The sequence below is a fragment of the Planococcus citri genome, chromosome 2 (genome assembly GCF_950023065.1).
Source record: "Planococcus citri chromosome 2, ihPlaCitr1.1, whole genome shotgun sequence".
Classification (NCBI taxonomy): Eukaryota; Metazoa; Arthropoda; class Insecta; order Hemiptera; family Pseudococcidae; genus Planococcus; species Planococcus citri.
Window position 1 is genome coordinate 51,637,425 of NC_088678.1, and position 233,609 is coordinate 51,871,033.

Here is a 233,609-nt window from a genome sequence, read left to right on the forward strand (position 1 = left end):
AGTTGAACTTTTACAGAAATGTTAACGTCATGTTTTCATTTATACGAGTAGGTAGGAGGAACCAGCGAAATAAAATAAGTTTGGCATAACGTGCAGGAATTCCTTGTCCATCACGTTCAACGGAGCGAATTAAATGCTGAAAATTACATTAAACAGGACTTTTCATTTCACGTTAGGAAATAATTTCTTGGAAGGATAGCGATAAATCGCGCGGTAAATTTTTAATCTTGATGAACCGTTCAATTGCCATTGTACGAGGTTCGGTCTCACACAAGGTTATTTTGATCGGCAACGGCAACGGCATCGGCGATGGCGATGGCGAACCTACCTGTGTGATATATTCGCTGTACCGGTAATATAGGAGGGGAATGATATTAAATAAAAAGAAATACTCCTCATTTAGTTCAGTTTCCTGTGTACATACTTCGTAATGCCAACTGCTGTATGATCGATCGTGCGCCAAAATTTTGTTTTTTTTTGTTGTAAATTTTTATGATGCGCGCGATTGTAATAGTGTACGCGTTCGCGGTTACATTTGCGTGTAGTGTTTTTTGCGACGATCACAAAGATGCTGCTGGGCAGAGAATATTGCCTAAAAAAAATATTAAAAACGATTTGAGCTCGGCTGCTTCCGGGTATATATTCAGAAGTGATGGAGACAGTCCTCCTATTTTCATTAAACTGGGAACTGGCAATGTTGAAAGGAACGAGGGTGCGGGTGTTTTCAAAAATCCAGGTAGGTGTAAATTATTCATTCGTGTTTTAGACTTGTTGATAATTTTGAAATATGTACTTTAAGTTTTTTGAAATTACGTTTCTCTCTCTTTATTCCAAAATCAACAGAATACTTGCCCTTAATTGATATTACCTATACCTACCTATTGCTCCAGGAACCTGCCAAATTTGTTGAATTTATTGTTAGTAGTAGGTTGTGAACTTTATTAATTTCTGCCTGGATCATTTTTTTAAGGAAAAAATTCTTTCATTTCAATATTTTGCTATTGGTGGAATAATAAGAAAACGAAATTCTTGTGAGTACTCGATTACCTTTTTATTCAAAAGATATCGAAATAAGCTGATCTTTTACGTTTGTTTTTAATGAAAAATTGGAACAATGAGATATGCCATTGACATTGTTTTAATGAAAGTAGGTATCACCTATCAAAATACAGGTAATAGATAAGTATTCATTTTTGAAATCACCTCTCAGGAAATCCACGCTGGTGAAGTAATCAAACACCTTAGAGATTATATCGGAAACATGACCCATGTATCGTTAAATCTATCACACTTACCTACGTCTACCGAGCTGAAATATTATTTTGTTTGAATTTCCAACCAAAATACGAGATATTAATCACTGATACGCTTTGTGCACTATTATGATTACATCATATTTCATAGAATAGGAAATAGGTACATAGGAACGAACAATTTGTTAAAGTTCAAGGTTTCCAGGGCAGCGTATCATCTCCTGCTATGTACGAGTATAAGGTGATTATTTAGCTAATAGTCGAAAACGGCTACATTTAGGCTTACAAGTACAGAAGATTCGAGGAACGAAGCCCCAAGGGATGCGAATATACCAAATAAATCCTTGAGTTTAATATTAAATGATTATTTGTGAATAGAATGGAAATACAATGCTTGTAGTCTGCAATTTTTTTCTACCTGTGAAAGGTATTTTGACCTAAAAAATTGTTTCTCGTCTGCGTCGAAAATTTTTTACACGAAATTGCCGAGAAAGGTTTGTTGAATGACTCGTTGAATGGTTTTGAAAGGGATTTTGGCCATTTATGTCTATGGGGGTTCGTTTTACGATCTGCTATTTAAAATGAAGTAGGTAAGCTTTTCCTTTCTTAATAAATAAAGATCTTAAATCGTATAATATTGAATATTTTATCGGATTTGGAATTTGAAAAAATTATAGGCTCTCGTCAATTTTCGAAAATAAAAAAATATGAAAATTATTCCGACGCTCGTTTGAAAATTATTTTCGCCAAAGAAAGCCATCAAATCACATTTTATGAAACAGAGTGTAAATAGACAGCCGAAGCAAGTGGAAATTTCAGCCCCCCCCCCTCCGCACAATACAAAATCACTTAATTTTTTTTTTACTTCTCGGATTTTGAAATTCAACCACATTTTAGAGTGTTGTACCTACGTACCTATGTCCTATATCAATATAAATAAACTGCAAGCTCACACGAACTTTTATAATTTTGATAAATTTGACGCGTCTAATCTTGAATTTGAAGTAGCGAGTGCTCAAAAGTCGAAAAATTAAACATTTCTTACCTCTGACCGCGGTTTTAGGGTCTCTTAAAAAGCAAATTATCTGTTTATAAAACTTCAAGAACTATCTACCTATAAGCAATTATTTGAATTTTAAAAAAAGCTCCTCCCACAAGTTCTCAAAAAAATGTTGATAGTTAATTGCCTATCAGTGAAATTGATGGAACTAGAGTAGAGCGATAAAAAAGTATTGAATTTTGTAAGATCATTTCAAACCATAATCAAATGTTTGGTTTTTGGAAATTCAAAAGTGACTTGAAAAAAAAACTCATCCCATAAATTTCCAAATTAAGTACATTTTAGAAAAATTAGGGGATGAGTGCATATTTTGGGCTTCTTCGAGTGCACTCTGGTGTAAATTTTCTTTTTTGACATTCTGACCATTGCATCGCCTTAAACATACTGCCAATAATAGATTTTTACTCAAAATACTTACCAGATTTTGAGAGGACAAAAATGTCATTGATTTAAAATTAGATCACTTTTTATTTATCATTTTTTTTGGGGGGGGGAGCTGTTTATACCTAATTACAAGATTATTACACCCACAACATGAGATTTTAGATTTAGTTTGTGAGGTTGGTATTTCTAATTAGAGTGATGAATTTTTGAATTGAAATGCCAGATTTTGAAAGCACATGATCAGAAAGATCATTTTAATCAAACGTGCGTTGAAACAATTTGATGAATTCACAGCCGGTGGGATGAACGAAGGTGAACCTCGTCAATGCAAAAGATTTGATGGGCTTCTAATAAATTCTTATGTACTGTTCCTTTTAGTTTTCAAAACAGTTCAAATTGAATTGAATTTCCCAATATTTCTAAAAGTCTTCGTAGGTATTGAAAAAAAATTATTTTTTACAAAAATTTACTGAAATTCTAATAATATGTGATCTGAAGCACTTTGGCCCATTTTGGGGCTCGATTATGCAAGCAGAAGCCCAGTTCAAGTGCAAACTTTTGCACTTCTTCTTCTCTCTGTCACAAGCCTTGGGTGAATTCTTAAGTTTGAGCAAATATGTAATAATTTTTTTGCTGAAAGAAATTCCATAACTTTAGAGAAGGAAATATGGTACTAATGGAATTTTGCTTCATTTTTGAAGGATTATTGAAGAACTTTTTGTTGGAGGGGGGGTGTATATAATTACAAGATTATTACACCCGTAAAGTGGAGGGAGGAATTAAAGGTCTAGCTATTTGTATGTTCTCGAGATTTTTTGCTTGATAAAAAAATATAGAGTAGTACGTAGTAATTAATTTTACAAAACAATACGTAGGTATTTGAAATATGGATTTCTTGATGGTAACATGCTTTTTTTCAAAATTTACGAAGAATGTGGAGTGCCAGAATGAATTGTGTCCTTCGATATATTAGCAATATTTTTCAAGTCCATTTTTAAATTCAACTCGTAAATTAAAATGCAAATCGTCAAATTTCAAAGTGTTGCTTATCCCTTAAGATGTCTTCTGTCTTCTATGTCTAAAAATGCTTTGATACACTCTTTAAGTAGGTAGGTATCGTTTGTAGCTCGTAGGATAAATTTTTCCATCAAAGTGTTTGAAAGGAAATTGAGTGTGAAATGAAAAATAAATATCAAGATACCTACCTACCAACCAACCTACCCACCTACCAACCCACCTACTTTTCCTTGTATAACTAATCTGTGAGCAGATGAAGCAAAAACCAATTTAAAAATTATAAAGTTACAAAAACGACGAGAAAATTATAGTTTTACATTTGAAGAGTGATATTCCAAAACTCGCTTTGTCCATTTTCACAACTTTTCAGGAGAGAGGAAAAACAGCTTCCCTTTAAACGGGTAAATTGGCTTTTTAGGCGAGTTTAGCACTTTATTTGGGTGGATTTATGATGTAGGAGTGTAGGTATACATTTCATCCACTAAATACTGCTGAAAAAAATTTCAATAAAAATGGACAAAGCGCGTTTTGGAAGATTATTTTTTTTTTAATTTTTAGTGAATTGGCTATTTAGGTGAGTTTAAAACCTCATTTTGGTAGGTTGATGATGTAGGAATGTGAGTTAATACTTCATCTACCAGGTACCACTGAAAACCCAACTTTGATAAAAATGGACAAAGCGAGTTTTGGAATATCACTCTTCATTTCTTTTTCGATTCCCAGTTCATCCAGTCTCGTAATCCATCTATCTACTCTACATCTAAAGGTCAAGGTTTAATTAACTTAATATGTAAATTTAAAACTTGAAAAAAAATTGAAAGTTGGAAAAAATTCTGACCCCCCCCCCCCCCCAAAAAAAAAAAGAATCCTGACATTCAACTCAAATGGCAAGATTACGATATTTTCTCAAAACTACAAATTTAATATTTCCAAGAAAAATTAATGTAGTTCAAAAAAAACTTAGACGTGTCCTCGAGGACCAGAAAGATTCAAATTATAGATACAATCTTTTGTTTTAAAAAATTGTTTTTCAAATAACCAGAAAAATTATTTATGTAAGAAAACTTTTTCATTTCTCGTGCTCTCGCTTTTTTACCTGAATATCAAAAAAGTTAGACTTGACGTTAATCTGTTTCAAATTCACTTCTACGGTCTCTGCAGCTCAAACTCACTCCCCTGCCTCTGCTTTTTCTCGTATTCGGTTTCGGTAACTTTTTCACGAAATGAGCCAACATTATTAAATCTCGAGTGACAATGCTTTTATCAAAGTTGATTTTTAAATTTCATTCGATCATTTTTGCATTATCCACCCACGTTAATTTACACTATTAACATTTCAAGTCGACTTAATTAAGAGTCTGAGAGGTACGAGTTTTCATCGTGTGATATCCTACCTCTCACTTCTTCTTATTAACTAATATTTGGATTTATTTCCTCATTTATTTGCGCTGCATCTCGAACAAAATCTGCCTTAAAATATCCTTCGAACTGTTCAAACGATTTATTTTGTAATTAGAAAAAATGTCGAAGACTTTCACCACAAAAACGACTCGAAAGTTATTTGTAAGTAAATAAAAGGAAATAGGCAGACAAGCAACGAAAAGGATACAGACTAGAATAAACTTGAAAATAATCGTTAAACTTTAACGAAATTTGGCCAAAATTTCATACTATAGGTTCGAACATATTATGAAAGAGAATTTATAAAACGCCGAAAAGAAAACTTGCGAAAAAAATATGTGAAAACAATAAGAATACCAAAGTTTTTTCCAACTTTTTCAAATGCGAACAAAACTAAAAAATATTATAAATTTTACGTAATATTGATGTTTAAAGTTGAGAATTGAGAAAGAAAAGTAGACTAAAAAGTGTGTTGAAGCGAAGTAAAAAAAAAATATTCGTTGATTTTTATTTCGAACAGCATCGCTTCATTAAAATATGTGGGTCTACCTTATTATATAGTGCTCCATTTATTGTGTAGGTATTTTTTTTTCGGTAGATATTCTTCCGCTTTGATAATTTGCGGTTTTGGTTGCTGCGGTATTTTATAGTTAATAAGTTTAACACGCTGCTGCATATTCTCGTATGGGATGCATTTTAGTTATAGTTACTTGCTCAAAATACGAGTACATTAAACGTAGGTAAATGTAATTGAAGGCAAATGAGTTCGCGCTATGTTCGGTGTTCACCCATTTCGACGAGCGAAATAATATGTGAATGTTAATTGATTTTTTCCCTCCAATAAACATAGGTACCTATACTTAGCTACCATACCATAGATCTATGTAGCTGTGTAAATATGTAGGTAAAGGTTTCGACATGTAGGTTTTTTTTGGAATGGTGTTTTAATTACTTGAAATTATTCAACTGTGTAACGAAAACGATGATTCGATTTGTGGTAATTTAGTTTTTTTTTTCTAAAGGGTGCCTTACTTTGAGTGATTAGTTGATTACAAAAAGGTTTTCTTTTTTGATTTTTGCAAAACTAGGTACCTAATGATTAAAATGTAAAACCTTTACTGAATACCTAATGCAAACAATCTAAATGCGTATGTGGGTATCAATTCAAAGTTAAACTTTGTGATAAAGCAATGTTGGCAACCTAATACTTGACATTTTATTGATAAAAATATCATTTGTCATTCGTTTGCAAATTAGATGTAGGTTGAGGTTCACACAAAATAAATTAACCTCAATTAGACTTTTGAACACGTGAGAATTTATTTTCTTCTACCAACGGGGGACAGAAGAAAGAACGCGATCTGAACCCATCAGCTAAAAAAAATTAAAAATTTATGGTGCCAGAAGGAAAAATTGCAAAAAATTGCATTTTCAAATTCGAAAAGAAATGGTTGAGAAATTAGTCGAAGTGACCTCTTACCTATGTAGTTTTGAGAGTTGAGAATAAGATTCAAAATTTCTTGTACACTCTCTCACAGCTTCTGCAAGAAGTCATCAAAACGTGGAAAATTCCTATTTGACTTTCTGGCAACTTCTCGGTGACAGAAGTGACCATATGTGATCGATTTTGTACTTGGTGACTTTTGGTGAGTCGGTCACCAATAAAATTCTCAATTGACTGTCTGGTGTCTTCTTGGTGGCAGGTTCACCAAGCAATGACCACTGACAATATGCGATCGATTTTGTACTTGATTTTTTTCGGTGAATCTTTCACCAAGGAGTCACTAAAACATATAAAATTCTTATGTATGTTGTATGTTACTGTCTGGTGACTTCTTGGTGACAGATTCATTAAATAGTGACCACATATGATCGATTTTGTGCTAGGTGAAAAAATCACCAGAAGGTCCTAACGATCCTAAAAATTATTTCCAATTCTTGGAGAATCCTGGTGACTATTCGACTTTTTTTTAAAGTGACTGTACCTATGTTTAAAAAAATCATTAGAATGTGTCCTCAGAGCCTTTGAAAATGTTTTTTAGTGTTCGGAGACTCCTTGGTGAATCCTGGTGACTTCTGGTGACAGATTCACCAGAAGTCACCAAGTGATTTTTTAACTTTTTTAAAGGTGAATTTATGGTGACATAATCACCAGAATGTCCTAAATAGAGATGTGCAGTCTGAAAAGTGAAAAGTACTTTTCTTTCAATGAAAAGTTGAAAAGAAAAGTTCCTACTTTTCATTTCACTTTTCAGTTTTTATTTTAAAAAAAGGCGAGTGACCAATCAATTTACTCATTAGAGATCACTGACCTCATTGACAAAGTCAAATATCAAGTTTCATTATCTCCACTCCTCCACCTTCGGAATTCAGCACCCATTTTTAATATTTTTCACAACATTTTTTTCAAAGAGGCTCTAGAAAGGCTCAAAACTACCACTATTTGGTTAAGTAGGTGAAAAAATATGATTTTGTTTTTTTTGTGTGTTTTAGATAGGCAAAAAATACATCAATTTGAAGCTCTTATAGAGAGCTTTAAAATAAAACTCACACAATTAACTTTTCACACTTTTCAACGAACTTTTCACTTTTCATTTCACCAAAATTACTTTTCTGAAAAGTGCACATCTCTAGTCCTAAACAACCCTAGAAATTATTTTCGATTATCTGGTGATTCCTTGGTGAGTCCTGGTGATTTCTGGTGACAGATTCGCAAGAAGCCACCAAGCGAGTTTTTGACTTTTTTAAAGATGACTTTATGTTGAAAAAATCATGAGAATGTTCTCGGAGCGTTTGAAAATGTTTTTTAGTGTCCGGAGACTTCTTGGTCAATCGTGGTAATTTATGTTGAAAGAAATCACGAGAATGTCCTAATGACCCTAGTAATTTATTTCGAATGTCTGGTGGATCCTTGGTGAATCCAGGTGACTTCTGGTGACAGATTCACCAGAAGTTATCAAGTAAGTTTTTGACTTTTTTAAAGGTGAATTTGTGGTGAAAAAATCACCAGAATGTACTAATGACCCTAGAAATTGTTTTCGAATGTCTGGTGACTACTTGGTGAATCCTGGTGAGGTGACTTTATGTTGAAAAAAATCATGAGAATGTCCTCAGAGCCTTCGAACATTTTTTTTTAGTGTCCGGATATTCCTTCATGAATCCTGGCCACTAGATTCACCAGAAGTCACTAAGTGAGTTTTTGACTTCTTTCAGGTGAATTTATGGTGAAAAAATCACCAGAATGTCCTAACGGCCCTACAAATTATTTTCGATTATCTGGCGACTACTGGTGACTTCTAGTGAATTTGGCACCAGAAGTCACCAAGTGAATTTTTGAATTTTTTAAAAAGTGAATTTATGTTGATGACTTTTGGTGAATTCTGGTGACTTTTTGTGAGTCAGTCACCAAGAAATCACCAAAACATAAAACATATCTGTCACTTTCGTTTTAAGAAATCCAATCATTTCTCATTTTGAAATATGACGGAAGTGTACTCACTTGAGGTACTGTACTGGACATTTCCGGTTTTGAAAAAGTTGTAGCCTGCAGCAGCTAGGGTAAGATAAGTGAATCGGCCTGTACCAATTTTTCCAGATTTAGGACCTATTTGCAGTGGTGAAATTTTTTTTTAGAGCTCATTTATCACAATTCCGAAATGATACGTTTCATTTTTTAAAATGTAGGATTTTGGCCAAAATCAATTTTGAAATTTTGAAAAAGACCTCTCTCCGTCGGTCATGATCTGACAGAAATTTTCTTCTTACAAACATTAATCGATGTACAACCTATGCCTCAGCTTGATGTCAATTTTCAGCACTTTTTAAAGGGCTGAACCCACCCAAATGACAAAACAGGAGTTTGATGCCGACTTTCGTCTTATAGATGACCTCTTTTTTCTCACTCAGCATAATAGTCAAATTACTCCATTTTTTACTTTTTCACGATTAATTAGAATTCATTGCAATTTTGATTTTATTCTTGTCTTAATTTATATAAAATACCTACCTAATTACAAAAAAAATTATATAGGTTTAGGTATACGAACATCAAAATGTTATTATTTTTTCCTTCTTTCTTTCTCAATTTTTTTATAGTGTTCACTGTTCAGTATGAAAAACATGATAAAAATTCTGTTACAACGTTACTGACACGAGTAGCCCGGAGGAGGACAGCGCAGCTTCATCATTGTACATGAGAATTATAAGTTTTCAACTGGAAAAGCTATGTTTTCTCTTAGGTGTAATTGGCGGAGCAGTTTTGCGCTTCTTCGAGCTGTGCTCGTGCAATAAGCTTTCGTCCAACTAAACTATTTTATGCTATGCATAATATTACCCTTATACGTACTTATTTATTTTTAAAGGAGTCGAAAAATTTACCAAGTTTGACGTTGACCAAAAATAAACATAATTTCAATAAATAGGTAATTATAAGTATATGGAAGCAGGGGTAGATGTGTTATTGTAGTGTACCTTCATTCATAAATTTAAAATATCTTCCCTAAGGGGATTTCTTCTTCGAAATTTTCAAAATATAAAGTACTTATGCATGAATATTTCTCCCCCCTCCTTCTTAAGAAGGGGAAGCAAAACCTTCGACCTTCAAGACGCTTCAAAGTGTTCCAAACCAATTACCAGTAAGAAGGTCTCATTAATTCACAATCTTTTTTTAAATCATTTAAAATATGAAATTCGACCGAATTTAAATATCTTATCGTATAGGTCTGGAATCTCTTAATCTTTTAGGTATTCGTTTAAAAATTAATTCGCACAGAAACCCACCAACGATATTGAGTTATTAGGCGTGTTAAATGTTAATGACCTATTTTATGAATTTTTTCTCTTTTTCCCCTAAACGTTGAAAACTTTCAAACCAGATATTATATTTAAATTACATCACGACGAAAATTAAGGAACCTTTCCCCAAGTCGTCGATATCGGTATGGTACGCGGTCATTGTTTTAAAATAATGTCACCACTATAATTCACCAGCTCCCATTACCTATCATTTACTCTCATTATCGTAAACTATCAACCAAAACATAAGAGTACCTATACCTACAAAATAGATGAAAAATAGTGACACATCGAACACGTTTCGTATAGTACAACCAACTTATGACGTTTTAGTTGAATTACATGATGCATGTGAAACATTAATAATTTCTCTCTTTTTAACGTCTCACAATAATAATGTTCGACTGTGTGTGTGCGTGTGAAAAGAAATATACGATACCTATGCCTGCCGCCATTCATAAAGAGGCAGAATATTGTCGGACATTTGTCAGGTTTGAATCGCACTTCGCAGGCATGACTGACATCATCTAGACGGTTAAGATTACCTGCCTAAGTTACGTTTACCAATCAACGATCAATTATTCAAATTTACTCATTTTAATGCATTATTTAAGGAGTGTACGAGTACGAGCGAATATTAAATAACGTCTAGTCAAGATCATAAACTTTCTCCAAGGTCATTCATCTCGTGCGGAAGAGTTATATTCGTTGTGATGATATCGGCTGTAACCTTATTGTTTTGCTTGAGGGTATAATCTTCTTCGAATTGTTGAATTTTTCCCGCCAAAATTGACGGACATCGAGTCGAGTATTATTTTTGCAGTTCAATATAGTTTTTTTCCACAATGTTATCGCTTGCTACGTGATTTATTGATTTTAATAGTTTGTTAGGTAGATACCTATAGGATAATGGGTCATTTTTTTGTTGCAATTTGTGTCGATAAAATTGTTCCAAATGTAGACTAATTTAATAATTACGATTCCGCGTTATATGACAATGTCCCTATCTCGCAATAGGTGATACTTCTATACCTATATGATTATGTAATAAGTTATACGAGTACGAATGATACCTTCACCTGTGCCTAAACATAATTTTTATACCATACATGAAAATCATACGACATGAAAAAAAAAAATCGACAATTTAACCGCCGTCTAGGTAGTGTAATTTTCTTGGGAAAAAATCTTACATTTTGAAGTCAAATGGCGACCATGAGCATTCATCTGCTCATGTGCACGACTGATTAATGCCTAAATCCGCGAGACGAATTACAAAACAAATAGATTTACGGTGCAAGGTTCAGTCTGGGGGGGATTTCGCATACAGATAGATGCATATGGAAAAATAAAACGAGAAAAAGAATTAGATAGGTTCAATCAAAACAGAACTACGCTTAGTGAACCAGAACCGGCGGAGTACACTTTAGTTTAATTCTCGACGGCAGCGGGCAAGACCCGGCGAGCGTCACCAACAAATCGAGTAATTATTTCGACAAGATTTTGAAACTGCCGTGCCATTACTAACCAATTAACAGCGTGAACCAGCAACTCTGTATCGAGTCAAGGTCCCAGGGCCATTAGCCAATTCTCACATTGGCTTTGGGTCATTCTAGATAAGAAAAAAATGCCGGCTTAAAGATTTTGGCTCGTTAAATACCTATCTATGTACTCTATGAAGCGTTCGATTAATGTGTAACGTTTACCTATGTAATTCTACTATGTACCTATAGTGAAGTATTATTAATTGCAAATTACTTCATTAAAGATAAAATTCTTTCGGTGTAATTAAACTTTGAAGCGTTTATAAACGTTGCCGACAGTTGGAATTTTTGTGAAGATCAATTTTGAAATGTGATTTATAAGTATCTGATGTGTGGAGTACACGAAAGATGGTATGAGTAAATATTAGGAAACGCTATGGTGGGAAAAAGAGCAGGTAGACTGATATTAAATTACAAGTATAGTTAGTTATGTCCACTTTTCAAATCAGATGACCGATTTTTAAAAAAATAGGCTTAGCATTCATTGCTACTCATTGCAAAATAAATTGGAATTAGGAAACAAAATTTTTAAATGAATGGCGTAGAAAACTGAAAGAAAAACAAAACTCGTCTATGCACCAAATTAATGTGAAAAATTATTCAAAAGGGTCACAAAACACTGGAAAAATATCAATATTTTTTCTTGACAATGTTTTTGATAATGTCGATCAAATCATATCCAATTTGATCATCTACTAGGCATACCTATGTACTATGTAGTGTGATTCATCTTGACTTCTACTTATTTCAAACTTTCCAAAGGTTTTTACTTGTATTTTTGAAAAAAGCAAAAACAGTGGGTGACTTGTGAGAACATTTTATACATTTAATAGAACAACAGCGTTAGAGTTAATAATTTTTATTTTCTGCTTCCCTGTTTTAAGGGTTCCAAGAATTTTCATTTTAGGTAGGTACCTACCTTATACTGCACCTGCCAATTTCTCTCAGAATTTTACGTTCGTCAGAAAAGAGGAAGTACATAGTAGTGAAAAAATTGCTTCTTTAAGATGACTTCGTTCAGTTAAAATTTATTTGTTTGCTATTTTGTTATGTTAATTTTTTCGTAAGAGATTTTTCAGTGATTTTTATTTAAATGAGGGAATTTTTTCTTTTGAAAAATCATCAATTTTAAGGCACTTTCAAGACATGATGGTGGGGAGGGGGGGGGGGGGGTTAAAGGCCAAGTATTGCAATAAATGATCAGTGAAATGTGAACCTATATTTTTTTGAAATTTTTAGTGACCATGAAGCAGACTTGGGGCGATTTCAAGAATCGAAAGGTACGACTCTGAGTCCAGAAATGCTGTTTTCAAAATCTTTTTCTCTCGTTTCGCACGGGCCTGTTAGCTAGTCTTTTATTTAAAATTCGAAATTTTTAATTAAGTACCCATTACATATAGGTAAGTATTCAAATTCTAAAATTGTGGAGTCCAAAAAATGCGTGTTTTTTTTCTTCAAGTTGAACTTTGAAAAAATCTATCATTCAAATTTTTAAAAATATTTAAACCAAACAAAATACTCTTTTTACCTGAAAAAAGTTGTTTTTTTACTTCTCGAAACAAGCTTTTACCCTCGCTGTGCTCAGGTCTGTTTGCTTTTCATTTTAAAAATTGAAATTTTTGAAAAATCAGCATTCAAATTCTAAAATTTTGGAGCCAAAAAAATGAATAAATTTGTAAAAACATATTGTTTTTTACCTCCCTTCAAACATAAATTTTTGAACGTTTTTGACCTCGCTGTGCTCGGACCTTTTTCCTATGCTGAAAAAAGTCCATACTTGAAAATTTCATAAATTCAAAACGGAAAATAACAATTTTATGATAAGCTTTAATGCGAGCATTGTATATCTATTGGTAAAATCGTCATTTCATCTCCTATTTCATTTTAGAAATTTGCCATTTTATTCGGCAAAGTTGTATTATTTTTCTCATTACTGGTCGGCAAATTTTTAGTCTCCTTCCTTCCTCCCGAAAAACCACTATTTTTGTACCCATCAGTTTGAGTTATTTTTTGCAAAATTGAATAAAAAAGCAAAAGCAAAAATCAAGTGCAAAACTAGCATTCAAGTAATCAAACCTGAGAAAAAGCTAGAGGAGGAAGATTCTGCTCCCAACCGACCCAGTCCACGCCTGATCACAAGTGAATCACATTGAAACTCTCACAAGTAAATCACACTTGGAATCGCAAGCGAATCAGATCGAGAATTCCAAAGGCAAAGGAATCGTGAGTGAGGAATCGTAAAAGAATCGCGACTGGCTTCGGATTCAGAGTCGAATTCTCAGACGTGAGGAGTCAAATCGTTCCAGGTTCCGATTCTTTGGATCACAGGAATCGAATAGAAATAATCCATCGCCTCAAGTCTGCTTCGTAAAATCTGTTTTTGTTACAGGACTAATTTGAATTTTCATCATTTTTACTGAATAAAAGCACATTTAAAAAACACGAATCGCCAAAAATGGTGAATTTTAGATTTTCAAAAAAATCAATTTAGATGGCTGAAATTTCGTTTACGGAGATTCCAGACTACCTATGCTCTTGGCAACAATTGCAGTCCTGTTCAAATAGGGGGAGGAGGAGGGGGATACCTTGAGCGGTTCCCTTGTTAGCTTCTTACTGAAATTTGGGTTTTAAACAAATATTATTCGCAGCTTTTACCTATTGTAAAATTACACCAACCTCTAATTTCTTGCTTATTGAAGGATTCTGTTCTTGTCCACAATCCACAATTTTATTTAGCCATATTAGTTTTGGTAGGTATCTATAAAATTTTTGTTCATTAATTTCCACGTGATAACAGCACCACAGCTAAATTGATTCATTTTCAAAAAAGTGTTCAACTTTTCATGATTTGGAAGGAAAGAAAGGAGGTAGAGAGGAGAAATTCGACAATGTTTTTGTTTTTTTTTTTGGGAGTATCAAGCTCAGCATCTTCAACTCTTTTTAATAGTCTAATATTTCCCTCTAAAAAATTACTCCGAAAAATACTTTGAAAATTTTTCATGTCATTTCAGTTTATAATTTATGTATCTCAGATTCTCAGGGTCTTCATTTTTTTGGCCCTTCAAAAAATCGAGGCCTTGGAAAAATACTCCCTCGCCTTTCTTTCTCCACAACCCTATACTGATTGAAATCAAAACATATTTCTATAAATAATTAGGTATCTGATGCCTCTCAAAATAAATTCACATATAGGTACCCATAAATAATGTCACAATTTTTTCTTTCCTCCTACAATTCAAAAGCTTTTATTTTCCGGGTAAAATACCCAATAGTAAAAAAAGAACACCTTCCTTTAAATTTATACAAAAGATATTGTACTTGCTAACAATTCCAATCAATTTCGAAAACCACCCTCTCAAAGCAAACTCCTCAGAGAGAACCGTAATAAAAGATCTTTAAATAATTCAAAAATTGCGAAAATTTAATAATCAACGCGCCATTTGTTTCAGATCTGCACTCGGCGATAGGGAAAAAACACCACTATAAAGAAACTTTTCCAATACTGACTAAGAAAACAAAACCGCCGTCAAAACCAAAAGACGACGACGTCGACGACGAAGACGATATTTTCAAAGAAGCATTTAAAAACATCCCACCACCTTCTTCGAAACATTCCGAACCCGAGGAAGATTTCCCCATTCTCACCAACATTCATAAATACAAATCCACCGAAGAAATAGAAAACTACGATATCAAAAATGTACCAGAAATACCTGAAATTTCATCCGAACACGACGTCGACGACTACAAAACACCTTCCGATATCGACTCCCCTAACCCCCTCGTTCACCACTTCGAGTCCGAAGAGCACGAGGAAACTCCATCATATTTCGAAGACGATAAATACGGCGCTTACCCGAAAAAAGCGTACGTTGCCCCGGTCTACGAATACCCACATCCGGACGAGGTTCACTTCAATCCGCGAAAACCTCCAGTCAAATACGAATTGAAACCTAAAAAACCCAAATCCAGTTTCAATTCGCAATCCGATTACAATAACCCGAGCGACATAAACACGTCGGTGGAAAATTTCGAAGGTGAAGATCTCAACGAATACAGTGCCCGATATGCTTCTGGAGACTACCACCATAAGCCTAAAAAACACGAATTTGCCAAAGGCGGAGGCGAATCTTATAAAGAAGACCATCATTCCTCTCATGGCGAAAAAGGCGACAAAGGGTATAAAAAATATCACGAATTTGACGAGGGTGAAATGGGACATCACGGTAAAGAAGGCAAAAAAGGCTACTACGACGACGAGCACGGACACAAAAAATCCCACCATGGCGAAGGTAACAAGTACGGAGAACATCATGGAGGTGGTCATGGCGAAAATGCTGCCAAATACGGCGAATCAGCTGGTCACAAGAAAGGACACAAGACCTCAGGATATCATAACATTTTCCACAAAGACGAATACAAAAAAGAACATAAATTCTACGATGACGCTCATAAGCACGGTTATCTCGATAAACACGGAGCCTACGATCAGCACCATGGCAAGAAACATGGTCATAAGGCTAGTGGCGGTTTCCACGATTCTTCTTTCGATCACGGCCATAAAGGAAATTCGGGTCATTACAAGAAGGGTAACTTTGACCAAGACCATAAAGGACACAAAGGTAAAGCTGGTCATGAATCTCATTACAGTCATCATGATGATTATGGCAAAAAGTCAGGTCACTCGGATTCCGAAAAACACGGATTTCATCACGGCCATTAGAAATTTTCTCAGTTAGGTACTTTTTAAATTATTGACTTTTTTTATTTCCTTAAATTATTACTTTTTTTGTCCTTTCTTTAAGTTGTTATTTGTACAATTTTCGTGTTACTTGTTTGTATCGATTGTTTCGTAAATAAAATTTTGGAAAAATTTAATCTCTTTTACCGATTTAACATTTTACTTTAGAATTAAAATTTGGAAACAACTTGGAGTGGGGAGTGGGCTCATTGGAGGGGACAAATAATCAATCTTGGCTAACTTTGAAAAAAAAAGAGAAACAATTTCCATTTTCCAATGAAAATCTTTTTTAAAAAAATGATTTAATCAATTGTTCAGATGATGTAGCTACTATCAAAGTGCTCACAATTCTAAAAAAAGAACTATTAAAGAATGAATGTAATTTAAAAAATTGAAAATCATCTAAAAATTGGTAGATACAATTTTTCAAATAAAAAATCATTGAAAAAGAGAGATGGAGAAATTGGCCACTAAAAATTGAGCAGGATAAAAACTCACTATGAAAAGCAAAAAAATAAAAACAAATACCAAAACTGATATCGCAACCAAAAGTAAAACCAAATCAAAGAAATTCATTAATTTTATAAAAAAAAATCAAAAAACCAAGCTTGAATCATATTTTTGGTTTTTGGTTACTTTTTCTTTGCATTGATACGTGATTTCCTTCACATGTATGTCTCATGCTGTTCAAGTTAGTCAGAACGTAACGAAACCGCTTTAAAGGTCATGATTTTGTTATCAGGTAACGTCGTTTTTCTGGAAACTATCTCAAAGAAACATGAATATCCCTTTCAATAAAATTGTCTCATAAAAGTCCTACAATTTTCTTCTTGCCTAGTTACTTATTCGTACACCTCCGGTATTGAAAATTATTAAACTTCAATAACATTTTTGTAAGCGTAAACCTGCATAAAATTTTGCTTAAATTGCAGAAAACGGCAGTAATAAAATAAAACTTATTAAAAATGACATCAAAAGTGGCGCAAAATATCTTGCAAAATCTTGCAAAAATTATGTACCTAGGTTTACTGAACATCGCAAAAAATGGATCGAAAAAAATTAAAACAGAATGAAATTTTTAAAAAATAATGAAGAGTAATTTTTATAAAAACTGAAATTAGCATTAAAAAATTTCACTGAAAAGTATCAAAAATTGAGTTAAAATTACCGAGAATTACGTAAAACATCATTAAAAATTGTAAAAAAAACACATATTTCAAAAGAATTTACTCGTCGAGATTCTCTAAAAAAAACATGGGTGAATTTAGCATAAAATGTTTGAAATGAAAAAAGTTAGGTATTAAAAATTTGAAATATTGCTCAAATATCATCAAAATGGAGTAAAGTACCTCATTTGCAAAAAATTTCATGAGATGAGATACAGTAAAATGTAATGCAGAAAGTTCTAAAAATTATCAAACCTCAACAAAAACATTAAAATATTTTGTAAAAAAAAAAAAAAAAACAACCAGTAGGTAAATGTTAAAAGCGCTGAAATTTATTTTATATTTAAAAAATAAAAAAAAAACAGCGTAAAATTGATCAAGACATATAGAAAGGTGCTTAAAAACATCCTTAGCTAAGAAGTCATTATAATAATTAACTTCTGCAATTCAATGAGAAGTCTCGATATTTGGACAGAATCTCTGAAAAATCGCTTGTAGATCATTAAAAATTAACAAAATGTGATCAGCTCCCATAGAAAACTTCACGAAACTTCTTTGAGATTGCATAAAAATAATACTCCGAAAATTATTCAACTTTTTATAAGTAGATAAATCAATGAAAAATTGTTAAAATTTAGCAAAACTTTGAGAAAATCGTTTGAAAATTTGTAAAAATGCTATGAAAAATTGAAATACTTTGGAATTACTAAAAATTGTAAAACTGATGTAAAATCGTAAAAATTGAACAATTTTTACCTCCAAAAAATGCCCGATGTTGAAAAAAATAGGTATAAAAATGTTAAGTTTCATAAAAATGATCAAATAGGTATCTAATATCAAAATAATAGTGAAATTTTGCAACCATCACCCAAAATATGGTAGGTAGATAAAAAAAAAAATAAAAACAGTGGAATCGGTGTAAACACCAATGTTGAATTAGCAAAAGTTGTATAAAATATCGTGAAATTTGATTAATATCTCTTAAAAACAATTAAGCTTAAAAACGTTTCATAACTCAACAAAAAAAACCGCTCATGACGTTATTTTCTTTGAAAATTTGATTTCCTCTCATTTTCTAGAATTTACAAAATACATAAGTTGGTCTTGTTCAAAAATTCACTTTTATACTGGCACTACTGGAACTTCTCGATAACCGTTTCAGACGCCAAGGAGATTGCTCAATAAACGCCGACTAATTAGTTATACAGGTTTAAAAAGTTCATTTTTGACTTCTCCAAAGCGTTTTGAAATTTCAGGAAAAATTTGGATATCACCGGAGGCTCGACCAGAATAGCCCAAAACTAGTATGTAGTTGAAATCACCTTTAAAACAGCTGTTTGAACTTTTTGAATTTTCAAAAATTCAAAAATTAACTGAGCACTTGAAATAATTACTTACGATTAACGAGAATTTTAGGACATGCTCTGAGAGTGTCAGTTCAAAAAGTTCTATTGTCGGGCAAGTGGTAAGTAGATACCTATCATAATTCCTTTCATTATGTTCTCCTAATTTTTATTCATGAGCACCAAACCAAAACAATATTTTAAAAAATAAATAATAAATAAAGTCATATGCGATCACTTCAAGGAAACATTTTTTAGCATGTAAATGTGTAATGTTTTATTAGAAACAAATTTTAAATAATGTTACAGTAATATCTACGTTGTGTAAAATATCGAGTAATCTTTCATAATGGAAGAACTATATAAATTCTTGGTAATAAGTATCTACCAAGTAATTTTGTTTTCAAAATGGCATGTTATCAAAATTTAAAAATATATCAAACATAATTCTATCTCGAAGCGCATTGCAATCACACATTTTTGTTTAGTAGTAGGTATTTCGATATGTACAAAATTTGAAATATTTATATGTAATGTAGGGATACGGCTAAATATGTAAATAAAAACATGTTATCTACATGAAACAAACAAAGAAAAAAAAATTCTAATTGGAGATTTCAGCAATTTTCCAACTAGTTGGTAGGTAGGTACGCGTAATAGATCAATCCATCGCAGATAAATCGTTCGCTTATAATAATGGAAATTTTAATTTCCGCTCAGGTAATCACGAGCAGCAAAAAAATCTGCTCTAAAAGCATCTCTTATCTTCTAAAATGCAACTTTCGAACTTATATTTTATGGCAATGACTAGATCCATTTCTTGTAATTTGTTTTCACTTCTTTCATTATAATCAGCAGGCTCTCAAGTCTCAACATACGCGACAGGAGGATTTCCTCGATTTCGATCTGAGAGAGCGTTTTGTGCAGCATTGTACCTGATTTAAACTATTATCGCTATTGCTGACTTCCTTCTGCTGACGAAGCAGTTTTTGAGGAGTAGGTAACGAGTTGCTTGAGCCAGTTTCGGCGATTACTTTTTTCGCTGCAGTCACAACGGCAGGTTTGTCCTTTTCTGGTGTTTTCTTGGGCGTTTCTTTTTCAGGACTGCTTTGATAAGTCATGACTTGGTTCAAAAATATATTTGTTTGGTTTTGCGTCGACGAGAGATGCGAATCTATCGGAGACGTTGGTGCTGTTTTATTTAGGCCGAATGTTCTCCCTCCTGCGAGCATAGTTTGGCTCAGAGCGACTGCTCCAAGCGAGCTGGATCGGTTTTCTAAACAGAAAAAAATTTAATAAAAATAAAAATAGAATAAGGTATAACTTAATTGGTCTATGGAGTGTGTGAAGTGATTCGACTACTTATAAGGTAATTCATAAATTTTTTGTACACCTTGAAACCCAATAATGCCAAAGCGAACGTCAGGTTCATTACACGAATTACCTTTTGTTTTATTTAAATTATTATTAACGGGCACTTCGGATATTGAAAAACGTGCTCTCACGTCATGAAATGTAATCGGAGAATAAATTCGTTTATCTTTTTCATCGCCGTGAACTTTATCGCTGCTGCACGACGTACTCGGTAGTGGATGATCAGGTTCGATGTTATTCTCGAGGAATTCATCATCCGCCAACATTCTCGGTACAGGTGGTCGATGCTCGTGTTTTATTAGCCAATATGTCTTCATTTTGCCTGTAAATAAAAACATATGCCATCTTTTAATAAGATACCTTACTACGACGAGTTCGAGTGCCATGTCTCGTCGTCGCAAATTTTTAATGATCAACAATTCGAGAATATAATGAGGTAAGTAACCTCATTATACGAATTATCGCCAGTATAAGTAAGTACTCGTATATTGTTTTGTTGTTATTTTTATCTCATGTAGAGATGAGATAGGTAGACTTTATGGTCGTCGAATTAGCAGATACATTAGGTATATTATGTATAGGTAAGTATTGTTGGCAAATATTACGCATGTTTAACCTTTTCCTTTCACTTGTACTTCGCCTCGTTCTTCTACGTGATATTCGGAAGAAATGAGATCTTTGGTAGATTGAGAAATATGAATTTTCATAGTTTCGCTAGTCGATTCCATTCGCGAAGCTGTATTCACAGAATCACCGAATAAACAATAGCGAGGCATTTTTAGACCAACTATTCCGGCCACAACCGCGCCCGAATGAATGCCCACTCTGATTTTTAAATGTAATCCTAAGGGAAAAGAATACAGAAATTAGTTATTTTTCATTTTAATGATTGTGTTGAGAAATATCAATTGAATAATAAAAAAAAACCAATACGAACCAGTGGAAGGATCTTTGAGATCAGTAATTGCATCTACCATGTCCAATGCCATATCGCAAACCTTCTCTGCGTGATTTTTTTCTCTCTCAGGAGCGCCGGACACAACCATATAAGCATCACCTATCGTTTCTACCTGTGAAATGCGAAGAAAGAAATTGTTTATAAAGATAACCACAAGTGCACCTTTATTAGTTAGGAGAAAAGGAGGATTCAAATTAAATTAAAAAAAAAACTAGACATTAAATATGACTTTTAAAAAAATATAAAATTACAGAATTAAAGGAAGATCAAGAAAATAAATGTAAATTATACTTATTACGTATTAGCTTTCAGTTTTTGAATCAAAGAAGGTTTTGATATAGGAGGCTTAGATGGCGACTTTTTGTTGACGAATCAGGAGAAAATTTGCATTTTAAGAAAATGCTATGAAACTGTAACCTATCCGACTACTGTACTTACCTACATAATTATGTGGTTGACATAGAAATGTTTAAAAATGAAATAAATTATTAAAATTATTTCAAAATGTTATGCACAATTTACAAAAATAATTCTAAAAAATTGTCTGACATTAAAAAAAAATCACACATAAATTACAGAACATCATTAAATTAGGAAGACCTTTATAAACAAAGTACCCACGTAAATAGAGCATAAATTGGACCTTTTACAAAATGCCAGTTTAAAATGCACGAAAGTTGGTGAAAATTACGTGAAAATTGATTAGAAATCTTCCATTTTGAGCGAAAGTTTTCAAAAAATACTGAAAATATCAAAAATAAATGCTCAAAATTTGCGAATGACTTGTAAAAATTGGCATAAAAATCAAATTTTCAAACTAAAAAATCATTTATTTATTTATACCTATAAAATATTTTCGTAATCTTCTTGAAAAATTTCATTTTTGTTTTCTAGAATCACTTCTTAAATTTCCAATCACCCAGTTGTATAATTCAAATAATTGGAAGATGCTATCAAGTGTTTTCATGGTCTGAAAATTTATGTGTAAATTGGCAATTGGGAAGCAAATATTTTGATTTTTCTAAATTTAAATTTTCAATTCGGTGGAAAATACATAATTTTTCAGTTCAAATTCTCCAGTTAGCTTGGATATAATCTGAGTGCTCAAACTGAGTAAAAATGGACTCTAAATTGATATTAAACTTACTTTATAAACTTTATTTCGTTCAGTCAACTGATCAAAAATAGAGTACATTGCATTCAACATAGATACTACTTCCATGGGAGTAATCCTGCTACAAATTTCAGTAAATGTGACCACATCCGAAAATAATATCGATACTGTATCGAACATCTGAAAAAAAAAATACAAAAATAAAGCAAACGATTCTATAATTACAAATAACGTAAGTACCTAATCTAAATTTTTGAACACCTTGCTCGAGTTTTTTTTCCTTTTTTCATTGTACAAATAATACCTATACCAACTTAATATTCCAAAGATTTAAGAAGAAAAAAAAAACGTTGACTTGATTAATTCAAAAAAAAGTATCTCTTCGAACGCATTTTCGAAGGTATAGGGTAGGCATTTCGTTATATAAATAAACCAATGAAATATTAACCTGACAAGTATCAATTGGATTTTCACCAGCTCGCAATCGATCGGCCACTTGTTTCGGTATCATTTGATAAAGTAGTTCGTCTGTTCGTTTCATTTCCTCGTCTAATTTTCTCATCGATTCTTCTAGCTTTTTGGATTTGTGTTGTTCTTGATCAAGAGCCAATTTCAATTCGACTGATTGCTGCGTTCCTGCTAACATTAAGTCCCTGTTTGAAATAATAAGGAAACACTATATAAATATTCAAATCGACAATTATAGTAGGTACCTATGTTTTCCGAATATTGGGGATTTTAGATTTTTATTTGATAGTATTCTCATTGAAACTTTATTTTCCTTCTTCAATAAAATGGCTAATCGGAGTCTCTGTAGGGAAGAGGGGGTGGGAGAGGAGATGATTTGTACAGACAAGTATTCTTCTTAAATTTGAAAAACTTTATTTGAAATTTAAGGAAAATTCTGAGCAATTTTTTTATGAATCATACATATAGACTATGTAAGCCTAAATACTATTGTTTGATTAATAATAATGAAAGTATGCCTGCCTATTTCTTTTCCTCATGTTTCAAAATTTAAATTTGAGTGAAGTGTTCACTGTTTACACTTACAACTCGTTCATACCTATCAACGTGTATTCGTGTAACTGATCCCTATCCATTTGTATTCAATTAACCAACCCCTCTTTTTTCTCTTTCTTGGTCTTTATCTTTGTCTCGACCAGCGAAGCCTATACCTACACGGTTTCATTTACGCGCACACAAATAACACTCGTACGAGTATTTACAACTAAAGAGACGGTCATTCACCGGCACACCTTCTAATTTAAAACGAATGTTGAAAGTACAAGTATACCTGCTGAAATCATGCATCGATAAATCGTTAATGTAAAGACCGGTAATTATTAATGAATTCAAATCTGGCATCACTGGTGTTCCTAGATACATCATCATCCTCCAATTGTCCATATAGATCATTTGACCTAGATATATGTAAATTATATTCATTAGTGAGATAATAGTTCCTTGAGTTTCTTAATTTTACGTAGATATGACATGCGTGTTGTTAGGTATAATGGTACTGCGATTAAATTGTACCTTTGAGTCTTAATTTCCTATCGTCTGGGCCGCCGTCTGATTCATCACTCATTATAATCGAATCTAATGAACGATCGGAAGGCCTTTTTGTTAGTACTGGTTCGACGGTTACGAGCTCGAAAATATTATTTGTGCGGTTTAAAATCTGCGAAACATGTTCGTAATATTATTTAAAATATTTTAATTTATTTGCAAATAAATATACCTAGGTACCCATTTATGTATATTGTGTACATGCGAAAAAAATATAGGTATATGAACAGGTATATAAGTATCTAATCGCACGCATAGATAGTGAATCAACTTACATTTTGAAATTTAAAAGCAATTAGAGGACGAACTAAATCGAACCAGTTGTTTATCTTCTTTCCTACTAGGTCGGGCAGGATGACCATTAAAGAATTACCGATACTTCGAATCACCATATCTGAGCTAATCAAATCAAAAAACAAACAATTACCAACAATGAATTGTAGAAGTGTCAGGTAGGTACATACCTACTTAAAATCTACTGTTTCTGCTACGATTTACTAGGTACCTTTATAAGGCGGTCCATGCCTGATGCTGCAGCCCAAATTCAAATTATACATATCGAGGTGGCGATTAACTGACCAATAATCGTTAAGTCAGCTTTTAGAACGTGGAAGGATAAAAACCGAAAGAGAGGGCGCAAAAATAAAAACTGATTCTATTTTTGTTTACAGCGTGCAATTTTAACCCACTTTGATGGGTCACAAAGCAAGGCTAGTTTTGAAAAACAAATCACGAAGTTGAAATTTAGGGACTGGAATGAAAACTTGGTAAGTTTCCAACCCTATCCCAACTAAATTACATTACAACATTTGGAGAAATTTAGAAATTGTGGAAAATATTCTTGAAGGTCTCAATTTAACAAAAAAAGTTGAATTATTTTTTCAGTAGACAATTATTCTGTACCAGATAGGGAGTTGACTCAATTTTAAATGCATAAATAATTTCAGCGAAAATTCACCAACCAACAGGTAACAAGTAATGCATAATTTCGAAAACATCCCATTTCCACTGAGAAATAGGGATTTTAATTGTAGGCTGATTTATAAAAACAAGTCCAGTATCACCCACAGAATTATCTTATTTGATGTAAAAAATTGAGGGGGAAATTAATGATTCTTCACTTAAGTAATCTCCCTTAATTTTATTCGCCTCCAAATCAAACAATATCAAATCACAGTTTCAAAAAAGTACTCATCTCTTCCAACGCAGGAATTGAGGTAGAATGAGTATTCTTCTCAAACCCATGAATTTTGAGCTCAGAATTTATAAATTTAGGGAGTGGTTCATGGTAGATTTTAATAAAAGATTCTTCGATGACGTTGGATTCTCTAAATTTTGAGCAAAATACACCTTCAAAAACAAAACCTAGATTCTAGAAAATAATTGATCTCATTCGAACAGATAAATATTTTTTCGTTTTATACGTATTATAGTTTTGTATCTCTTCAGTTTTTTTTTTTTTTTTTTTTTTTAAGAGCTTTCTTTTTCTTAAAAATTGGATTTCACGTGGCTTTTTAAATAAAATTTCAAATTTTCTATTACAAACAACTGATTAAAGTTTAATACTGCAATTTTAGTTCCAAATATTTTAAAAACAAAGCTTCCTGGAGAAAAATAAATCGAACCTCCCTGATTGAAAATTTCATACTCTGCAATTTTGTTACCCTCCATACATGTCATATTTTTTTTCATAAGGACTTTTAATTTTCTCTGAAAAAATAATTTTTAGTGATGAAAAACATCTGAAGCTGTTTTAAGGGTGAGGAGTGGTGGGTTTGGGGAATATAGTCTACTCTATGGAAAATTCATTAGATAGGTAAATATCTAGGTTGAAAAATGAGGGAAAATTGTTCCAACAACTGGAGATGAATAAGTAAATCAAAAAATTCTAGTTAGAAAGACACAAGATTTCAAAAGTTTTTGAACAAAACTGCAATTTTATTACAGTAGGTAAGAAATTGATGGATTTTTTCATTTTTTTGTTCAAATTAGCAATCTCAAAATGGAAATATTTGTAAGGGCGGACTATTTTATATGCTTTTTCAGTTAAAAAAAATAATTTTATTTGAATAAAAATCACCCTCTAGCCCTCAAAAACATAAAAAAAAAACCGAGAAGCTGTAGAAATTAAAACTGTAGGTACCTATATTTGGAAAGTTTGAAACGTATTTTAAGAACCATCGAATCCATTTTCCCCCGAGTTTATCAGTTTTCTTTACTTTCTGAGACCTAGAGGAGTGGACAGTTTTTATTAATTTTTCACCCAAATGTAATCTTAAAACCGTTCCAAAACATTTACGAAGAAGGTCAGAATCAAAATTCACAAAATTTTGAGATTAATCGGGTCAGGTTTTAGGAATTAATAAATTATGAATTGGTAGATGTGTAAATTTATATATGTATTTTGAACAACGTTTTTAGATGCCATTCCTGAACTTTTTTCTATTCTTCCCTTCAGCTTGTTTACCAATATCACCTACCATTGAACAGTGAAAAAGAGTTCATCTTATGAAAATATCGGTTTCATAATATCAGAAAGGTAAGTTTTTCATGTTCATGTCGGTAGAGTACATCGATAAGTAACAAATTGACATTTTGATGTTGGATTTTTCGATTCCTTCAAATTTCAGAATATGCAAAACTAGAGTGTTATTTGAGTTGCAGTATCATCAAATGGCAGGTTGAAAACATATGATGAGAACATAAACGTCCACAATAATTTACATGGTAATCAAACAATAGCCTAAAAACATCATTGCTTATTTCAAATGTATTTTTGGAAGCAGTATTTTATGCTCATTCTTTTTCCAATTCGAATAGAAATTAATATCAATACCAAAAAGACATCTCTACGCAAAAAGAATTGCCTACCAACGAATTCTTCACGATAATTGGCACATAAAAAATTGAAAAAAGTTATGACACCTCTCACAGCCACCTCTCGGGCAAAAGTGAAAAAAAATCTACGAAAAAGGTAGGTAGCACTAACCTGAATACAATACAAAACGGAAATATTTCAAATAATACATTGGCGCTTATTGGTAAATGTTTTTCTTCTCTCGTCATTGACATACACGCTAATGTGAAAGCTCTGTTGTCGAATCTTAATTGAAAAGTGACATGAACAGTGTCAAATAGGATTTCCTCTCTCACCAATTCGATTTCCATTTCCTGCGATAAAACATATAATACACCAAGATTAAGCATAGTCAGTTTTTTTACTCGGGTAAAAAATGAATAAAAAATTCAAATAAGTACATGGAACCTTATTATAAAAATGTCTGGCCACTTCTCTGATTTGTCCCATTGCGTAATACACAAATCCTCTTCGTTTACTTCGATAATGTAACGTTAACCCTTCTCTGGTTTCGTTTTCACATATAAAAGAGGGAGCTCTCATTCTAGGATAGGAAAATTTTAAATATTCGTGTAAATTATCTAAACCTAGAAAGAGAAAAAAAAACACAAAGAGTACTAAACGATTTCAAAAAAAAATCACGAACAGGTATCGATCAATGAATGATGGACTTACCATTTAAAAAATCTCGCATATGCCTTCCTAACACAGAAAGTACTCGATCGTATCCATATTGACTTACAAAACCGACAAAATGGACCCCTAATCGATCGAAAAATTCTCTCTCGCTAATATTTAATACCTAAAATAAAAAGCACGACTTTGATAATCCGCAGTTTAAAGGATATTTGAAAAACTGACTAGGTAAATTTCTAAAGTAATAAACGGAAGCTTTAAATTAAACTTCAAATACCCGAGTACAGAATCATAATGTTTTACCTCCATCGCACTCCTGGCTAATTTAGGAATTAAGGATTCCGAATAAACCTGATGCACGCTGAAGCTCGGCTGTTCAACGCAGGCTTTTCTTCTAATTTCTTCCCATTTTTCTTCGCCATATACGCTTTTAACGTATTCCGCAAAGTTTTCCAGTAACAACCCGTACATTTTCTAGAAAACGAAAAAATTATTCGAGAATTAATTCGCTAGGTAAGTTGAAACATTTGGACAGTTGAAATTTCGCTTAGGTAGGTATAGAAAAGTCTTCGTAGATAGGTATACCTACGTAGCTTTACGAAGTAAGTACAAACGAAGAATGATACAATGTGACATTTTTCTTTCACAATTTAACCCCTTTTAAAAGAAAACCCTCAATGAAATATTTTCTCTCATTTTCATTGAAATTCGTACCTAGAAGTTTTATTCACCGAGCAGAATATTATTTCGAATGTTTTCGCTGACGAATAATAAAAACTTGCCAAATGCTTTTCGCTTCTATTTTAAAGCAGTTGCATTGAAAATTTTACGCTTTCGGAAATGGAAAAATCGAGTTTGAATGTCGCTAGCGTGTTGATGATAGGGCCCACAAACTTGTATGAGATATGAATATTAAACCCGGCTGAGGTAATGGAGACACTCTTTTCCTCGTCTTTTTAAAAATTAGTTGGAGATTTTTTTTATGCAAAGCCGATTTCTTTAATCCTGTCCTGTTCGTTGAGCATTGTATAGTGCTACATCAATAATAAGTGAGTATCACTATAAGTTTGCTGAAGTTTCAATTTGGAAAAAAAACTGTTATTTTGCCTATGGAAAATTTTCGACACCAGCGCAAATTATTTCTCAAGTTAATTTCAGCCTCCAACTCAAAAACAACCGCTTTTGAACCCTTGCGAGAACCTTCCAGCGAGTTTTCAATTTTCTCCAGAAATTTTCAATTGTTTTGGAAATACCAAAAATGAACTCGAACATCCACAACTTTGGTTGGAGCTTATTGGGATTACTCTCCATCGCTTTGAATCGTTATTCATTAGCGTAAAATTCCAAAGGTTCAATTCAAAAAATCGAGTTTTTGAAACAAACTGATTTGCTATTAGTGGCGAGATCTTTATTCGTGTGGGACCAGATTGATGAAATTTTAGGCTCCCTTTTAAGTTACCTATAGGTATGCAATGAAAGTCAATTTTTATGTTTTTATTAGAGAACAGAGTGTAGCTACAAAAAATTGAGCCAAATGTAAAAATTGCTGGAAAATTTGTTGAAATGTCATGAAAATAGTTAAAAATGGCTAGAGGTTGGTAAGCAAAATGAGGTAAAATTCCCAAATGCCCAAATTTGACCACCTCGAGGAGTTTTTTTTCCTGTAGATGAATGTAACTTGGCAAGTCATGGGCCACACTTCACTTGCTTCAAAATCATATCAATCGTAAGCAGAGAGAACTCCTCATTTTTGGGCATTATTTTTTTTTAAAAAGATTCCTATAAACTTTCTATGTACCAAGTAGATACATATTCTCGAAAAGAAAACCCTTGAATTTCTAATTTTTCAGAATGACCAATTTCCCGAATACTCTTTTTTCAAGCTTGTTTTTTGAATCAAAATTGCGTATAAAGTCTTGCTTTCTAATGCAGCAAAAAAATCAATTCTTGTTTTCGGCCACCCCAACCCCCAACAGTTTTTCATCAAAATTACTTTTTCTTTACCAAAATTGCAAAAACTTCTTTTTTGAAAAAACGGTAAAAAAAGTTTTTTTTCTACCAAAATCTCAAAAAAAATGGTTTTTTTTGTCATTTGCTTGAAACGTTTTGTTTGCCGAAATTGCAAAAATCCAACTTCTTTGTCAAAATTGTATGGAAAGATTCGTTTTTCGTCAAAATTACCTTCAAGTTTTATTTTGTTATTGAAATTGAAAAAAATTCTCATGCTTGGAAGTCAAGTTTTTTGGGGAAAACTCGTCGTTTGCGGAATAAGTATTAATTTGAGAAATAGGATTGTGAAATTCTGTGGTCAGAAAAAAACCGACCGGGAAAAATTTATTGAAGGAAATTATCATTTGGAGTGATGTCAGTTCGGAATAATAGATTCGGAAAATTATACCAGAATCCTTCTTAAAAATTTCAATTTTTGTCCAAAGTTTTCCGTTTTCCCAATATTTGCCATTTTGCTCAAAATTTGCTATTTTAAAATTTCGAAAATCCAAAGAAAACCCCTTAAAAAATGGAGAACAAAATTTCACCTAATTCACCTAGAAAGCTGAAACTTGCTATATACACCCACCAGTTTCAACCCAATAAATCGATTGAAAACAGTTTCGAACCATTTTGAGCAGTTTTGGAGCCTCCAACAGATTTTTCAAAGTTGCAATTTCCATAAAATTTTACCAAATCAAGTTGAAAAACTAAAATTACGTCTATAGCCTGATTTCAACATGCTGAGTTGACTGGAAAGTCCGAAAAATTATTAGGATAATATAAATTCAAAATTTTCAACTTCATTCGGTATAATTTTGCGGAAATTGCGAAAAAAATTGTTGCTAGCTCCAGAGTTGCTCAGAACTGCTCAAAACAGTCGAAACCGTTTCCAATCATTTCAGTGGGTCTAAAATAGGGTGTAGCCTGTACGAAATTTAAACTTTTTAATCAGATTTGCTAAAATTGGTGGGTGCATTTTTCCAAATTGAAAAATATCTAATCAAATCTGATGAAAATGAGTAGGAAAAAACAATGATTTCTCATTATGGGTGATATTAGTAATCTAGACATGAATTTTAGCCCTGTAGGTAACCAGAAAAGGATATCAAGGGTTCCCAAAATGGTGAAATTCAATTTTTTTAAAATAAAAATTATAAAATATATGAGAAAATTGACGAATTTGGTTAAAATTCTGGTGGATCGTGTGGTTTGTATAGTTCAAAATTTTTTATGATGTAGGTATCGTGAGAAAAAAAGTAGCCAAAATTGACGAGTTTTGGCGGGAAACCCCGTAAAAATCGTTTTTTTGATTTTTGAAGGCCAACATCTGTATAAAAAAACATCAAAAAAAATTCCCTGGCCATGAATGACCCTTGGTAGTTTCTAGCATCCCTGCAAATTTAAAAAAATTCAAATTCTTAAAAGAAATGTCCATTTACCCCTTTGGAGGGATTCAGATGTGATCTAGCGATTTGAAAATTTCATCACGGAAGTTTCGGATTACAAGGAGCTACTTCCGCCAATTAATTTCCGGCTAATTCGCCCTACTTAACCAGCTACTGGGTCTCCATTTGAATGCGTGGGCCCTCTCAGTGATTTTTTTTCAAAACAGTACGTTAGTAGTCCATTCTCTGAGGGGGCTCACAATATTCAAATGGAGACCCGGTACATATGCTTTTTATTATATTTAATAAAATAATTGTATCCAGCCCAATTTGGTTAAAAGAATTATTTATGACGTTTTGGATGCTGTGTGGCATGAGAATGAATTTCCACCTCGCATTTTTTACCCTTTTGAATATCAAATTAGAACAACATAAAGTACATAGGTAAGTACTACGTACAAATAAGACGCATCAACATGGATATGGCATACCTTATCTACACATGTTAGGTATTATAAGTATATGTACCTACATATCGTATACAATATGTTGGATGATTTATGCTTTCAAGACATTTGCAATGGCAAAAGAACAATAGAGAACTAAAACAGAAATTGCAAAAGATACTAATACCACTCGTAGGATATTTATAGGTACATTTATACTGATTCTTAAACATGTATACTTTTTGTATTTAATCACCATTACAACTATTTATATTTACCGAGAAGAAAGGCACAGGCACATAACGGATTAAAAAGTTTTTATCGTATTTTCGCGATGAAATATGAAATGTCCATTCCCTTCGGGTTACATTGTCTATGATTAAATTTCAGCAATTAATCATAAAAATTCTGAGTAAAACAATCGCCATACAAAGGACACTATCGTCAGTACCCAGACATCAGTGTATTGTGTTGAAAACCCCGAAGGAAGAATCGTTTTGTTGGTGAAATTGAGTGGAACTGTAGATTCAATAATGTTTACACTTCACAAGAGGATACCATATTGAAATAAATGATATTTTATTTTCACTCGTGTCATCAATCGTTAAATTTTTCTCATATCTGGGATTCTCCCGTTTAAAAGATAGGTAGGTAGGTATAGCTGAGAAATAGAAAAAGAATTGGACTAAAGATGTGTTATGAGTATAGGATTTTCAAGATATAGTTACGAGTATCGAGTAGGCACGTAGAAATTCAAATTATATTTTCAATCGATTTGCTTATATCAGCAATATAAATTCAAGTATTTTGGATGTTATCGATAGGTAATGTATGGTAGAGGTACCTCACCGCTGTCGGCACCTGTGTATTTAATTGAACTCCTTCGTCGTTCAATTATTCGTTCATTCATGAGTCATTTACACATAGCTACTGTTACGCTTGAAGCTGTGCATTTTGAAATTATCAATGAAAACATGTGTTTTATGTAACATGAAATTTGGAAAAATTGTTTTCATATTTTCGAAATGAAAGAAATGGAGAGGAGAGGGTCAGATCAAAAAATAAATTAAAAATGTATAATCTGAAAAATAGATTTTTTATTGGAATAAAATAAAAAATTAAACTAAGTAACCATAAAGTATAGGTACTCTTTGAAAAAAAAAATGATAAATCATGGAAAAAATTGCTCGACAAAATTTATTTATAATTGAAAACTTTTAATTTTCAATGGAACCCCGATTCATGTTTAGAAGTTATTATTAGCAAGCACAACATAGGTATTTAACTATCTATAGCTATATGTTTTTTATGGTAGGTTCTTAATTCAAAATTAAATCTGCCCATTATTCAAAACCAATTCATTTCAAATAAAAACTGGTACCTTCTTTGAATTCATTTTCAAATAGACCCGGTAGATAAATAAATATTAATCAACTAAATAATTTTTGTCAATCGTTTAAATACTCATTTATTCAGATAATTCTCAGCCGACTTCACCACCTCATTGAATCTTTTTCAATTACATAATGACCCCTAAAAATACCAACTTCTTTTCTGAAAAAATTCGCATTACTGTTTGTATTTTTTTACCTCCTTATAATACCTACAGATGTTAAAATTTCTCTTTTATCTTTTCATCTCTTTACAGGGCGAAAAAACTTTCAACGCCATTACCAAATATACATACCTACTCTGATGCTTCTTATCTTTCATTTCGTTCTCTCAAAGAGAAAAGCACCTACTAAAAAAATTATAATTACTGACCTTATCAAAACGTCAAAAAAAATCGCAAGTTTTTTTCAAACGTAGTAGATAATTCTACGTGAAAATAGTATATTGATCGGTATTTTGTCATAGTGAGAGAATGAAATTGATATTAATACTCTTTTTTTTTGGTAAAATTTAGGTTAAAACATTAAACCCCTTATGATGTTGACAAGAGAGACTTATAACTATATATCTAGTTCGGAAATATTTTCAACTGGATTATTATAAGCTTCGGAGAGTAAAAATTTCGCCACATTTCACGTTTGTAATTTATTTTCTCGCGAAGAAAAAAATCAATTCGATATCGTCCAATATTTTAATTTAATGAATGGTTATCATTTTTTTCCACTTTTCGTCGAATACACGATTCAGTTTCGGTATCTCACAAACCTATATTAGATGTTTTTTGACATCTGTACGTTGTGTAGGTACCTATATTTTTATATTTACTATAAGAAATTTTTTAATAACTTTGGCTATAGGTATTTGAAGATGATTCGATGAGATACATCAAGGTAGGTACTTATAATTTCTGGAATTTTAAGGTAAAGCAGCGCGAATCTTACGTAATGCAATATAAATAACTAAAAATTAGTGAAAAAAATCGCGTTTACTTTGGCATAGGAAGGCGTCTCGTGGTGTCCAGTTTTTATTATTATAGCCGATTATTTTATTTTACCTATTTGACTAAAAGTAAATATAAATGAAGAGTTTTTGTACATCTGGTGTTATAGTCGAGGTGTGTAACGTCGTTTAAGCTTTTTGCCTTCTAGCGAGTAGTACGTGACTTTATTTTTAGTGTGTCTTAGAAATAAATTATATTATAAACCAACGTTGACACAAACAGCAAATTGTCATTCTTGAAACGAACTTCGACCGTTAGCGATGGATTGGGGGTGGTATGAAGGTAGCCAGATAAAACGATTGTTGGGCTGTGATTGAAAACCATTTTTTTAAATTTTACTCTACTCGCACGCACATTAATTACGACACTGCTCGTCGTGTAAACGCCCTTATATGGCAAACCGTATTACGAGAACTTTTATTTTTTATTTCTGCATAGAAATGACCAAAAGCTACACGATCCTTATACAGTGTCTCATATTCGTATACTCTAGAGATAGTATACCTACAGGTAGGATAGGAAAAACTCACACCTATAGCAGTTGGTTTGTATCATTTTTCACGCTCTGTATAGTGTGATATGAACACGTACCTACATGAAGTATAGCGAAAAATATACAAAACAAGCTTGGCTAAATAAAAAATACTTATTATAAATTATCTCTCTGGAGGAAAGTTGAAAATTTACATCTTATTGGTAATGTACCTAACACGGGCCACCTTACAAAACCCATACAAAAGTTCTCAAAACTTTTACATAAACTTTAAATTAGTTTTTGTCTCATAAACGTAATATAACAAACGTACCTATTACACTATAAAATGATCATTTCAATTTTTAAACGTATGCTTAAGATGCCAACATTTTTTATCCTTTAAAAAACGAGCGTAAATATTTTATACGTCTCACGTTCAACATTTCGAACACTTTCAAACTAGAGATTTCTATTCGCTATGGGTTTGGAAATTTCAATTACAATGACAGGTCAGCAAATGAAAAGTTTTTTTGTTTTTTTTTTGAAATGAAAAACTGATTGTTGAGTTGTGCTTTCGTTTGGAAATCCCTCCCACTCTCATAGGATATGGTGTGGAATTTGACATGTGTAGTGTGAACTAAGGGTGATAAAAAAGGTGTTTGATCATATGCTAACTTTTCATTATAACATAGGTTATAGGTACCCGTACCTTCCTATAGAAGAGATATTTCTTTGATACAACAAGCGTTTCACCTAAATTCAACCCTACGAGGCAGACCCCATCAATAACACGATAGATTATGTGTCGATATAAAAATATATTTTTTTTCAATATTGTGCCAATATATAGAAGTTTTGAAAATCAACATCGAATAAGCCTCGTATGCAGAGTTTTATAAGCGTGGCAGAAGAAAAGCCTCTCCTCAAGAAAAATTGAAATTGTTATAGGTATTTTATTCACGTAGCAATTTATAATAATTTATGCTTTTTTATCCTAATTTTTGAAATGATGAAACTGGCAATAATTTAACTACCTATCTATACATATTAACTTGACGAAGTAGCTGGAAATTTCAAATGAACTTCTGACTCAAGCTATACCAGTTAATAAAATACCCTCTCTTTATTTCAAGTGGAAAATGTGCATTACAAAAGTACGTACTGTAATTCAATATGCAAACACAAAGCACGAAACAAGGGTGAAAAATGATGAAAAATAAGAAGTTTTGATCGAAAATACGAGAATTTAAAAACGTTATTTTTTGCACTTAAGTATTTTTCTTCTTTTTTTCATGGTACCTAAATTTCGATTCGAAATAAAAAACAAAAATTTTATCATCATTATCATCAAAAGTTTATTTAACGACTTTTTAAAATTATTAAGAAGCACAACAAGGTGTAATACAGATATCCAATCATAAAGTTTAAGGCTACGAATGAGGAGAAGGGAATGAAGAGAAAGAAAGATTACTTATATTTTCGATGATGGTAAACCACCTTTCATGCTAGAAAATTTAGTTGAAATTCAACTTTCTATTGAAGAAAAAATTACGAAAATAACATTTTTTAGACTGCAAAATCAAATTATAGAACCACAGAAATTGATTCCTTATATGAAGTTGATTCGACAGCTCCGACTTCGCCCATCTTTTTTTCTGTTCTGACTTTAATAGGCCTAATCAGTTTTGTTGAAGAGTCTACGTCTTTAATTTTAAAAAATTGTACCTACCCATTAGTTTCATAATTGTATATCGAAAGAGGGATTTCAAATTATTTGCTTATCAAGGTAGGATTGTACATATCATTGCATAACTGGAGTGAAACTATTAGTTTTCATTTTCTTGAACAAAATTCGAATTTCACCATCAGAAAAACCAACCTAAGTAACCCTTTGAATTTTTAAGAGCTCCAGTCCCATTTCATCAAAACTACTGAGAAGCGGAAAGAGTCAGAGGCGACTATTTACCTCGTACTCCGTTCTGAAGGGCTTGAAAAATGAAGAATCTCGGATAAATATGTAAGCTGATACATCATTAACCCATCTGGTCCCTTCTCGAATGTTTTTTCCTGTGCCTTGAATACCGTTTGAATTTTCAACTACATAATTGAATATTTTAAAGAGGTGTTGGAAAAAAAATCATAAATAAATAATCAAAGGCTCATTCGAAATCGATGATATACTTTTTGAAAAGCCAAAAGTTCAAAAAGTTTTAAAATTAGAGTATATTGAGAGAAAACGACACTTTAATCCTTTTTAGGGGTTTTGAAAGGAGGGGGTTAGGAAAAACGGAAATTTTGGTCAGAACTTTCATGACGAATAATGGACTTCGTTGTCTAACAGTACCTCACATTTTATGCCCCGAGGCATTTGAAGAATCAAAATTTAAATTTTGAAAAATGAATTTCAATTTTTTCAAAAATGTCCCACTTTTTGAGGCCTTATATTTTCCCTTCAGGTGCATCTTCGGAGCTAAACAATTTTCTGAATAACTTTCAAGTCAAAAGGAAGGAACGATGATTTTTGCTTATGTCTAAAATGTCGATCCTTGCACTTTTGTTCTTGATCTTGTTACATTCCATTTGTCCGGATTAAAACATCTTGACTATCCCTGGATACTTTTTTATAATAATATAATATGGGTGATTCCATGCCAAATCAGCAGATTTTTGCACGAGGGGTCTTCAATTTTTTTAAAAATCAGATCATATGTAGAGGTCATCAAACGATGACGAATGACACGAACCGGACATTTTTTCGATTTTTTTTTTTGGTGAAGCTGTTGGGCTTCAAAGTTCTCCAAATGGCCGAAAATGGAAAATTTCAACTGCAAATTGCTCCGGTTGTACGTGTGGTATAGAATTTTGAACTTTTTTTTTTCAAATTGTAGTACTTTGAGAGGATAATCGACAAATGTTTCGGTCCTTTTTGTGTGAAATAACATCTAAAAATTGGACTGGCATTTTTTTTTTCATTTTTGAGAAAAAAAATTAAAAGTTTTATACTTATTGCAAAAATACCATCAGAAACCTAAAAAATGAAAATTTTTGCAACTTTTGAGATAATTTACCAATTTACAGATGAAGTTCTTAAATTGATTTTTTTAGGTTTTTGAAAGTGGCAACACTGATTTTGACATCATTCGTCAATTACCCTCTCAAAGTACTACAATTTGAAAAAAAAGTTCAAAATCCGGAGCAATTTGCAATTGAAACCGGTTTGCGTCATGATTCGCCATCGTTTGATGACCTCTACACATGATCCGATTTTTAAAAAAATCGAAGACCCCTCGTGCAAAAATTCGCCGATTTGGCATACTTACTTAAGTAGTACGTAAATTCATTATGGAGAAAAGGAAGACTGTTGGTGCTCTGCTCAAACTCATTCACTTCTGATATTAATTAAATGCTGACAATGTTCTATCTAATTGAACTTATTGTTTGTACACGAATTATCTAACGGATAAACTTATCCTTTTGAGACTCTGTATCTCATGTGTAATCACCAAAAATCCATGCCACAAATACGTACGAAAAGGACCATTAAAGCCAATGAATACACAGTCCAATCGTTTCAACAATATAATTATTGTACACGACTATCTGTACACGTATCAATTGATTTACTTAATGGTTGAACTAATTACTTAACGTAAATTCGCTGAACTTACAAAGCATAACTAAATGTTACGCACCGAATTAAGTATTGTAAGTAATTAATACCTACAAACAGCATATTAACTTTCCCAGCCCTTAGACCGAGAACATTGCATCCATCCGTTGATCAGATCATTCCATGGTTAAATTTAGACTTCTACTTGAGCCAAGCTGTATCTGGTCATGGAGTTTTCCGATCTTACCTTTTTAAAAACATCGCTTAAACAGCCCTCTGTGTAAATGTGCTGTGGAACATGGAAGAGACACCTCCTCACATTTTCCTTCAGTGCCCAAAATGGGTTTGTAATAGACATCTAGCACCAATGGATCTTCAAAACACTGAACATCGCAACTACATACCTACCTAAAAAGTACAACAATTTCTCTCTGGAATGCCAAACAGCTTCGACAAACTCCAATCCATCATCTACCTCAATGTTGATTATGATGTTTCTTGTAAATTTTGTGTAAATTTTATTAGAATTTCTTAGAATAATTTATAAACCTCAAGGTAGAAATTACTCTTGAGATTGTCAATTCTGTTCCCTAATAAACTATTTCAAAAAATAATAAATATGTAGGTATTACTATCTTTTCCTGTTATCCAGAGTAAATTGTTGGGGAAAAAATGGGTGAAGCTAGTACAAAGAGATCATGAATAAATGACCTCAAAAAGACGTAGAAATAAGATTTCAAAATTTCTGGGTCAATATTCAACTTCCACAATAGAACATGAAATTAATTTTTTTTAAAAAACTGTGAAATGTTTCCAATTTTTTCAGTTTTTTTTTGTTCAAGAATTTTTATATTCTTTCAAAATGATATAGTTTTGTGATTACAACCGGTCATCAAAAAATCATCTGAAAAAAAAAATAGGTAATATTTGTTTGAATCCTCACTGGGGAGTTGGGCATTGCGTTAAAAATTTAAATTTTTTCCCACGTTTTTGTTTCAAGGTACTCGTAATTTGGCCATAATTTTGGAGTAGGTTGCATCAGATTTCAAAAAAATTGAAAAACGACTCACCCATCCTTATGGTCAACAAAAACCTGTTTCGACTTTTGATTTTTATTCAAACGATGTTTTCTCCTGGGATTTTGATGATAGGCAACACATTTATCTCAAGTTTTTTTATTCGGGTGATACCTGATTAAGTATAATTATCCACACCTTAAATTTGCCACATCCACTTCTTGAACGCTCCGTGTGGGTGTTTTTCAACGTTGGATACTTAGACTTACTCATTCTCACCCTATACGAATGAGATTCCAGTGAAAAATCTCCACATCCCAGCGAGTTTGGTTATTCACTTCTAACATTAGTTTATCCTTTGAACAACAGCAGAAAATTCGGTATATATTTCAACCTCTCTCTTCACCTCTCCACCTGTCCACTCCTCTTGGTCATTAATTCATTGTTTAAATTACGCGCTGGAACAATCGATAAACCACAAGCTCGCTCGTGGAATTTCTTCAGCATCGTCACTTTAATATGCATGTACCATATACATCTCGTACATAGTTGTAGGTATGTAATTGTAACTTGAACATACTCGTATGCACCCTTGATAAAACTTTCCTTCTATACAATTAGAAATATTCCACACACACGCACGTTTTTTGATCATTATAGTATGGACATCATCATCATGGTTCCTGTCCATAAATTCTTCTTCAATTCGCGACCTTGACGTTTAAAGTCGCGGTGACGTATAGTGAATTTTTTGATGTCTAAATATGTCCGATGAGGATTCATACGTTCTTACAATTTTTATGAGTTACGCGGTAATTTTATCTCATCATTGTCCAGTGTCGTGAATCAGAAGAAGGATAAACCCAAGCAACTGTACTCAAAAATTATTAGAAACATAGCGTTGGAAAAACGCTAGACCGGAACTCGAGTATGTGCAATGTGCATAATATTCGATCCTTATAAAAAAAAATTACACGTGACACAATTTCTGGCCATTTATACAAAGCAACAGTCACTCAATCGAGTTCACAGTTTGATGAATCCTCAAATAGTGTAAAATAGTACCTAACTTTTTATTTTTTTAAAAACCGCGCGAATGCGAAAAATTAAAGCTTAAAATTCATGCCATGACCTCATGAAAAGCTAATTAAATAACTTATCGATTTAATAGACTCTAATATTTGTTTCACGTTGGCATTGATGAATTATTGTTTAATTTCTCATAGTGCTAATTTAATAATATTCTTCATCGGTCTTCTCCTATCATCGTTCAATTTTTTTTTTACCTGCTATGCTTTAAAAATCTTCTCCACAATGTAAAGAAAAAAAAATGCGAACGTGACAATCGACATGAAGCATTCCAAAGGGCTTTTAATCGCCCACAGCTATAAAGAAGCTTTTCCATTCAAATACAATAACTTTATATGGTTTAATCTCCTCAACTTCGTCATGTCTGCTGCCAAAAATTCTAACTGTTTGAATTTCAGCAGACTTTTTATCACAGTTTGAACAGATTTAGAATTTTGTTTGCCGCCAAAATGACACCAACCAACGTTTATATAATATCGCGTAAAAGTGATACTCGTAAAAGATGCCATATTTGGCGATATTAAAAATAAGGGATGTTCTCGTCGTTAGTAAAATTAGTAAATTTTACCACCTACTTCTAATTGCAATATTGTAACGTGAATTTTTTACACTTGTAAATGGAAAATACGATATGCCAACAATTAACTATGTAATCTACCTCGCAAAGTTAATATGCAAAAGCACGCTTTCAAAGTTTAAATTTATCATAATTTAAAAGCCAAACATCCACCAACGTATATGTAGGTATGAAATTCACATATGATATGTAGAAGCGAATCCTCGCCGGTACCATTAACTTTTCAACTTTCAAAACTTTACCGAATCATTAAAAAAATGTAAAAAATAATTAATAAAACAAGGTACCGATTTGCTTTCGATGAAACGATAAAACATCCAATCTTATTAAGTACCTAGTTAGATATTATTTGTTGATGGAAATTGATTTTTTTAAAAATAATAATTAATAAATTAGGTATCAAGTTAAAAACCCAGGAAAACATTTAAATTATAAATGGGTACAAAAAAGGGGAAACTTTATGGTTATGCTTAGGTTGGTAATAGGTATAGGTACCTACTGAATTAACGATAATCTTCAAGTTTCACTTTCACACATCTCGTACCTATGTATTTGTGAAGGCTACACAAAAAAATAAAGCAAGGTCATATGTTGTAAACTTTTTCTAATAAAGTACACGTGATACATATATGTAATATTTTTTTAGTGTGCGTAGCACACTATTGGTTTCGTTCCGAAAGTTGAAAAATTCTTTGGCTCGAATGTTCTCTTAGAGGAATGGACCGATTTTTTTGAATCTTTCGTAGGTAGGTGAGGCATAACTTGAGGGAGGGAATGTCGTAATTATAATTGCAATTACTCAATTAGCTTCTTGAGTAATTGCAATTAATTACGAAAATTTGTACCAAAAAAAGAATAAAAAAAGGAAAAGGGCCATATCAAAAGGGAAGCCGACAAAAGCGAAGCCGACTTTAAATTTTCAAAATTGAACAATGAGAAAGGTATCAAAAGGGAAGCCGACATCGGTTTTAAAATGTAACACTGCAGGGGTCCTAAAATATTCTTATCTACAGTGTTATCTTTCCCATTGTTCAATTTTAGACTAGATGCCGAAAGCAGGTGGTTACCCTTTCGGAATGAAAACCCACCAGTCATTTGTGAAACACCTGCAGGTGTTTCATTTACACACGTAGATGCTGAAAGCAGGTGGTTACCCTTTCAGAATCAAAACCTCCAGTCATTTGTGATTTTGCTGTGCTCCCAAGAGGTTCTCTCAATCTCTCAGTACTGCAGTGCTTATGCTTTCCTGATATATCACGTTGTGCTCCGGAGCTTTCAGAATAGCATAGCATAGTGTATTCGGAATCGCGTTGTGCTTTTTTTTTCAAAATCGCGTTATGCTTTTTTTTCAAAATCGAGTTTTTTTTTAAAAATCACATTGTGCTTTTTTTTCAAAGTTCACGTTGCGCTTCTTTTTTAAAATCGCGTTGTGCTTTTTTTTAAAAATTGTGTTGTGCTTTTTTTTCGAAATCTAGTGCTTTTCAATTCCTAAAATTTGCATTGTGTTTTTTTTCAAAGTTCGCGTTGTGCATCTTTTTCTGAAATTGCGTGGTGCTTTTTTTCGAAAACGCGTTGTGCTTTTTTTCTAAAATTCGCGTTATTTTTTTATTTTGAAGTTCGCGTTGTGCTTTTTTTTGAAAATCGCGTTGTGCTTTTTTTTCGAAATTGTGTGGTGCTTTTTTTCGAAATTGCGTTGTGATTCTTTTTGAAGTTCACGTTGTGCTTTTTTTTCAAAATCGCGTTGCGCTTTTTTTTTAAAATCACGTGCTTTTTTTCCAAAATTTGCGTTGTGTTTTTTTTTTTTTTAAAAATCGCGTTGTGCTTTTTTTCTAAAATTCGCGTTGTGCTTTTTTTTTTAAATCTCGTTGTGCTTTTTTTTTCAAAATCGTGTTATGCTTTTTTTTCAAAATCGCGTTATGCTTTTTTTCCAAAATGGTGTGGTGCTTTTTTTCAAAATTTTGTTGTGCCTTGATTTTTGAAGTTCCCGTTGTGCTTTTTTTTCAAAGTTCGCGTTGCGCTTTTTTTTAAAAATCACGTTGTGCTTTTTTTTCAAAATTCACGTTGTGCTTTTTTTTTGAAATCGCGTTGTGCTTTTTTTTTAAATCTCGTTGTGCTTTTTTTTTCAAAATCGCGTTATGCTTTTTTTCCAAAATGGTGTGGTGCTTTTTTTTCAAAATTTTGTTGTGCCTTTTTTTTGAAGTTCGCGTTGTGCTTTTTTTTCAAAGTTTGCGTTGGGCTTTTTTTTTAAAAATCACATTGTGCTTTTTTTCCAAAATTCCCGTTGTGCTTTTTTTAAAAAAAAATCGCGTTGTGCTTTTTTTCTAAAATTTGCGTTGTGCTTTTTTTCCTAAAATTTGCGTTGTGTTCTTTTTTTTTGAAGTTCACGTTGTGCTTTTTTTTCAAAATCGCGTTGTGCTTTGTTTTTAAAAAATCTCGTGCTTTTTTTCCAAAATGGTGTGGTGCTTTCTTTTCGAAATCTAGTGCTTTTCAATTCCTAAAATTTGCATTGTGTTTTTTTTCAAAGTTCGCGTTGTGCATCTTTTTCTGAAATTGCGTGGTGCTTTTTTTCGAAAACGCGTTGTGCTTTTTTTCTAAAATTCGCGTAATTTTTTTATTTTGAAGTTCGGGTTGTGCTTTTTTTTGAAAATCGCGTTGTGCTTTTTTTCGAAATTGTGTGGTGCTTTTTTTTGAAATTGCGTTGTGATTATTTTTGAAGTTCACGTTGTGCTTTTTTTTCAAAATCGCGTTGCGCTTTTTTTTTAAAATCACGTGCTTTTTTTCCAAAATTTGCGTTGTGTTTTTTTTTTTTTAAAAATCGCGTTGTGCTTTTTTTCTAAAATTCGCGTTGTGCTTTTTTTTTTAAATCTCGTTGTGCTTTTTTTTTCAAAATCGTGTTATGCTTTTTTTTCAAAATCGCGTTATGCTTTTTTTCCAAAATGGTGTGGTGCTTTTTTTCAAAATTTTGTTGTGCCTTGATTTTTGAAGTTCCCGTTGTGCTTTTTTTTCAAAGTTCGCGTTGCGCTTTTTTTTAAAAATCACGTTGTGCTTTTTTTTCAAAATTCACGTTGTGCTTTTTTTTTAAAATCGCGTTGTGCTTTTTTTTAAATCTCGTTGTGCTTTTTTTTTCAAAATCGCGTTATGCTTTTTTTCCAAAATGGTGTGGTGCTTTTTTTTCAAAATTTTGTTGTGCCTTTTTTTTGAAGTTCGCGTTGTGCTTTTTTTTCAAAGTTTGCGTTGGGCTTTTTTTTTAAAAATCACATTGTGCTTTTTTTCCAAAATTCCCGTTGTGCTTTTTTTAAAAAAAAATCGCGTTGTGCTTTTTTTCTAAAATTTGCGTTGTGCTTTTTTTCCTAAAATTTGCGTTGTGTTCTTTTTTTTTGAAGTTCACGTTGTGCTTTTTTTTCAAAATCGCGATTGTGCTTTGTTTTTAAAAAATCTCGTGCTTTTTTTCCAAAATGGTGTGGTGCTTTTTTTCAAAATTTTGTTGTGCCTTTTTTTTCAAAGTTGCGCTTTTTTTTTAACATCACGTGCTTTTTTTCCAAAATTTGCGTTGTTTTTTTTTTAAAAAAAAATCACGTGCTTTTTTTCTAAAATTCGCGTTGTTCTTTTTTTTTGAAGTTCTCGTCGTGCTTTTTTTAAAAATCGCGTTGTGCTTCTTTTTCTGAAATTGCGTGGTGCTTTTTTTTGAAATCGCGTTGCGCTTTTTTTTAAAATCACGTGCTTTTTTTCCAAAATTTGCGTTGTGTTTTTTTTTTTTTTTAATCGCGTTGTGTTTTTTTTTTTTTTAATCGCGTTGTGCTTTTTTTCTAAAATTCGCGTTGTGCTTTTTTTTAAAATCTCGTTGTGCTTTTTTTTTCAAAATCGCGTTATGCTTTTTTTCCAAAATCGCGTTATGCTTTTTTTCCAAAATGGTGTGGTGCTTTTTTTCAAAATTTTGTTGTGCCTTTTTTTTCAAAGTTCACGTTGCGCTTTTTTTTTCAAAATCACATGCTTTTTTCCAAAATTTGCGTTGTGTTTTTTTTTTAAAAAATCGCGTTGTGCTTTTTTTCTAAAATTTGCGTTGTGCTTTTTTTCCTAAAATCCGCGTTGTGTTCTTTTTTTTTGAAGTTCTCGTCGTGCTTTTTTTTAAAAATCGCGTTGTGCTTCTTTTTCTGAAATTGCGTGGTGCTTTTTTTTGAAATCGCGTTGTGCTTTTTTTCCAAAATTTGCTTTGTGCTTTTTTTCAAAGTTCTCGTTGTGCTTTTTAAAATGAAACCGCGTTGTTTTTTTTTTGAAATCGCATTGTGTTTTTTTCCAACGTTTGAGTTGTTTTTTTTCAACGTTCACATTGTGCTTTTTTTCTGAAATTGTATTGTACTTTTTTTTCCAAAATTGCGTGGTGTTTTTTTTTCAAAATCGCGTTCAAAATCTCGTTGTGCTTTTTTTTTGAAGTTTGCGTTGTGCTTTTTTTGACGTTTGCATTGTGCTTTTTTTTCTGAAATAGCGTTGTGCTTTTTTTTGAAATCGCGGTGTTTTTTTTCCAAAATCCGCATTGTGCTTTTTTTTCAAAGTTGGCCTTGTGCTTTTTTCAGGATTCACGTTGAGCTTTTTTTCAAAGTTTGCATTGTGCTTTTTTTCACTAAAATTCGCGTTGTGCCTTTTTTTTCAAAATCGTGTTGTGCTTTTTTTTCGAAGTCCTCATTGTGCTTTTTTTTTTTGAAGTTCACGTTGTGCTTTTTTTCCAAAATCGTGTTGTGCTTTTTTTTCAAAATTGCATTGTGCTTTTTTTTGAAATCGCGTTGTGCTTTTTTTCAAAGTTCGCTTTTTTTTCAAAATCACGTTGTGCTTTTTTCCGAAATTGTGTTGTGCTTTTTTTCCAAAATTGCGTGGTGCTTTTTTTTCAAAATCGCGTTCAAAATCGCGTTGTGCTTTTTTTTTGAAGTTCGCGTTCTGTTTTTTTTTCAACATTTGCGTTGTGCTTTTTTTTTCCGAAGTCGCATTGTGCTTTTTTTCAAAGTTGGCCTTGTGCTTTTTTGAGAATTCGCGTTGATCTTTTTTCAAAGTTCGCACTGTGCTTTTTTTCAAAATTGCGTTGTGCTTTTTTTTCAAAATTGTGTTGTGCTTTTTTTTCGAAATCGCGTTGTGCTTTTTTTAAACTAAAATTCGTGTTGTGCCTTTTTTCAAAATCGCGTTGTGCTTTTTTTTAAATCATCATTGCGTTCTGCTTTCAAAATCCCAATTGCTTTTTTCCAAAGTTGCTTTGTGCTTTTTTTGAAAATCGTGATGTGCTTTTTTTTCATAATCGTATTCTGATTTTTTTTTAAATCATGATTGCGTTCTGCTTTCAAAATTCCAATCGTTTTTTTTAAAAAGTTGCGTTATGCTTTTTTTTCAAAATCGTATTTTGATTTTTTTCGGAATCTTGTTCTATTTTTGAAATTTGCGTTGTGATTTTTTTCTAAATCGCATTGTGCTTATTATTTTGAAGTCGCATTGTGCTTTTTTCGAAGTTGCGCCTTTTTTTGAAATTTTGTTATGCTTCTTTTCCAAAATTGCGTTGCGCTTTCCAAACTAAAGAAGCTACGCACACTGTTACAGCTGCGCTTGGCGCAGCTGTCTAGTTTTACTTCAAAGTCGTGTTTTATTAAGAGAGGGTTGTTCAAATGGCTGGGTAACGTTATAAAATTCTACATATTTATTGAGCAATACCGCTTTGCCAGAAACGAATTACGATTAAAGTTTCGTGATTTTCTTTACTTCTTTTTTTTTTACCTCATTTTGACGCCTAGAGTAACGTTTATTTACTGCCATTTTGTTTCTCGAAAAATAGTTACATGCAGAGAACATGTGTTAAAAATTTAATAAAAATTTTTTCCAAGTTTTAGAAATTTTACGCCGCTGTTTTAGTCTCACGTAGGTAAGTCTCTATAAGAATCCGTTTATTTATTGCGATAGACAGCTTCTCAATTTTACAAATTTTCAAAGTGGCGATGGTGTTTTTTTTATAAAATGAGAGGAAAAGAGAAGAAGAAAATCACAAAAAATTGTACTTGAAAGGTGAATGACCACTGAATTCTTTCTTCTAGATAGAGTACATTACCATCACATTTTGCAGTCAAAACTAATTAAACTTTGGGAGAATCTATGTATTTGCGAGGTGATGAGTACCTAAGAGATTAATGATCTAGGTATGATTTAAATTCAGAAAGCTTGAAACTGAACTTTCATGATAAAAGCTAAACTTTTCACGAAATACCAGAATTTGATGCCACTATCAAAAAATTTGAAAAAAATCACCAAGTATGAGAAGCTAATTCATGCCCTTTTTAAAAATCTGATGTTCAAAATGGGATTTCAGCATCCTAGAGGGGCAAGAAGACTCTCAATTTTGACTTAATTCGCTCAAACATTTCAAAAAGGAAGTTAAGGTATAGAGTTCTTGAGTGGAATATTGGACCATTTTTTATATTCGATCCCTCTGAAAATGAAAAATTTTCGATTTTTTCCTCATTTATAGTGGGGTTGATTAATGTTTCCAGATTGCTGGTAAAAAATGGGTAAATTTTGCATAAATGAAAACGAGTCTCATCGTAACAAAAATTCCCTAGAATTTTTTAATCAAATTCTCTAGAATTTTTTAATCAAATTCTCCAGAATTTTGAAATCAAATTCTCCAGAATTTTGAAATAAAATTCCTTAGAGTTTTGAAAGTAAATTCCCTAAAAAATTTGAATCAAATTTCCTACAATCTTCCAGCCAAATTTCCCAGAATTTTCGGATCAAAATCCATTTGAAAAATTGTAAACAATTTCTCAGTATATTACTAAATCAGCTAAATGATACAAATTTTCAGCAGAAATATTAATTTGCCCATTTTGAAAGGGTTCGAGTAATGTATAGCAATCCGAAAATTTGGTCACAGAAGTGGATCACAATAAGGATCAACTTCCACTAATTTATTTCAATTTTTACCAATTTCAAAAAATCGATTTTTTTTGATTTTTTGAAAGTGGCAAAAATGATTTTAAAATTGGCATCACTTTAATTTTTACCTAGTTTCAGAAATGATGAGTTTCAATTTTGTTGCCATAATTCATGCAAAATATTTGATAAGAAAAAATTTTCAAAACACGAATTTATCCAAAAATAAGCGCGATCAACGCAGAATCTCGAATACTTTTGTTTGAGCCTGGAGCATTATTCCGAAAACAGGATGTGTAGGAACAGGAGCGAAAAAAATCATGATTTTTTCGAAAATGTTCCCTCTTTGGGCGCCCAAACTCCTGTCCAGGGATACCTACGGAGCTCAAAATTTTTTGTGGGTAACTTTCAACTGAAAATGAAAGTCTTTGCTGAATTTGGTCAAAATCCATCGACCTTTTTTTGGCGATCCACCCTAAAGTAAGTACGTATTGTGAGAATAAGCTTGAAAATTTTTTTAGAAGTTTTTTTTTTTAGTTCCTATCTCCTAAAACTATTTGTTTCTCTGCAGGAAAAATCCCGAAAATTTCAAGTTTAAAGGGTGTTGGTAGAACTGCGAAGTTGAAAAGAAAATTGAAAAATGTGATTAAAAAAACTTCGATTGAAAAGTCTCAATTTTTACCTACGTCACAAAGTCTTTCAAATAACTCAGTTTTGAAGAAAAACACCCCTCATGGTTCCCCAAAGAGTATAACGCTCCTACAAAAATTGTCAATTTCATTCCTCTAAATATTCCTCCCTTCTTTCAAAAAATTTCCTGTTTTTTCAAGTTATGAAATGGCAGACATTGTTTTACAAATGTCAAATGTGTCAAATTTCTGTGTCAAAATCGTTTTACATTTTTCATTTTTCAAGTGAAAAATTCTCTTGTCGTTTTAAAAAATGTTTATTTTTGAAGTGAAAATGATTAAATAATAAGATGGTCAGGGCAAGAGGGGGGTTTTCCTCGAAACAAGGCCATTTGGAGCGATTTCGACATAGACAAAAAACATGTTCCTATAGTTCCTGCATTCTGTTACATTCTATTTCATTTCTTAGATTCTCTAAATTTTTTATGGCTCTATGCAGGGGCAGTAACATTCTTGAAAAGGCGGTTCGGAGGCCGAGGATCAACATTGCTTGGAGGGGGGGGGCAGCAGACATTTTTTCTTGGAAATGGGATTACTTGAAAGAATATAGTGCAACAGAAATTGAAAATTTTAAATACCTATATAATAAATAATTTATTAATTTTTTTTATCACACTTCTTTGATTCTTTTCAAGAGGGGGGGGGGTCCTCTCAACTCTATTTCTTTGGATCTAGGGGAAAGTTAAAAAAGGTATGAAATTATTTTCCAATAAAATCCAATAATTCCAGCACGGGGGAGCATAAAAAATCGATATAGTCTACTTCGAATTAAGGATCACTATATCACTTCAATGAGAATTTCTAGTGAATTGCAATTGAAATAGATAATCGAGCATATAAATAGCTACTATAAATGACGATAGTGTCAATTTTACAATGTAGTTTTTACATTTATTTAGGCTGTGAATATATTTTTCCCACCGAGTAAAATATACCAGTAGACTCATTTCACAACGTAATTTTGATTTTAATCCACACAAAAAACACTACAACACGATTTGAAATATAACAAATGGTAGGTACAGCTAAAAATTAAAACAAAATTTCACCACTTTCAACACGTACCTATATAGCAACAGAAAACCTCTCCTTTCTTCCACTCTCGCTTCCATCCATCAACTTATAAAACAAAGAACTCTGAAATTTTTATACCTACCGCAACAACTACAAGGGCCACAAAATTGGTAAAAATTTCAGTCACCTACCTCACTCGTTCCAAGAACACAAGCATCTCGTCATGTTTTATGGCATCTTACAAATATCTCGTAACTTTTTTCACGACATACAACACCGTTTCGGAATGAATTTTCGCCGGAACTTTGGCGCAAAGTAAATGCAATTTATGAAAGTTCTTTTTTTTTTTTGGACAAAAAAATTCTCTTAACTTTTGGACTGAATTCTCGACTTTTTACAAAGAGTTAGAAAAACACATAATGTTGGCTTTTTTTCTCTTTCGACTTTTTATACTTATTTATACAATATCCTGCCTTTAGCTCCCTCTCGTTCAGATGTATAACATCGAAATTAAACTTTAGATTTATTGGGTTTGGGTCAAAAAAACATTTTGCCAAGAGTATAAATATGGATTAGGTACTAATTACGTGTTTTTTTTTCCTTTTTTGATATTTATGTGGCTTTAAAATTTGGAGAGGTTTTTTTCTTTTTTTTTTATATCGTTCAATGGCATACCTATTTGTGACCAGAAGTGAAATCTCAAAGATGGACGAAAGCTGGAGTAAAAGATAAAGTCTGTATTATCAGAAGAACTGAACCTAAATCCAAAAGTAGGTACCTAGTATTTTTTTCGTCTGCTGTTCTTCCACTATACCTACTTTTTCAACTTTTTTCTAGTTTCATTTAGGAAGAGGGGGAGGGGGATTGAATCAAAATTGTACAAAATTTTTCACTTTCATTTACACTTTCTTCTCTATCAGCAATCAACGTTTACTCCATTAGCATGTTTCTCATTCAAAATGCAATTTATTCTTTTTTCGATGCAAAAAAAGAGTAAAGAAGGGTAAACATGGAAGAAATGTCTCTAAACATCACCATGTAATAAATCACCTGCTCTTTTTTTTCACCTCGACAATAAGTATGCGAATAAGTTTGGAGGAATACAACAACCTCAACCATAAATCATTGTAGTAGGTAAATAATTCATCTTACAACATATGAATTTATCGAAACTACATAGCAAAGGCTAAATAGGAATAAATGACGTCACATTTAATTCGAAATCAACACCGAACACATTGAGATAGACAACACAAGCAGTAGCAAACTGTAAATTTGCGATAAGTCACCACCAGCATCCCTTCAGCGCATGAAGTTCATTGTACCAAAGTATAGGTAGTAGGTACACCGAAGAATAAGCAAAACACCGAGAGAAAATGTTCAAATAAAACGAGTGTTTACAATAGTTTCCTTTTTTTTACAAATACCTTCTTCCCGAAGTAAGTAAGTACAATGAATAATTCAATTTACCATACACCCGAGTAAATTCTCATCCTATACGAGTTTGAAAGAGTAACAACATAATTTGAAATTCGACCATTCTCGAAGCTCAAAGCAAACGTAACTATCTTATTTCGAATACCTTTGGAAAAATTCCAAATTCGAGATTCGAGAATATTAGGTATTTATTGAATCGAGATTGTATATTACCTGATTTGGAAGGAAAATTTCCCTTTGATTCTACGAATTGCTCGCGTCGTCGAATGAGATTGCTATCATTTTACAAAAAGAAACTCACGGAATTCGACAACTAAGTAGGTACACATTTTTGTAAAATTCATTTGTTTCGAACAAAGTGTAAAAATAATAACCTAACTTTGGGATTTAATCATTAATGTTTATTAAAAAAATACGAGAATTTAATTCGCTCATTTCACGATAAAAAAACAGCTTCGTGTGTTTAAGAAATTAAATTCGAGAAAGTGGAATTACCCAGAATAATATAAATCTACTCGAGTAAAACAGGTAAAATATCCAATTTGGTGGCAAAATTTTCTTTATAATGTTCTCGTTGGACGATGATTAATTGAAGCGAGTAAATTTAAAACGAAAATTATGAGCAAATTTTACAGTCATCTTGGGAACGTTGAGATAGGTATATTACATCCAGCTTATCCGAAAGAACATCTGTTGATACGATTCTTTAAGTACCCGAAGATAATAAAAAAATATATATAAAAATTATGAGCAAAATAAATTTTGAAAAAAAAATCACTTACCTAATTTTATATTCCTCCGGGTGATAATTTTTTTTACATAAAAATCACGCACATTACGTTATATAAAAAAATTCTGTGTAATTTTGAGCCATTCATCGGTCTTTTGATATTGATAGAAAAACAACAAGTGGCTATGTTGGAGGAACTTCCGTTATTTCGGTGCGAATATTTAGCGCATGGCGTATACGACCAGATACCCCTCTCTACGTTTGAAAAGTTTCAATTCAACGTATTCCCTTCGATGTACAAATTACCCGTATGAATCGAAGCTAAATCCCATATTTACGTTGAAGAAATTTAATTAACTAGCCCGATATTATAATATTCTCTAAATTCTTCGGCAACTTTTTCTTTTCTTTTATACCTATATTTTTTTTAATTTACAAAAAAATTACCAATAGTATGTTTTTTTTCAAAAAAGAAAAAAAAATAGGGTCGTCTTCGCTCTGAAATCATTGTAAGTTTAATCTGGCTCTAGCTCGAGCTCGTGTCATTTTTTTCTTGTTTTTTTGAACATTCCACGAGCATTTGAGCTTTTTTACATAAGCCGGTATATATTTTTAAATGTCGTACAAAGCTATTTGTTTTCATCAACCGTATATTTATACAGTGTGGCCTTCGGCGTCGTGGTTCTTTTTGTTCTATTTACATTAGCATGGTGAATAGGCAACTTATTTTACTCGGCTACATATTAACTCGATTATAACATCCGAAGCGTTGTAAATTGGAATTTTTAATTCGCTGTTTAGTAGGAACATCAAAGTTACCCAAAGGTGGTTACATTTTTTTTTTCGCCGGGTAATGCGAAATGGGTGCCTATTAAAAATACCCATAAAATATAAAATTTATGAAAACCGTAAGCCTGATGAAAATTTTACGATTTATGAGCCTCGTGTACTTATATATATATTCAATCGGGAAAGTTGGCATATTTGTGTGAGGGTTGAATTTATTCTTTGTAAATTTATAGAGTATATTTCGGTTGTAATTACCATATCTAGAAGCTAAAAATTCACGTGGGTGGTAGGTAGAATATCATTGAACCTTGAGTAATGAAAATCGCATAGGCAGTAGAATAATTACAAAAAGTGGATTTTTGTATATTAGGCTAATAAGGCCTCTCATGTTCATCGTCAAAGAAATAGGGAAGCGAGTGGGTTTATAATAATATTAGGTATAAAATGTTCATTATATTTTAAAGTTGTTTAGTTCTCAGAAGAGATTTATTAAACCGAAAAAAATCTCCTTAATTACCTGCAGCGATAATTTGCGGTCTGACGGAGAAAGCAGTGATGAAAATAGAAACAAAAATTGAGCAAAGTTTAATTTTCGCCTAAGGATAATAAGTCTGTATTTCTCAAAATCTTATCTTATAACCAAAAAAATATTCTTTGTATAGATTAATTTGAACGTTCATTTTGAAAGTAGGTATCACAGACCATAATTTGTTCTGACAAGAGAACCTTTACAACCCGTCAACTTTGATTTATGAGCAACAATTTTAACTTACTGAAAGAGCGTGTCAGCCAAACCTCGAAATCAAATTTTGAGCTGCCGAAGTTAATTTTTCGATTTTTGGTGAATTTTTTTAAATGATGGAAATAATATGATTGGTAGGACTAGGTACTTTCATTGATTTTCTACAAAAAGAGCAATAATAATATCTACCTATGTAGTACCTATAGAGATAAAAACTTGAAACTCGGTTTATATGCTAAAGTCGACCGCTCAAATCGATTTCCACTATTTTCGTGCCGATCTGGAGCCTCCGGCAATTTCAACTTGCTCTGAAAACGTCGTACTTACTCAACTTTGGCAGCTAAAAATTTAATTCAGTCATAAGTTCGATATCCCGAATCCCGAATCGATTTATATGGCAAAGCTTGGAGTAATTTGTTGCAACAATTGTCAGATTTTCAATTTTTTTCTGAAATTTGAAATTTTTGATGTGCGAAAAAATAATACACTTTTCAACTTTAACTCGTCATATCACGTCACATTACCTTAGATTTTCAAATCACCAGCCCTAATCGATTCAGAATTTGGAATGCGTGAAAGGATTAATTTTCTATGTCCGAAGGTGACTAAAACGCCTTCTCGAGTGATTTAAGATTGCTGGGGAAGAATCCATTTTAACTGTAAATTCGAGAAAAACTCGAAAACGGGCAACAAGCGATCGATTTGGACGGTGGACATCACCATAAAAACCAAAGTTGAAATTTTCATCTCTAATTCTCTCTTTCTAGACACGGTTTTTTTTTTTGAAAAAAAATTAATACCTACCTTTATAGTATATATACGTACCCATAGGCAATAAATCTATTTCTTCCATTTTAAAAAATTCACTAAAAATCGAAAAATCAACTCAACCAAATTAAAATTTGGTTCTTATGCTTGGGAGGCATTGTCTTTTAGTGAGCCTTTCAGCTCAATCGAAGTTGACGGGTTAAAGGTTCTCTTTTGAGACACGAGTTGGCCACATATTTTGATCAAATTGTAATTTTCGTTCAATTTGACTAATCATCTCGTTAGGTACAGATCAAAATACATTTTTTTCAAAAAAAAAGTTAGGTGTTAAGAAAAAAATATTTAATATTGGCATTTTTTAAAACTGGTATCAAATTGGAAAAATTGGAGCAATTCCCACAACTGGGTAGATCGTGAAAAAAAATCGTGGAGGATCTTGACCATATTATTCAATGGAGACCATTTTCAGATGAAAGTCACTAAGAAAAATTTCTAGCTCTGGAGATGCTCTTCGAGGAGACATATATGGGTCTTCAAGCATGAGGGGTAATTTCCGAAAAATCGCGGTTTTTCGTTCTAGCTCATTCCAGACCACTTTTAGGATAGGTACTGAACTGTTAAAAAATTGTAAATCGCTTATTTTTGGGTAGATTCGTGTTTTGAAAATTTTTTAATTTAAAATATTTCACATTAATTACCTAAGCTAGGAAAAAAACATCAGAATTATGTAATTTATGATTTCTGATTCTGAAACTGCAGAAATATTTTGAAATACAGTGGTGCCAATTGATAAAAAAATTGTCACCAAAATATTTCCTCATCTTTCTGAAATGGTAGGTATCTTTCGTTGTTTTGGCTTAAATATAGGTGATGTAAAATAATATTTCAAAAGAAAAAATTTTGAAAACACGAGTTTGGTCTACATTTGAATCGGTGAGAACAGAAGTCCATTTTCGCACTTTTCAGGAATAACAAAAAACTGATTTATTTGAAAATCAAAAATTGTTGGTAAACATGCTTATGGTCATTGAAAGAGGACCCCAAGACACAATTTTTAGCACTGTTTAGAAAAAAAATATTCACGTGCGCCGGCGCTGTTGCTGCCTAAACAAATGGGACTTAGACCCTTTCTATACCCAATCGCCAAAATTTCTCTTGAAATTGCTCGGGCACGAATGGGGCTTGATTCTACATCTAAGTACATCACTTAGACTGCTATCTCGTTTAAATTGACCAAAAACCCCCTTGAGGTATAAGAATTTTTGCCGAAGTTGTTAATTTTTTTGTGTTTTTCAGTACAGAAATGAACTTGAATTTCAAAAAATGGTCTTCTCAAAAATGTTAGTTATTTTTCAAGGAATTCAAAAAATTTTACAAAAAAGTCATAAATGCGGATCCGACTTTTTTCTGCACCCAAATGCCACTTTCCCGACAGTTTTGCGAAAATCTGACATCATCAGTCGATCCGCCGTACTTTAAAACCCCCTTATCCGTGAAAAAAAATTTCCGAAAATGTGACTTGGTCCCTTTCTGTTCTCACCGATTCATTTATAGACTACATAATATGTACAATTTACAAATTTTTATCAGCTCAGTGGATAAACTCCTAAAAATGGTCTTGTAATTGGATTTTGATGGCAATAGAATCTCAAATACCTACTATTTGTATATCTTTTGGAATATGAACCATTTTTCCCAAAACAGGTTGGGTAAGAGCTGGAGCGAAAAAACTGTGATTTTTTCGAAAATGCTCTCCCTTTTTCAAGACCCAGATCTCTCCTCAAAGAGCACCTCCAGAGCTAAAAATTGTTTGACTATGCAATCTCACTGAAAATTAATGTCACCTACACCTCAAAACCTAATAAGTTGATGACACCGATTTCTGGAGCGATTCCAGTAAGCTGGAGAAAAACTAACTTCTTCTGGAGGCTTCAGATCCACTTGAAAATGATCGCAATCAATTCGGAAAGCCAATTTTGGAGTATAAGCGAAGTTTCAGACAGTTTTCTTCAGAAATACATGGTACTGGAATTCACTAAAAATATTTGTAATAATACCTACTTATTCAACTTATAAAAAAGTACACAAAATTTCAGCTTTTTATGTATTTCGTGGTTTTAGGAAGGTACCTACATTCTTATGAAAATCTTATCAGCAAAGAGTCTACTTCACCTACCTATTTTCAAAAATTCACCAAAATTCGAATAATAAACTTCGCCACCTGAAAATTGGGTTCTGAATGGTGGGTGACATGAAATTTCAGTCAGCCAAATTTCAGCCAAATCGGGGGCGACGAGTTGACAAGGTTCCCTTGTGAGAAATACTTTCAACCCAAAATCAAAGTCTTCACTGAATTTGGTCAAAATCCTGAAAAAAAATTCCCGATCCACCCTATTGTCCTATATATTTTGGAATATCTCAATCAGAAAAGGATTGATTCGGTAATGATAAACTTTGTGCAGATCCACAATATTAAGTATATACTGTGACCTCCTGATAAAAAGTAGGTGGATGTATTTTCAAAACATTGCGAATAATTAACAAAGTAACTTGAGCAAAGAATGTCCTTACCTAATTGAGATTTCACGAACATGAATCACTTCTTAATTAGAATGACTCAAGTAATTAAACAATAACACGATCCTTTGGCCATGATCAAAGAATAATCAGTGTGATGAGAATACATACTACATGGAAGCCATTAAATTCGGATCTATTTCTATAGAATACATTATTAGCCTATGGAATGATTGATGAAAGCCGCGAAATATTTTGACTATGTGATGAAGTGATGATAAAATTTGATTCTTTAATATAGCAAGTAGGGGGACACAGATAGTAAAGTATCCACCTACTAGTTACACTACTGTAAAAAATAAAGGAACCTACGTTAATTTTTTCAATTCCTTAAATAGAGTCAATTTTTTTCTACAATATCTACATACATTGTTTCTTGGTTTAAAAAAGAACTAAGTTTAGATATTAATTAATTTTATCTTTATAAATGTAATACTCGTGCCAAATTAAACACACGTATTCGATGAAGAAATAATTATTAAACGTTTGTAAAATATTTATGTATGCTGGGAGGTAAGAGGCTATATACTTATAGATAGACGATACCTACCTACTGTCTAAAAATAATCTGCCAAAGTGAGCATTCGTATGAATTATTTATATGGTACAAACATAACCGCAGCACGATGAAGTCGAAGGAAATGATACTTACGTCTTACTTATCCTGATCTTATTCAATTCGCGAATTAGGTGTGATTTTAATAACAATTAGTTTTCTATGCAGTGGTAGGTATGAATGAATGTGATTGATGGTGAGTAGGCGTAATAAGAGGATGTTAATACACCGTATCTATACTTTACATTGTTTAAGCGTAATATTCTTTCATACCTACGAGTACCTATACAGGCGCTGCTCATCTGTTAGCAGACGATAATAAAAATTTTACCCCAAAAAATGTTGCTCGTTCGTTAAATTTCAACGCAGAGTCTGTATCGTTATTACAGCATCAATTACAATGTGTCAACTGAATTCACAATCTAAATTTATTATCGGCTAATAATATAGGGGTGGATGGTTACGAGTTTAAATTGATAAAGGGTTAGTCCGTTAAATCTTACAAATGGTTATACTTTAAAACCATATAGTATCGTGACAAAAAAAAAAAAAAAACTATTTCGATGCTTTATGGATGTTCATAGGACGCTAAAAAGTAACGTATTTTTTCTCATACCTACACTCTACGCATTTTTATACAAGATCACAAATTTTCCAACCAATTTGAAGTTTATTAATACTCAAAGAATTGGAATGGTGGTCAAATGGTTGGTACTTTATGACGATTTCTTGCAAGGCCAAGGTGAATTCTTATGAGTTTACTGTAGTTCAATATTAGGGGTCTCATAATTTAGGCTTAGATAGATGAAATACACGGACCGTCTTCTTAATGATACCTATACCTACTATTTTGTTTAATAAATACAGTTTAGAATATTCATTCATGTAAGATAGCTACAGCTACACGAATTTTCAAAGTTACCTACTAAATCTTGATAAGAAATTTACCCTGTGTAAGGGTATCTCGTATCTCATACCTATGGCTCTGCGCAAACATACTCACATACAATGTAAATTCTGCGGTACGTGAAGTTCATCAAAAGGATCATTTAACCATAATGTTATGTTAGGTATTTTCGAATCTCTGCAAAGATATATTCGAAGTTTCACGTTCAATATTTTTGTTTTCCTCTCAGTGAAGCGACAACAGGTCAAAGTACAACATGGCATTAAAGCTTGCGAGTTGTAAAATGAACTCACAAATTAGCTGAGTATAATTATGTTTTTGACCTCAGAGAAAAAGGCTACCTATTTGGGAAAATTTTCGTTTTTCGCAATAATTCGAAAGTTCGACAGGAATGTTACGAATGCACTCGAATTTTATTTTAAAAATGTAAAAAAGAAATAAAATTCTTGGTATAGGTACACCTGATAATAAAAGTGAATTCTAAGTATTTGAAAAATAGTTGAATGTATAAGCATTCGACTGGAAACAAATTCAGTTCTTTATATGAATAGAAGAATTGAGTTTAGTATACCTATAGCTATGGAGGAAACAAAACTTTAGATAAAAGCTCATTCGAAATACGAATTTGTGGCTGCCTATTGATCTTTGGTTGTATAGGTAAGCTTTAAGGTATCTTACGAGTATATTTGGTACCTTGGAGTATTCTTAACTATGTTAACGCGTGTTTCAACAAATGATCCGTGACCGTGAAAACCAACTTAATTATTTCCCGAACTCGTTACACGCGTTTTACAAAAAAGGAAAAGCTTTTAGAAAGCTCGAAACGGTAAAAAAAGGCGTGAAATTTTAATAAATTGATAGCATTTTGTTTTAAAATGAATAAAGTAAATACGCTGGTAAAAGAAAGATAAACAAACCTGCCTAAGTATTATCGATACATCGAGTTAGCTGTTTCAATTTTCAAAGCGATGAAATAAGTACTTGAACACAGAAACTCACAGAAAGTTCAAATCTGTGATGCTTATTTTGCACGATATCGAGCTTAAGTGTATTTTTTTCGGATGAAAGATAATGTTTATTTGTTTTATGCTCAGGTCTACTTTTCTCAGTTATATTTGTATCGATAACTTATTTGTAGATTTTCTGAGGTTAACTTGCTGTGTACATTTTTTAGATTTGTAAATTGAATTTAGTGAAAATTGTTGAATAAGAAATGGGAGAAAATACTTGTATGTGAAATCTATTTTCAAAAATTAAATTCTTAGGTACTTGATAATTCATCTTAATCATAAAATTAATTCATCTAAAAACATTTCAAAATACCTACTTATTTTTTTATTTTTATTTTATTTTTCATAAATACGAGTATTTAATGCTTTTTCATTTTGAAATTTGAAACCAAGGATGGGGAAAAGAGAGTGATAGTCCCAAACAATTACTGATTAAGTTATAATAATTTTATTTAATTTTTGAAACTGTGCTGAAAATGAAGTGAACAAATCTGTAACCTGAAGACAGGTCTGTTTTCTTAAAATATGAGAGTTGGTTATTTAAAATAATAATAAAAAAAAAAAATGTGGCCAAGATGAACAACTTAAACGAGTCTAGAGAGCTGCTCCAAGGGAAAAGTCAAGTTTTCCAAAATTTCAAATCTTTTTCAAACTTTGAACTCAAAATCCAACTCCAAGGTAGAAAGAACTCAAGAAGGAAGTTATTCCTCCCAGTCTCGTACGTACTAAATTATTTCTGCTTTGAAAAACAATTCACGACTCCACGTCCATTTCTCCTTCCCTCACTCTCTCCCACTCCCTTAAATACGAGTATGTAGTATGAAAGTGACTGTGACGTTGAAGAAATATTTATTTTTCATTTTGAATGCTTTTTAGAGCTTCCTACCATTAGAAACATTTCAAAGTTTGTTAGAAATAAGGTTCAAAATATTGTATCGCATTTACTCATACCTACATTAAATTCAGATATGTCTAAAACTTGATAAAAAAAATTACTACTTTTCAAAAACAATCATGATCATGAACAGTAAATTTCCAAGAGAACAGATGGAATACCCGGCCACGATCACGAAAAAAAAACACTCATCCAATATTTTAGTGTAAATTCGACACCTACCAGGAAATAATTTGCATTCGATTAACGCAAAACGATACCTACTACCAAAATGGGTATAAAACTGCAGGTACATATAACACTCGTACGTACATTCGATTTTCGAGTTAGAGAATTTCGATAACAGTTTTTCTCTTCGTTCACGTTTGTAAGTATCGAGTAATAAAAAAATTCAAAACGTTTGCGAAATGAATTGAATTAATAAACGACGATGACGTAAATGTACACTGATATTTATGGTATCGAATCGAATGAACGAGCAAGTAGGTGTAATAAGTACCAACTCGGGAGTCGATAAAGAAGTAGCAAATTTACGCAAATTTCAAAATTTTCAACCAAACGAGAGAAAAAAAATTTAATTAGGATAAATTCCGAATCATTAAATGATAACATCGCAGCCAACATTCGAAAGCTTAAACTGGGTATTTATTTTGGTAAATGACGAAAACGCAGTCACAACGCCTTCTTGTACACGGAGGTATGCAAATTATCGTGCGTACTTAATTCCTCTCGCTTTCAAAACAAACGCAAAAATATTTAACCTAAATTAAAGCACTAGCTAGCAACCATGCTGGTATTAATCTTACCTAATCTCACATAATTCCAGCATTGTCTTTTTCCAACTCGTTGTACACATTTCTTTATTGACGAATGAAAACCTGAAAAAAATTTAGATTTTTTATTCTCTTAGAAAAAAAAACCTAGGTAGTGAAAAGTATAAATAACTATTTTCTCGAACTTGTTAACATTATGAATTGAAAGAAGGAGGGTCATTATGGGCATTTTCGTGCCCCTCGCTACTTCGAGACTTGAATGGTCTTTTCTTATAGGGGATGGTCCCTAGTATTAATATTAGGCGATATTTTCCCAGAAAAGCCCATAGGGGGGCTGTGGGGTGGCCCCAAAGTCGAAAATTTCAAAAATTTTTAGAACCACTGCTCGAAAATGTAAAAAATTAAAAGTAGCGAATATATGTTGCTTTAAGGGTAAGCAATGCAGCACGTAACGCTTTTTTCATTTTTGACCTTTTTGGGGGTTGTGGTGGGGGTATTTCTATTTTTGAAAATTTTGAAACCCCCTTTTTTGACCCTTCCAGTCGAGCCCCGCTAATGCCCTTTTCATGGTTTATTGCTACTAGTAGTAAGTTCAATTGATATCAGTTGCAACCCCCTCACTAACTTGGCTCATATCGAAAAATTCAATTTTTGACTTTTTTTCGAGGTCCATATTTTGGGAAACCATGAAAAGCTATCGAGGCCCGGTTTGCGGCAAATATGTTGAATTTTACTTCTTAATCGACTGGCATGCTTGAATTTTTATTTCAAGTCAATTTTTGACCTCATTGTTGCAGATCACTTTTGGGGGTGGCGAACTTTGAGAACCCCTGAAAAAAGTTCTAAAGTGAATTTTTTCAAACTTTGAGCTGAAATGGTCTTAAATACATTGTGTTTAACCAAGATAATATGCCTCCATCGACTCTTTTCTACTCGAGGCAACTCGTAGAAAACAGCTTCCAAATCAGAAAAAAAAGTTGAAAGTTGAAAATTTTCAAATGTTATAAACAGTTAGGCTTTTTAAGATAATTATTGGGAAATTCGAAATCAATACTAAAAAATTGAATAATTGAAAACTGAACTTTCAAGGTGAAAGCTAAATAATTCGGCAAATCAATTTTCAAAATCAGATCTCATCCCTCTTAAAAGAGACACAAAAGAACCTGGCCCCTATCTTGAACGAAATTCAAAATTCAAAAAAAAAAATTATAAGTACACGAGTTGGAATATTGGTCTATTTTTTGGATTTGATCTCTATGACTCTTTCTTCTCCATCATCAGTCTAATCACATTCAATTGATGTGCCCAAAAATTAAAATAACATCAGGGAACTAAAATATAATATTTTCATACTTTTTGAATATGAACTGCCCCCCTTCCCCCTCCTATAATTTTGAATCAGGAAGAATCAACATGTCACAATACCAACAATATTTTGCTTGAATTTAATTGCTAAGTTATTTGAAATTGAGGTCAGGACTTTATAATTATTTTGATTAATTTTTCTTCATCTTTTAAAGGTTTTTAAAATTTCAAGTCTTTTGTAATATTTTTTCAAAATTATTTTCAATTGAATCAGTGAGAATTTAAAAAATTACATGACTGATTTAAAATTTTTAAAATTATGATGATTTTACCAGACGATTCTACAAAAATCAACTTTAGCTAAAGTTTATTGTCCCAATAGGTGAATAAAATCACAAACATACGACATTTAGAATGGAAAATTCCAAATGAGTTTCTTGTCTGATAGGTACACATATGAGCAAAATTGAAAAGCAATTTATGAAATTATGACACTATCATTCTACGAAATTTTTCAACTTTAAACAACGCGTTAATGTCTTTGTTAAAATACTTCCTTAGTCATGCTCACCTTAGGTATATAATACTTAGTCAACTTATTAATGATTATTGTTTTAAGAAATAGGCCTAATAATTGGATTGCTGGTGTGGCTTCAGTCGAGGATAAATTGCATCAAACTAAAACAGATAGAGATTATTATTGATAAATTTTATTTGAGTGGGAGTTCCTTTAATATTTTTTTTGTTAATATAAAGTTATGATACCTACCTTTCTTTAATTTAAACAAAACACCATTACTTTTGTATTTTATTACAGAGAAAAAAAATACCTAATTCTTAGAATAAATATCGTAATATGCAGCGTGATTTTATTTTTTACGAGCATGATGATGCTAATATTCATATTCAACGTCAAGAACACTACTCTACCACTCAACAGTGTTTTACCTACTCCTCATAAAATATGAAAATGAGTACAACTGTTTTCGAGGAAAAAAATTGTTGGAATTGATTTATGGTGTAACGTTCAATTAAATAACATGATGGGCAATAATTTTTGCTCATAATCGGTAGATAATGGTTGAAAAGTAAATTTGAGTTAGGTACTTACTTTCATTTATGTTTGATTGATCTTTCGATTATGGAGTTTGAAATTTAAATTTTGAATCGAACATATAATTTTCATGATTTTTTTCAATTTAAAATACTTGAGTTGTAATAAAATCGTGAAATATAAATCACTTGGCCTTTGAATATGAGGGTTTTTCGGTAGTTATAAAATTTAAAATATTAAAATTTTAAAAAAAATAAAAATTTAAAATAACGGTATTAGTTACAGAATTGAACGCTAGAAACGCTAGCGAAATGTTCGTCATGTTCAGCGTAATTACCAACTGTAATTACTTCGTTTTAGAGATACAACACACTATTTGAATTAAGTGAATTGAGTACTTCGAATTTGAAATAATTCAAATAATTGAAGTCCATAAAACGGTCATATTTTTTTTTGTGCGAAAACATACCTATCGCAGAAAAAAAACGCTGCAAAAAATTCACACGCAAGAAAGTAAAAGTTTCGTGCTCATTTTCCTTTCTTCTAAATCAACTTCTTTCTCGCAGGTATACTTCACTCGATGCTATAAACAATAATTTACAAACCAATTATATGTAGAAGAAAATAAAACTTTCAAGTCGAGCTACAAGAATCTATAAAAGTTGCAGTTGCACTCACCGAACAATTAAAGTGTTAGAGAAAACAATCGTAAAAATTCAGAAATTTCCATTATTGTCCCACGAAGATAAATCATACCTACACTCTACAGTGTACGAGTACGAGTTGTTATTGGTAGTGCACAGTAGCAAGTGTGATGCCGCTTGGGAGTGGACAATTAAGTACCTACATATTACGTTGAATAATTATTGTTTTACCAACACCTGAAATTTTCATATGCAAATTAGAAAATATTCAATAGGTAGGTACCTATTAAAATATGGTTATTGACTTCCGAATACAGCAAATTAATATCTATTAGCGTAATAAATAAAGTGTTAGCCTAAATTCAGTCTTAAAATATACTTAGGTACCTACTTACGTATTACCGAAAAGATATTATTTGTTGAATTAATGAATAATTTTCCAAATATACCTACCTACCAATAAAAGAATGAGTGGTGTCGAATGGAAGAGTAAGCTGGTATAGCAATAAGTACTTGAGTCTTACTCAATCCATGCTGTGTCTGTCTTTCCAACTTGCTCCTCGGATTTCTTCATTGACAAATGGAAATCTGGAAAAATTTGATTGTTTTCTCTTTAAAAGCAACCTTCGTAATAATTCAAACTTGTCAAAGTTACAAGAAGACAATATTATCAAGATATTTCAATAAACTTTACAATACCTATGTCATATTTCAATGATTTTTATGACCACTTTCCAATAATCATTATTTGTTTTCGAGTAGGTAAGTTGGTATTTCTCGACTTTCAACATAGGTATATTGATTAATTTACGTTCAAAAAAAAATCAGAACATAACTTAATTTCATAATGATTGAACAACGTATTGTTTTTTTATAGTATGTAAATGCATACATTCTTCCACGTAGTTAAATGCTTGTTTGATTGCATTTTTGTAAATTTTTTACCTTAGATTAGATGTCTCGCAATTTGGAATTAAAAAATTGGCCTATTCAATTCCTTATCAAATATTGACTTGATTGATGCAAATGTATAGGTAAGTACTTTTCATTTTCAAACAGAAGTGTTATTTCAACATTTTTAATCAGTTTTTTTTTTTTTTTTTTTTTTTAATTTGAATGATTTGATAACTTGTACCTACCTACTGACGTGAGTAGTTGCAATGGGTATGAAATGTACCTAATAATAATGAAGCATTTTTTTGGTTGGAACATTTAAACTTTCAACACTGGAATAAGTTGAACTAATAAAAATAGAATGTTCGAGTAACTAAGAACGCAGCAACGGTTGGAAAAGTAAAATCGTCAGGCACCTACAGATAGATTGAAATTATATGATAAATATGAATGAAGAATCGAGAAAACAGTACCTAATCTGAATTCAGATCCGGTAAAATACATGTGTACTTACTACTAAAACATATATACGAATAATTTTCGCCGTAAATATAACAGCTACTTTTCAAGGTTAAAGTAGGTACACAGTACACATCATTTATTTTGAAATAATAGCACAGCTTTGAATTTAGATTTAGGTACCTAGCTGAGCTACCTACCCCAATACAGGAAATTATAACACTCATTCGCTTGGAAAATGAAGAAAAAATTTTAATAACATAGGCTAATCACAATCAAAGACCTTCGAATGAAAATTAGAATAAGCACAGACAGACGGCTAATTATACTAGTACAGAGTAGAATTAGGTAAGTAGCTGAAACAACTGCAGCTCATCTACTTGAATGGAGATGATAACAGCTGATAACACAATATTCCAAGTAAGATGATACATTTATTTTTTATCTCGTGTAAATTTTTTATCCTTTATTGTTTTATTTTTGTCCGTGAATATAACGACTTGTAATATGATAAATGTAGTTTAATGCATAAGTATATAATACCTATTACCTATAGATACGTACTTCTTTTGGCTACTTAGTCTTACTCATCTATGTAGGTACATACTTTGTTTTCAATAAAATTGAAACAATTTTTAACCAGTATAAAATCTGAATCATTTCAGAAATTGTGTGATGAATATTCAAACTGAAGTGAGTCTCAGATGTACTTAAAGCATCAATCATGAACTTTGTTGAAATAAGGGTTCAAAAAATCTATATTTTTGCAATCCTTTTTTTTTGAAATTAATTTCCACAAAATTTTATAAAATGTGAAACGTTTCCATAAATTAGAACACGTATTTAAGAAAACTTTAATTTTCATAATACCAAGAAAAAAATTGAAGGCGTGTCGATTTCAAACTTTTTTTCGATATTATTATATGAAGTCCAACAAATGGCTTCAAGAAGATGTGGAAGAAATCGTATATTTCTTGTCAATTGATATTTTAATAGACCCCCTTCTCTCTTGTTCCCAGATAAGACCTCAAAAATTACAATTTTTTTACAATTTTCAAGGAAAAATTTGAAGATGATCTATAAAAAATGAATATTTTTCATCCTTTATTCTCACTTCATTTTTTTTTTTTTGAGGAAGAGTGAGAGATAGGAGGCAATGTTTGTTGAAATAATGTTCTCCGTTTTTTTTCTTCAACAAATTCTTTAATCAATACTATCCATTTAAGAACGACGAACGTACTTAGGACATTTTTTCACCAAATAGACAGACAAAGTCTCGTTGGATTTCATTTAATTGTGCTCTAGGATGGGAAAATCAAGGCGAATTACATTTTGCAATTTTGATAGAATTTTCAAAAGTTCAACTTTGACGATTTTCATTTGAAAAAAAATCATTTTGATCAAATTAAGGTAGGAAGCTGACATTTGGTCTGTACTGTATTTTCAACTTCTTTGGTCGATTGGTGGAGGTTTCCATCCGTTCTAGAACCTTTGGTAGATGATTGAGTTTTCCAGCCTTGGAAAATTTGTTATAAAAAAGACTAGACTGAAATTCAATACCTACCTAAGAACTCGGATTTACTTTTCGTGTAACCATTACATAATTATTTCAATCGATTCAGATACAAATTTTCAAAAATCTTTTGTGTCCGTTCAGATTCACGCTTTATAATTACCTACTTTTCTTAAGAACTGAAAACTTCAAAAATCCACATGAAGACTTCAAAAAAGTTCAAACGGGTCACCAATAGATTTTGGAGGTTTAAAAGAACGTATAAGCCAAATACCTGATTTTGACGTAAACACGTTTCTAAATAAGGAATTTTTTAATTTTTTTTCTTCAAAAATAATCACTAGAGAAAATTTTGGATGCAAACCAGAAAAATCGAATTTTGAAAGTAGGTAACGAGCCCAAATTGATTGAATGGCCTCTTTTATGGTACGCTAATTAATTTTTTCAAACTGGAAAATCCCGAAATTTTCTGGTGGCTTCAGAATGATTGTAATTTGTAAATCAATACCTGTCGATTCAAGAGGTAGGAAATAGGATAGGAATCAAATTTCAGCTTCGCCCACCTATCTCAATTTGATCAAATTTTGATTGCGAGGGGGGGGGAAATGCTGTGTCAATTAATTTGAATTTTTAAAAAACTGATCAACAATCGAAAAATGTAATTCAGTAGGTACCTGAAATTTAGTCTGGTTGGATATTTTTGAATGCTCTTTGATTTTTAAAATCTATTTCAAACATTTTTTGTGGCTCTCTCGTTAGTTTTATTTGCCCAATACTGACCAGTCAGCTCCTTTTCCCCTGCTCCATCTTAATTTAAGATTGAGGAGTATCTATAATAGCGGAATTGTAGGTAATACGAATGTAGATATAAGATAGGGAATTAGGGACCATAGACTTGCCCATTTTAGTCTGACGAAGACATCACTTGAACGTGATCAGATAGAAAATAAATACTCGTTTGAAATATCCACATCGACTCCAAACGAACGATATAAACATTCAATTAAACGATAACATAACATAATAATCAATTAATCAATTTAATTACGACAGTAAACATATCGAGAACACATAGCACTTCGGTTTCACAGATTATTCTTGACACAATACGTAATAATTGAGATTAAACCAAAAAACCAGTATTGTAAGATTAATCTTCACCGTTTAAGTGACACAATTATTCGCTTAAAAGTAAAGTACATTTATACGTGATGCAATCAGCTGCTTTTTGTTTTCCAAGACTGATGAAAAATTATCTTCACAGCTTCATTTGTTCGCCTGTTATTCCATTAAATTGATGCGAAGTCTGTGGCAACAGTGAACAGATAGGTACCTACCAGTTACCAGTACATAAACTCGAATGAAAAATGCTTCCAAAAAAAAGTGAATCCATGCACATTGCACAGATTTGAAAGAATATTTTATGGACGCCTACGAGTGTATAGGTACAATATTTACTCAGCTGGCAGCCAGTTTTCATTTTAACCTGCGATAGGCCTATGACCTATGTAATGGCTGTGCTTCCATATCCATACTTATCTCATTAGCAAACGATAACATTAACGTAAGTACATATTTAATATGTTCGAAACAGGAACAAATTATCGTCGTTGTAAAATTACAAATGAATACTAATATGATCAAATGTAATCCAGAGATGACTTCTCTCGTCTATCTATTATTTTTTTTTTATCCGACGAATTATACCTATATACCTGCGGAACTGTAAAAATGAATCATAATCTTATACGATGCAACTGTTACGTCAATAGATAGGTAAATTGCTAATGTACGTTTTCATCCAGCTATAGATATTCATCTGGGTATTAATAAGATATACCTATAAACAATGTCTAATATTACCAAAATTCCTTAGGCACTTTAAACGTTTAGAAAATCGTTAGTAGGTAAAAAAAAATCTTATTCAATAGTGGAAAATTTATAATTAAAAAACAAGATTTGTGTAATTATAATTTATACATACGATACAACAGATTGACCAGTAAGATTTGCGGATAGCTTAGACGTTTGATAGTTCCTTCTTTTTTTTTTCATCATAACATGCTCTGAATTCTGTAGTAAAAACATTAGCAAGGTATTTAGGTACCTACCTATGAACTGTTTTTGTGAATGATGATGATTAGGCGTACCTACCTACTTCACACAAATTAATAGTAGCCTTGATAAAATTACGTTTTTGGATTTAAAAAAAATAAAAATAAAAATATATTTAAACTCAAGTACTCGAGTAAGATTTTAAAAATAATTTTCAACGCAAAATAATTTGATCAAAAATTTTCTTTGAAAAGTACCTACTCGTACGTACACAGATATCTAACGTTTTGCCTGAAAGAATTCCACAGGCAATCGTTACACATTTTATCCTCGTAGGGGCCACATTCATTAAAGTACAAATACTTAGCACTGGTTTTTAATGTTAACCCTGTCTGTATTTATAATACAGCTTACGTTAGATTAGATGTATTACGACGTATGTATTACATATTTATAAAGCATACATTGACATAATGTGAGAGTTTAAGGAACCTACGTAGTACTTACCTATATGAAACAATCCATATAGTGAAACATAATACATGTACCTTATATACAAGGCTTTGCTGTGAGAAAAAAAGCTGTCCAGATGACCTACGCATGTTTTTCTTCAAGTTCAACGTCTATGTGATACGTTTACGTTGATGCATCAAGAATTCATCACATAGCCATTGAAAACACCCAAAAGTACATGTAAGTACGTGTATTTCATACCAAATATAAAATTTTCCATTTTCGTACTGCAGGAAATGCCTTCTTTTCTTAAATGAACAAAGAAAATTCGAATAATTTTTCGTTCGTGAACTTCATAATTACTAAAAATAACCTTGAAATGGGTTATAATTTAAACGTTAGAATTTTTTTGATAATCTGAATGAAGAAAAAAATCATGTACGAGACTGTAGAAATTAAATTAAAAAACTTACACTACCCACTTTTCAATAGAGTTACTGGGTATGTGGGTACGTACTATAGGTAAGTACCTAGTTCCTATGCTGAGTTTGTCGCTATAAAATACTGTAATTAACACAATTATCATTTTCCTGCTTTTAAAAATGTATTCTTTTCCCTAATTTACGCTAGGTAACTATGTAGCTTGGTGTTGGATTGTAAAAATACTCTGGTTATTTAAAAAAAATATGATTTGTAGCTGTGTAGATTTTTTGGGTGAAAAAAAATACTTGGAAGGTAGTTACTTTGTCTATTAGCAAGCTTCCAAGGTTGATAAAAAAATTCTAGATTAATAAGATCACACCTTAAGGTACTTTAATACTGAATCAGTGAATCTAGTAATGATTATAAGAACTGGGTGTTGGTAACTTTTTAAAAATTTTATCAGAGGTAAATCGGAGGAATGGCTGAACATCTCGGAACGAAATGTGCCATATTTTAAGGTACCTATACCTACTTACTTGTTTTTAAGCGTCCAGTAAAATTATGATAATTTTTTCCAATCACTTAGATCTGGTGTTTATGTGCTTCTAATTAAAATTAAAAATGTTTTTTTTTTCAGTCGAATACATAACTCAATATTGAAATTGACATTATTTTCCAACCTTCAGCCTCTCCATGTTCAGTATTATCATCATCGACGTCGACAAGATGTTTAAGTTTGCGAAACGACTGGAAGCTGCATGCGTTTGGTTGATTCATTGAAGAAATCAAGGTTACAAATATGTACTAGAGCCTATGAATGTTTAATTTTATTCAGCATGTGATCGGAAATGCACCTTTAGAAGTGTATACAACTTATATATACATACTAGCTCTGTTGAATTATCACTCGTCAGTTGTCCTACAAATGGATTTAAAATAATTATTCATTGGATTAAATATGTAGGTACCTAATTGATCTGTGTAAAATATAATTACTTTTCGTATCAACCTTGAAATTGTGTGACTTTATTTAATAATTTAAAAAAATAAAAATTAAAAATTAAATAAAAATAGATCATTTTAAAAAAATTGTTATGGAAATTACTTAAAATTGAAAATGTTTTTCAAAGCTTTAATTTGAAATATTTTAAAATCGAAATTAGGTACTATGAAAAATTGAACTGAAAGTCATTCAATTTTGTTTCCAGAAATTTTTTAATAGGTATCATTTAAAAATCCATTCCCGGTCGGAAATAAGGTTAAAGTCCGTATAAAAGGCTAAAAGCGAATGAAAAGTATAAAAAAACTTATCCATCCATGATCCAATTCAAGAAGAGTTTCCCTATGTAAATTATGTAAGTATGGATCTGATCTGATCTGATCTGAAAATCCATTCAAAAGTCAGGACGTACTTCAAAAATGGTCTGAAAATCTATTTGAATTGATTAAGATCTTTCCAAAAACTTCAGGAACTTTTGCAAACCTATAAACTCAAACTCAGTTTAAGAACACATCACCCACACCTTGAAGCCAAACTCTGAGTAGCCAAAGTTGATTTTTCGATTTCTAATGAATTTTTGAAAGTGAGAGAAATCGTCTCTCAATTTATTGATTTTCCACAACAAATATGAATTTTGATAGGTATGTATAAAAATTTGAAAATCGATTAGTGCATTAAAGTCGACCTCTCGAATCGATTAGGACCTCCTTTGAACCGACCTGGAGCGTCAACCTACAGAAGTTAACTTTTCTCCAACTATTTCAAATCGCTGCAGAAGACATTGCAACCAACTTACCTTGTCGCAAGTCTTAACCTTCTGTTTTTTGATAATTATTTGTAATTATTGGATTAAAAATATTCATAAACGCTTCCTGTATAGTAAAGTACATTGAAACACCTCCCAGAGGGATTCTTAATTACCGAAGATTAAAAATAATAATTTAATCACCTCCTTATTCAAAACAGCTTACAAAAAAAAAAGGTTGATAACTCCAGCATTTATGGCTTGACGACCAAAATGAAAAAGTCAAAATAAATTACATTAGGTCTATTACTATTGTACAGCGAAGACGATTCACTTTCAGCTCATTTGTATGGTACACGAGTACAATCACCTTTGAAATTTTCACAACGCCTGGTACCTATAAACCTATACTCGTACCTACTTATAGAGAAAATGAACAATGCATGCTGATTCATTACGTCAATAATCATTCAATTCGTTTCTAAAGAACCTAAAGAAATGAAAGTTAAAGTATGAAATATTATCTTTAGCTATATAGGTAGGTAGAGGTACTATGGTGCTTATACATTACAGTATACAATAGCCAAAAATAGCAGTTTGCCAACAAAAGAAGAAATCAAACGAATGATCGTGGCAAATTAACCCATACGACGTAATTTTCGCAAGTTTTTTTTTTGAGAAAAAAATTACTCATGACGCATTTTTTTGGTCGTATAAGTTCGAAATACTTACTCGAACCTTGAACTAGGTGACAAAAAAAAATTGTTAACATGATTAAGTTTTCTACATTTTGTGACTGGGCTTTTTCGTATTTGCACACTTGCATTTCAAAACATGTTTTTCCATTTTCAATAACAATGTTATTTGTATAACCTTGAAAATGGCGAACGCGAAATCATTAAATCAAGAAGTGTTATTAGTGTAACGAAGGTGCTCAAAATTGTTAAGTAATTTTACCGTTTAATTGTTCATATAGAAGAGAATGAAATTTTCACTAGGTGGTTGGAAATAATGATTTTGTATTATATTTTGAATGTTATTAGCAGGTAAGGTATGGTGCTTATTACCAGTACCTATTTGTTTTAATGATCTAGTTAATGTGTACAGAGCTGATGGTACGAAGGAGTGAAATAAAATTCAATTGCTGGCCAAATATAGTAGGACGTTAACAAGGGAATTTTCTGAAAAGCTAGACTGAGATTTTGGCTAGACTAATCTACATTATGTGTGCACACGTTTATGTATGTAGATCGAAAGATATGTGTCCAACTGTCCATATACTATCCAAATACCCCTAAAGTCGAAATTTTAGCTACTGAAGATGATTTTTTGCTGTTCAATATGAATGTTGGACTTGTAAAAATAGGCTATGATGTAAACATTTGTTTTAAACTGATATCTTATCAACTGTCAATCGTACCTACCAAAAATTCGATAGGACAAAAAATTTTGCAACTTTTTTTCTTCAAGTGCTTTTTCAAAAAATAAAGTCGCGATAAAATTTGAAAATTGGTGTAAAAATGTGAAAATATTATTTCAATTGATATCTCGTCAACAGTTGGTTGTATTGAAAATTTAATCAGGCAAAAGATACCCATCAATTTATGTTTTATTTTTACAAATTTTCTTTTCACAAATTTCTTTATGCTTATTTTTCCGGTAAACAAAAAGGTTCCACCACCTAAATCGCTTTGCAGCCCAATCCCAAATTTAAGCCTTCGCTTGCATATGAGATTCTTTTGTTTCTACTCAAAACTTGTGCTGTGAAAATGCAGCTTTACGTTTTTTCTGAATTAAAAATCAATTTGTCTGGAATATAAGATAGAATATGCTTGGTACCCTCTTTTATTTTTTCAAAAAATGCCTATGCATCTTTCAGGACCTCCTGGCTCCTTTTCAAATTTTGGTCCCACGATGTGGGGGTTGAATATAAGTTTTTTTTTCTTCAAAACTTTGGTGAAGATGGTCCAGAAATTTGGTGTTTGGGACATTTCTTGGGCCATACAAATCGTTTCAAATTTTGAATTTGAAATTAAAAATAGAATTTGAAAAAAAATGTTTTCAAAACTCTTCTATTTGTGTTGATTTTAGGATCTCCTTCTCAGATTTGTGACCCTTAAAATAAAAATTAGCCCCTCGCTATATTTTTCCTGTAAGTAAGATACTCGTTAATAGCTTTTTGAAAGCTTTCAATTCAATTCAATTCAATCAAAAAAAAATAGATTTCTAGCAGAAAGAAGTGCTTAATAAAAATTCGTAGAATTTTGGAGGGCGGATCTCAAAAGTCGATTTTTGAAACATATCTCGACTTCTATGAGGCCAAATTGGTTCAAATTTTGAATTTGATGTGGAAACAAAAGTTTTTTAAGAAATGTTGATTTTAGGACCACTTACCCAAATTTGGGGCTCCTAAAATAATAATTGGTAGGTACATCGTTCACTGCAGTGGCATAGCCAAGGATGGGGGCGAAGGGGGCCATGCCCCCCCCCCACCCTTGAGAGCGAAAACTTGAAAGAAAACATGCAAGAATGGACGTTTTTTCGTTGTTTGGACCCATTTTTCCAAAAATTTTCGCTCTCGCTTCGCTCGAGCAATAATTTTGCCTTCATTTTCATGAAATCACCACACATTACAATAGATTTCCAAAAAATTACCCCTCATTTCGATTTTTCATGCCTAAAAATCTGGTTTTGCCCCCTCCTTGAGAAAATCCTGGCTACGCCACTGGTTCACTGTATTTTTGACATAGAGTATCTACTCATTGAGAGCTTTTGATCAGAAAAAATCTGCTTCCAGTATTAATTAATATAGATGGGGGCACGCCAAGCAAAAATTTGAGAGTGGGATTTTTCACCTTCATTCATACGTAAGCATTTTTGGATTATCATGTTCTTACCTTCTCTCTAATGCCGGCCAAACTGTTCATATTTTCATCAGACAGTAAACACACCATTCACTAAATCATATTGTGGTTGTAATTCTGTTTTTTCAAAATTTTTAAAGAAAGGGTCCAGAAATTCAAAAAATTTGGGTTTTGATACATATCTTGAGCCTTTCAAATCTGTTCAAATTTTGTATTTGAAATAAAAATGGAATTCTAAAAAAAAAAAAATGTTTTCAAAATTCTTTTATGTCGATTTTATGACCTCTTTCCCCGAATGATGTGGTCTTTAAAATCAAAATTGCCCTCTCGCTATATTTTTCCTCCAAAGTACCTATATCTACTCGTCTAGAACTTCAATTTAACAAAAAAAAAATCAACTTTATAGCTTTAATAGGGGCTGAAAAATTCGCTGAACTTTTTCGCCTTCGTCTTTATATTATAAAGATGTTTTCAGCTGGTAATCTCGTCAAGTAGGTATTGATCGTATCAAAAATTTGATCAAAATGAAAGAGACTGAAAATTTTATTTTTTACGAGTTTGCTCCTTGCAATTTTTTTCCTAAAAATGCTTATTTTTATGTAAAATGGCAATAGAGCGGGTATGAGAATTGTACATAAAAAATGAAATTACGTTTTCAGCTTATATTTCATTATCTTATCAACTCTGGACCATACTCGTATTAAAAATTTAATGAGACATTGAAGATTGGAAATTTTATTTTTTACAACTTCGGTTCTCATATACTTATTTTTTTCCTCATTGCAAAAACGTGTAAAAAAAAGTAATTTTTCCCACGATGAACGCGTGACCAGTAAGACCAATAATAGGCTACAAGCCGAGATTTTAAAATTAATCAATGAAAGTTGACGATTCTTAAAATTAGTTAGAAAATCTTGAATAAATTTTCAGATTGTCACCTAACCCTAATACTCTCCAAAGGGAGTAAAATCTTTGGCAGCCTTCACAAAATTTTAACTTACCATACCTACTCATTTTTGGAAATTTTTGAGAGTTTTTCAGATGTATTTTCCTTCATAAATGTGTGGGTATCTTTTTAGAAACTGGAAATTTTAATTTGATGAAATGAGTACCGAACTAAATTTTATTCCAAACTAGTTTTCACACTTTTCATAATTTCTATATTTTTTGGTATATAATAATTTCCCAATTTTTCTGCTTGAAATCTCAAAGGAGAAAACTTTTTTCATCGAAACAGAGAGAGGAAAAGGGTGAGGTGAGGTAATCACGTCAGCACTCAGCAGCAGCAAGTATTTTTCCTCGTTTCGAATTTTTGAACAGTAGATCTGCTGTTTAAAAATTCGAACTGCAAGTCATAATTCATAAAATCTAAATATAGCTACCGTACAATATTTACTTATTGATAAAAAAAAATACAACTTGCAGTAACAATATAACGATAGATACTCGGACAGGTACAAGTAGGTACCTAAATCCATCATGTTCTCTGGTATAGGTAAATTATATCATCACGTCATTAAAGCAGCTTTTATTACTCGATTATAAAAACGATGTTTTCGAAAACAATGCCGCGTACATACTCAAACAGCGTAAGATTACAATCAAAAATTTCATTTGAGCGCGCAATTCACACAGATAACCCTGCTTTTATAATTTATTTTACGAGTTGTAAGTAAAGCCGCATCGCAATTCGCAATTACAGTAATTTTTCATTTACCGATGATTTTTGAAAATTACAGCCCATCTATACACCAAGATACCCTTGGATACGTCGATAAATTACTCGTACCTCCGAAATAAAAGTTGTTTTTCACGTCTTACTCGAAATCACTTCACAATCGAGCTGTGCTTGCATAAGCTTAAGGACCGTGGCGACTGGCGAGTGAAAATTTACGAAAAATCAGGCATTAAATAAATACGTATGTAGGTAGTTAGGTACCTTCAAAAGTCATTTTCCCGAAGGTTGAAGGAGAAGAAAGAGGGGGGAGGGAATTAAATTTTGCAAGATTTTGTATACAAACATATTTTACTCGTACGTAACGTTGCAGTGTTATCCCAACAATACGACTTTATTGATAATAAACGTCTGCCAATTGCCATCAAGATGAACGCAGAATGATATAATTTCTCAACAGACCTACTTTCTTAAACGTATCGCGTTACGAAAACTCCATTTAACGCAGCTCTCAACGATAAATTTGTCACCTGTTCATACAGCAAATAAAACACTCGAAAAACCATATGTTCGAAAAATATGACGTCATCCTCGTGACAAGAAATCCTCTTTTCAGGTCGGTAGGTCTTTAGAAGAAGAAGAAGAAAAAAATGTAAACAAATCGTAAAAATTTCAATTTCCGTATAAAACGCGAAAAAAATTCAATTTATTCGCGGGCTAATTTTAAATTAAAATAGTTTACATATAATTACCTAGCGTAGGTCGATTACCTCGCCGCAAGCGATAAAATACACGATCGTAAAATGATGGCGAGTGTCTTTATACGATACTGTGTAGAGATAGAGAGATGCAGACGATTGGTATGTGCGATTTCAACGTCTTTTTTACTATAGTTAGTTGAAAAATGAAGGTTCTCGCATTGACCTACTGACTGTGGCCTTTTCCCGTTTCTATTTTCTTCTTATCATGTCGAATGGATAAAATTTAGTCTCGTTATCAGCGAATTTTACAGAATCTCGCCGGTATTGATTTATTTTATTCCTCTGTACCGATTTGTAATCACCTTGAAGTGAACTGATAGGTATTTTTTTTAGGTATTTATTAAATGTATGTATGTACGAATATTTTTTGCGTTATTTCCAATATCATCGATAGGTAAGGTATGCTGGATAAAAAAAAGGTATAGATCAACCTACACACGTAAATTGAAAAGATGGTAGGTATTAACTCGCGATGAAAGCTCAAAGGATACGGTATCACTGTCATAAAAATAAATTGTCAAACTGACAAGATTCCTCTCTAAAGGAATTTTTCCCTTGTTGAAAGTTGAAATCCGTTTAGCAAGTTTTAGGTAGTATGTAACGGTCTTGGTACGTTTTAAATTTGCATAGACAAGGTCTCCGAAAAAGGATTTCAAGCTGAGTGATAGAAGAACAAGACAGTCATGGTCAAGGATAAGCAAATATTAGACATTTCAATTTAACTGTATCTGCCTACCGTGTTTTTTTTTATTACCTCATAGAATGATCGTGAGTTCATTATCACGAATGATGTTCATTCAGTTTATTTTTTCCATCTTGTGCTGTCTTTCTGATACGATAAATTCAATCAACTGTTTGACTGTAGTTTGAGATTCGAGTACCTGTGGGTAGAAACATACAAAATGTTTCATGGATGTGTTTAGGAGGAAGGGAAAGGAAAGGGGATGCTTTTTTACTGGTTTCAAAATGAGATATGAATTCTTGAGTTGAATGAGTTGAATATTTTGAAAATTCAAATTTCAAAACTGTTATTTTCAAGCTATTTTCAGTCCAACATATTTTTTTTTTTTTTTTATGTTCGACCACGCTTGACACTTTCTTTGTATAGCAGAATTTTTGGATTCTATTATCTTTTTTTGGATTAGAAAAGGTGTTGAATTTGAACCAGCTGAAACGAATTTTTGAAAAATTGTAGCAAAATCAATAGGAGGGGGGGGGGGTCACGAGAGCCGTTGATTCGAGTTTGGAGATGCTGAAATTTCTCTTAGGTAATTTTTATGAGATTTTTTGAAAGTGGAAATTTAAAAAAAAATTGCTAGAGGCTCCACAACAGCAATCGAATAGAAAGATCGAAAGTAACAAATGAACCAAAAAATATTTCACCTTTCTATCTCAATTTGGATCAATTTTTCCAGTTTTTTTTTCAAGGGAAATGGATCACATTTAGAATTTTTAGAAATACCTACCAAAAATTGAAAAATGAAGTTCAATTCTGATAGTAATATGTACATTCTCTGATTCTCGGTTGCTTAATCGATTTTTTTGACGGTTCCAAAAGTTTTCTGGTAAGCAGGCCATTCGAAATATCATTTTATTAAGTGATACCTACTCGTACTTATCATTTCCCTCATTTTTTCCTTCATTTTGCTCCGTTTTAATTTTTTAAAATATTACTCGCCGTAGAAAAAAATCGAATACTTTGTTTTTAATTTTGAGAATTGAGAGCCTTTTTTCAATACCACTTTAGAATTGTTTAATAGCAGGACGAATCTTAAAATTTAAGAGTTCACTCGTATTTTTCAACTCTCGTATTCCAATTTCAGTAGGTACTTTTAATTTATTAAGTAATTGCCGGTTACCTAGTCTACCTACACAATTATTAACATAAACCTTTACCTTTTGATTTCGTATTCCTCGACAATTTTTTCTCATCAATTATTCAATAATGTCGATTTTTTAGTTTTTAATTTTATAGCCAGCTAACTAATATATTACCCACTTCATTTTTATTCAATAATCAAGTTTTAACTCCTCAAAAAAAAATTTCCATACAAATATAAATAATATCTACTTACTTGTAAAAAGAGTAAAGCACAGGCCTACCTAATTTTCTCAACGATATATTCTATTATAGGAAACCAGTGAAACAGCTTCAGCAAGGAATACGAGTATTTAAATTATAGAAGAGGTCATTCAACTCCACGCAAAAATTACTCGGCGGTATACAGTGTACATCTAACATTTCAATATTCAATTTTTTTCCACACATGGAAATTAATTTAATTAAAATTCACTAACCAATTAACAACTATAAACGCATATTTGAAACATATGTATCCTTTCATTGCAATGAATTCGAAGCATTAATCGAAATTTCTTGTAATAAAATTTTAAAGCCTTGATTTCCGCAAATAGACGCATATATTGACAACTCTGCTATATAGGTACAATACATCCTTGTGCTCATTTAGTTGCATAATATTGAATGCATTTACAATGATAGCAAATATTCCTAGATATTAGTATTACCTGTATCTCTGTATAGTCTATAGGTACATATCCTTGTACTTAAACCTCAACCGATCAACAATATCAATTGCTCTCATATAAAAAACTAGGAAATCATCATTAAGATAATAAAGTTTGCGTTTATCAGTTTATGTTTTGCAAATAAAAAAATCAAAAGTGTGTCTAAGTACGTAATATTTTGAAAAAATATGGGTGCAAACTGTGTAATGTACCCGCTCATCATATTTTTCTACGTGCACCGATAATTTCATTTATCTAGATCTCTTATCAGCTCATTCAGTGGGTCATCTCCATCCGAACCACTGTTACATATTATCTAACCTTGATTTGATCAAAAAATTCGCCGAAACAACTGCGGATTTGATAGCGAGGGAAAAAAATACAAATACAAATAAACTTTTTCATGAACACTGAATTGACTCACGACTTCTCCAAATTACAATAATCATCAAATTATTGCAAGTAACCACAAAAAAATTTGAGTACCTACCTAGATAAGCACTCATAATTTTTTGTCGAAATTCTCAAGTACGAGTATTTATCAATCTGATGAACCAAATCTAAAATCTCTCATCGCCGGTGTAATAATCTTGCAATTATACATATAAACACCCTAAAAAAAAATGATCAGATTTGGCTTAGATTTTATTTAATTTATTTTAGTGCAGAAATCTACCAAAAAAACTATGTACTTGTACCTATCATCTAATTTGATAGATATCTTATTCTTCATTTTTGATCAATCTCAAGGAAAAACCATGTTGGTACTTTGAGGTTTTACAACCTCCTATGTTTTTTTAATTTTCAATTTTTTTGTAAAATCGAGACCCGAATTACCCAGTTACTCTTCACTCCTTGAATAACATTTTTTCTAGAGTAGGTAGGTATAGGTAACTTATGTACAAATATGTATTAATTTTTGAGAGCCAAACGGAGCTCTCGGTCCTATTTTTTTTTTTTTTTTTGGTAGAAAAATTAAGAAATTTAGGAGCTTTATTTCCCGTACACTTGGAGGAGGAGCAACGAGACCATGTTTTTTTTTTGAACACCACATTTTCATTTAAAAGTAGGTACCTATGCACAATTTTCACGAATGTTTGAATTTTTGAGAAAATTGTGTAAGGGGGAGGGGAGAACAGGTGAAGTTCTAAGGGACCTGTCGAGTAGAAAAATGAGTTTTGATTTGACAAGCCCCTTTTCTCCGAGAATCTCGTGTGTTGTACAGAAATTTTCTCTAAATAAAAAAACTATTCAAGGCGATGTCAATAAAATATTAACTTACTTGAGAGAAGAAATTATACTTGTCATTTAATGCAAAAAAAATTATACATAAAAATTGAGAAAAAATAATAAAAGTTTTTGATAGATACAAGAAAAAAAGTTGAGTTTTAACTTACTCAATAAAATCACTTTTCTGCTATTTGCTGTTTTCTTCAAATCCAATTTTCAAAGTATTAAGAAATTTTTTCTCTAAAAGACCATTTTAGCAATTTTTTTTAAAAGAAATTTCAGGTTGTTTTTTCTCAAAAAAATTTACCAGTAAAAACTTGGAAAATTATATTTTCATGCATGCTCAATACACTTTCTTTGAAGGGGGAAAAGGTTTGAAGCAAAATAAGTAGGCTTTAGTTTTAGACAATAAAGCTGAAAAGATGAGCAAATGGATCTCGTACCTCCAAATTTTCCCCCTACCAAGAAAACAGACATCGAACTTTTATCCAGAATTTTTTTTCAATTACGAACTTTCAAAATTTAAAAAAAATGTAATTTATTGTTAGTAAAAATTATCTTAATTTCTTTACAAATCTTTTACAATTTCCGAGATTGTTTCAAATTTTACTTTTGTGGATAAAATGATCGAAAATAGGTTCCAACAAGAGAAGACAACTTTTCATTCAGCTTCTATTTTAAAAAAAATTTAATTTCTCAAAAATAATTGTTGATTGAAAAATAATTTAGTTCGAGTTTGAAAATTAGTTGATGAAAATTATCTCAATTTTGTTTAAGTACGAATCTTTCACAATTTCTGAGCCTGTTTCAAATTTTATTTTTGGAGATGAAATTTTCTAAAATAGATTCCAACAAGCCAAGACAAGACAACTTTTCATCCAGTTTTATAGAAAGAAAAAAAAATGAAAATCTTATCCCCCCCTAATTAATTTTTAAAAAATGATTGTTGATTAAAATTTTGAAACAAAATCACCTGGACTCATTGGGGGAAGAGGGGAGGTGTGGAGCATGCGATGAAATATCATTCAAAATATATTCAAGAATATGTTTGTGAAAATTCCTTCAAATGTTTTCTGATTTTTTTCGAAACGTTCAACATTTTTTCGAGCTCTGAGATCGAATTCTTCATGCAGAGACAATTTTTTGGATTTTAAAATAAGCTCCAAAAAGACAATTTTTTTCCAATTTTGGTAAAACATGAAATGATGAGATGAAATATCATTTAAAATGTACCAAACGAGAGTACTTAAATGGAAATTCTTTCAAATTTTTAGAATTTTCAAATACAACTTTCCGCCATGTTTAACAACAACAGAAACTTTGAAAATTTCTATGAAAAAAAAATTTCTACACTCACATTTTTTTCAAAAAAATGAATAAAATTTCAAATTACTCTCTGCTTACACCAAGCACTCATTCCAACATCACGAAAATAAAGTATAACAAATTCGATTTTCACACCATTTTATTCACATGGTAAATAAGAACAAATAACGATATAACAATAAAAACTTATACGATCAAATATTGGTATGAATAGAATTTTTATATACTAAAATAAATAATAGAAAAAATATTTTTCTTCGCGGTTAGTGCTCAGCGCCAGGCGCGTGGCGGCACTGTGGTTTTTCCAAATCCGAAACCATCAATGTTGGTATCAAATATACTACGAGAGGTATATTATAGTGACTAGAATACAAAATGTATCTATAGGTAATACAAACTACTTTTCCACATATAGGTAAATATATGTAGTATTAATAAGGAAAATATCCACATGGAATGTGTTACGACAATTTTATCAATTTTGTTCAATAGCTGAAGCCATTTTTACCTAGGTATAGATATAATATTATTTTTTCCTTTCTTATTGTTGAAAAAATACCCGATACGATCGACTGCATCATCGCTGACCGACGATTTAGCGACGAAGGTAAAACCACGATGAAATCATTTTCCATGCATTGAGAATCGTAATCTCTCTCAAGCTACGAGTATAACGGTGCTAATTGGAAACCTATTTGAAGTGGGCAAATTATCTAGCAAATTTTTATCACTATGGTCAATTTATACCACAAATTACACCCGTGTATCGGACAGGATTTCTTATCGGTTTACTTCAAATTGTTTCGTGGTTTATTTTTAAAAAAAAAATCCAGTACAGGAAACCCCCACTCATGATGCTGGAAATCAATGATTCAGATCGATTTTATACTCGTAGACGACGAAAAAAAAAACACTTCGAAAGGAAATAGCTTTTGGAAACCACAACGCTGAAAATGATTCTATCGAGTTTTACCCAGTCAGACAATAATTACCCGGTTATTTGCTAAGAAAATACCACAATCGAAATAAATAAATAAAAAAAAAAACGAAGAAAATGTAAAAAAAAGAATTGAGACAGTCTGTAAGTTACTGTTTTGGTGTTCATTTGCGATATTAAAAAATACCAAGCTAAAAAATCAAACAAATTGTATTGATATGAAGATAAAATCGAATCGAGATAAATAAACTTGGATAAAAGCTTTGATGAAATGCCATTTAAATTGCTTAAAATTTTTTCAAAACGCGTCGCACGTACTTTTGGTCCCATTATTTCGTGCTATTATAACGTCTCAAGCTGGGAGAAGGGGGTGGAAGGCAGTAGCGTGAGTAAAAAAAATGCCATGTGATTAAACGAATAATTCTTTGATTTGGAAAATTTTTGGTTTAGAGGAAATGAGCCAGAATGCCCATTTTGTAAGAGATTTTTACACATAAATGAAAGTTTGTCTGTTCCGTTTATTTACTTAGTCATCGATAAATGATTTCGCGGGAACAGCGATATAGACTCTATTAAAAGAGATTACAACACATTGTCGAAAAATGGAAATAGAAGCCAAAAAAATAATACGTAAATATTTATCAATCGTTCGACAAAGAAAAAAAAAATAACAAGCGAATTAAAGACTAGACTAAATTTACTACGTGCTTTTTAAAAAAAATTTCAACCAATTACGCGCTACATAGTAAAACCGAAATAGAACGAAAACAGCGAAAAAAACATTTTGAAACGTACATAAAAGTACGTATAAAAAACTAGGTACCTATGTAAATAAATACAGAAATACATTAGAAAAAAAAAACTAAGAAAGTATTAATTTTTTTTACGTAAAAACATATTAAAAACGAATTACAATTTTCAAATTCAGTAACGAAAACCAACCAACAAAAGTATTTCTCAAAAAAGATCAGGTAAGGTATTTAAAAACTTTCAAAATTGCTTTCTCGCTTCAAATCAGTCAACTCCTGATCTCCACAATATTTCCCATGTTTAAAAAAAATTAATCCTAATCAAAATCCCATTAAATCACAGCTGTGTTGTATCACTATCATTCGATAAACCCGCCAAATTAAATTATCATTTCCCTAAGACCGAATAGGAATATCAATCAATATGCATCGTTTAATATAATTCGTTTGCCTACAATGTATAAAGGTAACCTAATAAAATACACGCAGTTTTTTTTCCTCGTATTTACGAGTATTCAGCGTGTAACTATTACACTGCAGGTTGTACAGTAGGTAGATAAATCATTATTACATGGTAATGTAGACGTACAACGACCTCGTACGCTGGACTACACTTTACATTGTTTCAATAGGTATAAAGTTGTTATTTACAATAGAATAGAAAAAAAAACACAAACAAAAACAATAATAAAATAAAAGGAAAACACACAAAAAAAAACCAGTAACGAGTAATGAAATCAACTGAATTGTAAGCTATATCACATTATAGAAGAATAAAACATGTAAATATACTTGCGGACAATTTAACTCTGTTCATCGTACATTAAATGTGTAGTTAGCAAAACATCAAATCATTTAGCCATTATCTTCGAAAAAACCCAAACCATTCCTGTAATGAAAAATAAAGCAAAAAAAAAACACAAACGAATAAATAAAAAATAATAAAAATAATTTCGATGTTAAATGTTGATTTGTATAGGTATAGGTACATATGTAGTAGGTAGGTGGTACTTGTTAAATTAGTATAGTAAGTATAAATGGATGTGATAATGGTAGACGATGATGGCTTTCATCGAATTCGAAACAAAGCAAAATCAAGGACTCGATCACGTTGAAGGTACCTATAATGATGACCTTTCTATTCAAATTCTCATGTTGGATTGAAAAGAACTAGCAAGCACGTGTGTTTATGAGCATGAATGGATATATCTAAAAATTGGAATTTAGAGTAGCAACATTTTTAATAATCCTTCCCCCAACCCCATTTTAAAAGAACTGAAATTTTTTCAAAATTGCAGAGAAGTCCAAAAAATAAAAAGGTAGGTAAGAGTTTGAACTCGGTGCCCTCAAAAACCATACAAATGAAACGTCATGTCAAATTTCAAATTTTTTCGGTATTTCGACCATGTTTAAGGGTATAGTACTGATCGTGAGAGGGAAGGGGGAACTTCTGGAACTTGATCAAAATTAGAGCTCTTAAGCTCACCTACATTAGAGGAGAGGGAGATTGAGATTCATTTCGAAAATTACATCGGTAGTTTATCAAAACGTAGCTGAAAAATAATCCTCGCAGTCATTTTTTAAAATTTTCATCGTAATTTTTAACTTATAAAATATTCTTGCTCATCATGAAAAAATTGAACTTTCATGTTGAAAATTGAGCTTTTCAAATTTTGACAACTGATTGTAAACGTTCCATACTGTATTTTCTTCAAACCTCTGACAACAAATTTGGTTCATGTTCAACCAGTCAAGAGTCGAAACAAGTTTGACAGTTTGGCAAAAAATCAGAATAAGTATAGTGATTTTTTTTTAGTTTTTTCATTTATTTCTTTGAAAAATTGTTATTAGCTGAGTTCAAATTATACGAAATTGTTACTTATATATGCAGGGGTCGGCATCAGTATTCCGATTTGCACAAACAAAAATTTTTTCAAATAAAAATGAATTTTTTTTTCTGTAGTGACATAGCGGGAAGCGAAACTATTATTACCAAAGTGTTGGTGGGACTTCCACGAACACAAGGCACTACTTACATTACAAGACCTTCTATCTACTTATTACACACAACATGGTGTTAAAAAAAACTCATCAGTTTTCGAATATGAATACTGACTTATGCCGACCCCTGTATGTAGTAATATTCATTTTTTTTAACTGAAGAAGTTTTTTACAACTGAAGAAATACCGAGCTCTCAGTCAAATAAGACATTGACGTTTCAAAACATGGTAGTCGATGATTTTTTGTGACTTGTGCTTAATTGCCCACTAAATGACACTCCCTGGGAGTCGAGGAATGCATTCTAGCAGGAAATTACTGATGTTTAAAAACGTTCCTAGCTAAATTTCCTGCCAAAAGAGAGTTCATAACTTTAAAACGAGACACATTAATTCCTGATTTTAAAAAAAGAAGGGAATGGCTCGTTTTGAAGTACAGAATTTCAAATTTCATTAGCTTCTATCTGAGTTTTTGCTCATATTCATTGTATATAAAAATTAGTTCTTTGATTTTTGGAAAATTTTGGAACCCCCATTTTGATCCTACCCCTTTGAACCCCGCTAAAAAGCTTTTTACAGTTTATAAGTATCTGAGAGACCTCCATCTTACCAAATTTTGAGCACAATAAAAATTTTCGCTGGTATTCAAAAATCCAATTTTCCTATTTTTTGTAATTTCGATATTTTGAGAACCCCTGGAAAACTAGAAACCTGCGATTTGCGCCAAACGTAACGTTTTGAGGTATATAATCGATTATTATCTAGATGAAAAAGTTGAATTAAGCTCCCTATATATTCGTAATTTTGAACCCTTTTTTTAGAGCCCCCCATTTTAGGCACCCCTAAAAAAGGCGTCTACGCATATTTTTTAAAATAAATTGAAGAATTTACATTTGAAATACACTAGCAAGTGCTCAATAATTTTTCATATGATTTTTTCTGTAACTTTCAAAATTGAGCTATTTTGGGTCAAATTCTGAGATTTTTACTTTGATGAAATCGTGAAAACGTGATTTTAACATCTTTTCGAAGAGTTAAATCTCAGAATTTCACCCAAAATAGCTCACCTCTATCTTTCTCCAACAATTGATTCTTAGAAAAGAATGAAAAAAAATGAAATAAAAAATTTGTCTTGATCTAAAAGGGCTAAAATGAACTTTTTAAAAATTGTTACTATTCAGTTGAAGCAGAAGTGGTCACGAATGCAGTATAATGATTGCCAATGGGGAATTTATAAATAAAAATATTCAATTTTTTATTGGGTATTTTTTTCACAAATGAAAACTGCAATACTATAGCTCCTAAGTATACATTATATGAAATCTGCCTTTTCAAGCAGCTGCCTATGCTGGATGTACGTGAATCTGTCCCTGGCTACTGAAATTTTCCTAATTCAATGCCAATTTCCCTAAGGTAATCATATCCAATCCATGTTCTATGAATTGACACGTAAGTAGATTTTATTTAATCATTTTAATCTAAAAATAACATTCATATTTTCTCATTCTTTCTTATTCATCAGTATCCTAACATTATTCATTCGATAATAAAACATTAATGATGACAACTCTATAATATGTACTATGATGATTATTATATAATCGAAATGTCGGTTCGGAGATTCTCAGACATTCTTTTGTCGATAAGGCATTTCAATTCACGCACATACCTGATCTATCCTGATGATTATATCAACATCAAACTTGCAGATTCGCACTAAGACAAGTAAGCCTTTGAATAAATCAGGAAAATTGCCAACTCTTTTATTTTTGGATTGGAAATCAATAAAGCTTACAAAATGATAGTTATCCAATAAATATATTTTGTTCCAGACTGCCAGATTGTCCCAGCGTAAAGTTCAAAAAACTTGAATTTTTTTGTAAATTCAACGTCAATACTTATGTACTTATAGTTCAACAATTATTGTTCAAGGCAGACTTTTATAAGAAAAAAAAAGCTATCCAAATCCGACTTCTTTTTTCCCTCAGGCTATAGAAAGGGTCAAGGGTATAAAATCACTCACGGAAGTAATTAGAATAAGTCGAAGAAAATTGGTAGATATAAGCATCAACGATCACCCGAGTCAAAGATATCGTCCCTATCTTCTTATAGCCTATCCTATCCCTTAATTTATACATTCGTGTGCTCACATTCGTTATAATTTTCTGGTACATTACCAACGCGTTATAATAATAAAACAAATTACTTTATACGTTCCATCATTGTCGGCGACAGCGAAGGCAGTTAACTAACTAGGTATACCCGGCTACGAAAAAAATTCGTGAAAATTATTCCCCGTTAATTTCACGTTGTTGTTGTTTTTTTTTTCAACGCAGGTAGGTAGATAGGTAGGTAGGTAGGTAGGTAATTCAAAACTATGTAGCACGCGCGCGTTACGCTATTACGAGTATACAAACATCGATACCATCATTAAGATCTCATCGTGCACGCCATGTTCGTTTTTAAACTTGACATTAAACTTTGAAAATTCCCACTTAAAATTTAAACGCTTCATCGATCGCGTGTACTAATAATATTGGACACAATAGTTTTCGAGCACCAAGTACGAATAAGTATCTGACCTTTCGAGCGCGAAAAGTCATCGAGAGAGTGAAGAGAGGTGATTTTTCTTCACTTTTGAAGTGACAGCAAAAATAATAATGGCGAGAAAAGAATTAAAATTACCACATTTTTTTGATAATATTCGAAGCTGAACTGATATCGTGCTATTCTTTTTCCTCAAACAATAATTTTTCGTATAACGTTGTAACTTGGAAATATGAATAATTTACAGGGTTTGATTTTGCATGTGTTGTCTACCATAATATTATGGAACATTTCAAGGCTGCAGTTTACTCCAAAATTTAATGAATTTTTTATGAAAAAATCAGGAATATCCACCAATAGATACACTGAAATTACGATATATCTAAGTAAAATGCTCTAGACCAATTTGAAGATGAATCACCCAATCACATTACTTATTGAAATTTCTATATTCTGTCTTCGTTTTGTTATCAGCATTACATCTGACAATTTTATTATCATTGATTGTAATAGGTATAATTTAGATGAATCACATGCTTAGAAAATGTCATAGGTACGTTTTTTTCCATTGGTTAGAAAAAATAATTCAATTGTAGGTCGCAAAGAAAAATTGATTTTTTCAATTTTGGAAAAAAAACTGATGAAATCTACTTATTTCAACCAAAAGTCATCAATTTTGTAGTTGTTCCCATTTTTTTGGTTGCACTTTTCTCATTTTCTCCGCTTCTTTCAACGTTAGAAGGTCAAACTAACGCTCATTTTGTAGAGAAAGAATAGGGCTAAACTTGTTCCATTTACTACTTCGAAACACTAAAACCAACTGTTTCTCTTGTACACACGCTCGCGTCGAAAACCCCATAAGAGTGTTAACAACTTAACATCATTCTCAGACACCCTGTATTTCATTGCTCTCAAAATGAATCATTTTTTATAAGCCTACATACATATAAAAATTCACGCTAATCACTAACAAAATGAAGTAATTTTTTTACTGAAAATTATTCATACTATTTCATCATTTACATGACAAAAATAGATTTTCTGGAACAAGCACGCATCCCAAGAAAAAAATAAATAAGAGTAAAAATTACTCACTAAAAAGTAGATAATGACATATTTTTTGGAAAAATTTCATTTTTGAAATATTTTAATTCAAGTTTGAAAGTTTAACTTTTTTTATCCTCTTGTCGTCAAGCTTTTTAGAAATTGCTTATCAGACTGTACTAATAGAAAATTTCACAGACTACCATTTTTTAATAAAATTTTTTAAAAATAAAAGGCCGTTCGTTTGTCTTCAAAAATCCACTTTTTTCCAAGAATTTTTGTTAAAAAAAAACCATGCAGCAATTTTCTATTTTTCAGAATTTTTTAACTTATGCAAGATTTATTGGACACCGTGTACCTAATTGGCACTCAATCCAGATCAATACCTACCTACCTATGTACATAAGTACATAAGTTGATATTCAGTGATTTTCAACTTTTTTTAAAGGAAACGCTAGAACAATAAATTATAAAGCATGGTAGGTAGAGGTAGGTACATAATTTTAGGACATTTTGTTTGAAGAGAACCAAGAAAATTATCCACTATTCCAATTTTTTTTCACAATGAAAAATTGAAGCAAATTTTATGGAAATGGAAATGTTTTGGCCATTGAGTTAAAGACAAAAAAAAAAAAAAAAAAAAAAAAAAAAAAAAACAGAAAAGAAAAATATTGCAGCTTAATTTATAAATTCAAAGTAATATTCTAGTTCTTAAAATTGAACGTTTTTAAGAAAAAATAATTTAAAAATGGCAAATTTATCGAAACTTCTTGGTCAATCAAGTTCCAGTGACACTTTTTTTTCCAAAACTTCAATTTTTAAATATCTACGAACAGTAAAAACCAAGTAAATGAAAATGTATTTATGGTTTTCGTATTTCAAGCTAGAATTTTTTAACATCGTTTCATCGAGTAAGAAATTTCAGTAAAGTCATAACTCATAAAATACATAGGGTCATTCCATGCCAAATCGGCGGATTTTTGCACGAGGGTTCTTCGATTTTTTTCAAAATCAGATCTTGTGTAGAGGTCATCAAACGATGACGAATGACGCAAACTGGACATTTTTTCGATTTTTTTTGACGGAGCTGTGGCGCTTCAAAGTTTTCCAAAATGGTCGAAAATGGAAAATTTCAGTTGCGAATTGCTCCAGTTGTACGTGGTATAGAATTTTCAACTTTTTTTCAAATTGTAGTACTGTGAGAGGGTAATCGACGAATTATGTCAAAATCAGTGTTGCCACTTTCTGAAACCTAAAAAACTCGATTTGAAAACTTATAATTTAAATATGACCACGATGTCCACCAGTAAAAATTCTGAAAAAATTCTCAGTTTTAGTCCTTTTTATGTAGAATAACATATCAAAAAATTGGAGGGGCATTTGTTTTCATTTTCGAGAAAAAAAATTACAAGTTTTATTTTCATTGCAAAAGTACCATCAGAAACCTAAAAAATGAAAATTTTTGCATTTTTGAAATATGTATTTTATCAATGTGTAGACGAATATGTGAAAAAAATCCCCCTCACCCCAATTTGCCAACGAATTGACATTTTTCGTGCTATAATTTTATTTTAAGAGTGAAATGTATTGAAAAAATGTCGTCGCCGTTAAAAAATTGGGGTGACGGGGATTTTTTTCACACATTCGACCACACATTGATAAAATATTTCAAAAATGCAAAAATGTTAATTTTTTAGGTTTTTGATAGTACTTTTGCAATGAAAATAAAACTTGTAATTTTTTTTTCTCGAAAATGAAAACAAATGCCCCTCCAATTTTTTGATATGTTATTCTACATAAGAAGGACTAAAACTGAGAATTTTTTCAGAACTTTTACTGGTGGACATCGTGGTCATATTTAAATTATAAGTTTTCAAATCGAGTTTTTTAGGTTTCAGAAAGTGGCAACACTGATTTTGACATAATTCGTCGATTACCCTCTCAAAGTACTACAATTTGAAAAAAAGTTCAAAATTCTATACCACGTACAACTGGAGCAATTCGCAACTGAAATTTTCCATTTTCGGCCATTTTGGAAAACTTTGAAGCGCCACAGCTCCGTCAAAAAAAATCGAAAAAATGTCCGGTTTGCGTCATTCGTCATCGTTTGATGACCTCTACACAAGATTTGATTTTGAAAAAAATCGAAGAACCCTCGTGCAAAAATCCGCCGATTTGGCATGGAATGACCCATACAAACAATGTTTTGATTTTAAAAATCAAAACGTCGAGAAGCTAATTTCATTTTGTTTTCATTCCAACTTTAACACATTTTCTTAGAAATTTTGTAATTACATATGTAGGTATTTCTTATCAGAAAGTGATAATTAAGTAAAACTATTCATTACTCAGAACGCAATAGGTACTAGTAGAAGAGCTATAGCCACTGCGATTGCCCTGAAATAACTGAAAGCTGGGACTGGTCTCAAAAGTTGGTATACATACCCCTATTTTAAAAGCACTTGGTCTGCCAATCTGCAGCTGCTGCTTTAAAGCTCAGCGAAAGCTCAAAAGTTCACAATTTTTCTGAACTTTTGCTCGAGAAAACTGATGGCTCAAATTGGTGCCAAATTATAGCATTTTTCGCGCTGAATCCGAATATGTTGGTCTGCCGACCCTAAAGTGCTGCCAAAGCCCCGCCAGACTGCTTTAAAAGAGGGTCAAATTTCGCAAATTTCACCTTTTTGGGCTAAATTCGCATAAAAAGCTATAAAATCGGTTTAAAAATGATTTTCAAGCAGTTTAACGAAATGCTCTAGGGCTAAGATGATTTTTAGGCGCCAAAATTTTTCAAAATTTTCATTTTTTGGGGGTTGGGGCATAAGGGGGGTGTCGAAAAATTCACCAAATATGGCCTTGTGATACATCAAAATATTTGTTTTTTGGGTCGCAGAATTCGATTATGGCAATATTTTTCACATCACTCAGTCCCCCGACCCGCAGCTGCTGCTTTAAAGTTCAGTGAAAGCTCAAAAGTTCACATTTTCTGAACTTTTGTCCGAGAAAACTATTTTGAAAAATTACAGTGCCTTAAAATCATATTAGCCCTACAGCATTCCGTTAAACTGCTTGAGAATAATTTTCAACCCAATTTTATAACTTTTTATAAGGATTTACCCCAAAAACACAAAAACATGAAATTCGCCAAATTTACTCCCCCTTTGAACCAGTCTGGCGGGGCTTTGGCAGCACTGTAGGGCCGGCAGACCTATATATTCGGATTCAGCGCGAAAAATGCTATAATTTGGCACCAATTTGAGCCATCAGTTTTCTCGAGCAAAAGTTCAGAAAAATTGTGAACTTTTGAGCTTTCGCTGAGCTTTAAAGCAGCAGCTGCGGATTGGCAGACCAAGTGCTTTTAAAATAGGGGTATGTATACCAACTTTTGAGACCAGTCCCAGCTTTCAGTTATTTTAGGGCAATCGCAGTGGGTATAGCTCTTGGACTATACTTGAAAAGAATGGTTAAATCATGGAATGATAATTGATAACGATACAATAATGTACTCCTCAAAGCACGTAGTTTTTTTTATGGGGAATCTAAAATACAAAGAAATTCCATCATAAAAGTAAAAATATGCTTCCATCATTCCCTTAATATTACAAAAAAATTTACGACTTTGGCCATGAGTTATGAAAAATAACTTTTGATTCAATAAATTTTGTCTCTGAAAGATACGATATCAAGTGTGACCAGATAAGTAATTTCGTTCGATTTTTTACTTCACCATGAGATCTACTGATGGAAAAAAAGTCAATATTTTATTACAAGAACAATTGTGCCAGAAATACATATAACTATCTATCTAATATTAATCATAATTAGATAAGTTAATTTTATTGTTTTTTTTTGAAACCCCATCAACTTGGATGTTTATAATTGAACCAAAAGTATTTTTTCACACACTAAATGATATTGAAAAATAACTACCTGAATGTTTCAAATCAACAAAAACTTCAAAATCTCGTACATCTACAACTTTCGTCTTAGATTTCGAACACAATAAGTAACGAATTATTTCCATAAATCAACGCTTTTTTTGACGCATTCTCTAATAAAATTAATTCGTTTCGAACACTTTTTACTTCCTTCCGATGATAATTACACACATATTAATATTCTTCTTGCTTTCTGAACATCTTTACTTTATTAATTTCGAAGCGTGATTTAAAAAAAAAAAATGATAATAATTACTCCTTGCGCAAAACGCTACATATAGAAACTTTCATAGGTAGGTATAGCCTAATACTCTCTTTCGCAGCACGTGGTCACGTTACAAAGAGAGAAAAAAATTAATTAATATGGTCGCGCAGATATAAACGCGTAGATACACTATTCTAATGCGAGAAAACTAATGTTACCATAAATGATTTCGTTATTTGAATACGAAATACGAAATATGAAGTACAAAATTTTGAGTTTTTTTTCCCCCGAAAGGAAATATTAATTTGAATTATATCCATTTATCTACGTCCTATACGAGTACGTCGTCGGCTTGTAATTGCACATTTGCGTATTTGTCATATCGCAATTTGCATTATTTTATACATACAAACGATACCAGTATACCCATTCATCTTAATATGTGGTATTTTTCTAGCCAAAGGGCTATATTTGGTCGAAACTGAGTTACTGCCAAGGGGTGGTAATGTACATAGACTATGGGAAATTGAATAGAAGGGATCCGAGCTCGAAAGCTGCAGAAATCGCTGACAAAAATCATTTTAAATTTCAAAAATGCAAAAAGTTCATTTTCAAAAAACTTTGAGAAAAATGAATTCCAAGTTTTTGAAACCAAAAAATTCCAAGTTTCAGTATCTTTTCAGTATGAATCTTTCCCTGTACTAGCGGAACGTCACATATTAAACCATACTATTATTTTGCTAGAATTGTTACGTGAGGCTTCTCAGTGCATTTAATAGAGGATTGATTCGAGCGAATGAATTTTTTACGAATCATTTTACCTTTACCTTTACTTTGAAATTCTCATTTTGTATGACGGATTGAGCAACAGGTGTTTACCCATACCTACTTACACGATAGGCATATAAAAGTCAAGTCAATTCGTATATTGACATTGAAAACACCCTATCATCGTTGGACAGGCCTTTATATAACTACTCGAGTTTGTTATTTTATTAAAAAATCAAATCGTTTGATGAGAAAATTTCTTTTTAAAACTTGCAATGTACATATCTGTGGCTGATATGTTCAGAAAGACGCATATTAAATCAATGTTACAAATTAAAAATCACTTATCTCTGGTCTTGGCACGAGTATTTACATTTTAAATAAGTCACTCACATGAGCATCAGATCAAACTGAAGAGTCTTATTTGGGAGAAGTGGGAGGGGAATCGTGCTTAAAATTATCCCAATTAATATAACCTTTAAGCGAATTTCTCAGCAAATTTTTGAACCAAGAGCACAACTTTCCAAGTTTTTAAAATCATGAACTTAATCATCTTACGTCAGAATCCGATTTTTCTTCATTTTTTTTTCTATTTTCCTTAAATTTAATAATTTTCAATTCCATGCCTTCTTTTTAGTTCCATTTTAAATATTTTCATTCATAAGGCTAATGGGAGAACAAGTTTTCAAAAAAGTTTAAACAGAGAACGATCCAAAACAAACATTTTCTTTAGTGTCTTCAATCAACCCCCCCTTCTCACCACCACCTCAAAGTTGGCACAATAAAGAACTCCTTTTCAATGGAAACAGTCGTAAGTTTTTTTGGAATACTTCTTTCGTTGTTTTTCAGCCAACGGTGGATTTGAAAATTATCGCGAAAATTGTACAAACCATTCATTTGATCTCGAGAAATGTTGAAATTGAATTAAGATGCAAGAAAATTGTTGAAAATTTCGGAAAATTTATCGAAAATAAAAGTTACCTACTTGAATAAGCTGCACAAAATATTCAGAAATATTTGTACTGCAGCAAAAGTTGCTAACTTCATGCAGCCCAAATTGCTGTAGTACTTTTTAAAGATTTTTTGAGATGAAGGGATGGGAGGGCAGGGAGGCTTCAAACTAATTTCATGCAAAGATGTTTTGATGAATCAACTTTTTCAACACTTCGAATAATCTTCATAAAATTTTCAACCTCATTCAAATTTTGATTTCAACTTATTTTTCAACACTTGAAATTATTTTCGAAATTTTCGAACAATTTTCAAGATTGACTTTTTTCACGAGTTCACTAAATCTTTTATGTTCAGCGGGTCTTTCGAATCATTTTTTCACGGTTCACGGTTAATCCTACTAAAAAAAAAGTTTTTTTAATGCAGACAACACGACTGAAAAGTGAAAATCATCGAAATTATTTGGAAAATATTAAACTGAGTGAAGAAATTTGATATATTTGTCCATTTGCAACTGACAGAGAAAAATTTCGGGATTTTTCTCACAGGGATCAATTTAAAAAAAATTTTATGGCCTTTATTTTATTAAAGTATGCAAAGAAAACCTTATATGTGAGGTAATCACACCTTTTATTTAACAACTCTTCATTGAGCGAAGCAGGTATGCAGATTGCAGACCTCCGAGTAGTATACTCCAGAAGGCATACCTCATACCTTTATCACAATAGAGATAATAAATCTGAAATATTTCAATGTTATTTTATGCCGTTGTTCAAATCAAAGAATGCAACCGCACTCAGGTGTAAAAAAAACACCAGACTACGATCCGTGACTCATACAGTGAAAGATCGCACACCGCTCGCAGTGAAAGTTATCTTTATGACAAACAATTCATTCAGTATTATCGACAATGCTACCGTGCTACAAACGATATAGACGAGACGTAGAGCCAAGTATACGGATTCATATAGTACGCCTACCAATAGTGCTAAAGTAAATGTTCCATTCGAATGTTTTATCAACTTGGTGATTCACACTTCACAGTTTCACATCACGTTAACAAGCACCCGAATAAAACGCGAATACGACCAAATGATCGTGAAAATAGTACCTAGAACAAAGTCGAGAAATTACTTATACGACATTGAAAACTGGAGCTTAACTAATAAGCGTCGGGCTTGACTTTCGCAATTAATAATTTTTCTCGTATTTTGCTGTTAATGAAATATACGTAGTATGTACTAAGTAGGTATAGTTTACGGTTTTAATAAGGTTATGATATTATTATTATTTTCGTCATGTGGGATGCGCGTTAGTCGTTAATTTGTTTCAATTTGTTGTCATGCTTAAAATTCTCGGTATAAGTAAATATGCTGTTTATTGCGAAAATGAATAATGATGTAATTCGAGTTGATTATAATGTTGAATTGTTTGATTAAGTGGTAATTTTTCAGGCAGTAAGGAGCAGAGGGAGAAGGAGGCTAAGATGAAAATATCGTGAAGGAAGTGTAATTATAGTCATTAATAATTGAGAAGTAGGGGGTGAGGAACTGAGGAATTTCGAATAGAGATTGTTAGTATATGCGGTGGATCGAAGCGGAAATTATCGATTATGATATCGAGCTAATCTCAATTTGCAGATAATGCAAAAAAATCATAAAATCGTGCGGTATGCGAAAAAAAAAGTTGAATTATGAAATAACCGCAACTAAAATAAAATGGACCCACAGAAGATATTCAAGTGAAAATTCAGAAAATGAGTGCAAGAAATTCAAGTAAGTACGTATTTGAATGTATTGTATTTTTCAAAATTGGCCTAAAATTGAAGGAATGCAAAATTTCAAACAATTTTTCAAAACGGAATTGTCAAAATTCGATTATTTTTTCCGAATTATATAAAAATCAACCAAAAAAAAAAGAATTGAAGTCAGCAACTTCAAATTTCCTAATTGAAATTGACACGACGTACGTTGCAGTACGTTTTCATAATTTTTCGATTTTCTTCTCAAAATTGGCGGTTGAAGAGGCACTGAAAGAGCCAAGCATACAAAAAATCACGCGAATATTCGAACTAAGCACCCTTAAAAACCCAGAACAGTCCCAAAAATGAGACGACTTATTATACCATTATTCATTTTTCTGAAGGGGGGGGGGTGGCCAAAGAAATTGGATCGAAAAAATGAGTCAATATTTACACTAAAATAAAACAACTCTCGAGGAGAAATTAAAAATTAGCTTTTCTACAAATTTCAAATCCCTCAAAAAAAATGTAAAAAATAAATAAACTCTAATGAAAAATTTGAACCCAGCACCCTTGAAAACCCAGATCCCTACCAAAAAACGAGACGACTTACACCATTATTCATTTTTCTGAGAGGAGGAGGAGGGGGGGGGGGGTCAGAGAAATTGGATCGAAAAAATGAGCCAATATTTACACCAAAATAAAACAACTTCAATGTGATGAAATTGAAAATCAGCTTTTCTTTCAAATAAAAATAAGCTAGAAAAAAATTTAATTAATAAAAATTGAATAAAAAATAATAATATTTATCTATTCAAATCACAAAACGATTTCCAAATAATTTGTTTGATATTACATACAATTTTGCATTTATTTCAGCTTGAAATGCACATTTTTTGCATGTTTTGGGGTCAACGACACATCAAGTGGGAAGGTAAATATCATATTTCGGCCTTTTTCGCAATTTTCTAGCATATTTTGAAAAATTGGGCGAATTCTTAATTTTTCTGGACAAATTCTTCATTTTTGACAATACCACTACTGCACTTTCAATTTTTTCATTTTGAATTGAGTAATGACAGCCTATAAATCAATTTAAAATCAAATTCAGTTTTCCAAAAAAAAAAAAAAAAAAAAAAAAATGAAAACTAAGTACTTATTCAAAAAAATTGAAAAATTTATAATTTTTTTAAATAAAGTTGATTATGTCAATTCTTTACCTTGTATGAAAGAATCAGATTTTTAAAAATTTGGAATTTTCCCCAGACTTTACAATCATTATCATAATTTTATAGTAAATAAAATGGAGAAATATTCCCACCACATGAAAATTGAACTCATATGAGGGAACTTGTGGGTCACTTGGTAACTGATTTTGCTCATTTTTCTATCAGAGCAGGGAAGAGATCCGAATTGTAGGTTTCTACAAGATAAAAAAAAAAAAATCACTAGCCAAGTATGAAATTAGGGGTTCTATGGGGTTTTGAATTTTCCAAAATAGTTCAAAAATTCCACGATTTGATGAATAATTTTGCTTTGGCGGATAAAAAAAATATCAAAACTACCAAAGTACAAGCTTTCAAACTTTAACTAGCTACCTACCAATTCATTTTTCAAAAATTGTGTCACGTTTGATATTGAATTTGAACGGGCATAGTTTATGAGTGAATTAGTAGAAAGCAAATTCGATACGATTATTTGGTACAGCAGATAATTTAGAAGAAACAGAAATACAAAGCAACATGACCTCACTTTAAAAAGTCATAAGCCATTACCATTTTCTAAAAAAAAGTGACAGAGGAGGGTATATTTTTGTACAGTACCGTTATTGCCAAACACCAAAAAAAAAAAAAAAAATGAAAATTTGGATTATTTTTACTATAATTGACCTCGTTATGATTTGAGAAAAAGAACATTAATCACTAAATACTGAACTTTCAGATGATCTAACGATCTCAAAATTTCGACTCGACTCATTCCTAACTATAAGTAAAAGTAAAATGAAAATTTTCTCAGGCCGTGCAATGAATAATTAATTCACAAAGATCCATCCATCCACCTAATTACTCTTTATAACATTTTATAATCACACTAAACGTCAATATCATCTTCTTCCTTTACTAGAAAACTCGTACTGATCAATCTTCGTCTGTCATTAACCTACCCGTATTCGTACAGTAGGTGCATGTAAGTAAAGGTATAGCACACTGACAACATACAATACATTATTGTGTATAGACATTCCTTCATCATCATTTCCAAACTTCAAATCAAATCGGTACCGTTATACGTTGGCAACCTCGAGACACGAAAATAAATTTATACCATTAATCGAGCTCAGCGTTCAGCGGAAATGTCCATCATTTAGAGTAAAATCTAATACACCGAATTAAATCGATTTTTGCAATTTTTACAGTCACAGTCAAGGACAAACCAACAACCCAGATTCAGTAGTAAGTAAGAAAGGACCATAATTTACTTTGAAAAAGTAAGCATTCCATCAATGACAATAATTACCTATTATATCGTGGTTATATATACAACGATGACGTGAAAAAAATCTCTCTCATTTAGAACCAGAGTAAGTATAGATGTTATAAGTTTACCATACACGAACGTCATAATTGGTGAATTTCAAAGTTCAATTTCAATTTATGTGAACCTACGTCGTCATTGAAATAAACTTAGGTGAAGTGGTATTTTTGTCGTCAAATTGATAACTAGGTATCGTGTCATGTGATTCCTGATTCGATAAAAGACCTACCGTTCAAGTAGGTACGTAACTACGTATCTGAATTCAGAGAAATTTTCAAAGCTGGTTGTAGTAGCTTACTTATTAATTTCCTTCTGTCATCGGTCATTTCGATACAATTTATTGTTCGTATCGTATCAAAACGTCATATTATGCGAGTTAATAAATTATTACAACGTTGTTTAAGTACCTACACTTTTACTACGCACAAGACGTGTTGGTTTTTTCCGATACATATACATATATTTTAGCAGCAGCGAGAGTAAACCAGTTCGTAAGTGAAATTAATTGTATGACAAAATGAGCGTAATTAGAAGTTTGCGATTATTTAAGAGAGCCGATCAAAATGAAAGCAATTTGTTTAACAAATGATGGACTATTTTTGAACTATAGCCAGACAGTCGTATGCATACTTCCATTTTTGTCACTGGTAATTTATTCGCACAATAGAAAATAAACGTTCTCTACAGACTACTAATTCGAATCAATGTAACGGCAGCGTAGAAACATTACTGTTAAATTGAACATCCTGTCCAGTTTGCAGTTCCGTTTCCTCACTGTCTGGGAGTTGTTAGAAATACAAGTTGTTCTAGTCGATCTTTTTTTCGCTACCTACTCGATTCGGCGAATGAAAAAAAAACCGGCATGGCATCAATAAAAAAACCTAACGATATAATAATATAAGGTAGACTAAATATAGGTAAATTTAAAAAATATACGAAAAGAACTCACCATCAGCAAATTAGTCGGTAATAGGTGATTCGATTACTATGTGACATTATATCTGTTTTTCTGATTATTAATTTCCGTCAACTCGGAGTGCACGAGGAAATGTAAGCGCGTGTCTAAGGAATACCCGGAATAATTTTTCTTAGCGTCTTCTAAAATTTCCGCAGCTTTTTCGAAATTTCCTTTGGATTTATAAATTAAGGCTAACTCGAAGAGTGAGAAAGGAACTATGTAGGTATCATATTTAATATTCTTTTCCATCGATATGATATCTTTGAAGCATTGTTCGGCTTGCAAAGGTTTACCCATATGCCTCAAGCAGGAGCCTTTCAGCAGCAATATAAGCGCATTGTTATCGCTCGCATACTGTTTGCCAAACTGATCGGGGTTTTGTTGGAAATTTTTATAGCATTTGTCTATAATACGATATACATTATCGCATAATTCCCATTTTTTCGAGATGATTTTGAAATAATTCCAAATGTAGAGTAACTCGAGAGCCGGTAAAACTAGGTGATTATTTTGCGAAGCGAATCTCTCGGCTTTCTTGATGGCGAATTTCTCCATAGGTAAAGATTTGCCAGCGATACGCTGCTTCCATTTGGGAACGTTACACATCAGACTAGTAATAGTGCTTAGGTCATCGTCGGTAAGGTCTTCTTCGTTATTCATCAACATGATCGAAGCTTTTTGGTAACTATAAATCGTTCTCGACCATTTGCTTTCTTTTAATAAATACGAGGCGTACACGTCGGCTTCTTTCCAATCACCCAGCATACAATTGGCCCAGGTTAATTCCCAAAAGCAAATGTGATGGAATTGGGGCCAAACGTCTTGGGATTTCCACGATTTGATGTACCAGATGATGGAATCTTTGATGTTACCTTGAATGAGTTCTAAGCGTCCCTTGAAGTACAAGAACCAGGCGCCTTCCGGGTACAATGTCAATTGATTATTCAGCACTTTGTCGCAAAATTCTAAATCGCCTTCTTCTTGACTGACGAAATACTTGATTATTAAATTATACGCCAATAAGGCTAGAACGGAAAGTACGTGCATGAGTCCGGATTTCAAGTTGTAGCACAGAAACAGCTCACTGAGACCTTTTTCCTTACTACCGGAGAATCCGATAAATTCTAATAATTTAATCACGCGACCGGGGAGTAACGATATCATCAAATTAAATAATCCAATACCGATTCTTACTCCGCTTTCGAAATGCACTTTGTGGGGTTCGTCGTCACCCCACGTTCGACTATTCAATATCGTATTGCATTCTTTATAGGAATTATAGCAAGATCGGATTTTCAATCCTGCTCTGATGAAGCTGACCAGTGTTTCGTCTTCGATGAAAGTGAGTAGAGCTTTCAACAGGAGTGATTCGGCGAAACATAATTCGGCGTGGATTTCTTCCGGGGTGTATAAATCGTAGTTTGGTTTTTTCACCATTTTACCCAGTGATTCGGAGAAAGTGTTCTTCTTACGGTAGTAATTACAAAGTTGTATGCTCAGCTTTAAACTAGACGAAGCTCTTTCGATACTTTTCCGTTCAAAGGTCAAGACAGCTTCTAAGAAATTGAACGTCGCGTTCCCGACCGTATGGTACATGCTGCGGCCAACCCATGGTTTGAGTATTTCTTGAGCTTCGTAGAATTTATTATTGAAGAAGTAATGAATGGCTACCTTGCCCTCGGAGATGGCGGTCATCAAATCCATCGTATTCGGCAGCGTTTGCACTTCCAATGCATCTTCGAATTCATCTTCTAAATCGCTGTTATCGTCACTCATGTTTAAATCAAATTGATAACTTACGAGCGAAATCAATTATACTAATGGAACATAATACAACGAAAGGAACACTGCTGAATCGCGTCACAATTAATTAACAGCAACTAACGAATTTAATAGTGAAAACGAAGAATTTAACTAATACGAAAATCACCAATACGTGTTGGTAACGAATAAATTATTCAGTACTTTTTCACAAGTACTCCCTAGAAAGCGTACGAACGAATTGAAGAACCTGACTTTTATCGAATATCGATTGACATAGTATAAACAAAAATTATAAACACCTCCCACTCTCCTTCAAGAATTTCATTGACGAAAATATCAAAGACCGCCGGACGCCAACGTAAACCACGACTATGAGGAAGACGAAAATCTAGCACTTTCAGAAACGTCAGTAACGACGTCGCCGCCTTATAGAGAGCGCTCGCGGCGAAATGAGGGCTACTCTCTCGCAACATTATAGGGAGTTTTATATGAAACACACATTGTACACGATCAATTTTTTCATTTTTTTATGCTAAAAAATTTTTTAGGACAATTTTTTTTTGAAATAAATGATTTTTAATGTTTTTTAAATTCCTTTTACATAAATATGAGCCATGAAATCGGAAAATTGAAACATCAGAGGTAATTATTTTTACAATATAGTAATATAGAAATATATGCTCGTAAGAATAAATAATAATAAGTGTAAAATGATCGATCAAATTATTATTTTATATTTTTTTGATTTTTTTCATCGTAATAGAGAAATAAATAAATTCAGTTTCTCATTTCTTACCTTTTTTTCCTAGTGATATTTCAGTACATGATTAAATATGTACCTACCTACCTATACCTAATACTTGAAATAAAAATAACAATTTCTCATAGTTTTTGCATTTTTTAATTTTTGTTTTCATTTAAATTTTTAATTCATTTACTTTACAACAGAAGTGAAAATTTGAAAAATAATAATTTGATCAAACAAATTACCTATATTTTTATTTTATTTATTGTTATATTTCTATAATATTGTAAAAAAAACATCGGAGCTAGCATTCGGACGTAAGTTTTTTTATATAATGAAAATATGTACTTACCTCCGAATGCTAGCTCCGATGTTTCAATTTTCCGATTTCAATTTCATCATTCATGGCATCATGGCTCATAATATTTATGTAAAATAAATAAAATTTCAAGAAAAAATTCTCCTAAAAAACTTTTAAAATAAAAAAATCAAAAAGTTCATCAACTCAATAAAAAAATGTTGAAAAAAAATCTCGAATTGAAATTGTTCTAGAATCATCAATCATTTTTTCCATCGGAAAAAATTACAATTCGATAGTAAATGACAAGATGTAAATTTTTTTGGAGCTTTGCTGACTTTTCTTTTTTTTTTTGAGTAAAAAAAATTTTTCGTAGGTATGAATATGAAATATGAATACAGCCATAGAATTGTATGATAAATGCACTTTCCCATTTTTCCCTCATTTGTTTGGACATGAACTAAAAAAAATTAAATTTCCTATTGATTGCCTGATTGGTAATATTGATTATTGACATACATATTTTTTCTCAATAGTCAATTTTGTACAAAAATTGTGATTTTTAATTTTAACATTATATTATTTTTTATGAACATGAACAAATTATACAAATATACAATTGTCAACTCTGAATTAGAATTAGAATTACCTATGCGAAATTTTCACTTTAATTTTCGTTTTTCAGAAAACACATAGGTATTTTAATAAGCCAAACTCAAAACGTGCAGAATTTTATCCTCTTCAAAATTTGTTTATTATCCAAAGCGCTATAAAAAAAATAGCAGTTTAATTGAAGTTGAATTTTTACCGCGCGCAACAATTTTTTACGACTTTGAGCTTCAATAAGTTTCGAACTGTTAGTGCTAGCGTTTTGAATGAAAACTCATTTTGAAGAGGATAAAATTCTGCAAATTTTGGTTTATTAAAATACGATGTAGTTGATGAAAATTTCGCGTAATTTTAATTCAAAATTGACATGCATAAAAATTTGTTCATAAAAATGAATATTAAAAATCACCATTTTCGTGTGAAATTGAAAAAAATTTATACCAATCGATAGGAAATTTCATCTTCTTTAGTTCAAGTCCAAAAAAAATTTTCCAAACCACTTCATTTTCATGAAAAGTGGGAGAAAACGCATTTATCCTATGCGTCTACGGCTGTTTTACTCGCATGTTTACGTTTTCTTAGCACCCATTTCGATCTGACGCGCTCTGTCGGATTAGTTCAAGCGAGCTACACATTGGAGGACGGTATTTGAATTTTCTCCTGTTGAAGATTTTCGTCTTCCCCTAGACTGTCTATAACCACGACGATATAAGGAACTAAATACCAGGTATGGAAATACGCCATCTTTGGATATGGAAAAAAATTTTCAAGGACTAAATTTATAAATAATACCACCAATTTACGTTATTTTTTTACTTCATATTCATTTTAATACACAAAATAAACATTTTCCCACCATTTTTTTGATTCAATTTCATTATAAGACTGAAATGAAAAAATCACATCACCGTCAAAACTACGAAATCTATAACCAAAAATGGCGTATTTCCATACCTGGTATTTAGTTCCTTACGACGATACGACGAATGAATGAATGAAGTTAGTTTCACAAACAGTATGTAGGTTCGATGTGAAAGTTTTGTGTTACGGTAGCGGTAGCCGGTAGGTCTCGGTACCGTAGAAGTTCGTATATTGTCGATTGTCGAACAATATTTTAGATTGCGAGCTTTATTTTGCTTCAATTGCATATACTATTCATCAAAATCCTCCCGGTTCCTACAACAATTAAAATGGAAGTCTTCTTCGTACAAGTAACTCAAACTTATCGCGAACAAGATGAGAAAATTCTTCAGCTTTCAGCTTACTCGATTCTCAAAAGTAAATCTGCGGCACGAGAACTTCGATACTTGCTTTACTCGTCTAATCTAAGATCTAAAGTTCTACTCAAGAGAAGTCGAGAATATTTTTCAATACACTCCTCATTCAACGCTATTCATCGAAACGAATTAAAATATACAAAAGATGAAACGATTATAAAACTTTATTCACATTTCAAAATAACCATTTTACACCTTTTCAATCAGTTTACCCCAGAAATTAAACACAAATCTCAACATTTATTGATATAGTTACGCAGATTTCTAATAACTTTATACATTTTATTTTAATATGAAATGATACAAAAACATTCAACTCGAATCATTCAAATAAATTAGACTGGAATATGCAGCGTGCGATAATAAAACATCAGCTGCCTGTTTAGTTTCTAATAAAATACGGGTTTCATTAATCCATTCATCGGCTATGGCACGAGCAGCACCTTTCAATAAATTCATATACCTCAAAGCCTGCAGAAAATCTCCTCTATCCAACCAATACCTGGAACAAATGAGAAAGATTAGTTAGCAAAAATACGGAATTGTCTCTGGTAGACGAACACTCATTCGAAATCGTCGATCTGATTAATAATCATAATATACCTTGCTCTGAATAATACATCATAATTGGATAAACTCGAAATATCGAACGGTTCATTGGCTAGTTCTTCAGGTGGAATTGTTTTAGATAAATTAACCAGTAAGAAGCTTTGTAAATAAGATAGAACCATTCGTGGTATCGATACATATCCTTCGGGTAAATTTGCTAATCTGAAGGCGACTTTTTCTACATTCAGAAATCTATCTCTAAGGGCTAATTCTGAGTAAACTCCGCGTGATTTAGCTTCTTCCGGAATAGCAGCTAGAACGGCACCTACCAGTGGATCTTCGTCAGCTGAAATATAATTTACACGATAGAATCTTTTCAGTCTCTAACAATTCAAAGTTTTCACGGCACTTACCAGCAGCTTTAGAAATAGTTTTCACTTCATTTTCGAGGGGTTTCAATTGTTCTTCCCAAGATTTTTCATTATCGGCGGATTGTATGGATGAAATCAACGACTGGCAAGCGCTCCATAAAAGTTGAGAACGCTTTGCTTGTTTCTCAGCGACAGCTTTTTCTATAATAAAAATACGGAATGAAGTCTCAATTTGAATAATGTGTTCAATCGAATTTAGAAGTTGATGAAACGTAGACGAGACGTACCTTTCAACGCCATATCAAGTCCTTTCATACGACCAATGATCTTTGCCAATTGTTTATTATAATTTATTTTCATGTCTTCTACTTTTTCGTTGATATTCTGATGTAACTTTCTTTCGTTTTCTTTATCTTTCAAGTAAACAATTTCTTCTAGATGATCGTTGTAAACTTCGGCTTGTCGTTTCAGTTGATTTTTCAATTCGTTTTCAAATTCAAGTTTGATTTTCAATTCCTATAAAAGTAATACAAGTAGGTATATGAAAATCTAATTCGATAAATATGTACCGAATAAAATTAAAAATAATTACAGATTTCAATAGTTCTTGTGCAAAGCTGCGTTTCAGCGTTTCTTTCTCGAGACTAATAACATCAGCGACTTCCACATTACCAGCTTTCGCTTGTTCAATTATTTGATTGAGTTTTGATCGTCCAATGGTCTGCAAAAAATTAAGTAATTCAGATATGTATTATATTGATCCGCAGAAATTATCAGTGATTTTCATAAAATGTAGTTACCTCTAATTTTTGCAACTCTTTCTGATAGAAATTAAGTAACTGGCAAGTGTACATAACGAACAGGTCCAGTTCTTCATCAGATGCAAGAACATCCGTATCTACTAACAAGGATGGGAATAACGTGCCAAGCTCTTTCTAAAATAATAAAACACGTTTTAGAAAATAATCCCAACAAAAATAAAAAGTTGTTTTACACTTTTACGAACCGATAATGATTGCCTCGATTCTTCGACCTTTTTAGCGTATTTTTCAGATACTGACGAATCACTTAGTTCTTTTGCAAATACTGCTTTTGTGTAAACTAAATCGTTGACAACATTTTTGATGTTGTTTTCGATTTGTGTTCTTGTAATATGATCTATATCAGTCTTTTCGTCGCTGAGTAGGATTTTAAGATGTTCTAATTTTTGCCTAAAATATAATCACGTAATAACGATTAATGATACCAAATGATCGATTCCAAAACACGAGCTTGAAAAAAAAAATCGTGTCAATAAAAATACCAAACTTACATAGCTTCTTTACTCATTTTTTCAGCATGTTCGATGCATTTTCCTTTCTGTTCGGTTTTTTCTCTGATTACGAACCAAATATTATAATCACCGCTTTGTATTGATTTTTCAATAAGATTCGCCACTTCTTCCCTATAAGCTAAAGTAATAACCTCGTTAAGACAATTGTGTTATCGATTTTTTACATTCACCTGTGACAAATTTACCTTTCAAGTCATCTACAGCTTTATTAATTTCAGTAATAGCTTTAGCAGCAACATTCTTCGCTGTTTTTTCCATTTCAGGAAGATTGTATTTTTTCAAATCGTCATGTTTATCTCGTTTCTCTTTCACCGGTGTAGATTCTTTTTCTAAAATTTAAAAATGAAATGACGAAATTAGCTAAAGCAAAACAAAACGTTTTTAAAGTATAAAATACCAACTCGGTGGTGCTGGTTCTGTTTTCGTAGCTTCTTTAGGAGTACTTTTTGGAGTTGGTTCGGGTTCTTTTTTAGGAGCTGCAGCTGGTTCTTTTTTAGGAGCCGGTTCAGCTTGAGATTTTGTTGTTTTTGTGACGACTGCAATTTTTAAAATCATTATAACAATATTGAAATTACATTACAGTCAAAATAGATTTATTTTCATACCTAATGGTGGAGGAGGTTGTATTTTGGATTGATCAGCGTCTTTACCCAAACCTACCATAGAATAAACCTTATTCACGGCGCTGAAAGTTGAAAGTTTCATTAGATTCTATATAGTTTAGGTACTCAGTAATTACGGATAAATTTTACATACTTGCTAGAAGCATTTGAAATACTACTCTTGACACTCTCTCCGTAAGATTTTTCTTCTTGTGAAATAAACCTGATAAATGAATCGCTTCCAGGAACGTATTCATTAAGTGTTTTACGAAATTTAGGATCGTATTTAGCATAGGTAATTGCACCACCAGCTCCAACGGTAGCAGCTCCAACCAAGTAGAGTATAGGTTTACCGATACCCCTAACCCAAAAACAGAACACAATAAATAGCAAGTTGAGATAACCTATACAAGTTTTCAAAACACAAACATACCCTTTTTTCGGTGCATTCGTATCGTAATATCGCCGAGAGCTTCTCAATACTTTATCGGACTGATGTTTATTTAAAATAGTAGAGCCCTAAAATAATACAATCATGATTAGTAAGGATTATTTCAAATTAGCGGTGTAGCTTCACTTTTGATGAGATGGAGCTTTAGCCAAGGTTAAACTTCATCTAATGTTTATTTGATTAATTTCACAATTTCAATTACCTGGCATCGTGTGAGGGGCGGTAGTTTTTCGGCAATTCTATACATTCTTACACAGGATTTTCAACTGTACCTGAAAATTGAGAACATTATATTATTGTAATGAATTTTCACCTTGTAACGTGACGAAGTGATGCTACATTAAGGCGGGTTACCTAATCACTTTTTAATCAGGTAGTTACTGATGCATAAAATTAGCATAGCACTATGGTTGAAAGTATTTATAAAATTAATTTATTGAGTTAAATAAAATACTAAATTAATTAATAGTAAAATATCTTACAAAATACATTAGCTCGGTGCAACGAAAAGAGCAGACCGAAATCAAAATTTAACTGATAGCGTTGATCATATTGGACGCAGTGCAGAAGTCAAAATTACCTTAAAAGAATAAAATTTGGAATTAAAATTTGGCTAGGCAGATGCTTAGAATTTCAAAATTTTAAATCCAAAAAATGTAATTGTGTCATTGAACTTTGTTTAGACTTCTTTTCATCAGAAAAATTTCCGATCTAATCAAATAACAATTTTTGAAAAAAATAGATGAAGTCTTTAGCATTTTTTGAATTTGATTTTTGACTACAACTGTATAGCATTTTTGAAAGAAAATTTGAAAAGCCAAAAAAGTTGTAATGTTTTTGTTATCATTTTTTTTTTGTCAAAAAATTCAAAAGAAAGTGAAAATTTATGATGAAAAATTTGTCGAGTTTTCATTATTATTGCATCTTAAATGCAATTTTCAGTTTAGTTATGTGAATATTTGGTTTTCAGGACCATCTCACTAACGAGTATTCCGTCAAGTCGTCCGTTTCACCTTTTAGAATGGCATCTGTTTTGAATTCGAAGGCGAAATTTTATCAGTTCGATTCCCAAGGAAATGAAAGATTTCAAGAACAAATTCAATCCGAAGCTGATATTTTTATTAAGAAATTATCTCAGAAACAACGTGATACCGATGTCAATCTTGAAAAGTAAACTACAACTTGGCTGCATTATTTGATAACTCATCAGAGTATTTTCATTTGACCAAAATTTCATATTGAATTTCAGATGTTTAAATACTGAAAAACAGTTCGAATTATCTCACACTTTTAAACCACTCACTGAGACATCTACTGGAACTCTGAACTTCGAAGATTTTAAACAGTTATCCGCTGATTTAGAACAAAAGAAAGACTGCCCTGCAGATAGCTCTGCTCCTGAACAAACGAAGTAAATTTCCAATCGTTAATCGTGTTCTTGAAATTATAACTATGCCTGTTGAAAAAATATTCATAATTCTTTTCACATTTCAGTAAGCGGATTAGCAGACATGTTCGAGAATTAGCCCTCGCCGTCAAACCTAATAGCTTGGAAACTAAACTGCTCGAATTTGCTATATCCTGCAATGCAATTGGAGAAATCTCAGAAGATTCACGACCACCAGAACATCCTATCAATCAGCTGGATAAAATTGAAAATGAATTATTCAGTCATTTATCTTTACCCAATAATCCGGAAAAAACTGCCAAAACCATTTTACGAAAAAGAAAACAGCTGTTAGAAGCTGTTTCTGAACCATTTGGGGTAAAACAATTTATATTTTGATTCCGAAATAAGTACATACTTACTCGAGTGTTTCATTACTTTTGATTGTTTAGCCTGAGAAAATCGAAGATCCTCCTCGAGAAAAAACATTGTGGGATGTTACCGAGGTGCCAACTTCGTGTAAGAAGACGTGTACCACAAAAGTTTACTCTTGCAAACCAGGTCCAAAAAAATTATTCACGATAAAAGGTGGAAAAATCGTCGAAATTAAAAATGAGAACGACTCGAGTGAAAAAGTCAATAAAGTGGATAAGAAATCGTTGCCATTCATATCTATTGATTTAGAGAAAAATGATGGTCTGGAAACACGTTCAAAATTATCTGAAGAAGAAATAAGAAAAATTCCGAAATTTCACAATTACGAAAAAGGAACACCATCGAAGGTACTGCAATGCAATGTAGTTTTTTGGAATTTGTGAGGTGATTTTTCAGAATTTAACGAATTGATTTACTCTTTCAGGTGCTTTATTTGAAAAATCTGTCCTCTTCTGTCTCAGAGAAAGATTTGGTTAAATTATTTTCGAAATATCAAGAACCAGGCGAATCTAGAATTATTTATAAATTGATGCAGAAGGGTAAAATGCGAGGTCAAGCATTTATTCATTTTTCTAGTGAGTAAATTTTATTTAATTCAGATCTTCCTTCCAACTTCCCTTGATAGGCTAAAGATGAAAAACAATAGTGATTCTAATTGAAGAGCTCTATTCCAAAGTGGGTTAAGTCATTTTTTCCTCCCAAAAATGCTTTTAAAGTTTTTGATGCTGAAATTTGTTCTGTTTCCAAAGGTCGATGTACCTTTCCTTTCTTTGGACATAGAACAATTACTTGTAGAAAAATTTACTTTGAAAAATCGATGACTTAATCCAATTTTGAAGTAAAAATCTCCGTAAAACGTGCATTTTTTAAAAATGACTTGACCCACTTTGGAATGGAGCTCTTCAATTTATAATTTATTTACTTCTCGTATCCATTACTTTATCGACTGAATTTTTCATGTTCTGTGTGTAGATATTGCAACTTCTACTAGAGCTGTGGAAGAACTCAATGGTACCATGTTGAACGATAAACCAATTATCATCCATTTTGGCCGGACAAACACGTAAATTTGTGATTTAATGTTATTCATTAAGTACATATTTTAATCATTTGGCTGTGATTAATTTACAAAATTTTAATAAAATACCTACCTACAGAATTGCGAGTTTTTTTTCAAGAATTATTTTTAAATGCATTTAGAAGTTCAAAATTATTAATTAATAACCTGATTTTCTCATAGGTATACCTACCACGTAGTACCTACTACACCATAATTTCCAATATCTGCCTATCTGTTCGCATAATTTTTTTTTTGACATTTCTGTTTCGTCGAATTTTGGCATTTTAATCTACCTGCTTAACTGTGCTTATCACTGTTAGAAGTATTTACTTTGTCAATATCTATACGTTATTGCCAACTTATTCACTGCTATTTCATTCGAAATCACCTGACTGAACCACATACGTATCCACATAAATAGAAAAAAACACCTTATCATGGTTATGCTCCGCAGTAAGTCACGATAGCGAAAACATAAAAAATGAAACCGAATACATGCTCCAAAACATTTCATTGTTAATTAGAATGCTATGGTATTCCTGTTCAATTTTTCAATAATGAACGTAGAACAATTTTGTACAAATTCAATTTTGGGAATAGTGAAGGTTTAAAAACACTTCTCTTTTTTGTAACCAAGGAACAACATTCCTTTTTTTTGAAGCAACACGTGAGTGGTTTGCGATGACGCTTCTATACTTAATTAAAATATTTTGGATTAAAATATTCTTTTTCAGGAAAATGAGAGAGGAATTATGTGTTACCATACCCCAAGGTAAATTAGTAGGCAAAGAATGGATTTCCACATTTACAGGTGATACTTATTACGGATTTTCTGGTATTCCATACGCGAAGACGCCCACAGGAGAATTAAGATTTAAAGTAAATAAATTCTACTTTTAACGAAGAGCTCCACTTTGAATAAAATTTAAAAATTGATATACTTACATTTTTTATAATTTTAAAATTATTCCAGGCTCCCGAACCTGCTGATAATTGGGAAGGTGTTCGTGATGCCACAATTGAAGGAAGTGATTGTATGCAGTTCAACCTCTTGGAGTACGTTGTCCAGGGCTCAGAAGATTGCTTATATGCAAATGTTTACTCACCAGAAGTAAATTTTCATGTTCATGGTATTCAATAAGTCGATTTATGAGTACAGAAAAATATTTTTTACTGAGCGAATCGAAACATTATCGTTGCAGCCTCCTTGTAAGATAACTAAACTAAAACCAGTGATGGTAATGATTCATTGGGGAGGCAGTGCTTGGGGATCTGGATCTGCTAAACTTTTTGGAAACGTTGATTACATGATGAATTCCGATATAGTTATTGTGACTTTCAATTATCGACTTCATATTTTTGGTAAAATTTTGAACATTCATCTTGCATAGTATTATGTCCTTGTTTGTGAATTTCTTATACCTACTTATGTACTTTTTATCTCACACGATTGAAATTTTTTCATGTTTAGATGGGCGATCGTGATGTTTTTTCAACATCTAAAATAAATTATGCTTAATTTTTTAAATATAATTTTCCAATGAAATTAACATAAAATATGCGTATTAAGCAGACTTTATAATCATCGCAGGATTTTTAAATCTCGGAATACCTGAATGTCCGGGTAATATGGGACTAAAAGATCAAGTCATGTTGCTCAAATGGGTGCAAAACAATATAAAATATTTCGGAGGTGATCCCAATGACGTTACTTTATTTGGAAGCAGTTCTGGAGCCAGTAATGCAAACTTACACATGATGTCTCCAATGTCTGAAGGTGAAAAAAATTCCTAATACCTAAGAGTAAGCCTGATATTACATTAGTTGGATTTAGAAAATCATTTCATTGCTTTGAATTTTCAGGATTATTTCATAAAGTCATTTTGCAAAGTGGACATGGTCTGATTCCACTATGGGGATATCAAAAATCACCTTTTGATAGAGCTCTCGAACTTGCTGTGGTGATGGGGTTTTCCGGTCAAAGGACTCCTATACGTTTACTAGAATTCTTTAAACGAAAAAGTGGTCGAGATTTGATCGCAGGTTTTGCTACATTGCGTCATCTGAGTAAAGAGGTGATATTTTTATTGGATAGTTTTTCAAGTTTACCACTTTCCAGCTACACACACCTAATTAATTCTATGAATATAGTTTCTGAACCAGTTCTTTTGTTTTTAGCAAAATGATGTTAAATGTGAAACGTGTCTTTTTCTTCCATCAGTTGAAAAAATCAAAGAAGGAGCATTCATGTACAAAACACCTCGAGAAATGATGGCAGATATCAGACCAGTGCCTACTTTGTTGAGTATGAATGAAAAAGAAGGAATACTCGCCTTTTGCGGTATTAAGAAATATTTGCATTTTTAAATACCTACCTACTTGGATTTCAGCGAGGAAATTCCATAGGTAATCTAAGGCGATCTAAGTAGGTAATCATTTATATCCATTTTATTATTCAGCGGACATGTTCAAAATAATTCCAAAAAAACTCGGAAAAAGTATAAGAGAACATTTGTGGCAATACAATGTATCAGCAGATACCATTCGCACGATGACTAAAACAATCAGATCCTTTTATTTCAAGAAAAAGGATGAACCTACCGTCGATGAAATAATAAATGTAAATTAAATGTACCTACTTATAGATTTGCCTATCTACCTATACTTATTTTTTTCTTCAGTTATGTTACCTACACTGAGAGAACTGTTTAGTAGAAGTTACTGTAAAATTTAGTAAAGAGGCCCTCTGGTAACCCTTTTTGTAGAATTTACTACATTTTGTAGTACATAATACTAAGAAATGTAGGTAGTAGAAAAAGTACATTTTACTACGTTTCTTAGTAGTTTGTACTAAGAAATGTAGTAAATACTACAAAAAAGTGACCAGAGGTCCTCTTTACTAAACTTTTCAGTAATTTTTACTAAAGTGATTTTTCTCAGTGTATGTAATATTACGACAGAAAAAATTTATGTTTACAATGTTCATATGAACTTTTCCAGCTATATACAGATTTATGGTTTTGCGAATGGAACAATACGATTGATTTATTGGCCACTCATCCAGATAGTCCTCCTGTTTACATTTATCATTTTACGTTCGATGGCGAATACAATTTCTCAAAAAAATTCTTTGCCAAGATTATGCCCGAAAAATTTACCGGTTTGATTTGAATTTTTTATTACCAACATACGAATGTATAAGGTTCCTCTTCACATCTTGTTTAAAATTATAATTTCATTGTGTGGTACCTACCTATTCAGTGACAGGCGCAATCCATGCTGACGATGCTTCTTACCTCATCGCGTACAAAATGTTTTTGGAAGAGACCAATGGTAAAATTGAATACAAACCGAAAGAAAGTGAAATAATCAGAAAAATGGTCTCAATTGTTACCACTTTTGTAAAAACTGGGTTCGTATGGACGACTATAAAAATTTCATTCGAGATAGAAAATAACTTAATTTGTCCCTTTGTTGATATATCTATCCAGAAATCCAAATAACGAATCAATCCGTGAAGTAAATTGGAAACCATTCCATCCTGAAAATCCCTCCCATCTCTTATTCGATGAAAAATTATCAATCGTAGATGGCCGAATCAACCCGGACCGAGTAGCTTTATGGAATGAATTTATCGATTGTATAAAAAACAAGGAATCTACTTGCAAACCTGAGAAAACCTCTGCAAAAATATTAAGCGATGTACAGGTGGGTCCATTGACGATGTCACCTAATCAAGTTTTGCAACACATGAAAACCTCGTATCAAAGTTTCCTAGATGGCAAATAAACCAGTAATTCGCCAAAATACCAGTATTTTATCAAAAAGTTACCAGTAATTTACCAAAAAAAAAATGACCAGTAATTTACCAAAAATGACCATTAGCTTACCAAAAATTACTGAAAATTTATTGAAAATCAGTAAATTACTGGCAGGTAATTTTTCAAACATTACCAGCAATTCATCAAAAATTACCTACCAAAATTTTCCAATAATTTAAGTAGGTACCACTGCCAAATTTAAAACTTTGACGACATTTTATCGATTCGTATACTTAATGATTTTCTTTCAAGTGCTTAAAAATTATACTGAATAGTGCCTTAAGGTCTAATTAAGTAGCCTCTTTTCTGAATAAATATTAAAAATTTATCATAATTTTTTTCAAAGTTTTTAAAGGTCAGACAACATTTTTTTTTTCAACTTTTTAAAAGTTTGACATGGTGTTGGGAGCTCATCAGTAGAATTTTCTCCAAGTATGACACCACAATTGAAACATCCAGTAGGATATGATTCAAGAAAAGAAAGATTTGATCTTCAGATGGAAAAATAGAACAAAATGGGATCAGGTACGCTGAAAAAACTCATCATGCTTATTCAAAGTTAGGCAAAAGCCTACTCAAAAGATGATTTTTCAATTTTTTCAAAATGAACACTATGTCTATAAAATTCCATGGCATAAATCATTTTAATAAATCGATAAAAGCACATAGGTAATATCATCATGACATTCATGACTAAATAAAGCACAAGAGAAGTAGGCAATAAAATCATTAGGCAGTACTTTTGAAATCTCAACATGATTCATCAAGTAATTGTGTTTGTAATCGGTTATGTTTTTCCAATTTAGTTTCCCCTGTTTTAATATGCCTCATTAAATTAGACCAAAATTGATAGCGTTCTTCAAACACTCTGCCTTGCACGATTTTTATGTTTCCATCCATCAATAAATATGAAGGATCATCAGCATTAAAAGGAATCCATTTGATATTATCTAATTCTTCTCCATTAGGATCACTTTAAACACGAAACAGATGGAAATCATTATTTCAAGTTAGGTACCCCATTAGTACCTACGTAGGTAATGGTAAATTTCATGAAATTTTCTGATTTACCTACCTATTTTTTGCGAAATTAGTTATCATGTGAGTCATGTAGTTGATAACTTTTCTATCAGGGTCAGATATCTTTGGATTAGTGCATTTGTTTTTCCCCACCAAGAATAATGAGAAATATGAACTATCATCTCCATGAGTAGCTCCTACAAGTAGGTATAGGTACAGAGGATATTAAGTATGTAAAATTGAATCTTTGTCTTTTCATTGGTCTTGATTATGAAGTTTTTCAAGAGGTATTCACTCAACTTACGTGTCTTGAGTGAGCTCTGTTGTTCACCTAAATATTTCACGAAATGTTTATGCTGCAAATTGAGATCTCCACCATAATCAAAATAATACACAAATACAGGCGCTTTTGTGGTACTGTTTGATGATATCTTATTCAACCATTCGTTCCATTCACAGTACCACATATCAGTATACATCTATTAAAATATTCATTCCAATGTAAAATAGGTAACTACGTAAACTTTTTTGACACAAATTGGTAGAGTAGATACGATTTGTATACACTTACATCTATGATTTGCCTCAGCGAGGTTTCATCTACTGGCTTATTGTCATAATAATATGATCGCAACTCTTGACAAACATATTGTATCATGTCCTCGTCCATATTATACATCCACATATTACCTCTGACCAAGCTGGGAAATTGTAAATTAATTAGTGAGACTGGATCAGCTAGAAATAACTCGTCATTATACCACTCACTTTTTTCTAAGGTAGGTAAGCTACATAAATTCCTATTTATTCATTATGATTATTTTTAAAAAGTCGCGTTTACCCAAAAAAGCCACGAGACCTTCATCTGCAGTCACACTGCACATGAGTGGTTTTGGATCCACAGATTCAATCAATTGCCTGGGTGATTTGCTCAAGAAAGCTCCTTCTTCAAATATTTCAATTGTAGGTTGATATATACAAATTTCAGTTTTACCAGCATCTTCCTAGGTAAATTAATAAAATTGAAAAATTTACTAGGGTATAGGTAAGTACCTCTTACCTAATTCATGTAGGTAGCTCAAAATGAGACATTTAGTTACTTTTTGTAATTCTTTTCTCAAATCCATCCATGCTTCTAACAGTGACCTGGGTTGTTGTCTTTTCATAAACCTCAAAAGTCCCACTGTACTCGTCCCATTGAAACCCATCAAACGTGCTAGTCTAAATGATCTCTCAATATCGTTATTTTGAAAACTCCAAACCGAATTCAATGCGTATCCGTCTTGCAAAATGGCTTTATGGAATAAATCTAGGAGCAGAAAACAAATAGGTAAGTAGGTAGGTATGTTTTTATTTCAAGTAGGTAGCTTACTGCGCAGCATTTTACTTAATTATACCTTTAGACATGGATGACATCATGTGTAAATGAACATCACTAGCACCTGAACTGTTTCCATACAGTGTAATATTGTTGGGATCGCCACCAAAGTATGAAATATTTTCTTTCACCCATCTCAATGCCAAACTTTGATCTTTTAAGCCCATATTTCCAGCGCATTGAGGTAAGTTTAAATTCAGAAATCCTGAAATAATTCGACTTAGTTACCTAATTTCGTTAATCAAATTATAAAAATCACAAAAGAAAAAAGTTAGGTAAGTACTCGGAAAACAAACCTAGTATATGCAAACGATAATTAAATGATACGTAGATGACGTTTTGATCGATGAAAAAATCTGGGTTTCCAAAACTCCAAATTGATGAACTTCCCCAATAATGTCCACCTTGATGGATTTGCACTATTACTGCTTTAGGGGTGGAAATTTTTCGAGGAATCTGTTACTTATATTTTAAAATGTTTATTGATATAGACCTGTGAATAAAATAATTCATCATTCTCATTACTCACTTCTGGAGAATAAACGTTCAAGTACAAGCAATCTTCTGATCCAATAATATTATTGGCAAACATTGAGAATTGTACGCAATCATCTCTTTCTTTTGTTGCATTGAGTATACCTGACCATCTGTTTGCTGGCTGAGGAGGCTATAAAAAATTGTTGATGAAAAATAAAGAAAACGAAAAAAAAAAATGCTAACAAGTTTTTTTCAATGTTCGACGATTTTCAAAATAAATAACTATGGTACATAACTGAAGGTAAAATAAGTAAGAACTATACCTACCTGAAAACGTAATGCATCAATGGGTGGTTGAGCGTATGGAATTCCACAGAATTTAAAATACTCTTTTCCTGAGTACGTGGAACATGATTTTATCCCTCGTAATTTACCATTAGGTATCGTAACCAATAAATCTGGATCCATATGAAACATTTTTTAAATTTTCGAATCAGCAGCAAGTTCAGTAAGACACGTCTCATTTGGGGAAAAAAATTTATAGGAACCTACGATGAAATCACAGAAGTAGATATAGTCAGTGGTATGTTAAACGTCAATGTTGCAGCTGTCGAATTTTCAAGTCATTTTTTATCATATTCAATGCTGACGTCAGGTAAATTTCTGACAATAATGTATTTTCATTAAATTTATAGTAGGGTGATATATCTGTATATTTTATGGGTCTGTCATTTCTTTACCTATCGTATTTGGCGTGGTAAATCAGTAGCTATGATGCTAGACTTATACCTACTTTGAAGTCAACAACGTGGAAAGGGGCTTTCTGAATGCACAGTTCCCATAGGTACTTGATAGTCACTCATAATTACTCGTATCTTAATTTTTCAAATTGAAATTCGTTAACAAAAATTGATGAGCTCCTTTTCAAATCACTATAAAAGGGAAAAATACACATATGTGGGGAAAAATCACAATTTAAAAAAAAATATTTCCCCGTCCCTCAGCGAAAACTTCAAAAGTAGATATTCATTATTTCTATCTAATTAAATACACTTTTGTCGCCCCTCTTTAGAGGGGAGGATGATCTTGAATAAAAATTTGTCATTAATGATGATTGATAATTTTTTTTGAAATATTTATATTTACATTTTAGGATTTAAATTATTCGCAATTCTTTTTTCACTGTTTCTCATTATTTTAATAATTTCATCCCAAAATTGATAACGTTCTTCGTTTATTCGACTATTTACTATAGTTAAGTGCTCATCGAATTTCAAATGACTTGGATTGTTCGGATGATGTGGTTTCCATTCAATTTCATCCAAAGTTCCTCCATTCGGATTGCTGCAATAAAAAAATCAAAATGCATAAAAATTTTCCAAATGATTTGACCATTTGTCAAGTTAATTTTCATTCGACGTTCTGACTCAGGATTTTTCAACTATACCTACAGACTCACGAGTTTCTCAAATTTCAAAAGTGAGAAAACTCTTATTGTTTTATAATTTTTGAGAAAAAATTGGTGGACCATGTGAGATCATTTCACATTTCAGCGAAGGAATAAAATTTTGAGGGATGTTGCTTTCAAGTACATATTAATTAATTGCCATAGATTGATTAATTGACCATATTACGAGTAGGTACCTAGACCTACCCAGTTTTAGCGAAATTGGCTAACAAAATATTCAAATTCTTTATCACTCTTATTTCTCGTTCTTTAAAAATTGTTGGGTTACGTGTTAAATCACTCATGGCCTTGTAATAAGTAAAATATGAACCATCATCGGCATGGCAGGCACCTTAAAATAAAATTGGCATTGATTAAACAATAATTTTTTCATAGGATTAATACCTAAGTTTTTTCCAATTCAAATAATTTTTTCTACCTTTCAATGACTGGGGCGCATATTTTGCAAATCCAGCTCGTTGATAATTGAATTTTCCACAAAATTTAAATTCATATACATACACAGGTTGAGCAGCTGGTAACGTGGCCATGTAATTGAGCATTTCGTACCATTCGCAATACCATAAATCAGTATACATCTATTAATGATAGCAAATAATTAATGGAATAATGACCATTAGCTTTAATTTATTAGGCAGCAGAGGGCAGGGTTGCGGAACGATAAAACAATTTTCAAAAAAAAAGTAGATAATTTTAGCAATCGCCGAAGTTCAAAAAAGTAATCAAAATGTAATTAAAAAAGTCACGAAACGTGTACAAAACCTATTAATACAGGGAAAAAAAATCACAAAAAGCCAGAATATTTTTTTAAAAAAGTCAAAAAAAGGATTTGTTGACAATTACTTACTGGCAAAAAAATGATAACTTTATCCAATTTTTTCCGCAAGAGCCAAAGCCAAATAAAAAAAAAATGAAAATATCGAAATACCAATTTCGAAATAATTTTGGTATTGATTTTCGGTAGGTATTTATAGGTATGTACCAATTTTGAAAATTTAAATGGTACATATTTTGTAAATCGATTTTTTATTTGACAACTTATCGGCATTGGTTTTTGATTTTTTAAAAAATTGAACAGTTTTGCCGGTTTTGTTCCGCAACTCTGGTAGAGGCATAATATTCGTTCAACAAATCATAGGCTTATAATACAAACATTCACTATATCATCAAGCATATCTGTGTTTATTTCTTTGTCGTTGAAATAAAACGATCGAATTCTTTGAGCCATGTACTTCACTGTGCCATCATCTATTGTATGAAGTGACAGAGCATCTTTGATTACTTTTTCCAGGTTACTTCGAATCAGTTCTTCGGGTTTGGCTGAAAGTAAACAGTGTTAATGTCATTTCATTGATTAAATAACTTTTTATGACATTGCAGCCTTTATTTTTTGAGTTTTTAAAGTGGTCCATATTAGAAACCCAAAATTGATTTTTCAAATTTTGATTCTTTTCAGGAAAAAATTCATTTGACTCTTTTAGAATTTGCACTTTTGTCTTAATTAAATATCTGTCAACCCTTACCCTTATTTATGTATCTACTTACTGCAAAATGCAAACAGGCCTTCTTTTTCTGCTATGCTACAAATCATAGGAATTGGCTCAACTGTAAACATCAGTTCTCTTGGAGAAGCTGTGAAAAATGCATTCTCTGATTCAATTTCAACACTTGGAAGAAATTGGCAAACGTCATATTTTTCTGGATTTGACTGTAAGTAAAAGTCAGCACTAGGAATTTCTCCAGAAATATAGCAGTATTCCTTACTTCAGAATTTTTAAATTATTGGTTCGTTGATAGTACAAGAAATTTAAATTACTGTTTTGATATGTCTTTTCAGCCTTCCGACTGCGTCGGTTATTTCAATAGCGCTTTTGGATTTGAAAAAAGTACACAATTTACGAGCAGATGTGCCTCCTCTGTAGCCCATCTCTTCGGCCAGTAGAATGGCTCGTTCATATGATGATTCAGGAGTAATGTAACTCCAATTCGCGTTACCCGCGTATCCACTCTGCATTATAACTTTATGGAAAAAACCTAGATAGTGGAGAACATTTCTTTTAAAAATTATCTACAACTTAATCAGGAAATCATTAAAACTTTTTGGCTTCAATTTGAAAAATGTTGAAAATTCTGTTTAAATTTTTTGAAAATTTCAGAAATTTTTGAGTACCATAAAAAAGTTCTTGGTTTTTATGAAAAAAAAATCCTTGAAAATTTTAGTCATTCAACTCGAAATTCGGCGATGGCAGAAACTCCCCCTTCCTTCCCTCCACATGGAAAATCAAAAAATATAGATAGGTATAGGTACCTATATCGAAAAAAATGATTAATCTAATTATTTTCAATTCGTGCATAAAAATTCTTCTAAATATGGAACCAAAAAGTTACATGCACATGAACTTTCTGAATAAGAGTCAGGTGGTTGAAGTATGTAATATCTTTTCAACACGAGTACCTCGGTAAATTACTAATTTGAGACTTGAGTAACCTCGCCACCTACCTTTGGATAGAGACGACATCGTGTGAAAATGCACATCACATGCACCAGAACTTGTTCCAGCTAACGTTACATTATTGGGATCACCTCCAAAACACGAAATGTTTTCTTTGACCCATTTCAAAGCCATAACTTGATCTTTCAGTCCCATGTTGCCAGAACATTGAGGAATTCCAAGGTTTAAAAACCCTATGCAAAAATAACATACTTAGATAAGTCTAAAGTTATGGTACATATTTTGAAAAAATTAGCACCAGAAAAATAATTAAAGAAGCAGTAATGCATTTTTAAAAGCATTTTTTGTTCTGATAATGGAAAATTCAATTTCGTTGAAAATTCGACAGAATATTGTACATAGTAAAATTTATTTTAGGGGTGTGAGGGTGAGGGATTGAGAACTACTTCTAAAACTGTCCATCTTTCAAATTTGTTAATCGAGCAAGTCAAACTAATTTAAGTAGGTATTTCCTATTTCCATTTACCGAAAGCATGAAGACGATAATTAAAAGTGACGAATACAATATCCTGAGGAACGATAAAATCTGGATTTCCCAAACATTCTCTCGAACCAGATCCCCAAAAATTTCCACCCGGATGAATCAAAACAATCACAGCTTTGAGTGTTTTTGTTTTACAAGGTGGCTAAAAAAATCAAACAAATATGGTTGTGTTTATAGTTATGTGAGTGCAAAACCTATTTCTTCTGATTTGAGATTAAAAATTATTAAAGTAGAATAGCCTACTTCGAGGGTATGAACATTCAAATACAGGCAATCTTCAGAACCAACAATTATTTTGTAAAATTGTGAAAACTGTAAGCAATCGTCCCTCTCTTTTGTCGCATTTAGTACTCCTCGCCATTTTCCGAATGGCTCAGGTGGCTATTGAAATAAAATAAAATAAAATGAACAGGGAAAGGCTTTAATAAATTAGAAAACTCATTTACTTACCATAAATCTAAGTGCATCAACCGGTGGTTTCGCGTATGGAATTCCACAAAAAGAATAACACGGTGTTTTGAATAACACAGTCGTGGTTTTGGTTCCAATTAATTTACCTTGAGGTGTGATCACTACTAAATCTTCTTCCATTTTATTCAGAATCAAACGTACTAGGTAATTTCTGAAAAAGCAAACATACATTGATAAAATTTCCCATTTTTTCCAAGTCAATAATATAGGTAGGTACCTATACTTTGTCAATTCGTAGTGTAATGTGTAGGTACTAGGTAGGTTATGTTTCTACTTGATTGATGGATGGTTCATGCCACCTGCAAGTTGAATGTTCCTTGGATCATTACTTATCTTGAATTTATGGAAACATATGTCACTCAATGGAGGAGGAAAAGGGGAGATGGAATACGTGCGCAAAATAGTAATTTATCTGATAGTAGGATAGTCAAATATGACGACTGCAAAAATTTCACCAATGCGATAATTTGAATAGTTTTTTTCGATGCAATAATTCTTCAGGTGAAAAAGAAAGGGGAGAAACAGGAAAGATAAAAATAATATCAACTTCATTTACCCACCTTTTCAATATTTTGAAATTTTATCAGAACAATTCAAGTAGGTAAATATAATCTGTTATTGCAAAAAAAAAGTCTGATTTTAATAGGTACCTATTTGATAGACCTAGAATTACTCGATCATGCAAGACGTTGAATGCAGCGAATGAAGACGTGTAATATTACTTAAAATAAGAACGTTTTGACACTTCATGAATCCTTGATAATAAATTTATTTTGAAAAAAAAATGTACGTGTAAATTAGGACAATTTTTTTTAAAACAATTGAAATAAGTAGAAAACATTTAACAGATTTAGGCACATTTTAGATAGATAGTTTAAATTTAAGGTGACGGAGGAGGATTCTCTTTTAATCTTCTTTCGCAAGCATATATAACTTTCATGATTTCATCCCAGAATTGGAAACGTTTTTCATTTATTCTGCTATTCACTACAGTCAAATTATCATCTACTACTACATGACTTGGATCATCGGGATAATGCGGTCTCCACACAATTTCGTCCAATGTTCCTCCATTTGGATCTCTGAAGAAAAAGGTAAGTAGGTAGGTGTTCGTAATACCTCAAAAATAATTGTCTAATTTAAAACCAAACCAATTCTTACCCAGTTTTAACAAAATTCGTTAACAAAATATTCAAGTTTTTGATAACTTTTGCTTCTCTTTCGTCAAAAACTGCTTGTTCGCGAAATAATTCAATTAGAGCTTTATAATAGGTTACGTAAGAAGTATCATCGGCGTGACATGCTCCTATAATTCAAAAAAAAAAGTCGATATTTTTATATCTACTCGTATGTAAAATTTTCCATGTTTCAAATTCATAAAACGGGTAATAAAATTTGCTCACCGACCAACCAATCGGGTGCATTTTCAGCATAAGCACGTCTCTGGTAGTTAAACTTTCCATAGAAAGCAAATTCATAAACATACACAGGTTGGGCTCCTGGTAACGTAGCCATGTAGTTGATCATATCGTACCATTCGCAAAACCATAAATCGGTAAACAGCTGTTTAAAAAAAATCCTTGATGTATTTTTCCCTTTCACGTATAAATATTCATATCAATGTGTTTTTTAGATAAAATATTTAAACGCTTACATTTACAATATCCTCCAATACGGCGTCATTTATTTCTCTATTTCCGAAGTAGAAAGCTCGAATTTTTTTAGTTATATGTTTGAGAGTTTTATCATCGATATTATACAGCGATAAACCATCTCTGACGACCTTCTCTAAATTTCCTCGAACTGTTTCTATAGGTTTAGCTGAAAAAAAATTAAAATATATTTTTAAAAAATGCATTTTGAAACTGAGCAAGAACCAGGGGGTGGGGGCTTGGAATTTTTCTCTTGAGATTAAATTTCTCCATTTTCTCGGCTCATAATAAAAAAAGACTTCTCCCTCACTGAATTTTCAAACTAAAAATACAATTTTTGAGAATTTTCGTGATTTTTTTGAAGTTTTGCCTCTTTGAGAAATGAGAATCAATTCTTAACGTCCTTTTTGAGTCAAATTCAATTCAACCCTCGAAGGTGAAATACTTAATTAGGTATATGAAAAATGTATTACTGCAAAATGCAATCAATCCTTCTTTGCGAACCATACTGCAAACTATTGGGATAGGTTCAATCGTGTACATCAAGTCTCTCGGAAGAGCTGTCAGAAAAGCACCTTCGGAAACAGTTTCAGAAGTAGGTAGAAATTGAACAGCCTCGTATTTTTCAGGATTTGTCTAAAATGATTAATATTTTTTAATAACCATGTACAAAAAATATCCGCATACCTAAAGGAAAATGTTCACTTGCCATACTTACATTCTTAATATGACTTTTCAATTTACCGACTCCTTCGGTTAATTCCATCGCAGTTTTTGTTTTTAAAAACGAGCATATTTTACGAGCACTTGTACCTCCTTTGAAGCCTAATTCTTGAGCTAATATGACTGCTCTTTCGTACGATAATTCGGGAGTAATATAACTCCAGTTGGAATTACCAGCGAATCCACTCTGCATAATGACTCTATGGAATAATCCTGCAAAGAAAATTTTATAATTAGCTTACATTTTTATAATTTATGAGAGAGTACACGTATAGATAAAATTGAACCTTTGGAAAGAGGAGACATTAAATGGAAATGAACATCGCAAGATGCGGCGCTGCAACCGGATAACGTGACGTTATTTGGATCACCTCCAAAACTAGAAATATTTTCTTGTACCCATCGTAAAACCATTACTTGATCTTTAAGGCCCATGTTACCAGGACATTGTTGAATACCAAGACTGAGAAATCCTGGATACATACGACGATGAAAATTAAACCAAGCTCGATACCTACTTAAATATTTATAGGTACCTATTAAATTTCTTAAAATACATTTTTATTACCGAAAACATGCAGACGAAAATTGAAAGTGACAAGGATTACGTCATGAGGTACGAGAAAGTCAGGATTTCCTAAACTATCTCGTGATCCAGAACCCCAAGCGTTTCCTCCTGGATGAATTAATACCATGACAGGTTTTGGTGTCGTGATTTTGCGAGGAGGCTGTGAGATTATATCATATGCAGAAGGTAATAAATTATAGGTACATAGCTGTGTAGGTGGGTACCGTTTTAAGTGATATAGGTAGACAATTACTTAATAATGTTCTTATTGGTAGCTAAAGGTAGGTAGGTAAGTATAGGAGAAAGAGATTTACCTCAGGAGTATGAACATTCAAGTATAGGCAGTCTTCTGAACCGATGTACATATTGAAAAAATGTGAATATTGTAAGCAATCGTCTTTTTCCTTCGTCGCATTCAGTAGTCCACGCCATTTTTCGAATGGTTCTGGTGGCTTTGAAATGATAAATTACCTATTAGTCTTTCAAGTATGCAACATTTAATGTATGTACATCATTTTGGGATTCGCATAGTAGGTTTCAAACAGATTGGTCCTTTTTCTATTTTTTTTTTTTTTTTTTTTTTTTTTTTGAAATTTGACAGAACCTACTTCATGAAAAATACGTCCAAATGACTTCAACAATACGTGGTAAATTTTCAAAGTAGGTCGCAATGTCTATTACCCCTCTCTTCCCTTGATGAAAGCTGCTCAAACTTTGAATATTTCGCGAGGAAATTTCAATTTTTTGGTTCAAATGATCTTTTGATGTTCACTAAATTATTTATTGAATTCAAATTGCATCACCTGAAGCAGGAAGATAGATTAAAATTGTAAATTTTGAAGGGAAAATGCTATTATTTTGACAGCTCTTGAAGTTTAAACTCTCGCTGAGTAGGTAGGTTAAACATTGAGCTAAAAATTTGAAATTTTTCCTACGTCTCGTTGAAATCATTTCGGCAACATTTTTGTTCAATCCATCAAATTTTAGGGGAAAAAATGAAAAGCGATCTACTCTTTTTTGGATCAAAATAATCTCATTGGAGATTTTTATAACAAACAATCACATTTCAAATGCTCTAATCAAAATCTAAAGCAAACCATTTCACAACGCCCCCCCCCCCCCCCCAGTTATGAGTTATTTCTGAACTTTTCTTGATAACTTTTGACGTTCACTTTTGAAAAAAACTGAATTTTCTTCAGCGTTTAAAAATATTTTTATGGACTTTCAAACTCGAAAAATTTCCAATTTTTTACGACTTCAAGTTATTATTAGGGCTAGGATTTTTATGCAAATGCTTGTCTGAATGCGCTGCAGCAGATGCCGCATAACAATGTTTCTTTTGCGATTCATGAATTTTTAAGCCAAATTGCAAAATTTTTTAGCGCATAATTTTGCTTTTTTAGACCATAAACGCTTAATACTGTTTATTTTCAGCAAAAAATGGTCAATAACCGCTTTTTTAGCGCTTTTTTAAGTACTTTAGCGCATATTTTGAAGAAAAACGACAAAAAATCGTTCCGAAAACTCAAATTTTTGTTGTTTTGTCAAAAAAATCACTTTCAAAATATTTTAGTTGAAAAAAAAATAAAAACATTTCTATCTCTGATTTCGCAAACGAACGTTTGAATTTTGATTCGGTTCGTTTTTATTTAACCAAATCTTGTAATCTGTCACTTGTAGGTACATTTTAATGTTTTTGTTCAAAAATTAAATCTAAAATAAATATGATTTTTGGATTCAGTTCAAACTTGATAGGAAATTCAATAGGATTTTCGCATTCTGCTTAAAAATGCCTGCATTTTAATATGTCACACGATGCACTTACATACCGCTTATTTTCGCTTTTTTAGATTTTTTGGCGCATAATTTTGCTTTTTTTGGCCATTTTAACTGCTTTTTATAAGCGCTTAAAACTGTTTTTTCAGCGCATAAAAATCCTAGCCCTAGTTATTATCTATTTACCTAATGCATCGATGCTTGAAGTTTCCAACATTTAAATACTCAAAACTTTGATCCCCCCCCCCCGTTTTATCGAAGACCCCAAGGATAAAAACATGAAAAATCAGTATCGATCTATCTTGAAATACTTAACACATGAAATGTTTTTTTGTTTTGAAGTAAAGGTCTGGCATAGACATCAGATCTCTCAATCAATAGATCTACCGAGATTTCATCATAAAAATTCTAAAAATCTAAAATTAAAGCTTTGCTGTAGGTTATAATGTAAATGGAAATGGAAAATTTCAAAAGTTTAAGAGGTTGATGTCAATAGTATAAGAACCTAATTTTCAGAAGAGAATGAAAATCGAATCACATGTGGTGAATTCATTCAAGAATATGTACAAGAATTAAATAATCCAATTTTTTAACGCCTGTTTAGCGTGGAATTTTTTTTAGCGTATATGTTATTGAAAATTTGCCCCCTCTCGTGCAAGCCAAATAATTATATACTATTTGGTAGCATTTTCATCAATGACAGAAATAAAAGAACAAATTGAATCAGGATCCTTTGAAAGGTCTGATAATGGTAAATTATCTTTATGCAAACATGATAAATAATTGAACGAGTAGAAAAATCACACTCACCATAAACCTCAAATTATCCAAAGGTGGTTTTGCGTATGGAATGCCACAAAACGAATAACAAGGAGTTTTATGCAACACTGTAATTGTTTTCGATCCATAAAGTTTTCCTTGTTTCGTGGTCACAATTAAATCTTCGTCCATTTCTAATCGGAGCTCGGTCAGTTATATTTTTCCGAGTTGTAGAAGCACAAATCCCAAAACGTTTTTGTCCTTGACGGTAAACCTTATGTATTTTATCGCACCTGTGTATCTTAGGTTAGTTATGGCAACTTTTATGGACTTTGACTTTTCACTGAAATTTAAAAAAATCGTAAACAAACCAATAAAGGACCGCCAGATTACTCAGAACACATTATACTTACGTTTATATCTACACCGAGTATCTAACGTACCTACTACCTACCTACCAATTTATATAACAAACCCAACAAATGCTACACTCTCTTAAATGCAGTAAAGAAATAGTTCGTCGCAAAATTATACTTATTTCAACTGCATGTGGAATTATTATTTTCTCACTATCGAGCACAAATTCTTGTACGAGTATTCCATAGAAAAATTTAACACGAAAAATTATCACGTTTGCGGGAAATGAAACCAACAGCAAGCTAACGTTTACTTGGTAAACCTAATCATCTACAACTAAAAAACGATAAATAAGTATGCCTTCTTACCTACTTCGCACCAAATGACGATGACTGATACCAAATAACCGTTAGTGTCGAAAAACCAAGCAATTTTTCATATTGTTCAAAATGCAACGAGTGAATTACGTATTTCGGAGTTTGACTTTAAACTGGAGTAGGTAAACTATTTATTTTTAGATGTGCATCATTTCGATCAAAATTTTATGAATACGTAATTTTAATAATTGCAACTTAGGAGGAAAAAATAGGTATACATAAGATTCTGCTTCCAAAGACTCGATGACCTTTATACCTATTAGTCGTCTAGGTATGTGCTACTGAAAAATAATGTCATGTTTCGTTCGCATAAATGTTACAGAAAAGCTATACCGACAGCTGATAATTTTCGAAATGAAGTTCGACAGAGGTACTATATAAGTCAGTATTATTTCCGATACAATATTTTATTAGATTACCTATTTACTTAGCGAAATAATAGGTACTTACCCTGAAGAACTGCATCGTTCGAGATGGCTATGGCTACTTGCAATATTTCTGCCAGTATTGGATCGGTTTCTAATAATTATTTCACCGAAGGTACAACCGGATAATTTATTTAGAAACCTATTTATTGTTTCACTTGAATTTTAAGATGGAGATAAACGTAGGTACCATTACTACCAAGGTCAAAAGTTTCAACATTTCAATTTATCACTAACTGAATAATCGTGTAATTTGAGGAATTTCGAGTAGGTAGACTGGTAGAGATACCTATTTCTATCTTCAAACACAGCATTGACAACTATATACTTACTTCTCGGTTTTAAAAATATCAAAATATGCCTACCTAATTGCGTTTTCTTATTACATACAGGTGTTTTTATGCACGATGAAACGTTCAAGGAAGTACCTACCCAATCAAGAGGAAATTTCCAAATTATTTCATACAAAATATTGCAATTTTCTACGAAAGGCCTGCGATGAAACTTGGATTTAAGGTTAAACCTCATATTTAGTATGGATCCGTCCTTGAGCCTTGTGATATAGAAAAACGTCATAGTTTTACGTTTTCGAATATAGGTGGACGGCTTCCGGTGGCCTTATCACAAACCTTGCAACATTGTAACTAGTACATACAATAGATATTACCGCTAGGTATCTTTTATTGCTTTTTTGCAAAGTATGCATTACATAGGTGGCAAATTTTCGCAAGGTAAAATGAGTTGGTGGTTAGGTACCTATCTTTTTCTGACTTTTCTGTCAAAAGTGAAAAAAATGAATGCAATTTTCCTGGCAAACAACAAAAGGAACCTACACTTCTACAAAATTGAAAAATCTGAAAATGCTACCTTAGGATTAATTTTTTACTTTTATGTAAAACTTTGAAATTTTTCGTTTATTTTCTCCTTCTTTTGGAATTTTAAAATTTTATTTCTTTGGTGATGTAGAATTGAAAGGAATTGATAAATTTTCTTTGTACTAATATCTATTAATTTCATATTCACTTTGGTCGAAAACGTAAAAAACAAGGCCAAAATATTTGTATTTTTTTTGTGCAAAATTTTAATTTTTTGGCAAGCATATTACTGATTACCAGTGGCGGACTGGGTCAGCAGGGGGCTCCTGGCGGATGCATTGGATGAAGCCCTCAAAATTGTATCCTCTCTTGTTTTATTCTCAGGTTCGGATACTTGAATTCAAGTTGTGCAATTAATTTTTGTTTTTGTCTTCTCAATTTTACAAAAATCAGTCAACGTGACATGAACATAATTACAGTTTGGGGGGGGGGGGGACAAAAAATTTGCTATGAGAAAAAAAATGCCAATTTTTCCGAGTGAAATAAAGATGAAGTGGCAATTTTTCCAATTGATATAATTCGCATTAGGGCTTGTAAAAAATTGTCATTTTCGTTTTTGAATTTATGAATGTTTCAAATTTTTTTTTTTTGGTTTAGAAAAGAGATAGAAATTGACCCAAGCAAAACAAGGGCAAAAGCTTTTAAAAACAAACAGGTCTGAGTGAAGTAAGAGCAAAAGCTGGATTTGAGAAGCAGAAAAAGTGTTTTTTCGGTTTGAACATTTCTCACAATTTGAATACCTAAAAGATTTTTATACAAGTTCGATACCAATTTGAAAAAAAAACACTGATGCCCAATGTGAAACGAGGGCAAAAAACTTCAAAAATTCGTATTTTAAGAGGTAAAAAATACATGTTTTTTGTGTTGAGTTTATTTTTTTGACAACACAATTTTAGAATTTTAATGTATGTACCTACCTACTCAATAAAAAATTTCGATTTTGAACTAAAAGAAAAGCAAACTGGCCTGAGCGATGCAAGGGCGAAAGCTTGCAAAAATTTATATTTAAAGAAAGTGAAAATAATTATCATATTTTTTTGGTTTAAACATGCCCCCCGGGGCCTCTTGATGTCTTAGGACTCCTGCCGATCGCCAGGTAACATCATAGGCCAGTCCGCCACTGGTGATTACTGAATTAACTGTTTATTCATTTTTAAAAGGATTTTTGGAGAAGTATGGTAATCGAAGATGGTTATAATGTTAGCGTTTTACTATTTAATTGTAGGTACATGTAGTTATGGATCTCAGAAAATGCTTCAGTTTTTGATGAAGATCCCAAGCAACATAATCACACTTTTGCATTCGCTATTGCAACAGTTTCCTCGGATTGAATCAAGCTAATCTTATCTGAGAGGCAGCTGCATGGAAATATTCTTGTTTTTGTACGCAAAATACCTACTTCAGCTTCAGTAATACGTATCATTTTTGCATTTATTTGTTTGGAATTGATTCACAAAGTTATAAATAGGTACGATCTTTACAGGTATCGATGGTACCCAAACCATGAAATCAAGAGGCTCGAACTGTGGAAAAAAATTTCGCTGATACATAAATTTAAAAAAAAAAAATGATATGATGAAATAAATGTTATTTAGCTTATTGAATTATTTTATACGTATGATTTTATTGTGTTTCAACAGACCATGCATTCTATTCTCTTTTTTATGTAGGTACCTACTAAAAGACTGAAGAAGTGATTTTAGAGGCATTCAAGCATGTAGGTAGGTACTGAAAATATGTTGAAATTGGAGTAGTACCTATTATGTAGATATTATTAGGGATTAGATAAACGAGACAATTTCTGGGTGAAGAAGAAACAGGCTGAACTTTGCGCTCTGAGATATATTCGAACTAATTTTTCTATCTCAAATATGCCCTAAAATTCTGGACTGACTTTTCGTAAATAAAAATTTCTTCATTATTCCAGTTTCAAAAGCTTAGCTTTGACACGTGTGAACCGATTCGTGACAGTTTATTATAAATGGAAAACTTTAAACCATAAATACATATATTTGCTTTTATACTCGTATCTCGAAAACGCTGACCAATTTATTAAGCATCAATGACGCTAAGTTCGACAATGAGTTTGACATAATGACAATTTACCTAAGCCATAAAGTCTAGTATTTATTTCAGAACATGCTTGCCTACCTACGTAGTTTCTGTCAGTTTTGAAATTCGAAATACGTAGTCTTGATGAAACAGAGTTAGTTAATTTAAATTTTAAGTTATTTTGAAGCAGATAGGATTATATTTTGCGTTCAAAATTCAAGACAAACAGGTAAGTAAATTATCATTTTGTAAATCTAACGACATATCTATGATCGTATCAATACCTAATTCAAAAGGTAAGTAATTAAATCAAATGCTACCTACCCTCTTGAAGAAGTCAGTTTAGAATTTTTTCAACAGTAGATTTTTTTCAAGATTTTAATTATAGATTTATGATTTTAGAATCAGGATTCTATATTTTTCAATCAGGTTTCCATTTTTACAGATCATAATAATTTTTTGCAAAAGTTAAACATCTATGGAGGAAGATTTTATCATCAAGACAAAACTAGGTAAAATTCGAGGTTATAAAAATGTATCACAATACTCAAAGCAAACGTATTACAGCTACTGTGGTGTACCGTATGCAAAACCTCCGATTGAAGAGCTGCGATTTCAGGTACCTATAAAATAATTGAAAATTTTTATTTATGAATAGGTACTCCATTTCCTGATCCCTCTTTTAAAAATTTTGGAATAAAATCCTTATTAAGCTTTAAAGACACACCTTTTCTCCTGCAAAGGCTTCAAATTTTGCTTTCCACTTGTGCTACATTAAATGATCAACTTGTTCATCTTCTACCTCAATTGAAGCTAAAGAACATTCTGCAATTAAAAAATAATTGTTTTTTTTTAGCCCCCTGTACCTTATGGTAAATGGAAAGGCATCTTAGATGCTCGTAAAGAACGTGATGATTGCATTCATTATGCCATAATCTATAGAGATATTATTGGAAGCGAAGATTGTCTGTATTTAAATATTCACCTATCTGAGGTAACCTTTGAATGACATTTTTGCATGTATCCAAGTACCTATTTATAGATCTAGGTACTTCATTATTACCTATAGGCTATTTGATTTTGAATTTAACTACTCCCTTTCCATTTTCAAATCTCTGGAATAGTATCCTCCCCCGAAAGAAAATCTGAAAAGTGTTATCGTTCATTTTCACGGAGGTGGGTATTCTTTTGGCTCAGGAAATAGGGATTATTACGGTTCGCCAGATTTTATAATCCATAAAGACTTCGTTTACGTGAATTTCAATTATCGTCTTCACGTGTTAGGTATGTAATTTTAACTTGAAAATTACTTCTCACGTGTAATAAACTAGATTAAACATTGAAATTCATTATAAGTACCTACCTATTAATTTTTTTAAAATCAAAATTCAGGTTTCTTAAACTTGGATTTACCAGAATGCTCTGGAAATGCAGGTCTAAAGGATGCAGTATTAGCTTTACAATGGGTTAAGCAAAATATTCAAGCATTTGGAGGCGATCCTAACAACATAACGCTGTTTGGTTGTAGCTCATCAGCAAGTGCTATTCATTTACTAATGATGCATCCTCATCATAGAAGTACACACTTCAAAATAAAACACTAGTATAAATTTTTAGAAGTCAAAAACATGACATATTCCGAGTCTAACATATTTTCCCCATAGATCTTTTCAATAAAGCGATTATGTCCGGATCATGTGCTACAAATCCGACGATAAATTATTGCGAAAATCACTTCCATAAAGCGACTCAGTTGGCTAAAATAATGGGATGTTATGAAACCAGGCCAAGAAAACTGTTACAATTTTTTAGAAAACAGAACGCTGAAAATATCATAGATAGCTTGAATATCTTACGTAAAATGGAGTTACCTGTAAGAAATTTTTTTAAAAACACGTTTGCAAAATTATAATCGAACGATTCGAAAAATTAATCTATATATTTAATGAGCTTATGACAGACAAACAGACTAACCGCGCAACATAATTTATTCATCCCTTCCATTGAGAAATTCCCCGATGGTGCTATTCTCGCTGAATACCCAATCAACTTATGGCATACCATTGATCCAATTCCTGTCATATACGGAGTATGTAATATCGATGGAATGCAAGCTTTTGCCCGTAAATAATTATGGAATTTTGTAAATTTAAAAGTTATCCATTTTTAACAGCCCAAGCAAGTTGCTCATTGTTAATTTTTTCAGAGGGATCGCCCATTCAATCTCTGGCTTTCGAGTTCAAAGATGCTGTCAGACGAATTTTGTGGGCTTATAAAATGGACGAATCCTTATTACAAGAAGTGGCTGCTAAAATTAAGGCATTTTATTTCCCAGATGGTGATATTAATGTGAAGAAATGTAGAGAAGTTTGCGAGGTAAGTACAGTTACTTGATGTACCTATTAAAGGTGAAACTGAGTAGGTAAGCATTAACCAACGTAAGCATTTGAATTTTATTTCAGTTTTATCAAGATACTTGGCAAGCACAAATGTATATGTCATTTCTCGATGTAATGCACAACAAAAATCCCAACAATTCGCTCTATATTTATGAATTTTGGTATGAAGGAAGTTACAATATCGCGAAAAGAGTAGCTATGCGTCATTTACCTTGTTTAATGGAAGGTTCGTACTTCGTACCTAAAAAATGATTACAAATTCGAAGCGAAGGTGTCCAAACTTGATAATATAAAGTAAAAGGATAATTACCTATTCTCTTTATCGATGTTTTCATAGGAGCTGATCATGGAGATGATTACTATTATTTTGTGGGCCTGAATCAGAATTTAAATTACACTCCAAACGACGTAGTTATAATCGATTATATGTCCGAGTTTTTCTCAAATTTTGCTAAATATGGGTAAGATCGACATCAAAGGAATAAATCGAATTAAGTTAGCTCAGATGTGAACCCACATTTAATGATTTTTCGTTTCATTAACTCAGAAACCCAAATAGTGATAAAATAAAAGGAGTTGAATGGAAACCGTATACTCCCGAAGATCCTTCATATTTGAAATTCAATCTCGAATTAGAGGTGGCTGAAGGTAGATTGAACGACAAAAGGATTAAATTTTGGGAGGAATTGCTCAATTATATTAAAAGTAAATGTACAAATTAGTTGCAATTTACAATCTTGATGTATTATTGATATTTAGTTATGTTCTCATTAAAATTTCTTAAATATTGTCACGATTTTTTTCCTTAGCGTTGTTCTGCTGGTAAATAATTACCTAAGCCCATCACTACTAATCCCCATCAAATCGTAAATATTCGTCATAAACAGCTATGAAAAAATATGTACCATTTGAAGCAACTAATTGCTCTTTCGTTTATTTAAAACCATAGAGCGATTTTGTAGGTTGCACTTGGAAAATAAGGTCAACAAGATTTTGATTTTTTAAAAATATCTTACCTCAAAATTACGGAAGGGAATCCCTTCCCATTGAGAATATCTGTTTTGAAAATACGAAATTTCGAACCAAAACGTCACACCTTCAAATTTCTGTCACACGCAACCTGCATTATTTTAAAGATGTTAATAAAATTGCCTAACCAGTTTGCCGTAAATACGCGAGTTTCACTCTCCCAGACTAATAAAATTTCTCATCGACTTGAATCTAAAATGAAATCATGGTACTCTGATTTCACTCTATTTTTCAATGATTTCTTTTCGATGATGCAGTAAAATAACAACCATGGTTTCTGCTCCCGTCATGCAAGTGAGGAGGGGAGGGGGCAAGTGACGATTTTTTACGAAGCTGTCGAACTTCAAAAGTTCACATCTTGAGATCGGTTGAACTCTTATTGATGAACGATGATTATTAATTCAAAGGTGCATGAGTTCAAATATTGCATTATTTTTTGATGCCACTCCGTTAATCCTCCCTCACCCCTCAGCTTTTAAAATTTCATCATTTTTTTTTTAATTTGAAGGGTAGATTGGTGACTAAGTAAACAATAAGTATCCACCTAAGATAAGAAAAATGTATTGCCTAAATACGTATTTTGAATATAAATGATGACATTTTTAATTTGTTGACTACTCGAACTAATTCTTCTTTTGCTCTACGAGTATTTCCTTTGAACTACTTTTCCAGTATAATGTGATAGTGAGCCATGTTTTAAAGTTCTATGATTCATAAAATTCGCAGGTATTTCATCCATCCATTTTTTCCGAAAAACTCATGAGTCATGACATTAGCGAAGAGCAAGATTTATTCATCACAATTCACATATCACATCGAAGCGAATCCCTATGTTGATTCAGCTGTAAAAAAAAAACACGTAACACTTCTGACAGTTTTTTGTTTCAATCAACTTTGCTACCTATGTATATACCTACCTAATAGTTTCGTTGCAATAGAATAACGCGTCATTTCGAAAATTTTATGAAGTTGAATTTCTGAAAGTGCGAAATTCCTCGAATTTAATACCTACCTACCTATACCTAAGTTATTCTTCGTAATGAAATTGTTGATTAGTATATTGATCATTCTGTGGAGCTTACTCGATATATGCACTAGTTTTGGCGAGAAGAGCAACCAAAATGCTGGAGCCGGGATCTATGTGACATCGCCAGATACACATGATTTTGGTTTACCCTATCCTCCCAGCAGAGAAGATGGTGAAGCACCATTACCGATACTGCAATCACATGCAACGAGCAATCCCCATCGCAGTGTACGTGCTGTTCGCAGTCAATTGCCAACGAAAATTATGAACAAGCTTCAGGTATCTCTTAATAATCCTCGGTATTGGCCCAAATAATCAGTCCATTTCATGTATTCTGCGTTAGATAATAAATTTCATAGGCAAATTGATGTTTAGCAATAAGTTGAAGTTGTATTAAAATGCGTGTATACGTAATTATAACTTACCCAAATACTAGACAAGTAACCATATAAGGTGCTGGCAACTAATATGGTCCTTTGAGCTTCAATTTAAAATTTGTGACTAGAAATTGATGGAAGAAAAAATTACATGATTCAACTAAAAAATAAAGGCAATTTCTTACCTACCTATGTAACACCTAATTTTTCATCATTTTTTAAAACTGAGTTCATTATCTGACACATTTATATCCCTGAATTATGAAAAAAATCTGATGGGCGTGATAAGGCCCACCCGCGACATTTGAAAATCTCGTTCAAAAAAAAATTGAGCATTTATTTGAATTTGTGAGCCTTTTGTATGTACAAGTGAAATAGGTTTAATTCGTCATCAGCACCCTACCCTGAGTAAGAATAATCTTAAGTATAGGTACATTTATTTCGAGTACCTACCTACAAGTGTCACCTTTGTAATAAAACCATGTACCTACTCGTATTTATATTCTCAATAAATAATAATTCAAAAATGAAATGCATTTTCAATTTTATTTACTGAACCACGTATCTCTGTTAATGGAAAATTGAATAAAGAATTATAATATGCATCACCATAAAACTAAGTAAGCTCGCCTATATTAAAATTGTAAGTAGGTGTCTATTAACGTTTCCACGAAAACTCAAAATTTTATCAAATTGAAATAGGAAGCATACATTGATTTGTGCCATAGTTTCGACCTCCTGAATCGATTTGTGGAAGTTTCAAGTCGTTTTGGAGCCTTCAGTGGATTTTTGGATTTGGAGAGAACGCCATAAAAAGGACCAAAATGAAATTCAACACCTTCAAACTTGATTCATTGACACTCGTTAAGACCTTTTTCAATTGATTTATTCGTGCTCAGATTTTCAAAATCTTTTTCCAAGAGTTTTCTTCTGTGATTCTGGTAGGCAAAGTTAATTATTTTTTGAAAAAATACATTCCAAAAATGCGCAATCGCAGAAGAAAATTCAAGATTTGAACTGAAAGAAACGGATTTTGAAGATTTATGCCTAATCAGGAGGGGTGGTAAAATCAATTTTACAGCAGCTAAATTTTACTTCTAACAATAAGGCTTTTATGACAATTTTGTCTGATATTGGAAAACCTTAAAAAATACTCCAAAACGATTCGAAACGACTCCTAATCGATTCGAGAGATGAACAATAAAAGGCAAAAACCAAATTTTGGTTTTCTATCTCAATTTGATCAAATTTTTGATTTTTTACTGAATAAATATGGCAAACTTTTTGAATTTTAAAAAATTTGCCAAAAAAATTTGACGTAGAGTGGTGTATTTTTATGTGTAGGTACTTCCTTTCAATTTTTCTTCGTCCACTCCAGAAGATTTTATGATAGTTGAGATAGGTACCTTCTTTGTCAAGCTTAGGTAATTTTCCAATAAATTTTGATTTTATAAAATGGTTGAGCCAACATGGAATTTTCAAAAATTCACCGAAAATCAAAAAATGATATTCAGCTCTTGTAATTTATTAGCTTAGTGGTGCAATTTTAGATGCTCTCTCGATTTCTTTCATCTACTATGAAGTTGGAATACTTTCTTTGTCAGGTTTAATTATCCAGATTTTTCGTAAATATTTAATGATAGGTATCAAAATGATGAAAAAAAATTCAAAATTTGATCGATTAATAAAAATGACCCATTTAAATGATTCTGACATCTTTTCTGAATATAACATGTATTTTCAGGTGCATTACAAAACAATTTTAGTTGTACGTATTATTAAGCAATTTTTATGGATCATAAGTAACTATTTACATTGCTCGAGAACATTTTTACCCAAGTCCTAAAGCAGTTACAGCGATAAGTATTACATATCTACCTACTATTTTTAAACAATTTCTAGGTATACGGTTATTGTGAACAGTCATTATGATGTTTGCTTCTTTCTGTAATTACAGTACACTCTCGATAACTCGAAACTCTTTAACTTGAAAACCTCTATTAGCCGAATCAACCTCCATTCCCCTTGAAATCTCCATAACACTCAATGTTAACTTTACTTGGATAAGTCGAAATTGACTATACAAACCAGTCGTAACTCGAAGCTAAAATTTTGCCGAAAATAGTGAGAAAGCCTCTATAACTCGTACGTTGTCGGGCGTTTACCTCTATAACTCGAATATTTTTCAATTCTTACTTCTATCTTTCATGCACTTAAATATCTCAGTTGTAACTTCAAGCTAAACTTTTGCCGAGAATAGTGAGAAAGCCTCTATAAGTCGTACGTTGTCTGGCGTTTACCTCTTTAACTCGAATATTTAAATTCATACTTCTATCTTTTATGCACTAACATATCTCTTAAACCATTCATTTCGTAAGACCTCTATAACTCGAACGCTCTCAAAATCTTACCTGCATAACTCGAAACTGATTATCTCGAAAACCTCTATAAGCCGAATGAACGACCATTCCCCTTGGATTTCGAGTTATCGAGAGTGTACTGTATTATTATTCGCAGTGCTATTCAAAGACTTATGTAAATAATAGGTACATATATGCATCACGTGTGCCTAAATACAGTAGATACTAAGGGACATAACATTTTAAGTACCTACTGTTTATAAAATTTTATTTAATACAAATAATGTGTACCTATACATATCGATTATCGAATTTGGTAGGGTAAAGTTCTCGGCTGCATTAGAACCTCCACGAACTTGAGGAATCATTTAATTGGCGTAGATGCAGTTTTTAAAAAGATTCAGTTTTATAGACTCGAGTTGAAAATTCTCGCGGTGAAGACATTAAATTATTGCCATAAATTTAATGATTACAATCAATCAATACACTTTGTGTTTTTCAGGGAAAGGAAAATATGAGAAAAGTGAAACCACTTAAATTTAAGCCTTTCCTATTCCTTTGATTTCTTAGTTCAATCATACATTTTATTCTAACTAAGTTAGATAGGGCATTGACTCCTTAGTTCAATTAGGTACACATTTTATTCTTTGTTGATAAGTTATTAAATCTCAATAAATATTCATCAAAATGTACTAGAACATCGAAATTAATTAAGAATAGGTGAGAAATTATTCTTTGATGATTTGATAATTCCGCGACGTACTTAAGTGATTATTTGTAAGAAAAACCTCGCAAAATGTTGAAATGAGTATAGGGACGAGTACTCAGTGATTCGAGGAAGAGAAAATCATATTGAATTCAAAATTCGTCCCAAGCAAAGTAAGAACGTTACAGTTACAGAACATTAGGTCGATTTAAGTTCCTTCTTATCATAGCTTCGAAAAAAAATACTTTAAAGCGTAGTAGGCTACATTTGTACGAATACTTGATACCAACACGGTTGAAATGAAAATCTCCCTCCACCCTTCAATATCCTTCTCGCGACATCTTTCAAGGACTTACGTTGCTTTTTTCCACGCGTATGTACCCAACTATACCTATAATTCATTTTAATATTTTTTCAGCTGAAAATCGCACCTGCACGTACCACATAGCACTTCTTGCCAAATTTTTTCTCGATTATATCTATTTAGAAGTGTCTCAAACCTTTCAGTTACTACCAAACAGTACTACCGTGAAGAACCGTTAACTTTGACGTGAATCTCATTTTTGAAAAGATTTTAGTAAAGTGAAACGAAAAATCTCTCGTGATGAAAACGTTTACAATAATTATTAATTTTTTTGTTATGATGTCCTTATTACTTTTATGTGAGGCTGGAAGAGAGACAGGTGGAGGAAATAATCAGAGTACCGGACCCACCGGCGGTTATTATGTGACTTCAGAAGGCTCACACCTACATGGCACGATCGAGGATCCTAACCAAGTGCAAACAGCTGAAGTCAAGTCGTCTGATGATGGACCTACTTCGAAACCTGCAGAGACTTCAGCACCAGTCGTCAGAAATATGACTACTACGCAATTTGTCGATGAAGCCATAAGCAATTAGATGTAGGCATAGGTACCTATTACCTAAGTAGGTATTAGTAAATGATACCTATAACGAGGGAACCTTTAAAACTGGTCAACTTCGATCAAGCTGAAACTTGGCTCACTGAAATAACGTGTCCCCAAGACCTCAGAACCAAATTTTTAACTGCCGGAGTTGATTTTTCGATTTTTGTCGAATTTTTGATAATGACGGAAATAGCCTGTTAATACTTCAACTAGGGAGCTATCGATTGCCACCATTTTTGAGTCGATCTGTAGTCTCCATCAAAAGTTGACTTTTCTTCAGCAATTTCAAAATTTTTAGTAACTACCTGAAAATTTAATTCTGTCATAAGTTCTATATTCTAAATCGATTTGGGCAGTTTAATCTTAAATCCGAGATGGCGAGTTGAACGGTATATTTTTTTAGAAGTTAAAAATTTCCAAGTTCAAAAAAATTCCAAAATCGTCAATTTTTAAAATTTTTCAAAACTTTCTCTACACTCCAAAGTCGACACGCTTCTCCATCACTGCATGACTCAAGGGCACGTTTTTACATTTGTTGCAAAAATTGACAATTTCGTATTTTTTTCAATTTTGAGATTTCTACAACTCGTAAAGAAATACAATTTGCAACTCTGCTACTGGGATTTGCGATTTGCTTGCCCTAATCAATCTTGAATGTCGAACTTATGAGAGATTAAATTTTCAGCTACCTACCGAAGTTGATTACAACGTCTTGAGCAGCGATTTAAAATTGCTAAAGAAAACACTTTTTGTAAAAAAAAAATCAAAAAATCAACTTTGACAGCTAAAAATTTGATTCTGGGATTTCAGTGACATGCTCTTTTAATAGGTAAGACAAATTCCAGCTCAGTAGGAGTTGATGTGTTGTAAAAGTTTCCTTGTCATTTAAGTTACACCCTGTAGGCAATATGTTTTCCTCCCTATATTTTAAGATAGATTTATAATCATTAAATCATGATAAGAAATAAGCATAATTTAGTTGTACATTAGTATTAAGCTATTATTTTAGAATTCTTAGTTTAGGTAATTAATTTTTTGTAATTGTAAGTGAAATAGTTTATCTAATTTCAATAGGTAGGTACCTATAATTATAAAAATATTCAAAAAACCTCAAATATACGCAAATTTTCAAAAACAATTTCTAACATCTTATTTTGTTAATTTTTCCGTCTGCTGAGACCAGGCATAAAATAAGAATCGATCAAGTAATCCTTTCTCAAACTCTAATGAAACAAAACGATTGGAATTTTCATGAATTTTGGAGCCTTGAAGAAACTTTTCATTCGGTGAAACGTTTCAAAGTCATTTTTTCGTTCTTTTTGATATCTTTTGGGGCAAAAATGCGTCAAATTAAACATCATATCTACAGGAGTGGGCAAAAAGTCAGCTTGCATCCTCGAAAATCGCGAATGCGTCAGTTTACCGCTCCTGGAGGCGAAATGAAGCGTCCTACAAAAAAATTACACCCGACCAAAATTGTAGAGAATTAAATTTCAAATCATTAGAATGTCATTAGTTTTTTTCTAGGATGCTCAGTTTTTGATTTTTTTAATAAAAAACTAAAACTTTTTGAAATTTGAAAATTTTATTTTTCAATTTTTGCAAAGCAAGCTGACTTTTTTGGTCGTCATTTTAATTGATCAAGTGTCTTATTTTTACTGAAGGCCCATAATTTTCTCTTAGGTATAGAAACAATATTATGTGGAAATTGGAATTGCGGATCCTTGAAAAGAATGGACCTGGAGAAGATTCCTCTTCCACTGGTCGGACCCGCCTAATCGCCATATTTTTTTATTTTTTCATAATGTCTTTGAAAACCGTTCATTACAATCATGGACCTTTAACACTATGCTTCGATTGTTTTCGACGTTCAGTTTAGATTTTACCATAAAAAATGCAATAAAATTCCCAAAGACTGATTGAAATCTGCCAAAAAACCACTTACGTATTCACTTGAAACTTACAGCAATACAGCTTGCTTTAATATTGATTCAGTTGAAAAATCTACCATAATGTAGCACTAGACTAGGCAAATTTTATAGTGTTCAACCTTCCCCCTCTACGATTGCGCCTGCCTAATCACCATGGTTTACTATATTTTCATAGTGTCTTTGATAACCGTTCATTACAATCATGGACCTTGAAAACTATGCTTCGACTGTTTTCAAAGTTCAGTTCAGATTTTACCATAAAAAATGCAATAAAATTCCCAAGGACTGATTGAGAAATCTGTCAAAAAACTACTTACATATTCACTTGAAACCTACAGCTTGCTTTAATGTTGACTCAGCTGAAAAATCTACCATAATGTGGTAGCTACTAGACTAGGCAAATTTCATAGCGTTCATATTGTGTCTGCATAGGCCCAAGTTTTCAGTCGCAATAAAATATCACGAACGTGAGGAATCGTAAACCGAGTGTGAATCAAATTTGTAAGAAGATTCAATTTTTGACATTTAAATCAGAAGCTCTTCACGATGAAAGATTTCATTATTATAATGAATTTAATTATTATGATGAATTTATTCACATTATGTGTTGCCGGCGGAGAAGGAGAGAATGGAAATGATGAAAATGGGATTTATGTAACTCCACCAATCACGCATGAGCCTTTCAACTTATCGGATCCTCCGCAACAAGGCAAAGACACTACACCCTCGGCAGAGAAAAAACCACCATCAACTTCTACAGGCACCCCGGATTTTGCCAGAACTATGAGTATTCAAGAATCTTTTGCAATGGATCGAGTCATAAGGTAGGGTCAGATTTCACCAAAAGGATGCATGCTTTTCCCCCGTAAAGTAGAATAAGTTTATAATAAAATTACGAGTAAATTAATATCCAATTTCATTGGTTTTATAGTTTAAGCATTTATATTATGGATTGTGTGTAGTTTAGATATAAGCTTATAGTAATTATGTAATTTTAAGTTGAATAATTTAATTTTAATTAATTTTAAAATGTGCATGCCTTTTCAAAATATACCTATTACCTACATAGCTAAATACAAATAAATTTCTTAATCGTTGAAATCAGTATACTGCCTACTTATAATAAGTTGAAACATTCTCTGATGAGTTGATAATTTTGGTAAAATTTGAAATAGAACATGACAATTTTGCATGGATATAAAAATCGAGTGATTTTTTTCATGTTGAAAAAATTATTCTTCGCAATTTGAGTTTTAAGATCGCCACCAAAGTCCCGCAAAATTAAACAGTACCTACCTAGACGAAAAAATGTTGTTGTTGGGTGAAAATTGAGCTTGAATATTCAGTACCTATTTATTCTCCATCTTTTACCCAAATTTTCAGTTGCCGAACATTCGAAGTTGAATTAGATCAAGTAGTAGGTACTTACCTAAGTGTTGATTTTTTGCCCAAAAAGCACGAATAAATTATTTTAAAATAAAAAGTAAAAGTCAGCTTCTCTAAAAAAAAAAAAAAAACTCACCCTTGTCCGCAAAGCCAACAACCTCTTTCCAGACAATCTGGAATTTACAACAAAATTAAGGTTACCCATACTTAAGAGCAATCGCAAATGCGAATCCGAGAAGTCGAGTTGAAAAATACATTTCTCTCCCTACAAGTTGAAGATCTCTTGTCTTGAAAAATTCTCAAAATTTACTGAAATTGAAGTGTTGAAAAACATGTTGTTTTTTTTTCTTTCAAAAATGACGCCCACTTAATCGAAAAATTGTGGTTCATATCTCCAATCGGCTGAACAGCTCGACATTTTTCTGGGTGGTCTCCCACTCAAAATACGAAAATTTTGTTTGCCAAAATTTTCGTTAAAATTCAGAATTTTTTCGAATCTTGAAAAAATATCAGAAGATTTGTACCAAATTCTATAGAGACTCATTTTGAGCTGGAAATCCCGCAAAAATAATTACAGCCTTGAAGTATCTGTATGGAGGGGAATGGCTTCGGGGTCTAAAAGAGGAGAATTTTCGAAAAAAATTGAGATTTTTTACTCTAAGCTGTGTTTAATCTGCTTCGTGAAGAAGTTATGGGGGTCTTCAAAGTACTATCGAACGTGGCTTTGCCATTTTTAAATACTATTACGTACTTATTATGAAGGGACCTAGTACTCCACATTAAAAAAAGGTGTGATCGGAGTTTCTGAACCTCTCTGATTCACTGACTACGAAATTGAATGCCATCTTTTGCCCTATATCCGTGAATTGAAGCTTGATGCATTGCAAAAATTCAATTTTTCATCAATTTTATGGCACAAAATGTTACAAGTTTTTTTGCTTCAATGTCACTCAGCTACGTATTCAAATTTCCATTCTACACGTAGGTACCTACGTGTTTTCAATTCACAGCTTTGATGATACATCAATAAGACATTGATAATGGTTTTTTTTTTATTGATTCAGCTGTCACACGTAAGTCACACGATACTGTAACTTGATACGAGTTCAACAGTTGCGACTTCCCGTGAATTTTTTCTCATTCTTCCGTAATTATTCTTTAACGTCGGTATATCTTTTTTCTACGCTACAATCTTGTTCTTAACGCCTAATCCACCAAGAATTTGCGAAAATCTACCCAACACGTCGCGCGATCTCAAAACCATGAATACTCTCAAGATTACTTGCATGTCTCTCGTATGCCTATCAACTTTATTCAACGTATCCAATGCAGTTTTAAAATAAGAGAATTCTACAAATAAAGACGAAGAATCCGTTCAACCTTCACCAAGTGCTCCTACAGCAACTACCACTCAAAATGTGGAAAGGTACTTGCTACCGGATGATGCGCATCTTTTTCATTCTCCTGGCCTAGAAGATGTCCACGAAAATCATGCACCAGAACCAGCCAAGTCTACTGTAGATCAAGATGAGATACCACCTGAAATTCCACCTCCAGCGCAGGGAGTACCACCTGAAATTGTACCTCCAGCGCAGGGGGTACCACATGCTGACCTTTCCGATGATAGATTCAGAGCAATATACGATGGTATAAGACCTTGAAATCGTGCTTTTGTGGTATACCTAAATTTCACTGCTTTACCTGCCCACATTATATTCAACATCATTGTTTAATTACGTAATAAGTTGCAATTTAGGCAATCGATAATCGTTAATCATGTTATAAGTCTCTCACTCTTATCAATAATCCATTTTCACTAAACAATACCAAAATAAATAGTTACTTTATACCGTTTTATTCATAATGAAAAATGTCCATAACCAAAAAAGTCATCAAATACCTATTCATACAATAAAATCCATCGCAAAAGTAAGCCTACGTGTATTTTTTTGTTGTTGTTCAATTCATATTATTATTCTATAGTACCTACTAATACCTTATTGTCCTTATTTGAGCTCAATATTGAGACATTCATTTTTTAAATTGCCCAGCGTTTGTGTCAAAACTTCAATTTAAAAATAAAATAAGAGGTACCTAGTTAAATTACACTAGGCAACGGCATATTTGTTTTCGGGTTGAAAATGGGCTTAATCGATAGTGTAGACCCTAAAACAAAAAACAGAGTGGGATTTTTCAATTTGAGTTGTTTTTGTGGTCAGGAGAGATGATCAAAGTTGCAAATATGGCCGTTTTTGCCATATTTCACGAGTTTGTGGCGACATCAGTATTATGTTTCAAAAAAAACCAAGGTCATATTCGGATTCTACGCACTTTTTTAAGTAAACATCTTTCCCAGATTTTTGATTTTCGAACATTCAAGCGCATACGGAAGATTTTCATATTTTGTAACACGAGATTTTTACTGCACGAGAGCCTCGCCCGCGCGAACACGGTTCCGCGCCACGATTACATCGTGGAGTAACGCCAGCGTCGCGCGCTCCGAGTTTTAAAATATGTTACAAACAAAAGTCTTCCTTGTGCGCTTGAATGTTCGAAAATCAAAAATCCTTACTTAAAAAAGTGTGTAGAATCCGAATATGACCTTGGTTTTTTTTGAAACATAACACTGTTGTCGCCACAAACTCGTGAAATAGGGCAAAAACGACCATTTTTGCTACTTTGATCATGTCTCCTGACCACAAAAACAACTCAAATTGAAAAACCCCACTCTGTTTTTTGTTTTAGGGTCTAAACTATCGATTAAGCCCATTTTCAACCTGAAAACAAAAAAAAGTTCAAAAATTGTTGCCTAGTGTTATTGGATATGTAGTGTACTTACTTAAGCTGTAGGTAAGTCCCTCTTACTTTTACTCGTCAATTTTTGAAGAATTTATTTGCGAATAACATCGTACGCCTACCTATTCAAAAAGTTAAGCGTTGAATATAAAGGATAGACGTGTCCATTGGATTGTGGAGCTGATATGAACCTATAACTAGTGCAGTATTACTTGATCATTTTTAGCATGTTTTTGGCGTAATAAGGTCTTGATTTGAATACGTTTCATTCACTTTCATCTTACCTTTTGGATATTCCGAACAAAAAAAAACTGATCTGAAACTTATGAGTGTAACGTGCATATTGTCGAAACGAATCAAGTCGATTTAAAAGAAAAATTAATTCACTGCGATTTTCGGGCATCATCTCCCCTTCCAGTTAAAAGAAGGTACATTTTATTCTTTGTTATCGATATATCATTAGCTGTCAGATTTTTGCCAACCACCAATCCGTCTATGAAGTGCATGCAATGTCGGTGATTCACTCATCAAATTTGATGTTTGAACAATTGTTTCCCTAAAGGTACATAACTGTATCGTTTTGCGATATTTTGTGCAAGTAACGAGGAAAAATATTCGACGTAGGTAGTAGATACCTACTCGTAAATTTTTGAGTTGGGCAAAGAAAAATTGAAAGAGCATTACAAAATATTTAGATAGGGTGACTGCTTTAATATGCAACGCTACCCCAGCTTGCAACCGTCTCACAGATTTCCAAAAAAATAAGAATTCATTCGATTTGTTTCATTTTTCGATTTTTAAATGAATTTTTAAAAAACATAAGAGGCCATTTTTCATTAAAAAAAATTGAAATTTGCGACAATTTCTAGAGAAAGATGTTTATTGGACTTATCAAATCGATCACTTGGTGATGATTCAGAACGTTTGTCTGTCCAGTCTTTCAAGGTGATTGATTGGCCGTTTGTCTTGGCTTTACATTGCCTAAATGTGTCTGAACTCTCAAGGTCACTGACTTACCTGTCTGGCTTCCCATGGACGTCGGAGTTTGTCTGCTTGTCTGCCCTCGTAAAGTCATTAACCCGTCTGTCTATCTTCTCAAAGTCGTCTATTTGCTTGTCGGGCCTCTGGAGGTCACTGATTTATCTGTCTAGCGTCTCGAGGTTGTCTGTGTACCAGTCTGGCTTCTAGAAGCCAGATTTTGAGACGTTCAAGAGTCTCTCGCGGATTTATGAATTTTCCATTTTTGAAAATATCAGCGTCAAAAAGGTCCCAAATGAACTTTAGTACCTATAAACTTGATCCACTGTCTTCCTGACATTTTCAATCGTTCAGCCGCTTTTAAAATTTGTGTTCAACGGTTCAAATCCAAAACTTTTTCCTGCGATTATTATTGTAAAAAAAAAGTATTTAGGAACCTCCATCAAATTTTCAAGTTTCTCGGTTCTTAAGGAAAACTACATATGAAGAGGTCTATTCCAAAGTGGGTCAAGTCATTAAAAAAAAAAACACACGTTTTACAGAGATTTTTACTTTAAAAGTGGGTTAAGTGATCGATTTTTCAAAGTAAGTAAATTTTTCTACAAGCAATTGTTCTATATGTCCAAAAAAAGAAAGGTGCACCGACCTTTGGAAACAAAACAAATTTCAGCATAAATAATTTTAAACATATTTTTTAATTTTTTGGAGGAAAAAATGACTTAACCCACTTTGGAATAGAGCTCTTAGCTATGTACTTAGGGATTTGAAGCGGTAACTTCGCACGAAATTTTAAAAAAGTGTAACTGACAATGAGTAAAACAGGAGATTTGGCTCCGTCCTCAGATTTTGAAACTACCAACGAAAGTTGTTCCATAAGATCTACCCCCTCCCCCCGTGATAACATTATTAGAAATCACTCGCAATTTTAGTTCAAAATTTCCAATTTTGACAGTTTGAAACTGAATTCTTTCAAACTTCTAGGGACGTTTTTAAACAAATTTTCAAGTATATCTTCAGGGCAAAACGCGCATTTTCAGCTTTCTAACGCGACTTTCACTAAGTTCTTTCAGTGGTGCAACTATGAAAAAAAAAGTATATTATGTGTGCAACAAATTGGGGTTTTCACAATTTTTGCAGTTCACATCGGTCAATTTTGGCCAATAGTATACATATTACAATACAAGCACCGAAAGTGAGCATTTTATGCCTCGCAAATTTACGTCCCTCGCCTCGGTGCTTGCATTGTAAGATATTTTTCATTACGTGATATCATGAAAACGCGTTTTCAGCACCGTACGCGCTTTTTTCAACACACCCAATTACACCATCAACCCGAATTCGACCCAAATTTGTCAATCTGTTAAATGTTTTATAATTTTTACTCGTTATAGAAAAAATGCATTTCCCTATTTTGAAAACTTCTCTGAACTCCTTTTCAGAAAAATTTAAAATATCCAATTTCCTGTAATGAGTGCTTTTTTTACAGGTGAAAAAAAAACTGATTTTGACGAAAACGAGAGTAGGTAAAATAGCTAGGAATTATTTTTGAAAAGAACGTATTTTCTCATGCTCGTAGGATGCCCTTCTGCTGACGTGCGGAGATATGACCTATAGCAAAACGCCTTGTGGCGGAGTGTCACCCCTTTCTCAGGGAAAGTTTTATCTGAGAAGGGCTGACCGATATTCACAAACAGTCACCGACTATCATTTTTATTTTCTTGAAAACCCAATAGTTCAAAAATTGAGCTTTGATGACTCAGCTAAAAAGTCTGAACCATTAGTTGAACGTGCTTGGTGTCGGTACGAAAAAGTTAATAAAAGAGAAGTTGAAAATTAGTTAGTTTTAAACAGTAGAAATGCGACGATGACGAAGATCAGGTCAAATGTAATTCACTGTTTCCCCCCCCCCAAACCACCGCCACCAGTTTGCTTTCTTACGCCCACCTTGAACTATACTTACCTAGCTAGGTATCATGTTTGTAAGTAGGTACCTTACCTACCATCTATAAAACTTGAAAAATTCAATGTTTGCACAATTGTTTAAATTAAAATGAACATACGCAGCTAATACTAAGTAAATCAGCGCAAGGCAAAATACTTTTTAAGGTTTAGTTTGAAATTTCATGCGTAGGTAGGTAGTCACAAAGCTATAGCTGTACTTGTATGTATATTGCGTCTAACAGTTTCATAAGTCTAGGAAATTGATCACATGATGAGCGTTTTCAAGATGATTTTTTTTGCAATATTTTTCCTAATCACGCTATCATTTGCTGCTGCTGCAGGCGGCAATGGAACCGAAAACAGAGGAGGCATTAGTGTGGTTTATGTGGATCTTGGAACGCCGATAAGCGAACCGGCAGAACAAGCACCGTATGAAGAAGCAGTTCCTCTAGAGTACTCTCCTGATGGTCGTTAATAACAGTCCTTTTAAACAGAAGTAAGAGTTCTAGTGAGGTAATTACTGGTTTGCAGATCAGTGAAATGCTTTACTAGAATTGAAAAATCTGTAAAATAAAAATGGTATAGGTATAAATAATCTAGAAATTTTAACGCATTTGGGGTTATTTGTACATATAATTTTACTGGGTATGGGTAAATTAGATATTAATTTCATAATTGAGATATCTTAACGTTTAAAGAATGATATTTTATAATTATTTTTAACGAAATGTTTGCAAATTTCTTCAATAAAATAAAAATTGAATCAGAGATTCTATCTAGTTTCATTTACCTATACAAAAAACCCGATCCTAAACCTACTCGTATTCTTCACAATCAGTAAGTATATTGCCAGCTGTGTGTTTTTCACCTGAGAATTGCGCATTTCGTCAGTGATTCATTCGCCAAAATGTATCTATATGTTTGAACAAGTGTTTGAAATGAACATTTGGTAGCAGTATCAGGTATTCGTTCTCGGCCATTAAAATTCTCAAATTACCGACTACAAGGCGAAGTATTTTCAAGATTTAGTTTAAAATGTGCATTAATGAAGCATTAAAGTATGTAGGTATCTACGAGTACTTGTATGCAACACTGAACGCTTCTATATGTCAAACCAGTTGATTTCATAACATGAGCGGTTTCAAGATAAATTTATTTGCAACAAGTATCTTGATTATGCTATCAGTATCATTTGCTGCAGCTGGTGGTGGCACTGGTACCGAAAAAAACGAAAAACAGGATGGTGGTAGTACCGGAAAGATCGAGAAACACGATAGCAACTTTTTCATGGATCACGGAATGCCAACAGCAGTGCATGATGTATCATTTGGAAATATAGGCAAATCACCAGGAGAAAGCTCTCAAGAAAGCAATCCTCCTAGCCAAGAAACAAAAGAAGATCCATCTAAAACCATCGAACCTCCATCGCCTGCCGCTTTCGAGGGTCATGCCAGTCCATTCAAATAAAAATTAGAGTTTAATGAAGTGAATAGCTGGTTTGGAGAGCAGTAAAAATGAGTATACCTACATATAATATAAACTAGGTACCTACCAATAATTTATTCTCAAGAGAAAAATTTTGCATCCCGTCAACTCTGATCAAAAATTTTGCTCACTGAAAAAACATGTCACGTTAGACCTCAGAATCGAATTTTAAACTGTCAGGACTTCTGGAGCTTCTAGCAAAAATTAATTTTATTCCAGCAATCTCAAATCGCTCTAGAAAGCGGGCGTAATAAACTTCGGTAGCTAAAAATTTAATCCTGTCATTAGTTCGATATTTCTAATTGATTAGGTGACGTCTTGAAAAATCTACCAGTTAAAGATACCAAAAAAAAAAAAATCAAAAATCGTAGATTTTCGCAACAAATCACTACTTCTACGTAGCACACTCTAAAAGTCCCTCTACAAAGAAGTTTCGAGCAATTTTTTGCAGTAGATAGATACCTAATTGTGAATTCTAGAATTTTTTTTAAAATTGAGATTTCCAACTTGTAAGAAAATGAGTAGGTACTTAGATATACCTGTCTACACTTTTCAACTCGTATAATCTCGGCTCAATCAACTTTTTCTGAAAGCTCCAATAATCTGCTCGAAAATAGTGCCAATCAATTCGGAAATCAACTTCAGTTCGTGAATCAATTTTAAGATTTTCATCTTTGTATTTCACTCATTTTTTAAAAAAAGGAAATATACACCAATAAGGTGTTTCCACCTTTTTCAAAAATCCGCCAATGCCAAAAATTGAAAAAGTAAGTCAAATTCCAACTCAATCGCAGTGTTGACGGTCTCTTGTTAGTAGGTAGTAGCTATATTTGTAAAATGAGTAAGTTTTCTCAAGTTCCTACAATCAATGTATATAAGTAACAAGAATTGAATTTTTTTAAAAACCAAACTGGTTATCTAGAAATTTTTGAGTACTTTTGGTTTGTACCTACATATAAGTATGTATATTATAGGACGTAAGTGCATGTTATAGTTTGAGATACCTAGATATTAATTTCGATAACTTGCAAGAATATTTTACGATTTATATTTTCTTCTATATAGTAAAAAATGAATCACATTCAAGTTTCATTATTATGTACCTATTACAAAAATCCAGCCGTGTTTTTCATAATCGATATAAATCGTAGGCTGTCAGATTTTCATCTGAAAACTATACCTACTACACTGACAGTGATTCATTATATCAAATGGCATCGAGAATGATTCACTCTATCAAATGTGCTGTGCTCATAAGTATGTTCAAATCAAACAAGTGTTTGAAATGAACATTTGGCAGTAGTGTTCGTATTCGACCATTAAAAGTTTCAAATCACTACAAGACGAACACGAATTTCAGAAAGTAGTTTAAAGTTGATCACAACAGTAATAAAGTAATAAAGTCATATCGTCAATAACCTCTACCAGTTTTTTTTTTCGCGATGAACTTTACGATGAATTTATTCGTTACAATTTGTCTAATTACGGTGTCGTTTACTACTGTTGAAGGTGGCTCCAATAAGGGCACAAATGAAGATGAAAAAAACGTTCAATTGAACGATGGGGTTGAGCAAGCTTCATCTGTCAACTCAAACGAAGCTGTTGACCAAACGGTACCAGTCAATCAGAGAGAAAGCGAGAGTGGGTCTTTACCAAGACACGATTTTCACTTTTTCATTGATCACGGATTTCCAACAGTCGGGCACGAAGTGTCATTTGGAAAAAGCAGCAGTCCAACGGAAGCAACCCCTCAGCAGGGAAATACGAGTGATTCCCCCAGCCAACAGTCAAATTCAACCGACGGTAAATCCCAAACAGGAACTTACCAAGTACCATCAATTTGGCATGATTTTGAAAGTGAAATCAACCATGGTGATGGAAATGGTAAAGGAACAGAACATAAAGTTGATAGTGGATCATCAATTTCTCGGCATTCCTCTGAAAATAACGAACCCCCATCGCCTGCGAAATTCCAAAGTCACGACGGTCCGTTCTAATAACAGGAGAGTTTTAATGGAGCATGTTTATTGATCTATGAGAAGTACTTACATAGGTAATGTAAATATATATCTAATATTCCTAATCACAACCGTAATTACCTAAGTATGATAAATAATACATTATATTAATTTTAATAAAGAAGAAATGGTACCGTTTAACTAAGTATAAAAAGGTAGCCGGTGCCTGCATTCATCAAGTAAGTATAATATGATTTTTCAAAACGTTTATAATTTTTTCAAATGGAAATTAAACTTATATGCACCCAAAACGACGTTAAGTTTTCTTTTATCTTATAGGTATATGTAGATGAATTTAAATTACTCCTCTATAAAAATGAATATGAAACTACGGAGGTAGGTAAACTTTTTCGGTAGGTAACTCACCTACACCTGTGAAAGTTCCTGCTGAATGAATGGAAATTGATGCCTAATTCTGTTATTTTTTTAAAATGACGTGTGCCGATGCATCAAAATATTTTTGGTAGGTATATTATTCATGGAAAGACCATACGACATATTTTTCCAGCTACAAATACGCATATATAGTGAAAAAATCTTTAGCACAAATTACGTACTCAAACGCAGCTAGAATTTGATCACTTTGTACAGAACCACACATATAAAATTGCAATAAATAAATAAATAAATAAATACAAAATATAAAGTTATTCAACTCAATTTATTAACCTGAAAAAAAAAAACTCCAACAGAATATAGGTACATAGGTAGGTAATAAAAAAGAAAAGGAAACATTTATAAATAATTGAAATAGACTTTTAATTTATCCAGTAGTTTTTCTGAGCTCACATGACCAGGATAAGCTTTTAAAGATTTCTTCACCAATATGTAACTCGTTTGTAGATCTCCAATCTGCGAACACAGAATTTACACTGAAGTTGGTAAGTAAGTACAAATAAAGAACAAAACACTAAAAAATCATTTTTTCTTACAATCTATTATACATCATCTACTTACAATGTACATCTCATACTTGCAAATTATATGTACCTACCTCATGAGATACGTAAGCTCGATTATAATGAGGTTCAAATAAGTAAGGAGCTATACTAGTAGCGGAGTCAAAAAACGAACATGCTTGTTGACTGTTTCCACGATTGAACATAATTACTCCAAGGTTGTTGAATGAGGCTGCATGAGTCGAATCGATAGATAATGCTAAACGCAAACACTGCTCAGCGATGTCCAAGTCACCGACACCCTTTGAATAAATTTAAAAATTTGAAAAAAATTATCATAAATATACCTAGATACCTATCTACATATGTGTAATCTTGAACGTAAAAAAACTGTCTCTAATGTACACTTAAAACTCAATACCTAGACCTACTTATTTTTATTTGTTGGCTTTTCAATTTGACGTAATTTTTTCAAACAAATTATTTTCATTTTTCATATCTTTTTGAGGGAATACAAGGGAAGAAAAACTTGAAATTCAAATAGGTAGGTAGGTAGGTAGGTAGGTACAGAAAACTTTGAAGATAAGCTAGTCACTCATCCTTGAGGTTTTCGATGCACCATATTAAAGCATATAGAATTCACTTTTTGGTAGTATTTTCATTAAAATTCGGACTAAGAAAATCGTTCTACTAGTTTTTTCAACTTGAAGGGTGGTTTTTTGATCCCTCCCCCTCCCCACCCTTCTCCCAGCTTCCGAAATTTTTGACAGAGATCAAATTGAAGAAAATTTAATTTAAAGTAAAAAATTCATTTCAAAACTCAGTACTATTTTTTTAACCGAAAAATGGGAACAAGGACGAGACTGAAGATTGACAGTAGCTTTGAAACAGCCCATAATTATGCCAATTTTTCGGATTATGAGATCATGAAAACGCAACGTACAATAGCAATGTGGCCGATATTATACCAAACATCAGCTGCGTTATCATTAACAGCCAAACTAAGAGCTCGTTCGAAGCATGTCACCACCATATCATATTGTTGAGCGTAAAAACAACACAATCCCAAATTATTGAAGAGTTCAGCATTATACAAGCCCATCTGCAGCAATCGTCTGAAACATAAAATTCACCAAAGTCCATCTAAATTTAAATGAAATACCTAATAAAAGAAGAGCACTCCAGCATGGCAATTTCGACTACAGATATGTACAGGAAAGTTCAAGTAGGTAGGTACCTATAAAATCGAAGACCAATATCAGGCTGATCTGTGTAAAAGTGATGAACTCCAATACAAGCTACAGCTTCCATGTTGGTTGCATCTTCGCGTAAAATTTCCTTGTACGATTTCACAGACATTGGTATATTGTTCAATCCTTCGAATATCCTAAAAAATGGATTTCAACGTTAAACAAGCAAAAAAAAATATCTATATTTATAACGCAAAGCAAACATTGAAACACATTTTCATATCGAAGTCGGTATACACAGATGGAAACTAATGCTTTTCCTATCAAAATGAAAATGAATCATCAATGTCAAAATTTGCAACACCTATTGTCAATATCACATGACCACCTAATAATGAAGCAGTAGAGCTTAGAATTTTTTCTTATAAAACTCGCAGTAGAGCAGGTTCTAAATATTATTCAGTTTGTAAGTTTGCAAAAAATTGACCCTGTTTTGTTTCTAAACTTGAAGGCACTTGAAAGTTTTCTGAAAAACTTTATGATGAATTTTTCACTGATAAAATTTCTTTTTACCATTTTTTTAGTTACTTTATTATTCAACTCAACTACATCAACTGAGGAAATAAATCATTGGTTTTTCAATGACTCGAGTCCTGGTGTTGCGTATGCCACTTCTGGAACATCGTCAAATCAAGCATCTACTGATGATGATAATCAAACTACCACTACAACTCCAGGATCAACAGGAAATTCCCCACCAGAACCACGGGAATTTCCATTTTGAGCAGATACGAAATTTTCCGATAGGATTCATAATGTAAATATATTTAATATAAGTTTGAAGAAGAAAATCATCAAATTTAATAATTTTAAAATCGATAAATTAGGTATAGGCACACCACATAGGTATCTGTTTTAATTTTCAATAAAGTATAAGCATTATTTTCATGTTTTTTTTTTTTTTTGCAAAAATTCCTCGAGGGTTTAATTTAAAGTTTCTAAATTTAATAATCGGCAATTTCAATCACTCCTCAAGGTAAAAAATAATATTTATACTGTACCAACTCACCTAGCCATTTCAGTCATGATGGTAACTTCATTTGGGAACTGTTTCAACGCCACTACGAATAAATCCAAAGCTGTAATAGGTTGATCGAGTCTCAGATAAATTCTAGCCAGTCTCAAGTACACTTCAATGGTAGGTTGTTGTTTCAGCGCCGACTTAAATTGTTTCTCAGCATCTCGATTCAATCCGATTAGAAAGTAACATTTTCCAAGTTGAATTTTCCACCATGGATCTTTGTATTCGCACGCTTTCGTCGCTTCGATGGCTAAATCCATAGCCTGCTCATAAAATAAATGATAGGTACCTATCTTCTTTTAGAAAATATACATCATGAAAAGTTATCATAAATAGATTCAGTTTTACTCACATTTCTTACGTCGTTCTCGTGATAATAAATATATTCAAATAAAGGTTTAGATACTGATTTTTGGGCAGCGTATTTGGCCAAATTCAGACGAGATATTTGAATAAACGGACCTTCCAGTTGAGACACCATTGAAGCTGTTCCCAATCTCAAACTTCGTGCTGATTTCGACGTGAGTGGTCTGGCAGTTTGAGCTGTTCTAGGAGTTCTCAGCATTTGCTGCAACGTTTCACCTCCACCAGCCTGAGTGCCTGGTCTAACTACTCCACTGACCGGTCTACCCGATACTGTTCTAGGTCTATCAATAAAACCACAATGAATACCAAAAACTAAAAATATATTTTCAGTCACATTTTAATTTAAACACCCACCTGTGGCTAAGATTTCCTAAAGCTGTGCTCGTATTCGCTGTTCTTAAAGATGTACCTGGACGAGCCGTAACCGCGATTGTATCTGTGTCCAGGAACATGTCAGCTATTCCTTCTTCTTCTGCTTCTATATCGTCTACCATCACTTGTAACGTCAAAGCTCGCATTTTCAGTACCCAAACGGCCTAATGAAAAATGATTTTTGAATTCAGATTTTCGTAATAATTTGTAATTGACAGCTTTACCTGATCTAGTGAATTTTTCATCAATAAATTCGTACAAATATCCACACATTTTGAATACTGCTTCTTCCTGAACAGTAAATTCGCCTCGTAAAAAGAATTCATTCTTATTTCACGTTGACATATTATCAACGCGAGTTTCTTAGCCGGCGGAGGTAATTCTTTTATTGATTTTTTTGTTTGTGAAATCGTTGCTATGCACAAAACGCAAACATTAACATCATCATCGCGACGAAATTTAGCTTTTGGGTAAGAAATGGTAGCATAATATTTTGATCTTTTCTGACATCTGAAATTATTACAATAATTACAAATAAAACATGAACATAAATTTCATCGAAAGTTTTTATTATTTCTCTGATATCTCCAAGTAGGATTTAAAAAAAATATATTCAGTACAAAAACAATTGCATACGATATTTTACCAATTATAACTGTTCTTAAATTAAATTTACGTCAAATTAAGCAGGTATTTATTTCGTGAACTATACCTACATATGAACCAAGAGAAAAAAAATCAGGTAACAAAAAATATAAATTTTTGTAACGTAGTTTGCTACCCAGAAGAAAAATGTGAACACCAGAACGAGGTTTCTAAACAATACGTACGTTATCTACATTCGATACAGTCATGCACAGTGATGAAACATTTTAATTAAAATATCGCAAATAATCATAGCCTCCCTCTGAACAAATGTAACCTGACACAAAATCCACGAACTATTCATCGTTTGAATAATTTTTTACTTGCACAGAAAATACATAAATTCTTGATCATCATTTTAGTTCGTAAATAAATATTATATTTTTCTTGATCTAGCGATTCTTGATAACTGTGCCACCATTCTTCTTATTCAAGGTAATCTTAAAAAATAATTCTTCTGAAAAGCCTTGATCATTACAATAAACATATTTGACTCGAACATCCTCCAATCATTCATCCAGTAACATAGGCGGTGATCTATATCAAAACCAAGAGTTAATCAAAAAGTAACAAATCAATTTTACTAAAATAACGCTGGATCATTTCAAGTCAGTTCGTTGAGATTTTCATCATCGCTTTTCAAGTTCAACTCCCAATGAATTTTTACATGGTTAATAGCATGATCAGGTACATACAAGAAATTCTTGCTTCGGACTTCAAAAATAATAGAAACCGATTGAATATATCTTCAGCGAACAACGAAACCCATGAAAATCTCAACGAATTGACCCAAAAAAGGTCTACAAATTCGTTCAAAACGTACTGTGGAAATGGTTCCAATAATGATACATCCAGATCTTCGACTCGATAATCAATCATCATCGGCTGGGGCACAAAGCAAATATTGCGCTGATTTGATTCAACGTCTTTCTTTTGATTTCACTCGGTCATTCTAATTTTCTAAAGACCTTTCTAAAAGCGTGATTCGTTTCGACGACGGATTTCTAAATTCATCAGATGGGTATTCTTCTTTGAGCTTGATCGACTGTAATAGAACAATAAAATTTTAATCCTGAACAAAAATATTTTTAAACTTCTTTCGATTTGCTATACTTACTATGGTGATGGCTTTGGAGGCTTCAACTGCAGCTTTTTTTCTTTTTTCAATGATTTTTTTCTTATGTTTAGTTTCACTTTTTCTCCATCGGGTTTTGGACGAGTCCTTTCAGTTTCAGTAGGTGAAAAATAATCATCCATTCTTAATATCGATTTTTCAGCAGTTTTACATTTTGGTGACATTTTAACGACCTGAAAAAACATATTTTACAAAATAATGTAAATCCGGATACATCATTGAGGTCACAGTATAGGTACTGTATAATTTAAACATGTTCTCAATTACAGCTGCTTACCTCAAGAAAACGCTGGAAGTTGAATGAAATTTGCATTTGCTGGAAAGTAAGATCCAAATATCAATCTAAAACACATAAATAACTTTCAAATCAGAATGAATAACAGAGTTGTTGGAAGAACGAATAAAGCCTCGAAGGTTAATGAAAAATGCATCAGAAACGGTATCATTGCAAAATTTATAAAATACGTAGGGAATTTCGTGAGGTTTTCCGGAGTTTTATTTACCTTTATTGCTGACTGCAGAGACAAGATATCTCACTTCATTTACATACACTAAAAGAGAAGTCTTTCCCTCAAATCTGCTGTAGGTACACAACAATTAAACATTATTATAATACACGAAATCATACACTATTTCAAATAATAATAATAATTCATAATTCACTCAAACTTTGAACTTTTATCAGTTATCTTATCACTCGAACTTGAACTTTCATGCACAGCCACAGCTGCTTCAAAACTATAGACAGTGTAGAGTATAACACTGTACTATTTTGTCTGTGATAAAGTGTTTTTGGTAATCTAATTAATAGAAAATCCAATTACCCCAGTAGAAGAGATCAGGTTTGTTCGTTTTTAACCAGGTTTCTTACCCGGGTAAGGTTAAATCCAGAGACCTGTTATAGGTCTTTGGTTAAATCAGGGGTAAAAAGTGGAGAGCGGAGTAAGGAGAGTAAGGAAAGTGTAGACCCGGTTAGACCGAGTAATAAAAACGAACAAACCTATTGATTAATTTTTTGGCTTTTTCACCGTTGTAGCCTGTAGGACGCGATCCAGTTTTTTTGTCATAGATAGGCATTTATCCATTCTGTACATGCGATTGCTAAAGCGAGGTTTTCTCGCCCTCGGATTGGCCCGTTAACAGCGGTCTTCTTATCACCATACGCTATCACTCTCCTCGCGAGATCGTTTAATCCGTTCGAACATTTTAATTCATTAATTCGGCATAAGTAGTAACGTTACAGAAATATCTTCCATTTCAAGAACCTCGTACAAAGACTATCCAAATCGCTTGTAAACCAAAGGATGATTTTTTTCTTTAATTAGCGAAGTTATACTTTTCAAGGGACCAGGACTTCACTTCACTTCGATTTTTTCGCCTGCATAATGATCATTTGAAATTTCGAATTACTCGCAACATAAGTACTTATGTTTATTGTTTGAATAATTTTGACCAAAGAGGCATACTATCATACTGCGTACGATATATTTTTACTTGCATAGCGATGTAGGTGTCTAAAGTCATTATTTTTAATTTTATTACTTTGCCAAATTGATGGTGATCGAAGTTACTCGTAGTCGTAAGTCGTAACGCACCAAAATGTTTCTTTTTTTGTATTTTCATAAGCGCATTGTGTTAAGAATGGACGCAAGTTATCAATTTTTCGATACCGCTTGTTGATTTTTGCATTGTTGAGTTCAAAATCTAATAAAAATGTCAGTTTTGTCGTAAGTTTATTTGCAAGAGCAAGCGGCTGATGATGGAGGCGGAGCTTATCGAAACGCGAAGGAATTGGCCAATCGGAGGGCGGCATAACTCCGCTTTAGCAATCGCATGTACAGAATGGATAAATGCCATAGATAGTGGAGTAGCCTCGCTATGATTGGTTCGTTTTGAACTTTAGTAGGTGTATGAAATGTAGGCGCAAACAAATACGGATTTATAATTTTTTTTTTTAAATTAATGTTTTTAAATTTGAAATTTTTAAGGTCGGTATTTTTTATTTTTAAAATAATTATTAATTAGATTATTTTATTGACAGTATTTTTGAAAATTATTGAAATAGAAAAATCAGAAAAATGATTTTTAAACGTACCTAAGATGATTTTCATTTTTCAAAAATATAATTATCAATTAGCAGGATGGATTTGTATTAATTATTGATTGACGGGGGTTGAGTGAAATGTGAGGGTTTTTAAAAATTATTAGTGATCAGGATTTGAGTTTGATCTGATGGGGAAATTAACTATCAAGTATGGTGATTGGTGTGGGGTGTGGACGTGGAGTGTGGAGTGAGATGAGATGAGATGAGATGAGATGATTTTTACAAATTAAGTCTTGAATTTTAATAATTAGGATTCGTGTTTGATTGGTAGGTATTTAGGTAAGTACGTGTGAAATGTCCTTTGGAAACAATCACGATAATTTTGAATTGAATCACGATTAATATTTTTTTTGATCACTTTGTGAAACGAAAACTGATGATCGCGTTATTCGCGTTCACGTTTCACGAATCAGGATTGTCATCTTGACAGATTTTTTTAAATTGCGCGATCACGATCAAATTGAATGGTTGCGATCGTTCAGTTTATAACAACAATGGGAAAGTATATTGTTGAGCGAGACGATTTTCAAAAATCAATTACCAGGATTGACTTTTGATTTGAGGGGGAAACATGGTGTTCTGTGTTGGGTGAGATGATTTTCAAAAATTAATTACCAGATTGTTTTCTGATTTGATAGGGAAGGATTTTCAAAAATTGATTGTAAGGGTTTTTGAGGGTTTTGTGGAAGGGAGAGACTTACCGTGAATTAATGTTTTCAGGATTGGTGGTTAGATTTTTTGATTTGATGGGGAAATATTATACTGAGTCAGATGAGATGATTTTCAAAACTGAATAATTACCTACATATTAGAATTTGTGTTTGAGCGTGAGATGAGATGATTTTCAAAAATTCTGATGTTTGATTTGATTTAAGGGGAAAAACTGTGTTGACTGTAAAATTAGGTGCCAGAGATCGGGAAAGTCACAAAAAAAAATGACCCCGATTCAAATGGCGCGATTTATCCATAAAATTGAATCCAATTCAAAATCAGTGATTCAATTTTCAAATGAATCCGATTCAGAATCAAATTCAATAGACTCACAATTTAAAAAATCGCGATTTGCGATTCAATGTTGCTACTTTTGCTCTGCTGAAGATTTGAAATGCAAATTTGACATAAAATCAAATCATACAGTAGGTACTTAGGTAGTTACCTATTTCGGACAAATTTTGTGGCGTTTTTTTTGTTGAAAAATTGTTTGTTTTTAAACAGCTTTTTGAGGTTCCAAATAAAACGGATTGGTAGCTTGAAGCTTCAAAACGACTTGAAAACCATGTGCAGTCGACTTTAAAGCGTATTGAAATTGGTTTGCAGAGTGAATTTTGAGTTTCGACTTTCAAACTCTATTTTGATGAACTTTTGTGGAAATTTCAAGTTTCTAAAATTTGCTGGAGGCTCTAGGAATTTTCAAGAAATCGCTGGAGGCTCCAAAATTACTTTGAACTCACCTGCGGTAGATTTGATATCCCGTTAAAATTGGGGTGCATAGTGAATTTTGAATTTCCAACTCTGTTTGGGAAAATTTTATGGAAATTTCAAGTACTGAAAAACCTGCTGGATGCACCAGTAATTTCCAAAAGGTAACTGGAGGCTCTAAAATGACTGGCAATCAATATAAAGTCCTCTTCATGCTATCATGCTGCGTACATACTTAGTTAGTTTAGCTGAAACTTTGTGTTCTCAATTTTCGAGATGAACACTTGAACAGTGCTCTCACCGCTCACTGCTCAAAAAATTGACGAGACATTTTGCATCACAAAAACACTCTGAACGTCTGAACTATTTAACCATCGAGTAAATTCAAAATTGCTGCAATTTATGAATTTAATTAATTTAACATAAGAGCCATTGAAAAAAATCATCAATGTAACAGCCCTCTCTTACTAAGTAGTTAGTTGCTTGAGTACTCTACATACCAGGGGCCACTACCCACTACCACACTACCTTAAATTTTTCAAAAATATCCACTACTATCCAGTTCCATAGGAGCCTACACGGGTCCACTAGTTACCGTGTAATAATGATTGATAAAAATGATAAGTTTTTTGTTAGGGTTTTTGCTGCTAGCAGCATAAACCCTATTGCAATTGATTATTTTCAATTTAACTTGTAGCCAATCACACGCGTCAATTTAGAGAGAATGTTCTGGTTTACCTCTGGGTAAACCACCCACAGGCGAGAATAACGTGTACCTTAGGGAATGTTACGATCAGGTTTACCTAGGGGTAAACCCCGACGAAAATTTCAAGGAATGTTACCATGCATGTTTACTCGAGAGTAAACCCAGACAAAATTTTATCATGCATTTGGTAAGATAAGATTTTGTTTTCAGTGTTGGGGGGCGCGCTCGGCTTCGCCTCGCGCATGTCCCTATCTCCTACTTTTGCTACGCGAGTACTCCTCGTGAATCGGGCGCTTCGCGCCCTCGCGGCCCCTCAAGGGCCGCACTCGGAGCAAGAGCTCGCTTCGCTCACTCTGCACTTATTCGGTCGGGCGCTTCGCGCCCTCCCTCAATATTAACATATCGGCAATTAACCTAACCTTAACCTAACCTCTCTTTAATAATTACAAAATCATGCCGAATACGACCATGCTGCTTTCTACTGCTCAACGAATAACGATACAATATTGTCCAAGAAATTCATTATTCTATAAAAAAATCAAAAAAATTGATTAAAATAAAATTGATATAGTGGCATTTTGAATGACTACGGAAGGTTGAGGAGGAAAATACTCACTCTCTAGGAGGGGAGAATTTGCCATTTGCCGGATCTGCTCAGAAGGGGTAGTTTTCCTAACTGCACTACACACATTTAATTACGAGATACATAACAAATAAACTCATTTTACTTATTATGTATATTTACACTATTTACAAGTATCATCAACATACATCGTATCACATGTCTCTCAACATAGTATGGAAATGAATGATTATATACAAGTAAATGATCAAATCATACGCAGATGACAAGATCAGCATTATTAAGTTTACACATACGTTGACTTGTTCACGATACAAGTCTCAAAGCATAATTAATAATCGACAATTACGTTAAAAGAAATAAGTAATTCTGATTAATACTTAAAACAACATTAGCAAATGTATCTCACCATTTACCTAACACTGTACGCATTTTCCTGCCTCTTTTGGGTGCCTCCCTAATACTAAAGGCGTCGACAGGACCTAACTAAAAGAAGTACACAAATATACTTTGCATAAACCGCGTATGTCCGGATTCATCGCGATTTACCAATAAATTCCGTCAGTATGACGTTAAAAACAAATTATTTTATCCACATGCGAGGTGGGTTATGCTATAAGACTCTCGGGGAGGAAGTCGTGAGACTTCCATCCACCTTTAATTACGTTCACGCGACAAGGAACCAGATTTGCGCAATTACCGAGACCAAGTGAAGATTTAGCGCCAAATTGCAATGTTTTATAGGCAAGAATCTTCTTCTTCTTAATCACGTGATGATTTTGGCGCAATTGTTCAGTACACTTGCTGCCTATGACAAGGGTTAATTCGTTGGCTTCTCCTCTATAAGCCATAAATGTACTGGCGGTACGATCATTGAACTCTTTGATCTCGCGAGCCGCGAACCCTTTGCCTAATACATCTACATGACTTAAGAAGAAGAATATTGCCACTATGACGTGTACGTATACGACGTCACGAGCGCTATTCTATTTATAGATACACACTTTACCTCATATTTTCAATATAGGGAGTAGTTACGAGAATTACTACCTACGGCAGTAGGGCCAATCCGCCCTATGACAAATGCCCCTTCGTGGGTTCACTCAGAGGGGAGTAAATCATCGAAGTGGAGCACGGATCATGAATGCTAAATAGAGCAGATTGGACCTACTGAGACGCTAACCCTTACCCCCTTGCCCTATAGCATGCCACTGTCCCTCCGTACTTCGCTGCGAGGACGCAGACTAATTTCTGAGGGAAAACAGTTTTCAAGAGATGGTGAGGAGGCGGGACTATTTTCAGTGCAATAGCGACGAGCGATATGTCATGATCTCTGACACTGATATAATGAATAGAATTCAGTTCCGAATAGCATTCTCAAAGAGAGGTAAGAATGGCGCTTCTGATTGAAGCTGACGACTGATGTGAAATTCATCTGACAATTATCTCAAGAGATAAGAACAAGTCGTATCATTCGGTGGTCGTATACTGAGATTCTGAATGAAGATTCAATGAACAGTATAACATAATAAACACGTCAATGCTACGCATAATGTCAAGACAGGGTTTTTCCTAGATCAAGAATCTGGTAATAGTGTGTGAGGGGTGTCACTATGACATGATATTTTTGTTGAATTGTAGGCAGGGTGTGTTTGGATCGTTTATCAGGTTAAACGATGTGAGATGAGAAAAAAAAAAAATCTGCTCTTCCAGGATCGAATAGAAGAGTAGTAGGGTGTGCTTCTATCTAAAATACGAAAAAATGGACCAAGCTTATGAGACTTGAAGAAATTTTTTCATGATACGGTAAGTGCATTCTATGTTGTAATTGCCTGAATATTTTTGTTTTTAATCTAATTTCGATTAAAAGGTGCAATGTGTACACATAGAAATCTGCATAGCTAGTGCATTGTCGGGAAAGTAATATCCTTAAAATTTGGCCTAAATATTTAGACTCGTATGACATTAGAAATTCCGGTATTTTATCTTATAGAGCCTTTTTTTTTTTATTTTTATTCGTCATACGAGGTGAGTTTTGGTGTTCGCATAATTTTTATAAATAGGAGTGACATGAAAAATTGCCAAAGAGGTTCGAAAAATGATTAGATATTTTATGACTACTAATTGTCACTCCGTTAGGTAAAAGTTCTTGAAATTTTACGTATAGTGAGGAAATGTTGAGATATATCTACATAGACAAATACATATTTACAAATAATAGGGCATAGTATGCAGTATATAAAAAAATCATAAATTATAAAGGAAGATACAGATAAAGAGAAAATTATACGTTCGGTTGTTGAATAGCCTTCGGCGTTCAAATGCATCGCTTGACGATCATATGTTGTTGAACATGTGATTTCTCTACGTTGTCAATTACGATGAAGTTTTTCAAAAGGAAACTGTTGAACAAAAAATAAGTGTTTAGAAATTTGATGTATAAATACAGAAATCGTCCATAATCCTATAAGAGTTTTCGTACACTTGAATGGTAGGTCAAGCTCTTATTTTTCCTAGGAGAAAAAATTATAATAGTAAGAATAATAATAGTATATATAACAGAAAATATACAAACTGCGACACATGTTACTTATTTATTCCTTGCTATGCGCCGGTGGGGTCGTTATTTCGGGATGGTAGCGGTCACGTGATACTATTCGTCGGCTACGATTTTGTATTATTAGCACCTCGCGGTTCTCTGTTTCCACATTTGGGGCTACCTCTCCAGTTCCCTGGACTGGTTGTGTACCTGCTCGAAAACTAGTCATTATTGTTGCTGCATTACGAACCTCTGGATCTGGATCCTCTACAGCTTCCTCCGCCCATGATCGTAAGGTTGGTAAGCGAACTACGGGCTGTAAGTTCGGATCAGATCGCACGTCAGGGGGTGGTATAGGTACGTCAGTGCCCATGGTCATGCGTGGAGCATTCGGTGACGGCTTTGGCGTTTCGATCTCGAATGAGTCGTCGGTTGTACGACGAATCGTGCAGCGAAGGGGCTCTCCAGAAGTGTTCGCCTTGACAGCTTCGGTGACCGTGAGAGGTTTCAAGGTATCTAAATTGACAAGTTCGAATTTATTAGTAGTATCGTCAAGGTTTGATCGGTTATCAATCTCGATGATATGATCAATTGAAGGTGTACTGATTATCTCAGTCACACTATGCTTAACGGGAGAGCTTTCGGAATGAGAGGATGTAGAAGCAGTAGGATCGGGTGAGGATAAGGTTATGTTACGAGAGGATTCCGTTGTTGTATTTTGAGACGATTCGGTTTCAGGAGGAGGAGGTATTACCGGCGGTAATACTTCTTGCTGTTTGTTTGTATTGACGTCAGGAATAAACAGTTTGCGTATGTGTCTTAATGTATCTATATACAGTGACGACGCGTGATGAGGACCGACACAATTCCAGCTGGCGTCCAAGTCGTTTAGTGATTCGAAAGCTTCATCTATTCTGGTCACTCTTGCCTTGAGGGTTCGTGACCAGTCATAGTTTAAGACGTTTGCTATTGCGTCAAACATTTCCTGATTACTCTTGGGATGTTGCACAAGAGGCAATATGATTAATTCTTCAACTTGAAGGGATTGCAATTTTGCGCACAATTTCTCCATATTTTCGAAAAATTCGGAGGATGGAGTGCGGCAAAATACGTCATATGTACCTATCGACAGCATCACACGAGCTGGAAATACTTTGAACTTCGATACATACGCTAAAAGATCTTTCAGCAGGAGGTCCTGGCGATAAAACTCGGTCGACACATGTTTCGCGTACGGTTTTCCTGAGACGAGGTACTTTGCCATGCTATGTACGTGTCCGTCTCCGATCATAAGGATGTTATAGGCGAATAGTACGGCTACATAAATACCCTCTACTATTTCACGTGCCGCTGCAGTGAAACATTTAGGGTATGAGTTCAGCGGGTAGAACGGAGCGAGTTCTCCCGAGTCTTTACCAAATCGAATGCGATATTTACGATGGTGACTGGGTTTTTCGGCTGCTGTTCCTTTTAATTGCTTAGGTGGAGGTACCTTTGCTTTTTTAGAAACGTGAGATGCGGTAGCGTCGTCCGGTTCTGCGCGCGTTTTACCTTGGGTTAGTAGCTTGTTCAGTACCGGATAATTTACCCGGAATCCGGATTCGTCTGGAGTATCCGGACTTTTTGATCTTTTTTGGCTACCATTTGATCCGTGATGGGGAGTCGACGCTCGAGATGTTGTGGCAGAGTTGGTCGTATACATCGTTGTTGATAGAGCTGTTTGAGGCTTCGGCAGGATAGATCGATATGTTGTTTTAGATGTTTCGACGGACGGTTGGGCACAGAATAGAATTGAGTGGCATGACGTCGTCGGGGTGCTCGCCGGAGTTGAGCTTAACGATGGTGGCGGTGCAAAAATCGGATGCGTCACAACTGGCGGGTATGTGGGTGCCGGAGCGTAGTTCATAGGTACTGGACTGTATACTGGTGAACGAGGCTGGTATCTTGCAGGTTGATACGTCATTGGAGTGCTTCTAGCCCGTATGTTGGCGAATAAGCTATTATTCTGTTCGTCTAACAACATGTTGTATCGATCCTGCAAGTCGGCATACTCCCTCTGCAACTAGCCCGTATGTTGGCGTATAAGCTATTATTCTGTTCGTCTAACAACATGTTGTATCGATCCTGCAAGTCGGCATACTCCCTCTGCAACTCCTCTGCCTTAGCGCGAAGGGTTGCATTCTCTTCAGCTAACTCAGCAACCGACGTCTGTAGTCTGGTGTACAGATCTCGTTGCATGAGTAACTGGTTGTTGAGCTCCCTAATTCGAGTGTCGTTTTGCATGTATTTAACGATCTGTGAATTTGGAAATATCGTCCAGTAGTCCGTTCCAAATAACTTTCGTGTACAGCCAGTACGTGTACACGCAAACCTTCGTAAATTTTGGATTTGATCCAAGCTCGAGTTGTACAAATCATCGATGCATGATTTGTGATAAAGGTGATTGCAGGCCGTTATCGAGATATTATCCCTGCCTGAGTCCACATGAGGGCTCATCAGGGTTAGGGGTCGAGCGCATCTATCGCATAACAATTCACAATGGTTCATTATGCGGTAGTCTGTACCCAAAAAACACGAAAAATTAGCAAGGCACAAAAAAAATCAAGCTTCCTAGGTACTGTGAAATATCACTTAAGTGGATGGTTCACAGTACTGAAACATATACGAGACAAAATGCGTAAGCGAGAAAAAAATATTCGTAGACGAAAATTTTACCAAGTCGCTGATTTACCACCGTAGGGAAAGTCCTTTCAATATTGGCTTCACAACTTGAAATGGTCTGAGCTGTTCATCTCGGGATGTGTTCGACGTGATTTTTGACTGTTTGGTCATCGAAAAAGTGTCCCCACTCCAAATACATAAAATTTTAGTGCGATGCTATTTTTCTTATAACACAGGAGGGGAAGGGTATTCTTCGAAGAAATCGTCCTGAAGCAGAACGAAGGAACAGCGAAATAGGAGAACTAAAGGTGCCGCCTCGTATGTCGTAAAAATTTGAAAAGGAATCGATGGTATCGTAATATCTAAGCGATAAGGAAATTCGCTGAGTCAGATACTCTGGAATATCTGTCTATTGATAAAAAAAAATTTTTCATCTTGTGATTCGCCGAATATTTCATACTGATAAAAGATTAAAACCATTGCGAAATAATCGTAGGAAGATACCGTGTGTCTTTACGCACGTGTTCTACGCATTCGCCACTGGTTCTTAGTGGTAGGCGGTATGTCGTTAAAACTATCGTAATTTTACGATCGTAACATCAGTACCCGCAACTACCTTTTTGTAGCGAGGGTAGTTGTAGGATCAGCGGCTGCTCTGGCTATAAGTTAGCATGTGTGTACCTACCTCGTCTTTAAGGGACGAAATATGTTTTGGCAAATGATTTCTTACCCTCTAGTCTATAATAAATATATTAGATTATGCGACATCGTATTCCACTTATTTGAAAATATGATGAAGTGACTATGATTAAACTAAAATTTTGCAGCGCATATTATCCGTTTGATGAGGTATTGTAGAAGGTGTTATCGGGAAAGAATGACTTGATGCGTCATCATTAAGGAGGATCCGCTAGCAAAGGCTATGCGGTTTTCTATATCGGAATGTACTGTGTACCTTGGTGCACGTGTGAAACCTGTTATACAAATAACGTTTGTTTACGTTCGTCTCTAGCGACGGGGGGGTGTACGGAAATATACGGCAAGGTCGTCTCTGTTGTCGGTGTACCAACGCAGGGATGGTTGTACACGTGTGCAGGGTCGACGAACTGGTTGTTGTGGTGTGTATTTGTAATTCGAATGTTTGACAAATATGTTTTGAAGTTTTATTGACAGAAAATATACGTAGCAGAGAATAAAATAATATAACGTTAAGCGTAATATGGTCATAGTTAATGTTTTACACTTGAGTGGTAAATATGTACATTTAATTCGAGTCAGAAGGGCTGTAGTCGGGATCCTCCGAATCCGCAATTCTATCTTCGTCTTCTACACAGGGTGCGGGGATAGGGGGTTGATCGCCTATATTCACACATAGTGATTCTGTATCGAACTCGTATTGTTCTTTCCAATGCGATTTTGGTGTGGGTTTATTTAACCTAGCTCTGACTCGATCGGATATCCGTATAATGGGTAGGGGAGGATACCGTGAGGTACTTGCCCCTGTTTTTCGTTCTCTCGTAGGTTGAGATGCCTGAGGTTGAGTATTTAATAGCTCCGAATCAGGTGGAGTATCTGGCATGTCGATCTCAACCGTTACTATCTCCGGGGGTGTTTCAGGAGGTTGATCAAGGTCTATTATCACGTTTTCGATACCATCATAGCGGTTCGAAGGGTTTGGGAGGTTTGAGGAGTCGGTAAGTAATTCTTGTGAGGGTTCCTGCGAGTCATCCGTCTGGGAATTTTCTTCAGGTTTTTGTTTTCTTGGTCTTCCTCTTCCTCTTTTTTGTGAGCTATTGTCTGAAGAAGAAGGTGCGGATGATGTCGACGCCACTCCGTTCTGTTTGTCGAGTTCTTTTTGTTCAGCCCTTATTTTAGCATGGTGCGCTCGCGCTGCATTCGTGACTTCTTTAAGTACTGCCTCTGATGCTCGACGAAAGTCTTTTTTACTGACGACAATTTCGCTTAATATATCGTCTTGGTCAGGAGTTGAGGTTATCTCATCGTCGCTTTCCTCTTCAGTCTCATTTCGGTGATCTGTGAGGAAATCTTTAACTCGCTGCTCCAGTGAGCGTGAGTCTATGTGAGATGTGAGGCAAGCTTCTTTTTTCAATTTCTCCAGGTTGTCTTTGGTAATAAATAACGTTAATTGACGTATATTTGTTACTCTGTCTTCACCGGGGCCATGAGTAGGTGCTATTAAATAGCAATTCTGTCCATTCCGTTGAATGACGCTAAAGGGGCCTACTTTCTTTTGGTAAAGTTTGCCAGAGGTACGTTTTGATTTCGATGACAATTTGTGGTTTGTCATAAGTACCCAGTCGCCTGGTTCAAAGAATGTTGGATCGAGATGGTTTTTATTGAAAGCCGTTTCTTCTTCAATTCTTTTGAGTCGTCGTTTTTCACGAATGAAGTTTTCCACTACTTGGCGGAGAGTCATATTGAAAGTTTGTTGTCGTTGTTCCTCTAGCGTGTATACAGCTTTCTTCGCCAGTGCATCAGCTATAATATTCGTGTATTCGTGTTTTCGAGCGAAAACGTGAACAAATTCGACAGCTTCAAATTCTTTTTTCAGCTCAAGAATTTCTTTGAATAATTTCTCATGATGAATAGGCTTGTTTCGGGCATTTTTCCAATTGTTTGTTTGCCAGATGGAGCAAGTGTTATTTAGTGCTTTGATTGCATAATTCGAATCGCTCAGTAATTTCACTTTTTTAATCTCGTTATCTCTGAGAATTTCCAGAGCAGTGCGAATTGCCATCAATTCGGCCAAATTATTTGAAGTTTGATAATCTGGATGGGTTATGCGTTCAGAAACGTTTAACAAAGATTCTGGTGCAAAGCAGATACCTATTCCTGCTATTGCATTGGGATCGCCATTTTTCGAGCATGCTCCATCAGCTGTGACTCGAACATATTCATCCCTATCGATTATGAGATCGACAGTCGGATCTAGTGTTTGTTCAAGGCATTGCGCAATGGAGATTGAAGGTATTTCTTGTTTGGCTAATTTATCACGAAGTTTCCCAAGTTCTTTTGTAAAATTAAATGGTAAAACTTTATGTGGAATATTGGCCGTGAGGTTATCTGGGATGCCCCCGGCTTCATTTGGCTTAAATCCAAAAGAGGTAGGAGTGTTATTTAATTCGATCTCAATTTCCTTGATAATATCTGGCCAGTCAACATGCTCACGATACGGATTGTAATTGGAATTCGTTCTAACTCGAATTCTGTCACCAATACACCTCATCGTTCGTTCAACTGATGAGGACTGAGGGTTGTACGCGCTAGTGTGGCCTATCTGAATTTCGTGATTATCAAGTAATTTGTACCACGTGTCTGAGATGAATTGCGTTCCATTGTCAGTAATTATTTTTCGAATCTTAATGCCTTGATCTTTGATATTTTGTATCACTGTTGCCATCTGTTGGCAAACTGACTCTTTTTTCGTGTTAAAAAGGGTTTGTATCCAGGTACGATTCGTAAAGACATCTTTAGCTACTAATAGGTATTTTGGATCGGTTTCTTTAGCAGGCAATGGTCCGAATAGGTCTACCGAAATAACGTCGCCAAGAGCATATGCTTCGATTTGAGCATATTCAATGGTTTTATGCTTCGCATAATTTTTGTTAACTTTGCACACGATGCAAATGTTGCATACCTCTCGAATATATGCTAGTGAATTATTATGGTAGTAAATTCTTCGAAATATTACGTCGAGCTTGTTCGCACCTACGTGTCCATAGGCACAGTGTAGGTAGTCAACTGTGTCGAAGAATAAATCATCAGGTAGGCATGGGACTCTCGATCCATTTTCTAATTTTCGTAAGAGTATTTTTTGGTTATTTTCATTGGTATAGAACCCGAATTTAGACATTTTCGATTTCTGAATGTCTCTCTGTTTTTTAATCTGTTTGATTTCTAAATCGGGCGCTGTTACTTCGTATAGTTTTTTGTTTGACCATTTCATATCGTATATGAGGTCGTAACAATTTAATACGGTGATCCAGTGAGCAGCTTTTCTATGAGTTTGTGCAATTTCTCGAAATCGATTCACGATAGGTAGAAGGCTTGCTCGTACATGTACTTTTCTGCCATGTAACCAGATTTGTAATTTTTGTATGCTTTTTACAAGACACATCATTTCGCGATCAAAGAGCGTGAATTTTTTCTGGTGATCTTTGAAAGATATAGAGACGAATAAGATGATGCGTTTTTCTTCTCCTATCATATAGAAGAGTACTCCATTCATCGCGTCGTCTGATATTTTTGTATCTAAATACAAATCGCCTTCTTTTGGAGCTTGTTGGAGTTTGAAGTCTTTACGAAATTCTGCTTTCAATTTTTCAAAAGCATTCTGTTGGACCTCAGTCCATTCAACAGGTACATCACCTTTCGTAAGCTCGTAAATCGGATTAACGATTTGAGAGTATTCAGGTATGAAATCTCTGTATAGGCCTGTGTTGCCTACCAGGGCTAAAATATCGTTTTTCTTGGAAAGCGAAAATTTACCTCTCTTCGTGTGTTTTTTCTCAAATTCTTCGAGTTTTTTAATTTTTTCGTTTTGCTTTCCTACACCTTGGTCGGAAATTACAAATCCTAAATGATCAGCACGATTTCTAAAAAATTGTGTCTTTGTAGGATTTAGGGTTAAGCCATGTTCGCGAATAAGTTGAAAAACTTTTTCCAGTCTGGCTAGCGTTTCTTCAAAAGTTTGACCCGATATTTTGATATCGTCGACGTATTTTGTAATTCCGTCTTCGTTGTCAATTACTTGATTGATCATAAATACGAATTCGCCAGAGGAAATTTTCAAGCCATAGGGAAGTCGTAAAAATTCGTAGACTTGCCCCTCAACAATAAATGCTGTGAACTTTCTCGACTCTGGGTGTAGTATTAGTTGCCAAAATCCAGCTGTAAAATCTAATGTACAGAATAGGCAATCTCCAGCATTATCGTAGATCATACTTGAGATTGTGTTTGGTTCTGTCAGTACATTTTCGAGAAATTTGTTTAATTCATCTGCGTCAAGACATAGACGAATGTCGCCGTTTTTCTTTACTACCGGTGCTAGGGTGTTTATATATGGAGAATGCAAGTATTGGATGATGCCTAGGTATAGCATCTTCGCTATAGCACGACGTAAGGCAGGCAGTAATTTTTTGCTCGGACGAAATTTCTCACCTCTCCATGGTTTGAGATGTTCGTCGCCTTCTTTGAATGAAAAATTTACTTGTTCACCAGTGTATGTACCCGGATTTAAATCGAATATGTCAGAGAATTTTTCTAATCTCTGGTATCCTATGATCGATTGTCCTTTCGAGATCGATCCAATTTCAACAGCCTCTCTTAAGTCTTTGCGTAATTTTTCTTTGAAAATTTTTACGGCATTGCGTTTATCGTCGTACACTTCTTGTTCAACCCAAGTGTACTCGGAGTCCGATAAGGAATGTTCAATGTCGAGCGAGTATACAGTGAGAGCGTTTTGAAATTCAATCGTAGGCATAAATGGTATGGTGAATTTTTCGCAAAATTCAGGTTTGCATTTAGCCATGCGTTTTCCTAGTTTCAATGACATACCAAGGTATTCCATTGATACTCTCCCTAATATAAACGTTTGACCGGGGGTATCGATAATGTAGAATGGTACTTTTATCTCTATCGGGCCTAATATCATATTGATTTCTGCAATATGTGTGGCTGCTGATATTAAGGAGTTATCGGCAAGTTTAAGTTGGACTTTGCGTTCCAGCTTAATGAATTTGATGCACTCTGGAGCTTCTTGTAGGAAGGTTTTTATCAGTAATCGTGATAACACATTTGGCAGTGCTCCTGAGTCCAGTTGCAATGCAACTTTTCTTTGGCGGATTATTACGGGTATTACACATGCAGGATCGTCTGTACTTTGTGTTACTAATTGACGAAAGAGTTGCGATTTCGGATTTTCGTTGCGAATGATTGCATTGTCGATTGCGTCGATCGATTCTAACTCTTTCTTAAATACTTCTTTGAGCTTGTTTTTCCACAGTTGTTTTTGGCGTAACTGCTCATTTTTAATTTTTTCTGTTAAGATTTCTTTCAAATTATAGTCCCTGTGTGCATCTGGCCATACTCTAGGATCACTTTGCATTTCTCTAAATGCATTCCTAATTATCCTTTTAGGTTTGAGAATTTTTCTAGGAGGATTTATCACCTTAGTTATGTTGCATACTTGCATAATTTCGCGAGGTAGATTTTTTATTAATTCTTCTTCCTGTTCTTTTTCTGCAACATCTATATGGTCTAACCATGCTTCGTAATTTCGGTATCGAACTAATTCCATGATGATGGAATTACGTACATCGCGATATTCCATGATCGATGGAAAGTATCGTCTAAGGCCTGGTATATAATGAAATTTATGTTCAATAGGTATGAGTTCTCTGCGTTTCCCTATTTGAGGTCTCGAGTAAAATCTACCGTCGTCACAAGTGACTTCTGTTTGTAAAAATTTCATTGCTGGGTTTTTCCAAAAGAGTACCCGAGGGTGGTCCGCTATACGTTTGTATATGTTCTTGAAATCAATATACCTATATAGTTTCACGTCGGGTTCTTGTGCATTACGCGGCTTGACGAGAGGAAATAGGAGGATTACTTTTTCTGCGGACTTATTTTCTAGTAATAAGTCGACGATGTTCAGTAATTGCCTTTCTATTACGCGATATGGTTTCTTGGAATAATTAAATTCCAATTGTCCTGCAGATAATATGAATTTCGCGTTTGAAGGAAATGTGGTTCTTAATAGGCGATTATATAAGTGTTCTAATGGAATTTGGTCTCGTAGGTAATCAGGTAATCTGTCTGTGACGATTACCTCGTTTCTTGCCATGTAATGAGCCAATCCATCGCCAACCCATATGTAATCATTCAAAATATCCTTAATTGGGGCTTTCTTAGCACTAGGAGTTGCCCCTTGGCTACCTAGTGATTGTCGTTTCCCGAACTCATATCTTCATCATCACTTGTACTTGGAGTGATTTGGGAAGTGATCGATTGAACTGCCATTGTGATGGTTTGTAGGTCCAGTTCGTCTGGTTTATCCTCGAATATTTCGTTGAGGTAATTACACATGTCCATTGTGTCATGTAAGTCCTCTTGAGGAGTGTCTACCATGACATATTTGTCGGCTTTCTCATCGAATTGAACTGTTTGTACCGGCATAGGTGGTGGATATGTTCGGGGTTTGTTTCTATTAACGATCAGATTTCCGAATTTGTCCACGTTAAAGGGTTTCGTATTAGGTACTGAAACGTTTGTATTTGATTTCTGCTGAGGAGGACTTTGAATTGAGACGGGTTTAGTCGGTTCAGAAATCTCTTTGTTAGGATAGGTTGTGGTGGCCTTATCAACTGAAATTTTATTTTCTTCAGTTGGGTTCCTGTTGCGATCATATCGATAATTAGATTGTTTTGACTTTTGCGAGACAAAATCCCATAGAGCCTGTAGTTGATCGGCTGGGGGGTAGGTTGATTTTTGAGTACGCGGATTCGCATTATACGTTGTGTTGCGTTTTGCATCTCGAGTAAAAGTAATCGGGATTTCATTCTCTGGGTCTTCCTGGAATTCAGTTAGTTGGACCAATTTTTCTATAAATTCGTTCATATTTTGTCCTGGTGCTTTGAGACTGCGTCGATATTGTTCAGGGGCCTTGCCAATTAACATGTCAATGATTTCTTCTTCTTTACCATAACGATGGTGAATGAGGGATCGAGCCCATCTAATCATGTTATTGGCCATATCCTTAATATCTTCTGCCGTAGTGAAACTTAGTTTACAATGTTTCATTGCCTCATTTTGAGCTCTCCTATCCCAATAATAATTTAAGAACTTGGCTCTTAATTCCGGGTAGGTGTGCACATTCCGAACTGTTTCTAGGAATTGTTTGTAATTTTTCGTGCATATAACTCGTTTAAATGCCAGAACCTTATGTCTTTCAGCTGCATTGACCTGAGCAAAGTAGCCCTCGAAATCGTCCAAAAATTCGTGTGGGAAATACAATTGGTCGTCAGAGAAAAATACACCGGCATTTTTCAAAGAACCTGGATCAATTGCGATGGTCTTTGTTTTGGTAACATTCGTATTGGGTACGCGGCGAACTATGTCTTTCACGAAGTTGAGTTCATCCCTAACTCTGTCTCGTTCTTCTTCGTGAGTTCTCGCTTCGCGACGTAATTTCATTACGACTTCCGACATACGCTGAATATTTGAAGTATTTTCAGTTGACTCATTTTTAGCCTCAGTAGCTGTGATCGAAGTCTCATCTAGCTTGCTATTAAGTTCCCTAAGCCATTCATCAGTAGACTCGATATATTTCGCATGTTGATTCGAAATATTCTGCATTTTGTCGTTCAAAAATATGGCGGCATTTTTAGCTTCTTTAGCGTAATTTTTTGCCTTCGTATTTTCGCGATTATTCTGCTCAAAATTCTTTTTTACTTCAGCCTGGATGTTGTCGTTCCAACCCCAAGTTGATTTGAAAGCTTCGAAAATTTCATTGTCGATAGTGTCCCTAACTAATTCTGGATCGAAAGGACACGAACTCTCCTGAGTACCGACACCTTCATCGGAAGGTGTTTTAGGATTACTATCAGTCTCTGCGACGCACTCTTGATTGGCTTGTCGTATTGACTGATCACTCAAATCATCTAAATTATGGATTACTTGACGGTCCATATTTAGATTCGGATTAATTACACGAATGGGCTTGCGACTGCTGTTGTCGAAGTCCGAAACTTGAAACGATTTTTTGCTTACCCTGCTACGAGTGCTTAAAGCTGGTGGAGTATACATATGCTTCACAGAAGAAGTGTCTCCGTACAAGCACGATGAAAACGCAATGGAAATTGGCGGTAATCGTCGAGGTGTTTTATAGTCCTTTTCATGGGGGGATCCTCTTTATTGACAGTTTGCGCCGTTTTCTATATCATGCATGTAACCATAAAGTTCCGTGAGATTTACGACTTCAGCAGGTAGCTCGGTGATGAACGGGTTGCGGGAGCGGTAGGGTCTAAGGATCCGATATTGGAAAGTGTACCTTATACTTAGTACATTATTGAAAAATCGTTTGAGGTATGCCGCCGGCGGTGGTGGGGTGGCTGGGGGTGCATATTCGCGAAGTGTACCTAAATCTGTAACATAGCAAATAGATTAACTCCCACCATACCAATCAAAGATGGTATGCGCCGTCATCTTTCCCAGAGTCAACGCCCTATACGTTGAGTAAGGTTGTTGCACCTTTTTCTGCAAAAAGGTATAGTACGCTGGATTTGGGCGTTTTTCCGAATCTTGCACCATTTGGTGATTCAAAAAACGCGCCAATTTTACATCTATAATATATTTATATAACTAGTTAGATTAATGACTAGAGTGTACCATGGAAATGTACCCATACAAAATTTCTACCCATAAGGGTGCCCCTTTCCAGCATCGTTATGCTCATAATATTTGGCCATAAAATGTTGGAAACAAGGCATTCACGTGTGTGTTATTTTTCGTTTTCGAAAGCATGTTTTTCATAGAACGAAAATTATGTACACACTTTCAATTGATATTATATAAAGAGAAAAAAAAATCTCGTTATTCATATTAATGACTATCAGTATATTTTGCTATCGATAAATTCATAATCGTAGCCATAAAAATTACAAATTGAAAAATGTAATTTTAACGTACCATGATACATAAAATCGTGACATTTTTCCCTATGCTACTCGGTTCATTAAACTCTTGCTAAGATCCTTTCATTAGAGGTAGGAGTCGGGATGCGAGTTTAATGACTTAGTATTTTATGGTATTTTCAAAAAGATCAAGTTCAGGTGATTTTTCGAAAATATGCCCTAAGTACTTCTATCTAAATCCTCGAATTTAGATTTATTAATAGAATTTGCGAATTTTGTTACTATTTACTTGGCAAAATCCGCTAATCGAATATACCCTATGTATATCCTTATGGAGGAAACCATAATTTCGACTCGAATTGTACTTCTTGATTGAGTACGTATATTCGAGATGGTCAGAAAGTAATTTTTCTACAAAATTTCTTGATGGATTCGTGATGAATCGGTGGTTACATTTTGTTAGTGTGTCGTGAGATTGTGAGTTTAGAATTAATTTCCTCTCTATTCACGAGAAAAATGTATTTTTTCTATTTAGAGACGATCTTAACTGCTAGACTTAATGTTTCGCAACACAGTAAGAAAACTTCACCATAGATTCATGTACCTGCCTATAATTTATCTAGTATAAATTATATCGCAAGCCCCACGTTCAGGCGCCAAAATATGATATAGTGGCATTTTGAATGACTACGGAAGGTTGAGGAGGAAAATACTCACTCTCTAGGAGGGGAGAATTTGCCATTTGCCGGATCTGCTCAGAAGGGGTAGTTTTCCTAACTGCACTACACACATTTAATTACGAGATACATAACAAATAAACTCATTTTACTTATTATGTATATTTACACTATTTACAAGTATCATCAACATACATCGTATCACATGTCTCTCGACATAGTATGGAAATGAATGATTATATACAAGTAAATGATCAAATCATACGCAGATGACAAGATCAGCATTATTAAGTTTACACATACGTTGACTTGTTCACGATACAAGTCTCAAAGCATAATTAATAATCGACAATTACGTTAAAAGAAATAAGTAATTCTGATTAATACTTAAAACAACATTAGCAAATGTATCTCACCATTTACCTAACACTGTACGCATTTTCCTGCCTCTTTCGGGTGCCTCCCTAATACTAAAGGCGTCGACAGGACCTAACTAAAAGAAGTACACAAATATACTTTGCATAAACCGCGTATGTCCGGATTCATCGCGATTTACCAATAAATTCCGTCAGTATGACGTTAAAAACAAATTATTTTATCCACATGCGAGGTGGGTTATGCTATAAGACTCTCGGGGAGGAAGTCGTGAGACTTCCATCCACCTTTAATTACGTTCACGCGACAAGGAACCAGATTTGCGCAATTACCGAGACCAAGTGAAGATTTAGCGCCAAATTGCAATGTTTTATAGGCAAGAATCTTCTTCTTCTTAATCACGTGATGATTTTGGCGCAATTGTTCAGTACACTTGCTGCCTATGACAAGGGTTAATTCGTTGGCTTCTCCTCTATAAGCCATAAATGTACTGGCGGTACGATCATTGAACTCTTTGATCTCGCGAGCCGCGAACCCTTTGCCTAATACATCTACATGACTTAAGAAGAAGAATATTGCCACTATGACGTGTACGTATACGACGTCACGAGCGCTATTCTATTTATAGATACACACTTTACCTCATATTTTCAATATAGGGAGTAGTTACGAGAATTACTACCTACGGCAGTAGGGCCAATCCGCCCTATGACAAAATCAATTTTCTCACTATTCTGTCAAAAATCAACTCGCAAATAAATGGTAAAAATGAAAAATTGTAAAAAAAAATTGAAAAAAATTGTGCTCAAATAAAAAATAAAATAAAATAATTATTTGCCTACACAATATTTCGTCTGTCAAAAATCAAAATCAAAAATTAAAAATCAAAATCAAGCAAAAATTGAATTATCAAAAAAAATTGATTTCAGGGAATGTTATGATGCATGTTTACTTAGAAGTAAACCCTAACAAATTGATCAAGGAATGTTAGGGTGCATCAGGTGCATGTTTACTCGAGAGTAAACCAATACAATGAAATTAATGTGAAGATTTACCAAAGGTAAACCTAAAAATGGACTTTCCTTGAAGTACACTTCATTCTCACCCAGGATTAGGGTAAACCTTGTTTTGGTAAACCTGTGTTTTTACATTCTCTCCAATTCGACTTCTCAGTAGCCAATCAGTGAGCAGTATTTCGGAGAGACCCATTCTGTGATTTGGATTGGAGAGTGCATAGAGTCGTGTGTGACGTCAGCGCCGCGTATAGGCGACGTTTTAACGAAATGTGAAAATGTGTGATGTTCTTTAATCTTTATTGTTTTGCTTTTTGCTTTTGCTAATTAATTACGCTAATTATCACTGAATGACTGAATGTACATATGATAAATGATAATAGGGAATTAGGGATGGAAAGCCGGAAAGCAGAAAGCTAGCTGAAAGCTGAGGAAGTAGGGGGGGTTGAAAGCTATTAGCTAAGCAAGTAGCAACTTAAAAGCTAGCGAAAGCCAGAAGCTTTTTATTCAGTTTTCTTTATTTTTTTTTGCAAATTCGTTACTCCGTAAATTTCTTCTTGCTTTTGACTGTGATCAAATTTACGAAAAAAAAATAAAAAATAAAAAAAAGCACCTAACAAAAAGCAAAAACCCTTTTGCAATCAGCGAATAGCTGATAGCTAGTGTTGGGCAAATTCGCGAATATTCTTTTTTTGCTTGCGCATGCGCAAGAATATGCGCAGATTCTTGCGCATATTCCGCAGATTCTTTTCAAAAAATTAGAACATTATTGCTTAGTTTAGAGATAATCGGAAACTTTCCAAATTTCCATTGAAAAGGTTTCAAATTATTAAGGAAAATTGGAAATTTATAAAGAAAAGTTGATGTAAAACTTGTAAATTGTGGAAAATTGTAGAAAAATCTTCAAATTTTTTGAAAAAAGTCATGATTTTTATTTTTTTGAGAGAATATTCTCAAAGCATTTGAGAATATTCGCGAATATTCGCGAATATTCTCAGATTATGCGCATTGAGAATATTCTCAGGCCAACACTACTGATAGCTTGTTTTTTATTATTTTTTATTTTGTTCATTTCATTTGTTGCAGTAGTTGCAGTTTTTATTTTTCGAAATCGTTTTTGATGCATTTTTGTTCGTAATAATCGCTCTGAAATAGTCATATTCAGTTTTAATGACGATAAATTGTAGACCTGAAGAGTAAATGAGTCATTTCGATGGTCAAAAAGGATGCTTTTTGCTTTGCTTTTTGAATAACAACGTGCTATGACAAATTGACAATTGACAATGATGTATTCTGCAAGAAGAAGTAAATTCGTGTCGCCGATAATATTTTCCATCGCCGGGAAAGTTGCTTGATGCTTGGTAATGTTATCACTTTACGATCATTTTCTTCGTTGACGATTTTATGGAATATATCAATCAGGTAAGAACTTACTGAACTTAGGTATTGTTTGTCTTACTTATACTCGAGTCAGCTGAGAATCTTGCACATACCTCTAGGTATAGTAGATAGATACGTTAAAATATATTGAAATACTCCTCGATGTATTTTGCAAAATAAATCCTTTTATTTATAAACATTAAACGTAAAATTATTAACAAAGCCTTAACCGGACTAGATACATTGAAGGTACAGCTGCTATCCTATAGATTCGTATAGTCTCTAATTTAATAACGAAAAATCATGGTGTATGGAGTTGATTGTTTACAGACATCTTATTCAATAATCGTCGATTCTGGTGTCGACGACGGTGATGAATTTGGTGACGATGAACTTACTAAAGGCAATGGCTCCCATCGAACAGCATTACTATTAATTAAATATTGCGATAAAAATGAAGCTGTTTTCGCTGAAGCATTGGTTGAGATGTTATTTTGCCATGGGTAATTTAAACCAAATAGCATAGCAGGATGTACATTACGAGGTGACCAAAAAGGATCGGCGTGTAGAAGTGGAAGACCCAAACGTGAATGTAGTACGTCTGTAGGACACCCTGTAGAAAGATAGAAACAAATCAATTAATTAAAACCGACGGAATTGATTGAATGAAAATGTACTGGACAAATTCCTTAGATGATGAAATTGATGACTTACTTGATATTGGATCTGTAACGTAAGGGGAACAGTCTTTGCCGAATGTTTTTTCTCGCTTTCTCCATTTAGCTCGTCGATTTTGAAACCAAACCTGTAATGAAATACAAAATTTTAATGCTGGTGCTAATTTCATTGGATACAATGATCTTTAAGGCGTAAATCAAGAACTACAATGAGATTGGGAATGATTATTGGTGGCAGAAGGACCTTCGTATTCATAATGCATGATGTGCTTTTCCCCTCTTGGCTCTCACCACATTAATTGTCATTGGCAATCATGACGCAGTGCCATGCAGCTAGAAGGTGCCAAAATTAACACTTATGGTGACACTGACACCGGTGTCAAAAATCAAAATTTGAGACATGCTTGACATTCGCAAATCGTGATATCCTATTTCATGATAAATAAATTCGAGTAGGTAAATGACCTCAACACCGCATCATAATTATTTACTCCAATTTTGACACCGTGCGACCTCAAACCGTGATTATGGGCTGATTTTTCACAAAAGTTGCCCTCGAACGTAAGAAGAATAGGTATACGTGCTTGATAATTCAAGTTATTGTTTGATATAAACCTTTTACAAGAATTTAGTTTATGGTATTAAATGAGGGATTATCATTTGCCGAATTTTAATTTTGAAAATTACATTACGTCATAATTATACCCTAGCTGCGTGGAACTAGTATTTAAAATTCGTTTAAGTACTTCTATTATAATGATCATTAATAGAATCAAATCTTCATCGAGTACTATTTTACACAGGGAATTTGACCATTCAAGAGGAAGGTGAAGTTGAAAGGCTTTTCAAAAAATGAAAATGCCTTATTATTAATAATTGATCCTGCTTTAATTGGAGCGATAAGTAGACGACGGGCAGTAAGGGATCATTAAGTAGGGTAGTCGTTTCCTCGTAGGGGTTAAAAACCGTATTCAAACTCATTTTCTCGTTGCGGTATTTCACCGAACTGTTGCTGATTTACAATGGTGGGTGATTTTTTTTAAAGCGTACGAGCGAGGGACGTCGTGTGTCAAATGAATAAGTTTTTTTTTTCTTCTAAATATTGTGTCATTTCACGATTTATAGCCAGCAGGATGTATTCTTTTATTCCAGTGTGTGATTTAGATTTTGAAATATTCTATCCTATTTTGAGTAGGTACGAGTAATAATGAACTGCATGAGAAAAGTGCTTGGATAGATCCGTGTAAAAATGAGGTCTCATTTGCATTTTGAAATTGATAAGTGACCATTAAAATAACCAATATAAACTACCTTCTAAAAATTTTCGTATCTATTTTAAACTGATAGATGATATCTCAAACATGAACACGAATGATTCCTATTGTACACAGATACCTTTCAATTGTTCGCAAAACAGGAGAGAGAGAAAGAAAGAGCAAAATCAAAGCACCAAAAATTAGTCTCGTACGTTGAAAACGTTAAATCGTAATTCAGCAACGCGTTGGTTAATTTAAACTTTGGAAAGAACTATATCGAGTGGTATTAAATGTAACCTTTATTCGCCGTTTAGGAGTACGTTGTCGGGGAAAAGTTTAAAAGCGCAGAGACGTGAGAGGATTGTATTTGGACATCCGATTAGCGAATCTGCCACCCTCTGTAAAGCTTCCTGGGCAACAATAGGCCAGAATTGTCTCGAACAATGCACTTAAATGATCGTTAGGAAATTAGCAAAAATGTTAAAACGACTGACCGGGAGTAATTGGTCACCCTAATTGTATTGTAATACTCCATTATGAAGGCAATTAAATTATAAAATACATTTAGCTGTCGTAGCTATTATAAAAATACAATAAAAAAGATAACCGGAATTCGTAATTCTTTCTTTTTTTTTTGCTCTCTCCGATGCAATCGACTAGAAAACTTTTTTAGCGTGATTTTTTTTGAGTGATTTGTATTCGCATATCGAAGTAGATGCTTTTTTGATTCCCCCTTACATGTACTTCTCGCATACCGTCAATAAAACCAATTGAAATGTAATCCTCACCTGTACTCGTGCTTCACTCAAGTCTAATCTTAATGCTAATTCTTCTCGAGTAAATACATCTGGATACTGAGTTTTTTCAAAAGCTCTTTCTAACTGATGTAATTGGTAGGTGGTGAAGGTCGTCCTGCTTCGACGTATTTTTCGCGGAACTGTGCTTTCATCTTGGTCTTGTTCGGATGCACATTTTTTCTCCATGTTCTCCGATATTTTATTATCGCCATCTTCCGAACCTTCCCCGTCGTCTGTAACGTACCATAAATGCGAATTTAATTAACCTTACGAGTACGTATAGGTACTACGTATGTACATATGTAGGTGCACAATAAATAATTTATCGATATTTAAATTTCGAAACACCTCTTCAAAATTCAAAATGAATCCACTTCGGGTGTTTTTTCCTCCCCTGTGTTATATTGGCTAATGATTTTATAAGCTAATAAACGATAGATGGTTGAAATTGTTCCATGCATGATATTCGTATAATGCGTAGGCTATTCGCAGCGCATGTACGAATTCATTAAATAATGAAATTTGATCGACAAGAGGTATTGTACCAGTAATACATTGCACACATTATTCATTCCGATCGAATGAGTTTTTAATTAAAAACTACACCGTGGTTTGCATTCTTTAGAAATCTTTAATAAAAAAAATCTACCAGTTGGCCTGCTAAGTGGTTTGCCTATCGAGTACACTTCACAGTCGTATAAAAATCAACATCTTTAATTATTTGATCAATTTTTTCATTATTACATATTCGTTTTTCGTGCACATAATTAAAACGACTCGGCACTCGGCTCGTATTTTTATTTCAACCCCTTCCGGCAAATGTTTATAGTATATTTATCTTTGAGCAAGTATAGGTACGTAAAAAGTAATGCTGCTTGATGTATGTACATGTATACCTATGTATACTGGAGCAATTAAAAACCGAAAAATTTAAACTAAACGAATGATAAGGGTTCATATAATTGATTGTTTCGCTTACTGGAAGCGTAGGCGTCAAAATTGGTTCTAAAAAAGGGCACGTTTTTGTTAATTATAGTACCTACAGATTTGCATTATTTTGTGAAAAATAAACTGAGGTATCGCGTTTCAGTAAATCGGTGATGGTGAGATTGGGGATTCGAGCGTTGGAAAGTGATTTCGGTACCAGGATTTCCCCTTCGAAAATATAACTCTCAATTTGTAGTGCATTAATGTTAAGAAAATGGTGGGTGGATTTGGTTCAGGTAGAGTATCTACATTTACGAATATTCTTTGTTTGTGAGAGAAATATTTGAACTAGGATCGTAGGTCTTTCAAAACAGTATGCATGAGGTTAGGGTGGGGGTAAACATGGAAATTCTCGAATTAGCCTTTTATTTTATTATTTTTTTTTTTGGTGAATTTTACACGTTTCTTCGCTTGTTATTCAAGGCATTTATGTAAGTCAAAATGTCACTCAAGAACGTCAGGTTAAAATTGAGAATGAAAATGTTTTAAATTCTTCCCTCAGAATTTAAAATAATGATACAAAATTGGAATTTTTGGTTAATTTTAAAATTCATTTTATGAGTAAAAGTGTTGTACCTGCCTATGTTTACCTATTTTTGAAAAGGAGTGTATTTTGAGTGAAAGCATCCATGAATTTCACCCATCTCCAGCTATTCCAGAGTGTTTAATAAAATTTTGGGTTTTCCTAGAGTATTTAAATTTTAGGGAAATAAACTGAAATTGACTTGAGTGCTACATATATACGAGTATCAGTATGGCCAATTGGCCAGGAAGAAAGGAAACTGATCTACATGGTCTCCAGATTTTCAGGAATCAAATGGGAAAATTCAGTGTGGGTTTTAGAGAATTTTAGCTTTCGGATTATTTGTGGATTTCAGTGAATTTCAACTCCAGCTTAGCATGATTATCTCAAAAAAAAAGGTCATAAAAAATGATTTCACGTCATGTACCTATTGGGAAATTTAATGTAGTTCAATGTTTTTTAATTTTTTTTTTTTTTTTTTCATAGGTTCCTTAGTTTCTAAAAATTCATTTCTTGTAGTGAAGAATTCGATTTTTTGAATATAATTTCTTGTTGTTTAAGGGAACCATTTTTTTTATGCCACAGGGTGTGGAAAACGGGATCAACCGATTCTTATCCAATCTCGAATTGTTCATCCAAATTAACCACTCTAATTGCCTGACTAGAGAAATTAAAAAAACATGAAAATGAATCGAAATCTTGTTAGAAATTTCAGAACAGTGAGTAATTATGAAATTAGAGTTTTATGAGTCGGCCAGATGAATATACTGAGTTGATTCCCAATGAAGATTGGGTATTGGTGACCAAGATCGTCCTCTCCCTCCAAAAAACAACGCTGGGGGAAATACAAATATTTTAAGTTTTTGAATTATATGATTTTTTTTCAAAACAAATGAAAAAACTTTTTTTGGAACTTTCTGTATCCGTAGTTTCAATCTTTTAAGCTCGAAATCATTTCCATGAAAGTCGAATGTTTCGATTACAAAATTCTCAAATGTTCCAAAATTGTCCCTTCGCTCAATCTGAACTAAAAAAAGGATATAGGTACTTCCATTTAAAATTGACAAAATTTGTTCTGAAAGTTGAATTAAATTTTTGGTATTTATAATACTTATTCTTCGTTTTATGACCCTTATTAATTATTGTGGTTCTGTTCTGAGTATTATCGATTTATTTCATGATTTTTATTTTTCAGAATAAGTAATGGTTAACTGGTATTCCTGATTTCTTTTTTACTTTTTCTCCTAACCTTCCTCAATTTTACTAAAATTTTTCGACTTTTACCTTAATTTTGACAAATTAGGTAACTTACATTGAATTTTTCTTATTTTTAAAACGACTGAGAGTGTGAGGCCTCTTTTCTCCTCATACCGCGGTTGGAAGACCTTTAAATCAAAATTTGTGGAGTTTGGGAAAACTTACATATGTAGAGGGTAGAAACTTTTCAAAATGAAACATTGAATATTAATTTTGTAAAAGCTCAAATTTCTCCTGTAGTTATTGACAATTTTTGTTTAGTTGAAGAGTATTGAGGATATTTTCACACGTTCAATGGTTATCAAAAACTTGTTCAATGTTACTGCTTCCAATTTTAGAGACACCCTTAGTATCTATTTAATCAACGGTTCGAATCTGTGAAAAATTTTACTTGGTCTGGAAATATTATTTCGTTTTCACGATTATTATCCCAAAATTGAAGTATGTACAATGTACATATCTAGTTTTGAATGGGTCTCTTTTGGCATGAAAATTTCGTTTTTCAATTTGATTAATCAAGCAAGTAAAGTTACAATATAATTTTTTTTTATCAATTTTGAATTTTTGTGTCTACTCTACATAAATTGTTCTACCTATTTCCATTTTCCACTGAATTTTGGTTGACAAAAGCAATGTGGATCTAAGTAAAATTCATTTAAAAACGACTGGGTTCGCTCAAGAGGGAACGTATGAAAAAATATAACCCGTTTGAATACTTTTTCGATCTACCTATACGTATATTAAAAGGAACTTTGGACCCCTCCCCTTCCCCATGGCAAAAATTCAAAAGTTGTGATTTTTGAAGTTCCATGAAAAGTCTTTGCAGATGAAATTGTGTAGAGAGCTACTTATTAGCGAAAGTTGTTGTAGGACATGAAATTACCCTCCAAATTTTTATTTTTGTTGTACATAGAAAGAAGGTAGATATAATTTTTCAGATAATACAGTGCTCAAAATTATGTATCGGGAAAGAAATTCTGACTACGAGAAAAAGTAATTTTTTTAAATGATACTGGACCCTAACTTGAGTTGTGATAAACAAGATACTGTTTGTGTAGTGCTTCGTAATCTGCTGTAGTAGTTGGTGGGTATTGGAGGCTTAAGGATGGAAAGAAATCCAAATGTAAAAAATTGCGATCAGATTATTAAGGTGGATGCTTTCATTGTTCTGCTTTTCATTTTTAGCTAAGAAATCAGTTATGAGAATAAATGGATTTTTCACCTGATTCAAAATTTTAATTAGATTTGAATCTAGGGGAATTTTGTTAGAAATTCGAGCACCAATTTTCTGACCTGTCGCAAAATGTAGATAGTCAAAAAAGTCATATCAGTAAAAATGCTGAGAAAAAATTGGCAGAAATCGCTATGCCTTTGAATGAAGAGATTCTGGGCTTAGCAATCCACCCCTCCTCCTATTCTCTTTTTTCATAAAATCATTTATTCAGTCTAAGCTCAATGTTTGCTTTGTAATTTTAGCTCATAGATTGATCTGTTTCATGTTGAGAATTAGTATGAGGAAAAGAAGAGGGGACAGAGAACCTCAGGAACAGTCTGCCTTGCCAAAAAGTAATCAGAACAAGTAACAAAGTACAAATTAAGTATGTAGATTAATAGAACAAGTATCTTACAGAAATTAGTTGTAGAATTCACAAAAGTAGGCCTAATGATTTTTTTTTAAATTGAAAAATGTATAACGAAGTTAAAATTGAAGAATATTGCATTTTTAATACGATAAACACATTTAGAGTTGAGTAATTTGCATTTTTTTACCCTTCAAGTTATTTTTCTTCGGTTCGTTACTTGACCTCTCGAAAAACGCTTGGTATATTTTCAAATTTAAAAATTAATGGGTATGTACTCGTACCTATTCCAATTTTATAAAAATTAAAATTATTGAACAAAATTTAGGTCGTCTGTGATTCAGGTACTCGAGAGTATATACATAATCAAATAAATAAACGTCTGAAAATTTCCGCGTTAATGTTTTCCAACTTGATTCTCATTTTAATTTCAATCTAGCTAAATATTGTATAAAATAAACAAGAGAAATGAAATCCTCGCACGGAAAAGTCTATTGCAACGAGTTTCCAAATGTTGACCGGTGTTTGAATTTAAATTTATTTGCATTACTCTCGTTTTGCGAATTAATTTCTAAATTTACCAAGTGAAAGATTAAATGAATTTTTGTTTCGAAGCATGAAAATATTTTCGAGCGGTAGGTACTTGAGAATATCAATTAATGAAGGTCTGGTTCTGTGCTATGAAATTTTGTTGATTTTCCTTATTTGAAAATTTTCATAATTCGTTTACCTACATCGCTTATTACGAGTAGATATTGATATGATGTTATGTCATAATAAAATACTTGTTTGAATTAGGTATATACCTAGTCATATGCGATTAATATTTGATTAGATAGGTACCTATTCAATTTTTATTTAAACAGACCACAGCTGGGTAATAATATCGATAAATTATGTTGTAATGAGCTAAATGACTTATGGGATAGATGAAAGTATTTAAATCAGATTTTAGATAAGAGCTATAGAATAAATACTTTGGTAAGTATTTGAATATTATCAGGTCTAAAAAGACAAATTACTAACACAAATTATCTAAAAAGTAACTTGAGTGAAATTATGAGTATTGATGCTGCCAAAATAATGCACGAATGGCTCACATCTTAAACATCTTGATTTCAGTCCTCGACTAAATCATCTTGATCAGAAACCTCATTTTAAAACACTTTCTCAATTTTTATTTAAGAACTAGATTAATTTCTTATCTATTTTTAAAGCCGGCTGTCACATTTGTTCGCAGTTTTTTCGTCTAAAAAGAACCTCAAAACCTGAGTAATTTCTCATAAATCGACGTACCTAAAATTTCCTATACAAATACAAAATAGGTAATCTACATAATATAAAAATTAATCGAAATAAATACCTCTATGAGATTTATTCGTCCCGGTTCCAAGTATCTGGTCAATACTGTAAACACTTTTGAAAGGCGAAGTTAAATTTTCACTTTTATCCATCACTTTGACAAAATGATTCAAAAAAGTCTATCCGTACAAAAGCGCGCTAAAGAACCACGCGCAAATTAATTAAATAAAAAATAAACACGCGATTGTACATATACGAAATTTGATGTAAACGAGAAGATGATGTTGCTCCGTTTGGTGCGAACGGTGAAAAGTAAATGGTGGTTACGTGAAATAAATCCCACCCTTCGGTATTTACCCCCGTTAAAGAAGCGACTGAAATGATTCCGCAAGTCGAGACCGATGAGAAGGGGTAATTGGGTACCCATTCCGCCAATCCCAAATCATCCCTTAGCGGTGTCCCGATAATAAAATAACACCCATATTTTCACCCTTAATTCTTTTCCGCTTATTTACTGATTTTACACTTTTTAAAATACCCTTTACAATTTTACATCTTTTTCCCTTTATTTTTAAACACGGTACGCGAGCTCTCGTTGAAATGTTATTTTGTAAACAAATGTATTAAAATTCAGGTGTTTTTAGGGTGTGTTGTTTTTCGTGTGTAAAAAATGTAGGGTATAAAAAATTATACACTCGTTTTTGGATTTTGTGGGTTGAATTGAAATTCTGTTATCTGTAGGCTTCTAGGTAGTAGGTCTAGGTACCTTCAACTACGTGTTGAATGTAGAGCTACGTTGTTTGTATTTGTTTCACGTATAGTAAAAAATAATTAAGGGAGGGAACACGAGAATAAATTTAAATGTTGAACTTGAAATAAATCTCCTCAAGGAAGTACTTTGGTACCTATACAGGGTGCCCAGAAATATCGAGTACCCCTAAAAAAGTTTTCTACTAAAATACTTTGGTTGGTCACAGTGAATGATAATAATGATAGCACATGATTGGTTGTTGGACTGGAGAGATGACATTCCACCAGTCATATGCATCTATTTCACGTTGCCAACCTATATTTTTGATGAAAAACTTCTTAGGGGTACTCGATATTTCTGGGCACCCTGTACTCATCAATTATTATTTTGAAGATAGGTAACATAATTTACAATACGAATACCTGTCTGTATTATAGCCTATTATATAATTGCAGACGTTATATTTTATCAAAATCAAATAAACTCGTAAACTGACGAAATATGGAATGTGTGAGAGATATCATTCATATTTATCCGTCTACATTTGTTGGGAAAAAATATATGCTATTTAAGGACATACAGACAATAATGGGTTGAAATCTAGGTGGGCGATTTATTGAATTTCTTTATGCTATTCCATTCATTAGCCACTTCGGTGATTTCACAAGAGGGTTAGGGCAGATGATAAGCTTTTAACGGAGACTAGACATGAAACACGCGTGAATTTTCACGTTTTTACGCTTGTTATTTGCTTTTTATAATTTTTATTTCTATTGAAATCGGCATTGTCAATGGTAGACGCGTCTGATAATGTAGCGAGTATTTATGAAGCGGAAAAGACGTAGAAAAGAGAGCAGAATAGTGAAAGGAGGAAGGCGAAATTTAATGATTTGCCATTTCTTTTGAATGACGATTGACGAATTTAAATTGTACCTATACCGAAATACGAAGTTCGATGTTGAAAATGAGTTCATTTTTTTGGAAATGTAATTAGCGAATAATTTTATTTATTTTTATGGGACCCTGATAGCAGCAGCTGATCTTGAAAAAATAAATTAGAACTTGCACACAAAGTCACTCTCTATAAGTACATAATTACCTATGTTGGTATACTTTAATTTCTTATGTTCGTAGGCCAATCCCAAATCAATTTTTCTATGTTATTTTTGTGGCATTATTTTTTCAATTTCGTATTTAGTTTTTCTGTCAGAAGTAATGAGACTGATAGAGTGGTTCATCGCATGATGAAGAATTTTCAGAATTTTGACGTTCTCAGTTGCAGTGTCTTTGAGCTATTTATCAGTTTATCACGTTCGAAGTTTAAAGGTCTGCGAAGATTGAAAGGAGTCACACTGTTATGTCCAGAAGATCGAGGAATTGACCAAGACGAAGAATCGATGATGCTTCAGATTCTGGATCACTGAACCCCATCACATCGCCCATCAGTGCCCACTAAAACCAATGCTTCTCATTCCCCTACCCCCCCCCCCATCACCACCATCATCAAATGTGATGATGGAGTGGAGATATTTATGATTTATCTATCAATTTGGTATTTAAATTTTCCTGTCGTAAAAATTTTTACAAAACTTGAACAATTTATAGTTTTTTTTTTGGTCAACAAATTGTAATTTCTCATCATCCCCCCTCTCCGCCTCTTCATTTGCTAAAAGCTGACATTTTCAACATTCTGATTTCATTTTTTAATTTAAAAAAACACAAGTTGGAATAAATTGCGTGGATTTAATTTCTTACATTAGCTATATAAATTTCATATTGATTCATTTCAACTTTTGGACTTTTGGACTTTTTTAAAACTGCGTGAAAAATGTAGCTTTTTTAGCATCTTTTTTTTTTAAATTTTAGAACATTGAGCATATGTACCTCATTTCAACAGTAACCTTACAGGTATTAAAACCAATTTCGGGGAATCTCATTTTTTGATTTTTTAAAAATTTTCTTTGTAAAATTAATTAAATGAAAAAATTATGCTAGATTTTGAATTTTCGAATTTTTAAATTTTAGGGAACAAATTGAATCTGGTATCAACAAGAAAATCTTGAATTTTTACGAAGTTCTTCCAAGCTCATTTACAATTTTTTGCTACTTCTTGTTGAATCTACAAATCCTCAACTTCACTCAATTAATTTTTATGCTCTACTAATTTGAGAAATTTCGAATTGTGCTATATTTTTTAATGAATCATTCTATTTTCTTAAGTTGAAAAAGGAACAGACCCGAATTTAAATAAATGAAAAAAATTATGAGAGATGTTCAGTTCCTTTTCTGGCTTTTCTCACAAGGGAACCTTGGCATAATTCGTCATGTAGGTACCTATTGATTGAGCTGAAATTTCGGAACACTGAAAGACTATGTCATGTCACTAGCCCAACAGAAATCAATTTTTATCAACATAATATCAATGTTAATTTTTTTTATTTTCGGCAAATTTTTGAAAATCGTGGAAAATCCACTTGGTTTTGTTGATTTTTTTTCATTAGTATATCTAAATATCCGGAGAAAAAATTTAAAAATTGATTTTCATTCTGTAATGGATTCCCCTCAAGCGATTGAAGCATTTTTTTGAGTCGATTAATTCAAGGACGAAAAGTCGCCTTGAAGAGGCCGAGGAAGTTTCTATACAGATTTTAGAAATGGGTATGCAATTTCAGAATAAATTATTGATTTTAAAAATATAAAAAAAGTATAGGTTCCTACACTTTTCAACCATCGCATCGTCTAGTATTCGAGAATCATCTGCTTCAATCGATGTATAATATCTAGCAAATTGATCAAAAAATTGAATTTTAAGCTTTTAAAGTTGATTACAGCACCTTCTGGAGTAGTTGTTGATGCGATGGTGAAAAGTCAACTATTGCTTTAAGCTTCAAATTGACTCGAAATGTGATATGTAATCGAGCTGGATTTCGGGAGAAGGAGGGAGGTCGACTGTTTTTCCTATAAAAACTAATTGTAAAAAATCAATAACTATTAATATTACAGTATGTCGAAAAATCAACTTAGGTGGCTCAGAATTTGGCTCATGGTATAGAATGAGATGTTGTTCCAGTTTACTAAATTTCAGCTCAATCAAAGTGAATACCTATGGGTTGTAAAAGTTTAATTTTTCTGATCAACTCGCATTTTTTCACACGGATAGGTATGTTTTATGCGGGGGGGGGGGCTCTGTTCAAAATTTCCGAGGTCAAAATCCGCGAGACATTGACTTTTGAAAATTTGAAAAAGGTTTTTTGAATTCTTCATATTGTATCTGACTTTTTAAAACTCAGAAAAAAATTATTTTAATATAGATAAATGATTCTGATAACATTTTAAAGTCATTTTCGAAATTTTTATATTTTTCATTTGAAATTAGGTCAACTTAAGCAAAAAACATTTCCATGATTTAAATGTTTTTTGGAGAAGAGACTTTACTTCCATTTTTTTTTTCAAAATTGTCATGTAGGTATGTGGGTAGGTAGTAGGTAGTAGGTACTTCCCCATTTTGGAGGCTTGCAGCAACTCAGCAAGCATGAAACACCTAAACTGCCTAGTTGTCAAATTCCCATTTTTTAATGTTTTTTTTTTTTTTTTTTTTTGATCAGAATACTGCGAGTAAAATTCTAGAAACGAATCTCGAAGCAATATGCTTACTACACTTAATAATCCAAGTTGACAATTTGCTACGAAAATGTTACGTAGGTATATGCAAAAATTTAATAATATAGTCTACGCGATAGAGTGTATTAACTTTAATGAAAATTTAGTGTCGAGCATTAAAAAAAAGAAAAAAGTACCTATCTAGAGAAAGAGAGAATCTCCAACCATAACATTTAATGAATATTTACCAATAAGATTCGAGAGGATTGTGCGAATAAAACGAACGAATCTGTCTTATGAAAGATATCTAATGCTTTTTATATTAAACGACGAATATATTAAAGACACGCTTGACGATTTTACTCCTGTAAACAGAGTTGTAGCTAAGTAGTAAGTACTATACATATAAAAACCCTAATCTGCAATTCCACAACCTCGTGTTTTATTAAATGTTCCTCAATTCTGGGATCTTGTAATTCTAAATTGATTGCTGCTTGCTGCTCGCGTATTAGAAGTGTAACGATGTGTTTTGCGGTTGTATCATCGCAGAATGTGTTTGAAGGAAATCGTGGTTATTTTGAAATTAAGTTTGATGAAGTTCTGTGAGCATAGGGTATACATGTACCTATACTTGCAGCTGTACTTAACTATCATTCGTTTATTAATATTTTAAAATGCCAAGTCAACCGCAATGACGGTTTGAAATTTTGGATTTGGTTTTCCGCAGGTATCAAGAGGATATTATGAAAGTATGCAAAATATTTAGATGTATAGGTGTATACTTACATGTCAAATAAATTGATTTTTTTCATCCATGATAAGAGTCAGAATATTAATCTGGTATCTGGTAATTATGGTGAATTCTTTTTTTTTTCATTTTGTAGGGATAATTTACGAGTATATACCTACTTAGATATTTTGATATACATTTTAGCACCAGAAGAATTAGTATATCTGCTATTTTTTGATGTCTGTGTAATTCTGGAGCTTTTATCTTTGATTTGAGCACAAGAAGCAAATTTTGTTAAATTCAAGGGTTGTGATCGGGTGGAAGGGAAGGGGAAGGACCACAAAATGAGAAAGGCAAAAGTTGTGTAAGTTTTTGTTGTTATTTTTTATAGTCATCTACTTCGTTCATTATTTGCACTGGACTAGAGCATGGGGACCCACAAGAGCTCACAAAAATAATTTCATGTGACAATTCAAGTAACTAAGTAGGTACCTAGGTATAATTGAACTGAATAAGTATTCAAATTAGGTAATGGTAAATACAATTGATGGATAATCGGATTCGATTCTGATCTCTCAGTATCACCAGTATTTTATACATTGTCGGTACCGATACGATAAATACTCACACGCGCCGCTGCAACCAACTCTCTAATACACATCCAATGAAACAATTATACAATCCAGATCGCATACGCGACACACGATAAGATCTACCCCAATTCAAATAATCACCCCATCGCATTTCGAACACGGTGGCGAGAATCGCCTCGTACAAAGATCCAAATCGCAGAAACTACCAGATAAATCTTTTTATCGTTTATATTTTCGTGTTTTACTTTCCTACAACAACAATCGATTTAACTCATTAACTTTTGCATCGCACCCACGACATCATAAGAGACGAAAGACAAGACACCCGCCAAAAACGTTATATACGTAGAGGAATCCCGTATAGAAGTAGATACACTTTTATGTTGTTTCATTTTAGTACTACTTCTGGTGTTGTACACGAAGTTGTAATATTCAAAAGTTGGCGAAAGTTTCAGTTATCAAGAACGGGGTTATATTAAAACGGATATATATTAAAAGGGTGGCCCTATTAATAAGCGCGAATTGAAAGCTAAAGCTGCTATTGTAACTAATTCACAATAAGCTTCTAATAAAGACGGAGTGCTGCTTAATTTGAGTCCTGTATTCATTTTGTGCAATCAACAACACAGTTACAATGTTTAGTTCATGACGTAAATATAAAAGATTACTGTAATCGCTATAAAATGAAATTAACTTTCTTCTATGTTATTAATTGTGTTCTTGATTTCATTTTCGCGAATTTATTTTCTATAAAACAGTAGCGAAAAATCTTTTGATCGTTGAAGGAAGAAAAATTTGTTTATCGCGATGACGACGACGATGATGGCGCAGTTTTGACGTAAAAAAAAAAGTTTTGGAGAAGATATGATTGGAATTTTTTTCACGCCGGGGTGCGTTTTTGTGCTTTTTTATTTTATTTTTCTTGTTTACGATTTTTAAAATGAGGTGATGTTTATTTGTTTACTTGTGTTTGAATATAGGTCTAAGAGATGGGTTCGTAAAAAACAGGTAGGTACTCGTATATGTGTCTATTTCTCTCAGAGAAAATTCCAAATGAGAAGTTTAATATCCCGCCTTGAAAAGCTCTTCACTTGCATTTTCTATGTTGTCGACATTTTTTTTCAAAAATTACCCAATTGTCTCGCTTTTTTGTCAAAAAATCTCCTAAATCACTTTTTTGCCAATAATTCCAAAAAAGTCCTGCTTTTTTCAAAAATTATCAAACAAAAAATTTTCTTTTTTGTTAAAAATTGCTAAAAAACCCCAGATTTTTGTTAAAATTGTCAAAGTCTCGTTTTTTGCAACAAAAAAAAAAAATATTCAAGTTCGAATTTAGTCTATTTGCCTTTGCCACCATATCTGATCAGTTTTAGCGTAGTAGCTACTTTTCAAACATTCATTTTCGTCAAATCAAATCTGTATTTCTAGGTAATATGAACTTTCAAAGATTGAGATTTTTGTGACTTCAATTTTTTTTATTAAGTATAGTTTTTTTGGACAAAATTCCAAGTCTTACTCTTTTCTAAAAATTATCCTAATCGTGTTACTTTTTTTGTCAGAAATTGCTGAAAAAAAAACTTTTTTTGCAGAAATTTTCAGAAGTCTCGATTTTTGCCTGAAATTGCAAAATTCCAACCATATTTGTCCAAAGTTTCTAAAAAATGTCAGTTTTTTCATCAAAAGGTTACAAAATGATTCAATTTTTTTGATAATAATTATCAAAAAGTCCTGCTTTGTGCTTTAGATTTTTGAGTATGTAAAAACGAAGTTCTGTAATTTTCAACGATAGTTTCGTTTTTCTTATACCTTATGAAAGTCATGAAAAAGTTGTGAATTTTTATAGGTGATCATTAAAGTCATGAAAAAGACACGAATTTTGTTCGAAACACACTTAAAAAAAATTTTTAAAAACCCCATAAAATGAAAAAAAATTGAAAAATGAAAAACTGAAATACCTACTTTTCTTCAAATTGAAAAAAATCCTCACAGTTTCAAGTTATTCATTTGGAGGGGGGAGGGTATTTTTTTGCAGTAAAAATGTGAAAAATAGGTCATGAAAAAGTCATGATTTTTTATCAGAGAGTTTTGTTAGACACCCTGAGTAAGAGTGAGAAGTTAAAAGTCAAAACTGATTTCCAGATTATTTTATCCTGCAATTTGGTTTTCTGATCTTTTAATTAGTTCGGTTATTTTTTTGCTTATTATTCTGATGTCGCAGAATTTGTGCAAAATATGTTGAAAACTATGTCAGAAAGGTCAAAATATGTAGCTGTAAACAAAAGGGGAAAAATAGCTAGATATTTTTTTGGAAATATTTTTGGATTTTTCATAGAAAATAATTGCTGCCCGAGCAAAGCAAAGACAAAATTTCGGTGTCTTTTCAGCTCATCCATTAAAAAAAAGTGAGCTAGGTACTGAATTTTTACAACCTTTATTTTTCTGGATTTCATTTTATGTTGTTTTTTTTCAATCTTTGAAATTAGACGACTACATTGAAGGGTGAAAAGTAAAAAATTAACCAATGATTCATCATTCAGCAAGTGACTTACTTGTATATTTTATAGAAACCTTATCCTCCAATCCTTTCTCTTCTTCCTCGATTAAAATTCGAATGGTTAAAATGAAAAAATGTGGTCACATTTGAGGCCTAGAAACAAACAATGAAAAAACCTGACGATTTAAAAAAAATATATATATCTTGAGCATACCTATTTCCAACTCCCTCTGCCCTCTTCAATTCAAATTGTACTAATAGATCATTGAAGAGGCGAAAGTGAATAACCACGAAGCATTAAAAGAACCTCTTCAGTCTTTAATTTGAGACCTAATCGCAAACATAAAAACTTGACGATTTTTTAAAGAAACACCTCGAGCAAATTTTTGAAATATCTGCGACACCCTCCCCCCCCCTCATTACCTTACTTTGATAGGTAATCTCTGAATTGATAAAAAATATCCAAAGGAAAAAAATTATTCACTCGCGTCTGCTGGGAAAAATTTATTAAAATAGAAATACAGAGAAAAAAATAGTATTGAATTTTATTAATTTCCTTTGATTTTTATTATTTCCTTTATTCTTGTTTGCCATTAAAGGAAAATAAACGAAAAATACAATAAAATTGAAGGGCTGGCTAATAAGCCGCAAAAGTCGGAAGATAGTTAGGGCAACTATTATTGAAATTAAATAAAGGAGGAATGAGATCTAAATTGAACTTTATGTGGTGGATATTAAGAGATCTTTCTTTATAATGTTTACTTTCTTCTTGGCTAACTCCAATTTTCTACCGAATAAAAGATGAAGAAGTTTTAATAAACGAACGGTTTAAGGGTTTGGCGGGAATTCTGATGATGATAAAAGAACACGTTGAAGTCTGGAGCGCATTTTCATTAAATCCGAATACCGGGTATTCTGCAAGTAAATTTATGTTCTTATTTTAAATTGCCAATGTTTGATAGGTTCGTAATCGAAATTCGCGTCTTCGATTAATTTTCGTATCGCGGTAAAATTATCACGTACGTTGGCTAACTTTTCCATCGTATGATTGATTTTCCGGAAGAGGTTTCCTGCGAACTGGATGAGGAAAAAATCACATTAGACTGTACGAGATATCGTCGTGCGATGTGTGAAGTGAACTCGTACGATTTTTATTTTACGAACATACGGTGGTTTTTATTCGTACAGAAAAGCACCCACATTTCTGCAAAAGTTAACCAAACCGAACCTTCTGGCTGTGTACATAGCATACCCGCGCAGATTTACTTTTATTGCGCGCTATTGGCTCTAGTTTGGTCTCTCCTGCCGACTTCCTTTTACAAAATAATATTAGTTGGTTGTTTTTCCCATCACTGAACACACATGCACATTTATTAAGTAACGCGTTCTTTCAAGCTATCGTTTAAAAACCAGAAATAACGAGGTTTTTATTCTTTTTAGGTTTTCGCTGCTCTGCCAATGCATTCGAAAAACCTCCACTCCACTCCACCTTTCTCTCACCCTCGCGAACGCTGGCGCTGTCAGCGTGTCGGATACGAATTAAGTCGAGTAAAAAATTAAGAGAATTGGTACGCCCTTTGTTTTAATAGAGACGGCAGGCGATGGGGTAAATTAAGTGGTATTACCGTTTTAAAAGTTTTTATTGAAAATGGTACATTTTATATGTATGTATGTACTTGTATAGTATACCTTTCGTAATGGACTCGAGACTCGAGCATTAGGCCTAGTATAAGTGAGTATACATAAAGGCGAACTTGTTGTGGAAAATGATAGCAGAGTTTATCGTCCAGTATAATTTAATAAGTCGTCGAGGGAATGAAACGTTTAGTACGACTAAATAGATACATTGTATTAATACGAAGTCGGTTGAGGAAAACCTTCTCCTTTTTTTCCCTCTCTGCCATTCTAACCTTACTCCGTTAATACGATAAAATTAACCCTAACGGCGCTTTAACGAGATATCACAATGCGATAGACACGCGACAGATGAAAGTATATTACGAATAACATTTGCATGAGAAGTGCAAATAGCCTTCAAACATTGCGACAATTTATTCGTCGCAGAATAAAAGGGACTTTTGGTTGGAAAATGGAACAAGTTTTACTGCTAGAACGATACGTATGTATTACGTTTTTTGAATCAATGTGTCATTGGAAGTATTAATAATTATTCTAAATGATTTGATACAATTTTGTGCAAAAAATCTGATGAAATAGGTAGGTAGGTATTCAACTCGTCAAGTACGTAATTCAATCTGAACAATTTCATGAAAATAGATTCTATCAAATTTGTAAAAAAAATTCAATCAAATTAGGTACAATTATGTGAATTTTTCATAGATTTTCTTACTTCTCGTATTTTTTGTCAAGTAGACCAAATCATAAAAATGTGTGAGATGATTAAAAAAAGGAAAATATATATAATTTTATTGAACGATAAAAAGTGGTTTAAGAACGACAATTTAGGTGCATGGTTAGCACAGCCTTTTTAAACGATAGAAAAAATGTTGGCCCGATTTTTTTTCAGTGATAAAATAAGGCGTTATTGGCACTACTAATTTCTCTGTGAGATAAGCAGACCGTTTTTTGGTCACTTTTTTTAGGACCACCTCCTAACCCCAAACATCCAGAATAAAAATTATTTTTGTGTTTAAACAATCCTCTCTTGTGCCAAATTGCCAAGTACATATAAAAGTCCTGTTTTTTAGCCAAATTTGCCTATTTCAAAAAGTAGGTACATATAGAAAGGTTGTCAAAAAGTATCAGTTTTTGGGGGAAAATGTCAGAAAGCGTCAATTTTTGGCAAAATAGTCAAGAAGTGCCCATTTTTGGCTCAATTGTTGAAAACGTGTTCCTTTTTGTCAAAATTGTCAAAAAGTGTCCATTTCTAATAAAGTTGTCTAAAGGGGCCAATTTTTGCCAAAATTGTCAAGCAGTCCTATTCTCTTGCCAAGATTGCTAATTGTAAGAAAAAAACGGGTTTTGCTAAATTTGTCAAAAAATTCTTGTTTTTTATCCAAATTATCAGTTTTTTTTAAACAAAATAGTCATATGGTCGTATTTTTTGCCAAAATTGCTGAGAAATTTGTGATTTTTTTTTTTGCCAAAATGTCCAAAAAGCACTGATTTTTGTCTTGCTTGCCTAAAAAGTCCTCTTTTCGTTTCGAAGTTTGCCAAAAAACTTCAATTTCTATTTGTATTGTGGAAATCGCATGATTTGTCGTTCGTTTTTCATTGAATCGTGTAATACATTTTTTTTTATCGTGAATAAATCGTTTATTGTGCTAACCCCCTTTTTTACAGTAGGTGAAGATAAATTGCACCCATTAAAAAATATTTTCCTGCCTGAAAGACCAAAAAAGAGGCTTAAAATTTGAAATTACTTCTCGGTGGAATAGGTACATTATCCCTCAAGAGCCGGGACGTCTCAATGCTCTCTGATCTCTACTCCCTGGATTCAATTCTAATTACTCGTTATACTTTTCATCTACTTCGTACATACCTTTTATTGTTGAGGAAAGCTGAAATTACTTCTAAAAGAGGCTGAAAAGTTTTCTGAAAGTGTCAGTGAGGATAACTCTGGTGCACTGAGTCGAAGGATGACTACGCTGAAAACGTATGAAGTCAGTCTCCTTTAAAAATCCCATACTCCATACTCATCATAGGGGACGTCGTTGTTTCCTCACAACCATTGGGCAAAATTTCCATCTACTGGCACTTTTCAATCGAATTTTTTCAAATTTGTAGGGATGCTAGACAGTCACTAGCTCACTACCCAAAGGTCATTCGTGAAATTTTCTTGATTTTTTTTCTCAGAATTATTTTCTTGGTAAAGTATTCATTTCGTATTTTGTATTGTGTTTTTTGGTAGCTTTCTTCAGAGGTGCAAACATGAAAAATATTTATATGTAGGTATAGGTACCTATGTACTCGTGTAATGTATCTCAAAATTCTGTATGTAAATGTAACGTAAGTATGTACTTACATGTACAAGAGTACGTCAAATATTCGCCCGATTTTCAATATGAGAACTGTACTTCACTTTATCAAAAAATTTCAGTCCGTTTTAATAGGTTTATCGTTTTCAGTACCGGTTGTAATTTTTCTATTTGTTCTGTGTGTATGTATGACGCGTGGTAATTTATGAAACAGGTGAAAAAAATTACTCAGGTGTGTTAGTTCTGTTTGTGATTGTAGGTATGTACGTATGCACTTGTGTTCAGCGTTGGTTTTCTGTTGTAAATATAATGACCTGCGAGATGTTTTCTTGCGATCTGAAACAATATTCGCAGGTAAGCTATTCGACTTTATTTTTAACGTGAACAAGCACGTAGATGATTTGAAAGCTCTCGTGTGATTATTCGATAGGTACCTAGAATGTTGAGATTTTTCAGTTTGTAGCTCTTGGAATTCTTCTCCTTTATCGGCATGTATACCTAAATTAGAATTTCAGTGATAGAAAATGATAACTGCGAGAGCTCCCCCTTCTCTGTAATCAATCAAATTATTTTTATTATCTTACTTGGGCATATTATACAAATTTCGTTTTTTCGAAAAATACGTATAGATTATGATTAAAAAGAGAGAGAAACGTTTGTTATACTTTTTTTGTTCTTGAACCAAAAATGTAAACTGGCCTAAGAAATTTGTTTGGATGACGTCACGGAAAGATAATTCAATGCACGGAAATTGAAACTATCGCTGAAGCGTAGCTAATTAGCCATTCATTATAGGAATTTACTTTGGTGTTAAAACTGCGAAAATTAATCAATTATACCGCGAGTAGTTTCTCGATGTGTAGTAAAACCTTTATCTGAAAGAAAAAAAATTAAATAGGTAGTTCTGGGACTTTAGACCTGAAAAAAGTGTACCTACTTATCAAAAAAAGTGTATGTATTTCATAATAAATCCTTTTTATTTTTTTCTGTATGATTTTACGACGAGTCACAAAATATGTACCTGCATAAAAGTTCATTAATCATTGATTTTGATCTCTTAATTGCTTTATTTAGTTGAACTGGACTTTCTTCTTTTTTTTTGACTGTTTGAGAATGCGAAGAAGGTCATTAAATGAAAATTTAAAAATAAATTATAATCCTTCCTTTTTATCAGGATAACCCAGTTGACCACATGCTAGCAAAAAGCTAGCGTTTTATTCGCGTTTTGATAAGTTGCTAGCAATTTACTCGCTTTTTGTGGCCAGCGATAATTATCTCGCTAAAAGTAAGCGATTTTCTTGTAGTTTTTCGCTAGAAAATTCAATTCTAGCAATTTTCGAGCTGTTTTCCAGCGACTCTCAGCTAGCTTTTACTTCACTTTAACTTGCTTGCCTTATGCTAGCATATTACTGGCGGATACTTGCTCGCAATTCTATGCTAAGACAGTTCAAGCAATATTCTCGCATATCTCAGCTAGCTTTTACTTCACTTCATACATGCTCGCCTGATGCTAGCGTATCACTGATGGATACTTGCTTGCAATTCTATGCCAAGAAAGTTCAAGCAATATTCTCGCATATCTCAGCTAGCTTTTGCCTCACTCTATACCTGCTCGCTTAATGCCAGCGTATCACTGACTAATATGTACCTGCTCACAGTTTTATGATAGGAAACTTCAGGTAATATTCTTGCATCTCTGAGCTAGCATTTACTTAGCCATCTGGCTCTAGAAAAATGTAAGCATATCTCTAGTTTCTGCATCTGGTGACTTGGCGTTTTCTTTGTAGTCAAATGATAGGAACGTGCTACCAGATCTTACGCATTTCTCACCAATAAACCTTTTTCTGCGTTATTTAATATTTATTGTAGCAAATGCGAGCAAGTATCTTTTCCATCCCTCAGCGCACATACAAAAATCATTAAAAATATTCCTGCATATGACAATAGGAGTAATTGCACCCCCCCCCCCCCCGCCGATCTTCTGGGGCAACTTTTTTCTTAAAGGGGACAACAAAATTTCATCAAATGGACATGGAAAGCTGTAGTTTACTCTACACTCCAATTTTAACACCCTCTGAAGACGACTTCAGGTGGGTTCAAGTCATTTTAGAGCCTCCAGTAATAGGCTTTTGAAACTTGAAATTCCCACAACATTAATTAATCAATTGGAGTTGGCAAGCTGAAATTTATTTCACAGGTTTCAAATGGTTTTGAAGCTTCCAGCTACTTTTAGGAAATTCCAATTTTCCAAAAAACGCCATACAACCTTCGAAAATTCGCTGGAGGCTCCAAAACGACTTGAAACCCACAAGCAGTCGACTTCGTAGCGTATTAAAATTAATTTGCAGAATGAATTTCGACTCTCCATCTCAGTTTGATGAAATTTTGTGAAAGTTTAAAGTTTCAAAAATCTGCTGGAAGCTTCAGGAATTTTTAAAGAGTCGCTGGAGGCTCCAAAACGACTTGAAATTCACCTGCAGTACTTCGTTGCGTATTGAAATTAGTTTTCAGAATAAATTTGAGCTTTACAACTTCAATTTGAGTTTCAAAAATCTGCTGGAGGCTCCAGAACTGCCCAAAACAAGTTGAAACCGTTTCCCATCGATTTGGCATGTCGAAAATAGGGTATATCCCAAATGTCAGGTTTCTTGGTCAATTTGGTAAAATTTTGATTTTTTCTCACATTTTGGCCAAAATTTGATTTTTGAAAATTCACCGAAAATCGAAAAAGGTACTTTACCACTTGAAATTTTGACGGGTGATGAATTTTTGCATAATCTTTCGATCTACGTTTGTAAGGTTTGAAAAATTTTGTGCACGTCCTATGTTGAAACGCGAACCTTTCAATCAAAATTGCCGCCATTTTGTAATAGTCGGGGGGCCCGCATAAGGATCACTTGCTCCCCCTTGCCGATCCTCCGGGACAACTTTTTTCTTAAAGGGGGAGTCCTAAGGAACATTTCTAGCCCTTGTCCTCAAAAACAAAAGTGGCCCTACTTACAAAATGGCGGCCATTTTGATTGACAGGTCAGCCGAAATCTCAGATTTTGCGTTCCAACATAGGACTAGCAAAAAATTTTTTAAACTGTATAAAGGTAGATCGAAAGAGCAGGTAATAATTCATCATCTGTCAAAATTTCAAGTGCTAAAGTGCCTTTTTCGATTTTTGGTGAATTTTCAAAAATCAAATTTTGCCCAAAATGTGAGAAAAAATCAAAATTTTACCAAATTGACCTAGAAATCTGAAATTTGGAATATACCATATTTTCGACCTGCCAAATCGACTGGAATCTGTTTCAAACCGTTTTGAGCAGTTCTGGAGCCTCCAGCGGATTTTTGAAACTCGAAATTCTCACAAAATTTCATCAAATGGAGTTGGAAATCCGAAATTAATTCTGCAAACTAATTTCAATACGCTATAAAGTCAACTGCAGGTGAATTTCAAGTCGTTTTGGAGCCTCCAGCAATTTTTGAAAAATACTGGAGCCTCCAGTAAATTATTGAAACTTGAAATTTCCCCAAAATTTCCTCAAAATGGAGATGGAAAGCTGAAATAACCTACGCACTCCAATTTTAACACCCTCTGAAGACGACTTCAGGTGGGTTCAAGTAATTTATTGAGCCTCCAGTGACTTTTTGAAAGGTTTCATGGTATTTATAGTAGAACTGATCCTTCCAAAAAGTAGCTGAAACCTTCAACACCACATGAAACCACCATGATGCAGTCGACTTCATATTATTATTGTACTGAAATTAGTTTGCAGAGTAAGTTTCGGCTTTCTAACCCCATTTGATGAAATTTTGGGGAAATTTCAAGTTTCAAAAATCTACTAGAGGCTCCAATAATTTTCAAAAAATTGCTGAAGGCTTCAAAACGACTTGAAATTTACCTGCAGTCGACTTCATAGCGTATTGAAATTCGGCTTTCCAACTCCATTTGATGAAATTTTGTGGGAATTTGGAGTTTCAAAAATCTACTGGAGGCAAAAAACGACTTGAAAATCACCTGCGGTCGATTTCATGAAGTATTGAAATTAGTATGCAGAATTGATTTCGGCTTTCTAACTCCATTTGATAAAATTTTTTGAGAATTTCGAGTTTCAAAAATTTACTGGAGGCTCCAGTAATTTTCAAAAAATCGCTGGAGGCACCAAAATGACTTGAAATTTACCTGCGGTCGACTTCATCGAGTATTGAAATTAGTTTGCAGAATTAATTTTGGCTTTCCCACTCCATATATAATGAAATTTTGTGGGAATTTCGAGTTTCAAAAAGCCGCTGGAGGCGCCAGAACTGCTCAAAACGGTTTGAAACAGATTCCAATCAATTTGGCAGGTCGAAAATATGGTATATTCCAAATTTCAGATTTCTATGTCAATTTGGTAAAATTTTGATTTTTTCTCACATTTTGGGCAAAATTTGATTTTTGAAAATTCACCAAAAATCGAAAAAGGCACTTTAGCACTTGAAATTTTGACAGATGATGAATTATTACCTGCTCTTTCGATCTACCTTTATACAGTTTAAAAAATTTTTTGCTAGTCCTATGTTGGAACGCAAAATCTGAGATTTCGGCTGACCTGTCAATCAAAATGGCCGCCATTTTGTAAGTAGGGCCACTGTTGTTTTTGAGGACAAGGGCTAGAAATGTTCCTTAGGACTCCCCCTTTAAGAAAAAAGTCGTCCCGGAGGATCGGCAGGGGGGTGCAAGTGATCCATATGCGGGCCCCCCGACTATAAGTAAGGCCAATTTTTTTTCAGCAAGTTTGCTTTAAAATGTTCCTTAGGATGTCCCCTTTAAGGAAAAAGTTGTCCCGGAGGATCGGCAGGGCGTGCAATTACTCCCATTGCCGTGGACTAAAATGTTGTTCAAATGTTTTTGAAATTTTTCATTTTCATGGTTTGTTTGATACTTCATTTTCAAATTTTAAATTTTGACAATTTTTCTATTTAAAAAAAAAAACTTCATTTTTTATTTAATAAAGAGATTTTTCAACCTAAGCGCTAGCATAATGCTAGAGAATTGCTAGCGTCGATCTCTCTCATGGTATACTTTGCTACTCTTAGATAAAGTGTGTCATCAAGTTGAATATAAGCTCAAGGTGGTATCTTGTTGAAAAGTAAGAAGAGTGACATCACTCTTCTTATACTATCCCAAGATGATAGCGTTATGCTACCTCTGAGCTGGGACAGTCGCCTAATTTTTGGAATTTCCTGGAAAACTACCACCTGTTAAAGGTAAACACCCAGAATTTTTAAAAATTAATTAATATGTAGTAATTACTTTACTGATCAAAGTTTTTCTACGCTAGCAAAATGCTAGCTTCTTGCTAGCATAATTTGCGCTATAGCGTAAATGGTGCCGGAATATGGGACACTTTTTGCAAAAATTTCTAGCAAATCAGTCGCGATTTAGTCGCATGTACGTAGCAGAATGCAGAGCAAATTGCCAACAAAATGCTAGCTTTTTGCTAGCTTTGTGCCAGCTACGTGCTAGCTATTTGTGCGCAATTCTGCTACTCTAATGCGAACTAATCGCAACTGATTTGCTAGCATTTTTTTAAAAAAGTGTCTCAAATTCCGGCACCATTTACGCTAGCACAAAATTTGCTAGCATTTGGTCAACTGGGAATAGTACTCGTGTCTATTTTCAACGCAAAGATAATGAATGAAAACGTCCAATATGAACACGTTTCTCACTTTGTGGTTAAACTTGAGATAAGGACGAAGTCGTAAGATAAAATAAGATTGAGTCATTTTGCATAATGAATGAGGTTTTTCGAATTGTTCAAGGGTCAAGTCTTGCTTTTAATAATTAAATGTTTTGGAGGCATTTTAAAATTGAGGAGCGATATTCCAAAACGCACTTAAGACCATTTTTTTCGAATTGCGTTTTTTGGCGCCTTCTGGTGGATAATGTATGGACTTTCATACCTACACTTCTAATCTACCCAAATACAGCGCGAATCCCATCTAAAAAGCCAATTTTTAAAAAAATTAAAAAATGAAAGTCCCGCCAAAACGGCCTTTATCCAGTGATTGTTGGAAATGTGTTTTAATTAAAGAGCAGGGCTATTCCACGTCAATTGGACCAAGAAGTGGTAGGGGGTTCGGCGATTTTTTTGAAATTTTTCCTGTGGAAAGACCTTCCGAAGGGATGACCAATGGTGCAAATCGCATCCCTCTAGCCCATTTTTAAAGGTAGCCAGTTTCAGTGATCCTCAAATATCATCCATTTCAACAGTGGATTACTCAATATAACCGCGATACCTATCGAAATGGAACTTTTTCTCATAGTTAGGGTTTTGAAAGGCTTTTTGGTGATATCTTAAAAATCAGTGTTGCCCAGGCATCGTAGCCAAATTTTTCTAAAAAAAGTGACTTTAGTGAATTTTATCAGTGAAAAAAGTGACCAAAAAAGTAACCATTTTTTTTTAATTCCAGCGTTCAGGAGAGCAAAAAATCGAAAAACAAAAGCAAAAAAACTTTCAATATCTCACCTAAAAATTATTACTTTATTCTCCCGCCTGGCCCCACCGGAAAATCCGTTTAAAAACAAAAATGTAAGAACGAGGAGTATATTTTTTTATTTTTAAAATTTTAGAATTCGAATGATGTTTTTTTGAAGGAAGTTGATTTTGAAAATGAAAAAAGATAGGCCTAATCAAGGGCGAAAGCTCTTGAAAATTTGTATTTTGAGAGGCAAAAAAACATGTTTTTTTGTAAGAAGTTTATTTTTTGGCTTTAGAACTTGATTTTAAAAAAAAATTCTCTTTATTCTGAAAAAGAAAAGAAAACAAACCCGAGCGAAGCGAGGGCAAAAGCTTTCGAAAATTGATGTTTCGAAAAGTAAAAATTTGTGTTCTTAAAATTCTGAAATTGTTTAATAAAGAAAATTGTCATAAAATCCTTTGAAAATGAGTAAAAAAACGATAATTTAGATGAAAATTTTGTTTAAAAAACGAAAAAAAAACAAAAAAGTGACTTTTTTGGAAGAAAAGTGACCAATAGTGATTTTTTGATGAAAAAAGTTACCAAAAGTTACATTTCGTGATAAAAGTGACTTAAGTCACTATAAAAGTGACCGGCTACGATGCCTGGTGTTGCCACTTTATTTTGTACAAAAAATTAGCTCAAAAAGTTTCAAAACATAGTTTTCATATCGTTCGGACTCTCAAAAATTCTGAAAAAAATATCCCAATTGACAAAAATTTGGATAAAAATGCTAGATAATAGCTAGCTAATCACGCTACAATTGCGCTAGCGCACTAGCGTGATTTTGGGACTCTCTGCTAGCTTTTTTTCGCCAGTGTTTCACGCTAGAAAATCACTAGCAAAAAGCTAGCGTGTTCGTTAAAAGAAAGCGAGCCTCAGCTAGGAAAAAGCTAGCAGAAAGCTAGCGTTTTGTGCAGTTTTCGGATTTTTTTGAGCGATAAAAACGCTAGCAGAACATGTTGCTTCTTTCTCAGCTCGCTATACGCTAGCATTCCACTAAATAAAATAATTATCACCCATTAAAGTCAAAATTTTATTTTCAAAAATTAAAAGAGTGGGGTTAGGTACCCTCAATTTTGAGTATTTCTTCACGTCTGAATTCTCCTCATCACAACGAATTTTTTAAGACCTAATTTTCCTACGAAAATTTTCCTACCTAATTAACGGGGATTCGAACCTGCAACCCTATGTTCCTAACTACCTACGCTTAACGACATGGCCACGACTGAAGTATTTGATTCAGGCCCTCCAAGTATTGATTGGTGTATTACTGTATCACTGTACAAGTTTGTAATGTGGCATTTATTGGATTGCAGTGTGTGAATCAGTGTTTCTCATTGCCAATTTTTTTAAGAAGAATGTTCATTATCAATCATTTATCTATCAATTGAATTTTCAGTTAGGTAGGTAGACCTACCTATTTACCGTCAGGTGGGGTGAAATAGGACGATTTTCGAGGTTTTTTTCAATTTATTCCAAAACTAATTAAGTTATCAAGCTAATTTTTTTTCCCACGGAATTCTACGTCCTTTGGCTATAAGTAGACCCCCTCCAAAAAATTCTCGCCCCCTCCCCCCATTTTCCAAAAACCGCTCAAAGTAGGCAAGGTCGGACCCCAAAAAATGGGGTGAGAATGGACACTCCTACATTTTTTGAATTCATTAAATATTTTCGAAAGGTAAAAGCTTTGAATTATTATACTCGTATAGAGCAATGTGTTAGCTACAATTTCTTTTTTAAATTATCAAAATTGGTCCATAAATATGGCTTCTGTGATTTTTTTTCTGTCTGAAAACAGATCGTAAATTTTTTCAAAAATGTTACTTGTGGTAATTTTTTTATTTTGCTTTTTCAGAATGATTAGGCGTATAAAAGGAATAAATGGTCAAGGCCGTTGTAAGATTTTGACCTTTTTTTACTTTTTACACTCAAACCATTCTGAAACAGCAAAATAACAAAATTACTGCAGGTATCTAATATTTTTTTGACAAAATGTACGATATTTTCAGACAGAAAAAAAATCGCAGAAGCCATATTTATGGACCAATTTTGATCATTTAAAAAAGAAATTGTAGCTAACACATGGCTCTATACGTGTACAATAATTTAAAGCACTCAACTTTCAAAGAAATTAAATGAACTCGAAAAATCGGGAGGTGTTCCTTCAAAAACGAAATTTATCAGTTTTACGGTTTATTTTTTCCTGGTTTTGTTTATTTATGAAACGTGCACTATCATACACAGAAAAATTCGTCTGACACTCCACTATCCGAAGAAAAAAAAATTAGTATCCTATCTTTGTTATTACGTGAGCTGTGACGACAAACAGCCGAAAAAACGAGAAGTGTCTATTCTCACCCCAGTGTCCTATTTCACCCCACCTGACGGTACTTAAAACCTCAATAAAAAAATTGAAAAATATCCATCATAGTCCAGGAAAGTTGGACAAAAAAAAGGGTCATTCGGAAAAGTGAGGTAGAAAGCTGAATTTTGGTATACCGGTCTATTTTTATGTGCTGAACACGAATCCGATGAGTCCCCGCTCGGCCCTGGTGAGCGTTCTCCCCTATTGTGGATCTAAGCCCCCCAAAACCCGTTTTTTGCGATCTTCTCCCCCGCATTGCATTTTAGCGAAAAATATGTAGCGAGATAAAAGAATCTACGTCAAATTTCCGATCTAGTGATATATCAACTTTCCTTCTACCCCCAAGGGGGACGGAGCTGGAACCATTCATGAGAGGGGTTGTCTAAAAAACACAAAAAAAACATCGGCGCATAGGAGGGGTGAAACGGCCCCCGAGAGCGTTCGGGTTGATACTAGCATGGAAGGTGGGTATCATCGAGAAGCTACCGCGTGAAAAATTTTGGATCCACACCACCTCCCCTTTTTGGGGAACCCCCCTTTTTTGAAATTTCAATAACACTTTTCTCAGCTCCACTTCAACTGATTTTGAAAATTTTTCTGGAAGTTATGTATATCTTTGGTAGGTATCTCCACAAAAATTTTCAACCCCCTCCCCTCATACTTACCACTCAAAATGGCGTTTTTTTCAATTTTTTATGCCTATTAACAATCAAGATTGCGAGGTACAATTTTGGAAACACGTTTTTTGGATGTATTTTTGGCCCCCAAACATCATATACTATATTAGAAATTTTTGCTTGGGTGCGCCGTGGTGAAAACTTGGAATAATGTATCGTAGGGGGTGGGGGTGAAATGGGAATTTTGAGGAAAATAATTATCAATGAGTAGGGTATCGTTTTCATATGATTCAATACCGCTGAGCACGAATATGACCTCAGATTTTCTGCTACACTCACCTACCCCTCTCCAGAGCCCCTCAGCCCCCCTCAATTTTCACAATTTTTAAAATAAAGTTGTATTGATGGCATTGGTTCCATTGCTATGGGAAAATTACATAAGTGCATTGTTATTGCACATAAAATTTCTCGTAGAATGAGCTACAGCACCTGACTCCCCCCGAGGGGGTGGACCTTTGATTTTTTTCTACACATGAAAACGTAACAAATCTATATGTGTATTGCACTGTATAGGTATACAGAGCATATGTGGCATAATAATATTCATGATAACTGTAACTTGAGTACGTATGAGTATGTATTTTATAATTCAATGACTACCTACATAAAAAATCACGAGAAAAAAATATGGTAACGAAATACTGATAAAAAAAAAGTAAAGAATGTTATGAGGGGGAGCCATGTGCTGTAGCTCATTCTGCGAGAAATTTCATGTACAATAACAATGAACTTATGTAATTTTCCCATAGCAATGAAACCAACATCATCAAAATAACTTAATTTTGAAAATCGTGAAAATTGAGGGGGGCTGAGGTGCTCTGGAGAGGGGAAGGTGAGTGTAGCAGAAAATCTCTAGTCATATTCGTGCTCAGCGGTATCGAATCGTATGAAAACGACACCAATGTCATCAAAATAACTTTATTTCAAAAATTGTGAAAATTGAGGGGGGCTGAGAGGGTCTGGAGAGGGGTAGGTGAGTGTAGCAGAAAATCTGAGGTCATATTCGTGCTCAGCGGTATTGAATCATATGAAAACGATACCCTACTCATTGATAATCATTTTTCTCAAAATTCCCATCCCCCCCCCACAATCCCCCTACGATACATTATTCCATGTTTTCACCACGGTGCACCAAAGCAAAAATTTCTAATATAGTATATGATGTTTAAGGGCCAAAAATACATCCAAAAAACGTGTTCCCAAAATTGTACCTCGCAATCTTGATTGTTAATAGGCATAAAAAAATGAAAAAAACGCCATTTTGAGTTACTCTGCAATACCCTGTGAAAACAAAGACTATAACCGTAATCATGTGATTGTGACGTCATGCGTCATGAGTAGGAAAGCTAGCAAAAATTCACTCGCAGATTGCTAGAATTACACGAGCAAATCTGAGCATTTTCAAACTAGCTCAAGTGCGCGAGATGATCGCTTGCTTTTCGCGAGCATAAAACGAGCAAATCTAACCATTTTTAAAGTAGCTGAAATGCGCTAGATGATCGCTAGCTTTTTGCGAGCATCTAAAACGCTAGCTTACAATCGCTAGTAAACTGCTTGATTTGCGTGAGGAAGGAAATGTTGCTAGCTGGAAATCGCGAGAAATTCGCCAGATAAACGCGAGTCAGCGAGGTAAACGCGAGGTTCCGCTAGCAAAACGCTTACGATTTTGTCAATTGGGATATTATGCACAACTTTTTATGCTGAACAACATAATATTAAAAAAGTGGCATGGTAACATGTTGCAAAGTCGATTTTAAAAAATTCAAAGTTTGCAAAAAAACGCGATTTTTTTATTCAAAACATGAAAAAAAGTTTTTATAGGTGAAGTTGACCCATTTGACCCCTATTTTTACGTACCTATCTGTCGGAAAAGTTGAAAAACCCCTTTCACCCGATGAAATGAAAAACAACTTTAAAAAAAATAATCTCGACGAACAGTTGAGAAATAGCTATTGAAACATTAATCACTTTACATTTTGAAAAAAATTTTCCAAAACGGCCTTTGTCAACATAGGTCACTTTCATGAACGCTCAGAGGCACTAATCAACATATCGCGTAAAAATGTTTAAAGCATAGCACCAGGGAAGTGTTTGGGTAGGTAACAGAACAATCACCAATGCCAAATGTAACGTAACCTCTTACGTACCACGTTTTTTCCTTCTCCTGTAAAATTTCAAAAAGTGGACTAAGGGCGTTTTGGAATATCGCTCCTCAATTAATGATGTTGGAGAAATGACAAGATGGATAATGCCTATTTTCATGACTTTTTTAATATTCTCAAAGTGCCAGTTCTTTTTGAATTGACGAAAGAAAAAATTGGAGTGAAGGGACTTGCATTTAAGGCAATATTGAAAGAACAATTTCATTATTTCGAGGGGTGTTTATTATATATTTTTATTTCGATAGTAGTTGTAAATTAGAAGTGATTTCAGTAAAAAAGTGGCTATCGACTGATTTTTGTGATTTTTGTTCCTCCTTCAAAACAAATTGAGTCAATATTGCTGAGAGGTGAATAATGTCTGATGTCTTTTCAGTTTTTTTTTATTCAGTTCTTTTTTCCAATATTTAATTATAGAAAAACACCTACATACAAGCAGTTTTTGAACAATGTGGTGAAATACCCACCACTGCCAGTGAACATTTTTTAAATCTTGGAGTTAGAATTTCTTTTAGTAAACATCCATCTTGTCTGATCAGTTTCTTCTAATTTATGATTATGGGTAGTAGAATTCGAAAACTGTAGTGAAATACGAGTCTATTTCATGAAAATTATTATTAAAATTTGCTTATATATCATTTCTGATTGCTTTGAAACTTACTAGTGAGAAACAAAGTATTGAAGTTTTTAAGGAACATTGTACGTACAAAAAGACAGAATTGCTCGAATTGGATTTTTGATGAATTTTTAAAAATTTACAAAATTTAAAAAACCTTGTTTTAACGGCGATTTTCAATTTTTTTTCATGGAATGTGAATTTTTTTGGGCCAAGGGAACCATTGTGAATAAATGCCTTCAATTCAACTCCCACACATCGATAACTACTGGTTTTAGACCATTCTGGAGCCTCCAGCGATTTTTTAGTTTTCTCCAGAAACTTCAAATCACTCTGAAAAGGTCAAAAGTAAGCCCTGAGACCTATAACTTTGAACGATCAGGCTCCAGAATGGCTCAAAACTAGCAGTTTTGATGTAAGTATGGGAGTTAAATTGAAGGAGTTATCCACATTGGTGCACAAGTTCAAAAATCGCTTCAAAATTGAAACAGTTTTTTTTTTAATTTTTAAACTTAATTTAGCTCGAAAAATGGGTGATTTTTTGCTGTAGAATTATTGCCCTATCGTGACAACACTGCTTCCAAAAACTATCTTTCAAAATCTGAAATTTCAATATTCCCCCCTCCCCCCTCAAAAAAAACCATTGCCAAAATATTGTGATAGTCAATGTAGGTATCATTTCTCAAACTCTTTTTAGGTCAAATAGGTACCTACTACCTATTTTCGGCCTTTTTCTCTGTTTTCAGTTTGCAATTACTTTGTTGAAAAATCTTGATGTTTCGAGTCCATTATCAGAACTGACTTTTAATTCTATTTTTTCACCTTCAGGAAATTTTTGTGGCAGTGGTTATCGCAACAGCTCTTCTCACGTTGCTCGCTAATTACAGAAATATCGACACCTATGCATAATAGGCTACGTACCTAATCAATGGATTTTTCATTTATATTTGGAATCGTAAAAATAGCTGAATATTCCCCTGGTTCGAAAATACACAAAAATTGTAATTCACCATAAAGCATCGATTTCACGGATCCCATTTCATTGTAATAATAATACGATGGAAAAATACAGCCCAAGATAAACAACCTCCAGGAGAAAATTTTTTGCGCATATCTAATTTCGAACGGATGCTGCAGAAATTTATACAATAAAGAATGCATTTCAAGTTTCAAGATGGCAATTATTTTACCGGGCAGGGGGTTCGTACTGTGGTTGATAGACGTATTGATAGAGTAATGAGGTAGTATTATTGAATGAGCGACTCAGCTTGACTTCATGTCACTGAAAGTTCCCAAGTACGGTTAATTACATCGTGGTCTTTTAAATTATTATCAAGAGGGTCGATATCGAACCTTCTCAACCGGCTTAAACAGATATGTTTTTGACAGCTTTTCATACTTTAACTCTTGCACTCTGTATTTCGCTGTTTATTGTATGTTTTTGTTGTTTTTCCTTTCGTACTGTGTGTGCATTTTTTTTAGTATTTTGTTTTGTTTATTTAACTTTTTAAGAGTAGCTATTATTTAAACGATGGTATAAATTATATAAACATCGACGTATTTTTCGGTTTTTATAAACGAGTAAATTAGTAAGTTGGGGTATGATCGATGAGAATATATTAGGAGGATGAAGTTGATATGCCTACCGAATGTATTTTTATATATTTGAAGATATTTTAGCAATAAACATTGTTTCCAAAAATTTAATAATACGACTTTATTATAAAAAAAAGCACTGTGGCATGAATCTCATATCTTATATTTTATTGTAGTCTATACCTACTAAGAGTGCTATGTATTATTATTATATAAGCTTTCTAGCGTAACGTAAGTTGAAATATTTACATTTAGGATATAAACGACAGCGTACGTTCAATTGAACTTGGCAAATAAAGACGTTTATTCGTCACATCTCGTATATTTTTTCACCCCATCTGTGGCACACGTATGATACGAGTATATTACGAGTATTTTTTTATTGTTAATTGATTTATTGTAAATGTATTAAATCGTTGGTAGCGCGAATAAAATGTTAGGTACCTAGTTGTTTATACGTAGGATTTTTATTCACATCCATCGAATAGGTACATACAAAGAAATAACGTCATTAATGTTGCACTTGGCTATGCCACCGCGTATAAGTATAATTCTGTCGATGAAAATTTCGCTGATGAAAATATAATAGCAGCTCGTTAAATAACTGAAATACTTTCGCCATCAAATAAACCATTAATGCTCTTATGAAAGTCAGATTGTACTGTATTTAAAAAGACTCATTCGTGCTGTTAAATTTGCAGCAGCCGATATTCAAAGGAGGTATTGGGGGAGGTGTAAGACGATAGAGAAGGGCCTTTCTAAAAAGGGCCATAACAATCGGTTCATTGTTAGAAAGTGCTACAACCACTACAGAATAATTTACTGATTTAATACGTATATCGATAATTACTGCCTTTTATACGCATTAAGCTCGTATTTGGTAAGGGTTCGTAAATTGTAATCGAAAGGTTTTACATTAAAAGTGAATTTTAAATTCGTTCAATTTCACAGCAAATATTTGCACGTGTGTATTTGCTATACAATTGGAAATCGAACCACGTTAAGAATTTTTGGGGGGGGGGTTGGCTGGAATTATAAGGCTTTTGTGGGTATTTTTTCAATTGCAAAATCTTCATTTTGGCCAGAGTTTGTGTATTGTTGATTTATTTTCGTTTTTGCGTTGATTTTATGAATTTTAAAAATTATTTTTTGACATTTTAACTACCTTATCCTCTTGTTTCTTGAATTAGTATTTAAATATTCAAATGACAAAGTTGAAATAGGTGCAATTTTCCAAACCGTCGTATATTTTTTTCTTTTCGCCACATTTGGGTATTTTTTAAATTATTAAATGATACCTACATAATTATATACCTACCAATTAGGTTGAGGTACGGATAATACTTACTTAATTATTCGAGTTCTTGAATTAATTTTATTAGCCTAAGTACGTTTTCCCCTCAAAAAAATCGTTTCACTGCAAGCGCTACATTTGGCTTATGTAGTAAGTGCATTTTTAAAAACACAGTTTTCAATACCTAACATAGCATTTTTCGAATCATTGAGTGGTTTTGTTATCAAGCCTCAAATACATTAATGAGAAATCCTTTTTTTTTTCATTCAAAAAGAATTTAATAGCAACTGTGTGGTGTTAAAATTTTACATTATGTTTGTGAAATGTTACTTTTTATTCGATATCGTTTCTATTGTGCTACTGATGTAACTATTCATATCGAGTACGGTTATTTCATTACCACGATGCTTTATTTTACACAACGACCAAAACAAGGCGAATTATTGGATATTTAGTGTTTTAATGGTGCCATAGTTATTATGAAGCTTACAATACCTACCTACGTTTTGAAATTAAATGCATCGAATCATCTGAGCATCATATTGAAATTCCAAAAAGTTGGTAAAATTGCAATATAAATTAATAGGGAGATGTGTGGTATAATATTGTTTGGTTTATGCTGTACAGAATACCTATTTCTATCGGTGAAAAATTTTCAATTCCTAGTTAGCACATAATAAGTAATTGAGGACAATGAAGCTGGTGTTATATATCTAGTATCATAATTATTGGAGTTTGATGGAAAATAATCTGATCAAATTTTATCCATAATTTGATGGGTTTTTGTTGAAATGCTTACCAACGAATCTCTTCGTTACCTAGTCAACAATTTTGCTTATTCTCTCTCGTTTTTTTTCCCCAGCCGAACTATGAGAACTCGTAGAGTAATTCCAAAAATAATTCAGCAGCCCAAACAAAAGATCCTATGAGGTTTCAAACTTTCCAAAATTGTCAAAAATTGCACATATTGATGAAAAAAAATCATATGTTTTGTCATTATTCCAGAAAAATTTTTGGGCCCAAATTTGGCAAAAAACGTTGTAAAATATATACGTTCTTTTCCACATGTGAAAATTGGATTTCAAAACACGATACTTTTCCATCTAGGTACATTAGTGGAAGAACGAACACATCATGTGTGTTTTTCAATTTTTTCAACTCATTTTGATAATGAAATTTTTTTTTCCTAATTTGTTGTAAGTCAGCTAGGTAGGTAATGTAAGGTCATTAAAAAAAGCTGAAAGATTTTTAATTTCTCTGAAGAAGATGGGTTCCCAAAATGACGAAAGTACATAGTTCAAATTTTGTTTTAAAAATTGTTAAACACGGGAAAAATTGATGAATTTTGTCCAAGTTGAGATTCTTCCAAATATTTGAAGATTCGTTAACGAAAATTGAAAATTTGTCTTATTTGAAGGAGTTTGGGGTGAAAGTGATCTAAAAATTCCACCAAGAAAGTTTCAAACTGCGAGAGTCGAGTTCCACTGGTCAGTTTCAAAATCCTAGTTGGAGGCCGATTCACCATTTTCAACCAGCTGTGCTCTTTGGCTTCTAAACTGTGATTGTAATGTAATTTAAAATGTGACCAAAAGTGTTTTTTCCGGAATGATGACTGGCCATTTGATTTTTTCATCGATGTATGGAACTTTTGAACTAGGTATTTTGTAAAATTTAAGTCACAGAAGCCTCAATTTTTCATTTGGGTGGTTGAAATTTCTTGGGAGCACCCTTATGAGTTCTAATGCATTGCTAAAGAAAAAAAAAATGAAAGTAAAATTAGTAATTGAGTGACCGAGAGGTTTCTTTTCAAGTAACATCGCGTTTTGAGGCCCATTTTGATAGAATAAGAAAAATTTGAGCCCTAAAAATTGTCGCAGAAGCCTTTTTCTTTTTTATATTAAAAATTTGAAAAAAGACATGAATTTATTGGCTGGTACGAGAGGGTGGTTTCTTCATAAATGATACCTACTTTCTTTTGAGTCCAAGTATTTTTTGGAAGAAACGGGTAATTAATGAAATTTGCCTAAGTTTTGTTAAAATCTAACAAAAATATTTATTCAAAATGTGTATCATACTAGTCAATTGATTAATAAGCAACCTGATGAAAATCTTTACTCGAAAAATTTATCGTATGTAATACCTACTTCACTTCAAGGGTTTTCCCATATCAAGTGAAGAGCATTTATTCTTGTGCTATATGAAGTCGAATTAAAGGCATCCGCAAATCAACCCGAAGACGAGGCGACGCGACAGTATTTCAACATTTTTGTGTGTGGGAGGAAAAGGTCGATTACTTTTACTTTTACCACTGTTCATAAGGATTTGATTTCTGTACCAAGTTTTGTGTGAGAAACTGGTGATAAAATGTCAACAATAATGTCAATGACATTCAAATCTATATATACTTATAATTTCATCGAAGGTAAATTTTCCAATGTTTTTACGAGGTCCTTGGCCAAATTTTCCAATGTTTTTACGAGGTCCTTGGCCAATTTGTAGGTTCCTGCTCGGCAGAGGTACAGCTTCAAAAAGAAATGAGACCTGATATCGGTGTAAACTCACCTACGATGAGTTCACTAAACTTTAAAGCAACTTCAATTCCTTCGAAATTTTTGAACTTACATAAGACTCAACATTTACAACGCGTCTGTTTGTATTTTTTCCCCCAGAAATTCATGGAGTAACCGCCTGTTTCCTCTCACAGACATGAAAGGGTTAACGCAAATCGAATACTTTTCACGTGTTATGCTTACACAGTGCGAAGACTTATTTCCCTGTAAAATTTTCTGACAATTTCTCTTTTATTTTATTTTTTCTTTTTATATTTGTATTACTCTGCGAAAAGAGAGAATAAAAATCACATTAACCCATTCGAGAATGCGGCTGTAGCGGATTTCTGATTTTGATCCTAATTCAGCGTTAATCGGATGACAATAATTCGATGAACGATGCTCGCCGATGCGAACATGTATCCCACGATATTCTCAGACGTTTTCCAATGATAACTTAGCGCCCGCTTTTAAACGCAGTCGTTCCTAATTTAGCGCGGTAGTGCTGGTGAATGATTTTCACTGTAGATTGATTTAACCAGACATGGTGGATCGAAAACATATGCATGTGAAAAGAAGTTAAACTTATTCCTACGAATACTTAAAAGTCACATTCTTTTTACAAAAGGGAAATTAGGAACGATTTTCTTTTATTGAAAAAATAATTTTTGGCGATGAACATAAAGTGGAAATTTTAATAACTAGATACCTATTTATTTATCTATCTATCTGGTAAAGAAATATCAACTTGTAATATTCACTCGTTCAAAAAAAACACATTCTGAGCACCACTGCTAAATAATTCAAGCAACGATAGGGTATTATCATCCCCCGATTACTATTAATGGTATTGTTTCTTTTAATACACTTCCACTGTACCGGTATTCGTGTTAAAGACCACGAATCAAACCACCGATGTGTATTACCTACGCTTTATTTGAATTGTTATCAAATGGTTAAGCAGATCATGCGTACCTGTTCGAGCATGAAGCATTTTTTTACGTATCGGATTTTCGTTTTTTTACCCTCCTCTTTCGCACTCGCTATATATACTCGGCACAGATTATGGGAATAAGATCAAATCGATGGGGGCTCTATCTAAATTCATTAAATTTGCCCATCCACTGAATCCGAGACCAAAAGTTAGTGAAGGTGAATGAAAATTGAGCTGGTAATTTTCATACAGGTCTGATATCGAATTAATATTATACGAATCAGTCTGATGGAATATTACATGTATGAGTATTTACAGACTCACAAAGGATTATTTTACTCTACGTCTACACATTTATGTATTGAACAGCTGAGAGATTGAGATGTATGTTGTTGAATCCTTTCGTGATTTGTAAATCTAATTTAAGAAAAAATTATTCATCTTTCAACTTTAATATAGGAACTTACAATATATGAGTACAAATTCCTCGTACCTAACTCGAGGGTAATTTCAGGATCGGATCTCTTGAATGATCGGATTAAATTAGGCCGCTACCAATTTTGTGATCTTAAATTGTAGAATTTTCACATTTTTAGCTCGATCATGGTCATTTTTTGTTCCGATTTTATAAAATGGCTACAAAAAATGACTGCCAGTGCAAATATTATCAATTTTTTTCATTTCTTTTTCGTATTTTTCGATTTTTTATATCGATTTCAAAGTTTTGAAAATAGCTCTTGCTCCACCAGATATGAGATGACAATGAACTTCAGTTTTCCAAATTTTTGAATTGATAATCTCCGATTTGTACAATACCATAGATCATAAGAGCATGCCCTAAAACCTCAGTTATTATCAAGATTTCGGAACTTGAAGTTTATTTTTAGCGAATTTTTGAAATTAAAAAAAAAAATGTTATGGCGATTTGTCAGCTTTTTCATAACATAATAACTTTTTTTTTTTCATAATTATCTACCTACTACAATTGAGCCTGTGTGAGTGATTTCTTCTAACACCTTTCCTCTCGTCTCCCACTTAGAAAACTACCAGTTTTAGACCTGCAGCTTCAAGAAAATTTTCATTTTTCTCTAGAAATTTCAAATTACTCTAGGAGGGCGAAAATTATCTGAAGCACCATCTACGATTTCAATTGATGCTACGTACTTGAAAATCCTCTCGACCATTTCAGCTGTCTCCGCATTTCAGGAATGTCAGTTCACACAATATGTACTTTTTTGGAAAATTTATCAAAAAGTTTGGTTCTTCGCCATTTTTTAGTTAGGCTTCAAAATTTTAATTTATTCTCCGCTTCTTAAAAGTGGAAAAATTTCTGCATGAAAAATTTTCGTTTGAAAAAATGTTGTTTGTTCCCCACTCCTTAAAAATTGAATTATTAATTGTTTGAAAAAAGTTCCCTCTCTGAAAGTTTAGTTTTTGACGCTTAGCATGTACTTTTCCCCCTATTTTTATCATTAAAATGTTATATGTAGGAACCTAAGTATTCCATATTAATCGTCGTTTAGGATTTTGATTTTCGAGAATTTTTTTTTCGAGTGATGTAGAATTGAAAGAAACAAATCTAAAAAATGTTGACCCTCCCCCTTCCTCTCCCTGAAACCTTAAGGTATCTGGAAAGAAGTCTTTGTTTTCAATTTTTTGATTCGATTTTGAAATTTTTAGTTCATTTAGAATTGAAGCGTGGTTTTCCAAAACGCATCAAGTCCATTTTTTTCGAAATTGATTTTTTCGCGCCATTTGGTTAGGGACGTCAGGACACATCATCTGAGACGCATACCTACCTAAAATACCTATTTTATCCATGTTCTTTCCAGCTTTTTGTGAAATTGTTGAAATGCGCTTGATTTTCCAAAACGCATTAAGTCAATGTTTTTTAACGCTTGTAGAATCGCTTGTTCCCATACGAACTGATTTTTAAAATTTTATAGTATGTTGTATATGTGCATCCTTAGGAAGTATCACCACAAAAATTTTCAACCCCCTCCCCCCATATTTACCCCTCAAAAATGACGTTTTCAGTTTTTTAACTTATTTTATGGTATTTAACAATGACGATTGCGAGGTACATTTTAGAAACACCTTTTTTGGACGTATTTTTGACCCCATACCTTTTTCGAAATTTTTGCGGTGGTGCGCCATGTTAGAAAATTGGGAAATGTGTGTGGGAGGGGGGGGTGAAATGGGAATTTTGGGGAAAATGACTATTAACGAGTAGGGTGTCGTTTTCTTATGATTCGATATCGCTGAGCACGAATATGACGTTAGATTTTGTTTTACACCCCCACAGCCCCTCCGGAGCCCTCAGTCCCCACCTCAATTTTCACTATTTTGGGAATGAAGTTACTTTGATGATGTTGGTGTCGTTGTCTTATAATTCGATACCACTGAGCACGAATATGGCGTCAAATTTTCTCCTACACTGAAACTGCCCCTCCGGAGCCCTCAGCCCCCTCCTGAATTTCTATTCATTTTTGAAATAAAGTTATGTACTTTGATGAATTTGGTGTCGTTTTCGTTGTTTTCTTATGATTCGATACTCACTCAGCCCTCTCCTAAATTTCCACCATTTTCAAAATTAAGCTGCTTTTACAACATGGAATCTTTTTCATACGAATTTCGCGCTCAGCAGTATCGAATCACAAGAAAACGACATCAATATCATCAACGTAATTCGAAAATATAAGACAAGAACTTTCAAAAAATCACAATTCCTCAGAAGTGAAATACAAACATAATTTTTGATAAGAGGTTTTGAATTGAATAGTAATATGCAAGCTGGAAAGGAGAAAAGGCAGAAAAATGTACTTTTCGCGTGGTGTTTTTTTAATTCTTCAATTTGTCCACTCGCGATTGAAAATAAACAGTAAGTAGTAGGAACCATTTTGTTGGAAATTGATTTTCCTACAAGATGATACTTTCATTTTTATAATTATCTTATAGTTACCTCATAATTTTCCTGAATGAATGCTCATTTTTCAACATAAAACGTCTAGTGGTTTTCCAAAACGCATTAAGTCCATGTTTTTCAACACTTGTTGAATCTCTTGTGCAACATTCAACTCAACACCGCGTGTTGGATCATATCAAGCTATACCTAAACTTCAATGTTAGGTTGGTTGCATACTCAAAATAAGCCCTCTAATGAAATGAGAGTATGTTTTATGCTTTTTCTCAGAACTTACTTTTGGGACTTAATGCGTTTTGGAAAACCACGCTTCAATTGAAAGAAAGCAGTCAACAAATGTTTTTAGTCGATCTCTTTTGAAAAATATTGAAATGTATGAAAAAATGTCATGTTTTCCACATCTTATCTTTAGATTAAACTTCAAAACTTTCTATCTATCCTGTCTTTCTTTTAAAAATTTTAATTTTTACAATTTTTTTTTGAAGTGATGACAGGTAATGTAAATTTGGAATAATCTAAACATTCAGAAGTTCTGAATTTAGAAAAAAAAATCCCAGATATTTCTTGAGTAATAACTGAGCCCTGTATAGGCTCCTATCAAGAGAGGTATCCGAACTGGTAAAAATTTTCGGTCCAAACCAAACTAAATCAAAAGATTATGTAAAAATACCCAATTAGCTAGAATTTCAGGTATTTTGAGTCCGTTTCTTGAAATTTTTGAGAAATTGTTAAAATCTCTGGACTGAAGATGAAGATGAAAAAAAAAAGGAATTTCATTTAATTGAAGTAGAAGCTGAAATTTGAATCTTCTCTATCTAAATTTCCCTCCCCACGGCTCCACTCCTACTTTAAATCCATGCAAAGCAGATTTTGATCGTATGTGAGCAGTTTTTGAGCCTTCAGCAAGTATAAAAAAATTATCCACAGTTGTCACCAAATTTTAGAATAAGGTTTTAAAAAATTTAGTTTGATGTGTACTACACTTTTAACCTAGAAAATCATTGCAGTATGGTACTTACTGCTCTAAAACGGAAATATTAAAACATGGTATTTGAATGTAAGATCTTTTGATTTTTTTCAAGAGATAGCTGTTGCTCATTTTTTCTCATGAGCCCAATTTACATGGGTAATTTTTGATCCCTCACTGAAAATATACCCATAGGGCTCACTATGCAAAATATATGCATCCTCGCGCCATTTTCAAATTAGACGTACATTACCTGCAAATGCTACCTCATAAAAAATAACGATTTTCATTCGCAACTGTATACGTATAATACAGCGGCGGCACTTCTGTGGTATATAGGCGTTTAGGCGACCAATAAACCTATCCATCGATCCTCTTGAAATGGTAAAATAGACCTTTCATCGCAGTCATCACCCCACCTCGGGTTAATTCGATGATTAAATTTCATGCGGCGGAATCGCGAGTAGTATATTTTGAAAATTCATAACGCGGTTGTAAAACGATCCCGCGAATACAGATTCCCAAACTTTCACTTCATTACACATCAAGCGAATTATTACCTTTTGATGATGCTTATTAGGTTATCATTTCACGCGTACAAAAGAAAAAGGCGACAATCAAGGCAAAGGTGTGTACTGTGAACGGATCGACAAACAGTGGCATGCTGTGCGCGAGACACCTGGGGGGTTCTTTCATTTTTCACACTAAAAATGGAAAATGGGATCCAATTTCAGTACACAATGACCACAACAATACGGTATTTTTTCCTATTTTTCAACATAAAAATCAGCCACGTAGGCGTATTAGTAAGAAGAAACCGCAAAATACGAGGATAATATACACTGCAGAAAAAAACCTCACACTTCAATATGAATTTATACGCTGATATGACGGTCAGAGCTGCCAACCAAAAAATTTCAAAATCTTGAAAATAGACATTATATTGAATTGAGAAATTTTTGCCCCCTTCCAATGAAGAAATTGTTGTTTTCTGTTTAATTATTTAAGTGCATATACATTTACGTATTACTTATGCATTTCAGTGTTTCAGTTCAATAATGGAAATTTTTGAGCAAACGAATCGAAGTTCTCCGCTGCTAAAAAATATTGCTCAGAAAATTTTTTTAAGCTGAAAAAAATTATTTAAAAATGTTTAATTGGAAAAAATAATAAAATCAAATTTATTTATTTTTTTCATACCTACTTATTATTGATCCAGAAGTTTTAAATAAGTATTTTAAAAATAAATCCTGAAAATTTCTCACAACTGTTAAGTCTTGAAAAATTGTGAATAAATTCTGGTAATTGGCAGCCCTAGTTCTGATAGATGCTTCCAAAATCTCTAGACGAATCCAAGCTGCCCATTAAATGCAAATTAATCATTCAGCATTGACTTAAGCGCCAGCACGTACGCTCGTAGGAGGGCAGGTAAATGTAGAGAATTACATTAAGTTCACTTGATTGACCATGTATCGAGGCGGCGGCTGTTTTTACAATAAGTTTCCTTACAAAATTACCCATATATCTTTACAATAAACATACAAGCCCAAGGTGTCAACGGAAAACTTGAAGAACGTTTTTCGGGATTCGAGGCAAACAGAAAGAAGGTGTTTATCAACCACCCGCTGAGCGCTACTGATACAATTTTAATCGTCATTTTACGTTTTGGCAGCGTGAGAGGTAACGTGAAATATACTGAAGTACTTATTGCTTGCGCTTACCTACCTTCGTATTCCTCGTATAAGGTTTCACGGTGTAATAGAGAAAAATAAATAAAACTGATACATAAAACCGCAACAAAGTGTCATCTTCGAGGTGATGGCGTTTTCACACTGAGCTCACATCAGACTGCTACTGTTGCTTTTTTTTCATTCGCCATTCGCTTTACGGTGAGTATTTATTTTTCGAGAGGTTTTGTGGCGTGCTGGTAATGTACACTGACATGGGACCCCTGCAGCATTTCGAGATTTAATAAAGAAGGAAGTGGGTATATTATGGAAAATGGAGATGCTGTAACGAAATCGGGTAATTTATACAAGAACTTGTATTTATGGGGTGGGTGCTTTGCCCTACCTTCCTCTATGTATCTCTTATACTCACAGAATGGTGAAATTGACGAATTGGTGATACGATGATATAGTATGTATACCTGGGATGATGCGAAAAAAGGTGAATATTTACTCGATTTTGGAATTCTCCAAATGACCGAACACAATTTTAAAGCCAGTAACATTTTTAAATGACAAAAATTGTATAATTTCGCAGTTTTCTTTACTAAAAAAACGAAAAAAAAGCGTTCTTGATTTTTGCTTGGTGTGGTGTGAGGATCTTGAGTTTTCGTTTATTTTACAAATCATTCTGAGAAGCATTTTGGTTTCTCTTTTTAATTGCATGGAATAAATTGTCAATGTACGTACATATGTGGTTTCTCCATCTCCAACTTACTCGTACAAGAATGCGGTATTTCAACGGACGAAAATTTTTTTAGATCAGACGTAGGGAAGCTGAACAAGCATTCGAAAATACACTACCTACCAATAAGCCAAATTTCAGGTGTTGAATTTCCTTTTTTTTGATTCTTGACGAAAATTTGTTTAAATTCAAATGGTCCATTTTTCCTTTTTTTTAAAAAATGATTTTATTTAACGTCGCTCGACCTTGCGATCATTTGCAACATTTGCAACAAAAAAAATACATTGTGTAATTACAAAACTAAAGGTACTTAACTAAACATTTTACAGCTTATCAATAAAAATATTACATTAATTTAAGTATTCTAAAAAGTTATTAATAAGTATGTAAATTATCGCCTAAAATATCAGCTAGTTGGAATTTTTACTTGAAAAAGACCAAAATGGTGAAATTGAGGTAAAACGCTGAAATTCGGTTCATGTTCTACTTTTTGGTACATCGGATCGATTGGTGATAGTTTTTTTTTCAGATTTTCCATCTAGTGGAAAAATTGTCAAAAAAAGGTCAAACTTTTCTGTAGAAATTATTGTAATAAACTTGATTTTTTTAAAATTCCCCAAAAACATGAAAATGAATTACAGCACCAGAAATTTGGTTTGGTAATGTATTTGTATTACCTTTTAATTTTTTTTTTTGTTTAATTTAGAAATTTTTCTGGTGATTTCGATTCCTTTTTTTCGTAGGAGGGGGGCCCAAAAAAAGTTTCCCCATAGTGGAAAATGTCAAATGTTGGGAGGGGGGATTTCAAAAAGATTTCAATTTGGAATTCTAGAATCATAAAAAATAGGTAAAACACCGAAATTTTTGGCAAACTTTTGACTATCGTATTTTGTACAACTTTTTGATTTTTTTTGTTTGATTTAGAAATTTTTCTGCTGATTTCGATTCCTTTTTTTTTTTTTTTTAGAGAGGGAGGGTCCAAAAAGAAGTTCCCCCAGAGTGGAAAATGTCATATGTGGAGGAGGTGAGAGGGAGTTTGATTTCAAAAAGATTTCAATTTGAAAATATAGAATTAGAAAAAAATAGGTGGTTAAAAAACCGAAATTGACAAACAGCAAAATTTTAATGTGTTTGAATTCGAAAAAATTTCCATTTGGAATAAAATGAAAATTTTTGCAGGGGAAAAAAGCACAAAAATGTAATAATGTAAAAGTTGAGAAATTACTCACTGTCAAAACCACGTTTCAAAAATAAATTGTAAAAGTGCTGAATGATTTAAATTATATTATATTTTCATATGCAAGTCTAGCATTTTTAAGTGGATGTTTTTTTTTTTTTATGTATTTGGACATTACCTTTTTCCTTTGAGGGTTCTTTCAATTTTTTCCAAGGGGTAAAGGATTAAGGGAGTGCCTACAGCGCTGAACAGTGGACATTCTTTGAATCTACATATTTTCTTATTCGATCACTTATTTTTTATAATTCTTCACTTCATAAGTACAAGGAGCAGTGGAATTGGCAAATAACTTTTAAAAATTGGGCAAAATATTTCAAAAAGAGTCGAAAAAGAATTGAATTCCTTTGAAGGCTCGAGGTTTTTCGAACTCCTCTTAAAAATGTTCATTCAGTCAAAATTTATAAATAAAAAAAAAAATGTAAAATATTTTTTAGAAAAATGTTTATTTTTGAAAAAATACTGGAAATTTTTTACGACAACCGGAACTTTTCCAAAAAGAGGTTGAAACAAGATTTTCAAGCATTAAAAAGTGAAATTGAGGCAATTTTTTGGATATCCTTCATCATAGGTATAAAAATACTTTATTCAAATGGAAATAAAATTATGCTCGAGCAACTCCAGGGCGAAAATTTTCTAAATACCTGGATTCAGAAGGTAAAAAACCGTTCATTTTTTTATGTTTTACTACCAATTTTCTTCCCCAAAGGAAAGTACAACTCACCCCTTTACCCCCTCGCTCCTTCCTTGGCTAAGCTACTGCTATGGAGGTCTTTTTGCTTCTATGTATCAACATTTTTCATTATCTTAAACGTTTCTTTTCAATCGTTCCATGAAATTGTCGATTTCAAATTGGGAGCACTGCAGTTCAGGTAATAAAGCTTACATTATTTTTATTTAAGTCTAGAGGCTTGAGTCGAGAGGTTTTTGAAAACTTTGTAAAAAGGCAGGTAGTGATTAAAAAAAAAAAAAAAAGAAAAAAAGAAATCCATTTTGATAATTTGATTTGACGAGCTTCAGATCATCTGGAGAACTTCATAAAGCAAATCATTGCAGATTAAAATATAATAGTTATCTTGGTGCTTTTTAATGCAAAGCTTTCGTACCGAAATCTACACTAAAAGAGAATAAGGCCTAATTTTGCATCTAGTCCGTAGATGGCGCTGGTAATAGTTTTGAAAAAATGGTAAGAATTCTTTCGAAACTTGCTTCATAAAGAATATTTGTCTGGGATCTGATCGAAAGCTTACCTTTCGATTCAATTTACTCAGAAGTACACTTTGAAGGGACAAAAATCATCGATCATAAACCTAAATTTTCCCCAACTTGAAAGCTTCAGTTTTTTTTTTCATTCTTCGTACCTAATTCAATGACAATGTGAAATATTTTCCCATTTTCTGAAAAATCTCGATTTCTAATTATTTAGTTTCTTCATCTTGAAAATGAATTCTGCGAACTTTGGATCAAGGGATAGAATGCAAATGCTAAATTTGATTTACCTACGTTCCTAATTGGTATATTTTTGATATACGTAATGAATGCTTAGGAGAAGTTGATATCCATTTCTGTCATTTTTCTCTATAGTTACCAAACATCTAATAGTTCCTCGTACTGCATGATAGAGGTCGCAAATATTTACCTACTAGTGAAATGATGATGGCGAATGTTGACTTATTTCTAATCGTAGTTGATACTACTTGATGATTTCTGCAAGATGAATAAATAAAATTAATTGTTTTCATCCTCCTGAAAGTGACGATAAAATTTTTCGAAACAAATAACAATTTTAGCCTTGATTAAAACGTAATTATTTTTTCAAATTAGGTATTTTCGACAAGCTCGTTTTCCTTGAATTACCTACTTCAGCATAAAACAATTTGAGAAATTGATTATGCTAGAATGATAGAATTTGAATTCTTCACTGTTTTTCTGGAAGTAAGGGGGGGGGGGGGATATTCACAAAATTATCGTCGACGTATAATTTTCTTTTACGATTCGTTGAATTATTAAGAATTATACTCGCAAAAATATTATTTAGGTACGTAAATTATAAGCTATTTTTTTCAATTTCCCGAAAGAATCAGTTTAAGAATCATGCAAGAAATTTTTGGTGATGAATTTTTTAAAAAATTGTGAAAGTTCGTTGCCTCTAAATGAAAAAGCGAATTGTAAGTAAAATAAATAGATAGGTATAGGCTAATACTGCATATCCACAGATACAAATTATTAGTTTAATTTCTAATTTGCTCTATTTTATTTAAATCTCATAAATTAGTTTGAAAATGAAAAAGGATTTCGAAATCAATCCCTTCTCAATACTTCATCAAAGGCTTGTAGAAATATTTTCGGTCATCCCGAGACTGAGCAAAACACACACAGCACATATAGATGTACATCGTACTACTGAATAACAAGCGCTCAAAATCCGGCAAACTTATACGATGACGTCGAGCCAAAATGAATTTTCTTTTGTATTTATTAGCAGCATTTTAAAATCCGCCACCGTTCTCCATTTTGTTGCGAAAATTAAACTTTGAAAACCGCACCGTCATCCATGCGAAAACTTAAAACTAAATTGAAAGTCGAGATTCTTTATAAAGTTTAGATAAAGAGTAAAAGATAATAAAATGAAGAACGTATTTGAGTTGATTACGTATAACAAACACAAATTAGCATTTTATTACCTCTCGATTTTGTCCCCCATAAATGAGGAGTGCTTGCAGAGAGGGGTCGTCATCGATGCTTCCTAGATAAAGTGTGCTCTATTAAAACTGCTCCTTCTCTTACGTCTCGCCGCTACTTTGATGTTGAATTGCCATCGGGGCTAAAGTTTTCAAATGAAAAAGCTCACTCAACCTTTCAACGACGCCACGTCGAGCTTCGTTGTTTTACTAAACTCTTATTAAGTTGGATTATTTTATATACCTACTTTGAAACGTAATTTAGTTTTCCTTAGCGCAAGGTTTCTCAACATGGTGCACTCGATGTTGCGAATTTTTTTTTTGTCATCATTTACCTAGAGTTTTTTTTAACGATGGATTTTTTTGTGTTGAGAATTTTTACATTATAAAATTTGATCAACTGTTTCGAGTTTTTGTACAGGAATTTTGTAGGATTTTTAAATTCGGATGTACTCCCTTTTTGAAGCGTTTAATGTGCCATTTTAGTGTTTTCGAGTTGGAAACTTTGATATAGCAAAACGAGTTAAGAGAATATGTTGTCGTATAATTCTAATTTTGAGCTATATTCCGCTAAAACACAAATAATATTATTTTATGTTTATTATACTAACTCCGAATAATATTATTAAGTACCCACTTTATAACGTTTAATTTAAAGTTCCTTTGTCGTTATGTGAAAATTATAGGCATAGTGTTACAACAGGTGTAATTTCAGGTAGCCACTAGCCACAAGTTGACTTTCATAAAATAATTTCTACCCACCAGGTATTCGTCTAGAAGTTTGGTAAACGAATTTTCCCTACAAAATTTGATTTTTTTTTCAATGAATAAAACAATTTTAATTTGATAATCGAAATTTTAGCTAACACGAGTCGATTTATTCAAAAAATTATGAAAAAAAAACGAAAACAGCAAAATCGGATTAAAATTTCGCAAATACTCAGTTTGATGAAAAAAATACTCAACTAAAACACGACGACGTCGTTTAATAAAATTTTAATTAAATTTTAAATGTTATTAAAACACTCGTCGTTAAGGCAGAATTTGGAAAAAATTTTAAGAAGCCTTCTCGAGCGAGATAAAACGAAGTTCGTTCTTCGTGATTGCGACGAAATGGTGGGGAGCCATGTTTACTTTTCGAGCTCATTTTATTCTGATCTTTTCCAGCCCATTTTCTTTTTCTTCCAGCGCGAGCTTTCTGTGGAAGTCTTTGTTCTCTTTTTTGGTTAGTTCCTTTAACAGTTTAAATTAACTCACTTTTCTCTTATGCGAATTTCCTCCACGCGTTAACATTTAAAAGAAACCTTCTTTATCCTCTTTCTTCTATTACGCTTTTTAACGTCGAATAAAACGGAGGGCGTCTACCTTTTTTCGAGTTTTTCGCTCTCGCCGCCCGGGCTTTTCCTTTTTCATTCGCCAAAGTGTACACTATTAAGTGAATTTTTAAATTCGCCACCCTTTTCTCACGCGTTCTTCCGGTAATTAAAAATAAAGCCGAGGAATATTTTAAATTAGGAGACGTTCGTTTTTGACTTTCATGTCGCGAAAAACGAGATTCGCCTCGGCTTTATGATGCGCCATTTGCTAACTGTTTGGTAAATTTTCAATTTGAGAGATTGTCTTTGCGAAATGTTTAAATTACGTTTTTAACTGAGGAAAATTTGGTTAGATTATTTTTGTAGGACAGTTGAAATGATTTATCGCAAAAAGTCGAGGAAAAAATAGGTAGGTATACCTACCTGTTTATTTTGATGCATTCGGTGTACTTGAAAGAAAAATTTTCTACTGTGTTGGATTTAGTTTAGGTTTGATATTCTTATCGTTTAAAGTAATTTATGGCGTTTTGCTTGTTTACTTTTGGCATTTACTCTCACTTGGGACTTACATCTAAGTTCACTCTTTGTTTGATTCATTTGCTGAAAAATTTTGATTTTGAAATGTGGGTGACATGTTTTTTTGTTGTTTAGTTAGATCATAAGACACCCCATTCATTTTCTTAATGAAATGATTAAAGAAAGCTCTAAAATCATGAAGTGATTTTGAGATCTGGTATTCACTTGTAAAAAAAAGAAAAATTGCAAAAAAACCGCGAAAATCGCGTATTTTTCAGTTTTTTTTGCAAATATGAGCCTTTTGCAGACAAAATTCCAATTCTATGGATTGATAGGAAGAAAGTGCTTGTAAAAAGACACATTTCGGTGAAAACAGTTTTTGTGATCAACCCTTCAATCCGGAGCTGTGGCGATTCAAAGTTTTCTTTTGTCAATTTTACCCCCACCATTATGATGAAAATTTTTGAAAAAAATCATGTGAAAGGCCCAGGCTTCCCCTACACATCCCGCGTGGTAGCAGAATTTTCTCTCCACTACTTATGGACACAGAATTTTTCTGGCTGCACTGTCCAAGGGGGGTGGGTAGGGGGGCGGAAATTCAGCTCAAAATTTTTTTGAAGGTATACCTACCCAACAATAATCCATCATAATTTTCCAGATCTGGGAACAGGGGTTTTAAAATAAAATTTAGCATTCCAACTTCATTGCGGGTAAAATTTTGTGGAAATCCGCAAATTTCAAAAATCTTCTGGAGGCTTCAAAACCGTCCAAAATGGTTCTAAACCATTTCCAATCTGGAAGGGGGGCATTTGGGCGTACAAAATAGTCTGCATACAAAATTTCAGCTTTTGAGGTTAATTTGGTAAAATTTTGATTTTTTTTTCTCATT

General features: G+C 33.1%; 12 protein-coding genes and 4 long non-coding RNA genes across 32 annotated transcripts; 7 read left to right on the forward strand and 9 right to left on the reverse strand.

The window, feature by feature from the left end:
* Positions 1-393: 393 nt before the first annotated feature.
* Positions 394-16,331, forward strand: LOC135836376 (histidine-rich glycoprotein-like). Its single transcript, XM_065351171.1, has 2 exons — positions 394-736; positions 14,903-16,331. The coding sequence occupies exons 1-2, from the start codon at positions 493-495 to the stop codon at positions 16,174-16,176; spliced, it is 1,518 nt and encodes a 505-aa protein (XP_065207243.1). The 5' UTR covers positions 394-492; the 3' UTR covers positions 16,177-16,331.
* A 2,622-nt stretch (positions 16,332-18,953) lies between these two features.
* On the reverse strand, positions 18,954-78,188 carry Gyc88E (Guanylyl cyclase at 88E). Of its 7 annotated transcripts, none has more exons than XM_065351174.1 (19): positions 77,932-78,187; positions 63,440-63,574; positions 63,021-63,223; positions 62,812-62,925; positions 61,860-61,966; positions 60,017-60,088; positions 27,518-27,688; positions 27,254-27,380; positions 26,987-27,165; positions 26,711-26,892; positions 23,997-24,120; positions 23,689-23,833; positions 23,447-23,573; positions 22,598-22,802; positions 22,183-22,329; positions 21,015-21,147; positions 20,694-20,921; positions 20,148-20,399; positions 18,954-19,979 (listed from the first exon to the last, which is right to left on the reverse strand). In XM_065351174.1, the coding sequence occupies exons 7-19, from the start codon at positions 27,683-27,685 to the stop codon at positions 19,573-19,575; spliced, it is 2,424 nt and encodes an 807-aa protein (XP_065207246.1). In that variant the 5' UTR covers positions 27,686-27,688; positions 60,017-60,088; positions 61,860-61,966; positions 62,812-62,925; positions 63,021-63,223; positions 63,440-63,574; positions 77,932-78,187; the 3' UTR covers positions 18,954-19,572. The 7 variants fall into 7 exon arrangements, with proteins under 7 accessions (XP_065207246.1, XP_065207245.1, XP_065207244.1 ...); XM_065351173.1 differs by having other exon boundaries at positions 63,444-63,574; positions 77,904-78,187; XM_065351172.1 differs by having other exon boundaries at positions 77,904-78,187.
* On the forward strand, positions 64,135-69,799 carry LOC135836379 (uncharacterized). Its single transcript, XR_010557029.1, has 3 exons — positions 64,135-64,759; positions 67,117-68,600; positions 69,421-69,799. It is a non-coding gene; the product is annotated as an uncharacterized LOC135836379 (long non-coding RNA).
* A 2,846-nt stretch (positions 78,189-81,034) lies between the features above and the next one.
* On the reverse strand, positions 81,035-101,416 carry LOC135836381 (tetratricopeptide repeat protein 39B-like). The gene is made up of 2 exons (XM_065351186.1): positions 99,276-101,416; positions 81,035-83,488 (listed from the first exon to the last, which is right to left on the reverse strand). Exon 1 carries the CDS (start codon positions 101,058-101,060, stop codon positions 99,312-99,314), a length of 1,749 nt encoding a protein of 582 aa, XP_065207258.1. The 5' UTR covers positions 101,061-101,416; the 3' UTR covers positions 81,035-83,488; positions 99,276-99,311.
* Positions 101,417-104,125: 2,709 nt separating this feature from the next.
* On the reverse strand, positions 104,126-107,887 carry Mitofilin (mitofilin). Of its 2 annotated transcripts, none has more exons than XM_065351188.1 (15): positions 107,766-107,887; positions 107,486-107,555; positions 107,266-107,351; positions 106,987-107,193; positions 106,836-106,915; positions 106,632-106,766; positions 106,416-106,559; positions 106,210-106,348; positions 105,904-106,108; positions 105,698-105,832; positions 105,490-105,618; positions 105,185-105,413; positions 104,940-105,098; positions 104,581-104,872; positions 104,126-104,479 (listed from the first exon to the last, which is right to left on the reverse strand). In XM_065351188.1, exons 2-15 carry the CDS (start codon positions 107,528-107,530, stop codon positions 104,290-104,292), a joined length of 2,175 nt encoding a protein of 724 aa, XP_065207260.1. In that variant the 5' UTR covers positions 107,531-107,555; positions 107,766-107,887; the 3' UTR covers positions 104,126-104,289. The 2 variants fall into 2 exon arrangements, with proteins under 2 accessions (XP_065207260.1, XP_065207259.1); XM_065351187.1 differs by having other exon boundaries at positions 107,638-107,807.
* A 250-nt stretch (positions 107,888-108,137) lies between these two features.
* On the forward strand, positions 108,138-110,264 carry LOC135836384 (RNA-binding protein 41-like). Its single transcript, XM_065351189.1, has 6 exons — positions 108,138-108,453; positions 108,533-108,694; positions 108,778-109,048; positions 109,123-109,452; positions 109,530-109,680; positions 110,078-110,264. Exons 1-6 carry the CDS (start codon positions 108,305-108,307, stop codon positions 110,170-110,172), a joined length of 1,158 nt encoding a protein of 385 aa, XP_065207261.1. The 5' UTR covers positions 108,138-108,304; the 3' UTR covers positions 110,173-110,264.
* A 382-nt stretch (positions 110,265-110,646) lies between these two features.
* On the forward strand, positions 110,647-114,314 carry LOC135836385 (juvenile hormone esterase-like). The gene is made up of 11 exons (XM_065351191.1): positions 110,647-110,832; positions 110,900-111,044; positions 111,139-111,276; positions 111,368-111,527; positions 111,757-111,942; positions 112,029-112,240; positions 112,344-112,506; positions 112,625-112,785; positions 113,166-113,325; positions 113,427-113,577; positions 113,657-114,314. Exons 2-11 carry the CDS (start codon positions 110,904-110,906, stop codon positions 113,952-113,954), a joined length of 1,770 nt encoding a protein of 589 aa, XP_065207263.1. The 5' UTR covers positions 110,647-110,832; positions 110,900-110,903; the 3' UTR covers positions 113,955-114,314.
* A 297-nt stretch (positions 114,315-114,611) lies between these two features.
* Positions 114,612-117,443, reverse strand: LOC135836387 (esterase E4-like). The gene is made up of 10 exons (XM_065351194.1): positions 117,189-117,443; positions 116,914-117,051; positions 116,681-116,840; positions 116,404-116,589; positions 116,107-116,315; positions 115,848-116,010; positions 115,578-115,744; positions 115,311-115,485; positions 115,062-115,203; positions 114,612-114,959 (listed from the first exon to the last, which is right to left on the reverse strand). The coding sequence occupies exons 1-10, from the start codon at positions 117,336-117,338 to the stop codon at positions 114,737-114,739; spliced, it is 1,713 nt and encodes a 570-aa protein (XP_065207266.1). The 5' UTR covers positions 117,339-117,443; the 3' UTR covers positions 114,612-114,736.
* A 539-nt stretch (positions 117,444-117,982) lies between these two features.
* Positions 117,983-122,065, reverse strand: LOC135836386 (esterase E4-like). 2 transcript variants are annotated; one of them, XM_065351193.1, is made up of 11 exons: positions 122,015-122,065; positions 121,777-121,948; positions 121,570-121,707; positions 121,309-121,468; positions 120,830-121,015; positions 120,146-120,363; positions 119,875-120,037; positions 119,483-119,649; positions 118,748-118,907; positions 118,516-118,660; positions 117,983-118,205 (listed from the first exon to the last, which is right to left on the reverse strand). In XM_065351193.1, the coding sequence occupies exons 2-11, from the start codon at positions 121,915-121,917 to the stop codon at positions 118,004-118,006; spliced, it is 1,680 nt and encodes a 559-aa protein (XP_065207265.1). In that variant the 5' UTR covers positions 121,918-121,948; positions 122,015-122,065; the 3' UTR covers positions 117,983-118,003. The 2 variants fall into 2 exon arrangements, with proteins under 2 accessions (XP_065207265.1, XP_065207264.1); XM_065351192.1 differs by having other exon boundaries at positions 121,777-122,055.
* A 483-nt stretch (positions 122,066-122,548) lies between these two features.
* Positions 122,549-128,554, reverse strand: LOC135836388 (esterase E4-like). Of its 5 annotated transcripts, none has more exons than XM_065351198.1 (11): positions 128,460-128,554; positions 127,327-127,618; positions 125,055-125,192; positions 124,741-124,900; positions 124,460-124,645; positions 124,168-124,385; positions 123,923-124,085; positions 123,452-123,618; positions 123,201-123,360; positions 122,959-123,103; positions 122,549-122,879 (listed from the first exon to the last, which is right to left on the reverse strand). In XM_065351198.1, the coding sequence occupies exons 2-11, from the start codon at positions 127,465-127,467 to the stop codon at positions 122,678-122,680; spliced, it is 1,680 nt and encodes a 559-aa protein (XP_065207270.1). In that variant the 5' UTR covers positions 127,468-127,618; positions 128,460-128,554; the 3' UTR covers positions 122,549-122,677. The 5 variants fall into 5 exon arrangements, with proteins under 5 accessions (XP_065207270.1, XP_065207272.1, XP_065207268.1 ...); XM_065351200.1 differs by lacking the exon at positions 128,460-128,554 and adding an exon at positions 128,005-128,143; XM_065351196.1 differs by lacking the exon at positions 128,460-128,554 and adding an exon at positions 128,001-128,140.
* LOC135836389 (uncharacterized) lies at positions 128,022-130,921 on the forward strand. 5 transcript variants are annotated; one of them, XR_010557030.1, is made up of 6 exons: positions 128,085-128,221; positions 128,332-128,379; positions 128,452-128,549; positions 128,827-129,165; positions 130,535-130,691; positions 130,793-130,921. It is a non-coding gene; the product is annotated as an uncharacterized LOC135836389 (long non-coding RNA). The 5 variants fall into 5 exon arrangements; XR_010557031.1 differs by having other exon boundaries at positions 128,827-128,950; XR_010557034.1 differs by lacking the exon at positions 128,452-128,549 and having other exon boundaries at positions 128,022-128,127; positions 128,332-128,390.
* A 530-nt stretch (positions 130,922-131,451) lies between these two features.
* On the forward strand, positions 131,452-134,549 carry LOC135836390 (esterase E4-like). Its single transcript, XM_065351201.1, has 11 exons — positions 131,452-131,590; positions 131,807-131,980; positions 132,218-132,355; positions 132,486-132,645; positions 132,754-132,939; positions 133,026-133,234; positions 133,322-133,484; positions 133,568-133,737; positions 133,824-133,986; positions 134,098-134,221; positions 134,308-134,549. Exons 2-11 carry the CDS (start codon positions 131,840-131,842, stop codon positions 134,480-134,482), a joined length of 1,629 nt encoding a protein of 542 aa, XP_065207273.1. The 5' UTR covers positions 131,452-131,590; positions 131,807-131,839; the 3' UTR covers positions 134,483-134,549.
* Positions 134,550-153,351: 18,802 nt separating this feature from the next.
* Positions 153,352-157,069, reverse strand: LOC135836391 (tetratricopeptide repeat protein 8-like). Its single transcript, XM_065351202.1, has 8 exons — positions 156,836-157,069; positions 156,594-156,775; positions 156,226-156,520; positions 155,862-156,136; positions 154,840-154,989; positions 154,546-154,717; positions 153,698-153,904; positions 153,352-153,555 (listed from the first exon to the last, which is right to left on the reverse strand). The coding sequence occupies exons 1-8, from the start codon at positions 156,935-156,937 to the stop codon at positions 153,439-153,441; spliced, it is 1,500 nt and encodes a 499-aa protein (XP_065207274.1). The 5' UTR covers positions 156,938-157,069; the 3' UTR covers positions 153,352-153,438.
* A 90-nt stretch (positions 157,070-157,159) lies between these two features.
* LOC135836392 (uncharacterized) lies at positions 157,160-159,131 on the reverse strand. Its single transcript, XR_010557035.1, has 5 exons — positions 158,895-159,131; positions 158,669-158,733; positions 158,374-158,564; positions 158,080-158,301; positions 157,160-157,793 (listed from the first exon to the last, which is right to left on the reverse strand). It is a non-coding gene; the product is annotated as an uncharacterized LOC135836392 (long non-coding RNA).
* Positions 159,132-181,652: 22,521 nt separating this feature from the next.
* On the reverse strand, positions 181,653-190,228 carry LOC135836393 (homeobox protein ARX-like). The gene is made up of 4 exons (XM_065351203.1): positions 189,942-190,228; positions 184,223-184,464; positions 182,216-182,306; positions 181,653-182,114 (listed from the first exon to the last, which is right to left on the reverse strand). The coding sequence occupies exons 1-4, from the start codon at positions 190,030-190,032 to the stop codon at positions 181,837-181,839; spliced, it is 702 nt and encodes a 233-aa protein (XP_065207275.1). The 5' UTR covers positions 190,033-190,228; the 3' UTR covers positions 181,653-181,836.
* An 11,946-nt stretch (positions 190,229-202,174) lies between these two features.
* LOC135836399 (uncharacterized) lies at positions 202,175-216,351 on the forward strand. The gene is made up of 2 exons (XR_010557036.1): positions 202,175-202,340; positions 215,127-216,351. It is a non-coding gene; the product is annotated as an uncharacterized LOC135836399 (long non-coding RNA).
* Positions 216,352-233,609: the final 17,258 nt, after the last annotated feature.

Excerpts from the sequence above, each read along its gene's own strand:
- LOC135836390 (XM_065351201.1), top strand. The coding sequence starts at position 131,840 with ATGGAGGAAGATTTTATCATCAAGACAAAACTAGGTAAAATTCGAGGT. Across the intron at positions 133,235-133,321 it reads TACGTAAAATGGAGTTACCT|ACAAACAGACTAACCGCGCA; the intron begins GTAAGAAATTTT and ends AGCTTATGACAG. Across the intron at positions 133,987-134,097 it reads TTTACCTTGTTTAATGGAAG|GAGCTGATCATGGAGATGAT; the intron begins GTTCGTACTTCG and ends ATGTTTTCATAG.
- LOC135836376 (XM_065351171.1), top strand. The coding sequence starts at position 493 with ATGATGCGCGCGATTGTAATAGTGTACGCGTTCGCGGTTACATTTGCG. Across the intron at positions 737-14,902 it reads GGGTGTTTTCAAAAATCCAG|ATCTGCACTCGGCGATAGGG; the intron begins GTAGGTGTAAAT and ends CATTTGTTTCAG.
- LOC135836393 (XM_065351203.1), bottom strand. The coding sequence starts at position 190,032 with ATGGATAAAAGTGAAAATTTAACTTCGCCTTTCAAAAGTGTTTACAGT. Across the intron at positions 184,465-189,941 it reads GACGAATAAATCTCATAGAG|ACGACGGGGAAGGTTCGGAA; the intron begins GTATTTATTTCG and ends GGTACGTTACAG. Across the intron at positions 182,115-182,215 it reads CGTTACAGATCCAATATCAA|GGTGTCCTACAGACGTACTA; the intron begins GTAAGTCATCAA and ends ATCTTTCTACAG.
- LOC135836381 (XM_065351186.1), bottom strand. The coding sequence starts at position 101,060 with ATGAGTGACGATAACAGCGATTTAGAAGATGAATTCGAAGATGCATTG.
- Mitofilin (XM_065351188.1), bottom strand. The coding sequence starts at position 107,530 with ATGTATAGAATTGCCGAAAAACTACCGCCCCTCACACGATGCCAG. Across the intron at positions 106,560-106,631 it reads AACAGAACCAGCACCACCGA|AAAAAGAATCTACACCGGTG; the intron begins GTTGGTATTTTA and ends TTTAAATTTTAG. Across the intron at positions 106,109-106,209 it reads AAAATGAGTAAAGAAGCTAT|GCAAAAATTAGAACATCTTA; the intron begins GTAAGTTTGGTA and ends ATTATATTTTAG.
- Gyc88E (XM_065351174.1), bottom strand. The coding sequence starts at position 27,685 with ATGTACGGGTTGTTACTGGAAAACTTTGCGGAATACGTTAAAAGCGTA. Across the intron at positions 26,893-26,986 it reads CCAGACATTTTTATAATAAG|GAAATGGAAATCGAATTGGT; the intron begins GTTCCATGTACT and ends GTTTTATCGCAG. Across the intron at positions 20,922-21,014 it reads TCTCAAAGATCCTTCCACTG|GATTACATTTAAAAATCAGA; the intron begins GTTCGTATTGGT and ends CTTTTCCCTTAG.
- LOC135836384 (XM_065351189.1), top strand. The coding sequence starts at position 108,305 with ATGGCATCTGTTTTGAATTCGAAGGCGAAATTTTATCAGTTCGATTCC. Across the intron at positions 108,695-108,777 it reads TCTGCTCCTGAACAAACGAA|TAAGCGGATTAGCAGACATG; the intron begins GTAAATTTCCAA and ends TTCACATTTCAG. Across the intron at positions 109,049-109,122 it reads CTGTTTCTGAACCATTTGGG|CCTGAGAAAATCGAAGATCC; the intron begins GTAAAACAATTT and ends TTGATTGTTTAG.
- LOC135836387 (XM_065351194.1), bottom strand. The coding sequence starts at position 117,338 with ATGTTTCATATGGATCCAGATTTATTGGTTACGATACCTAATGGTAAA. Across the intron at positions 117,052-117,188 it reads TTGATGCATTACGTTTTCAG|CCTCCTCAGCCAGCAAACAG; the intron begins GTAGGTATAGTT and ends AATTTTTTATAG. Across the intron at positions 115,745-115,847 it reads AGGTCTCGTGGCTTTTTTGG|CTGATCCAGTCTCACTAATT; the intron begins GTAAACGCGACT and ends AGTTATTTCTAG.
- LOC135836388 (XM_065351198.1), bottom strand. The coding sequence starts at position 127,467 with ATGGACGAAGATTTAATTGTGACCACGAAACAAGGAAAACTTTATGGA. Across the intron at positions 124,646-124,740 it reads TTTTCGTCTGCATGTTTTCG|GATTTCTCAGTCTTGGTATT; the intron begins GTAATAAAAATG and ends GTATGTATCCAG. Across the intron at positions 124,086-124,167 it reads TGAAAAGTCATATTAAGAAT|ACAAATCCTGAAAAATACGA; the intron begins GTAAGTATGGCA and ends TAATCATTTTAG.
- LOC135836386 (XM_065351192.1), bottom strand. The coding sequence starts at position 121,968 with ATGTATGTTTGCTTTTTCAGAAATTACCTAGTACGTTTGATTCTGAAT. Across the intron at positions 121,708-121,776 it reads TTGATGCACTTAGATTTATG|CCACCTGAGCCATTCGGAAA; the intron begins GTAAGTAAATGA and ends TTATTTCAATAG. Across the intron at positions 119,650-119,874 it reads AGGCCTGTTTGCATTTTGCA|CCAAACCCGAAGAACTGATT; the intron begins GTAAGTAGATAC and ends GTTTACTTTCAG.
- LOC135836391 (XM_065351202.1), bottom strand. The coding sequence starts at position 156,937 with ATGAATTCTTTTTACGAGGCGAATTTACTGTTCAGGAAGAAGCAGTAT. Across the intron at positions 154,718-154,839 it reads ATTGGTCTTCGATTTTATAG|ACGATTGCTGCAGATGGGCT; the intron begins GTACCTACCTAC and ends TTTATGTTTCAG. Across the intron at positions 153,905-154,545 it reads ATATCGGCCACATTGCTATT|GGTGTCGGTGACTTGGACAT; the intron begins GTACGTTGCGTT and ends ATTTATTCAAAG.
- LOC135836385 (XM_065351191.1), top strand. The coding sequence starts at position 110,904 with ATGAGAGAGGAATTATGTGTTACCATACCCCAAGGTAAATTAGTAGGC. Across the intron at positions 111,277-111,367 it reads CAAATGTTTACTCACCAGAA|CCTCCTTGTAAGATAACTAA; the intron begins GTAAATTTTCAT and ends TTATCGTTGCAG. Across the intron at positions 111,943-112,028 it reads GATGTCTCCAATGTCTGAAG|GATTATTTCATAAAGTCATT; the intron begins GTGAAAAAAATT and ends TTGAATTTTCAG.